A 288,358-nucleotide genomic window follows, 5' to 3' on the forward strand; every position below is an offset into this window, starting at 1 on the left:
AGCTGTGAGATCAATGAGAATGAGAGAGGATGCCCAGTGATCTGCAGTTTTGTTTGTATTGTTACACATCCCAGGTGTATTTTTGGTTTCTACTGTACTGCTAATTTTTAGGTTTTACTTTGTGTACTTTATTTTATTATGTAACTAATGTGGTTTTGAACCGCCATTAAATGCAAATGTGAAAACATATAACATAGGTTGAAACATGTAGACATATGGTATATAACACAACAACAGAGTCTGTTACCAATCAGACACTTTCTAGGTTGCACGGTGGATCAAATTCTGACGGTACTTCTAACAGTATGATGTCCATCACCACTGGTATAAATACAGCCCAAACCATGACAGAGCCTCCACCGTGTTTTACAGAAGGCTGCAGAATAACTGTTGCACCTTTAACCTTTTCAATACATAATGACAAATTTCAAGACTGAGTTCATTACTCCATCAGAGCTGCCACTAATTTTCAGTCCAGTTCTTGTGTAATTTAGCAGACCTCAGGGTTTTTCCCTGTTTCCCTTACTTAAGAATTTTTTTTTTTTTCAGCTGTCCCACTACTACTTTGTGATGAGGCTTCAGTGAACAGAAGATGGATCAACTGATGCCGCTTGTCCAGTTTTCTCAGAATGTTTAAGGAAGCACTGCACACCATGCTGTGACATGCCAAGAAGAAAGTATTTCAAAAGTGTTACAAGAATAATTTCCCAAATCAAGTAAAAAAATATTCCTGCCACCTATTTCTATCAGTCATATTCAAACAACAGGGAAAAACAGCCTTTCAGGTTGGAAGAGTCTTTTAGTAGTTAGGTTAGTAAAGAAAATGGACAACAGCAGCTGAATTTTTGTTTTCTTCCAGAGAAATTTTATATGCTGCCATAAATGCTGAGGCTATGCTATTATACACCCACCTTGTGGTTATTAAATTGCATACATACTGTACATTTTGTGTCAAAAATGCTTTAGTATATTCTTAGTATATTAAGTATTCTAAAATTTGTTTTTTATTATGGCCAGCACCTCTGTACACCTGTGCATATTACTGGGAGTAATGGGAAACATTGAAACAAAGGCAATGGGGCAGGAGACAAAAACTTAAGTGAAAGTAATATGTTTTAAAATAAGGAGAAATAGCAATAGAAAAGTGAAGAATTGAGACAAATGGGAAAGAGTGGTAGATAGAGTGATGGTGGGGCTGATAATTGTGTTTCTGGCAGAGGGACAGAGACAGAGAAAGAAGAAGCATTGTTGCTAATAGTGTGTGTGATGGTATTGATCAGTCTCACAGACAGAGAGGTGGGACGTGACACCATGACCTGACACTGTGGCTAATCGAAAACTAATTCCCTGTCTCTATCATCATCATCATCATCATCATCATCATCATCATCATCACCATTGTCCTGTCACACTCTCACGTTAACATGTGAGAGTCAAATAGCTATCATCTTTGCTGGAATTTAGGTTTAAGGAAAACTTTAAGAAAATATGTATAATTCTGAGATTTTAAAAAAAAAATAATTGTAACTATCAACAGTAATGTTTGTTATAAACAACTCTGGGAAAACAGTTAATCAAACTAGAGTTCTTCATCCTAATTCCCCAGGAGAAAATGCCATGTTAGTTGCTTGTGTAGTTAAATATGGGTAATTTAAGGTGTACGTAAGGTGTACATTTGTGACATACCCTTCTTCAGTCATATAAATTAGACTACACACATTTGATCTAAAAGATGTGTGTTTCATATCCACGGTCAAATCTAGTAACATAAAACCTGAGCTCTCTAAAAAAGGCTGAACATGTCCTTGTATGAATATGTTATATTACTGGGCTGGCTCACAGGGGACAAACCAGGACAATGTTGTCAGATTTCAGCGCATGCATATGCTGCCAGTCACTGGTGGGTGAAAAATTAAGTCAACTTAGAAGTGCGTGAAATGGCAGCTCTTCGACTGGCCACTTGATGTTGTGTTAGAGGTGGGAAGTCCTCCGCTATCCTGTATAACTCAACAGCACACAATTGCACATTTACAGACTTAAAATTAAAAGAATATGGCTGCTTTGAGTGATGGGTGGATGCAATTTTGTTTTGTCTTTCTCACCAGCCAAAGTTAATATTCAGTTTACATTGAATCTTACGTACATGTATGTGTGTTACTGCAAAATCAGTTAGTCCTGAGGGAACATAATGTGAAGTTGTGGGTTTTGATTTGTGCAGTGCTGTTCTTTTTCTTTGTTACTGTAACTGTACTTTATTTTATTATGTAACTAATGCTCCTCAGGTCTCTGATACATTATTTATACAGCAAAAACCATGCAGCGTTTTCAGGGCCTCTTGCTCAAAAATTCTAAATAAACTTTCAAACGAGGAAACTTCAAAGAAGCTTCCAGTCTTTAACAGCCTTACTCCCAGAAGGCATTTCAAAGCCTGAAACACAGTGATACCTTTAAAGTAGCATGTGTAAAGAATGTGTGAACAATCCCATCATATACAGAGTGCACATGATGTTCACAGGTCTAATTTCATTCTCTGCTCTATGCTTTTTAGTTATCTGCTCCCTTCTCTCTGCAGTATGTCTGTCTCCATCTCGCCGCTGTCTGCCACACTGTTTCCATCGCTCTGCTGCCCATTAGTGAAGGTGTCTCCTTAGGTCGATATTTAGCGGAGTGACAAACGGTGACGCCCACTTCTGTGTGAACACCCAATCATGGACCTTATGACTCCCTACTGCCCTATGACCCTCTCTCTCTTTCTCTCTCTTTCTTTGTGTGTGTGTGGGCATGTGTGTGTGTGTGTCCGCTCATGGCAGACTGAGAACAAGAGAACACTGAGTGATTACGTTGTCAATAAATGTGTTTATTTGCCGGGACAGACTGGAGCTTTTCTTGGAGTTGAAAAAGTGTTTTGAAGCACTTTGTTGCGAGGCAGAGCAACAAACACTGTAATCAGATCACTTTCTGGAGAACAATGTGTGTTCAATATAATCAGAAGAAATTACAGGCCAACAATTGTCAGCACACAATCAATAAAAGTGATGGCTGAGACAGTGAGAAAAGCAGAGAGGCCAGTTATTAGGACTTCAACAGCCTGTGTGGCGACACTGGGAGAGAGTGAGTCTTTAAAGCCGTTCATTTACATCTGGTTCACAACAAGCATCAAGAAGAACTCTCCTTTCTTTTTTTCAGTGGATTTTAAATCAAACAAGCAAAAAGCGCAAACTTTCAACTTCAAGTGCAGTGGGTCAACAAAAATTTACCATTAACACTTTTTTAATTGCAGCCATTTTTTACAGGCTTAAAACTTCTTGAACAAATTAACATGACTATAAACATGAGGGTTGCTTTTAATATAGGATGAAAATCTTGTGAGGTCAATGAGTGCCTGAATCCATGAACTTCACCAGATGCTGTGTTTTCTTTGAGATGCTCTGGAAGACTTTCACTACAGCTCTGTGTGGGTTTATAGTTGAGGTGGCTGTGGCTCAGCAGATTTAACAGGTCACCTACTAATCGGAAGGTTGTTGGTCCGATCCCCGTCTGCTCCAGTCTGCAACCAAATACCATTGGGCAAGATATAAACCCCAAGTTACCCAAGTTAACACTCACACTCTCCTATGCATCCAGCGGAGAGTGTGAGTGTTAGATAGAAAGCATTAAGAAAAAAAGCATAGAAAGAGAAATAGAACATGCTTGTGTTAATGAAGCAAGTTTTTTAAAAAAGCGCTTTGAGTGCAGAGTAGAAAAGCGCTATTTAAGAACCAGTCCATTTACCATTTATAGCTACCTTCCCTTGCTGCTTGTTTGTGGGTCTGTGGTAGCAGTAACTCTGATTTTTCTTGACTATCACAGAGACACGGATAAGCTATGATTTATTCAATGATTTAGCCAAAATGAGAATGTTGACAATTTGAGGGAGCTCTAACATTAGATAATATACCCTCAGGGCACTGCAGTAAAGAGGAGAACATCAAATTTTGATTTAAGGTAGACAGCTTAGAGCACATGATGTCAGATTGTAGACTGGCTGTTACTCTTATTGCTTCTGAAGATGTCTGGCCCTTTCATTTCATGACAGAGGCAACCCTTCAGTTTGAGATGATAACGAGAAAATTATTTTAATTGAAGGAGTCGCCAATCTTGAATGAGGGGAAGCTTTTTTTCTTTGTGATGTCAGAGTGATTCATTCAGCAGCTTTATTAAGCACATATAGGCTCTCGGGGGTTCTCATTTTAAAATGAGTGAGACAGTGTCCATTGAGATCATATTAGAAAAAATACTGACTCTAAAAGTAACACATAAACATTTGTATATCAACTGTAAAAAAGAAGGGGAAAATTAATATAATAAAGAGGAAATAAAGAAGGAATAAAGAGTAGAGCCAGACAAATACATGATATTCATAAACATTACAACATCAGCAGGATGACAGGATATTGTGGCCCATTCAATTGCTTTGCACAGTTTAAAAATATTACAGAGAACAGGACTTAATTTTTGGCTATACCCCTGTATGTTGTACCAGAAACTTTAGATTGCACAACATTATCAATCACCTGTGGCTAGTGGCCTGCCACACTGCACCAGTTAAGATTTTTCAAGCAAGCCCCATGCATGTCTTTGACATATTGTGGAAACCACACTTATTTTTCTTAAGATATCTGTGTTAGATATCTATAACGTGTTGAGCTATAACACTAATAAAATAATGATGTTTGCATTAGACAACTCAGTGAAGCGCTGAGGTGTTTAATTATTCTCATATTATGGCAGGTAAGAGAAGAATCTCTCTCTCCTTTCTTATTTCTCGCATTCCCAATTCCTCCTCCCAATCCCTCTCCTCATGTTGAGGAGTTGAGGTAAAGGGCATTTAACAAAATCTGATCCTTCCTGTGGAGCGTCATTGTAAGGTGACATTTTGCAAACAGCATCATAAATTGTTTCTCCTGATTTGTATTTTCCAGCTGTGTGTCATTCCTTGTATATACACTGAATATAAAACCAGTCCCCCAAAGGATACACCAGTGCAAGACTCCACTGTCCTATATCTTCCAGATGCACTCTCTGTATGCCATGTTGAAGAATCCATCCAACTATGCATTATCCAGGGGAACAACAAGGCTTTTTGAAGCCACTCCAGAAACATAATCTCTCCGGCATATGGTGGGTCTACTCTCAGTACCTCTCAAATGACTTAACTCCTCTACCCACCAGCAGCCAGCAACGCTTCAGAGAACTCTCATTTCCACCTCTTGTATCTGCAATCTCATTCTTTCAGTCACTGCCCAAAGCTCATGACCATAGGTGGGGGTAGGCTTTGCTTTTATGCTCAGCTCTCTCTTTACCAAACCCGATCCATGCATCATCCAAAGCCTCTGACATTGTCCATACATTGTACCCAACCCTTACGGTGCCTCCTGGAAGTGGTGGGCCTACAAGAGTGTGGGCCCATGTCTTCTCTTTGGTCTGCACAAGGCCAGGGGCTGCTGGACTAAGGCCTAGCCACCAGGCTCCTCTGAGCTCCTTCCCAGGTTTGGTTCCACAGTCTCAGATTCCTAAAATTGAGACATTCTTCAACATGGCATACTGAGACTTATTACCTGGTCACAGGCGGAGGCTGGAGCCACAAATCAGAGAAATGAGAAAAGCCTCATTTGTGAGTAGAGCATGCCCAGTCTTCCTGGAGATGTGAGGCACACCTATGTTTTCAGTAGTGTGTGACGTTCACGCCATTATCGCCCCCGCCACGACTTGAGCACCCAGCCCTCCGCAGTTCTGGATGAAGCTCCAGAAGCTGCTGCTTCCCACCCGGGCCCACCTCCCTCCACAGCCAGCAATTTTTTGTTTGTTGTTTGTTTTTATCAAAACTTATAAACTAAATCATTAAACTTCATTTAAGTTTTATTCTTTTCTTTAAAAAAATATGTATTAAAAAAATTCATGTTCCATTTACACAAATAGTCTGACTGTTGGCTTAAAGGAGATGCGGGGATATAATCGTCTTTAATGCTTCTAGGGTTAAATATTCACTTGCCTCTCCAAGACCCCCATCCTTACTCTTTCTTGAAAAGGTTGATTTGCCTAGCTATCCAGTAATTACAGGCGGACAGTTCTATCTATATGAGGATATTAATTACACACTGGCCTGCATCCATACACACATATAACAGTGTAGAGACTTAATTACATACAGTTAACAGAGTGGGATAATTGACATCTCAACATAACTATAAGGACATCATTTGAAATGTCTTTTGTCTGTGTATCCAACAATACACAGAACAGAAGAGTTCAGAGGTGGGGTCTTTAGCTGATTTAGAAATAAAAATAAAACCCAAATCTAGTTTGTTTCCTTGAAACTTCTCCTTTGTGTGAGGGGGCATGTCAAAGGAAAATCGTGTATTTTGTGATCAGCTAACATGAAATGTATTCTTTTATTGATCACTCAGCAAACCACATGTCTACGTGACTTTTCACCTAATAACTTTTGACATGAACTCTTTTGTGATAAACAACTTACAGCTTCCTCTTTCTGTTCTGGAGCATACAGACTTAGAAAAGGGGAACCTCAGCTCTGAGTTCTGAGAATAACTCTGTTATCTTTGCACACACACACACACACACACACACACACACACACACACACACACACACACACACACACACACACACATACAGACACACAGAAAAGTATAAATAAAGCACGCAGACAGTGATGAGACGCAGATCCTGCGTTCCATGGCTGCCCTCGCGAGTTAAAGAAAATCTGCAGTGTTTGTGTTTTCTAACTCAGGTGTCTCAGCTGAAGAAAGAACGGCAGGGTGATTTAAAGAAATCCCCTGTCAGGGCATCATAGTGTTTTAAAATAGTATTATATAATCAAAAATTATGACAAGGCTATAGATGTGGTTGTTTGTCACTGTATAATATCATATCCATTTCTGCTTCAAGCTTGTTTGTGGCAAATATAGTTTAAGATTAAATGAGTGATTTTTTTTTTGTTTGGTTTTGGTTTGGTTTGGTTTGGTTTGGTTTGGTGCCACTAAACAGACACATTTCAAAGATCTCCACAAAGAAAAGTAAAACCTGTCTCTGTCATGGTATCTGGATGTTTTGTCTTAATATGAAAAAGGTGTGGCTGTCCAAAAATCGGGCACTGCGTGATGTAAATTAGAAGAGGGTTTGAATTGTTTTTTTTAGTTTTTCAGTCTTATTTATGAACCCATCTATCAACAGGATTATTAGAAAATCACAAAATCACATTTAAAAGTTTGCAGTAAGTGTTTTATATTCATATAAAACTTCACAGCTTCGGTCTCTCTTTAAATGTACATTTAAAATAATCTGAAAAAAGATTGTGGTTTAATGACATCAGATGGATTCATATCGCTAATGCTAATATATTGCCAGTGTATGATACACACGCTTTAGAGGCGTGACCTCCCAATCGTTGTAATGAGGAGCAGCAAAGGGCCTTTCAAAACAAACATGGTGCTACAAGATCTCAAGATTTGATGCTTTACTGTATATCCAGTGGTGAAGTACTTTGTGCATATTTATATGTACTTGTGTATCCAAAGCTTTCACAGAAGTGTAAGCAGCCTATTAAAAACTAACTCCACTCATACTGCTTCCATAGGAATGAAGAGGCTAAGTAGCAGCCAGGTGCTGCTAATGCAGTAGATGAATTGTATTACTGTAATATGTAATTACAATAGTGAAGAATTACTGTAATGAGCCAATATTTTCCCACAATTCCTTGCCATTTACAGTAAATTAAAGTACATGTGTTATAGTATCTTACTGTAGATATCACAGTATACTGTTCAAATTACAGAAATCAGTTACAGTTTGTATGCACTACTACGAGATACATGGTAAAATATGTGTTATTATTTTGTGTGTTTACAAAATAACAACAGATAGTAAATAGAAGACAGCAGCACAAAAAACTACTGACAGTAAAGTGCAAGTAGTACTTCACAGTCCTCTGCATTTAATGTAGAGTTTTATGTCTGAATAAATACATTTTAAACAAAACAAAAATAAAAAACAGTGTCGACTGTGCCTCAATTATGATTTTCGTGATCCTTGGCTGCCATCTTCTGGCAGCTTTGCATACAGCCTAAAAACATTGTATCAGCTGTAGTGTGAAAGTGTGTTTACGCAGCCACCGAGTATATCTGCAATTTAGACGAATACTTAGATGGTGATATTATTCTGTATTATTAGCCTTTTGTTTTGTTTTTTAAAATAAAAAGCGCAGTTTTTTCTTGTGTTCAGGCCATCATTGTTACAGTGATTTCATGTATTCAGTCTTTATATTAAAAAAGCAATGAGCTGAGCTTTGAGTGTCTTTGTGTGAATATGATACTTAGAGTCCGACATACCTTAAGTAGTTGTTGGGTATTTGAAGGCGGAATATGAATCGTGACATGGACGCTGCTGTAATAAATACCTGTTTAATTTTTGTGTGCATTTAGACAGAGCAGTATGCTACATGCAAGGAGAGGGTAGTATGCAGCAACTTACTTACTGATCCCACACGTCTTTTGAAATTTGGAACGTCTAGCATTCAAAGGAATATGGTATATTATATGGTATATTTTTGGTATACCCTGGTATATCATGGTATATCATCAATTTCAAGAAAAAAATCGTTTCACAATATGGTCTTGTTTAGCTCAGCATGTCACTTACATCAAACCACTCGGAGTCTCATAGTTTTTAGTATAAGTGAATTATGTCAAAACACAAGTATCGTCTGTGCCATATTTTAGGGATCTGATTTTTTTTTTTTTTTTACAAATTTTGCTAAGCAAAGAACTGGACAAAGGGAAGACTGCCAAAGATCTCACAGGTATCAAGTATGTCCCACCTAGACGCCCTTAGAAGTTAGAAGCCCTATCAGGATATTTTAAAAAAAATATTATCCCAAACCACAGCCGAGCAGTCGGACGTGGGTTGGCATTGTTTTGCACTAGTAGCACGAGGACAGGCACGAGCGCATGAACCAATTAGCTGTAGTGATTAGGCGTTAATTTGAAAGCGTTTAGCTTACAGGAAGTGCTCGCGCTAAACGCGGAGCGTTGACGCTGTTAAGTACTGACTGACTGACTGCTTGAGGAATGCTGTTCACTGAACCAGGGTAGTTTTTTCCTTCTTTCTTTTCTAACTAGGAGGTCAGTGTTAACAAGACTGGTGAACTGTGACAACAAGTGCGCTCGGAATAGTCGACCCGTTTTCTTTTCTGAATAAAGAAGATTTGCGTCAGCTGTACAAGGAGAGGAAGACACCACGGTCAATATGTACGGTTTTTTTTTTTGTTACTAAATTGTACATTTTCAAGTTTATCTAGCCTTTTCCCCATGCTGTTTATCTTCTTTAGGCTTGTTGTAGAGAGCCTACCTTAGCAAAGTAGCTCTTCTGTTGTAACCGCCTCTCCTGCTGCATTACTGTGCTGTCACTCCGCTGTGCAGAAGCCGGTGTGCCAAACCGTGTCGAAATATCTATCAAATGTTCAGTATTTCTACTTTGAGTGCCAAGCAGCTTCAAAACAAATATAGCCGCGTTTGGTTGCTTGTAGCAGCACATTATGCGAAACGAAAATGTATTATTGACGTTAAAAATGGCTAAATTCCGTCTAAATTGAAATGTATGGCACATTTTTTAAATATCCTAATGCCAGTATTTTATCGCAAAAGAGCTAAAAGATTGTAAATGGGAAAACGTGGGAACTGAGCACAGTGGTTTTCTTTGAAAACAGATTCACATATCCAAATAATGGGGGGGAGATGGGGACAGAGTACCCAGGGCCCCAAAGGCGGAAGGGGCCCTCGCAAACCTAGAATGAAAAGTTTTTTGTTTTAGTTTTTAACTTCTAAGTAAACGTTGCCTTAAATAAATTTATTGAATAAATTGGTTGGGCAATTGAACTTTGATACCAAAAAATACTGGAGAATATCTGATGCCCCCTTCACCCCTTACAAATCAAGTAACATGGTTTCGTCCAGCATTGGGGTGGCCTTTACAGCACAGTCAATTTACTGTATTCTACTGTATCTAGAGTACTGCTCATATGCCCTGTAAGTCACGTCTTTCTACAAGAAGGCAAATTCAAAGAATAAGAAGAACGGACAGTGAGAGAAGAAAGCAACTGGGGGAAGTCAGTTTTCAGGAAGATTTATCAGAACAGAGGTGAGCTGTGCACAGCCAACAGGTGTATCTATAAGCAGCTGTTAAATACTAATGTTTAGATGCAAAGCTACCATAATTAGCTCGCACAAGTTAACACCATGAAATTAACTTAATTTTCGGCACAAGGTGAGCTCATATAGTGGCAACTAAAAGTTACTCCAAGCAGTCATTTGTTTTGATAGAAATTTCAGCATAAAGCTCAGTAGCACTAACATCAAGTAGCATTAAGCTTTATTGTATGTTGGATCACATGATGTAAACAGGGCATTTAAAATGCCACGGCCTTTTAATTAAAAAAAACAAAAATGTAGTTTTTCTACGAGCATGTGCGCCAGTATACCCTTGGACATGCTCAGAAATGTTTTCATGTGTTAATAAATCACACCATCACCACAAGATGATTAGACTTCCTTACATGACTCTGATCTGTAACGTGTTTGAAAACATCAAAGGAGTACTAATGGTAAAGGGCTCTTAGTCTCACTTCATTGCACATATTAAAAACTCACTTTAATCTACTGTATTTGAGCTTTAATTCAGCCTACTCAGCATAGGTACTGTCATTTTAGTGTTGGTTTCATAAGTGCAAGTTTTGAAACTTATTTAAACTTTAACAAATATCAAGATAATTATTTACAGTTATTGTGCTGTGCCTTGATGAGGCGCTTCAGCGTCTCAAAGGTTGAATGCAGTGTGAGACTGTTAGCAGGTTAAAGAGGTCGGTCTGTGATGGAGGGAAGTGAGGTGAAGAGAGCATGGTTGCTGTAAGGGAGACTGTGGGAAGAATGAGAAGAGGACAGATTTCTTACATTTTAATTTGCTTCTTTTTTTTTTTTGACTTCATACTGAATCATTGCACTGTAGGTGAGGAAAGCTGATTCTTTCTGTCTGTTTCTGCTAACAAAATATGTATCTAGTGGTAGTTTGTCTGGATGTAACTAATAACTGGATGTACTTAGCCTAAGCATTTTCTTAGAAAACTGAAATTGCTGTTTTAAGCTCTTTTTTTTTTTGTCGAAAGTACTTAAATAAAAACAAAGAATCAAACTCTTGAAATTGGAAGTAAGCAAAACTCATTTAATTATTAAGTAACTGTGGACTTCAGTATGCTGAGATTCTGCATACTCCAGCCACTTTTACAAATTGTTCTACAGCTGTCAGATCAATTATTTATTAAAAAAAGAGATATGTGAAAGATGTAAATCAAAAAAAGAAGGGGGTCCAAGTTCTGTGGGTAGCCCAGACACAAATTCTTCAGTGTGTGAAACTCAAGGAATGTACTCTTTGTGACTTCAGTCACCTTTGAAGTGCTGGAATAAGTAACTTCTAACTTTATGTAACTTATTTTAGATAGACTTATTTAGATGGGACAAGCTGCAAGTCTCACTCAGCCTGAAAAACATCTAATTAATTCTTGTTTTTAGTATCAACAACCACTAGTGATGCTTTTATCCCTACATCGTAACCTTCCACACCATTCAGGTCACTGTGGTACGCATCGACCCGACGTGTAGTTTCTCAGGAGGTGCGCGTCAGGTTTCATAGAAGATTGCAGTGTAGAGTTAAAATGGGGTTCAGGTTATGGTGTAAGTTATGACATAGATCTGATGCAGTGGTATAATTCATGTGTTAGTGGAGTTAGGTTAGGTTAACTGGCCGTAGTGTAAATGTGAGTGCGAATAGTTGTCTGTTTCTCTGTTAGCCTTGTGACTAATTAGCGACCTGACCAGGATGTATCCCATCTCTTGCCCTTTGGATGGTGGGATAGGCTCAAGCCCCCTCCCCCTCCTCTGCAACCCTGAAGTGGATAAGCAATGTCTGGGTGGATGGAGCATGTTGGACATCAACAGTGTAAACCAGACAGTAGTGCTATGCTGGTTTAGTGTGCTGTGCTTTTGTGAGATCTGGAAGGTTCAGTGTTGGCCTGATGTTATGACATGTGACTCTAGTTGCAATGACAGCATTCTTGGCATAACTGTGAAATGCATCCCATAACTGCAGTAGGATGCTGCCTGCCAAAACAAACACACTGTTTGATTCCAAGGCAGAAGGTCATGGACCCCATATTGTAGTAATAGGAAAACAGACTTGTTCAGGCTGACTGTGGGAATGCTACAGTGAAACCACAAACACACTGTGCCTGTGTTGCTCTCACAGGGTGCATTGAACAGTAAGTCCATTGTGCAGTTGCTGGACTGTCACTATGTGAAGACCTAATTTAGCTAATATGCAGGCCTAAGCTAGCAAGGTGCATGAAACGGATACAGTGCAGTGTGTGGTCATGGCACTACCTGAGCTCATTCTCCTTTCATTTAACATGTATTCATTATCACTAACTTTCAACATTGTGACTGTACTTTCGGTGTGATGTCACTTGTGAGAATCTCTGCAATAATTATAGGTCAGTATAGCAAAACCTACATTTAAAATGAGTTTGGCTGACAGCCAGTTCGGAAAAGACCAAAATGTGTTTAGCTCTTGTGTTAAAGCACTCACTGGTATTAGGTTTACAAGTAGGGATTTTTTTTTTTTTTTTTTTTAATAAACTTACTGCTCATCTTTGTGTCATGATAGTTTGCTCCGTTAGAGGCTTGTTGAATGTTAATTGTTCATTATACCTAGAACCAAAAATAAGAAGAGTGTTCAGTTAATAGGGCTTTAGTCTCAAAGTAGGAACTCAGAGTAAGATATGTACCTTGAATTATACCCAAAGAAGGGGTTTCCGACTGTGCAGCCTTACCAGGCCTTTACTGCAGCTTGTGCAGTTGTTTGCAGGTCTTCCTGTATTTAGTTTTGTCTCCAGTAAGTGAACTGCACCTGTCTGGTGTGTTTAATGTTGGAACAAATTGGTGAGTAGTGAGTGAGCATTTCCAAACATGTTTAATTATGGGGCACTGAGGCTGTGACAAGCCTCCACGTGTTTTACAAATGGCTGTAGACACTCAGCCTAACACTGCTGCTCAGCTTCTTTATCTTGATACAAATGTAACCCAGAAATATGTCTTGTGTAACAGAGAGGCAGGCCCCCACACTGAGAGTGTATGTTTCTGCATGTATACATTACACATGCTGTGGAGACTTAAACACATAAACGAATATGCGCACACAAACACATACACAAGCCTTTGAAGTTAATGACTTCCTGTGGTAGAGAAACAACCAAACAACCAATTAACTTAAACTCTCGAACACGAGCTCATACAAATTACACTATAGAACCCCACATACACTGAAAGGACAGCTAAAATTGTACTGAAAGTTAATGACTTTGATTCTTGAGATGTTCTAAAGTTAGGAACAGTCTAATTTGTTATGCTCCTGAAAGTTATGTTTGGAAATAAAGTTATAGCCCACAATGGAAAATATCAAAATCAAACTGAGGCTTGTCTTTGGTCGCATTAGTGACCAATTTTACACACTAGAATAGAACTGATGTGTCAGATGGGTTACTACCCATTATTTTAAAGAATGGTGGCTTTCCTTTGTGTATGACTATGACATATTCTGTGCATGATAAAATTGAGGATTCGACACTCAAAGTGACCACACCATCAGAAGATCACGAAATTAACTGTATCGAGTCCATTGAAGAGAATAAATCTAGTACAGTCTTTCTTTCAGAGGAGGGAAGATAAAACTTGGTGGTATTGTGTGTTAATGTGCTGAAGCATGTAAACAAAGTAATGTTTGCAACTGAGAAATTTCAACTGAGCATCGCCCCTGTTGGAAGAGCGAACTGTTGCTGTGTGTGTGCGCTGCATGCTGTATGTTGCACATTACAGGTCTTTCATTGTAAACAATAGAGCTTGTTGGAAAAGTTAGTGTTGCTTTGGTACTGATATCATGACTGCTATCAGTATTGCAGAACACAGTCCATAGGAACATGTGAGCAGTTATTGTAAATCACCTAGGAAGCGTTTGGCCAGTCTTGGGTGCACATGTGAGTGATTGGTAATAATATCTTGTACTTAAAGTTTAAGTATGGGTGAGACTAAAGATGCTTGGAAGATAGAAAAGCAGTTAACTTAACAGTAGTAATGCAGAAAATACCTGAGTGTCAATGGACCATGATGGCAAATTTGATCCTCTGACGATTAGGGCTGTGCAATATGACCAAAATCAGTTGTGAGTCATAAGTCATTTCTTATCCAGATACCTTTTTATATATCAAATATAGTGCAATTTCTGCAAAGTCAGTGAATAGTTTATATAATCACCACATCAAAAGTGCTATTCTTATTTATATTTAAATTAAATAATCAAAAATGAACTAAATATGCGCCTTACCTAGCATTACCCCATAGTAACACACAGTAGATGACCCAGCTCAGTCATGCACGCGTTTCCCTGAGGCCTCCGCCTATCATTACTGCTCCTTTGTGGTTGTCAGGAAACTAGCCTGTCTGCAAGCATCGACTGCAGAGCGTCCAGTCTCTGAAGTGCACAGTTAAGCTCATACAGGGATGTTGTTCAGCTCGTCCACGGATCTGTTGTTACAGCGTGTTATGCTACGCGGCGGATTTCTCATAACATAAACAAGGCAAATCGACTAGTGTGAAGTGTTTTTGGCTAGGCCACTGTAATGGAGTGTTTTAAACGATCCACAAAACCATATATTTATAGATAGAAGTTGTAATGGCTGCTGTTATCAAACCATGTCCATGCTACAGAGGGAGCCCCTCGTTTAGGAAGAGGCTCCTCGATTAGTTTTGGCTGGTCCTTCTGTTGTTCTGTGGTGACCATTACTGTTATCTAAAACACTGCTTACTGCAATGAAAATATCGTGTTTTGCAACAACATGAAATAAATACTAGAGCATAATATGAAACAATAGATGTTTAAATATTGTCATGTGATATATTTCATCATATCCCACAGCCCTGTTTACACTGCTGGGTTGTGTAACGACTACTTTGTATCCATGCATTTATAACATTCTAGCAAATTTGCAGCCTTTTGTTGACGTTTAGCTTTGTCTTAAATGATACTTTCACATTTTATCAGCATGTAAGTCACCAAAACTGCTCTTCTAAGTCATTGTACTTCTGTTTGCGGAAAAAGGATGTAAGCTAAATCCAACTTTCCTTTAAAAAAAACAAAACAAAAAAGGGCCTGGAAACAGAAATTTGCAGGTGTCCTACCAATGTAAAAAAACCAAAACGCATCAGCCACATGAAAACACTGGTGGAATTGTTGCCCACTGTTGCCAGAATGGAGTCACTCTCATTATTAAACCTAAGAAATCCTATTACATGACCTCTGACTGTTACAGTGTGTCTGAGTTTTTTAGACTGTGACTCACGCGTTAAGCGAGCTTGTGCTATACTCATTCATTACACTGTCTGGCACAGCTGTTTATGCCTTTGCTGATCCACTGTCTTCTTCCAGAATTAGGTGGGTGGGAGTGTTTGGTTGTTACTATTTTCAGGACTTTTCTTGTTCCTATTGAAATCCTACAGAAAGGATTTTGCTCTGAAGAGTATTTACAGGAAGTGTTGAGTTAAAGTAGAAATTTGGTTGTTGTAAGGTCTTTCCCCTTCATTCATGCTAATCATCATTTTATAATATTGCTCATGCTCTGTGATGCTTATCTTTTTCCCTGCATGTATTTTTACCCTGAAGCGAACTGTGTGGAATTCACGGTGAAAACATGCAAAGCCCTGCTCATCTCGTCTTGCAGTCTTTCCTGTCCATCATACCTGCCATGCTAATTCCTGTTAACATACAGTTTCCTCATTCACATTACGCAATTGAGAATTTTATTTTGACTTGTAGTCAAAGGGATCGCCTACTATGCCTCTTGGCTTCAACACTAAAGCGTAGGGGCTAATTTGGAGATAAATGCAGTATGTACAGTATTCACTGTGTATGCATCCCTAAGTGGAATGTGCTTTTGTACCTTTTTGAAAGCAATTTAATATTTTAGTGTTGGAACATAGTACAATGTATTCTCATTTGTGTGGGTGTGTGTGAGTTGACTTTGTGTAGTTTGTAGAGCAAAGCTTTTAAAACTAGAAAGTGCATTTTCTGAAGAAACTGCAGTGTGAATGCTTGAATCTGAATGTATGCACTGAAATCAATTAATTGCTGAATTTTAAGTTAAAAATAAAAATGTTGAATGAGCTGGAAAATACAGAGTTTTTAACCTGAAAACAAAAGTGCAGAACTTTTGAAAGCTGATGTTCACACAAAAGAAGTTGGAAAATAGCTGAAAAGTTTTTAAATTAAAATTTGGAAAACCTAAGAAATGAGAACAGAAAATTTAGAGTCAGAAAACATCTGAATGAATATTAAAAGTTCATATTCTTTGAATCACTGAATGACTAAAGTGTAATCCCTCCACTTGGATCCACACACTTTTAAAGGTTTACATCTCTGAGCTTTGAAAGACATGCTGTTGGAAAGAGAACAACGATGGCTTCGTTTTGAGGGTAAAATGATGGCTGTAGAGCAAACACTGTGGACACAGCAGCAGTTGAAAGAGAAGTGTTTAAGATGAATATTGGCAGAGTGAGAGAGAGCTCGTTAGGCAGGCAGGCAGGTGTGAGCCTGGTTGCTATAGTGACTGCACCCACTGGCTCCATACACACGCGCACAGACATGCACCTCACTTTTGCTGCTTAAAATGAACAGAAAAGTCAGGTCGAAACAAATCGCTCCCAAATGAAAAGTACAGGTCCTATTGACAAAATTCTTTCACCGTGAGCGACAGCAATGTCCAGTCTACCTAATTCTCAGTTTTCATGCCTGTGGAGTTTATTATATGGACGTGGTGACAGTGTAAAGACAGCCTGTACTTCTGGTTTTCAAACGAACCTTCTGAGCCATTTTAACATTAGAGTCTATGGAGGAGTTGGAGGGAGGAGGCTGTGCATGGGTGACATTTATGAAAGAACCATAACACCTAGTACAATAGTAAACACATTGGCTACGTTTTGAGGGTAAAATCATACCTGTAGAGCAAACGCTGCGGACATAGCAGCAGTTTTAAAAAATATTTTAAGATTAATTTTTTCGCTCCTCTCACTCTGGCAGTTGAGCTGTCTCACTCTAGCCCCAACATTCCGTCCCATACACACCCATTATAAACTCTGAAACGGCTGAAAATCATCATGAAACTTAAACTGGAACTGAAGAAAAAGTATAATAGATATTAAAAAGATAAATACAAGTTGAATAGTTGAATGTCTTGTCTTCGTTTTAAAGTTTGAATGGTGGTTCTATGTCAACATATGTGGAAGTAGATACAGTTTAAAGAGTAGTGAGTTGAAGAAGAATTTGAAGGGTCTCCCCATTGAAATACATGGGAAATTTTTGTTGAAAAAAGTTGAATAATTTTAAAAATATAAATGTTAAAAATAAGAAAAATAGAAGCAGTCATGTCCAAAAGAAGAGGAATCTAACGATGTTTGAATGGTGTTTCTAAGTTGAACGGTTTTGAAGGAGTAGGACTACAAAAAACGTACGGAATCTATAATAATAATAAAATAGAATAAAGATTACAACAACAATACTGTGAATGCTTTTACAAGCATTCACACTAATAATTTGGTCCCTAGCTGTGTTATCTTACTCTAAGATAAGGCAAATAAAAGACAGGCTTTGGTTAAAAACTTTGTATACTTACAGTAGAGCTATACATAGGGCTGGCCCATAAAATGATGAGCATTATCACAAAATAACTTAATAGAAATATGAAACATGGTCAGTATAAAGTCAGTAGAACTCATTCCATCCATATTTTGATAGGCTTCACAAAAGGCTACTGATACTGAAAGCATGTTAGCATGTTATGCTAATCTTTGGGCTACTGTAGCCATACACACCAATGCATTAGAAGTTTGATCAAGATCAAAGACAAAATGGCCACAGATAAAACTTGTAAATAAAACTTCATTTGTCAATATTTTTCCCTTTGTCATTTCTCATTATTGCACATAACTTAAGTTATGAGCATCTATGGTTTGATTTTTCTGCACATGTAGACTGGATGGGTTGTTACCAACATGGGTATAGGTAGCCTAGTAACTTCCTTGATTGGAAAAACTGTCATCCCTGATCAGCAGAAGTCTTCATAAATTAGCTTCTAAAAATTGTCGTCAACAAAATGGACACCTGATTTAAGTTGGTAATTGTTAATGAATTATTTAAGATATCTGGGGGATACAGGCCTGCAGAGGGGACCTTTTTTCCTCAAAGGCATTGTTTATCTATCAAGCACCAAACTGGCTGCCAAAAGGGTCCTAAAATAAAAAGATGATGTAGTATTAGCATTACATGTTGCTACTCTTATTGAGCTCTCAAAAGTCTTGCACTACAAGCATGTATCTATCCAAACAGCACTAATTAGGATTCAGGATTCAGTATAATGACTATTTTAGTGAGTTACTCTGCAAGGTATACAGCACCATGGTGTGGGGGGGTGGGAGGTGCACTTGCTCACTTGAGTTCTCTGTCTTGGTCTGAGGTATTATGACCAGGTTGTTGTCACAGATTAAACTATCTGCTCAGCATCAGCTGTGTCGTGTATCTCTACCTGCCCGTGCAGCAGCTTAACCTTCAGAGTTTTACACAAAGGGTTAACCCAGTGACACAGTTTCTCTGCATGCACAGCCTGTTCACTGGCCCAACCAAGTAGTGTCACACACCTATCTACAGTTACTGTCAGTTTATGTACAGTTAATTTACAGTTTATGATCAGTCTTGTGGGACTCTGAACGATATTAGACTGGTTACAAGCTAGTCATTAGCTTGAAGCACTCCAGTGATAGTTAAGCTGCTTATTTGCCAGCTGGGGATTAACCAGAAAGTCCCCACTTCACAGGGGTCCACACACACACACACACACACACACACACACACACACACACACACACACACACACACACACACACACACACACACACACACTGCTTAGTGAAGTAGGAACAGTCTGTCAGCTCAGTACCAAGCTCATTCTGGTTCACTAGACTGGTTACATTTATTTGTTTTATTGAGCAGTGCAGCACAGTATATTACAGGGTTTGGGCTTGTGTGAGTAAATCTAAACTGTGCATGATAGTCGCACAAGATAATATGTTTGGACTGAGGCGAGGAGAGCATCTGTATTAAAGCAGTTACTGATAAAGTGTTACTTTCCCCTGAAACTGAACTAATATCTAAAGACTTGCGGACCGTCGTTTACATGCTGCACTTGCTTACTGTCACCAGGTGGAAGTATCAGCAACATGTAAGCTAGTCTTGGTGGTGATGGTGTTTGTTTTCACCCTGCTGCAGAGAGGAGTCATTACATGGAAAGAGCTTTTTTGTAGTGAAGTGAAACAAAATATTTAAAGACTATGAGAATTCGTCACTCCTGCCACTTTCTGTGCTTCTCGTGCTACTTCATGGTGTTGTGTTCATGCATTTTGTGGTGAACTGTTGCTTCCACAGTTAAGTAGGGTATGGAAATATTTGACTTATGTTTCGAAGCCTGTGGTAGACTTGGCTTTCAGCTTGATGTATGTATGCTTTTAAGTAATTAAGATAAAATCCTGTTGGGTCTGACATTATTAGAACACACTGAAATCTGTGTTTTTAGAAGATTTAGACCAGCCATTCCAGTCATTTAAGTTAAAGTTGATTTGATATTTGGAGATTACACGATTAGAAGCAGCAGACTTGTTTTAATAACAATGTTGTTTGTAACAATTTACCATCATCTCAGAATTCCTGTGTGATTCAGCTCATAGAGGCAGATTGCAGAAAACTGTGGAAGAACAACAAAGAACAGTGTACTTCCGTCCATCAATAATCCATCCATGTAGCTCTGTTTTGGTTCCCAGCAGCTCCACATAGTTTGCATGCTTGGCTGATTGACTGCATTGTCTAGTGTGTCATGCATAACCACTACTTTAGATGCCATGAAAAGTATCTCTTATAGCTGCAGGGAAAAACAAACGTAAGACATCATCAAAATAAATAACATACAAGCAGGACTACATATGATCCAAATGCAGTGGAGGAAAAACTAGTGAGTTTGGCTGGAGAGTTCTAGTTTTCATTAAAGAATGCTTGTACAGTAAATTAGCAGTGAGTGTTATTAACTAAGCAGAGACTTCCTGTTTTTTGGAGCTTGACTCATGCTAACTTAGTAATACATATTTGTTTGTGTATCCATGTCAAACTATATATTTCATTTTAGGTTACATTCAGGAAGAGAACCTGTTTCATTGACAATTAGGTGTTCATATGATGGCCATTCTACACAAAATAAGTAGATAAGCAAAAAAAGAGATGATATGGCTTGCAACAACACTAGGACCTGAAATGTGCAGATTACAGTAGTATCTGTCTTTACCATTAGACTAGCAAGTTTTAAAACAGGAAAGACTAATTTGGTGTCTGAAATGTTATTTCCTAAAGTTGTTTAAACTCTGGATAATCTTAGAAGTACAAGAACAGGGCCAAGTGTCTTTACAACAGGTCTATTTCTCACCCATATCACACAACAAGAGAGAGTCCATTGTGGATGTTCTCACTATGCAAACATTCTGTTTGGTTTAGCTGAGGAAGCTGCTAGATAGAGTGCACAGGAGGCAGAGCACATGACACTCACCTGCTCAGTGTGATTTAACCATACATTACCTGCACTGTTCTCACATGGGTGTAGTCTGGCATCACACAGGCTTTCTACTAGGGAGCTGGGACATTAAAGACAGGTTAATATCAAATTTGCATTCTGACAGCAACCTTAATTGGGTAATATGTAGAAAAGTTCACGGTAGCGTCCCAATTTGCAGACTGTTCTGTTTCAGTGACTGTCAGTTCAGCCTTGAGATCGTCTTTCGGTCTCCTGATTCAAATCACATTGTTCAATTCAACTCGGTGTTAATCAGTATTTTAAATCCTGTTTTAGAACATTGATATATGTATGAACAGATTACTTGTTAGGTGTGGTGTTTGGTACTGCTTCATGCAGTCTTTAGTTGAGTAAAACATTCATTCTCTTGTTAAAGCTGTTAATACCAATTCAATGCAAAAATAGTCTTTCTGAACATTTGATATTAGCTTAGTGGCTAACAGAAAAGAATTGCCTAGTGGCTTTATTAATTTAAATGAGATTTTTACCAAGAAATCAATCTACAGTAAAATCCAGCTGACCTGATGCTCTCTCATTAGCTCCATTGCTAAAACCTGCTGCTTCAGTGAGTGCTTCAGATTGACACTTAGTTGTAATGTGTAATTATTTGAAGTATTAATTCATCTGTTAATACTTTCAGCACTTCTAATTTTCGCCTACAGGATATATTACCAGACACATGTCAAATTATGGAAACGCTGCTGCTGATGGTTTGATGGTGTGGGGAATCCTTTATTGGCAAACCTTTTCCATTAGCAACAACAGACGGGGTTTAAATGCCACAGCAAACCTGAGTATTGCTGCTGACCATGTACATCCCTGTATGACCTCAATGTACCCATCTTGTGATTGCTGATTCCACAAAATAATGTGCCATGTCTCAAAGCTCAGATCATCTCACTTTTCAGCTCACAGCTCAAAATACTTTTATTCTGAAGGATTTTATCACTTTCTCTTGACAGTGGCTACTCTATCACTGAATTAAGTGACTTCCTGATGTAGACAATAATACATTGGGCACTCTTTGTGTTATGGACACAGTAGTAACTTGTTAAACCTATGATATCAGTGGCATGGTCTCTTGGAGGAATAAATGTTTTTTTTATTTCTGATTAATCTTGTAATACTTGGCAGTGTGGTGTTTATTTTCAGGGTGTGAATTTATTGCAGTCACTGGTGGAAATATCTGCAAATAAAAGATCAGATCTTACATTTACAATATAACAGTGGTAAATACAATCAGCAGTTTATGGTGGATTGACTACCAAAGCCTCTACTGCCATCTAGTGGTAACCTCTAATATCACTATATAGCTCGGTTACTTTAAGTGAAAGATAATATTCTAAGTTGAAAAATAAAAAGCTAATGCAGTAAAAAAAAAAAAAAAATTGTTACCATCTAAAATTTGGAAGTAAATTCTATAACACCAGCTGTTTATTGTTTGGTAAGTTTATTCTTGTTAAAGTATTGTCTTCTTGTTAATCATTATATAATGACAGCTAACTATGAAGTGGAAGGCCACCTAAACTCAGAGTGCGGTCAGTGGATGCTGAGATGCATTGTGCACAGAGGTTTCCAACTTTCTGTAGAGTCGGTGGCTACAGACCTGCATATTTCATGTGGCATTCAGTGGGTTTCCATGGCCGAGCAGCTGTACCCAAACCTTACATCACCAAGTGCAATGTAAAGACGTGTTCTCTGGACAACCCCCAAAGGTTGATTGTGTTCATCTCTATGTAGCGTTTTCAGTGTAGCGTTTTCGTCACTGATCCAAGCGACTTTTTCAGTCTCAGCTGACTGCAGGTTTCATCAATCTTATAAACAGTACAATGTACAATACAGTTTGCACAATGACTGAAACCAGCCCACTGAATGAACAATGGGCTGTGAGGTCAGTTCCTTGATCATTAATATGCAAATTGTCATGACCATTGATCAACAACGATTGATCAAAGCCCATTGATTAAAGACCCTTGATCAATGGCCATTAATACCATTCAGAGAGTTGGGGAATGGCTGCAATCACAGCATTGTAAGATGGTGAAAGATGTCAAATTAGGCCCCCTCCTCTATTCAGAGATGGTCTTTTCCTTTTTCCTCCCTGTCCAGGATGTGTATATCCTCATCACTGAAAGAGTGGCCACTGGCCTGTAGGTGTAAATGGACTGTGGAGTCCTGGCTTGACGAGTTAGCTCTTCTGTGTTGTGCCATCCACTTTGCCAGGGGTCGTTTGGTTTCCCCGATGTATAAATCATGGCAATCCTCCTGGCACTTAACAGAGTACACTACATGGATGAGTGATGAAATGTTTCTACCACTGAAAGTGCTACGTCCAGATGAACAGGATCAACCTTTGGGGATTTACTTACCTGGATGATTGAGCATGCAAGTTTGGCATTGACGGTTGCCATGAGAACTATACTTGTCTGACTGGATCATGCTAAATGTAAAGTTTGGTGTAGGGGGGATTATGGTGTAGGGCTGTTTTGGAACTCTTAATGCTTCAGCATATCAAGACATTTTGCACAGTTTCATGCTCCCAACTTTGTGGGAATAGTTTGGGGATAGCCCCTTCCTGTTCCAACATGACTGTGCACCAGTGCACAGTCCATAAAGACATGAATGAGAGAGTCTGTGCAGGCCAGTCCAGTTCTTCCACACCAGAGTCCTGACCTCAACCCGACAGAACACCTTTGGGATTGATTAATTAGAGCAGAGACTATGAGCCAGGCCTTCTTGTCCAACATCAGTGTCTGACCTCACAGATGTGTTTATGGAAGAATGGCCATAAATTCCATAAAGACACTCCTAAACTGTGGAAAGCTTTCCAAGAAGAGTTGAGGCTGTTATAGCTGCAAAAAGTGGGCCAACAAAACTAACTGAAATAAAACTGAAAGTGATTTAAAAACAAATCTAATGTAAAATAAAAAGTTACACCAACTCTGCTGACCAGCTTTTTGAAGCACATTAGTTAACACAAGATTAAAAATGAGACTTTCTCATTTTAATCAACTTGAGGAAGAAGATATTATTTTAAGCAACAATTTCACTATGAATGGCAAAAGTGAATATGTTGACACATTCATCATGCAACATAGTATTTTGCCAATGAAGTTCAAAAGGTCTCAGGCTGAAGTAACAGGTTTTTACTTTGTTTCTAGAATATTTTCAAATATTTGAAATGCAATTTATTAAAAGGGCAAAAATGTGCTGACTATTGAAGTCTGAGAAACATGTCCAGCAGGGAGAAGGAGGGGCAGGAAACACTGATGTCAGCACGGATGAAGAGAAGGGAGGACTGCTTTGCTTTTTCCTGTTTTGTCCCCACTTCTCCTCCCCCTCCTCTTATCACTGAAGTGGAGATGGAAAGAACGGTGATCAGTCAGAGCGCGGACGAAGGATTAACAACTGAGTGAAAATGGGGAAAGATAAAGGCAAACAGACTGACACAGTGTGAACGAGAAAGTGAGGGGAAACGGATACCAAAACGAGTGAAGGAGTTGAATAGAAAAGCAAGCGATTAAAAAGTATACCACAGAAGAGGCCACAAGGACTGAATAGCTGTTTCTGGAGTTGGGTGGACCCTTTACGAGAAAGTGTCGACATCAACCACCACAGCTACCATGTACAGTGGATATGGAGGTATGGACAAGTGTAATGCTCTCACAGAGACTAGCTTATCTCTCTAATCATTAACTGCTTATGTTTGTCAGAATGAATTCCCAGTTGCACGTTAACAGGCCTGTAACTTATTATTAGGTGATGGCCAGAGAGTTTGACCCCAAAATACCAAATTTAAGTTATTTTTATAAATCATATTTTTCAAGTCTGTCTGCTAACAGTGCTTGCAGTTATGTATGTGCAAAACAATGAAACTTGTGATTTCCCTCCTCAGTTACAGAGGACAAATTCCACAGTACTCATTAAAAATTTCCACTAAAGTTAAATAGACTTCGTCAGAGTTTATCGATTCAGGTGTGGCTACAAGGGAGTCGAATACAAACTTTTCTGCGTGTTGATGTGTCTCTGCCAATGACGATGTCGGTGTAGTTTGGAAGATCATTATTGCATTTGTTTAACACAGGCTGATCCTCAGTTGAGCTTCAGATACACTTTTTAAAGATATTTTTGTACATGAGGGCCCGCTCTCCTGTTTGAATAACTGATGGAGACATCGGCATTGCTTTTAAACATATTTAAAACGTACAAGAGCACATCTGACCTCTTTTACATATCGTCAATTTACAACTTTTCATTTTAAAGTTTGTTTTTATTGTTATTTTTCATAAGGTCTCCTTTTCTCATCAGTGATGAGACTTGATAGAGTGTAACAATGATAACACTGTTACTCAAGTTTGTTGGGAGGTGTGTTTTGTTTCTGTTATCAGTTTTTCATAGTGACTCACGGAACATAGTTATGTTATGTTCCTGGTATGTTGTGGGTAGTACATATTAAAAATAGTTTAAGGTAGGACGAGAACTTTGCCTCTGATATGGTGTTTTTTTTTTTTTTGTTTGTTTTTTTAAGGAAATTATTAACTGGTTTGTTTGTTTTTATTTATTTTCTATTTAATAGTCCCCTCTACCTAGATGTATCATCTTATATCCTAAGTGTCCTGCCTTTATTAATAAACAGAGTTCTGTCTTAATTTTTATGTGACTTATTTCAGACCTTCTGTTTGAAACTAGATTCCAGGTAAAAGTGTTGTCATATTAATTTAAGACTGATATTTATTTTCAGACTTTCTGTTTGGATTGGGGTAAAATGATGGTCTGGGTTTAATCCTTTCACAAAGTGAACCACATGTCTTTAATCTGCAACAAGTTTCTGCTCAGTTTTGTTGGTCACCATGGTGGCAAGTCACATGACAATTGTCTAGTCTTAATGGGTGCCTAAGTTGTTTAATGCTAAAGGGGGTTCTGATCTTTGCTAACCTTGGTTTTAAACCATTTTTGCAATGCATGAAAAGTAAATTCAGAAGAAATTCCATTTAAGGAATATGTGTGTATTAGTAGCACTGGTTTGGTGAAAATCCTACTTGTAAAGAGACATTGACTGTGGAAGGTATAGGTAGTGTTTGAATGCTTCTTTATGAGGTTCCTATGTTTATCTTCAGGATAAACATCAGTCACTACTTTTAACATTGTTGGTATCCACTTCTGTTTGAGCTATGACCACATCTGTTTTAATGAGATTGTGTACCTTTCTAAATTTCCTTGAAGAATATGTCGAAGGACTGTTATTTCAAAGAGAAACAAAACAAAAAGGATCAAAGTAAGATTTGTTTCAACTGAGAAGTCTCACTATATGAATGAGAAGCATAAAAATCTTATGCTTTTTCTTCCTTTTTTACTTTGTCGTTTTTGTTATCATGCCTTCAGTTCATTGTCTTAAACGGGTTCTTTTTCTTTCCTGGAAACAAGCGAACATGGCTGCACTGTAAATTTGTTGGGTTATTCCTGTGACTCAGTAAATCCAGAAACTGCACTAGTCTTTTCCTGACCCTGCCCTTGCAGGATGTACAACCCCTCCACCCCCTCCAGTTTCCTTCTCATACAGACAGTAATGTGAGGAAGGAATAGATTTAGCAATGAAAGTAAAATATATGAACAGTGCACAGGGTGTGGGAGAAGAAACTATGAAATAATAGTGTTGCAAATAGAAGAAACTAGATTACAATATAAGGCACTAAGTCATTGCTGGAAATGGAGAGCAAAGCTTTCCTCATCTCATACTCAAGCAAAACTTTTTTTGTAACAGAACCCGGTATAATCATCTGTTTCCACCCTGTTAACGTTAACCATTACTTCATGAATTTCTCTGTTAAATCCTATAGCTATCTATTATTGTAGTTTAGTTAACTGTTGCAGTGAACAGTTTGTTTGCCTTTCCCATTATTTTTAATGGTATCTACTGAGCTAAACCTGAGGAATATGTTTCACTATTTATTTTCTGTTTGTCTGTCCATTCTTTTAGAAATTTTATTTTACTCTTAGATTTCTATTTGTCCATCTGCTTAGGACAAACAGAGAAACTATTCTGGATTTGCAAAACTGATTTGAGTATATTCATAAAAACATGTCAGTTTATTTCTTGTTTATCCAATCATTAGGAATTTTCAAAGTTATAGTTCTTTCTTTCAGGTGTTCGTTTTGCTTGATAACTGGCAGAGTCTGGGGGCAGAGGCAGAGGAGCAAGCTTGACACGAGTGTTTTTCCTCTTCCTGTGTGTGTGTGTGTGTGTGTGTGTGTGTGTGTGTGTGTGTGTGTGTGTGTGTGTGTGTGTGTGTGTGTGTGTGTGTGTGTGTGTGTGTGTGTGTGTGTGTGTGTGTGTGTGTGTGTGTGTGTGTGTGTGTGTGTGTGTGTGTGTGTGTGTGTGTGTGTGTGTGTGTGTGTGTGTGTGTGTGTGTGTGTGTGTGTGTGTGTGTGTGTGTGTGTGTGTGTTCTGGATCTGACAGTCTGTCTAGATTTGACATTCCTCTCATGATGGAGATGCATGAAAGGAATGATATGACAAAGGGACCACTTTGAATAAACACAGCAATTTTCATATGTAGTGAGTCAAGAAATGTTATTCAGCAGGAAGTAAATGATGATCATTCAGTGGAAACTTTAAAGAGAGCACTGCTTAAGTATCCTAAATACTGTGAAAATAACATCTATCAACCTTGATATCAGGATCACCTGCCTAATATTGTGTTGGTCCCCTTTTGCTGCAGTATGAGCAACGCTAGTTCATCCATTGGATCGGACCATTCTTTGCTGCTGATGTGCGTCAGTAAGCCTTGATCACCCATGACCCAGTTGCTGGTTCACCACCATTCCTTCCTTAGATCATGTTTAATAGATAGGCAACTTATTAAAACATGTAGTTACTACATGTGTTTCGTGGACTAGAAGCACCTCAACGTGTGAAGCCACAGTTGTCACTCAGAAAAAGGTGGATTGCCTATTTCAGTTTGGGAACTGGTGCCCCAGGTGGAGGAATCCAAGTATTGGGGGGTTTTGTTTAAGAGTAGGGGGAGAGAGGAGATGGTCACTGACAATAACAGTGATGTGAATGTTGTACCAGTCTACAAGACAGAGCTGAGCTGTAATGATATCGTGCTCAATATAAAGATCACTACACTGGGACTGTATGATTATGGCCAAAATAATTATGATGATTATTTTGAACAGGATTGAAATCATGATTACTTTTTATGATTACTCTTTTTATTTTTATTTCTTTTTAAGTGTCAGAAATGGTTTTGTTGGCTGATCCTCTATGACAGACAAGTTGTTCACCTTCAGCTGTGCCAGACATCTGAATTGTGTTCGGTATCTGTCCTTTAACATGGTGTTACACGTCCAGACTAGTCCAGGAAACTTAAAGCTGCACAGTACGGGGAAGAGCAGTGATCGGCAGATACAGTCATGTGGTCAGACACTGACTTGATGAACATTTGATTTGCATTTGGTTTTACTTTGCATTCTAATGGCAGAGCATGCATTTTCAATATAATCTCAAATTATGACTCACCATTATGTAGCAGGATTGGGGACTGGTCCAGATATTACTCACTGTGTTCATGCTTTCATTATCAGAATTTCTTTGTTTTTAAATCTACATAATAAAAAGCTCAGGGTTAGATAAGTCCCAGTTTTGGTTTAGCTTGAAATAAGTTTCCAAGCAGTGAATAATAGTGCCCACTTAGGATCTCTGTGTGTGTGTGTGGTGGGGGGGCCGGGAACATTTTTCTAGAATGGTCTGGGAGGGAGAGGTCAGAAAGCATCAGACAATAGGTGTGGTGTGACACCCTTCCATTCGTGTCTGTGGTAATTGAGTTTGAGTTTGTGGCGCAGGGCCATAGTCCTAGTGTAGATTTGAAACCATGAAAGGCAGAGGAGATGGTGTGACTGGAATCTTTTGTTATCATTGGCCAGGACTGCACCACTGTTTGGATCAGGTAGGGAACAAACACGGTGTCAAAGACACCCTGTTTGTTAGGTGGATCTGACCAATGTCTGAATGAGCTAGTTGTTCAACTAAAGCTGATGATTTACTGCAGTGATTTGCTCGTGTCACTCTAATAATAAAGCTAGAGATTACTTATTACACAAGATAGGATGTGACACAGCGAGAAATGTGCCGATTACCACTGACTTGTTTGAACCTGAAATCTGACTTGGAGTACCATCAAGGTTGGTTTTTCTATTTAGATTTACTGGTGTACCATTTGTTTATATAGTGATAGTTCATATGCATTTAATTTACAGAGTCTGTGGTTCTCAGGACTTTGAGTTTTCATTCCAGACATTTTTAGATTTAAAATATAAAGTAATTCCCAAATCTCAACAATGTAAATATGATGAGATGACGTGGAAAGAGCACACTGCTGTTGCTTTAGATTCATGTCTTGACTCTGATTCAATCTGCATAACTTCATAAAATCAAGTAAAAATGATCCAGTGCTTGAATAAGGATTCAGTCCCTTTTAGTGCATATACTATGTACATGTTGCATGGTAACATTCACCCAACTAGGCTGTTGTTAACTTGTGGTTGTTTCACTTATTTTGGTTCTCAGTCTGATGCGCATGCAAATTAGAACAATGTGTGTGATAGCGCTGCACAAACAAAATGAAACCTCTTTAACCTGTCCCAGCTGTCACAGGGCTGAAGGCAGGGTGCAACCTAGACCGAGGCCAGTCCATCACAGGGTTGCTAACCAGTGCACTACTGTGCCACCTCAGTGTTGTGGGGTCCCGAGATATGCTGGGAAAACATAGGAGTTATTAAACCATTAACCAGGTCCATTTATCCTGGTTTCACTGTTCAGCTGACTTTTAGTTAGCATTACATGATGTACTCACATACTGAAAGTGTGTGTGCGCATGTGCCTTTGCGCGTGCGTGTGTGTGTAAACAGCATGAAAGGCCCAGCACTTTTCCAGAAAGGGGCGTGGACAGCAGCACCTCATTACATTTTAAAGGAGATTCCCATTGGATAAATACACATGTAAGCTAACAATGTTTCACTGACTCCTTACAGAGCATTGTAACCACTTTTCACTGCTGTCAAAGCGTAATGTTATTACTTATCAGACGAGAAAAAGGAAATGCCTGAATGTGACGGACCTGGTATCACTCAGCTTTTCCACTTGGTCTGTTGGTGTGCTGTGAACCTCTGAAAGGCTCAGTTTGTCTATGCCTTTATCTCTCACTCCCCCTCAGCACTCATGTTTTTTGTCAGTACTTAAACTAGGTTAAGTCAACAAAAAGTTGACCATAATGTGTGCATAAATGTGCACTTGCACATTCTCTTTCTCTCTCTCTCTCGCTCTCCCTCCCCCTCGCTGTGTGAGTGTATAAAAATCAGTTTGAAAATGTTCTTTTTAACCAGAAAAAATATGTTCATGTTTATGGGAAATGATAATATGAAAATTGGAGACCATTAGATCATTAAGGTATTCTTTTTAGTCTCAGTGATGTGGTTAAAATGGACCTTTTCTCCTCAGCCATAAGCCTGCGCCCTTTGGACCTGTCTTCCTTTGTTAAATTTCCTGTCAAGAGAAGGAGTTCCATCTGACTTCCTGTTGGATTGTGACATTTCCTGTGATGTGGAAGGAGGGGGTTGGTACTTGCCTTGCAAAGGCCTTTCAGCTGTTTTAAGAAACAGGATGCAGGACACTGCATAGGCCACGCTAGGAAAAACTCTGCTGAAAAATTTATCAGCTGACTTTAGCCTCAGTAACACAGCACAGACTTCAAATATGGGTTCAAATGTTGTAGCAACAAAATGGATTCACCTAAAGATAAGAAGGAAGTTAGAAACCTTTAAAAGATTAAAGATTTATTTGTTCCCGCAGCACAAAATACACAAAGATACAAAAAACTATAATTGCATTTCCCTTAACTTTTACCCACACTGATAAATTGTGTCATTTCACGGCATTCCAATGGTAAAGTCGGAAAAGCCTAAAAAATCGGGTTTGTTTTGCTTTTCAGGAAGGCAAAACCATTCATGCATCACTAGCAACACAAGCAAGCAAGCAATTTATTTATATAGGACTTTCAGACAACTCCCAGCTGAAAACAAAGTGTTGTACACTTGACATGACAAACGAAAAATCATTAATTAAATTAAGTAAAAAAAAAAAATAAAAATCAGCACATTAGATAAAAGGAAAGAAGTAAAATCATAAATACAGCACAATACTTTGTGTGTGTAGTTTGTATTTAAAAACACTGCTACAGCCTGGTCAGTGTTCTGTTTGTGACTTATTTAGTAGGGCGCAAATACACAATACTGGCAGCAAAGTTTATAATGTTTTACACTTTTCCTACAGTTCAGATTCAGTTTAGATGCCTGCAGTTTACAGTTTAGATTCCTACATCTTGATTGTTAACCTTGGGTTGGTGGGGCTGCTCTGACTTCCTGGGTTGGAAATCCTAGTTGTGGTAGTGTCACAGATGAAGATTCCAACTTGATCTGGAACACACCTTAGGTTGTGGGCCTATTGCTGGCCTGAGTCGAGACCTTTGAATCATGTTGCTCATCTGGGTTGATTGATAAGTTTATATTTTAAAAGGGAAAATATGAGTGTTTGGTTTTTGTTTTTTTGTTTTTTTAACTGAGCTTACAAAAAAATACTTCTATGATCGTTAAACATGTTTTCAGTCAGCACATCTTAGATGGCTGCTGCGCAAAGCAAAGAGCACACATTTGGACAAAATGTTTTACTGTTCTTGATTCGAGAAATACATTTTGCATGCTGCGACAGTTTGAACTCACTATTTGCTGTTTGTTTTGGTTTTCATTTTTAAAAATAGCGGTTTAGTTGTGCTGTGTTGTCAGCAGTGTGCTTTTCTTCCTCTGCTCTAAACAGGGACTCCGTCCCGAACTCTGTCAACGATGTCTCTGTCCATTCGCCCAGTCAGACGCCTCACTTCCAGATCCATCACTAGGAGCCAGAGCTGAGTCAATACCAGTCAATACTTACGATACACATGCATACTTACACACACACACACACACACACACACACACACACACACACACACACACACACACACACACACACACACACACACACACACACACACACACACACACACACACACACACACACACACACACACACACACACACACACACACACACACACACACACACACACACACACACACACACACACACACACACACACACACACACACACACACACACACACACACAAATCCCTCTTTACCATGTGTTTTTTCTAGTGTAAAACGGCTTGTTTATGTACTATCTTGTACTTATGTGTAATAACTTGTCATAAGGACAAGTGTCTCTTTAATGTGATATATTGATGATCTGTGACATGTTGAAATTTCAATCATCAAATTCAACACACTCACAAATGGGCTGTTTGGCTAGACACATGTATGTTTCTATATGAGCCGTGAGCTGTACAACGCAATCACAATGGCAATCTCATAACTTTAGGTCAGGACTTCTAATAATGACTTGGTGTTTGTGGTGCTGCAGAAACCTTGTGGTGTTCAGCACTCCTGGTCTCAGCAGGAAGCCCAGCAGAGCAAGCAGATTGTTTACTATGTCGATCAAGGCCAACCCCCCACCAAAGGTTCCTCAACCAGAGCGACTGGATGAAGTGTATGAAGCACTGAAGAAAGGCCTTCAGTGAGTATACACTCAACAAATGCATTTCATAGAAAGAGAGAGAGAGAGAGAGATTACGAGTGTGTGATTGTGTGTGTGTGTGTGTGTTCTCAGGTCTTACCTGCAGGTTCATCAGATGGATTTGGAGACACTTACCAGACAGATAAAAGAATCAAAGAGGAACTCTAGACTGGTACGTTGTTACTTTTGGCCCAGCGTAAGAATAGATAAATAAAGTGATATAGTTTCAGTTGCTGATGACTTGATATTTTCTGCCTTGCAGGGTTTCCTATATGAGCTGGACAAGGTGAGCTTCATATTAGAAATAAGTCAATTTTAATATTACCATTCTTGTTACCATTCTGTTCTTAAAATCCTATGAAAGCTTAGTTATAAATGGAACAAATGCAAAGAATAAATGTGACTTTCTAATTTCCTTTAACCAGCAAGTAAAGGTGACTGAGAGGTACATTAGAAAACTGGAGTTTCACCTCAGCAAGGTAAGACCAGCGTGATTTCCTGACATGTAAGAGTATAGTTGTGAGATGACTTCTTGTATGACTTGCTAATTATATTGCTCTTTGTGCACAGGATGAACAGATCATAAAAACTGTTAGAACATATTTTCTACAGCTATCGTTGCTGTGTTTCTGTTATGATCCTGCATTTGTCATTTTTAAATTGGCGTTGTTGATTAGTGTATACTTGATATTGTAACAAACTAGTGATCAGTATACATCAGTATATTTTTACTTTGTTATTATGGAGTACTGTTTTTGGAATTTCGCGTGAAAAATGAATTGAAGCCATTTTGGACTAAGGCTGTAACATGTCAAAATGTAGAACAACTAGAGCGCTGTGACTGCTTTTGGGATGCTGTAGGGTGGTGGTAACGCACTTTCTACTGGCCACTGTCTGGTTTACTAGTTGGATGATGAGGTTTGTTTTTAATGGTGCTTCACCTGTTGCTTCACCTATTTTACAGGTGAAGCACCATCCAAAATAATAGAAAGTGGACTAAAATGACCAGCTGCAATGTTAGTACATGTACTGGCTTTGGCTTAAATTCTACTCTCAAGTGAAGTTGCTGTGAGCTTTTCCCCTCTACTCCCAGATTGAGGAGTTTTATGAGTCCTACTGCATGCAGAGGAGACTCAGGGATGGAGCCAACAAGATGGTGAAAGCATACACAGTTTCTTCAGGAAGTAAGGAGGCCAAGGAGAGTTTAGCAGAAGCCAGTAAAGGATACAAGGAGTACACAGAGGTAAAAAAAAAAAAAAAAAAAAAAAGTACAAAGGCATGTAGTGGAAAAATGTTTTGGATTAAACTGATAAAATTGCTAAATGTCTAATTATTTTTGTAGAAGAAAGTAGCCATTGCATGAGCAAGTAGTAATAGGGAGTAGCGCTGTAGGTAAGACTGTAGAGAAAAGACTGCCTGAAGGTCTCCATCTTTTTATTCTCTTTAGAACATGTGTGTGTTGGAGAATGACTTTGAGAACCAGCTGGGGAAGTTCCACATAAAGATGAAGGGTAAGAAGTAGAGATCATGTGGTGATATGATTACACAAAATCTTAAATAGAGGTAGCAACTCAATTATGACATACTTTATACTTTATGTGTGTCTTCCTTCTGATATGACCCTTAATGAATTGCAATGTTTTGGGGTTTTTTCACAGTTTGACAAAATGCTAAGTCTGTTTCCACTTGTTTTTTTGTTTTTTGTTTTTTAGGTCTGGCAGGATTTGCTAGATTGTGTGCTGGTGACCAATATGAGGTTTGTCTCACCCACCAAACCCTCCATTTTTCACTCTGAATTCATGGCAACAACAATATAAATAAAACACTAAGAAATATGGATGTCATATTACCAGATATTTAGCCTGTGGTACTAGCTTGTGATGACACCAGAATGTATGTTGAATTGAAACTCACTCACTTTGAATTCTTTGAACAGATTTGGATGTTGCTCTTTTATGCATTTTGCTAAATAGGACAGGATTTCCTCCCTTGTTCTGAAAAGCACAAGGCATCGTTTGTGTATTACATTTTGTGAATCTATTATCTACCATTGGTCATCTAGAAGAGACTTGAAGAGATTTTGGCAAACTGTCAGGTGACTCAGGAGGGGAAAGCAGTGCGCTACTTGGGTGGAGTGCTGCTGACCACGAGGATATTGTAGGGAGGTGGAAGGAATACTTCAAGGACCTTCTTAATCCTACTCACGTCTTCCATAGAGGAAGCAGAGTCTGGGGACGACAAGGATGACTCATCCATCTCTTTGGGTGAGGTCACTGAGGTAGTTAAACCACACCTTGGTGGAAGGGCCCCTGGGGTGGATTAGGTTTGCACTAAGTTCATGGAAGCTCTGGATGTCGTAGGGCTCTCTTGGTTGACATGCTTCTCCAATGTTGCGTTGAGATCAAGGCCAGTACCTCTGGATTGGCAGACCATGGTGGTGGTTCCCATCTTCAAGAAGGGGGAACGGAGGTTGTGCTTAAACTATTGGGGATCACACATAGCCGGCAATAAGTTGGACTCGTTCACGGTGAGCGGTGGACTCCGCCAGGGCTGCCCTTTGTCACCAATTCTGTGCAGAATTTTTATGGACAGAAGGCATAGCCAAGTGCCGGATGGCATCTACTTGAGCGATCTTAGAATCTCATCTCTGCTTTTCGCAGATGATGTGGTTCTGTTGGCCTCATCATCACACTGGAGCGATTCGCAGCCGAGTGTGAAGCGGTGGAAATGAGAACCAGCACCTCCAAATCTGAGCCCATGGTCCTCAGCCGGAAAAGGGTGAAGTGCCCACTCCTGGTCAGGGACGAGTTACTGCTTCACTTAGGGTAGTATCTCAGGGTTTTGTTCAGAGTGAGGGCAGGGTTGAGATCAACAAACGGATTGGTTCTGTGGATGCAGTGATGCAGTCGCTGTACCAGTCTGTCGGGGTGAAGAGAGAGCTAAGTGCAAAAGTGACACTCTTGATTTACCGGTTGATCTACGTTCCTACCCTCCTCACCCATGGTCTTGAACTTTGGGCAGTGACTGAAAGAACAGGATCAGCTTCTTCGGGCAGCAGAAAAAGCCTTTCTCTGAAGGGTGGCTGGCTGGCCTCTCCTTTGGAGATGGGAGTTCAGCCATCCAGGAGGGGCTCAGAGTAGAGCTGCTGCTACTCCACATCAAAATGGACAGCTGGTCATCCACCTCAGAGTATCAACTTTCTTATCAAGGGGCAATGCTGTTGTAGCAGCTACACTAGTCGCCATCTTCCACCTGTGGTTTTTCTTCTGCTTGTGGCGTCCTTCTCCTTCATGATGTAATGATTAGAGCCCAACCAGCATACAGTGCTTGGAAAAAGTATTTGCCCCCCTTTTTTTTTTTTTTCTCTTCTCATATTTGTGACTTTTCACACTAACCGTTTCAAATTATAAATGGACAGGTTCTTCCAAAGCCTCATTCATCCATTCACATCCATCCATAGAAACAGTTGAAAAATAAAAAAGTGTAATGTTAGACAAAGGTAATCTGAAATAATACAAAATGGAGTTTTTAAATGTTCATTTCATTTAATAAAGGAAATAATCTAAGTCTACCTGCCCTGTGTGAAAAAGTTAAAGCCCCCTCATTAAATCATGAATTAACTGTGATTAACCACATTATTTGGAAAGCTGAGTTCAATTTCACTAGCCACACCCAGGCCTTACTGCTGCCAGACCCAATAAATCAAGAAATCACTTAAATAGAACCTGTTTGACAAAGTGAAGTAGGCTAGAGATCTCAAAAAGCAACAAATCCTGCCATATTCTAAAGAAACGCCAGAGAAACAAAATCACTGACATCTATTAGTCTGGAAATGGTTGCAGAGCCATTTCCAAAGGCTTTAGTAACCATAGTGAGACCAATTAACCACACATGGAGGAAACTTGGAACACTAGTGGACCGTTCCAGGAGCATCCAAGACCACATTAATGACTCATCCGGGAGGTCACAAAAGAACAAAGGGAAACATCTGAAAAACTGCAGGCCTCACTTGTCTCTGTTAAAGTCAGAGTTCATGATGCAACAGTAAGAAAGAGACTGGGGGAAATGGCATCCATGGGAGAAATCCAAGGAGAAAACTACTGCTAACCAAAAAAAACACAAAGGCTTGTTTGCTCATTTGCCAAAACACAACTTAATGATTGACTTGTGGGAAAATATTCCGTGGACTGGTGAGACAAAATGGTTTGACTCTGTTACATTTGACATAAAATTAACATGGTGTTAATGAAAAGAACACCATACCAACAGTTAAACATGCTGGTGGTGTTTAACTGTTGGTGGTCTGGGGCTGCTTTGCTGCTTCAGGACCTGGATTACTTGTAATTGATGAACTATAAATTCTGCTCTCTAATAACAAATCCTGAAGGAGAATGTCTGGCTTATCAGTTCATGCCCTGAACCAAGTGGCCTAAAAGTCTGGACCGATTGAGATGCTTTGACATGACCCTTAAACAGGTCATTCATACTCAGAAGCCCTCCAATGTGGCTGAGTCAAAACAGTTCTGCAAAGAAGAGTGGGTCAAAGTTCCTCCATGGTGATGTGAAAGACTCATTGCCAGTTACAAACACTTGTCTGTAACACATGTTATATGTAGTTACTTTCTCGTTACTAAGTTTTTGAGTCCTTTTTAAAATAACATCGCTACTTATTGTTGCCACCCTGCTGGGCAGGCGATGTCCTCTGGTGCATCAGCATGATAGACTGCATAGAGTGCACAAATGACATAGACTGAAAACTGCTGTGTGAATGGGTCATTGTGGCTTGTATTGTAAAGGTGTGTTAAGTATTCACTAAGCATTATTAGTATTTATACAGCAAATTGCTATATAAATAGTAAACCGTTTAGACTTATCGCGGTTTTGAGAAGGGTTTGTCCAGTGCCTGTGTGAAAACACTGCTTTAGTTGTTCCCTGTGGAGTTATCTCTAAGTGTACCCAACAACAAGCAGCAGGTCCTGTGTGATTGTGTGTATGATCAGTTATGAAATTAGAGGGACACTTACTTAGTAACTTAACCTAGTGAGAAAAATTCTCACCAGTAGTGAATGTTTGAAGGCATTTTGTTTTCTGTACTGCCCACAAGTCTGTCTGTCCCATTCTCGTAATCATGATATCCAAGGAGCACAATGGGTGAATTTATTAAAATGTAGTTCGAATCAAGTGATTAGAATATTTTGGTGAAGCCTTACAGTGACCTTTAAAAATGAGTTTTTATCTTGTCCACAATTCGTTGCAATTAATGTCAAAATTTGTACAAATGATGAAAAATAAAATTTTATATTCAAAAGGATAAGAGTCTAAATACACTGCAAGTTGTCTGGTTGGTGGAGGCATACAGTTGTGACGTGACAATTCTAACTTTACAGTGTTCATCATATTTTGTTAACATTAGTTAAATTTCATTAACTGTGTAGTGGGCTTAAAAAAAAAAGTGGCCTTATCACTTGCACATTGATACACTAGCCATTGTTTGGCTTTGTCTATGTTTATAGCCATGTGAGTAGTTAAGGTGTCGAATCTTTTAAAACCCTGTCAGATTCATCTGAGCTCTATGAAAACCATCACATTATAATATGTATATAAATGTGAAATAAACTGCTCAAACGATCAATAATTTTGAAGTAGCCAACCGGATTTTCTGTATTTAAAAAAATTAATTTAGTATTCATCTACTTGTATAACCCTGCGTTTGTGTGTTTGTTTGTTTTTTGCGTGTGTGTATGTTTCAGATCTTTATGAAGTATGGTCGGCAGCGATGGAAGCTCCGGGGGAGAATAGAGATAAATGCTAAACAAGTGTGGGACAGTGAAGAGATTGTATTTCAGCCACTCATCAATGAGTTCCTGTCTGTGAAGGTCTGTCACTCAGTCTTTGTTTTTCCTTCTTATTTTTTTTTTCTTTAAATTTATAATTTTATTAATACTCAGTTCTGGTTTGGGTCATTGACTGCTTCATCTTATGTAATGAATCATCAAATCACTTATTACATAAATAAAATTTTACTTTTTTGTATTTGTTACATGTAAAACAAAACATTTTAGGCCTTTTTGTTTACATGTTGACCAATCATAGTTGTAGTTAATGAAAATCAAAAATGCAACATCTAAAATTTTTAGATTATTTCCTAAGACCAATCAAAAAGTACTGAAAAGATGTTAATTCATACAATCAATACTTGGGTCACCATTACCACAAATTACTGCATCTGTGCTCTGTGGCATGGAGGCAGTCGACTTGTGGCACTGGTGAGATGTTCTTGAAGTCCAGGGGGGGGGCAGCTGTGGGGTTTAGGTCATGTGAGGTGGCTGGCCAATCAAGTGCATTAACAACATGGTCACCAAACCATTTGAAAGTAGTTTTGGCACTGTGGGTGCCTGCAGAGGTCTAAGGAACTTGGAAAGAAAAGCGTCTGGACTTTAAGTTGCTTGAAGACGTTTCACCTCTCACCCGAGCAGCTTCTTCAGTTCTAAGGTCAAATGGTGGAGAGTCTCAGACTTGAGCCCTATGGGAGTGTCCCCCAAGAGACACAATGACCTGGATGACTGAGAACCTTCACAGACATTTCACACTAGAGTTTAATCACCTTGCTCCGTTCACGTGGTAGGACCTTAATTTCCAAATAAAATGCAAAATTTACTTCTCCTGAAACTTTGGACCACTGAGTGAGAGTCCAGTTTTTCCCCTTAGCCCAGGTGACAATGCTTTTGATGTTGTCTGTCTTCTGGTATGGTCCAAGTGTGGCTTGGTGTTAGGTTTTGGACAAGTGTTGCTCCTTTCCTGGAAACATCGTTGTGCGGAGGTTCTTGATGCTTTGACACCAGCCTCAGTCTACTCTTTATAGTCATTAATTAATATACATCATCCATTAATATACATCGCTGCAGTGGCCTTTTTAACCAACAGCAAGTCTTTTTTTTTCTTTTTTTTATCATCATTTGATCATTTCAAAATGAAATGTACTAATTTCAGAAACTGGATCTTTAATTTTCATGAGCTTTAAGTCATAGTTATCAAAATGTAAACACAAAAGGCTTGAAATATTTCACTTTACATGTAGTGAATATACATTGTATGAAAGTTTACCTTTTTGAATTCAATTATCAAAGAATAATTCTTTAATATCCTCTGGAACTTCATATTGTCCATTATTATTGGTGAATGTGAGTTTTTTACCCCTCAGCCTTTAAAGACACCGTGTGATCCTATTGTGTTATTAATAATAATAATATCTTTTCCCAATGACATCAGCACCTTGACAAACTTGACAGTGTACTAGTTTCAGCCTGGATGATTGAAACTGACTTGTTGAAGGCAGAAAAAAGATGGTACCATCATCAGACAATATTTCCTCTGGTTTCCTAGGTGACAGAGCTAAAGAGTTTAGCCAATCACGTGGTGGTAGGAAGTGTTTCCTGTGAAACAAAGGACCTGTTTGCTGCGCTGCCCCAGATGGTTGCTGTGGATATTAATGACCTTGGGACTATTAAGCTAAGCCTTGAGGTGACCTGGAAGTAAGTTTTGTCAGTCGTCTTGTGAGTGTACTAAATCATACTGAGCTTCATGAGTCCTGTAGTGTTTGTTCATTTAAAGGTATCATTAACAGAGCATAATGTAAATATTATTTGATGTTTATTGAATTTATCTTTTCTCTTTCCCGTCCTTTAATCCTTTTCACCTCTCTCAGTCCCTTTGATAAAGATGACCAGGGATCGGTTGCAAGCACTGTCAACAAACCACCAAGCATTAATAAGCGAATCTCAGCCATTTTTGACCAGACTCCGCCCGACACACCACCTTTACGTGTGAGTTTAGCATTCGCTTCAGAATATTAGTTCTTTGAAAAGCTTGAGTCTAACCCTAGAACAATTTGTGTAAAGTTGCTGATTGCTCGTACTTACTACCCATATATTGATGTGTATTATCTTGGCATTCATATACAGATAGTTAGAAAACTAACAAAGACTGTTGGTTTTAGCAAGAGGAATAGGCCCACTGACAAGAGAGAATAGCTGAAAGGGAAGCTTTACTCTCTGAAAAGTGCTAGAAAACAAAACACAGGAAGTCAAACAAGGCAGAAATTCATTCATGGAGAAAACCAACAAGGAAGAGCCAATAGGAAAATTATTTTTAAACAGGAAGTAAGTGAAGGGTTGACATTTCATTTGTAAAACAACTCACAGGGAAGAATGGGAAATATTCAGTCTGTAAACACAGATATGTGTGTGATGAGCTATGTAAACACAAGACTGACAGAAAATTGAAGGAAAAGAGAACTAAATGTGGAAGCAGCACTAACAGGAGAAAGACAGATTGATGAAATGGAAAATGACAAAAACTATAAACATAAAATCTAAATTCTAAAGGATAATACCTTAGCAATAAGGAAAAAAAACTCCCAGACACATGCTAAGCAAAAACACTTATCAGTGAGGAGTGCTCAGGCCTCTACATTGAGGAAACCAAACTGCCACTCCTTTCAAAGCATGGCACAACATAGAAGAGCCACCTCAACAAGACGAGACTCAGCTGTGCATCTTTATCAATGTCCACTGTGAACAACCATGAGGGGGTGGTGTACAACACCAACTGTCAGTCACCTACAACATCAGTTTGAGATCCCTTCCCAGTCCTTCAACCCCCACTTGCGTCTTACGTCTGGTGACCTCAATCGGTCACATGATAGCATGGGACAAGGTCTCACCCAAAACCTCTGGTGGTCATGATCCATGATGATTTTTTTTTTTTTTTAACCACACCTTGCATCATGTGATGAGGCACATGATTAAACACCCACTAGGTTTTAAATTCCTAGGATTCTCCACCTCCACCAATCAGATAAAAACAGCCTTTTCCAGAGAGGGGGAGAGAGAAGTTAAACACAGCTTTAAAAAAACGATGAGAAAAACAATGTTTTTCAAAAAAAAAAACCAGATTAAATCTATTCCACCCAAATAAAATTGGGAATCTGTGAATGAGAACATTGAGAGTTTTAAAGGACATTCGAGTTTAGCCAGCAGCCCTCAGTATCTAACTGCTCCAATGCCCTTTGTTCCACCTGCTGCCACTTTGATGTCCAGTCTCTGCCTCGGAATCTGACACGGCGGCAGCACTGGCCACTGCTGGACATCTTCAGAGGCACTCTTAGCCAGAGCTGCTCCTGTAGTGACAACTCGCCAACAAGGCAGTCCACTGCAGTAAGTCGTGATGAAGTAGACCTCACGGTGTAGAAACACAGGACCTTCTGGTATATTGATACTTTGGTGTAGAGTAAGCTCTAGAATCATAGTCTCCATTTGTGTGCTTATGGCTTCATGGAGCCATGAGAGATGTATGCAAGGTTTCCTCATGCATCTCTATGGCTCTCTAATTATAGTATTTAGACCCCCACCCCCACCCTCTGACAGAGCTGACTACTGTTAGCCATCATCAGTGCCAGTTTATGATGATTATCTTTAGACTTATAACTACTTTTAGCCATTTCACACATGCACTGAAGCCTTTAGCTTTTTACCTCATCAGTATATTCGTCACCCTGCCAGGTGAAGGTCAGAGGTCAACTTTTCTAAAAATCTTGCAATAACTTGAGAATGAAGTCGCCTTATATTTTGAAATCGATACCATAGATATATCTACTAAAAGCAGACTCATCTTAGATGAGTTCGAATCTCATTGTCTTTGACCTCAAGGTCAGAAGTTAGACAACAAGTTGACATAGGCTTTTGAAATTGTAACTAAGGGTGTATCTACTAGGAGGCTGAGGAGTAGCACTGGCAAGTATTTTTTTTGAATATTACATGATAGAGTTGCATAACTCAAAGTTATTCTCTTTATAAATAAATGCTACAGTGTTACAGAGCTGGACTTGGAAGTTGTACTATACTGAGATTAAAAACGGCAAGCAAATAGAAAAAGTTACCATACAGTCACCTCTGAACCTTTGGTTAACAGGATAACGCGCTGAATCTCATGTCTTGCCTTCACCTCACTTTTGGCTTTTAATATGTGAGTAAAGGAGGTGTGTCGCCTTTGCTCAAATCATGTACAACCAGGTGCAGTGACTGTTCAGTTTCCTGCCAGCTTGTTGTAAAAGGTCTCCATTTTTTCCCCCTTTTTTGGAGTCAAGCCTTTTAAAATGTGCTGATCTCTTTTAGAACATGATCCGCCTACAGGGAGAGTTGGAGAATGGACCAGCATGGTCTAATTCTTCAGAATCTTCTGATGACTCAACCAGCCCACAGCTGCCTGCACATCCAAAGGTAACACACAACAGATATGTAACTGTCATCTATGACATGATAATATTAAGGATTCAGTCTGTATCTCTGTTCCTCAGATTCAGAGGGGCTACAGCTGTTTGAACATTACACAGTAACAAAAGTATTATGAATACAAGATAAACTTTGTTATGTATTATATGTTTATAGTATGTACAGGAGATCATGTGCATGTGTACAGTCTTGTAAAAACTAAGTACATCCCATGATTCAGTAGCTTGTAGAGCCACCGGTACCTTGCACTAATGGTTTCTGTAATGAGCTCATCAATCTCTCACATCAGTATGGAGGAATTTTGAACGTTTTGTTTGAGGGCTTTGACTTATTCTCTGTTGTAAATTGGAGTCCTCACTCGGTCTACTCTATATCCTGGTCGGTTTGCATACTTCTCTGTTCATTTGATGCTGACAGGCGATCTCTTTAACTCTGTAACTCAGCCTGTCTCTCTTTCTAGGCAGTGGTGGTGACACCAGACATCCAGCCAGTTGGACAAAGGAGTTCCCTCCTTCAGCCTGATGTTTCTTCTTGCTCCAGAAACTGGCCTTCCTCAGCTCAAAATGCCAGTCAGGAAGGTATCGACCTACCTAAACAGCCAGCGGAGAGCAACAGGTAGATTAAAAAATATATATATATGTTTTGTTTGCACACGAGAACAAAGATGAAATAACATTCTTGTTCTATGGTGAGCTCTATCAACATCTGATATATGAACTGTTTTGCAGGCATGAGGAAAAGGGGACAGTCACTGTGATAACAAAGCCTGACGGTGAGGAAGAAGCTGCAGGGAAACACTCCTCTATGGCACCAGTGGATGTGCCGATAATTACCAGCAGTAACTCTACACTGTACTTACGCTCTCTGAGTCACATTAGTGAAAACAGTGCTGATGGGGTTGTGGTGCCTGTCAGTGAATCAGGGGACGTGATGTCTCTGGTCTCTGGAATCTCAATCAATGACATTGAAATGGAGGTGGCCAGCAGAACTCCTGAGTCACCCACTTCTGCTGACACTGACACGGCTGTTGATGTCACTGATCCCCACCCAATCAGGAAGCAACACAATACATCCACATCTGTGGATACATCGGCCCCTCTCAGAGCAGGAGCAGACTCTAATGCTGTAGAAAGTGGGGATGTGACATATCTAGCTCTGCGGGTGCCAGTGGAGGAGGATATCCCAGCTGCAAGTTCCAATTGCCTGTCTGCTAAGGTCGATGCTCCAGTGGACAGTGGACTAGAGGATGCCTTGGTAGCTGTACTTTCCTCTATAGATGATTATAGAGGACCGTTTTCTGAGCTACAACTACTGGAACAAGAGCTGAAACTGCTGCAGGTTACACTGAAGGTGAGAGTAAAGCATAGTGAGAAACAAGAAAACAGGTTAGTAAAGTACAAAAAACTGCCTTAAGCTAAAAGTACTTTTAACAAGTCCCCAAGTTTAGTTTTCCCTTTTTGAACGTTAAGTGGCAATGATTGTATGTATTTATAAATGTTATCACAGCTTTCCCGTGTCATTGATATAGAAATATTATTACTCAAAATATTAGTTTTGCAATTACTATATAAGTTTCAGTGGTTACACTATCTGGTATGCCTCCCTTGTCTTTACAGACAGCATACATTTGAGCTGAATGATTACATGCTATCCCAACATTATGTGACTATGATTCAAAGAACTCCTGAAAAAACAAAAAACTGAAGTGACTGCGTACAGCCTAACTACGGCTTTGTTTGTGAGTGCAGGGTGGGAGGCACAGCCGGTCACCCAGCGTAGTCAGCCTCACAGTGGAAACAGCTCTTGGCAGCTTTGACTTCCTGAATGGATCAGACTGGGAGGAGGAAGAAGGGGATGGTGATAAGAGGAGTCGAAATAACAGGTCAGTGCTGACAAATGAACTGAAAACAAACCATCCAAGCCTTTGCACACTTCAGTGTAATGACACAGTGAGACATACGGCCTTCATCAGTAAGCAAAGAAAGTATGATCTAAAGGTCATTAAACCTGAATCACAGTAATACCAGACACTGTAAATATGCCTACTTCATTTAACATCTACTCACTCCAGTGTATTGGTGTCCTCTGGGCCATTGTATGATCACTGTAGCACAGCTGTAAGCAGGGTCAAACTAACACATAACCTGACTGAAATAATAATAACATGCTTAAAAATCATATTTTCTTTTCTTTGCCAAAGGTCATTAGCTGAATGGCCTTATCCCACAGTTGTGCCTGTATATGACTTAATTAGCTTAATTTAAAGCTAATCTGCAATCCTAAAACAAAAAACCAACTTGGTGGAAATTCTCACAATCAGTTGGGTTAATCACTGGCAAAAATGAGTTTAAAACAACAATATAAAAGGTGTTTTTTTTTAATTTATGGAGCTCATAATGTATTGTACAAAATATAAATGGTTAAGAAAATCCAGAGCAATCTCTGTACCCAAGAGACGAGGCTGGAGCAGTACTGAATAGCTCTGTCAGCCAATCAGCAGAGGTTATTTACCACTCACTGAAGGAAAGTGGGAAAACTAATCAAAAAATTCTTCTTGGGAAATTATAAACAGTGTGTCCTCTGCACTGTACATCAATAACTTGTCAGCGCACAGTTCAAAAGCCAGTGAACTTTTGTACCATAGATGATAACTCCATTATATTGCAGGAACTGAACTAGCAACAGTGTCACAGTAGTAGCCTTCCATTATTATTTTTTTTTTTTTTTTAAATATAGCAAGACGATGCCAAAGTGCGTTCAACACAGATTTATTCTCTGCAGTCCAGACACATCTCCCAGTGAAAACCTGAATTGAACTAAAAATTATAAGAAAGAAGGCCTGATGACGTGTTACCTCCACAAGTACAGCAAGTGGTATCCTCAGTTCCCAGATGCTTAGTGTCCATAAAAGGAGAGTTGATGCATGACAATGGTAGACTTCTTTTTGAAATGTTGCCATATCAAATTCAATATAATCGTATTTGATATGTTATCCTTCAAAACCATCAACACTGTATTATACAGTAACAGTGTACTATGCTGTCTGTCATACAGCTTTTTTTTTTTTTTTTTTTTTTTTTTTGGACTTCCCTGTTGTATTTGACCAAGTCTGGGTTTTAATGTTGAGAGCCTATTTTCTATGGACAGTACATTTAAACCATATTGAACTTTATATGGGTAAAACGGCGTTAATGGAAATGTTATGTAACACTGGATGTTCTGTGTGTGTGGAGGTCTCTGCTGGACAGAGGCTGGGACAGCCCTTCCTCCTCCAACGTACCCCTAACCACAGGCTGCACCACTCTAGACTGCTGCCTGGTGGTCCATTTGAAGAACTGCAATGCACAGTTGTTGGTAAGAGATCTGCAACACTATCCTCATGTTATTAGCCAAACTCATATGTAGCTACCTCACATTCTCATGGCACATCGTTACTTTAAGTTCACTCTGCTCTCATCTATGGCTGTGGGTAGTGGATAATTAAAAATTTCACAGATGCAAGTCATGGGAATTGGCTTCCTTTGAAAGCTGTCTATGCTCAGCCTTAGAGATGGGCTGAGGAGCTCAGTCTGCATCATAAGCAGTCAGTTGAGGTGATTCAGGCATCTGACTAGGATGCTTGCTGAGCATCTCCTCAGAAAGATGTTTTGGGCATGTCCGACCAGGGGGAACTCCAGTGAAAACCCAGGCGAGATTATGTTTGCATACAGTCAATACCATCATTTTCTTTTTAAAAATCCATTCAATTGGCATAGTGTTTGATAGTTATGTAATCATAGTTTCAGTATGCCATTGAAAAGTATTATTTGCTCACTGATAAGATAAAGCAGTAGCAGCTGTGAGGGCTGTTGTGTTGCTAATTGTAATATTGGTCAGTTCTTTTACAAATATATAATTTAATCTAAAAGCTGTTATTAACAGCGCATCATGGTGGAGAAAACAAGATTCACTCTTGTGTCAAAGCTGTTCAAATGATGCCTGACCTGACTTTCATGAAGTGACACATGGCACTTTTTTTTTTTCTTGTTGTTGTTGTTTTGTTTGTTTGTTTTTTTAAGCGTCTGGGCAAGTTTGGTCCTCTGAGGTGTGGAGAGATGTATGCCTTGGACAGACTGCTGAGAGAGGCTCGTGTCCTCGAAATCATCCGACGCGTCACCAAAGAAAACCCACAGAAAATCAGACCAGCTACTGAAGGTAATTTGTGCTGTTTATGTTCATTTCATGTGCATTTGTCTAAACATCCATGAAGGCATCAATTCAGAAGAACTGTATAGACAAGAAAAAGAAGTTGAAGATGAATTTTCATTAGTGGGAGCATTCCTTCTGGAGAAGAAGAGTGAACATGTCTGCTTTTGGCTTGGAAGGCAACTAGTGTCATCAGAAACATTTCATGGGTAAATGGAAGTAGAGATTCCACTAAATAATAACTAATTATGGATTTGTGTCATGCAGCCTGTCAAGAAGGTGAAAGTAGAATATAACAGAATTTACAAGGCACTGATTCAAAGCAAGCTGCAACCTTATACTATTCATAAATTGCCTGTGTTATGTATGGCACTAACCCCCAGTATCTTGCTTTCCTCCCTTCCTTGTAACAGTCTCCTGTTTTCTGTTTGTCAGTTATCCCAGAGCTAGGTCTGTGTCTGGGTGCTGTGTCACTATGGCAAGAATGTGTGGGACAGGGTAGCGTGTACAGTGTCTCTGCTGAAAGTTTCCTGAATACGCTGTTGACAATCTACGCTGGTTTACTGCCTGAAAGGGCCGAAGAAGGTAAATCATCATCAGTGGGTATACTGCACACGCTGGTATGTGGGGCATATTAACATCTGTGTTTGTGTGTATGCAGTGTTCTTGTGCCTGGTTGAGCGTGTGCTGGATCAGAGGTTACCACGACGAGGAAGCAGCAGGGACAACATGATGGTGACGTTGTTCCAGCTGTGGAGCTACTTGGACTCGAATGCCGTCAGTGACATGGACACACACATCGTTGAACTGGCAAAAGAGGGTAAGTACACACACACACACACACACACACACACACACACACACACACACACACACACACACACACACACACACAGAGATTGGATGTGTCAGATACATACTTGTCAACGTGTAAAACTAGATTTACTAATTATCAGTGACAGTTGAAAACCTTCTTTTCATTTTAAAAAGCATTTACACATGTGGTACAGAACCTGATCCTGTGCCACAGTATCGTGTGTGTGTGTGTGTGTGTGTGTGTGTGTGTGTGTGTGTGTGTTCTGGATCTGACAGTCTGTCTAGATTTGACATTCCTCTCATGATGGAGATGCATGAAAGGAATGACATGACAAAGGGACCACTTTGAATAAACACAGCAATTTTCATATGTAGTGAGTCAAGAAATGTTATTCAGTGTGTGTGTGTGTGTGTGTGTGTCAGGATCTGAACATAAATAATGTTTTGTGTTCTTCTGCACACCCTGCAGGTCAGCTATTACAAACTGAGTTCTGGTTTGTTCCACAGAAGAGATTATAATATCTTAGCCCTCTGAAACCTGTTGCTTTATCAGCTACCTCTCTGAATTCCCATGCTGCTTCCAAAGAGAATCACATGTGTAAAAACCTGCATTTGTAATGTTATTTTTGTCATTACATTACTTGATCCATCTTGAAGAATTTTCCACTCGTTTCAGCAACAATCTGCAGTTGTGGCTTGAAGCTTGTTAGCTCTGTTTATTGGATCAGGCCCATGGAGTGTGCTGGAAGCAACAATCCAGCCAGGCAATTGCCTGATTTGTTCCCGCATTAGTTAAATTCAATGTACTAGGGCAGTTAGCAGGAGAAAGACTATGTTATGGTCCAAAAGATTTGGATATATTTCTCATTACAGCTCAGCTGTATGATGTGTACAAAGTTTCAGGGCTGTAGTGTAAAAATGGCTTAAATGGGGGGAAAAAGGAAAATCAAAAAAGTAAAACTTGTGCTATTAATAACCTTCCTTCAACAGTATGGTTGGTACAGAACCTGGTGTCATCTGACCAGGATGTGATTGTCAGTGCTCTACGCCGCCCTGCAGAGTGCAGTCTGAGGAGAGAAGGAATTCACGCCGTGGCCAAATTACTAAAAGATCCTCGGGGCAAAGTGTCTGCCTCTGCCAGCTCTGTACTGAGAAGCCTCGCTGCTCAGCCCAGACAGAGAAAACAGGTGAGGTGTGTGTGTGTGTGTGTGTGTGTGTGTGTGTGTGTGTGTGTGTGTGTGTGTGTGTGTGTGTGTGTGTGTGTGTGTGTGTGTGTGTGTGTGTGTGTGTGTGTGTGTGTGTGTGTGTGTGTGTGTGTGTGTGTGTGTGTGTGTGTGTGTGTGTGTGAGAAAGATTTTCACTGTTTTGTTTTTTTGTTTGTTTGTTTGTTTGTTTTGTTTACTTCTGTAAAATGATTACCTGCTAAATTGTCCTAATTGTTTTCTTCCTGAATAGCAAAAGGATCTTTTAATACTGCTGTATATAGTAGACCTAGTGTGCGCTGCAGAAGCCAGCAACAACCCCATACTTGGTGTATCAAAGCCTGGAAACATTTTGTGCATCTTGTCCTTCTCAGGCTTTGGTCAGCTGTCTGGAGCTGCTGGAAGACGAGAATGTGGACAATAGAGTGTGTGGATGCAAAGCGTTAGCTTGTCTCAAGGTACAAACAGGCGCAGAATTTATGCTATTATCCAAAGCTGCTGTTCTGATTTGATAAAGGTGACATTTAAACACCTGTCTGTATGCACTCTGTTTGGGGTGTATTATACAAAATGCGTTTGTCACTGTATTCATTCTGCTCTTATTCCAGGCCAAAGAAAGCATTGATCAGTTGGTGTATCTCTGCCGGGCAGACAAGGAAGAAGTACGAGATGCTGCCAAACAAACACTGCTAGTGCTCGGTAATAATAACCTTCATATTATATACAATAGAACAACAAGACTAACTCTTTTCATACTGTAGTTTGGATTATCAGGTTATACTCCATTTCTATTATGTTCATTTTACTCTGACATATTCTAAAATGTAATGATGCGCTTCTGTGCAGACTGTCGAGGTTTTGGAGTTTCTAATTGGATCCCAACTTATCTGTCTCAGTATTAATAGTATTTGACATAATGGTCACTTAACTGGGAGTAATATTGACCTACACCATAAAATGAGAACCTTTTTAATATGCCTTGATGTAAATGTTGAGAATACTGCACAAGCAACAGTAACGTAACTGTAAGTGTTCTGATCCATTTATTTTATTCCATTCATTCATCTACAAGTTGATAATTAAGGCAGATATAATAAAATCTATATTTTTTCTTCCATTTGTCTTTGTTCAGATGTCTTTGGAGAAAATTAACATCCATCCAGTCTTTTCCTCCTTTAATTTATTTCTTACATTTTCTTTGCTCTTCCATTCATGTTGTGGAGCAGGTGAGGAAGGGAAGATGGCCCACAGACACGTGGAGACCTCTCAGGACAGCATCTCAAGACTTTTTGCACCAGGCAGCATGGCCAGCACAGCTTTTTAACACAACACACATACAGACGGCTACTACAGCGGCTGAAAACAAAAATTCAGCGACAGCACTGGAGAGTATAGTGTCATTTTTGCAATGCTTTGACATGGTGTTACAGGAATATACGGTATACTTTCCTCTTCAGCTACGACTGTAGCTAAAACATAAAGAAAAAGATTGTGTTAACTGCAGTATATATCCTGTCAGAATAAAACTCAAAGGGACAGAAACTCCAACACTGGCTGCAAACAAGAAATGCATCAGACGTGTTAATAATGTAAAATATTCATCTACATCATAAGTCAAAAAAGATTTTCAGAGTCACCTTGTTTATAATTATTTTCCTGGGTCCACAAATGCGCAAAATGTTAAATCTTTATACTGTTTACTTACTACTAATACTATTTCTTTGGATGCTCTAGAAAACTGTGGTTTTTACCAATGATATTACAGTCACTACACTAAGAGTTATATCCCAGTGGGAGTTAGACGTCTCCTGCTATTACATGAAAATGTGTTTTCTTAATGGGTGCTGCTGTCTCTAGCCTAGCTTAAAGGCTGCTTTGACGATCTCCACACATGTCACTGTCAAAGTAACTATTTACTGTACTTCTGCTTGCTTACTACTGAATAGATCTGAAGCCAAATCCAAATGAAATTTAAAAAAAAAAAAAAAAAAATAGGACCACATTATAGACTGCATATGAAAGCTGGACATGTTGATGTCAGACTCCACATTATGAAGTGTCAACTTTAGCATTCTTGCCACTGCCATGTTAGCTTTTTGGAGCAGAAAGTTGCTAACTTTTTACTACTAAACTCTAAGCTAACAACTAAGCTTGTTTAGCTAGCTGGATTTCTAAACTGCAATGCACAGACAAGTCTGGTAAATAGTGATAAGTAACAGAATAAGAACATACTAAAATTACATTGACCAACACTGCCACACAGATTTTTCAATGGTGTGTAGCACATAGCATACTTTATTAGCTCAAATATGGCAGGTCCAGTTTAGTAACTCTACTTGGTGGACGTGGAACTTTAGCAGACATTGATTAGGTATAGCTCCCTGTGCCAAGATAAAGTGTCAAAGTGTAATGAACATGTCATGGAGGATGAATGACAACCAGCCCCTCTCCCACTTATAGTTATTGAAAACCTGTTTATTTCTGCTCTGAACTTGGACATTTTAACAGGGGAGTCTGTGGGTGGACTCACCTTTAGAGCAAGCCTCGAGTGAAGATTAGACAAACTACAGCTTGTGGAACGTCTGCAGTGATGGTTACCATTCAGCCCACGTTCTTTAAAAAAAAAAAGAAGCACATACACAGTGCCCATCAGACACTTTGTTATGGTGTTGCTTGTAAATCTGCCTTAATGTTGCATTATTTGCTTACCAGAATTTGACATTTTTACAGATGAAATGCTATTGGAAGCATATTTTTTGCAAAGTGTTCTTAGCTAACTGTGAAGCTATTAAAGTATATCTACACGTAAAAGCATGAATTAACATGTCTAAACTGAGGATACTGCTTTTTATGACACGATATTGAAAATGAGCTCTGTCAGTGTCGACGAAGCAAACACAAGGAACACAGACTGACTGAAGAGGTGTAGGATGACTTTACACCTAAACTTTTTTTGAAACGCTAATGAACAGAACATACTACAGTTTAAAAAGTAGTGTCTGTGGAGTTGGTAGATTAACTACAGACATCAGCCTTCTGTGAGGCAAGAGTTCATTGTATGAGCCAAAACACCAAAGTCCAAGAGCAAACCTTTTTGCAAATACTTCAGCCGTGATTTTGCAGCACAGTGCATTGCACTTATAAAGGGGAAGTCAACATGCCTTCACTGAAGTGGAAATTCAGACTAACTTAAATATGGAAAAAACTTTGGTTTGTTCTTAAAATACACATATTCTTGTTTTTAATAATATGATTTTTTTTAAATGTATTTTATCACAGAAATGACTAGAAGATTATGAACGTAAGGTTATTAAGGGATAGAAAATGGTGTACAAAAATGCTTCAAAGACCATTTAATTGATTAGCAAAGACAGAGTTATGGAATATATCTTAAGATTTTTATGTTTGAGTGCAGAGGAGTACTTTCTGTCACCGTAAGTAATGCTGCATCACTGTGCATTAAAAAAAAGATTTTCAGAGGTTAACGCTGGAGGGCCCTTGTGTGTCTCAGGACATGTTGGATGAGAGCAGCACTTTAGAAAGCAAAGTATGTGATAGTATTATTGGGTTGTTTTTTTTTATTATTGTTAATGTCATGGGAACTAGTTGGTTGGCTCTTTCAACAGAGCTGAAATAAATAAGCTTCTCAGAATTACGTAATAAGGCTGATGTAGAGAGGGGCAATCTTGGGTAGGGCAGAGAAAGCAGTTAAATCAGAAGCGGACTATTACAAAAATGAAGTGACATCTAAATGTCCACTGTGCCTGTGGGACGCGTGGATCCTGCTATTTATTTTTGACATGTACACCTCACCTAAACATTACTGCAAACCAAATACACCAACTTGTAGCAGCGACATTCCTTAACATCGGCAGACTTTCTTAGCAAGAAACTGAGCCCTACCACCCAAACAACTGCTCAGGAATAGAAAACAAAGATCCCACTTTTGAACCTGATCCGTATACTCCTCTAGATCGCAATCAAATGTGCTGGGTGTCACGGGATCCCTACAGAGACTCTGTCCACACCTTAATTAGTTGGAGCTGTTTTGGCAGCTTGAGAAAATGCTACACAATATTAGGCAGACCACCTTAATTGTGGCTGATGGATATATATTAAAATGTATATTTTATATCATAATATATATTAATATTGAGTTTTTAAAAATGACCTTTATTTTTAAAGCACATTAGTTTTTCAACAAACAACAAGGGAAAAAGTGTTTTGTATTTGTGGATCATGCAGGTAATAATAGTCTTTGTTTAAATACAGCATGATTCGGTCACTGTACTAGAACACAGAGTCTAAACAAACGTGTTGTGTAATGTACAGATGACACATATGACTGAAACTGCCAAAGTGTCGAAGTGACTTCAGTTCCTCATTTTAATGCATTCTTATAATAGTTTTACAGTGACACTGCTGATGCTAATGTTGCTATACTGCCTTTTCTCATTTGCTAAGTACCATTACTGGAATTTAACTTGGGGCCTACAGCTGTATATCCCAATCTCATACTGTATAACACAAGTACTGTGGTAAAGACCAGTTGGATTAACATTTACATAGTGAAAAAAGAAAACTGGACTTGCAGGAACAGATGAGCAGTTATAGCCGTGCTATCAGATGGAATGTCTTGAATTAGACCATCTTTGATCAGAATGTTGCAAGGAAGAGGACTTTTCCTCTACTGCCATCATGGGGTCATACTTGAGTACGTCTACCTGGTTTTGCAAAATTAGATTCCCATCAGCCTCAGCTGTACTCTATACTAAGCAAATTGTAGCATACAGTTACACTAAACCAATTCTGTTAACATTATACAGAATCAAAATGTTGACTTTGTAATTGTGAACGTTTTTGTTAGCAGTTGTGTTTACCTCACAATGCTGCTGTGCCTTTTGTATTGCCTCACTGAACCACTAACTTGGCTATAGTGTCTGCAGGCCTGGTATTTTACTTTTATTGCTTTGTGAGCTTTCATGACAATGTCTGATTTTTCAGCGTTATATCAAACTCAGCAGTTTTAGTCTCACTGATGCTTAATGGCAGTTTTTAAGAAGAATACTTTTTTTTTCTTCTTCTTCTCTCTGAATGTGTTTCTAGGTTCCTAATGTACTACCTAATGGATTAAGTCCACTTAATCAAATTAATCCAAAGTTGTGAGTCATCACAATGCATTCAGTGAGCTTTTCTCTCCTGATGGGAGTGGTCCCTTCCAAAATTAGACACAAGTGCCAGATCTTAACCCAACTGTACGGCTGTTAGAAATATTGAACCAAAATGTAGAGATCCAGATGCTCATCAAATCGATTTAACGGAGTATTGAAGCTGTTCTAGTGAGATGTACTGATCATGCATGTTACTATTGTTTTCCTTTAATTTGTCACCCATCTGAGGTGAGTTGTGAGGAAAAGAAAACTAAAAATGGATTTGAATTGTAGGGATTTGGGCAAACAGATTTAAAACAACAACAACAAAAGATTTAAACTGTGGGACTTTGGTCTATTTTACTTTATGAAATATGAGCTGGATGTCACATTTTAGTACTTAAATTCAGAAAAGAGAGTGTTTTACAGCTGTAGTTATCATACGCACATCACAGATGCTGAAGGGAGGAAAAAAAAATTGAAACGACTTGGAATTTCCTTTAAAGCATCCAAAATGATCTTTGGTTTAAATATTAATTTAAGAAGAGCACCAGAATGCACGGTCACTGGAATCCTGTTATAGAGCTGATGTCATGCAGGGAATCACTGTATATATCAATGCTACCACTGTATTTAATATTCTTACTACACTGACTTCTATAGGACAACAGAAATATACAGGTGTCCCTTTTCCAATCAAGGCATCTCAGTTTTTAAGTGCCTCAATTTTTTTTTTTATAAGAGATATGCAATAAGACAGAAATGAGATACTTTAAGAATGAAGAGAATGTGAAGTGGCGAAATACCACTGCAGGACACATATATGCAATTGTTTTTATCAAGCTTGGGGAATTGTGAAACATTGTAAACAAATGTTTTTATTTCTAGTGTTCTGAGATGTATTTCCAAACATTCTTGTGTCAATTATATTAAAAAAACAACTATTAAAATATTGTAAGATTGCTTCCTGTGCCATCGATCATCTTTAGATGAAGAGCTCTGTGTATCTGAGTGTTAACCCCTCCCCCCTACACACGCACACACAGACGTAGTCTACAGTAGGATTTTAGCCATAGAACACTTAATTTTGGAAGGTATATATAAAGCAGGAAACGGCAGTTACAGCTCAGATGTGGGTGTATATCCAAGTCATTTCATGTAATAAATGTAAAGCTAAAAGCTTTGCATATCTTTATTTCAGTGTCAGACACAAATTAGAAAAACAGTTAATATTTCCTATAATATTAAACAGACTAAAAATATTTCAGTTAAATAACTTTTTCTTTGGTTCTAAATGAGCGTGTTTTCATTTGTATGTTTAATTTTATTGAGAATTTTAACGCCTCGGGGTTATTCTCTTGTGAATGTCGCATTTCCGAGGGTTGTGAAAGCGTCCGTTTTCCTAACGTTGTGATAAATAGGCTTCACTGTATTCCAACGGGGCGCCCCTCCTGGCCAATCAGGGTGTCTGCAGCAGCTTCGACACCACCCCCCAGCGGCCGCACAGGCGCACTGAGCTTCCAACTGCCATTTTGTGGCAGAAGCTACTCTGCTAAAGCAGGAGAAGGATTAAAACAAACTGCGAAGAAGCCCGCATTTTTTCCTAGTCGGCTAAACTTTGTAGCACAGACTCTGTGCTTTCCGCCGAGTTAAGCGGGAGGAGAAACAGACTAAAAGAGGTAAAGTATCACTACTTTTCACATAAGGGGGGAGTTTGCAGGATCTTTAATCGGCCTCTAGGTGTCACGATGGGGCTCTGGGTCCGGGCAGCTCGTCGGAGAGTGTTTGTCTCCCTCTATCGTTATTGAAAACCCTGTCAAAATATGCTTAAAAACACAAGTTACAATAAATGTGTATACATCCAGTTGTATTTCGTACGTATTTGTTAAAATATAGTCGAAGATATGTTGTGAATACTCCGTCGATTTGGTTGGAGAGTTTAGGCCAAGGCGTCCATTTTCTCGCTTCTTTGTTTCCCATTTTTGCTACCTTGACGACATCGAGCTGGCGGGTTTAAGTTAGTTAACGTTAGCTTGTTTGCATTAATATAAAGTGTAAACCAGACAATCTTACAAGCACGAAAGAATGTTTGAGAAAACGGCATCGTTTTGGGTGATCATGTTCACGTTACTTTGAGCTTTAGCGTGTTGCATAACGTTTAATCAAATCTATATTTGGGGGGAAAAGCAGCGAGGTAGCTACTGGCGTTGGCTAGCAGTCACTGTTAGCAAAGCTAACAGGATCACGTCGACCTGACAGGCTTGAGGCCCTCTCTACCCAACGCCCTTAATACGTCTGAATGTTTCGAAGCAGCGGAGTCTCGAAACGTGACCCTAACCAACGTTTTACTCAGCACTTTCCTGACGCATCTGCAATACTGGAACCAAACTCTGATTATTGAGGCCCCTCGTTGCAAAGTACACACACGGAAACGGCAAGTGCGGGAGAGTGACGAGGCATTCACAGCAGAACGATCTTCGGCGATCTCGAAGACCAGATGAGCATTTAGCGTTCTCCCAGCCGTCTTCCATTATTGAATGTTGCACCTCTCTCATTTTTAGCCCATCACGACGTGCTCTGAATTGTCGGGTGTTGTTACACCCGTTGCCAGTTCGTCGCTTATTCTAAGCCCACCTAGAGCCTCCTAGCCACAGATATATATTACAGCAGAGAGCTCCCTCTACGACTCGGCTTGGAGAGCTACAAAAATACAGCTATATAAATGCATTGAAAGGGGACGACAACTGACTGCCCCGCTCCGAGTGATTGCTGTTTTGTGGTAAATTTGTTCTGCTGTAAATGGAAGGATGTATGAAGGCCTTTGCCAGAGCCTTTCCAGTTTCCCATATTTAGCAAATAAAGACAAATGTGTCGAATCTCACAAACACATTTCAGGGATTGCCAGTATTCTAAAATCACAATGCAGTTATAGTGTTTGTAAGAGTAGTCACACAGCCACTACTTCATCTCAAGTATATATATATATACACACACATCTCCACATGTGTGGTGTTTTAAGGGTGAAAAAGGTGAATTTTTAGCACAGTATTCAGATCTAAGCACATATCATTTCTTGAGCTACCAATGCAATTTTCTCTGGACTGTGGTGTGTAAAATGTCAACATATTTCAAAGCTGATTGTTAGATCTCACCCTTTGTGTACAGTTAAGGGTTTTGCTCAAATTAAACAATTAGCAGTGATGGTGTCAGTTTCGTTTTGCTTCATTGTTAATAAAGTCTTGTCATATAGAAGAATTGGGGGGGGGGGGCTAGTGCAGATTTAATGAGTCTGTTAGTACAAATTCAACCTACCCTGAAACACACTGATTTATTCAGGCTAGTACTGGTAAATAAAAGATTTCGGGGTGGGGGGGCGACAAGCAAATAAGGTCATGGCAGTAGTAATGTATCACTGACCCTTCATTCTGAGATATTTTTTAAACGTCTTTATATCAGATTCACCATGATGTGTAACACTACATAGTTTTAACGTTGTAGTGTGATCTTGCAGCAGCAGAGAGAAAAATACATGTTGAATTTAGACACTTTTAGTGGGAAACTTTTTTTTTTTCATTCATAGGATCCTTTCAGGTCCGCAACCATTTTCCCTGCTTTATGATGCAGTTAAAATCACTGCTTGTGAATGTGCACGAAATGCATAAGCATATAGTGCTGCTGTGTAATATATCTCTCTCCTGTCCTTCAGGTTGGCAGGGACAGTCAGGTAGCAGGCATTTGATCGAGCAAAGCTCAGGGCTTTCAGCAGCAAAAAAGGGAGATCTCTGGTACCAGAACCCTGCAGACTGCAGCCTAGTCAGCAAAGTCATGTTTAAGTCATTATCCTTGCTATTCCAGGTAACAGCTGTAGTGTTAAGAAAAAGTTGAGCCTTATAAGTTTCACTTTGTTCCCATTCTGAAAGTACAGCTTGATAGTGGCAGCATGGTGTTTGTTTTACATTTTAATATTATCCAGAATCTTAATATTGTATGTGTCCAGTTCACTAGTTAATGATATGGAATATTTGGGTAATCTGTTTTTTATGTTTTCAAAAGTTCTGACAGTAGGTGCTGTGCATATAGAAATCATGTTTTTTATGTGCAATAATTCTCAGTATCAATAGAAATGGGAGAACTTTAAATCAGAAAAATGTCATGTTTGGAGATGGAAGTTTAGCATGCTGGTGAACAGATACATGATAGAACTGTAACTGGCTAGTGATTACCGTAAATCCCAGACTACAGAGCGCACCTGATTAAAAGCCGCATGATCTAATTGTAGAAAGAAAATCACTTTTTTGTACTTGTACAGGCCGCACCGGATTTTAAGCCGTATGCGTTTCACTTGTAATATGAGATATTTACACAGAAATATTACACGTGAGGATTTTTAACGTTTAATTTAATCGGTAAGGTAACATAAACATGGTAACATAAACGTTATGGTAACATACAAAAATACATACTGCAAATGCTTTTTTTCCCCGAACAGCGCCTGTAACACGGCTACCTTTAAGTATACGTACGTATCGGTAACACACAAATTACGTTGCTTATGGTTTTTTTACGGAACAGTGCACAAACAACATTACAACATCTCCTAACAACCGGTAAAAATATATACCGTATATATACTACTTATCAATTTTATTGGTCTATTGTTACCAGGCAAAATGTTTTTGGCCGCATGACAAAAAATATGCATTAGCCGCACGTCCGTATAAGCCGCAGTGTTCACAGTAGGGGAAAAAAGTAGCGGCTTATGACCCGTAAACTACGGTAGTTTCTTCTCCCTTGTTTTTTTTTTATACGGTCATAGTTTAGTCGACTTCTTGTGTTCAGTTGTGAGACTGTATACTGCTGTCCTAGACGAAATATGGCCACACACTGCTAGAAAATGTTTGTTTCCACAACACAATATTTCAGTTCCTACCCAGCATGGACGGGAGGCCAACAGATGGTGTAGGGGTTGTGGATGTCCCCACCAAAGAGTTTCCGTCCATCCAAGCTGTTCACAGCCAGGATGCCATGGTGGCGGATCTCCTTCAGCAAGCAGCCGAGGCTGGGGGTGTGGTGGAGGGACAAGCTGGAGTTGTCGTAGAACAAGGTTCACACTCTTTTCATATGGAATTTTACCGTTTAGCTGTTAAAAAAAAAAAAAAAAAAAAAAAAAATAGTATTGATTTGTAATGTAAACAGGGAAATTTTGACATTAAAAGAGTCAAAGGTTTTATCCAACTGGTCTGTTGTGTTTCAGGTCACGGGGAAGGAATGGCAGCAGCCACTCAATCCCAGCAACAGCTAATGGAAGGAGTTGGTGTGGAAGGTGGCACAGGAGTTGAGATGATGGTTATGGACTCATTGGATCCCACCCTGTTGCAGATGAAGACTGAGGTGAGTTAGTTACATTATTTTATGTTATTTTTGAGGATTTAATAGTTGTTTAAACTTGGAAAAAAAATAACAAATATTATGTTTTGATGTCACTTTAGTTTTAGATATGACATTTATTGAATTTAGAGCACCAAGCATGCCTTCCCGAATATGCATCTTTACCACAGTGCTCATTATTATGAACAATTGTAGGTAATAGATGCTGCAGTGGGAGGGTCATCAGCTGCGGTGGGTGTGGTCGGAGGGGTACCAGGTAGTGCTCACCAAGCTACTGTGACAACTGTGGATCAGACGCAGATAATCACCCTACAGGTACTTTTCTCCATTTCATATTTGTATTTGTATTTTTTTTTTTTTTTTTTTACTTTTATCCATTTGTAGTGTCAACAAAGTCAGTGGACTTTTAATATAGTTTTAATGAAGTTTATATTTTATATTTGTTAATGTTTTCTATTAGTTTCAGTAGAGTGCTCGTTACACAGTTGAGCAGGCGACACATAGTCCTAAAGCTAATGCAGGCCTGTTTATCCCAAGGCCATTTACTCTTAGCACTTCTCTCAACATTCCTGCCTCTCTCCACTGTTCTATCAAATAAGGCAAGCCCCCTTATTAGATTGATTATAAATATGTATATATACACATAACCTCCCTACTCTGTAAAATCAGAAGACATGATTTCTGTTGTCCTGTCCTCAGGTGGTGAACATGGAGGAGCAAGCCGCGTTGGGCTTGGGGGAGCTACAGCTGGTTCAGGTGCCTGTTTCAGCCACTACTGTGGAGGCGCTTCAACAGGGCAATTTTGTAGACACTACTGCAATGCCTAAAGATGGAGACCCAGTTATCTGTCACACCCTTCCACTGCCTGAAGGCTTTCAGGTACACAGATGCACAGCTGTAAACTCATGCATGACATTTGAAAAATTATACGTGGACTTCAGTCAAAGGTTTAAGTTATTTAGTCGTTTAATGTTAAAAATGATTAGTGTATTTTCTTTAGGTCAGGCTCAGAAGCCTTTCTGTACGAGCTGCTGCAAAGCTTTGGTCTAAATTGAATGTCACATTAATGTAAAGGCCACAACAGGAGGTCAAACACACCTTGTAAGAACACTTATTTATCACTTGATGTGTCATTTATACAAGGAAGAAGTGGGCGAAAGTTTATTTTTTTTATTTATTTTTTTCAAACTAGCCAACTATTGTGACCTCTCTTCACATTCCAAAAATTCAGTTTGTATCTATTTGGTTAGATCATCTGTGCCCATAGGTGATCATTAGCTAGGCTGCAGTTTATAAGTTGCTGAGAACAGTCTGCCAGCAACTAGACAAGAACACTGGAAGCGTATCTTACCAACTCAGGAAAACATGGTGCAGAGTCAGCAGAAGTACAACACGGTCTCAGATAACCTAAAAATATTGTATCTAATAGTAGTGTTGCAAGAAATGATACTAATCAATATTAAAAATTACTATTGAATCAGATACTTTTTTTTACCACAGTATCAGTACCAAGAGTGTTGTTGCTTACTTGACCCGACAAACAATTGTTCTGATATTTTAATCTTTTATTGTGACAACCTTAACTATGTGAGATATTTTAAAAGCGACTAACACAAGAGAAAAGATGAATTTAAAAGGGCAAGGTTAATATTCTCTGATGGCTTTTTTTTAGGGCATTTGATTGCTCACTATTAAAGATATATAAGAAAATGTGCTGACATATAAATGTACTTTGTACAGTTTCACTGGGGAGACAATTATGGTTTTGCAGTAGTCCTAAATATAGCCTACAGACAGCCTTACAGAGCATTGTGTGTACATGCTATAGCTGTTTAATGCTGCTGTGGGCAGTGTCACAAACAGCCAGTCTGTGTGTTTTACGTGCTTATGGTGTTGGCCCTTCAGTTGGATGTAGAAAGTTCTAACATACAAAGAACTGAAGTGATCAGTGTCTTTAAAAACAATCAAGTGTCCTCTTTGGGTCTGGGTGTCATTAAACTTCCAGTTTGGGTGATATGACAGTAGGAGCATAAAGTTTGAGCTCCTGATCCTGTAGGAAAAAATAGGTCATAAATGTAAACCTACTTTAACTAGTTGACCACTGAACTCAAGAGATGGTATCACTATGCCAAAAGGAAGGCATACAAGAGCATCCCACTTCAAGATAAAGGCCCTATTTGTGGGAAAAGAAGACCCTGATGAGAGCCATTTGGGGATGGAGGAACAGGAGACTCTGTGAACTCTGTGAAATTAAGGGCAAAATAGTAAAAATGAGCAAGGGAATGGACCGCACTGAAAAAAGAATTACAGAGGCAGAAGGAAGAATGTTGACACCCATGCTAACCGGCTAGAAGCCAGGCTAATGACCAAGAAGGAAGGTCGAGATGTGAAAGAATTCACAGAATAACTTGCCCAGTGTAGCTGCCTTTGTAGAAAATGCATTGACGGAGAAGTTGGCTATTTCACATGCTACGGAGCTGGAGATAGAGAGAGCTCATCACTCTGTCGCTCCGAAGCTGCCACGTGCTGCCCCTCGGTGCTCCATAGTGCCAAGTTTGGCAGCTTCAAGGTAAAGGAAGAAGTTTCAAAAATGGCCTGGCAGAAAAAGGGGGTAACTGAGCAATTTGTGCCTTTTCATGTTTAGGTAGTTAAGGTTGGTGCTAATGGTGAGGTGGAGACTGTGGAACAGGAGGAGGAAGGAGCAGAAACGCAACCTGATGAGGAGGAAGATGAAGAGGTGGGTAACCAGCTGCTGGAAGAGGGGGAAGAGGAGCCTGTTCAGCCTCCAAATGACGACCCAAACTGGGCTAAGGACCCAGACTATCAGCCACCATCTGGAGTTGTTAAGAAGATCAAAAAGGTAAGAAAGGTGGTGGGATTGTTATTTTTGTAAATGCAGATTTAAAAGACTTTGCTGTAACAGAACTGAACTTGCTGTTTGTCCAGGGTAAAAAGAGTCGTCTGCGTTATGCTGAGGGAGACAAGGATATGGATGTCAGTGTCTATGACTTTGAGGAAGAACAGCAGGAGGGCCTTCTGTCTGAAGTCAATGCTGAGAAAGTGGTTGGCAACATGAAACCACCTAAACCTACCAAGATAAAGAAGAAGGGTAAGTAAAGGGCTTTTCCATTAGTACCTACTCAGATCGGTTTGACACAACTTGAGGCGGTACAACTCTGCTTGAGTTGTACATTAGTGTGCCTGGGGTTGTTTTATCTTTGCAGCCCTAAAGATTGTATAATTTTTAAATCCCTTAATGGGTCGGCGCCATCTTATTTTTCTGATCTCATAACACCTTATGTTATTTCAAGGTCACTGAGATCTGCTGACCAGCTATCCCTCCATGCTCCAAAGACTAGACTTAAGAACAGAAGGGACTGAGTTTTCTGTGTCATAGCTCCTAAACTGTGGAATGAGTTACTTCCCCATGTTAGGCTGGCCCCCACCTTGCACATTTTTAAAGTATGGCTTAAATCTCAATTTTATTCTGTGGTTTGTATGTGTGGTGTATCTCTTAATTTATTGTGTAAACCTTTGTTTCATTTGCTTTCTAAATAAATTTAAATGGGTTTGGAGAATAGCACTGCACCAACCCAATGTAGCTGCAAAATACTTATAGCCACAGAAAGTTAGGTTGAAATACACAGCATAGGAGGATCAGCTGGCTGTTTAGGCTACTGCAGCCATACACACCAGTAAGTTAGTGTGTGAATGAGATAAGATAAAATGATAACAGAAACCGTTAATGAAAACTCAAGTGGCAATGTTACCAAACATATCAACCCAGCAGATACAGCCTAAGGCTAAAAAAACGCCCATTAATATCTAGGTTCCTGTACACTACTGTACCTTACAGTAATGTACAGGAACATGTGACAGAAAACAATTATTAAATCAAAACTAGCTTTACTTAGCAAACCTACCCTACAGCCATGTGTTTTTATTTGTTTGTTTGTTTGTTTGTTTGTTGCTGTAGCAATTGTTCACTTCGCTCATGTATTAAACACAGACATGTATGACAACAGGCGTTAAACAAGTGGGCAATTCACTGTTCATTTTGTGATTAGCCACTACTCGTGATATATATAATTTCTATAGAAATGATTCCCAAAATCTATATATGTAAATGTGTTGATAATCCTGGTACTCTAGGCAATTGATATAGTAAGTTGATTGCAAGGATCCATCTTTGTTATGCCAAATAAACTTAAACCTAGTCCAGATTATGCACATTGACTTAATGTGTTTAGACAGGCTACCAAGAAGCTTGGACTGTCTTGTTAATTTGTCTTCTCTGATATAAATCAGCTCTGAATGATCAAAACAAAAGTGATCACACAACAAGAATATGAAAAGAGATGTACAGTCAGTCCTAACCAACTGGTTCATCTCCTGTATTTAACAGTTGAAACTTAATATTGTAAGTTAAAACTAGGCCTGCACAATAAATCGAAAATTTATTGTCATCGTGATATCAGCCTGTGCGATGGGCCCATCGCAAAAGACTGCGTAAACTGCGATAATTGGGTACCTTAAAATGTTTACACACGTGCTTTAAAGAATTTACCAATCAAAGAAACCCCCTTACACATTTGACCAGTCGAATAGAGCCCTTCACGGCATTAACCAATCAAATGGATTAGAGGCCCGCCTCCTACGTAGGCGGGGAGCAAACAACGCTGCAGCAACGAGTCAGAGTTGTAATGGCTGAGAGCGAGACGCATGACAAGAACGCTACTGACTATGAACTCGTGGCTACAAAACAGCAGTCCAACAGCCGTCTCTGTATCCGAGTTTTTCAAGTGGAACTCCTTATGAGAAAACGTCGAAGCGGTACAAAGAAATAACAGAGGCCATTACACATTTTTTGGCTAAAGACATGATGCCTATAAATACAGTTAGCAGAGAGGGCTTCACCAGTCTGATACATAAAGTGGACCCGAGATACCGCATCCCCTCACGAAACTACTTTTCCCATGTCGCCATTCCACAAATGTACGAAACATGTCGCAAGACCGTCATGTTTGAACTGAGCCAAGCTGAAAACTACACAAGCACTACAGTAAAGTTTCCTCTCCAGTTTTGACTTACATCCGGGGTTCGTACGGGTGCTTGAAATCCTTGAAAATGCTTGAATTCTAATGTCGTCTTTTCAAGGTTTGAAAAGTGCTTGAATTTCAGATGTGGTGCTTAAAAGTGCTTGAAAATGTAACTGTATGTCATTCACAATAAATAGCTATCTGATTGAATTGTTTTCTTATCAGATAGAGAAATAAAATGAGTTGCAAAAAGCAAAAGCAAAATTTCCCCACCTGGGCTGCCTTGCGTCAATTTCAATATGTGACCCCGCCCCTCCCTCCGACAGTCGGGGATGAGTGCGCTAACATACCTGTAGGTTGCTGTTTTAATGAGTGTTTGATGGAAAATGACAATGGCGGAGTTTGCGTTCTCCAGTCGCATGATAGGTGAGTCCTAGTAAATAATTTTCCAGTACGCGTACGTTACACATGCTATTTTTTAAAAAAAAAAATTATGATTATTATTTTGCTAGCTATCAAACTCGCTGGAGAAATGATTGAAATGCACTGAGTGTGATGCAGTATGGCAGCGCTATTACGGAATATGCTGTGAACTTAGCTAACATTACTTAGCAGTAATATGAGTTAATTTACTCAAGTGAAAGCTTTAAACATTAGCCTGATACATAACTAGCTAACATAAGGCTTTCTGATTAACCCTCTGGGGTCGACGGACCCAGAGTCTCCATTTCAACTTGGGTCGAACGTGCGGACTTCAAGCTATATACCAGTTTTTAAATTGTGTTGATAGGTCACGTAAAACCGATGTTTTTTGGGGGGGGGGGGTTCTGAATAAAACAGTGGCTTATACTCTGGGAAGAAACGGTAAAAACTGCGTTTTTTATGGAGAGCGCTAGCAAACACGCTTTGCTTGTGAGTGAAAAAAGAAAAAACACTCCTTCCCCATTGGTGGAAAAATGTACCGTGTCGACCAATCAAAAAATGATACGGCAACATGTGGTATTTGGTTGTTGGGAAGAGAGGGAAGAGCGAGTGAGCGAAAAAGAGAGAGAGTTTTGATACATGAGAGATTTGTGATGTTTATCATGTTTGGAGTCTCAAGTTAGTGTGTTTTCTTGTGTAGTTAGTGTGTAGTGTAGTCGTTTTGTTTTGTTTTGTGTGTCAGTTCTACTAGTGAACGTCACAGTTGCTGCAAAAAAGCCACCAAAGGCAGATTGCAGTGTAAACGCTGAGTGACACACCTGCAGTCAGACCTGCAGATTTATCCCTGTGCTGTTCTCATCTGTGTTATAGTGGACACAAACTATTTTTTGGAGTTGCATAAATAATTTGTGTGCCTTCTTATTTGATGCGGCACACCTGATTGTTCTGTAAATAGTTTTGAATGGTTATATAAAAAACGTCTGAGCCTTGGCTGCATTTTTAGGTAAATAGTACCATGTAACTTTGTTGTTTGCAAAACTTGTTCATATTTTTTAAAAATGTGCAATTTCTATTTGCATTTCAAGTTATGAAAATGATTCGTTAAACATGCTTGTGGTTTTTACAGTCAAAAATATCACTTTCTACTTGTATTTTAAATTTTGTCTGAATTTAGATAAATTGTACTGAGGTGATGCAAATTGAAACGTGCATTCTTTTTTGGGGGGGGGGGTTGCTGGAAAAGCTTAAAAGGGGACCTTGAAAGTGCTTAAAAAGTGCTTGAATTTGACCCTGAAAAAAGCGTACGAACCCTGTACATCATAACTACTTGGTGAGTGGTAAAATGATGAACAACTGCATTGAGGTAATTTGCAGTATAATTTAAGTTATGTTTATTTAAAACTAATTATGGAGACCGGGAAGGATGTCTTTCAGAATTCAAGCCTCAGAAATGTTTTTTATGGGGGCAATGTTTCAATGTTAAAGTGCACTTTGTTGTTACATAGATGCAGCTAGCCCCAAATGCATTGCATTGTTTTGCTATACAAAGACTGTTACTGAATATAAAATCTTTCGATGTCTTTGTTGTTTGTTAGGAGTGAAGAAGACATTTCAGTGTGAGCTGTGTAGCTACACGTGCCCTCGACGCTCCAACTTGGACAGGCACATGAAGAGCCACACAGATGAGAGACCTCACAAATGTCATTTGTGTGGAAGAGCTTTCAGGACAGTCACTTTGCTAAGAAACCATCTCAACACTCACACCGGTAAGCATGAATCTGTGGTGTCATTAAAATGTACAACGTTAACGAGACCAAAAGAGTGCTGATGGTTCAATATTTTTTTTCACACGCGTATGCAAGGATTGCTTCCACATATCTTACATTTATTTATGCAGGAACTCGTCCACACAAGTGCACAGACTGTGATATGGCTTTCGTGACTAGTGGAGAGCTGGTTCGCCATCGTCGCTACAAGCACACACACGAGAAACCCTTCAAATGCTCCATGTGTGACTATGCCAGTGTGGAGGCAAGTTTATCTATTGTCTGCTTTGTGTTCTTAGTGTTTAAGTGTTTACCAAATGTGACTTTGTGTGTGACTGTTGTGTAGGTGAGCAAATTAAAGCGTCACATTCGTTCCCACACCGGCGAGCGTCCCTTCCAGTGCAGTCTTTGCAGTTACGCTAGCAGAGACACTTACAAGCTGAAGAGACACATGAGGACACACTCAGGTAAAACCGACACCTTAACTGCTCCTCTCCTGTGTGTTTAAAGAACTGAAGGACAATGAAGTGTTTTCTTTGGTGCACAGCTTTATTGATTGTTTTCATGCGAAAGAATAATAAATTGCTTCCCAAAGTAAATTACTTAAGTTAGAAATGGTACGGACTGCTAGTACCCAGTTACTCCAATATTGGCATATAGGCCTCTTTGAGAAATGAGAAAGTTAAGCAAAAACATGAAACAAAAACATGAAACTTTAAAATATTGTATGTGCTCAATTATCATTCTTAGGAGAGAAACCCTATGAGTGCTACATCTGCCATGCCCGATTCACCCAGAGTGGAACCATGAAGATGCACATTCTACAGAAGCACACTGAAAATGTGGCCAAATTCCACTGTCCACACTGTGACACTGTCATTGCACGCAAGAGTGACTTGGGTAAAACACATTGTGTAAACACAAATACACATGGTACTTTACTTTAACCTGCTGTTTCTGCCACCTAATTTACTGTCCTGTCATCTGTGTGCTATCTTAGGTGTCCATCTTCGTAAGCAACACTCATTCATTGAGACTGGAAAGAAATGTCGTTACTGTGACGCAGTTTTTCATGAGCGCTACGCTCTGATCCAGCACCAGAAGTCACATAAGAATGAGAAGAGGTTCAAATGTGACATGTGTGACTACTGCTGTCGCCAGGTCTGTAATACAACAAATACTGTGTGACAACCAGGTTTTTCCACATTTGTAGTAATATTATTGTTTCAGTTTGGTATCAAATGTGAATCATCCACTCATGTTTAAAAGTCTGAGAGCGAGTCTGGAAGCTGAAGGCTTTGCAGTTTGATAGTAGTAAAGTGTATTGGGACAGTATGGTGTTATGATGGATAACCACTAAAACTGTTTTTTAGGCATCACTCCAGCAGGTCAGGCAGCATGGACACCAAGAATGAGATGATGTAGGATTTCATTTTCAGGATTTTCATTATAGGATTTTTTTCAGTTCATACCATAGGTGCATGTACGAGGAGGCTGAGGGATCTGGCACCAGTAGCCACCAGTATTCTTGACTTCTCCAGTCATGGTGGACAAAGCTAAGAATCTTAGCACAATGACAATACTAATTTAATACATCAATTAGGATATGAATTATTTTGATCAATGCACTATCGCTATTAACTTTGACCATTATCGATCGCTGATGTCATCAGCACAACTCTAATACACAGTCTAAATGGGACCATATGACCATACATTCAGCAGTCTGTCAACTATCTAACTGCTGGCCCTTATTGCGTGCATAATATATGAAATTATATTTGCTGCTAAAAGTGAAAACTGTGGTTTCATGTTGTTGTGTCCAGGAGCGTCACATGGTCATGCATCGCCGAACGCACACCGGAGAGAAACCATATGCCTGCAGCCAGTGTGAAAAGACCTTCAGACAGAAGCAGCTCCTGGACATGCACTTCAAACGCTACCATGACCCCAACTTTATCCCTGCCACCTTTGTTTGTCCCAAGTGTAACAAGACCTTCACCCGAAGGGTAAGGATACATGTGTTTTTAGCTGTCACACATGAAGTGAAAGTTTAGGGTCAAGTCCTAGGCCAGCAAGTTACCTGCAAGTCACAACACAGACTGTTTACGGGTGTGTTTCTTTTAGAACACCATGGCTCGCCATGCTGAGAACTGCAGCGGTGAGGTGGAGGATGCCGAGAATGGAGCTACAATCCCAAAGAAAGGACGAAGAGGAAGAAAGAGGAAGATGAGGAGCAGGAGGGATGATGATGATGACAGTGGTGAGACGTGGACGCTGTTTTGGGGTTTATACATGGCTGTGTTTTTCTGTAACTATGTTCAACTAGATTGTTTTGTGTGTGTTCATTCAGATGAGGATCATGCTGAGCAGGATGATGATGAGGAAGAGGGTGAGGGTGAGGAAGAGTCATCACTTCTACAGGAAGAGGAGGACCCAGAAAGCATGGAACTGGACCAGGCTCCAGCCGCCATTCCTGTACCAGCCCCCGATGAGCCACCAGTCAAGAGGAAACGAGGCCGGCCCCCCAAAAATGCCCCCAAGCCTCCAACACCCAGCAAGTCCGTTAGAGTTGCTACCAAAACAACTGCTTCTGGTGAGCATTAAAATACAAATGTAAAAAAAGGAGTCATCTAAAAAGAGTAACCTCTATGAATAGTAAAGTGTCCTGCTCTACAGGCTTTCTTTTTTAACTATAGTGTCTGTGACAGATTAGAAATGAATGTATGCCATATATGTTGGTGATTAATAACCGTAGAAGACGAGCTGTAATCTAGTAAACGAACCTGTCATTTTTGATAATGTTACGGATAGTAAGTCATATGCCTGTTGTGCTTTTTAGCTGCTGCCATCATTCAGGTGGAGGATGAGAGCACTGGGGCAGTGGAGAACATCATAGTGAAGAAGGAGGAAGGCGATGCCTCTGCAGCGACTCCTCTGGATCAGGGAGTGGCCCTCACTGTGGAGGGGGTGGGGCTTGATGAAGGGGTAGAGACTGTTGAGCTTCCTGTGAACGAAGAAACAGCGGCAGCTTCAGCCAACGGAGATTTGACACCAGAGATGATCCTTAGCATGATGGACCGGTGAACGTAACACAGCAACGCACATGTAGCCGGACTATGACTAAAATTACTGCATACTTCCCCATGGCCTTCATTTTGTGCTTCATCCAATGGCAGCCGTTCTGCTTAAATGGCTTCCGAATGCGACAGCAGGAGCAGTCGTGCACTAAGAGTAGAAGCTGCATGTATGTGTTTAAACACAATGTCTTCACATCCCTGTGTGTCAGCCTGTATGCTCATGTTTCAGGTCTCTGTCACACACACATCCTTCCATGACCCTTGCTCTACACAGATAATGTCAAAGCTAAGACTGCTCTCTGCTCTTAAATGCTTTTCTTCCAGTTTGAATGTCTTTTCAATGGCTCTAAGTGGATTTTGCTAATTATTACTACCCAAAGCCACATCCTGTGCCAGTCTACCCACGCACCCTTCCCTCTCCATGTCTTTAATATGAGAACATTATTTGATGGAACTTTACATTCGAGTATTTTTGTTTGTTTTTTAGAAGAACTGTGAGATGTCCTGCTTGCAGTTCTTTACAACTATGCTGATTTTGCAAATTCCAAGCCTTTGTGTGTGTGTGTGTGTGTGTGTGTGTGTGTGTGAGTGAGTCTGGGTATAAATGTAGCTTTTCCTAACAATGACATTATATGGTACTTTCAGATGCCATTTTTGCTTAGTTTTGTGATTTTTAATTTTCTTTCCTAAAGTCTAATTTCCCTCTTTTTCCTGTGGAAACACATGGTCACCATAGTGGTGTTATTAGTCAGCTGTTTGTACACTGAGTCAGCAGAATGAGTCTTCCTGTGAGTAGGCATGGGGTAAGTGTTGCCATCAATAGAAGTGAGTGATGATAGTTTTTCAGCCTTCTTGTTAAACCTTGTTGTGAACTGAAACTAGCCCCCAGTCAACTTATGTGAACTAAAAACAGAGGAGACTGCTCATAAATGAGTTTGCCCGTATCACACATGCAGCCGAAACTTCAACTGTTTCACACATGGGAGATATTTGTCATTCATATGTCACTGAATGTTTCTCCTCCTGTTCACATTTTTGAAGGAAAGGGCAGTACACGTCTCATGAAACCCTGCTGGTTGGAGAAAATGTGGATAATCCTACTTATTACAATATCGTATTATAGCAGTGGTTTTTGAACACCCCAAGCACTTCAGCTAATCCCAGTTCTTACTGTAACAGCCATTATGCATTTTGTAAATCAGTGTGTCACTCAAACACCTTCTTCACCTACAATCAGTGAAAACTAGCTGTGGCAGATGGAGTGCATGTACACACACATAACACCTTTGAATGTTTTTATTATCTGAACATGTGTTGGGAAAGAGACAGCAAGGTTTGCATGTATTTTTTTTTAAACCTAAGTGTCCTGAGCGAAGGGACCTCACCATCATGCTTTCATTCTATAGATTAGCATATATACCCAAACCAACTGAATTGATTTCTGCCACCCCCGGCTGTCTCTCTGTTAGCTTGTGTCTGCTGTGATGCATTACAGTTTAATTTTTTATCTTTTTGTAGTTGTCACTGTTTCTCTGCAGTTGGTTGAGTTCAATGTGTAGTGGGGCCAGTTTGACTTCTAGTGGACTGTAAGTTGTTGCTTGAAGACTGGCTCGTATCTAAAAACGGAAGTGACTTGGAACTTGTTTGTGGCGACAGAGTGACCCTCGTGCAATGCACTGTTCAACATACTGGATCTTACCTGGCCAAGTTGGTCCCCTGCCTTTGTCATCTCTGAGGGAAAGCTGCATTTAAGCCTCCGCGTTCAGTTCTTCATACATTTCAGTTTCTTCGTGTCTGCACACTCACACATTAGCCTTATTTTTGCAGTACGTCAGTGGCTTTCAGCTATATGAGGACTGTAAAAAGTAACTGCTAATGTAAACTGACTGTTTTCTGCCATTGCTGCACCATCCTAAACGTTTTCCAGCTGGTGGTGCAGTGTGCATATCATATTTTAGGTTTTAGCTAAACTGCTTTACACTAAGACTGAACCAACCGAGGTATTGGAAAAGCCCCATTGAGAGAGCTGTTTGGCAAATTGCTACTTCTTGTATTTCCATGTTGTCGTTCGCACTTCCACTCAGTTTCCAGGATTCCTCAAAATCCAAGTGTCAACAGATAATATGATTTGATTTTTCTGAAGACAGTTGAATTATGGATTATTACAGCCATAAGGTGACTTTAGCTGTTCTGTAATGTAAATGCCCAGTTGTGTAAAAAATGAATCCGATTTGTACTGTACAGCTGTGGTCAGGCATCTTCCTGTGTAACAAGGCAAATGTTCAGTTACCTGATCTGTCATACTCATGTCCTGATAGAATGATTTGAGGTTATATGACTGTTCTGAAATCAGTGCGGGGTTTTTTTGTTGTTGTTTGCTTGTTTGGGGTTTTTTTGTTTTGTTTTTTAAATTCCATATTGTTTGTTTTTGCAGAAAAATTAAGAAAATTGTTTTAAGATTAAGTGTCCCCATTTTAAGACCAAGAAAACAAATGTTTGTGATGTCATTTTTGAAAATGAGAAATTGTACAGCTGATGAAAATTAAAATCATCTTAATGGGCTTATGACTGCTACATCAATCTGTTGAACATGTAGTTATTCAAAAAGGTGGGATTATAAAATACATTTGTGATCAGTTTACAAACACTGGTGGGCATGAATGCCATAGTAATTTGGGACTTTTATTGATTTCTTTGAACTTTTTGGTTTGTTTGTTTGTTTGTTTTTACATGGGTAGAATGATTACATATCATACATCAATAATGACTTCAGAAAATGAGTGCGCACAAGTGAAAAATTTAGTATTTTATCTGTACATGGTCAAAATTTGCACATCGTCTTCTTTCGGCTGCTTCCTTTAGCGGTCACCACAGCAGCTCATCTGCCTCCATCTCACACTATCCCTAACATCTTTGCTCTGTCACACCAGCCCTGTGCATGTCCTCCTTCACTACACCCATGAACCTTATCTGTGGTCTTGCTTTTTTCCCTCCTGCCTACACTGTTTACAGCCAGTGTCTTCACCATCTCTTCACTGCTCATGTCAAAATTGTCTCAGCCTTGCAGCTCTTACTTTGTCTCCAAAGCACTCAACGTTAGCTTTCCGTCCGATGTACTTGTATATCATGTCCATTGTGGTCACACATTCAGCACCCCGAGTCCAGCCTGTTATTTGTTTGGTTTTTGTTTTCCAAACTATAGATCACAGTGTCACCTGCAAACATCTTAGCAGACAGAAACTGCCAAATGTCATCTGTCAACCTGTCCATCATCATCTTTTTCCTGTCGTATTTCCTTCCTCACCCTCAACCGGTTACACTAGATAGCCGCAGCTTCCTCAGCCTGGTTTTACTGGAGGCTTCTTCCTGTTAAAAGGGAGTTTTTCCTTCTCACTGTTGCCACAGCACTTTCTCATAGGCAGTGGTCTGATTGTTGGGGTTTCTCTGTATCATTGTACGGTCTGTAGCCTACAATATAAAGTGCTTTGAGGCAACAGGTTTTTTTTTGTTTTTTTTTATTTCAATAAAATTGAATTGAACACTAGGCAGTACACCTTTACTGCTCCATAGGTATTAGGAGAATAAATGGTAGCTGGTGCTGCTAATCGAATGCACTTGATTAACTGATCATCAGCAAGTGGAAAAAATAAAAGCAGAAGTTTTGGCTGTTTGCTGCTCTGGTGCATTCAGTTGTCCCAGTAAATTCACCCCAAGGTTATACCATACATACTTGTTTTGCAGCCACCTGGCTTGTGCAGCTTGCAGTCATTCAGTTGACCTCCTCTATATGCCAAAGTATTCCAGAGTCAAGCATGACAACATCTGTTTGACTGCTATTAATTATTTATGTATTAATTATTTAATATTGTCAGCCTATCCCAGCTACTATAAGGCAAGAGGCAGGGTACACCCCTGGACAGGTCACCAGTTAAAAGGGACTTGTCCAGGGTGACTGGTGACCTGTCCAGGGTCACCAGTCACCCTGGACAAGTCCCTGACACATAGAGACAGACAACCATTCACACCCATGAAGGTAACTAACCTCACTAACTGCATGTCTTTGGGCTGTGGAAGGAAGCCGGAGTACCCAGAGAGAACCTTCACAAACATGGGGAGAACATGTAAACTCCACACAGAAAGACTCCGGCCAGGTGCTGGAATTGACCTTCTTGCTGTGAGGCAAACGTGCTAATCCTTCTGGAGCACTCAAAGATCTTTATACAATATGCAATGCAAGCAACTGAAAGCATCTAAGAGTAACTCAGGGTTAGTATCTTGCCCAAGGATATTTGGCATGCAGACTAGGGGAGCCAGGGATCGAACCGCCAACCTTCTGCTCTACCTCCTGAGCTCCAGCCGCCCCACACCATGCAGCAGTGTTCACTATATAATGGGACAATATACTTGTACTAACCATATACAACAGTGCAGACACACACACGATACACATCACAAACTAAATCAGAAAAATACATTTTTACATTGACCTATACACCCCGGGAATAACGCCTCTCTAAATGCCTGTGCTTTGAGAAAATGAACTCCTTTTTTAAAAAATGTGTTAAAGAACAATGATCCAAGCAGAAAATCTCCAACAGGATGGCAGAAAAATTCAGTTTAATTCTATTTATTTAAACAGCGCCAAATCACAGTAACAGTTGCGTTAAGGTGATGTACAAAACTGTAAACTGATCAAAGCAGTTCTGCCTTAAAGAAATCTACACGGTGGGCCATTTATATGGATACACCGTAATAAAATGGGAATGGTTGGTGATATTAAAGTCCTGTTTGTGGCACATTAGTATATGTGAGGGAACAAACTCCTCAAGATGGGTGGTGACCATGGTGGCCATTTAGAAGTCAGCCATCTTGGATACAACTTTTGTTTTTTCAATAGGAAGAGGGCCATGTGACACATCAAACTTATTAGTAATGTCACAAGAAAAACAATGGTGTGCTTGGTTTCAACGTAACTTTATTCTTTCATGAGTTATTTACAAGTTTCTGACCACTTATAAAATGTGTTCAATGTGCTGCCCATTGTGTTGGATTGTCAATGCAACCCTCTTCTCCCACTCTTCACACACTGATAGCAACACCGCAGGAGAAATGCCAACACAGGCATCCAGTATCCGTAGTTTCAGGTGCTGCACATCTCGTATCTTCACAGCATAGACAATTGCCTTCAGATGACCCCAAAGATAAAAGTCTAAGGGAGTCAGATCGGGAGACCTTGGGGGCCATTCAACTGGCCCACGACGACCAATCCACTTTCCAGGAAACTGTTCATCTAGGAATGCTCGGACCTGGCACCCATAATGTGGTGGTGCACCATCTTGCTGGAAAAACACGGAACGTTCCAGCTTCAGTGCATAAAGAGGGAAACACATCATCGTGTAGCAATTTCAAATATCCAGTGGCCTTGAGGTTTCCACTGATAAAGAATGGACCCACTATCGTTGTACCCCATATACCACACCAAACCATCACTTTTGTTGTTCCAACAGTCTTGGAGAGATCCATCCAATGTGGGTTAGTGTCAGACCAATAGCGGTGGTTTTGTTTGTTAACTTCACCATTCACATAAAAGTTTGCCTCATCACTGAACAAAATCTTCTGCGTAAACTGAGGGTCCTGTTCCAATTTTTGTTTTGCCCATTCTGCAAATTCTGTGCGCCGATCTGGGTCATCCTCGTTGAGATGCTGCAGTAGCTGGAGTTTGTAAGGGTGCCATTTGTGAGTAGCTAATATCCGCCGAAGGAATGTTCGACTAATGCCACTCTCCAGTGACATGCGGCGAGTGCTACGCTGTGGGCTCTTGCTGAATGAAGCTAGGACAGCCGCTGATGTTTCTTCATTAGTGACAGTTTTCTTGCGTCCACATTTTGGCAAATCCAACACTGAACCAGTTTCACGAAACTTAGCAAGCAGTTTGCTAACTGTAGCATGGGAGATGGGTGGTCTCATAGGGTGTCTTGCATTGAAATCTGCTGCAATGACCCGGTTACTGCGTTCACCAGATATCAACACAATTTCGATCCGCTCCTCACGTGTTAACCTCTTCTTACATGTCAATGGTTATGGACAAAGAGAAAATTGTAAATAACTCATGAAAGAATAAAGTTACGTTGAAACCAAGCACACCATTGTTTTTCTTGTGACATTACCAATAAGTTTGATGTGTCACATGGCCCTCTTCCTATTGAAAAAACAAAAGTTGTATCCAAGATGGCCGACTTCTAAATGGCCACCATGGTCACCACCCATCTTGAGGAGTTTGCCCCCTCACATATACTAATGTGCCACAAACAGGACTTTAATATCACCAACCATTCCCAGGTTATTACGGTGTATCCATATAAATGGCCCACCCTGTAGATAAAAACAGTTTGAATGTGCACTTTGGTTCCCCCTGGTGGTTAGAGATAAATTGCAATGATCTACTAATGAAAAACATTTATAATTGATTCCATCATAATAAAAGTAACAGTCATTAAACCCTTATTATGCTTTCATAAATATTATTGCTTTCATTTATCCTCTGAAGTTCAACATTTGTTTAGTTCCTAAACTTTTAAACACAATGCAAGACTTTGTAAAACTGCAGGTTTCCTGCAGTGTGGGGGTTAGCTTCAGTTCCTTCCTGCTTAGTCTTCTCTGTGTTCACCGTGTTATTGACTCACAACATGGAACAGGATGTGAGTATCTACGTTCACAAGCAGAGGGTGCATGCAAGCAGAGCAAGAAAGGTGACGTGTGTGCATGCATGCAGGGTGGAAAGAGAAAGAGGGTTATATGCAGATGTGCTCTGAAAAAGAAATCTTATGGTGGTTTCATGTGTGTACCTTCACACCTTTAGTATCTCCACGCTACATTTTCTTGTTTTACTATCTCCTCTACTCCCTACTCCTCAGTCAGTACAGTCGGATTTGTACACACTGTTTTATTAGATTAAAATCCGTCTTCTTTTTCTAAATTTGGCGGTATGGACGTGCATCTTTCCTTTCGGTATTTCTCTAAGGAGCAGTACAAGATCACAGATTAACTTTTTGTGCATCTTCATATTAATTTCATCGTTTTATTGAAGTCCACAGAATGGAGGCTGTTTCCCAGAACCTGCAAGGTAAGCTGAGCCATTTTCAGCAGCAAAGTTAATGCTCTTTGATATTTCTGATTCTTTGAACTTAGGATGATAGCATTGAAACACCTTAAAAGTTTTACATGTATTTCAACTCAGTCTGTTTAAGATGACCTAGTTAAAGCAAATGCAATCTAATTCAGGGGCTCCAAATGTTACCATAGTGGGTAAAAACGGGTGCTTAGCAACAAATGCTGAGACTTTCTGTCACAGAGACCAAATACTGGAAGAGTCTTACATGTATTTATTTACTTTTGTCTAAAACTTCAAACATACAGTTTTATAGATGTAAGATTATTTATAAAGATGTAAATAACCTGTGCTTCAGTAATATGGCTAGTGATACTAGCCATACAGCTTTTTACTGGACTAAAACTTCATAAACATCTAGTCTAGTCAATTAAGTTAGGCTTTTCTTTTTCGTTGAAACAAACTGTTTATGCCTAAAGGTCAGCTTCTCCTACTTAGTTACCATCTGTGTTTCCACTTTAACAGTCAGTGACACCAACTGACAAAAAGAAGGAAACGTGACTCAGTGTGTGGTTTGTTAGCAGTGTTATGAACTGAATAAAGACAGTCAGACACCAGGACTCTCTGAAATTATTACTCCATTAGTGCTCCGATTAATTTCTAAAGAAGGGTGGGGGCACAGCTCACCTTCAACATGCAGCGTTCTGCAGAAATTCAGTGTAATCTAAGCACATGATAGGTATGGCATGTAACATGTCCTTGAATTCAGCACAGCAGTCAGTTGCACTCTGACTGTCAGTATTTCCACGCCATAGACCTTGCTGGTGCCAAAAACAGCTTCTGAATAACAGTGAATCTGACACTTGCTTGGTGAGGTGGTTCAGAGAAGTTTTTGTGCCATCTTAAAATTCTGAGCTACCTGAACTTCATTAGAAATGATCACCTAGTCATGTATAATCAGGGTTAGGGTTGGAACTGCTAGGGCTCACTTCTGTAAAACATCAAACCCTGATTATACAGCTATTGCATAATAACAGTTTGAATCTTATCTCACAGACGTTTTACTCACTCTGTGGGGAACGTACCTAATTTCTCTCCTTCAGCAACTTTTGAGCCTCGGGTTCATTTTATATCTGCTGGCCTTGAGATAGATTAAAAAACTAACATCACACACTATTTATTTGTAGATACCATTCATGTATGTTTTTTTGCCCCAACCAAATAAGCTAATGTTATTTATAAATGAATGGACAACAGTAATTTTATCAGTTCATTTAAGATTTTTGTACAGGTCATTGCCAATAAGACATCAGTTCTAATCGCCTGAAATAGTGGCTTACATGATCAGTAACACTGTGGGCGTCCTGTCCTCTGCTAATTTTACCAATACAAATAATCTCTGGGTCATCTTTGACCAGTCCCAGTGTTTTTGCACCCACATAAAGGAGTTTTCTGTGTGCTGGTTTTTCCCCACAAAGCTTTTTTTAATCTTGCGTTCATCCTGTCCATCTTTTATCAGCTTTTATTCATCATTGTCTTCGCTCTGTGTCTGATTACTTGTAGGAAATTCAGAATGCTACTATTTGGCCACTTAACAGTATTCCACCTGATCAGTGTGTCCATCGCCTTTCAGTAGCTTACCGTTGCCCACGTCACCTATTTTCAAACTTGTCAGCCTCACCTACAGAGCAGTGTACTGTTGGTCTCTGAGGTCTGCTGAGGATCAAGAATCAAGACTTTTATTGTCATACACACCATGTGTGAGTTTTATGATATACAACTGTAACTTTGTATATGAAAATAATGAGTGAGTGGACTTGTGTATGGACAGGTACATACACAAACCAGGTGTTATTGTAACTGCTGATTTTAACTCTGTTTGATTTATTGGGGAATTTGTAAAAGTAAGGTATCTAAAGTGACAAAAACCCCTCAAGTATATATAATATATTGAGTTTAACTGAAAGTCATTCACATTGAAAGTCGTTACAAATACATTTCCTTTCTGTGCTAAAGTTACAGGGCAAGTTTCCATTATTTCAGTTTGCTTCAAACCACAAAATAGAGGTTGCTGGGCAGTTTCAGATCTTGCACTACTTTTGCTTCTTTGAAAACTCAATTTCATAAGTTTACCAAACTCTTAGCATTTCACAAATCACTATACTATCACGATATAATTCGCTACACTAAAGTCAGAACTCCTGCCGGTTAGTTCTTAAAATGGGCTGGAAATAAGAACCACACGGGTAAATAAACAGAGTTTACAAAGGATGGATGTCTTCATGCCTCACAAAGTAGGTGGTGTTTAAAGCCTGGTAATACGACTGTTTGGAATTTTTCCAGGGCCGCCCTTTGTCGGCCAGTTGTGTTCATAACTCCTAATAACAAAATTTCTAGGTGCAGTGAAGATGCTGGTGGTGTACAGTGTGGAGGATCTGTGGATCTCAGTTCAGGGTTTTGCAGAAATGGTGACATCTACACTATTAAGTACTCACTCACCCACCCAAATCACTGAGTTCAGGTCTTCCAATCACTTTCATGGTCACAGGTGTATAAAATCGAGCACCTAGGCGTGCACCTAGAGTGCTTCTACAAACATTGGTGAAAGAATGGCTCGCTCTCAGGAGCTCCGTGAATTCCAGCGTGGGACCGTGATAGGATGTTACCTGTGTAACAAGTCCAGTGATGAAATTTCCCTGCTACTGAATCAGAGGTGGCAAAAGTACAGACATTATGTACTTAAGTCGAAGTACAGATATTAGTGTTAAAAAACAATACTCCAGTAAAAGCTGAAGTACTGATTCAACTTCTTTACTCAAGTAAAAGTGAAAAAGTACAAACTCTGAAATGGACACAAAGTAAGAAAGTAAAAAGTAGCTCTTTGGAGGACGTTTCTACCAGCTGGTTTTCTGCACAGGGACTCAGCTTTAAATAGTTCAGTAGAAGGAAGATGAGCAGAGAAGAAGAAGGGTTTTTTTTCCTGTTTCCTCCATTGTAGAGGGTGACTTTGCCTATCAACAGGGAAATTAGTAGGGAAGAGCCTAAAATGGGATTTAGCAGGTTGGAGAACCTTTAAATCCACCACAGTACAGCAAACTAAGCTGTTTATCCTGCACTCAGCTGCAGGATAAACTGTATTATCTTTAAATAATACAGTTAATCTGCCTTACTTTGTTTTAAAGCACATTTCACAATATGAAAAACATCAAGTCATTTATACAGATGCAATGTCTGATTTAAAAACATGAGGACTTGCGTGTAAGCTTCCAATTTCCAGTTTTTGAAATCCCACTGAGCAGTCCTTCCCTTTAAATCTAACCTCTCTTCTTCCTCTCCTGTCCTGTCTTTCATATCTTTCTCCATCTCTGAGTGAAGTTAGCTCTCTTTCTTTTCTCTGCCTGTCAAATATAGCAGCTGGACCTTTAGCTAGCAACACACTGTGCAAAAAACTGCACACAAACAGTTTGCTGATGTTTGTTGAACTGATAGAAATGTTGCATTTGAAATGACCTGCCACTTAAAAATATGACTCCTTTATGCTCCTCGCTCCTCTTTTGTAGCACTAACTGGATGCTGAAGTACTGCTACTACAATTTAAATATCGACAAAAACAAAAATACCCATCGTCAAAGGAGTTTGCAAAGAAAAGCGTCTGGACTTCTTTAAGTTGCTTGAAGACGTTTCACCTCTCATCCGAGAAGCTTCTTCAGTTCTAAGGTCAAATGGCCGAGAGTCCCAGATTTAAACCCAGTGGGAGTATCCCCCCAAAGAGGGACAAAGGACCCCCTGGTGATCCTCTAATCACATGCGCCAAGGTGTGAAAGTGGGCGTGGGACCTAATCAGCCAGGGTTCCGGGTGAGCTCATTGTCACAGACAAAAATACCCATCACACTTTAACCGCTGACTTTGGCACTCAGTTTTGGCTCTTCCATCTCTTTCTATGTGACTTGCCCTGGTGAATAATACATGAACAGGACTGGCTTTCATGTGTTATTGTTTAGGCTCAAACTGGTTTGATGTTTGGAGGCTCACAGTGAAGTGAATTAATAACTCACCTTAAATATGTTAAAATCAAAGTAATAAACCTGTTTTGAAAATGTAAGAAGAAAGTACATATACTTCAAAAATGTAGTGAGTAAAAGTAAAAAGTAGTCAGAAAGAAAACTGCTCAAGTAAAGTACAGATACCTGAAAATTCTACTTAAGTACAGTAGCAAAGTATTTGTACTTTGCTACTTCCCACCTCTGTACTAAATACTCCACAGTCAGCTGTTAGTGATGTTATAACAAAGTGGAAGCGACTGGAACGACAGCAACTCAGTCATGAAGTGGTCGGCCACGTAAGATCACAGAGCAGTCTCTTAGTTTCAGTGATGGGAACTCTTAACGCTTCAGCATACCAAGACACTTTGGACAATTTCAGGCAAAATTTGTGGGAACAGTTTGGGGATGATCCCTTCCTGTTCCAACATGACTGCACACCAGTGCACAATGCAAGGTCCATAAAGGCATAGATGAGAGAGTTTGTAGTGGAGGAAACCTAATGGTCTGTCCTCACAAATGTGCTTCTGAAAGAATAGTCATAAATAAACACTCCTAAACTATGGAAAGCCTTCCCAGAAGAGTGGAAGCTGTTATAGCTGCAAAGGGTGGGCCGACATCATATTAAACCCTATGGATTAAAGAATGGGATGTGACTCAAGTTAACAGTTAGGTCCATAAGTATTTGGACACAAGTTTTGATTTTTTTCCCCTGGTTATTGAAACATATTTAAATAATAGTTATACAATGGATATCATGTGTAGACTCTCAGCTTTCATTTGAGGGTATCCACACTAAGATTGGATGAAGGGTTTAGGAGTTCAGCTCCTTAACATGTGCCACCCTATTTTAAAGGGACCAAGGTAATTGGACAATTGATTCAAAGGTTATTTCATGGGCAGGTGTGGGCAATTCCTTCATTATGTCATTATTAATTAAGCAGATAAAAGCTTGGAGTTGATTTGAGGTGTGATACTTGCATATGGAAGATTTTACTGTGAACAGACAACAGCAGTCACAGGAGCTCTCCATGCATGTGAAACAAGCCACCCTTAAGCTGTGAAAACAGACAAATTCCTACAATATTAGGAGTGGCTAAATCTATCCTGAGATTCTGAGACCAAAAGAAAAGCACTGGTGAACCCAGCAATGCAAAAAGACCTGGATGTCCAAGGAAAACAGTGGTGGTGGATGAAGCCATAAAACCTCCTCACAACAGCCAACCATGTGAACAACACTCTCCAGGAGGTCCGCGTATCAATACCCAAGTCTACCATAAAGAGAAGACTGCATGAAAGTAAATACAGAGGGTTCACTGCAAGGTGCAAGCCACTCATAAGCTTTAAGAATTGAAAGGCTATATTAAACTTTGCTAAAAAAACAAAACACACATCTAAAAGAGCCAGCACAGTTCTAAAAACATTCTTTGTACAGATGAAACCAAGATCAACCTCTACCAGAATGATGGCAAGAAAAAAGTTTGGAGAAGGCGTGGAACAGCTCACGATCCAAAGGAAACCACATCATAAACACAGCGGAGGCAGTGTGATGGTTTGAGCATGCATGGCTGCCAGTCCCACTAGGACACTAGTGTTTAATGGTGATGTGACACAGGACAGAAGCAGCCGAATGAATTCTGAGGTGTTCAGAGATGTACTGTCTGCTCAAATCCAGCTACATGGAGTCGAACTGATGGGCGTCGTTTCATAATACAGATGAACAATGACTCAAAACATACAGCCGAAGCAACCCAGGAGTTTATTAAAGCAAAGAAGTGGAATATCCTTGAATGGCCAAGTCAGTCACCTGATCTTAACCCAACTGAGCATTTCACTTGTTGAAGAATAAACTTTGGACCAAAAGGCCCACAAACAAACCATTACTGAAAGCCTCTGCAGTAAGGGCGGGCAGAACGTTAAAAAGGAGGAAACCCAGCACCTGGTGATATGAGTTCATGAGTTCAAGCCTTCAGGACTGGGTTTCCATCCACGAATTAGAAATGAACATTTTATTTTCAGTTATTTGGATGGACAACTATCCAGTCCATCACAAAAGTGAAAACCTTGTTAGCCTTGTTTAAAGTGCTGCAGAAACAGGCACTTAATAATCAAACTGTGAAGATGTCCTTAAAAGTATGAAAGCAATAGTGATGGTCTGTTTTTGTGTGTAATCCTGTGAGCAGATCAGATATCAGAGCTGCTGAAGCCTCACAGAGTCTGTCTGGTGACGCCTGTTATTTTGAACAACTCCAGTCAGCCAAGTGGAAGGTCAACCAACAGGTTTATGGTGAGTGTCATTGGTAAAAGCCAATACCGTTGGTCTAATATTAATTTCACTATGACTGCTTTAACTAAATCTGAATCAGCTGGTGCTCTTACAGGATCAGCCTCATTACTCTGCTAACAGTTTGTTTGCACACAGAAAAGTTTATGTGGGCACCAGGGCCACTCTGGCATCGGCATGTACACAAATCTGCCAGGAGGGGGCACTAAAGGATCTGTTTTTACACTGCGTGTGATTTAAAGTTAGACAAATATTTTTATCAAGAGTCAGGATCACTTCAAGTTTACTTTCTTGTGGATTAAAGTAAAAAAATAATGTTGTTAAACTACTTTTATATTTTGTATTGAATACATTCAGGTGGATAAATGTATTCAAATAAAAGCCATGTACAGCGTCGCTTTTATTGTCCATTATTGATCGAATAAATAAATGGTAAAAAAAAAAAAATTACATATTATAAATTGATTATGTGTTTGTTAAAGTGTATTTTGACTTTTTTACTGTCAGAACTATAATCTGCTCTTTGACAAGCTAACAATGTATGTATAAACATGTATGAAGGTTCTTAAAGCAGGTCACTGAACAACTTCAAGTTTAATGTTAATTTTTGCGAAGTAAAGAAATTTGCACTTCTCTGTCAAAGATAGAAAGGAGTCAAATATAGATTTTTAAGAACATATATTTATGGCATGATTAATTAATGATTAATGATTGACGCAAAATCAGAGTAAATAAACTGTTGTAAAAGTAATTTGGCCAACATTATTTTGTACCTATTTTGCACAAGAAGCTAAACTTTAGGTGATCCTGACATGTGACCAAATTTCACACGGCAACTTGTTTCCTGTGTGAGCAGAGTGGTAATAATGAGGATGATACTCTACGAGCACTAACTGACCATCTGAGAATTGCATTTGGCTCCTGCAACACTGCAGGAGCAGCATGCCACTTGTGGACCTCACTGCTACTGTAGTTTGGAGGTCACTGTAAAGGACCAAAATTGCATAACAAGACCTGACAAAATGACAGTGTTCCTCTGAAGCTGCAGGCATTGGTCTGTCAGTTTGACATCTGATAGCTTCTCTCTTTGTTTTTATGATGTCTGTTTCTCTTAGGTACTGAGTCTATGGAGAGGTTACGTGGTTATAAACAAGCAACCTATCAGGGTAAATTACAACTTCTCTTTTAAACCAAACCAGCTTAACTTAAACATTGTGTGATGATGTTTGAAATAAGAGGTGTTATTTTTTTTTCTTACTGGTTCTTACTTGATAAATGACCATTGTGAGTTATGAGCCTTATGGATTATCCTCTCTGACTAGGACACTGTTTCTGGAGAGAGATACAGCTGAACGTGCCAAATATTTTCTTTTTATATGTATGTGCATAAATGCCCCGATGCATCGGGTGTGTGGGCCTATGTGCACAGATTCATTCTCACTGTGCATAGAATAAAGCAGTGTAGGACTGGGCGGATATGACTTGCTGTGTAAAAGCACTGTATCGGTGTCAGGCCATTTAACACTGCAGTGAAAGGACAGATTTGGCCGCACCACAGTTACTAAAAAAAAAATCACATTTTTAAATGGAATTTATTCTCACTTTGTCTTTATGTGTGTGTGTGTGTGTGTGTGTATGTGTGTGTGTGTGTGTGTGTGTGTGTGTGTGTGTGTGTGTGTGTGTGTGTGTGTGTGTGTGTGTGTGTGTGTGTGTGTGTGTGTGTGTGTGTGTGTGTGTGTGTGGGTTCACATGTATGCCTTTCTCTCATCCACAGGTGGAGAGCACCTTTAGCTACCTGGAGATTTGCGCCATTAATATTCACAGTCACATGAAGGTACACCATTTATCAGTGCCATGCCTATTTTTTTCCCATGTCATATCTTGTTATGTTCAATATATAACCTGTTTTTACATTAAATTTTTATGTGTGCATTTATGTGTATATAAAGCACACATTAAGACAATATTTGATTCTATAAAAAAGCCTCTAGTTTGTATATGCAGAGAGTAATACATGTATGGTACGGATGTGTTACAGATTGTGTTGGAGACAGACAGACAGACTCTGTATTTCAGTGTGTTACACACTGAAGATCTTGAAGCCATGATCAGTCACATGACCGCCTCACTGAAGAGGATCTTTCCTGATTCTTCTCCAGGGTGGGTCCGTCTTGCAGTGGGATCGTACCAGCCTTAAAGCCAATGGCTTCTCAATCACAGAAAACATATGTTTATTATATACAGTATGTGTTTTTAAAGATACTCCCTAAGTTTACATACAGTTTGATGAATATAGGAAACAATCATAGACTATATATAAAAGAAGTAGCCATTACAATGTCATCAGCTGGTTTCCAAAGGCCTGTTGTTGCGCAGTCAAAGTGAGCTTGTTCACCTTTGGGACCTTAGCTTCTTGAAATCAGATCTCACAGGTGGTAGATCTGTCCAACTTTACTAGGCTTTCAGGACAGTAAACATGACTAGAAATTCTAAAAGCAACACAATAATATATATTTAGTAAGACCTTAAGACCAAAATACTTTGAGGTGTTTAATGAGGGACTAGATCAAGTGAGTCAAGACCTGAATTTCTGTGTTCCCAGTCAATAGACTCTTCGTCTGTCTGCAGAGTATTGCAGTTTCATGGGGTACATTTCATATTTTCCTTTAATCCTCAGAAAGCTGTTGAAGACAATTCCACCCGATCTCAAGGACAGACTCCTCACACTGATTGGTGCGATAGAGGAGCAGATGAACAGTCAGCCTGGCTACTGTGGTGTGTTTCATTGTCCAGTATTAGATATTTTGTAGTTGGGAAATCAGTTACTGTAGTAACATGTAAACATTAATAGATGTGTTGTACATACTACAATAAAGCTAAAGACCTTTTCAGTTGATCATAACCTGTTATTAACACCTTATGATTCAAACATTAGCAACACCTACAACATGATCACCGACAGTTTTGCATTTCAGAAAAACACATGAATTTAAAACTAGAACTAATGTATCTGAGTATTGTTCCCAGGAGGATTCTCTGATACCTATGCTGCTTTGTGTGATTTCAATGAGATGCCGTTTAGAGAAGAGATTCAGTGGGTATGTTAATGTTGCAACAACATAAAATCTAGATAAAATAAATTTTTAAAATTTAAATCAATTTTAGCACTTTTTATACAAATATTAGAATTATTGTCAAACTGTTTATGCAGGATGTTGACAACATTTACTACATCCACAACTGGAGACAATTCAACCTGCAGGACTTCAGCCACTTAGACAGCAGGTGAGATACAGCATGATGATGGGTAATCCAGTCATACTTTACCGCTGTTACATACTTTCTTTGTCTCCTCTCCTCACAGGGACCTGGCATTGGCAGTAGCAGCTTTGTCCTTTAACCAGTGGTTTACAAAGATTTACTGCAAAGATCTCAAACTGGTACACTATGACTTTTATTTATTTATGTTTGAGTGATTGAAAGAGTTACCTAAAGGTTTGCACACTTGAATCCAGCTTTTTCACAAGATGACAACTATTATTAATAATTAATAAGTGGTCATTTTATAATACACAAACTATATATGTTACTAACTAACAACTAACAAAATATATGTTAGGTCCAACACAACTGTCACAAAGCAAGACTACGGTCCTGGAGGTGCTACTTTTATCAAACTGTGGAATCTATATGGAAATAATTATTTGCTTTATTATTTTGCCTGCTATTTGCTTGTGACCCCATCAATTAATAAGCTGGTCAGATGATAGTCTTCTCCTTAGCTGTCATCTCAGGTGACATTCTGAAGTGTAAATTAATTTATTATGAATAATATTTTAAATACTATTAGAAAATCATATAAAAAACCATAAAAGATTGATTTCTCTTGAGGGTTTTAGATCACAGTCGTTCATAAGTTGTTACGGTCGGGTGGTCGGTGTGTGGTGTGGATCTAAATGGAGACACTCAGAGACATGAGTGGGTTAACAAGAAGCGAGCTGATTTATTGAGGCTGGTAAAGAGTACAGAGCAAATGCAAAAAGGACACTAAGATTAAACTAACGACAACTAAACTGGGAAAAGCTAATACTAAACATAGAACATTAGCAACACGAAGCCAGGAGCCTGAACATGGAAACCTGGACATAAAAGACCTGGAACATAGAGCGAGGAGAGCAGACAACCTGATGAGGGACACGGGGAAAACAGACAATATAGACATGTTTATAGTTGCAGTTTAGATCCTTATAGACATAAGGGTGATTAGAGAGAGTGGAAACACATGAAATCACAGCTGGGATGAAACAGACTAACGACACGGGGAAGCAAAACTAAACACACTGAACATAGAACGAGAGACTGTCAAAACTGAGAGGAAACACACTTAATTTTAGGATATTATATTAAATCAGATAGCTGGAGCAAAGCAAACGCAGACTCAAATAATAATAATTGCAAAATAATAATCAGATCACCCAAATTATACTTATATAATTAACCTAATCTATGCTAATGCTGACCTTGCTCTGTGTGAGGGGAAAGGCTGGAGAGGATCTGGATCTGAAGCTGCACTTATCTCTGTGTTCTGTGCTGAGTGCAAATCTAAATCTTTTTGTTTCTATACATAACAAACATGAGCAGAGAAAAAGCTGCTGGTGTCTTTCAGCCACACTTCATATTTTCTTATTTATCATATGGGTGGAGCTTGTACCTGATTATACTCTGATCAGTATTAAAAAATCAAGATAAATTAACTGTCAGCAAAACCACGTGTGAATTGTGATTCTGTGTTCGACCATTAATATACTTAATACAATTTCTCTTATTCAGAATCATGTAAAACGATGGGTTGGTGACATTTCTTGTCTTTCACATTCCTGCAGCCACACTCAGACACTAACCTGCCAAAGTCAAAACTGGATCATGTCTATTCACACAAAATCATTAGAATAATTTTCAACACTGAAACTGCATTTCTCATTCAACATATTAATCAACTTCTATTTTGATTATATCTTGGATTAAGAATAAAGATAATTTACTATTAGCAAAGAGATAAAACCTCTGTTAAGGCACTTTGTATCATTTTAAACATAAAATGCTGGATGTTAAGACCATTTACTGTCTCTCTCCAAGAGGAACTTCAATCTCTCTCTCTCTCAATCCCACCTTTCTTGACAGTTTATACACCAGTCTGCATTTAATCATTAGTTATTATTGATCTCTGGCTCTCCAGTTTTATTTCCCGTTTTCCTTCCCTCACCCCCGACCTATCACAGCAGATGGCCCCGCCCCTCCCTGAGCCTGGTTCTGCTGGAGATTTCTTCCTGTTAAAAGGGAGTTTTTCCTTCTCACAATCAGTTGGGGTCGTCCAATTTCTGAGGTCTTTCTGTATTACTTTAGGGTCTGTAACTTACAATATAAAGTGCCTTGATGCAACTGTTGAACTGAAATTTTGCTCTTTTCCATTCTTGATATCCCTCCAGACCAAATTATTTCTAAGACCAAATACACAATGACAAAATAACTGGGGTTAAATAAAATCCCCACCAGGACTTTATAAAAACCTCTCCCAGCTCCTGGATTCACGACAGGCTTATTGTGCATGTGTCTATGGGCCACTGCTAATGCAAAAAAGAAAGTTGGAAACACCACTCTGCACGTTTCTCTTGGACTCTGGTTTTGTTCTTTCAGTCAGTGGATATCCAGCAGCAGCTGACATACCTGCTCTCAAGATCTCCCAGTCTGGAGGAGCTCTCGCTGGAGGCCAGTGGACTGAAGCTGTGAGTTTCTGTGTCCACATACAAAAGTAAACGAAAAAACAGAAAGTGTCTCAGAAAGATGTGGGGTCATTATGGAGCCCAGGTGCTCTATTGATGAAGGCATCATTGTCACACAGAAGAAACCATTAACACCAGGAGAGAACACATACCAGCTGAACGCGCCGCACAGCTCAACAGAGCTCCTCACTGCATGTTTGAGCTTTTAACAATGAATTTAACAAAATCTGAGACTCTTGTCTGAGGACCCCTCCTTCTTGTGACAACATAGATCTTTGTTACTCTGGCTGAATGTTTGCACTCGCTCACAGGCCAAGCAGATGCCTCCTTTATGCTACTGTGGTGGCTCAAGATCCAAACATCTTATTGTATAAAACATTTGCACAACATCATGTACTCAGGAAGAAATATTTTTACTTGTTAAACTAGGCTGACTTTAAATTACTTTGATTTACAGTGTAGTTTACAGGTATTGAGACTGACAATAATCTTCTCTACAGGGACTTTGCAGTCAAAATGGCTGCTGCCCTCAAAGAGCATGCCTCATCTAGCCTGCAATCTATCAACCTCTCTGGCAATCCAATTGAAGACAAAGGTGAGCTTTTTAGATTTGACACCTGATTCATGTATGTGGTTGTGACTAAGATGTGAATAGGGGAAAGGCTGTCACATCTACTGCTGCAAATCATAATAACTGGTTTGTAGTTGTATGCCTTCAGTTGCAGTTTAGATCCATGTCTGTGCAGACTCAGACAGTAATATGTATATAGTGAAAACTTTCATTAAAGGTATGAAGTGATTGGCAAACAAATTTGATTCTAGTAGAACATAAAAGCCTTCCTGAGAAAAGGCAACCGTCACCAGCACAGATACATCATAAAATGCAGGTAGTAATCATAGATACAGAATTAAATGACTAAAAATAAGAATATTTTTATTCTAAAAAGTGTCAAGTCAGTGATGAGAATATACAAATCGCAGCAGAGTTGAATTATTATTAATATCATTGCCTCTACCTGTGCTTTTCTGCAAAATATGTCCCATTGAAAGACACTATTTTAACTCACAGCTGTGTTAATGTTTTGTGTTTTCACTGCAAGGTGTAATAGCGCTAAGTCAGAATTTGGAGAATCTGGAGAAAGGACTCAAGCGCCTCTCCCTGTCCAGGGTATCGATGACTGCCAGAGGTACAAACACTATAAACTGTAGAAATAACATGCTGTTTTCATCAGTTTTATAAGGAGCAGAATGAAGACAGAATCGAGTAAATATAAAAAAGAGGAGGTGAACACTCAGGACTTTTACAGTCTGAAATAATATATTGAATGCCAGAAAGAAACCACTCAGTAGAACATTTTAGTTGCTGAGTGTGCTGCTTAAAAGTCACTCGTGATCAAAAGGTAATGTTGTTCCTGATGTCCTTGCACTTCAAAATAAAAGCACTTCCTGTCAACACTGTGCAGTGTACCACTAAATAATTATAATTAGTGTGTTAAAACACACTTCTTAGATACAAATTCTAACAAATGCTGAGTATAGTATGATCATATTTTTGTACAATACAGCCAGGTATATCAGTTTTGCAGATTCGTCTTTTGCTCTTCTTTGAATGAATATGAAATGAATAAAAGAAGGATTCCCTGTGATATTTTGCCTGCCACCATAAACGCGTTTCACACCATCTTTGCTGTTGCATCCACTTACCCCATTCAAAATAATCAGTATTTGTGGTTTGATTGTTTTTTTTCCAGGTCTCGGCTGTCTGAGTCAGGTGTTGTCCTCCAGTCAAAGGTTCTCAACATCGCTGACCCACCTTGATCTGTCTGGTAACACCAGTAGCCTGGTTACTGAGGAAGCCACGGTACACTCTGCTTTATGTGTACCTTCACATGATACGGATTGAACACAAATGATGCAAAGAATATTCTTACAGTACTTACAGTACACATACTGTAAACATCCAAAAGTGGTGCCGACTATTATCCTGACCTTGTTGCAGGAATTAAAAAATACTGGAAACAAAGATTAAAGTAGAGTACAGATGACTTTTGCATATCACAAACTAAATGCTTGAGCTAAAAGCTTTCCCCATTTTTCTTTAAGTTACAGACAAACCAGCTTTAGTCTGGAGTGTATAATGTTCAAGCCCAACCTTAAACCTTAAAAACTTAAGGTTAAATTTCTAGCAACACTCATATTACATAGAACAGCTTCACTGGTTTGTTGAAACATTTCAGCTTGTGGTCTTCACAAGGGTAATCATCACTGAAGGCCACAATGTCCAATATGTTGTTCATGCAACAAAGTATTTCTATGTACAACAAACATTGCTGGACTTGTAACATGTTGTCCAAGCACGGTGAGAGTAAGTGAAGGTTTGCCAGAAACATCAACTCTGTTTCAAGACACCCCCTGATGGTTTTCCATCCTGGATAAGAAGGAAGGAAACCATGTCTACATAACTCAGACATGTACTAAACTTTGTGATGCATCTGTGTGTGTTTTGCAGTTTCTCTTCAAGTTCTTGTCCAGTACAAACTCTCTGTCTTATCTGGACCTCAGTGATACCAGCTGCCCTCTGGACACGGTCAGTGACATATTGTTTTTATAACTGTGGACTGCTTTCCATCATCTCATTGATTTCTCATTGATTGATATTTGGAAGAATCAGCGGCCATGGTTGGATCTCAACAAAATGGATAAAACAATAAAACAAACCAAAATCAGTGACCTCATAGCTTGTGCCCAAGACCAATCTGTATTACATTACATCTATGTTAATATTTATGTGTTATCCACTCATCTATCCAGTTCGAATGCCTCCCCAGGTCGCCAGTCTGATGCAGGGCCAACACATAGAGACAATTATTAGTAGTAGTAGTTGTGGTATTTTCATTGTCATTGTTGTTGTTCTTGTATGCACAGTATCAAAACAGTGGGTTGAAACAATTGCTACAGTTGCCTGTAATTTAACTTGCTTGTCTGTCTGTTCATGCAGTTATTTGTGTCGCTGTCTGCTGGATGTTGTTACAAACTGGTGCACCTTAACCTGGCCAGGAATCCTTTCAGCCACAGGTCAGCTCCACTGTCCATATCTGTAAACTCATTGGATGACTGAGAACCTTCACAGACTCATTGGACTTCAGTTTCTTAGTTGCTTTGAAATGCAGCAGCATTTGAAAACCAGCAGAGGGCATTCCAAGCCTTTGGAGTCATACTGCCACAATTTATAGGATCAACCAGTCCACAAGTTTACTTAAACAACATTAATGAACAAATTAAATATGAATATTCAACACAGTGCTGCGTACCTCAGATTACAGTCTGAGAACATATTAGCATGAAGTGTTCAGAAGGAGCTTTAACAGCATGTGCACAAACTGGCTTATACCAGAAACAAGTGGCTTTTACAACATATCACCTGATGTTGTTGGGAGTTGTTAAAGTTGTTAAGACCTTAAAATGTGAAACACCTGCCACCATAGAAAAAAAGAGAGCTATTCCAGAATTAGTAGATAATTTAGGTGTCAACATAATTATGTCCCATAATTTCTTTCATCCAACTGGTGTTTTTAAAACAATGTGCTTGGTGCTATGTTGGACACAATCTTGTTACAAATTCTTAGGAACTTGAAAAATGATATTTAATATTTTCCATATACACAATATATTAAGCCATTAAAAAGATATCATATTAAACTGTCATCAGCTGTTAAATTCATAGATTAATTCACTGATAGATTCAGAGATTGAGCAGTAGTATCTACTAAGCCATCTATTAACTGAAAGGTTGAATATGTGAGCATGATCCAGACACCCTGGTGTCTTCATGAATGTTTATGTGACTACTCCCTAAGTTCCTGATTCCAGCAAGAAATCTCTTTCTTTGTCTCTCTCTCCCTCTGTGTGTGTGCGTGTGTGTGTGTGTGTGTGTGTGCACGCACGTGTGTGCATGTGTATAGAAAGGTGCAGGAGGTCACGAGGAGCATTCAAGAGTTCTTTAGTCAGAGCTGTGAGCTGAAATATGTTGGGCTGTCTGCAACCAAACTACCTCCACAAGCTCTCAGGTGTGTGCACACACTGTCACATGATAATATGACATGAAAGCTCACTGTTGGCCGCAGGAACTGTAATGTTTAATGTAATGTGTTAATGTTTCGTACTTTTATATTCTAAATGAGTCACACACAGTTAGTTATCTGCTTGTATTGAGACGTTTCTTTTGTACAGCCATATTTCACCACCGGTACACTGTAGGGGAGCCACGGCACTTTTCACACTGCTTTTCAGAGTAATGCTAATGACCACAAAATTTCTTTGTGGGTTTTATTTTCATCAGTGTATTTTATCAGTGCTTTGCCATTGACCTTTCATTTTTGTGAATCATTAAGTAACTCAATAAAAACCTGTTTGTTAGCTGTGCTTAATGACATCAGACAGCAGGGGAAAAAACGTGGTGGTTGATGTTAGTCAGCACTGGCAGCCTTAGTTGTATTTAATATGAAAACATTTTTGACCTGGTTAGAATAAAGATGAATAAAAATATAGTTTTTCCACCACTCTTATCACGATTACTATTGTATGTACTAACTGTGAAGCATCCCATGCATCAGTAAGAGATGTTTTGAAGCGCTTTCGGTTCATGTATGTGAAAGTTTTTGTCAAACTATACTTTATTAGGAAATACTAGGTTAAAAAAGCAACCATTGCTTACCTTCAGAGTACTACTGTCCACACTGCCAGCACATAAACAGTTACAAATACTGACGAACTAGTAGTCTGTGGTTAATGAATCTATTGATATGTTTTGCAACTAGGTTATTACTGCAGGGTCTGGCAACCAACAAACGACTGTTTGGGCTGGAGTTAGACCTAAGCAGCTGCGAGGTACACACTCACATACCCTCATGCAGAAAGAATAGCTTTTTTCATTTATGATGAATGGTAGCATCCACAGTAGGTACATATTTTAGACCTATAAATATGTGTTTGTTTATGTGTAGCTACGTTCAGCAGGAGCCCAGGTGATACAGGAACACATCTCTGAAGCCACAGCCATCAGAAGTCTGGATATCTCTGACAACAGTATGCAAAACAACTTTCTTACACACAAATCCAATTATGCCATATAAAACCTGCAAAACTCATTTCAGTACATTGAAGTTCAGGACGAGAAGGCCTGGCTCACAGTCTCCACTCTAACTCATCCCAAAGGTGTTCTAACTCAGGCCAGTCAAGTTCTTCCACACCAAACTGTCTCATCCATGTGTTTATGGACTTTGCTTTGTGCACTGCTGTGCGGTCGTAGTGCAACAGGAAGGGGCCAAACTGTTCCCACAAAGTTGGGAGGACAAAATCCAAAATGTCCTGGTATGCCGAAGCATTAAGAATTCCTTTGACTCCAGAGAACACGTCCACTGCTGAGTCCACTAGCAACACCTTGTCAGGCTTGGATGCAGCTGCACGGCCATGGAAACCAATTCCATGAAGCTTTCGATGCACTGTTTATCAGCTAATCTGAATGTCACATAAAGTGTGTTGTGACTGACTCAACCCAAAGTTGGTGACTTCTGTGCATGACAGTGTATCTCTGAGTTCTTTGCCTAATTTTGTCAATTGCTTATTTTAAAAGTCAAATTATTTTTCCTCTCCAGAGTTAGGTGAGAAGATTGATAGCACCCTCATAACTATAACCTTAATATGATCAACAACAATTTGACAGTTAGCTTTTTTTCACTAGATGAATAATAAGAGAATTATTGAAGTACAGTAAACCCATTTACACCAGGAAGAATGAATGCTTCCATTGCACCACTTTTCCCTTGCTCTCTGACTGTAGGTTTTGAGAATGACATGGTGACCCTGGTTCTGTCAGTCGGTCGATGTCAGTCTCTTCGACATCTTGCCCTGGGGAGAAACTTTGCCATGAAATCCAGGTATGATGAAAAAGATTAAGAGGTCCCTTTACTCTACCACCACATTGTCTACTGACATCAGTTTATCACACTGACCCTTCACAATGTTTAAAATGCTTGCAAGTAAAGTAAATACAACTGATCATCTCATTTGAATGTTCATTAACAGTAAGTGGTTATACATAATAGTAGAGTCCGCTGTGTGCAGCTGGTCATCAGAGTAGAAACATAAAAATGATGGCCATCACTTTTATAGAATAAGATTGTCAAAGACGCCAACTGAAATGCAGCTGTTCACAGTTATATGTTTTTAAACTGAGTAACTGAATTCAATTAAACAGCTTTGCGTGATATGAAATTTGTGTCGCACACAAAGTAAAGTAATAGTAATGTAAAAAAACCAGAAACTGCAACAGCAGCAACTGCAAAGCTGCACTTTCAGAATCTGTAACATCATGACTCAGTATTAATGCAGCAAACTGATGCATGATTTGGACGTATGGTAACATCATTTCTGTGGTAGAACATTTAGTTTAAAAGATGAACACAAACTTGACCTTTGAAACACATAGGTCAGAATATTTCCAGGTCAAACACACATTTGACCTATTTATCATAATCCAAGCCATAATTTATCTGCATGTATAATCCTGCCTCTAGCTATATTGGTCCTAGATTCATAATCTGAGTTTCTCTTTTCCATAGACACCAGGTGTTGTTACAAGGTACACAAAGAAACTATCACTTTCTGCCACCTGTTTGGCTCAACCCACAAAACATGCCACTGCTAATTAAATCATTCAGATCACAATATTTATTTCAAAGTGTATGCTATTTGTAAACTAGTCAGCCTGTAATTTAATGAATGTAAATCAGTAATTGTAATTTCTCCTTGTTCTTAATTTTTTTCTCTTCTTTCTCCCTTCATTTCATGTCTGCCTGCTTTGCTATGGACCAGAGCACTCACCGATGTTCTTCAACGTATAGCTCAGCTAATCCAGGATGAAGAGTGTGTGAGTGAAACCTTCAGTGTACTTTAATGTAATTCAGTAGCCCTGCAATGGATGCTCAGCCGGTCAGATGTGTTACCCTGCCTGTGACCCTGAAATTGAAATCTGTGTTTGCAGCCCTTGCAGTCTTTATCAGTGTCTGACTCCAAGCTGAAGACTGGGATACACATTCTGCTGAGTGCTTTGGGTGGTCATGCTGCTCTGGTTGAACTTGACATTAGTGGAAACTTTATTGGAGATACAGGAGCTAAAATGCTGTCCAAAGCCCTGATGAGTAATACCAGCCTGAGGTGCACATGTAAACACACACACACTCTCTCTCTCTCTCTCAAGAATGTTTGTAATTAATAAATGTTCTAATCCAAAGAGCTAATTAGTGAATTAAAGAACATCCTTTCAGAGGCAGAGAAAGTATGAATATCAGTGGAAGACAGAGCTGTATTTCCTCAAACTGACTGATCTCTCTTTTTTAAGGACTTTAACATGGGACAGAAACAGTGTGACTGCTAGAGGTTTCCAGGATGTAGCAGATGCCTTGGAGAGGTCATGCACACACACACACACACACACACACACACACACACACACACACACACACACACACACACACACACACACACACACACACACACACACACACACAGGCAAATGTCAAAAAACGCTTTGCTGGCTTTTACCAGAAAAAATGTTTTTTCAAATATACAATTCCTTTGAGACACTGGCTGCTTTTTCACTCATGTTTAGTCCAGTCCTTGTAGCTGACAAATTTCAAAGGAATTTTTGTGTGTTCACTTGTTTATTTGATTGCTAAGCTGCTTAAGACTCATCTATGGATCTTTCAAACATAAAAACGGCACCTAACCCAAGGAATGAACCAGTAACATGTCTACATATAATAGACAACTTAGCAAAGAACCATTTAAATTGATCTTTGTGCAACGAAACAAAAAGCAGCCAACATCCAAAAAAGAGCTTTGTTATGGCCTTCAAGATGCTTTGAGAACTATTCCTGAAGACTATTTAGAAAAATTATAAGAAATATGAGAGAATTTAGGTTGTGTTGAAGAATAAAGGTGGCCATGTCACAGAAAGGTATTTGCAAGTCTCAGTAAATTGCTGCACCTAGTTCCCATTTTCCTATTAAATATTTTTAAAAGAAAGACAGACTCAGTATGGGTGACGGTGCAGTTCTGCACTTCACAGCAAGAAGGTCCTGGGTTTGAATCCAGTCTGATGCTCTGTGTGGAGTTTGCATGTTCTCCCTGTGCACAGTTGAACAGATCCATAATTTGATGTTAGGTTTCTTTGTTATGCAGGAACTTCACTCTGCAGCACATGTCTCTTCCCCTGGCCGATATCACACCGAGTTACCGTAGCAACCCTGACAGAACAAAAGAGGCCCTGCACAAGGTCAGTGTGTTTAGCAGGTTGTTATTTAAGATTATATGCATTTAATGTGTTTAGGACAAGGGTCATTTTATTTTTACATCACAGTTGAAGTTCATGTTTTCTCTTGTTTTCTATTGCTGACAATGTGTTTTTTGGACATCAGAGAACTGAGACAGCAAATGCAGACAGCAAACACATCTAACAGATTCATTGTACTCTTTGTAGCAATACAGTCCAAATTTATATTATATAGAGTAATATATATTAATTGTTGTTTGGAGAGGCTTCTTCTTTTTCCAGACGTCAGCTGTGTGTCTTTGTGTGTGTGTGTTCAGATTCAGCAGCATTTAGACAGAAACAACCAGAGACAGTCTGACAGCACAGAACTTCGACAAGTCTTTAGAACTCAACAGTCTGAAAAGGTAAGCCAGTGAAAATACAAGAGAATCATTTATATAACTACAACACAATTTATTCAACTAGTAAATTAAATAACTAGTAATAGTTGCTGCTCAACCCACAAATGATTTTCCTTACCAAGAAACATTGTTACAACAAAGAAATAATTGACCAAATGAAAATTGCCTTGCTCTTTGTGCTAGGTCATATAAATCTTATGTGTATGTTATCCACCATTTTAGCTCATCCATGGAATGTGCCGCCAGTTAGAGAGCAGCCTTCAACGTTTAAGCCACTGTAGCATTCAAGAGGACCAAGCTGATGTCCTCAAAGCGCACGAGGTGCTGCAACATGCCAGGGACTCTTTAAAGGTACACGCTTCAAAGTTAATTTTGGATATTTAAGCATATTTAAGTATGTTTTGATTGTTTTCCTCCTACCATTGCAAATAGAGGGGGACAGAATATAAGAAACAAAAAACTTCTTTGAAATGAAGTGAATGCTTTGTTGAATGAAGTCAAGTATTAGCCTGTAACAATATCCTCACTAAACTGAACTGAAGAAGCTTCTCGGATGAGAGGTGAAACGTCTTCAAGCAACTTAAAGACGTCCAGACGCTTTTCTTTGCAAACTCCTTTGACTACGATGACCTGGATGACTGAGAACCTTCACAGACATCCTCACTAAAGTGACCAGGGATTGTAAATGATGCTGTATTCCACCTAATATTTCTTTTGGTATCATTTGTGTAGCTGCTGCCGTCGCTATATGAGGTAGGCAGGAAGTGCGCCTCCGATGGAGACTTTGTGAACAGCATTCTTACTGACACGGCTACTGCACTGACCAATGAGTTCACTAGGAGCATACAGGTAAATGTTTAGAAAGCACTCACTGTGTGCACACGCGTACACACACACACACACACACACACACACACACACGTTCAAGAAATATGAGGATCCATGTCCAACTTCAACTTCAGCAGCAACAACAAACACACACAGATAGCCCAAATCAAACATGAATAAATTCTTGAAAAAAGGCTTCCCTTGCAAATAACTTGGGGGCTTCTTCATCTACAGAACACAATGTAGTTCAAAGTATCTGAGAATCCACAGAAAGCTTAGTTAATAGAGACTGAGGCAAAATAGAGTAGTGCCATGTAGTCTGAGCAATCAAAAAATGAATTTATTTTGGAATGGATGCTGTTTTTCAGCTAGCTACATAATTTGTCTGTTAAAGTTTTAAAAAATAAGCAAATAAAAATTGTTGTTTTAAACCTTTTTTAAAGTTGTCTATATTATTTCCAATTAAGTTAAGGGTTTAAATGACGTTTGTAAATTCTCTTTATTTTAAAAAACTCTTACATGTATTTATGTATATATATATTTTAAAAAGAAAAAGACAAAAGAAAAAAATTAGACAAAAAGTGTGCAAAAAGCGATCAGAAATGAAAATTATGTAACTTAATACCATGTTCGAACTATTACTGTAAGTTCTTAAGGCTATTTGGGAGACCGCCAAACGGTAACATTTGAAGCAATTTCCCATCACACCTCACATTTCTCACAGATGATGGTGGTTAATTGACTTTGCAAGATTTGCAATGACCCCACTTGTCACAGTGTGCAACCTCGTTAGTGTGAACATCATCATCAACAGGAGCTCTCTTGGGTGGTGGTGGTGTAGATGTGATGCGCAGTGATGATTCAAAGGATCAGGCTAACTTCTGCCTGGAAGCTATTTTGTTTCAGTGGCTTTTGGACACCAAAGTTTTGAGTTTAATGCTGGATGGGACATGTATGTCACAACGATATTTGACAAACTTCATCTATATCAAACTGTTTTAGAAATGTTGCCAGACTAGGTTACATGTGACATGTTATTTAAGGATTAGAATTGGTGAATGGGTTTAAATTTACCTTTGGTAAGAGAGAGCTGGGGTTTTAGTTAGGGGTTAATTTTTAGTTAATTAGTTAGGGGTTTTAAAATTACCCATGACATCATTTTGGAAATGATGTCATGGGTACTTGCCAGGTCAAGCTTGGTCTCGAGGGAAGATTGTTTAATGCTGTTTTGTCTTCAGATGCCCAGTCTTGTCCTTACTGAAGTCCTAGTCTCTGTGTTCCAGGAGTTGTCTCAAGGCCTGATGAGACACGCTGATGCTTTGTACCCACGAGTGGTCCAGCGGTCTAGTGTGTGTGAGTGTCTTTCAGAGTGTGTCTCCAAAAGAAGCACACAGACACACATATTCATAAGAAGCACTCTGGTGGAGAGCACAGGGCACATCATCAACAACAGACTGCAGTAAGGACATTTCCACAGAGCAGTGGTTGACATTTAGTTAATGTTTTTAATGAGATCCCTTATGAGTTAGTACCTATCAGTACATATTACATATCAGTAAAGTCAATGCACATCATATCAGGATTAGAGATATTGTTTGATGAGTTAAATAAAGATTATTTAGTGTGATGGTTCCATGGTTAGTGTATACATTATAAACATTATAGACTGAAATGTACACATTTCTTTCTTTTTTCAAAGTTAAATAAATAAATGCATGATAGGTATGATCCTTTAGTTTTAGAACTTGTATTAACAATAGGAAACTGATCTACAATACACTGTGAAAACATCTTTGTTTTAGTTTCTCTGTTTCGACAGAACAAATAAAATAAAAAGTAAAAGACACAGTCTGGTTAGATAGAGTTTACGCCGCAGACATTTTTGACTATAAATCTCTGGCACAATCACTGTATCTCTTATACCATGTCCTCATTAATGAAGTTGTTCCTTATTTCCTCTGTCGTGTTATTAAAGTGAACTGAAGAAAACACTGACTGTCACTCTGGCTGAAAGCATTGTGCAACAGGTGCTACAGGATCTAAAAGTGGCACAGGACAAAATAGTAAGTGTGTGTGTGTGTGTGTGTGTGTGTGAATACTGCACACTCCCAATCAGCCAAACCATTAAAACCAGGTGAAATAATGAAGGTCATCTTGTTACAGTATATGTTCTGATGGGAAACCTAGAGTACCTTTATTCATAAAGATGTTGCTTTAACACAATGGTTCCCAAACTTTTTTTTGCTAGGCCCGGACAAAAAAAAAAGTTTGGGAACAAGCGCGCGCTGTGCGGACGGCACAGCGCGTGCTCCCGACGCAGGGCTGTCCAAATTCTGCCGGGGACACTCACCTTGGCACCGCCATCGTGCAGGTGAAGCCAAAGGCAAGATATGCGTCATCATATTTTGTAGTCTTTGGCTTGGAAGGAAGTTGGTTTGGAAGCATATTTGGCGATGCTTCATCCTCTGCTTTGCGTTTGTGTGGGAGCCCCGTCAAAAACCTGTCCATTATGCAGGCTCTGCTACCCCCCCAACCTTTGGGAACCACTGCTTTAACACATACCACCCACTAAATACTGATAAACAACCGCTTTTGGCAACAGCACTCACTGATAACAGGAGAAAGGACCAAACCACATAAAAAAAATTAACTAAATGACAGGACAGGTAGCCTGAATTGTTGGCGTTGCACATCCACAGATTACTCTGTAACAGGCCTGATCTGTGGGCGCGCATGCTGCAGCCTACAGAACCCAAAGTATCAGCTGCCAAAGTCCCAGGTCCAGAGAATACACCCCACTGTGTCTGAGCTGTTTTGGCAGAATTAGGGTGACCTCCAGAATATAAGGCAGGTAGTTTTAATGGTGAGGCTGATCAGTGTATGTGTTAATTATATTATATACAGTACAATATTTTTACACTTTATTTCCCAGTATTATTATTCATATACATCAATCACAATATTACAAGCCATCAGTGAAACCTTTGGCACTAAGGAACAATTCAACATTTTTGTAAAATGCTTGCTGTCTTATAAGAGTGAAAGGTTAATATAAAAAACTTTCTTTACAGAGTTTAGAAATTTCACACAATACACCTAATTCAGTGCTTAATCCTAATAGCACTCTATATGACATAAGTAGCAGCAATATAACTCATTTTATCTTCTATGGAATGCTTTAAGCATCGTACTGCGCTGTATGTAAATATCTTTGGTATATGCAATCATGGGGATAATTGTTTTCTTGTATTATTCAGGATTGTCTTATAAAAGAAAATACATGCAATACCCAGAGACTCAACATCCCAGAACTCAAAGTGGTTGAGAGTGACTTCCCAACTGATGACGTTAGTAACACACACCTATCTATCCATCCACTGTCTTTTTTTAATCTAATTGTTTAATTTTCCGATTTTTCCTAATATTTTATTATATTCTCTCCATCACAGTACAGTCCAGCAATTTGGAGAAATAGTTTTTACTCTAAGAGCCTGAGACCCGCCTGTTCAATTAAAAGTAAGTGAAAACTATTGTGTGATCCAGTCTCTGAATCTGGATTCTGCTCACTTCAACTCATTCAGTGTACATGTGGAGGTAACTGCAAGAACCATCAAAAGAATCAAAATCTAATTTAGTCATTTGTACTCACCTGTTTTAACTTCTATATTTGTCCAGTCACTCACTGTGTCTGCTGTTTCCAGACAGGTGGAGCAAAAACAGTTATTCTAACCACAATTCAAAATAAAATAAATTTTTTACAGTGTAAAAAAATCATATTAAATATAGATAAAAACAATTAGTGTCTTTAAATGATCTGGTTTTGCTCAAATCACAGTCTACTTTCTGTAATCTCATACAGTCTTCTTATATTCTGTTTCAATATAATCAAAATGTCTACTATCAATTATTGTCATATATAGAGAGCACTGTGCAAAAGTCTTGACTGCCCACTCATTTTATAACATTTCATTAGAAAAATAGGATATAGGTGCAGTGATTTATTGAAGCCTACATGGAAATACAATTTATGGGGGAAGAAAAGACAACAAGCTTGAAAGTCAGTTACTGGTATGATAGTTACCAGTATGAATTACTGGTATCACCTTTATTCTTCAACCCAGCCTGACCTCTGCAGCAGCTTTCTTGTAATTTCTTAAGTAGTCTTCAGGAATAGTTCTCTAAGCACCTTGAAGGACATTACAAAGCTCTTCATTGGATGGTGGCTTCCTTTTGTTCCATTCTCTATCAAGATGATCGCACATTGCTTCAATAATGTTGAGGTCGAGGCTCTGGAGGCCCATCCATGACTGATGCTGTTTCACTGTGGGCTTCTTCTATCCAAGTATGGGTTTATGATGGTTAGGTACAAAGACTGGACTGAAATTGAGTGAAAAAAAAAACAGCCAATGTCCAAACTTTCAGAAAGCCTGGACAACCTGTGTTCAAACCACAAGCAAAATATAAAGACATTAGCAGAGTACTATATATACAGTGCCTGTTGATAAGCTCCTCAATGTGTGTAGCTTTGCTCTCGGGTCCTCCCAGTTTTCTTTATTTAGGTTCAAACCTCCTGCAGCTTCCTGCTGAAAAGCTACTCAAAGGGACAAAATCCTGAAGGCATGGGGCACTTCCCAGACTGCAAACAACAGAGGGTCTAAACAGCGATCCCAATTGCATCCGTCCTTGTGAATGGACTTACAAATCACAGACTTTAACATTTTATTCAGCGCGCCATCAACCTGCCAGTCTGAGGGTGGTAGACGCCGTTCCGAACAGAATGGGCAGTACTTCAGACTGACCATTAATGGTAATGGGCGCTTTCGGAATGGCCGGCTGGTTCAGGATACCCCATGGTTTGCCCAGAGTCAGTGTCAGACCACCTTGCATCACCACTAAGCCCAGCACAGACATTGCAATTCTTTACTGGTTATGAACGCACCCCTGCACACTTCCCCATTAATCTGCTAAACCCGGGCCAATCTGTTCCCAGAATTAAGAGGTGCGTCCACAGCCTTCAGTCTGTATGTTTTGCCCCTGTATTTAATTTCCACAGGCACTATAGGATATTTATGAATGTCCCCATTTAAACACCTAATCTCCACACACTGCACGCCCCCAGGTGAACCAGGGTTTGGTGGACCAGAGACACCATAGCTGGGCATGTACTGGCACACTGTAAGTCTCTCCTGGACTAAGGAAGGGTGCTAGAGGCCTGGTAACATGGAACACTTTTTGCACCTTCATCAGTGGGCACTCTCAGTGTCCCGGCCCCCGACACCTCCAGCACCCCCTCCATGGAGGTGCATCTAATTTATGTGATGATTACTTCCAAGCACTTTGCAACCTGTTCTCTATTGTGTGCCTTTTCACTTGTTTCTTTTTTATTCCTGCTGTCTTACTATTTATATCTAATTCCTGCACAACTGGTCTGGAGCATCCACACTTTCATTGTACATGTACGATGACAATTAAGGGCTATTCAATTCTATTCTATTCTATTCTATTCTATTCTATTCTATTCTATTCTATTCTATGCTTTTCTGATGGTATCACGGCCATATTCTGTATAAGGGTAATCTGGTGACAAACTGCCCAGTGTTACATCTGAGCTCAGGTACATGTACCCTTCCATCATATCATGCTGTATTCTTCATGTATCCTGTGCCATGCTGAACTATTCTGTGGCAGACATGCAGCACTGTTTGGTTAATTGGAGCATAGCCTGTTTACTTTCACACCAGTGACTCTTACCACGGGAGAGATCAGATGGAGAGAAGATGGAGGAGAGGACGATTTGCATTCTTGAATTTATTTATCTATGCAGCAGGGACAACACATATTAAAATTGCTGCGTTTAAATAAAACCATAGAATGGTAATAACCGCTAATTTGCAGACCTTGTCCCTGGTTAGATTTTTAAGACACAACATAACATCAACCAATACAGATGCAAACTTTTAAGAACAACAGTTAAGAAGGACAGTAGACTCATTTCAGTTATCACAGATTTGCCTTTGTTTGAGTCATAATTTTTCCTTTGGATTAAAACCAATAAAATCAGTCAATGTTTTCATTTCTGGTGGTAGAATGCTCCAAATCTGTGGACCTTTAACTGTAAAAGAGGCCCGACCAAATCTTTTTTTACATTTAGGTGTTTTATAATTACCATTTTCAGTTCCTCTTGTTGGAAACTAAATGATGAGGGAAGAAAGTAGGAAACAGTGCGGTGAGTTAGGATATTTCAGCTCACATTGACACCATCCATTGTCCTGTAGCTTGATAGTTTTGAAAGTAATAAAATCTGACACACACAAAGATAAGAGAACATCCAGACGTCCACTGTCTGTGTGATTTTGTGAATGTCTCACATGCGTAAGAAAGAAGGTATTTTTATACCCAAAAGTTATTCCTAAATTTACAATTCAAAGGACACTGAAATATTTACATTGTCCTTGGAGCTGAAAGATTTTATTTTGAATAAATTATTTGTTTTCCTTCATAGCAAGAGCTATGAACTCCATATATACATTAAGGTTAAAGCTGTATTAAGGTGTGGGATTCTGATTTTACTGTAATATACAGAAATGAACGCGGAATTCTTAGATTTTTCTCTGGAGTTCATAACTCTTGCGGGTTAGCGACCTACCAGCCAATCAGATAACAGTATTCCTTGTTGCTGTAGTAATTTTCCCCCCACCTTACTGTATATCAGTATGTTAGAAGCATTCACCTGTCAATATAGTCCATCACAGGATAATCATAAACCGTATTTCTTACCTGTTGGCTGGTGCCAGAATCATCCCGTGGAGGAGCGGTGGCCATCTTCAATCAAAATGCTCATTTTTAATTTTTAAGAAACACGTCATGTCAATCATTAGTCTCCGCCCCTCCCCTCCCCCTTGATACACGCACACAACACAAAATCAGGGTCAAAAGTCTAAAAGTGAAAAAAATTACCTGTAAATGAAAAAAGGGTTTAAAACTGAAAAAATTAATTTGAAAAAGGCGAAAAATTAAAACTGAAAAAAAAAAAAAAAAAAAAAAAATGCCTGAAAGCAACCGATTTAAAATAAAATGATTCATTTTTTTAAACTTGTTTTTCATTTTTTAAGTAGCAAATGTTAGAATTTCAGTTTCAAATCACTTTTTCGACAGAATAAAACTTTTGAGTGTTTTTTTGTTGGTTTTTCTTAATGCTTTCCTGCCTGTCCTAGATATTCCCATGCACACACAGTACATTCCACCAAATGCTTGTTTGTTCCATGTACTGGGGACCCAGTCTTTTTAGCCTTTTCTCTTTCATCATCTCATTTTGAATGTCGTTTTTCATCACTTGCTTTATTTCATTCTCAGGTCTCCTGGATGCAGACTGGGAGCAGCAGATCAGGGACAGAGGAGCAGAGAGAGAGTGGGGAGGAGGTGCTGGAGAAAAAGACGGAGGAGGAAGGTGTGGCCTGCCTTGGTTACCAACAGCAACATCACTGTCACTCACAGCCTCAAGCCCCACCCTTTCCCCTTCTACTTCCCCGTCCCCCTCCCCCCCAGGACAGAGGGGGAGTAGGCGGAGGGAGGGGGAGGTGGTAGCAGCGGATGCTGCAGAAGCAGTATCAGGAGCGAGAGGAGCATCGTTTATTCCTCTTCCCAGTCTCCCCCTCTTTTACTCCTCCGCTCAAGCTCCAACGGAGGAGGCAGCTGGCTGCGGAGGCTTACACAGGCGAGAGGCTCCCTTCCCTGGCTGCTGCCCCAGCCCAGGCCCCTTCCCCAGATCTGGATACACTGTTTCTCCCATGGAGCCTCTACCCACCCAGGGACAGACTCTAAGGCACTACACTGCCTCCCGACCAAGGCCACGACGCACACATACGCAACCCCCTTCCTCCAGGCCTCAGGTAAGAACACACATGCCAAAGACAGCGCACACGAACACGCACGCACACACATACTGTGAGGATGCATACAGAGCCATACATATAGAAGAATTTCAATGCAGAACTTACCCTTTTTTATTTACACATAGGCTGTGTACAGTGCATGGGCTTTATGAGGGCCTAGAATGTATGGTCATAAAATACAGCCACAGTAGAAAATAACCGTAACAGGATGCAGGAGCAAAAAGGTGAGAATTATCAGGAGGATAGAGAGAAGGAGGGGGAATCTGTGTATCTATGTAGCTAGCTATCTGTCTGTCTATCTGTCTGTCTGTCTAGCGCTTATGCTTGTAATTTCTGTCCTGGTGTAGTAATAATGGTAGCCATCTTTATCTTTGCATTCTCTCCCCCCACGTAGTTGTGCACAGTGTGTGTGGTGGAACAGGCACATACGTTTTGGGAGTGGTGTTCCCTGGGTTGTTCCCAATGCTCTCTCTCTCTCTCTCTCTCTGTCACTCGGTGTGTGTGTGTGTCTTGGGAATGCTTTCACAAAGTCAATTATTCATGTTTTCACATTAGTGGGGGTCTCTTTCTCTGTGCTGTTACTAAGTGCAAAGAAAAAAGGGGATTCTCTTCATCTGGTGTGACCTTATTTGTATGAATTGTGTCTTCTTCCTTTTTTTTTTTTTTTTTACTTTATACGAAGCTGCACACGGGCTGTTTTGTAGATATCATTGTAAAATGGTGATTTTTTTTTACAGTATTATTGGTTCTGTAAAGCCATTTTTACTCATGCATTGCAGCTCTGAACAATGTTAGAGATTCCAAGGAGAAAAAAATGTAATTGGTCCAACACCTGTGGATTGGACATCTCCAGCAATCTAGTGTGCCAGGTCCCAGAGTACAAGTCAATGTGATAGCTAGTTAAAAGTCTGATTAATTGACAGCTTATTTCAACAGATGCTGGCAGAACTACTAGTCATTACTGGTATCGGCTTACCAGCTTTAGTAATTCTAAAACTGACTTAAGTGGCTTGAACATGATGCGATATTTTCTAATTGAAAAGCAAGAATAAAAGGTTTCTGTAGTTATGTCCATTATGTGGTTACTGGGCACTGTTTTCAATCACGTGGATGCCATGTTTGTTAGTTATTTTGGTAGCTTGGACTCTTGATGAGTCAGTCATCTATAGTAGTTAGTCATTTGCAGGAAAATGTTATAGCAAACATCACAAATTCACTGGATCTGTTTTTAATCACTCAAATGTCTTCTAGTTTTTCAAAATGGGATTGCTCTTGTATTTTCTTAAGAATAAACAACAGAATTGCATTTTATGCATTTTCAATAATTAATCTGTTATTTATTTAGTACCAATTCACACCTTGACAAAAGCGCCATCACAGAAAATTTAACATAGTACGGTCAAGACAACAGCATGAAATCCAATGATGCTCTGTGAGGAAGCAGGTGGCAACTCGAGACAGGGCAGCTGCAGAGAGGATGAAGCACAAACTATGGCAGAGAGAATATATAAAGTTAGTGACATGCAGCAGTGTACACATGCATGAGGAGTGGATGATAAAAGAGTAGGGGAGAGATGCGCGGTGCATCTTGGAAGAGCTTTAGGTCTAACTGAGGGGTTACTGGAGGTATCCCTGTTCTTTATCAGAAATTTCCAAACCGAGGTCGTCTGTCTCCCAAACCAAACGGAGGCTTTGGGAAACAAACAGTGGAAAGGAAGGAAAGGAAAGGAAGGAGGAAATCTGAAGGCCCTATCTCCTTTTCTACTTTTGCAAAGCTAGAAACAACAAACAAGGCTGCACTCTGAGAGCAAAGTGCTCTGTTGGGATAATGTGGTACTATGAGCTCTTTAATGTATGATGGAGCTTGGTCATTAAGAGCTTAGTATGTGAGGAGAAGGATTTTGAATTCTTATTTTTACAGGAAGCTAATGTAGACTGTGACGTGTTCTGTTAGTACTCTCTCTGCAGCATTTTAGATGCTTTGGATGGTCTCTGTTCAGAGATGTATCACTCTAAAAACTAAAACTAACATTTACTTAAAATTTTTGAGGCAACACTTTTACACTTAAAAATATTGAGTAGATTGGAAACCAGTCAAATCTGTTCAATATACTTGATCAATTGAATAACTACAGCTTAAAGATATTAAGTTGAAATGAATAATTGTAGTTGTTACACAAACATGAAAAAATTGAGTAAATAACATGCTTGGTCAATGTAACTGAAATATAGATGGTCAGTTAATACAAAATTTTGTTCCATTTACTTAATATGACCATCACCAGTAGGTGACCGTCCGATTACAAGACGAACTGCCAACTCTTGAGCCACAATCACCCCCTAACATTCAAATATGAATGTTATTGTATTTCCCTGGTAGTCTAAGTCTAAAAAACCAAACAAACTAATATGGAGTTGTGTGTTTCATAATACATGTATGAAAAATGACCACATGTTAAACATTTTTCCAAATGAAAATTTAATTTTCATAAACATGGCAATAACTCGAAATAAACAAGCACTAAAAAGACAAACAAAATGAACAAAACAATGAAAAAGGCTCATGGTACTCAATTACTCGACGTTATCGTGTTTTACTTACACTTTTCAGTTGTAGTTGCTGACAACAACTAATATCTATTTGAATAATTAATGATTTTAGTACAAGATACTGATGAGTATAGATACCTATTTCTCAAATATTTTGATTCAATTTTAAACAAAAGTATTAAGTACATGCAAAGAAGGTATTCTGTGAACCACATGCTGAATTTTTTGTCTGAGATAAATGTAAATAAATACCTTAATTTAACACAAACACATACGTTAACATTTTAGACATTTATTTCAACTTATCAAACTCAAATAATTACTAAAAGGATATTCATAGATTTTATCAGGCTCATCTAACTTATATTTATAGTGATATTTACTAAGCCTCTGAATTATTTTTTAGAGTGCATCCTAATTATAAAAATTAAATAATTCAGCCTAAAAACGTATTAAAAGTATTTTTAGCATCATTCTGTGACTTCTTATTTTGACAATATTGCTGTTGACAGATGGTAGTCCTGGAGGCAGTCCTTTATGTCTGAGTAAGTGAAGACATATTCTGGTGAAAAAAAACCAAAAACTGTATACTTCCCCAGAGTAGTGCTGGATGCCCAGGTGATGCCATACAAAATAAAATATATTCTCATTGTGGCCCCGTTTGGGCCAGTTTTTTTGTTTTTGTCTTAATTCACACATCAAAAATTAAAGGTCACCAAAATATTGTGATCAGATGGCTCAAAATGGTGTTAAAGCTGAAAGTTTTTAAACTTTTCCCTCCAACCAGGCTGAACCAATTTAATCAGGTACTGTAAAAAAAAAAAAAAAAAAAAAAAAACTACAGTAATGCTACAAAGTAAATCTTGATTTTTCGTCTCAATCCAGTCACAGTGAGAACAGTTAGGGCAGCCAGTGTGTCAAAAACATTATGTCCAGATCTGAGAGTGTTTTGTGTTGTTGTTGTTCACTGTCCATATAACTCTCCCCATTTCTTTTGTTTATTAGTCAGATTTTTATAGTCATTTTTTAATAGTAATATAATTAATCACTAATTTGCCTTGACTCTCCAAAGTAACTTTTACTGACTTTGTACTTAAACTGTTTTGTCAGTTGTTTATTTTGTGTTAGTAGAAGATCTGGTTTTTCCCAGATCTTTTACACCTGGATAATGAATCCTGTTGTCTTTATGTTTAGTAATTTATTTCTAATTCTTTAATTTGCACACATTAACACAATAATAAAAAATAAATCAGTTAGCCAGTATTTATTTTGAAAACGTAGCACATGCTATTTAATTCATTCATTCAGTGGAATTTCAGCTGATTCCAATGAATTGCCTGGAATTTACAGTAGTCTGAGATTAAATAGAAAAAGACTTTTTGGATAACAAAAGAGTCTTCTTCCAGCTATTTGAAGTGGTTAAGAAAAATAGAGATAAAGTAGTTGAAAAGCTCTCCTAATATGCAGTGTAACATATGCCAGTTTGCTAAGAGGTGGCAAAAATTTTCTGAAAAGTTAGCAAAAATAAAAAACATAAAAATCTATCTTTCTATCTATATATATGTGTGTATGTGTGTATGTGTGTGTGTGTGTGTGTAGCAGCATACCTGACGATGTTTCAAGATTACCTGAAACATCCTGGTCCAGCCAAGCCTATAGGATATAGTTATATCCTATAACTATAACCTTTACCAAACGTTTTAAGCCTAATCTTTAAAGTAGAGAGCATGTCTTGTGTCTTGATTCCAAACCAGGAGCTGGTTCAACAGAATAGGTTCTGATAGCTCTGCCTCCCATTCTTGTTCTGGAAAGTGTAGGAACCACAAGCCTGTATTCTCAGAGTGAAGTGTTAGGAGAAGACTTTTGAGTTCCTTCTCCTCACATATCTGCAATATATTTGTGGACCATAACAGGTATAAAAGGTGGACCTAACTTCTGGGTCTGAAAAGCAAAGACAAAAACGGAAGTGCCCAAAACCTGTGGGAAAATGGTAATTGACTCCCTTATGTTGTAACCACAGTGAACACTTTCTTGATAAGCTTGATGCGCCATTCATTATGACCCCAAACTAGCAGTTAAGTCCATTTTGTAAGTTATTCTATTCTAAGTCAGTCAAAATATTTTGTCTTCCAAGACGGGCTCTTTACAATCTCTATCTATCTCTTTGGAATTGATTTTACTCAGTGACTGTCAGCAAGCTTGAGCAGCCATTTGTCAATCAATTAGGGAACAAGCATTTTTCCCTAGTGACCGCAGGTTGCCAGGGAGTCACCAACCAGTCTCTAGGCCTGTGGAACTGAGGCCTAAGGTTTTGTATTTGAGGGGCCTCTCTGCTGTTGATGCTAACATCATTCCCAGAATGCAATGCTATCCACAGTATATTGCAGTATTTTATAGAAAAGAGTAAATATTGCCCAGTACACACTGTTTACTGTAATATCAGTATAATTTTAATGGGAAACGATGTGCTGCTATTCGGTTTGACTGTTTTCTTACAGAAATTTGTTTTCTGTATTCTGTCAGACAGTTTTTGTAGAATTGTCATCTTGAGCCTGTGGGGATAGGCTTGGCTATTTACAGATACAGGACATGCATTTGATATTATATTGTCTTTCTTGCCTTTGACAAATTTTATATTTGTGGCAGCACGTATAGTAAAGTATTTTTATTTTAGGATTATGATTTTGATACACCATCTGTCTCAGAATAATGAACTGATGCTGTTAGTAAAAAAAGCTATTTTTGTTGCATAACAAAATCTCTTTGTGCAGCTAAAAGCATCTGTCTTACACAGGTTCTCAATATCATCACGCTCAAGTGATTCAGCATAAAACACTTATTAAACCATGAAGAAGTGACACAGTTCCAAAATCTATTCAGGAGCCATAATGAGGTCCTGTCCATTATACCCACTATTGACAGCATCATTGCTGCTTACACCCTAGGTCCCCATCATCCATGATGGCGCCTGAGGTCAGTCCTTGAAGGCAAATAACTGGGGGTTAATACCAAGTCCTACCAGGTTTTACTACCAATGTCCTACTAGTGTGTTTGTCTTGGAGACAAATTGTATCAATGCAAGTACTGTCTCCATAACAATGGGCGTTATTAAGTTATTTTTATGAAGATAATTGTTTTCAAGTAAGTATGATAACAGATGGCTAGGACACAAGGCATAGAAGGATCTGGCACATGGAAAACCTCCCACTGTACTGTATATACAGTTAAGCCCAAAATTATTCATACCCTATGCAAAAATTGCTAATTTCATATTTTTGTCTATGAAAAGATGGACTGAGAAAACTTTGGTTTCAATCCATTTTAGTTATGGCAGATTACAAACCAATACATCAAATCTGGTTTCTTTGCTGTTGACTTAAAGGTTACATAATCAACATTTTAGGTTTTATGCATGTCCATAATTATTCATACCCTGTATGATCATAGAATGATCATGGAGTTTAAGCTATTGTTGGGTGTCAAAAGTAGGGGTCATCATTATTAATGCCAAACCTATAACCCACTACCCTTATGCAATCCCTTTTGCACCCTGTTATGTCATAAACTGAAATAAATTCAGTGACTGTGTGCATTCATTCTCACTTCATGGTCAACAGTCAAACCATTGACATGGCGAAGAAGAAGGAACTGAGTGAAGACCTTCGGTCGCGCATTGTGAATGCACACAAGGATGGTAAAGGCTATAAAGCTATAGGAAAGCAATTTCAAGTGCCAGTGGCTACGGTACAGAGCATTATCACCAAGTTCAAGAAGTTCCACACTGTAGAGAATCTCAAGGGCGTGGCGGAAACCAAAGTTGACATCAAGATTGTCAAGAAAAGTTGTGAGACAGGTCAGCAATAATCCTCGGATCACCACCAAAGCTATCCTGAAAACTTAAGTGACTCTATCAAGGCAGACACTCCAACGCACATTGCACAATGAGGGCCTCCGTGGATGCCGGCCAAGGAAGACTCCACTCCTCCAGCCTAGGCATGTAAAAGCCAGACTAGTTTTGCAAAAGCACATATCGACAAGGATGCAAGCTTTTGGTTGTCGATGCTGTGGTCTGATGAGACAAAATGGAGCTTTTTGGCCACAGGGATGTGGCCTTCGTTTGGAGAAGGAAAGGTGAAGCGTTCCAACCGAAGAACACAGTCCCAACAGTCAAGCATGGTGGTGGAAGCATTATGCTTTGGGATGTTTCTCTGCCAGTGGGCCTGGCAATCTAATCAAAGTGAATGGCATCATGAAAAGGGAACAGTACATGGAGATATTGGAGGAAAACATCAAGCAGTCAGCAGAAAAACTTGATCTGGGGCAGCAGTGGATCTTCCAGCAGGACAATGATCCTAAGCACACAGCGAAAGTAGTCAAGAAATGGTTAAAGGACAATAATGTGACTGTTTTGGAGTGGCCAAGCCAGAGCCCAGACCTGAACCCGATCAAAAATCTGTGGAGGGAGCTTAAGACACGAGTTTCAGCAAGAAGACCTTCTAACCTCAATGACTTGGAGACCTTTGCAAAAGAGGAATGGGCAAAAATCCCTGCTGAAGTCTGCAGAAACCTGATCAGCAACTACCGAAAGCGTTTGCAAGCTGTCATTGCAAACAAAGGCTATGCAACTGACTATTAATCATGGGGTATGAATAATTATGGACATGCATAAAAACCTAAAATGTTGATTATGTAACCTTTAAGTCAACAGCAAAGAAACCAGATTTGGTGTATTGGTTTGTAATCTGCCATAACTAAAATGGATTGAAACCAAAGTTTTCTCAGTCCTTCTTTTCACAGACAAAAATATGGAATTAGCAATTTTTGCATAGGGTATGAATAATTTTGGGCTTAACTGTAGGTAGCAGAGAGGTAGAAGCATGCCAGTTGATCCAGAAATGTCACAACGCGGCCATAGGCCGATAGCAAAACTGGACTCAAACGCAGAGAACCACAGCAGAGATGGCAAGAATTGTTTACAGTGTTTACTGAAAAAGCAGAGACTAGTACGTGGCAAAGTGAGACATGGATTAGACAGGAGCATGGCGTGGGTGGCGTGGGTCAATAAGGAAAAACTGGAAATTTACAGGATCAACTGAAGCAAAGCGGGCACGTCTGAGAAAAGAGGAGAACGGGGTTAGGATGATGGTGGAGTGAAGGACGCTTGGAGAAGCGTCCTTCTGGCTACAACTCCACTTGTAGCCAGGGTGGAGTTTGGCTTTGAGGGAGAGGCGGTGGGAATCCAGTTGAGTAATGGTAAAGGCTGGCTGACCTGAGTTCCACTGCATTCGAGATGGTGAGACATGGAAGAACTGGAGCTGAAGGAAACTGGCGTGGAAGGTCCAGGTGAACTGTGGCACAGGAAAACAAGGTAAACGAAAAACAAGAGACGAGCATGGAACTTGGAGCAGATTACCAACTTGAGGTAGTTGACGAAGTGGCGGTGAAGGAGAGTCTGCGTGGAGCTTAAATCCTCAACCTGAGGACCAGCTCCAGGTGTGCGGGACTACAGGAGAGATGATGGCTCCGTCCAGGGGTGGAGACCAAGGAAACTCAGAAGACTGATGGAATTTTCCAGCCATTCCCCCGGATCATGACAGGGAAGGTGGCAAAGTGATTTAGGACAAGAGTGGTAATGATAAATGATAATACAGATTTTTGGAAAATCTGTATTATCATATTATTATTGTCAGGTGCATATTATCCACTGAAATGCACCTATCAAATAAAGCAAGGAGGGAATTTGGAGGTAAAAAAGAGCCCACTCGAGAGGTTTGGAATAAACTGTGTGTAAAAGAGAGCGAGAGAGAAAGAGCTTTTGTGGCAGTGTACCATGAGAGTACCATGCTAGCAGGGAGTACAATGAGACAGGTGGCTTAAAAGAAGTGGCAACAAATGAAAGAAAGGATCATTATTTTTCTCCGGCTGATAAGAAAAAATGTATAGAGATAAATACAACTTTTGCCCAGGAAAACCTTCCTTTGTACTGGCTTTGGAACGCTTATATATTATTCCAGGCATAATTGTAGGCTCACAATTTCGAATTAGTTTGTAGTTTGGGCATCGTTTGGTGAATACAGCTACCATGTTGACAACTCAACCCTTTTCTACTTAACCTTAATCATTTTTGAAATTCAGTCTGTAAAAGGTTTTCCTTTTAATAATGTGTCCATTGTTGAGTGTGGGTGAGAGTTGCTGTGTGAATGTATGTGAGAATAGGTTAATGGGATGTAGTTGGAAACGCACTTTGAGTGCTCAGTAGGATTAGAAGCATGAAATATAAGTACGAGTCCATTTATTTATGCACAGACTTCTCCATAATCTCTATTTCCACACATATTTATCACTAAGAGACTCACATGAACAGTTTTGCTCTAGAGAATATGGCATGAAAATGGCTTTGCTGTTGTTTACGATGACTGTTGTTACTATGTAGGTGCAGTGTTGGGAAGCATAAGGGCTGTAAGGGCAATCTACTTTGACCTCACTTTAAAATTTTATAAAAATAATAAACTATGATGAAGTGGTGTACATTCATGCCATCACAGTTTCACAGATAAACTTTGTCCACCAGAGAGAGGTTATAGACAAACATACCCAAGACACAACCACTTAAACTAAAGACAGTTCTGCAAAAGAAAGTCCTAATAGATTAAATTTTTCTAATAGTTTATAGATTTAATTATTAAATCTATATAGTGGGACACCGTTATAGGGTGCACAACAACCTACGTTTAACCATATGTACATGGTGCACTCTTAGACAAATGTAATCACAATTACAAAGTGCAAACAATACAAGTTTTAAACAGTATAATGTACATAGAAGAAGATAAGTTCTATAAATGGGTATAAGTGAGTTAGTGAACTCACCACATCTTGAGTACATAGCTTGTACTCACTACAGCCTGTACATACTTATAGTTATAGAATATTCATAACATACTTCACACTGTGTACATTATAACATACCATAATAGACCCATTTCTGTAATATACTTACACATCTCTATTATTGCTAATATATATTGTAATATATCTATATAACGGCTAAAGCACTTTCTGGATGGATGCAAACTGCATTTCATTGCCCTGTACCTGTGACATGTGCAATGACAATAAAGTTGAATTCTATTCTATTCTATCTTACCTTATAAACGACTTTGAACGCTGTGTTATCCAGGACCTAGTTCTTGCCTGGTATTGCTCTTAGTTAACACACAGATGCTCTTTTTTTGCTCCTGACTGATAGCTCTATATTCAATATCCTTAGTCCAGTATAGCCACTATCCCTCTTCTACACATGTCCAGTCCATCTCAGCTGTGCCTTTGTCTCCAAATTGCTCAACCTGAGCTGTCCTTCTGATGTACTCATTTGTAATCCCGTCTCTCCTGGTCACTCCCAATGAATACTTAAGCATCTTCACCTCTGCCACCTCCAGATATGCCTGCTGTCTTTTTGTTAGTGCCACTGTCTCCAAGCAATATATCATAGCATGTGAACATTACCTTTCACTCTTGCTACTATCTTTCTCTCACAAATCACCCCTGACACTTGTCTCCGCTCACGCTACCCTGCCTGCACTCTCCTCTTCACTTCTCCTGTCCACTGTCCGTTGCTTGTCCACTTGTTTAAACTCATTCACCTTCACTACCTTCATCACTCCTACTACTTGCATCTTCACGTGGAAAGCTGACCTCCGGTGATAGGATTACAGCTAAAAAGTAGCCCAAGGTGTTGCAAAAGTTAAAAAACAAAATCATTTCTTAGGTCAGATGATCCTAGCTATTCCTAGTTAACTGTTCCTCATTACAATAGGAAAGTGGACATTATCTGTTTGAGCCTCACAGCTGTGTAGAGGAAGGGAAGTTAGCAAACTCAGCTTTAAAAAAAAACAACAGTTTTTATTTCCACTCTGTTTCTTTATTTTCCCCGTAAATAGGGTCAAGGTCACACCAAATGCCAAAATCAGTAAAAACCACAAATTTTTATAGATTGTCTTCAAACTTCACAACAATGCACTTTGGGGGACACGAGTACCCAGGTTGGTTGATCATTTGACTTTCATCTTCATTGTTAATGCCCAAAGTCAAAGTTGTCCTTCAAAAACCATATTGAGTAATATATCATATGAAAGAGCATGACGAGAGCTGTATTACACACTTTTTATTTTTTCAATGCGACTCCCTACGACATCACAATAATGCCATAAATTTCGACAAAATCACACATTCAACTTCACCTACGATGAGGGAGTACGCGACAACGAACAGAGCGAGATGCAGACTGTATATACACAGAAGGTTATTTAAGGATAATGGACACACCTAGGGAACACAGCTGAACAGAATTATAATTAGAAAAACTGAACATCACACACATGAGACAAGAGACTATCAATATAAAACAAGAAGTAACACACAATGAGACTCAGTTTAAGACATGAACTTGACACTGAGACATGGAGACGTGACTGACTGGACAAAGGGACGGAACAGAGGGATGAACATGGGAACAGGAAGGGAAAGAACACAGGGACAGGACTACAGACGTATTAATTTGACCAGACAGGGAACAGAGACAGAGACAGAATACAGAGAGACATGACAGATATGGGGATATGACTGGAGACAGAAAGGATAATACAACATGAGGGCACTCACATAATAATATCAAGAAATCAAAATTAGAAATAGAAATAATGAAAACTCAGAGGTGCTGGGACAAACAGAGCTCAAGATTAACTAATACAGAAAACTAATGAAAAACCCTTAATTTCAAAACAAAGAATCACAAGACAAGAACAAACTCAAAATACTGGGTCAAAGACCAAGACCCAGGACCATGACAGTATCTTAAAATCTCGAGTTTTTACAGCTTTACAGCCAGTTCTGCTCCACTCATATAGATAAAGATAATAAAATACACCATTTTAGTATGTAATGCTTCAAGGTCATAGGTTGAACATCATAAAACATTAAAGTTTTGTTATATCCCTTTATCGTTGGAGAGAGTTGGACTCTCTAAGTGCTCTTGGTGTCTTCTGTATTTATTTGTATTGTGGACTAATTTATTTTAATTTGACTTATTTATCTTACTTGCCATAGTGTTTATACCTATTGTCCAAATTTTATGCCATTTTTTAAATTATGTTTACTTTTCTTTTTGATTCTGAACTATTTTATTATGCTCTGTAAAGCACATTATACCGTGGTGTGAAAAGTGTTTGTCACACTTAAATGTTTCAGATCATCAAAGAAATGTAAATATTAGACAAAGTTAACATAAGGAAACACAAAACGCAGTTTCTAAATGAAGGTGAAATAGGACCTGCCTGACAAAGTGGAGTAGACCAAAAGATCCTCAAAAGTCAGACTTGATGCTGCGATTGAAGGAAATTCAGGAGCAAATGAAAACAAAGTAGTGGAGATCTCTCAGTCATGAAAAGTTTATAAAACCATTTCTAAAGTTGTGGGACTCCAGCCAACCACAGTGAGAGCCATTATTCACAAATGGTGAAAGGAGGGTGCAAAGACAAATGAGCAGAAACTGGTTTACCATTACATGTCCATGCTCTTTTTGGGTGGGGGTGTGCCACCCCATGTTCTCCCTCTGGACACACCCCTGCACTGCATTAAGCTACTATTAGCCAAAATGCTGCTTTTCAGCTTTGTTATTAGGCAGTGAATTATGCTTCGACTGTAACAGTGCAGCATGTAGCTCTAAAAAATATTTCATTGAAATCCAGCTGCTTTTCTGTTGTACTCTTGCAGCATAACTAATGGGAGTGTATTTTTTATAAGGTAATCCTTTGCTATGTGCTGCCACATGTGCAATGTACAGTAAGAACAATGTTAAATTAAATTTTCAATATGGAAGGGATTAGAAAAAGACTTTGTTTTAACACTGCTGCAATCCTACTATTCTAAGTATTTTTTTTCTGCAGAGTGGGCTTGACCCAGTTAGAATTTGAGCTGTCCTGAAGTGCAGCTTGTTATTGCACAGTTCACAGCAAATGTAAGAACGGTCTATTTCAAAACTCAACACAATAGCTGAAATGTGTGGAGTGAATAGTCATGTTAGATTACAATAGGAATGCACAGTGATTCCATAGTTGTATTTTAATCAAGACTACATGAACTGTATCAAAGTTAGAATATGTGGGAAATTAAAAGAATGCATTTCAAGACTGTTAAATAGGATGGGGAACTTACAGCAGTGTGCTAATTTACTGAATGTTTCTTTAAGACACAGTACTTTCATTTCATACAACATGGTAGGATTTAACTTTATAATCCTTATAACAATATTACAGTAAGAATATCAAAGTAGGAGGAACAGAAGCTCTTTGCAGCAAAATTATACTCTTTTACTTGAATGACCAGGTAAGAAATGAATGGAGAGTTAAAAGGTGAATAAAAAAGAAAGAAGGGACTAGGACATGATACGAATTCAGGGACCTGCACACAGGAAAAGAAAAGTAGCAATACGGGACGTAGAATTGACATGTCAATGAAATTTAGTGACTAATAGCAATGACAAAGGAGTCCGGTTGGTACTGAGTTTAATTTAACTCAATTTTGAGGCGATTTTTTGATACGACTTCTATCAGAGAGAAGAAAACCATTGATTGACATATGACATTGTGGTAAATACAGTACATGGTCACCTACATGACAATGCACAATGAACAAATCTCTAACATGTGGCTCACAATGAACAGCATTTCTCAGTCTGGCTCCATCATACTCCAGATAAATTCACATCACCCTTTAGCAAGACTTTGAAACAAACAGGTGATGATCTGATTGGTTTATGGGATCAGAAAACTGAAGATTTAAAAAAATAATTTAAAGAGTAGAATAGCTCTTGATTGTCAAACTGTATGTACAGTGAAATTGTGGAAATTGGGCAGTGTTTCCAGGATTTCAACAATACCGGGTTGATGCGTGGAGTAAACAGAACAAGTATTTAATACGCTGCCCTCGAATTGGCGCCTATCAGATATTACAGTGATAAGAGCTCTTGATCTTAGCCAAAAGGCTGAAAACTGATAAAAGCAGCAAAATTACACAAAAGGAAATACATTCGATTTTCATTGTTTCTAGTGTTTGTTTGTTTGGGGTTCTTTTTGTCATTTAATTCAAAATGTAAGCTTTTATATAGTCTATATTAATTCCACAGAAAGTCAGCACCGTTGACAGATGGCAAGCCCTGCTGGAAATCAGTATGTCCATAAAGCTTGTCAGCAGATGGGAGCATGAAGTGGTCTAAATATCCTGGTAGATAGCTGTGTTGATTTTGGATATAAAAACAGTATTGACCAACCACCACCAACACCAGCAGACAACATGGCACTCCAAATCATCGTAGGCTTTGGAAATGTTACACTGAACTTAAAACATCTTGGATTTGGTGCCTCTCCACTCTTATTCCACACTCTAGCAGCTTGATTTCTAAGTCAACCCCAGGTAAAGATGCTTCTCATGTTGCCTATGGTTCAGGAGTGGCCTGATACTTGGACAGCAGCCTCAGTCCACTACTTGTGAAGCTCTCCCACACACACTCACATCAATACTAATGTTCAATTTAGAATCACAACCCAGTGACCCACAGTCCAGTGTCACGCAGGCCTGTCCTGCATATTACTGGACTGTAAGAGAAACTTAGAGTATCCAGAGGGTTTCCAGGGAAGTGATGACATGCAAACTGCACAGAGGAATGCCCCAGCCAACATGAAGGTTTGAACCAAGAGGCAACTACGCTAACAAGTACACCACCATGTCCACCATGAACTAGAAAACAGCAGAACATTCAGTCAGTCTTTTTTTTTTAAATTAACCCATCACCAAATGCTTAAAAGGTCTCAGGACAGAGATATGTTTTAGTTGGCTATACTTTTCTGACAATTTGATTTGATTTGAATTTGTATTTGGTGTAAGGTACCAATCAATGCTGGCATGGTTTGCAGTATTAAATTGGTGTGTGTGAGACAGGAGAAGGAAAATGCAAGCACAGCTACACACAATGCATGGTTTGCATACTGTACATTATATTGTATTTCTTACAGGAGGCGGTGTCAAAGGTGGAGAATGAAGCTAGTGAGGAGATGGGCAGAGTGGATGAAGGAGTGGAGGAGTTCTTCACCAAAAAAATCATCCCTGACTATGCACTGTGAGTTGACCTAACACACACACACACACACACGCAGAAGAAATGCATTACTCTTCACGAATTATTAACTTGAACTTAAATTTGAACCACTTGATTTTCAGCAGTATATCGTATACTGTCAAGTAGTTGAAATTTACTATTGCTGAAATATTTGTTTAAATTCTGTTTTACGGTCAACAATGTTAATTTGGCTATTACCAAAATGCAGTGTTCAGCTGGAATTATGATGATGATGATGATCAGGATAAATGAGTAGAGATCAAAGAAAGTCAAGTGAGCACCAGATGAAATACACAATTATGCTACAAGATTTTTAACAAACTGCAATTTAGTAATTCCTCGAGCCAAAACTAAATTTTTGAAACACTCTGTTATATTCAGATCATCTTTTAAGTGGAACAAACTGATTTATGCAATTAGAGAACTAGCTACTATTCGTAATAACAAAAAAACCATTTAAAAGCCCATTTACACAGTTTTGAATTATTGTAAATATTGTAAGACGGCAATGCTGTGACCTGTTTTTGATTCGTGTGTATTGTGCCTTAATGTTATTGATATTTGCATGCTGATATTTTTACAATTGTAAAACCTTACTGTGGATGCAAGAGCCAAATCATGTGGACATCTTTGCATCTACTTTCTTGTGTAATGTTTTATTAGATTATACTTGATGACTTGGACCCCAGGAAGACTAGCAACCACTACTGTGGACGCCTATGGGGTTCCTTATATATAATTAAATACATAAATAAATACATAAATAAATTGACCTGAGTCAGATACAAACATACAACCATGCCTATACACACACAACTTTCCACACACACAATATTTGTACATGAAAAATACCAGACACCACATGTGATGACCTGAGGTGTACACACAGTTTTCTGGAGCTGAATGAAAGGATAAGGAGGAGATTAAATAAAGGTTATTATGACAACCTGAGGTTATTAGCTTTATGACAGTTTTCCTTATTGTGTTGTTTTTTCAGTCAGCAAATTTCAACAAGAAAATTAGTATTAAACAGACTGTAAACTGTATTCTCCAAATCTTTAAATTCTCTATATTGACATTCTAGGTCATTTATTCCTAAGTCATATAGCTGGCTGGTACAGATGATCAGTGACCCCATAAATGTTATAAGCTGCACCCTAACGGCTCTTTAGTCTGCATTAAGTGCTACTCCTTGAGCTTGGACTAATGTTGCCAACGTTGTTATTTTCCCTATTACTCACGCTAGGCACCCAATGCACACAGTGTTGTCATAACATCACAAAGTCGAATGTTTTTAAAGCGTTTTCAGGACTATACCTTCCATGATCGCCTCCACTTCACAATATCATCAAACTATGTCTTTTGCAATTGTTTTGATTAGATAATTTGTATTTAAATTCTAGAGACAATAAGTGTGAGGACAACCTGTCAGAAAAGAGAAAAGAGGAAAAAACTCCCTTTGAATGCCAAGGCAGGGAACTATGGCTGTTTATTTTTCATCTGTTGATATTCTCAAACCTGACTCAGTAGAGATTTTGTTCTACTACAGAGATTACATATAATTACAATGTTGTAACACAGAAAATATTCATCTGACTCCCATACGAACACTGGCAGTAATGACAGAGGTCATAGTGTAAGCACACATGATTAGAATTCAATGACAGGCATCTCTGCCTTGGACCATTTTGATCCCTAGTTAAGCACATTTCATCCAACATCCATATTTTGATGACATTGTCTTAACCCAGTCATGAGGATTGTATCAGATCTCATTCAGATATATTTTTGTGAAATGAAACTCGTGTAACTGACACCTGCAAAGACAAATATATGACCTAACAAAGTAAAACAGGAAGTAACTTTCTAAATATATTCTCAGAAACTTGACACAAAGGAACACTAAGGAGGCAAGGAAAACAAATCAATACAGTTCACTTTGATTACTATAGCACCAAATCCTAATAACAGTGGCCTCAAGGCGCTTTGTATTGTAAGGTAAAGACCCTACAATAATAAAGAGAAACCCCAGCAATCGGACGACCCCCTATGAGCAAGTACTTGTGGGAAGGAAAAACTCCCTTTTAACAGGAAGAAACCTCCAGCAGACCCAGGCTCAGAGAGGGCAACCATCTGGCATTACCAGATAAGGTTAGGGTTAAGGGAATGCTTGGCTCAAAAGCTCAAAAGATGGTTTTCAGGGAATACTGTTAAATGTTCTGTTCCCATACCATATGTCAGAACAAGATCTAGACTGTGATTAAAGTGGGGGTGGGTTTATTTTACATTTTGAGAGAATCAAATTAAGTCTAATAATGGATTAAATGTTGTGTTGAGGCTGTCATTTTTAGGTCTACTTGGATATTAAAATCACCCACAATAATTATTTTATAGATGAGCACTAAATGAGATAAAAAGTCTAAGAGATCAGATAGACCCACTGACTCTGAGTAAGGCCCAGGTGGACGATAGATAACAGCAAATAAGTTTTCCAGGTTTAAGTTATCCAGCTAGGGTTGATAAGGCTGAGCGTTGGTCTTTTAAATGAAATAAAACTTTCTGGGTCTTTGGTTGGTTAATAAGCTGGAGTGAAAGATTGCTTTCACACCGCCCCCTCGGCCTGTGCTTGGAGGTTTCTGATGGTTCGAATGACCCGGGGGGTGTAATCCACATTTCACTGTTTTACTTTTTGGTGCAGTTGTTGATAATATTGTTCTTTCTTTGTGATTTTTTAATGTTTTTTGCTCATTTTTGGTGGTCTGGGAGCAGACACAGTCTCTAAGGGGATGGAGTTTTGGAAAGAAAACAACACAATCAACTCAGATCATGACATCCGGGGCTTTCAACTGTATTTCACTGTCTTTGTTTTTTAATATAACTGGTGTGGGGCAATGGCATGACAGGTTATGTAAAGGGCGAGTCCCCTATCTGTATACAGGGATGGTGGTGCTCTTTCTTCAGCCATCCACTGATTCTTTTTTTAGTGTTAGTGTTTTTAAATTCTGTTCACAGACCGCTGACATTTCTTTCTGATGTTCAGCGTTCATTTGCTGAAGTGGTTGTAGTGAGGCTGTGTTCTCAACAGCTGTTAAATGTGATGTCATGACTACAGGTTTGTGCTTTGGTAATATACAGACTATTCAAGGCGCCTAGGCATATTTAATCATAGTCATATGGTGCTACACTTTATCTGCCCACAGACAATTTAGATTTACCAGTTAGTGCCACACAGAAAAGCTCCAGAGATCAGGAGATTCAGACAAGGAACCTTCTTGCTGAAACAATGGTGCTTACCACTGCACCAGTGTGGATCAGTTGGGCCCCAGGTTAACAGCGACTGCCTCTAATGCTGCTGGCAACAGGGTGTCAGTGGAAACTTTGCTAATGTTGGCTATAACGAAGAGGAGAGGGGTAAAGCATGTTAGGAGGCAGCGAGAAAAGGAAAAGCATCAGTGTGGAGATGAGAATAGGGACTAAATGTTGGACAGCAACTCATCCACACTTAATTGAGTGAAATAAAACTGGATAAACAAAGACAATTAAAACAAAACATTATCCTTTCTGTACTGTACTCTGCTGTGCAAGTCAGCCTTATCATACTAATTTGTATGGTGGCACTCCTTATGAAAGAGGGGACAATGATGATCTCACCCCCCACTCCAGTCTTCCCTTCAAATGGAGATATGTCTTTAGGGTATACCACAGGTGTCGAACTCCAGGCCTTGAGGGCCGGTGTCCTGCAGGTTTTGGATGTGTCCTTGATCCAAGACAGCTGATTTAAATGGCTAAAATACCTCCTCAACATGTCTCAAAGTTCTCCAGAAGCCTGGTAATGAACTAATTATTTGATTCAGGCGTGTTGACCCAGGGTGATATCTAAAACCTGCAGGACACCAGCCCTCAAGGCCTGGAGTTCGACACCCCTGGGGTATACCATCAGAAATGTTGGGGTTCTATATCTGTGAATCAAGACTGCCTACAAGTTATCTACTGATATTTTCCTATAGTAACTAGAGCCCATTCTGGTCTTAAGTCAGGATGCAATTCTCTAAATATCCTCTAATCCAAACTTTCCTCTTAAACATGGTAACATCTGAGGCAGCTCTATTCACTGAAGGAGACTGTGACATGCTGTTAAAGCTCTGGCAGCTGAATCAACATGTACACATGCAAGTTTTTATTTTGTGTCACATTAGGATCAGAGTACTTTATTAATCCCTAAGGAAATTATGTGGTCACAGTGACAGACTCAATTATATTTAATAATACAATATATTATATCCATCCATCATTCTCTTTTGCTTATCCTTATCAGGGTCACAGGGGGCCTGGAGCCTATCCCAGCTACCATAGGGCAAAAGGCAGGGTACACCCTGGACAGGCCGCCAGTCTTTCGCAGGCCTAACACATAGAGACAGACAACCATTTGCACTCACATTCACACCTATGGGCAATTTAGAATTACCAATAAACCTAACCCCACTAACTGCAAGTCTTTGGACCGTGTAATTGACATTGTACTCCAAACTGTAAACAGTAAAACTTTGTTGTTTTCACTTTAGAGGATGTGCAGATATTAAGGGTGTAACTATTACACTGTGTAATGTGCATTGTTACCACATACAAAACTCAAGCCCTGAGTTTACATGCTACCTTAATTACTGTATATGCTATAACTACTGTAACTATAATTAATATTAGTAGTAGTATTATATGTCAGCCTCTCCAGGGGATACTTGGAGTATGGTTGCTATAGTAACAATAGACATTTTTGGACATTTTTGGTCAGAAACATATTTTCAGTGCTTCTCAGTGCATCTTGGGAAGTCCCGTGCTTGTTTATTTTACAGCATAACTGCAAGTTCATGGTTCATGGTTAAGGGTCATATGATCCAGCCCCAACTATAAGCTTAATGTTAAAGAAGAGAGGGTGTCTGAAACCAAAGCTGTTACCACAGTAGAGGAGTTTGAGGATGAGGTCTATAATAGGACTGGGTCCTTAGTGCTTAGTTATGATAAGGGATTTCAAATTCTATTCTGGATGTAGAGATAATAATATGGGGATAATACGGATTTATGGATAATAATATGGGGAAAAATATAACTGTTTTGCAAATTTCTGTCAGTACTCTCACTAGAGCATTTTGGAACACCTTTTTAAGCACAATGGCATTCCTATTTTAATATCATTCAGTTTTTTTCATGAATGTGTTTATTACTCTCTATTATCAGAATGTACCAGAGATTTAACTGGCAACTGAGAAATGTAGACATATTAATAATACATGAATCTTTACCCGTCATATTTCCTACAAGTTTCCAGTGAGAATGCTAAATGTACAGAACACAGTCCAGACAAGGCGATGCTCAGCACTCCATCCCTTTTGGTTTTCTACCTTTAAAATAAACACACCTCCTGCCTGCATTACACACAGATCATATCTCTCAGATTGACCCAGCCTGATTCCTGACCACTCAGTGTGTGTGATTTACATTTTAATTATTACCCAGGCTTAATGTAAACATCTGTGATTGAAAAATCGACTCTTCCAGTGAATGTAAGAATCAGCTGTTTCATGGTTGAATTAAGAACATATAAGAGCTATTACACCAGAATTGCCATGTCAGAACAGCAGTTTTTAGGTTTTACACGGCAGACAGAAAAGTCGGAAGAGAGCAAGCTGGAATAATACACAGGACATGATCTGGGATGGACTCAAACCCAGGCTTTTCAGTTGAACATTAGCGGCACCAGGTCAAAACAGCTCTGTTGCTGTGTTGACAACAACATGCTATGTTGGTGAAGCAGGTGTGAAACTCAAACAAATGTCTTCCCCTTTGGTGTTAGAATCCTTCATTTTCTCTATGCTAAGCTAAATCTCCCTTCACCTGCTGCTGTTGAATTGTAAAGTAAAGACAAAACTACATAGACCTGACCGGGCCCATATCCACTCAGGACCAGAACCCTGATTAGACTAATATATGTATATATTTAACCAATGGGTGAAGCAAATTTTAAGCATATTACATAGAAGTCCAGGTGTAGCTTCCAGGTTTTTTGTCAATCTGTCAGTCATTTAGGAGCTGTTTTTGCCCTGTGTGATGTTTGCATGCATGTTAGCTGTGTGCCTGAGCTCAGCATGTCTTTGGTCCTGTACCAGTAGTTGTAGTACTGAATGTCTCTTCTTGTCTGTTGCTCTTTCTGCTGTTTTCCTGCTGCAGAAAAGGCCAGTGGGAGGAGTCAAACCCTGCCCAAGCCACTCCCCCAGAGTCAAGCTCCACCCCCTCAGTCTCAACCCTCTTGTCCTCTACGTCTGACATTATCACCTCCTCTACCACCACTCTCACTTCACCCTATGCATCCACTGACATGTCCTTCACGTCCACTGATGTTCCACCCCTCTCTACCTCCATTCCATCCACCTTTTCTTCCGTCACCACCACCACCACACTTCCCACCAAAAATATCAAGAAAAAGTTTGGTGACTTCTTTGCCTTCAAGAGGGCTCGAGTTGCCCGAGCCACCAAGGCAAGTGGGGGAGAGGGAGGAGGAGGAGAAGGTGTGAAGGTCAAAAGGACCTCCATTGCAGACCTCATTCGACCCCTCCGTGAGGCCAAAGAAAGGGAGAGGGAGAGGGACAAGGAGAGAGAGAAGGAGAGAGGGGCAAGGTCAGTGGAGGATGCTAACATTTCTAATGATGCCACCACCACAGAAGGAATCCCCGCCACCAGCCATCATCTTGCAGGCGATGTGCGGGAAAAGAGATCGCCTGCCCAGACGTTAACCATGACGATGCCACCCAGTGAGACCACTCCCTTGTATCCCACCATCACAACAAGCCCTGATCTCACGACTACTGTACTTTCCAATCTGGAGGAAGAGGCAGCTCCTGTCTTGCCAGCTCGCATGCTCAGTCCTGTAGTCACTCGCACTCTGACTGGGCAGGACAAGCAGCTGGTAGGGACTCCATATGGAGAGAGGAGACTAAAAGTAACCAAGAGGGCACTGAGAGAGGGAAAGAGCCAAAGTCTCATACTGTTGACGGGATTAGAGACTGATGAAAAGGATACACCCACTAAGGTCAGTCTTGTGATACCTGGGACATCATAATAACAATAAATTATGAGATGAATCTCGATGGGAACCAAGGTTTCGAAAAAAGCTAATGTCAGAGACTAGCCTTTATTTTGAATTTCTCTTGTTTTAAGTCTAATTTTAGCATATTAAGGTAGAACCTTTCCCTGTTCTTTGACCTGCTCCCATTTTATATTGTAGATGATACTATTTGTTGTTGATACAGAGTAAACACTTCCTCAAAGGTCTACCTGTTTTTATGATAAATTTACCATATTATCACTTTTGTCGCACAGATATAACCAGTACGACAACACAGTCGGGTCTTCGCTGTGCTCATGTGTTAACACAGTGATACTGTTAGTAAAATTCTAGTGAGGCTTCATGCCCATTCTCATAAAACATCTACTCTATTCTCAATCTATATATTGATAGTTTTCAAATAATACCAACGGAACCAAGCCAAGCCAGTGCTTGTGTGTGTGTGAGAGAACAGTTATTGTTCTAAGTGTTTCTGTACTGTCTTTCAGAAACATGCTTCGGAGAGCACATCTAGTTTTGAACAGAAGCTTCAGGTGATGTTGCACAGAATGGGTGTGGCCAAAACTCCACCTGCTGAAACCAAGATGAGCCAGGTAAATGGGGGAGTGCGCATGTGTGTGTAAACATATTATTCTGAACATTGTTTGCCTTAAACATTTTTATCTATCACACCTCTTTTATTTTGTATCTTTTTAAATTGTGAGCAACACACTCCTTACCCATTCTCCCACATCTTATTTTGAAAGTTCGCCAGAAAACAAAAGTGATTCAATCTCATTGAATTATTTTTCCCTTTTAATGAGTGATTGATTAAGAAAATGGATGATAGATTGGAATGTCTTAAGAAAAACCATGTATCTCAATTTTTTCCATATTTATTGAGTCTACTCTCATTAAATGTACATTACAGATCAGTGTGGAATCTTCACAGTTTTTACCCCTGAGCCATAAAAGGCTGACTGAGTATTGTCACCATCCTACCGGGCAGGCTGGCAGCCAGGCAGGCAGTGTGCCAGTATTTTTGTAATTAAATAGTATTAACATTATATTTTTATGATTCAAAGAAATATGTAGATCTAAAATTACCTTTAACTTAACAGACATTTCCACTCCTCTGTAGTAGGCTAGTGCTATTAATAGGAATAGAAAGCAGCAATAATGGCAGTTTTCACACTGACACTGAGAAAAATGCTTTTCTACTCTGTCTGAACACCCAACGTGCTTTACACAACTTCCCTCATTTACACCACGAGCACTTTTTCCCGTGCACTTTCTAAGTGTTTTCTATCTAACATTCGCACACACACTTTGATGGATGCATCAGAGAGCAACCCAGGTTAGTATCTTGCCCAAGGATATTTGGCAGGTAGACTGGAGCAGATGGGGACCTTCTGATTAGTAGGTGACCTGTGTTCTTCTGCCCTGATATGTTTATGTGGATAATCTGGTTCAAAAATGCTGGAAACTATAGAGCAAAAGGCACCAAATTCCAGCCCATACCTGTGCACTTTGAAAGCCAGTAGCTTGGTCAGTTTTCATAGTAGGACGTTAAATTTTAACTTGGCTTTAAGGAGTACAGTAAAGTTACTACAATGAAAAACAGGTTTAAACTTTTTTAAGTTTTTAATGGTTTTATTGGAATGACCCAAACCAAACCAGCAAAATAGACAAAAATAATTGGAAGAGAAAACAAAGGTGAACAGTAAAATCCCAACTATCTCATATTTATCTTATTTATTTATTTAACCTTCGTTTAACCAGGAGGGCCTTGAAATTCAAATCTCCTTTTCAAGTGAGATCTGGCTAAGAAGCCATAACATTATAATAATGGTATGGCTGTGAACATGAAAACACATAAAACAAAAATAAAGACTAATTCCTCTTTTACAGAATAAAGATGAAGAGCTGAGAAAGGCCAACTCTGATGGTAAGTATTTTTGCATAAATATCTCTATCATAAAAAAAATATGTTCTCTATAAGTGTGTTTGTGTGTGTGGTTGTCAGTGTGTGAGTCAGTGTTGCTTGAAGTAATGTCCTTTAAGTTCACTACATAAAGGCCAGTCCATTTGTCAGGTATTATTGTAGGGTCCACCTTACAATATAAAGCGCGTTGAGGTAACTGTTGTTGTGATTTGGCGCTATATAAATAAAATTGAACCGAACTGAAGTTGAACCATTCTGATTAAGTAACCAGTTCCAACCTTTGTTTTTTTAGTGTACATGGTTATAAATCAAATTTAGTTTAATTCTTTAACAGAAACTTTGAGTCTATACTTATTGTTTCATATAGTTTTATACATTTTGCTTTTTTTCATCACTCTTCTTATTTTGTTTGAGTCATCAGTACTAATCCTTGTTTTAAGATCTGCCATCTAGAGCTGTGTTATAAGCTGTAGGATTCACATATTATTCGTAATATTCACTGTCTTCTACTGTCCTGCCACGGTCCCTCAGGTGCTATTCTTGACAAACCTGAACCACCTCCCACATACATGAAGCCCAGGACTATGTCTACTTCATCAGGTATCAATATTTCCTTGCTCATGTCTACATATAAATTATAATCCCAATCTATAGTTTGGCAGAGCCAGCCCAGCAAAAAAACACGGTATTGCTGTGTGGGACACCAATATAAACAAGTCCACTTCTGAAAACACCCTTGAGCATGTCCATGGTTTATGCAATTACTGAGCTTTTTTAATAATAAAATAAAATATAAAAATAAAATAAAATGTGATAATAAAATGCTGTCTTTCTGAGCAACCAACTAGGTTGTTTTTTGGTGTTTTTTGGTGTTTCTTAATTTAATATTTGGCAATATTGTATGAGTATAGTTTTTCCAAATCACGACAAGCACACAGTAAGACATGCACAAACGATGAGGGGAACTTGTGCCTGTGCCACACCCTTTGCAGAAAAGGTGAGCAGCAGCACTGCTTCAGGATGTCGAGCTGCATAATCCACTACAAGTAATACAAAGCAATATCCGCTTGCACAGGGAAGTCTGTCCCCAGAATTAAGGAATGCAGCCGTAACTTTATGCATTTGCCACTGTATCTCATTTCTAGCGGCACTATGAGCGATTTATCTATGTCCCCATGCACATATCTGACCTCCATGAATATTGCTTCCACCAACACTCCCGAACGAACCAGGTTTTGGTAGACTAAGGTCTGCGTGTAGCCCGAGTCCACCATAGCCTGCCGTGTACGCCCTTGGCACCTTACCAGAACTCTGTACATGAGTCAGCTGCTCACGCTGTGCCGCTGCCTGCTCCTGGGGCATTTGAGCCAGGACGTGCATCTGCTGCACGGGCTATAGGTCTAACATCGGGTGTTGGGATGTTGGGTGCCATTGTAACACTGTTCAGCTGTTACAGGGACCCAGCATAGGGCTAGGGTTAGGGATGTGCACAAACGATGTGGCTCAAGTGTCTTTGGTTACAGAGTGAACTTGTTTACACAGTTTGTTTTTTCAGACTGTCATGTGGTTCCAGCTGTCCTGCTACCCACCCCAGCGTCAGCTCATACCTCTCCTCCACAGGTGCCGCGTGCTACTGAAGTAATAGAGTCAGGATTAAACAGTCATTGTCAGCTCTGTGTGCCAGCCTCCCCTGGCACAGCCTCTGAACCCACTGCGCCACCTCTCCCCTGTAGCCGAGCCACAGACCGCATCATATGTATTTAAAAGAACAACACAGTGCTTTATAAAAAAGATTTTAACATGTTCTGGATATCTTGTTATATCCTATGTACTATATGTAAACAGCAAAGTTTAGTCTTTGGAGGTTTTAGTTTTGGTGGACATGGGACACTGGACAGTGAGTGACATCATAAACATGTCTTCTGTAGTGTAACCAGTCTGATGTATCTAGGCCTGTGATATGAGAACACAGGAAGTTCTGTACTAGTATGCCATGCTTTCTGTGTATAATCTACATCCTTTTAAACATCTGTCCAAACTGTGGACACTAACTGGGACAACCTGCACTGTCCCCTTCACCCTGCTTCCCAGCTGATCCCAGGTATCCAATCAGATCTCTGCACCCCGTTCGACCAGATCCTCTCCTTCCTCCAAAGCCCGCCCTCCCAGAGCGTCCTATTGGCCCCCTGCCACCCAAACCTGCCATCTCAGCCAGACCTCCCCTCTCCACCCTGGCTGCTGCAGGAGGAGGAGCTCGTCCCTCTTCTGCTCCTCCTTCCAGCAGCTCAGTGGAGCTGCTGGAAGGAGGGAAACATGATGGCAGGCCAGAGGAGACTACAAGACAGGTAATATATTTCATTTTTGAAAAAAATATATAAAAACGACTGACCAAGAACAGTCACTGGTCTCACAGCTGGTTTATTTAATGTTTTCTTTGGCTTGTTGGGAGACGTTGACATGCGGATTTGAAAACGGGGTTAATTTTGCAGTGGATGACTTTTCAGCTGGTGGAACAAATTTGTGGTACTGCTACCTTTTGCGGCAATAGGTTTTAAGGCACGTTTTGCAAATTACTGCGTTTTGTTCGACATCCTTCTCATGAAATCCAAACTACAGCAAGTGTCATTCGCTCGCTCGTCTGAAACTCCCACAGTCGCTATATTTTCTGGTAGCCATTTTAATCATAAGTATCAAAAACACTTTAGTCAATAGAAAAAGAAAGAGAAACTAAAATTTGAAAAAAGAAAGTTTAAACAATATTTTGTGCGTTACGAAACTTACTGAACTATCTTTTCTGTCATTTTGTGAGGAACTAGCCCGTTTAGAACCAGTACAGGAGTTTTCACTTTGATAGCTGTATCTAGGTGATGATTCACATTCATGTTGTTCTGTGAAGAGGAAAAACACCTTTATATCTGATCATATTTGACATTCTGAAAATGAAGGACTGCATTTAAAAATAGCTGTTGATGCAGTGCTTTTGTTAAACCCCTTGAATTAAACCTTCTTGACCGATTCATTGATTTCAAATCAATGGTGGCATACAGAGAAAAAACTGTGTCAATGAACATCTGCTGATTGTTATTCTTAGAATGGAAGCGAGGACGGTTTCCAGGGTGGAACATCCACCGTGCCCTCTAGAAAGGAGCTTCCTTCAGTCCCACCTCTCTGGAGAAGTCCCGGCACACAGGATCGCGCTGAAAAAGCACAATCAGTGACAGAGGGTATGTCTTACCTGTCTTATTAAAAGAAATGTATCTAAATTGTGGTGGTTCTGATACAACTTTCAATCAGCTCTGGAATCCAAGTCAGTGTAAATAAATGATTGTGTGTATTTTCAGAGAGTCTTCCTAAGCCACGTCAACACATGAAGCCTCCTCCTCAGCGTAGAGCTGTGTCTGTCCATGAGGATGCTTTTGCCATGACACAAGGTGAGGCTTTGATGAAACTGTGAAAAAATAATGCTAGCAACAGCAAATCCCAAAACTGGTTAAATGAAAAATATTCAAAAAATGTGATTAAAATAGAAAAAGATTATCAAAGTAAATTCTTCAGTGTTGTTGGAACATGAAATCGTATAGACTGAAAAAGGACCTGTGCTCTGATTTCAGGAGCAGTGATAAGTACTTGTGTTGTATTGACACACGTTGCATCTTTCACAACAAATAGGAAGAATTTTATACTGCATACTAGAGCCCTGCACTGGACTATGTTTTTAAATCCCACTCCCACAATGTTTGTGTCCAATCCTGCTTGAATGATTTACCAGACAACGGAAAAACACTCGGTCAACTTTACTGTTACGACACAACATTAATGTGTCTACTGGAACTTCTCTGGCCACAGTGTAAATGTCCAAGTCAACAACTTTCAGTTTATCACCCTCAGTGAGTGTTCATGGCCAGAGACACAATTCATTGTAACCTCTCAGGCTGATGTTACTTTGTGTGTCTTGTTTGTTGTGGGCCTGACATTTAGAGTTTCAGTGTCCGGCTCCTCCAGTCCACATGTCAAAGATACTGAGCTGCGAGTTGCCCCGATGTATCCAGAGTGTGTGAATGTTAGACAGGCTTAGAAAAGAGTCCATGTATGAATGTTTGTGTGATGGTTTGCATGAGGCTTTGAGTAAAACGTTTCATCCATTCGTCACCTAACTGTGGTATTCTCCCACAACTGTCCTGGAGAAAGGGATAACTGATGATTGACTCTTTATTATACCTCATACCCTTCTTTTTCAGAGCTGAAGGCAGTGTTACAGAGGTCACCCATCCGTTTCCGAGGCAACAGAAGTGATCTGCCATCCTGCATTGAAGATCCATCCAGTGGAGAAGGACAGAGAGGTCTTCTTAAGTCATGCTCATAATTTAGCCTTTTTGGCCTGTCCTTTTCCTTCTTTGTTTTACTTATTAATCTATATCATTCATCTTCACAGCCAGTGACATGGGAAGGGAGACTGATAAAGATAAGAAGGGCATTCCCCAGAAGGAGGAGCTGCAGGAAAGACGAGGAAGAATGGGATGTGGAAGCACAGCAGCCGAAACCAAGCACCCCCATCCAGGAAAGGGCGAAAGCCCAGGCTCAGGGTGTCCCTCCTTTACAGCTCAAGCTCTGCATGAAGCAGATGCAACCCAGTTTTCCAGCCATGCGTTTGACAAAGCTTTACCCACCCAAGAGAGGCTTCCACCACATACCCGAACACTGGAAAAGTCTCCAGTGATGCCCCCACCCAAAAATAGCACTAGCACGGCCCCAGCATTGCCCCAAACTCTAGATAAATTATTTGTCTCCCCAGCGCCTCGAGAAAAGACCCTCAGCACAATCCCAGTCACGTCCGGATATTCAGACGTCCCCCAAGTAAGTCCTACATCCCACAAGAAGAAGGTCCCCAGCCCGGTGGATCTGAGAAACAGCACACCAGAGAAAGAGACCATCTCTAAACATCACACAGTGAAGGCAGAGGCAGCAGACCAAAGAACTGAGCCCCCTCTGTCTGAATAGCATCCACAGACTGACTTACCTGAGGAGAAAACACATTTAGGAGGGAGAGGTCTGAGACATCACTGAGATCTGGAACTGAGGGCATATCTGAGAGTATCTGAGAGTAGTGTGAGTGTTTTAGTGCAGCAGATAAGTAGAAAATCACAGTCACTAGACCTTTGTTTGTTTGTTCTTGTGGAGCCATTGATTTGAAAAATCCCATTAACCACTTGAATTTTAAAATTGGTCCCAACGTGGCTGCCCACTGGTAAATTTCAGAATTTTTATTTTGACATTAAAAACACTGAACAGCACTTTTTGGGAGATTTCGAGAGGGCAGTAAAGCTGCAATTTCAACACAATTGAAGTATTAAACAGTTAATATTGATAATAAATGTCACCCTGGCTGGCGCACACATTAACATAAGCTGTTTAAGCTTGTTCATTGGCAATAACCTGCCATCTTTTATCATATCAGATCAAGTATAACCAGCTGTTTTGTTAATGCAGCACTTTCATTTTAGAATAATATATAATCTTGCTGTAGATATTGACAGTTAACCATGTCACACAGCAATCAGGCCTTTTAATCCTGTTCTAATTGTTTTTCTAAATACAGTATTTTTTGTAAATAAATCAAAATGTCAACCTGTATTTCTGAATGAACTAAAAGCTGTTGTGGACCTCACAGGGCAGACTGTAAACCTATGATTTTGTAGAACATGATGCATTACTGTAGATTAAACAATATAGTCTTTAAAAAACCTGCTCAACCCTAAACATGTGCGGCGGTAATACTGGTCCATGTCACACTGATGGGGAACATTTTTCTGAAAAATCATTAGATAAAAAAATGTTACAAATTTACTGCCAGGAAGGAAGAGGTCAAGCAACAGCAAGAAGCTGTTTTAATCTAATTCTGTTTGTCTTCTTAAAAGGAGGCTTTATTTATTTATTTATTCATTCATTCATTATTACATTTTTATTTTTATTTTTTTGGAGGGGGTAGTAGGGGTATAGTTTGCCAGTGAGTGGTTAACGCGTTCACTTTACACGTGAAAGATCCCAAAACCCAGCTTCTGGGAGTACTCCTAGTGCTGAATGCATCAGCAGGGGCATCTGGCATGAACCTGGTGCCATATCAAACATGTGAATCCATCTGCTGTGCCAACCACTTAGTAAAGCAGCTCAAAAACAGGAAGCAGCTAAAAGTACCTTTACATAAAGTACAAAGAGAATGATTTCAAACATCAAAGATCAACTTTCACATGGTCAAACATGTGTGGTTTGATATTAAGTTGTCCTCGTATCTAAATGTGAGGTTTTCCACCAGAGTCAGCATTTTGAAATTTCAAATGGCTAATGGGATTCCTCAAGAGTAATCATAAATGAGTATATCTGCACATTTTAGTATTTGTATCCAATTGTGAATGATGTTACTTGCACTATTGTACTCTCCTGTAGAATCGCTCTCATGTTCGGAGTGTTCTCGTTAAACGTGTGAGAACCACAGGTACGGTACACCCAGATGCTACCGACTTTTCCTGTGTGCTAGCTTCTGTGTAGTTGGTGCATTTATTCTGTGGGGTGGATTTTTGATTTATATTAGTTATTTATACAGTGGAACCACATGCATTAGATTGCTGGCTTGTTATTGCAGTCTGTGCAAATTTACCCCAAAGATTAAATGTACTGACCGTTAGCTGTAGCTAGCTGGACACATATTCACCAACCATGTGTCTGCTGAGTGTATCAGTGTGTTGACAGCTCATCCTCTCATCTGATGTCAAAAATGATCGCGCACTTCATCCTGTTATTTTGCTGCAGACTCATTATTTTTTAATCCCATCCATCTTTGCATTGAACAATATGCAACTGTGCCACCTATAAAATTCATTTCCATCAACCCATCGTTAAGAGTCTGAAATGAGCTTCATCAGCTAAGGGACTGAAATCTTTTTCATGCACTTTCCACAAAAACATTAAATTAGTTAACAAGACATTTCTGAGCGTAGCACAACATCACACTTGGTTTGATTACACCATATCAGGCACATTAATAACAACTACTTAAAATTGTTATGATTTCAAAGTGGATTACAAACTCCATGCTGATAGCAGATATCTTTTCACTTTGCCTTTTTAATTTTGTCCCCTTTTGACAAGATGACTAGGTTTCTGGAAACTACATTTGTACTTAATATCTAATTGTGACTAAGGTTATTTAGAGACATTAATTACTTCATTTTACTTGGTCACACTGTGAGTCCAGGCAAAGGCTGGTTAGGTTGCCTTATGTCAGTCAAAGTAACCTCTTTTGGATTGTGCCATGGGGGAAAAAGTAATTAGTTACTAATACTACTGAACTCCTGCTGATTAAGATCTCATATTGCATATCCTTTTTTTTTAGAAGTTGAGGGAGATGCCTCATTAGAGGACTCCACCATGGGGGGTTAGTGAGGTAGGTTTAATCTATGGGTTTGCAGTGTGCCATGGTGGTCCGTTCCTTACTAGCCTAACATGCTCTGGGTTGGTTATGTTCAAGAAAAGGTATCAAGACTTGTTCTTTGTTTGCTTTCCTAAGCACCACAGAAAGAGTAAGGTTACAACTGTCTCATGCAGCATAAGAATAAATTTAAGCAGCATGTTTACATAAAAAGCAATTGTATAGTCAGATCTACACGTGCCTTAATGAAGAGGCAGTGATACTCATGATGAAAGCAGCATATTAAGTCAGAGTTTCCCTTCAGAAGCTGTTTTTTAGTTTGCATTATATTTTCAAAATCCTCATATTTTTTCTAGTTGTAGTTTGCTTAACATATGCAGTGTCCATATGCAACTCTATATACGGTTGTTGATTTTTGGTCATTAGTGCAAACACCACTTTTGCTATAAACACTCATGAATAAGGTTCATTTGCTGAGTTGATCTTTATGACAATACTTAATGTGATCATTATTGTTAAGCTTAGTTTCAGTTACAGTCACGCTAGGTTTGGAGGCCTCGGAGCCACCAAAATGATTGGATCTGTGTGCAATCAGCTTGTGGTCAAGCCTTTCGAATGGTCTCTTTGAAGATGGGCTGTAACCACGTGCAGTGAGTTACATCTTCAAAGTGACTTTGGTCCATTAAGACAGTAATAAAAGGGCAATAAGATAAAAGTCAAACTATAATCAGCTGCATTTACATGCAGTTCATTTGTAATAATATGGCAATTACCTGTTATAAACTGGCAAAAATTGCAAATCTGTTTGCTTAGTGTTGCAAATTTCAGTGAAGTAGTGCAAGACGAAATGCAAGGATGGACTAGCCACTTGGAGCACAGGCATAATACATGATGACGTGAGGTGTGGCCCACCTTAAACAGTCAACTTGATAAGCAGTTCATGGACTGTGCAGAATCCATACACAGCAGGTCCGACTCTCAGCCACAGACTCAGTCACAGTAAATAAATGCGGCAAATTTACAATTTATATATTTAGGAACAAACAAAGATGCAGCTATTTCATTTCAGCATTGACCAGAATTTTACCAAGAGCAGTGCAAATTTGCAGCTCAAAAGTGAGGTAGCAAGTAATGTATTAACAAATATAATACAGTGTAAAAGCAGGTTTGGCTCTTGTGTTTCTCTCTGAAAACAGAGAAAGAAACAGAAATGAGGAGACTAAAGAAGAATCGATAGGATTGTTTTAAAAGTGAGCTCTTCTGATAGAACTGTGTGTGTGGGCCCTGAGGACCAACACTCAGGGGCGTGCAGGGTTTAGCTAGAAAAGCTGGTTTATTACAAACTATTTAAACCTGAAATCTATGCATAGCAGCGGAAATGTGTGATGTAAAGAGCACAAAACATTTTTTACTGTCAGATCCCGATCCGTCTGTGTTAATGAAGATACTGTTTCTGTCACTCTCTGGGTTTTTCTGCAGACTCTGTTGAATTCTAGGTTCTTATTAAAGTCAGTATTATGTATTGTAACATTCATACATTAATCTAGCACACTAATGCAGTTCCAGTAGCTGGATTTTTAACATATGTGTGTTATCATATATTAATATGTAATAGCACCTGTCAAGCAACGTGTGCACGCTGCAGAGAAACAAAATGTTTTCATTGTATACTGATCTCTGTGTAAAAATGTGACTAAAGCACTGGAATGCAGGAACATGTGGGGCTTGGCTCTCGACGCTCAGAATGACAACTGAGTAAGGATCTACAGGACAGAGCCAACGTTCTGGCTCTTGGCTCGCAGCTTTAAGCCATCCACCTGTGCTGATTGTCCACTTGTTCTGTTAACATCTTCCCAAACAAATGAGCGCTCATAGCAGCAGCTATCACACAAATATCAGGCATGTTGTTCTGGCATTAAATTCAACACAAGTTGCAGTAAAATGCGAGCCATAAACCTGACTAAATCAGGTTTGTGTGATTCATTAGATTATATTTCCACTTGGTGGAGCAGACAAGTTGTGTTCATCATCATCCGACTGACTGTAACCTGTAGTCAGTTTGTCTGCATTTAGAAATTAGATCAGGGTTATTTGGAAACCTTTTACTATTTGAGTGTGACTGCAGTCATTGCAAGTCTGGAGACAGGTTGACTCCCAACAGGCGACCTGTGCCTTGTGACTAACAGAAGGGTGCTGTATGTTCAACTTCACAGCAACTACTTTCAAATGGTTGCTGACAGCAAAAAAAAAAAAAAAAAAAATCAGTGCTGTCTCTCAGCAACTGAGTTTTTCTGCTCGCAAAAAGGCCATCCTGTTTTTATTCTAGTCTGACTCAGGCTTAAGCCCAACAACAAAGAAAAAGTACTTTGGGTATGCCTAAATTGTTTTGTATGTTTGTGTATTTTATTAGATTTCATTTCTAAGTAACTAAGCACAAGAAGTGAATCCTTTACAACTGAAATGGAGGGTCTGGAGGAGGGTCCTATTGCTTTTCCCCTTTCCATACAGTGCACAACACAGCATGTAACATCTCTGCAGGACCTCAGTAGTGCCCAGTGAAAACTGCTTGGCATTGTGCAATCTTGCTATGAACTCCAAACTTTAATTCTTTGATTTCGTCCTCCAAAAGAAAAGAACAATATGAGTTGGATTTCCTCATAAACTAGAAGTGTTCAGGGTTGTTCAAAATCCAATGCATAAAACAAAAATACCTTTCTTTTGCAGTGTTCACATAGAACTGTCATGCCCGGTTTCTTTGCATTTGTCAGATATCGGTTGAGCCTTATCTTTAGTTTGGATACATAAGGATAGCTGAAATTCTTCTTCAACAACATTCAATCAGGAGTACAGCACAAGACCTTTTAGTCAAGTACAAGTAAAATTTAACCTCTTGAGATCCATCAGGTGGTTGGTGCTACTATATTTAGAACTTAAGTTCACTGTTTGTACCCAAATGGAATAAAACAACAGTGAGTTTATACGTTTGCAAGAGATTTGAAAGTTAATATCTTCTCGTTTCTGAAACTATGTTTGTGTTCCATTTGGCTAAAACACCACCTAATGCTGACCCTATGAGGTTTACTGGTGAGCTGACCTGAGCTGTTCAGAGTTTGGCATCATACGTTGAATTGTATTGATTTTTTTTAAGGAAATTCTGGTTGTACAAGTATCTCCAAACAGGTGGAAAATTAATTCACACTTATATGCACTGAAAATTATTGCAGATATTTATTTTAGTTTCTTTGTTTTCATTTTCTTTTTGCCTTGATTTCACGTTAAGCCTTTTTATAATCTTCAACTGAATACATGGGACACTAAAGCTCTGCTCACTCATTTTTGTGGGATCACATAAATATATTATATTCATATATCCATTCAATCAGTCCTTTAGTCAGCTTAATAATTTTCTCCGGAGTCACTAGATTAAAAACAAAACTATATAATCAGAGGAAAATGTTGTGTTTCTCTCAGGGTGGTTGTGGTGAATGATGTGTGTGTTTTATAAGAGCAGACCTCAGTTCATCTCCCTGTGATGTCTGACCCGAGCCTTCATCTTATCCTGGAGGAGAGTTTATTTTCTACCTTCATTGTTATTTTTGCCTTGCACGCACAGAATATGTACAAAACTACATAACACAAAATTATAAACAGAGTGTGAACCTATACTTGTTAAGATTATTAAAAAGTTAACTGAGTTGTGTGATAATTTTGTACTTTGTAAAACTTTGACTCGGTTGTTTGATGTCATCGGTCTCTGTGAAGAGTTTGTGCTCATTTTTTGTCTTTTCTCTTTCAAACCTTTCTCTTCCTGTTAAGTTTTTCTTCCATACTGTTGCCAAATCTTGCTCATAGAGCCTCATCAGATTGTTGAGGTTCTCCCTCTTAATGTTCTAAGGTCTTTGCCTTACAATATAAAGTGCCTTGAAACAGCTGTTGTAGCAGACTGGCACTATATAAACAAAACTGATTAACAGTGAATTAGGAAAAAGCTTCAAAAAGGCGGAGTTGGCTGTTAAAAGGTTTAACAGGCAAAGAGAACAAAAAGCTGCATCACAATCTCAGAAAGTGATGTTTGACCAACATTTAATGGTGTCCCAATGTTTTTAGAGATTCAACTACACTATAGGATCAATGTTAAGGTTTCACCCATGGGAGAAAACTGTCTGGAAATAAAGGAGCAACCACACTCCTGCAAGAACTGTTAAATAATCATTTAAAAAGATGACAAATGTGTTCATTTTCAGGTCCCCAACTTTGAATTCTGCTAAAGAAGGTTTACATGACTCACAGTTTACAGTAATTGTTATCTCAATACAGCTGTCTAATAAGCTTAGTATTCACATGGACTCTACAAATGTCATGGCAGTCTGACACAAAGGCTCTGGTTTCCAATGAATCTGCCTATTACCAGCAATAATCTTACTTGATTTAAAACTGGACCATCTCCCCTTCAGTGTCGTCTTCCTGTGTTCCACTTGCACTTGTGCAGCTACAGTTTCACCCTGGACCTCAAACTGATGTAGATATTATACATCAAGGTCTGTGTCAACTTGACCCAACACTGTTATTGGAGATCACGAATCATGATGAGAGCAGACCAACCAACATCAGTGGAGTCTCATGTCCAAACCTAAACCTCTCCTTCTTCTTCTCAGTTTATATTAGTGTGGCAGAGGTGTGGTCCCTGGCTCAGCAGGGGAGGAGTGGGGCAGTGAGCTCAAGGGGGCAGTGCCAAGGAGGATAGAGGGATAGGTGGTGTTTATTTATCTAATGAGGTTTCTCCCATATATATAGTGAAGCTGGAGACCTGAGGAGGGGAGTGTGTCCTGGAGAAAGTTGGCGGACCAGGTGCCGAACCATACAAACGTCACATGTGTGATATTGCAATAAACACTCCTCAAACATGAACAACATACCAGTGTGTGTTCAGTCTTCACAGTTTGTTACTTTTATTACATTTTAGCTGCTTGAATAAAATAATTTACCAAATATATGAATATTATCTGACTTTTAGATGAAAGATAAGTAGAGATCTAGAGCAAAGAGCAACTGAGCAACAAAAAAAACAGAAGGAGTACAGAAGCTGCTCAGAGTAGCACAAGATAACAAACTAGGAGTTAATATGTGAGACTTGCTGAGAACTACAGCAAATGTCTGCAGACTGTTACCCAGCAAAAACAATACACAACTAATTATTAGCATCAGGAGGGCTAATAATTTTGACCCTGGCAGTTTTGTTTCTAAGCTAGTGTAAGCATCCATAGTAAGACCTTTGGAAAAGCTGTGTTACAAATGCCTTGTTCTGTTTAACAGCTCTTGTGAAATACTTTTGAAATGTTCATAGTGCGACTAATAATTCTGTCCTCATCTGTAGCTGTTGGAACAAAAGCAGAATACAAACGTGGAAACAAAACATCTGAACAAACATCTGAACACTGCTTGACAGTGAACAAAGACCGGTTTTGTTGTTTGTTACTTACGATGAACCCTGGATGAAATCATACAGTTTTATACTGTGTATAGCACAGAGCCTCTCCATGCTTGAGCCTGACACATGAAGACATACATCCAGGTTGGCACCCAGCATCACCTGCACCCTCTCTTTGCAGCCCTTCCACCATCTTCTTGAGCGGTCAATTAAATTATTTCCTCCCTCTTTTTACTTGAAATTATCACAATAACCACAAGAGAATGAAGATGTGAGAACTTTTGGTCATTTAAACACATTTAATGTAGTTTGCAGTCCACAATAAAATTATCAGCTATACAAGAACAATAGAAAGGAGTATACATTTAGTGTTTCAGACTACACTCTGCATTAGAATATTTCACCTTTAATTGATAGGATAATTTCTGCAGTTCATTTCAAGTTCAAGTCTAAAAATAAAATATCTGAAGGACATTATCAAAAAGAAAGGGCATCTAAAAGTCATTCAGATTTTTTCAAAAATATAGCTGAGTCCACCATCAAAAATTGAACAGCTGCTCTTTTACTTTCATACATGGCTGTTCTTCTGCTCTAAAGAAAGAACTGACACATCGTCTCCTCACAGAGAGCCAGAGCGTTCTGTAAAATCCTCCTACAATGTTCAACTTCAAATAAGAGAGACTAGTTTTAATTTAATTATTTTCTGCAACAGGTCTCTTGATTGTCATGAGTAGCACTAACTGGGATGGAGGTTCTGGAAAATATGTGATACTTTTGAGTTTATATCAAATTCTTTCCACTTGTAGGAGGCCTCACAACATCAACCAATCAATTACAACAAATCAGGGACCCTTAGTACATGTAGAGGTTCTAGCAGAGCCAAGCTCAGGGAAAGTCAGCAGTGGATGGGAATGAGACTGCAGGTAGTATGGCATGTCCTGAAAGAAAGGTCTACTCAAAAAAATTACCCTGTGCCCTGAAAACAACAGTCACAATGTGGAACCCAGTATTTGTCAGAAAAAAAAAAATGATTTCAGCTTTATGAAATCTAAATAGACATCTTCATTCTTAACATTCAGAACTATTACAGGGAACATGCATCATCATGACAGTAATATTTCTGATTTGGACAATGGTTATATTTTCTTTGCCTGACATCTGCAGGTTTTACGTTTGGTTGATTGATTGAAACAAACTTGTAATGACTGTATAACTGAGATCTACGTTTTTCAACCCCGAAAGTTTCATGTGGTTAGTTATTGTACTTATGAACATTCAGAAATATATTATATATATTTCATACTGTCCACTGATTGTGATGTGTTCAGATGGGTCCTGGTGCAAATAAGAAGGACGATCTTTGAGAGGAAGGAAGATCATTCTTTGATATTTAGGAGTCGACTAAGATAAAAATTGTATCCTAAAATAAATTGATCTCTAAAAAACAACAACATCAAAACCTACATATAACTTGAATGCAATCATTCCTCATTTCATATCCTTCCCACATATTTCTTCTTTTTCTCCGCTCCTCTATTTTGACGTCGCCACATCGTTGCCTCCATCTCACCTAGTATCCTCCTCTGTCACACCAACCCTCTGCATGTCTTCCTTCACTACATCCATGATTCTCCTGTCTGTCTTTTCCTCCTGCCTGGCAGCAGCATATTCAGCAATCCTTTGTCCAATAGATCTACTCTCCCCCTTGTTGACATCTCTGACACCATCTCAGCCTCCTTTGTTTCCAAAAAGCTCATCCTGAGCTGTCCCTCTGATGTATTCTTTTCTGATCTTGTCCATCCTGGTCACTGCCAATGAAAAACTCAAGATCTTCAGCTGCACTTCCTGTTTTTTGTTTTTTGATTTTTTTAATTTAGTGCCACCCTCTACAAGTCTTATATCATAGGAGGTCTCACTACCATCTTGTAAACCTTGCTCTCCTGCTGCCACGTGTCTCTCACAAATCACCCCTGACACTCATTTCCACTCACTCCACCCTGCCTTGACTCTCTTCTTCACCTCTCATACACTGTGGAGTGTTTATCTCAATTATTTAAACTAATTTACCTTTAGTACCTCTGCTCCTTGCAGGATCACTTGTCTTCCTCACATTCTCTCTCTCTCTGACACACACACACACACACACACACACACACACACACACACACACACACACACACACACACACACACTTTGTCTTGCTTCTACTGACTTTCATTCTTCTCTCCAGGTTCTCTTCCATCTGCTCTCCATTCTGTCATAATGTCACAGTCCACAGAGACTCCTACCTCTCCTGTGTGCCTCTTCACACCCCATCATATGCTTTCTTCAAATCCACAAACACACAGTGCATCTCCATCTTACCTGCTCTATACGTCTCCATCAATACTCTCAATAAATAAAATATTGCATCTGTAGTATGAAGCTGTACTGGTCCTTGCTGCCACATCTCCTCTCAGCCTAGCTTCAACAACTCTTTCCTATATTTCCATGGTATGGTGGCATCAACTTTACCAATCTGTACTTACTACAGTTCTGCACATCACTCTTGTTATTGTAAATCAGGACTTGTATGCTACTTGTCCATCCCTCAGACATCCTACCACTATCCAGGATCATATTAAACAGTCCACTGCCCTCTCTCCCAGACATCTCCAAACCTCCACAGGTATGTTATCTGGACCATTTGCCTTTCTATGCTTCATCCTCTTCATAGCTGCCCTTTCCTTCCTCCTTACTAATCCTTTACACTTCCTAATTCACCAGCTGACTTCTGTCCTTTCTCTCTCATTCTTCATTGATGAGCTTCTCCTTCCTGAACACATTCTCTTCATTACATTTCCATCACTATCCTGATTCACCCAAACTTGCTGCATATATTTTCTAACTTAATCTCTCCAAATACCCTTCTGCCAGTTTCCCTCACCACTACAGCTGTGCTTTCCCAGTCATCTAGCAGCACTTCCTACCACCTGTATCAACTCAACCTTGAACACTGCACATCATTCTTCCTTCTTCAGCTTCCACCACTTCCTCCCCTGACTTCACTCACTTCCTGTTGATCATGTCCAAAGCCATACTACAAACTACCATCGGATGCTGGCTAGCTACATTGTCCCCTGACATCTTTCCCAGATATAAAGTGTTTCAGAAATTTTGTCTTCCACTTGTTGTCAGTTAAGTGCTTCATAACACAACCTAGTAATTACATTTTTATATATTACTGAACATAAATATCTTGGATGAAAAACTATTCCTATTAAAATAATAATCCTTGTAAAATTATCCGAATTCTGTATTTAAGTTTATGATCATTTAAGTGGCTTCTCGTGTACCAGTTATGCCAAGCTGTGTTTTTGACATTTACTAAACAAATAAACATTTTCTTTCCTCTCCAATTAAAATGGGTAAAATGCAACAAAATTATACTTATGATATATGAATCGCTTAAATAGTGACACAGATTTTTTTAGGATTGTCATGGATGGAATTTGTTTCCTCCTTCAGTTTTCATCTTCACTGTCTAAATTAGGAGGGTCTTCTGACTGGAGCAATGGCTTGTTGGCCAGTTTATGGAGATCCTCTGTGGTCATCTCTGTCATTGTCCCATCCATACCGAGCTGCATGGGCTGGATCAAACGGTTTCTGCAGGAGAAGTTTTATAACAGAAATAAATATATACACTAAGCATTGAAAACATCACCAATTTTATAAGTAAATATATTTCTAAAGGTGCTATGAACATGGAAAAAATATTGAACAACTTTACTAAAATGCATTTAATCTGTTCAAAAGCCTTTGATGATGATGATGATGATATCTTCAAGTATGAAGCAACTAGTCATCTGTATTGCTCAGGTGTGATTTTGGCCCATTCTTACACACAAACAGTCTTTAGATCCTGAAGGTTCTGTGGGCTCCGTCTATAAACTCTGACTTACTAACTTCCTTCCATAGATCTTCACCTGGATTTGGGCAATTCTAGCAGCTTTTTTCTCCCTTTCTCTGAAGCAAATTGAGAGTTTCCTTGGCTGTGTGTTTGGGATCTTTGTCTTGCGTAAACATCTGCCCTTCATCATCTTCATCATCCTGGAAGATTATTTTTTAAATCAAGAATGTCTTGGTACATTTTTCCATTTATCCTTGATTCAATTATATGAAGCGTGCCATTGCTACACAATGTTGTTCCCACCTTCAAACTAACTGTTGTGAAGTATATTTGGGGTGATATGCAGTGCTTTATGCCCTCCAGATATGGTGTGTATTATGGCATCCAAAGAGTTCAATTTTCTCCCAGCATTAAACAGGTTTGTCTAAATGTTCTTCTGCGCTTCAACATGCTTTCTCTTCAGCTGTGGAGTCTTACATGGTGAGCGTGCATACAGGCCATGGCAGTTGAGTGCATTACTTATTGTTTTCTCTGAAACAATTGTACCTGCTGATTCCAGGTCTTTCTGTAGCTCTCCACGAGTGCTCCTTGGCTCCTGGACAACTCTTCTGATAATTGTTTTCATGCCTCTGTCTCAAATCTTGTGGGGAACACCTGGCTGTGGCCGGTTTATGGTAAAGTGATGTTCTTTCCACTTCCCGATGTTGGCCCCAGCAGTCCTCACTGGAACCTTCAGCAGTTTAGAAATTCTTCTGTATCCAGTGTCATAAGTATGTTTCGCAACAATAAGGTTGCAAAGGTCTTGAGAGAGCTCACTGGTTTATCCATCATGATAAACCAGTGAGGCATTTTTATAAGCCATCAGTTGGGACTAATTTGAATAAGTGGCAGGATTGCTTTCAAGTTACTGATCGATTTCAGCTGGTGTCATGACTTTACATGCCTTTTTGCACCTCCTTTTCTTCATGTGTTTAATACTTTTTCCGTGTGTCATTTCTCATTATCACACATAACTTAATTGATGAAAATCTATTGTTTGTTTTCTTTGCATGTGTAAACTGGATGGGTTGTTACCAACATCTGGTGCAAATTTCACATAAATAGCACCTTTAGTAAAATATTTACTTAGAAAATCGGTGACATGTTCACACTTATGTCACTGTGATGGTATTAATTACTGATGATGATTACACAATACGATTAGCACAATATTCCCAAACAGGGAAGTCTTTAACTCAACCAAATATATTACATTTGCGTGGTATTTTTTTAGGCATTTCAGAGCTGAACATTTACATATTACACCATAGCATTAAAGGCTTCTGTTGTGAAGACAACAACTTGACCAATGCAGGTTACTTATGTGACTGTGTGTGCTTTTATTGACCTTGACAGTTTGTCAAACATGTTGACCAATTTCATGGCTTCATATTCCTTTTGCTCTTCTGTCATTCCTTCCATGGGATTGGGCTGCTCCTCTTCTACAACTCCTGTTATTGGGTTTATTCTACAGGGAAAACAGATTTAAAAAAAAAAAAAGCTAAATGTGCATAACAAACAAACAAACAAACAAATATGTACAAAGAATTCAGCTGAGGTCTTCTAAATTCCACCATGACGAATATTTGCAACTAAAGTATGCTAAAGTGTCCATCAACATCATCAGTCGGTCTAAGATATGTCTGTTAGAAAAAACATTTGAAGGCTGGCAATGGTCATATTTACTGAAGAGGCCATACTTTACTACTTCACTAATATTGACTGAGTATTGCACAACTTTCAACCACTTGCAACCTGTCTTCTCTTGTGTGCCTTCCTCATGTTTTGTATATATTCCTCTTGTCTGTTATTTATTCGTGCTGTCCTACTATTTTATATTTTTATTTTATGCACAGTTGATGTGGAGCGGCCACAATTTCGTTGTACATGTACAACAACAATAAAAAGCTATTCTATCCTATTCTATTCTTCATTTGTTTGTATTATACCTTTACCAAACACCATATTATAAATGATACATACATACATCCCTATACATCCCCAGCCACATCAAACACTAGTCACCACTCATAGTCATCACTTAGTTGTAAATATGTTTCATCTTTTGTCCTGTTTACTTTCGTCACTTCCCTAACTATCCTGCTTTTTCTTTGCCAACCTCATTCCACCACAAAGTCTCATTGTCCTCTTTTCTGTGTCCAGAGGATACACCAAATACCTCCTTGGCAGTTTCTCTCACCACTTCAGCAGTCCTTTCCCAGTCATTTGATAACTCTTCCCTACCACCCAGAGCCTGCTTCAACTCTTCACTGAACTATGTAATATTCTTCCTTCTTCAGCTTCCATCATTTAATCCTCGCCTCTCTCTTCACACACTTCCTCTTCTTGATTTCATAGTCATCCTACAGACTACAGACCACAATCTGGTGTTGCCTAGCTACATTCTGTTCCCTTCACCTGTGTGTCCATTGAAGTCCGCTCTAATCACCGCTCTCTCCCTCCCTCCCGTGGGACACTCTCTACCACTTCATCCAACTTACTCCAGAATTCCGTGTGTGCATACACCCCGTGATGCAAACACGCTGACAACATTCAATACCCCCCCTTCGATTTCCAGCTTCAACTTATGATCCTCCTTAAGTTGTTAAAAATGCAAAGTAGAAATTTTGATAAGGTGCTGACATAGTTGTTGGTACTGACTGGGCTTTGGCCTCTCTGTACTCTTCTGTCTCAGAGTCCTCATCCTCGGAGTAGATTCCAGGGTCTTTACCTCCTCTAAGCAGTCCTCTGGCAGCCAGCAGGCCTGCAGCATTACCGTATCCAGTGTACTTAATGAACCTTGAAACTTGAAAGAGAGCATATTACTGTTAAAATGGCAGCTTTCTAACACAATAAAAAGAGCAATTACATTAGGACCATTTATACAACTGATGACCTCAAAATAAGCTGGTATTTTTTTTCCAAGCATATCCAGTGAAGAGAAGCTTCATACTATAAAAACTGGCCTTCAAAGTCTATCGGAGCAGGTTGAAATTCAGCTCTTTTTAAGTCACCTTAATTTTTCCAGCATTTATGAATTCTTACAACTTCATAAGTACAGGAAATAGCTACATGACATTTTTATGGATGAACTTTAGTTTCTACTAAAAACCGCAACCAAATCAATTTTACACCCAAAAATGTCTAAGTCTTTAGAAACAAAACTTTTTATATATTTACAACGGTGTGAAAAGTGTTCGCCCCCTTCCTGATTTCCTGTATGTTTGTTACATTTAAATGTTTCAGATCATCAAACAAATTTAAATAGTAGACAAAGATAAGACAGGGAAACACAAAATGCAGTTTCTAAATGAAGGTGTTTATAATTAAGGGTGAAAACATCCTCTGTGAAAACATCGACGGGCGCTGACTCTTCCAATTATATTAATTTATATTAAATATACAAGCTTAACATGCTCACGGGAAAACCTGCTTTTGATGCATTCTTGGCTATCATGACAGAACATGTTTATCATCAAAGATTTGCTAAAGTTAGTGCACAACAAAAAGTTAACTGATTTTTTTCTCATATTTGACTAATTTTAGATGAAATGACCAAATACACTCACTCCAATATTCATGAGTAGTTCCTGAGGAGGTACTCAGAAATTTGAGGTTTTAAAGGTTCAATGCGAACTTATTTTTTTCTCGAGAGAAGGTGGAGTGACTTTAACATCACCTGTGTACCTTAGTGATTGCTTCCCTCTCATCCAAAAAGTGAGTTTGTGTCACTCTCTCTCACCACTTTCTTTGCAGAGAACAAAGAGGAATTCAGCAGCACAGTCCTTGACGTCAGTGTCAATGTGGGTCATAAGGCGGACTATTTTATTCCTCAGCGTGTTGCCCACCTCTGGCCTGTTTTTCACATCACGTAGTGGCGGCAGCACCTAAAACACAACCCACACATAAACATATAAACATATAAGAGAAATCACAATAGCTAAAATGTTCAGAGATAATCTCTGTAAGATGAAGAACTGACTTTTGACCTGAGGAACTTCCTGGTCTCTCTGTGGATACGGGCACTCTCAGTCAACAAGTTCAGTGATGGAAGAAGAGTCTCCTTCAGCTTATGACCCTGTGAGACAGACCGACAAGCAAACTTGTCAATTGCAGGAAAGAAGCTAAATCGTGGATTGTTAGAGTACATTTTAAACAACAGGTTTGAGACTTTTCAAATTTAATGATCTACAATGTAGATTTGAGGGCAGTAAATGAGAAGCTCAGCCTGGTTTGTAGTAAACATGCCTTTGACAACAACAAAGCAATTTTTTCGTGAATTTATGTTAGATATACTTTAGTGCACCTCACCTTTTGTTTCATATTACCTATTAAAGATAATGAACCACCAACAGCATACACTTGTTGTGGCTTGTCTTACCCGGTCAAGTCTTTTCTCCATGAATTTTAGCAGCATGTTCACAGCATCCATGTTTACACCCATATATTCAATGGAACCTTGCTGCACCTTGGGCAAAAGTAATACATCCAAACAAGGCAGAGGGAGGTTACCTAGTAAATTCACAGTATGGCTGAAAAAAGAAAGGACAAAGGAATGAAGGGTGTGGCATCATTGGTGAGCAATGACTATATAGATCAAGTAACCAGAGAGCAGAGAATCAGACTGTTGTAATACCTGTGAAACTCTTCAGTCCGCTCCTCTCCATCAGCATGGCTCATTAGACAGTGCCTCAGTATGGCTCCCAAATGTCTGTACACAGCTGCCTCTTCCTTCACATATACATCAGACACGAGTTATTCACCAGTCATGAAGAGAACTCTCATCTTTTATCTTTATATTGAATTAAAAAAACTGTATATTGAATTAAAATACACAAAATGTGAACTAAAAAAAAAAGTCAAAAACAAGAAGACAGACAACACCAAAAGCTATAAAAACTATAATACACAGAATATAAATATATCCAATCTACCCAGGGCCATCAAGGCAGCAAAATGTGCATAAGCTGACAAAATGAATGACCACTTCGTGGACTTGAAGGATACGCGTCGCATGTAGGAATGAATTTACGCCATCACTGACTACAAGCCAGTACAACGGGTCTGCAGCAGCCACCCTTCCTACACGATGCACTGAAATGGTCTGGGCCAGCCGCTTTTCTCGGGTTGACAACGAGTATTTCTCGTACTTGGTGGCAGAGAGATGGAGTACCTGGTTGTTTGAGGAGATGGTGGTTTTCCTTGATTCCTGATGTGTGCCACCAAACATGCAAACCATCGAGTAGGAAGGGATCACTGCTGCAGGCATGTTGTACTGGCTTGTAGTCAGAGATGATGTAAATTCCTTGCTACATGCGGTGTGTACTTCTCAAGTCCATGAACCCTCTCCGTCATTTGAACTAAAGGCAATGTGCCTGATTTTCTCCAGGGTATGCAGCTCCGCAGAGAACCAGGGTTTATGGTTCACATGGACGGTGAGGGTTCTGGAGGCAGTCACATCCTCAACCCAGTAAATAAGGATTTTTTTTGTTACTTACATTTCTTTGAATTTACAACAAAATGTTCAAATCTTGTGAATCTCTCCTAATTAATCTAATTTGCTTCGTTACCTCATCAACTTTGCGTCTGTTTATGTCAAACGTGATGTTGAATAGTATTTTCAGTATCTCCATAGCTAGTTCTGTCTGCTGCCGGCTCAGTGGGGGCAGCTCTTCGGTCGGGATGCCTTCAAAACCTGCTCTTGCTGTCTCCAGGGTCCCTGAGCAGCACAGACCCAGTGTGGCTTCCAAGTGGTTTCCTTGAATTACAGACAAGACACAAGTTATCAACAAGTTCTTTAACCTCCTAAGACCCGAACTCTTCCACGACATGCATTTTTAATTTCTCTTTGATATTTGGACATATTGGGGCCCGATGAATGTAAAAACAAAGAATTTCCAGATTCTTTTTTTTACCTTATTTTTGTTTTTAAGAAAAATGAGAGCCACAAATGAGGATATTCATTTAAAATTTTGATAGAACAGTAGCAATATAATGTCCTCTTAAGTGGATATCAGGCCCATGTAGAGCAAAATTGAGTATTTTGGTCAAAATAACCAAAAATGTGATGTCCATATATGTGGACGGCAGGTCCTAGGAGGTTAAGTTTGCTTAATTGTACCATGTCTTTACAAAATTTACTTCATCTGGACGCTTTTCTGATTATGTCTGTTTATTTTATTTTATTTTTTTTTTACTTTTTTTTAAAATAATGTGAAAATAAAATGAATGGGTTGTTGAACTTTAGTCAGCTTCAGATCTGACTCCATCTTTTGGGCTAAGGTCCACCTCTCATATTTTTTTCCATATTCATCCATACAACAAAGAAACAAACAAAGCTAAACCAATCACACAGCATCCTTGGAAAAGCTAACAAATCACCTAGAAGGCTGACACCATGAAGCTCCTGAGCCAGCTGTGCCCTGACATCCACTCTTAGGGCAGTCAGCAGGAAGGTGAGGCGCAAGTCAAAGAAATGTACCTGGGAAGAGAACCCTTATTTTGAAATCAGCTAGAATGCATATGTTGCATTCTAGCGAATATTCAGTAACAAATACCCTTCAAAAACTACATCTGGCAGCTATAGTACTCCCTTTAAAACGCTATAAAGAAACATTTACATTACAGTTGTCATAGTGCTTGGTCTCTGACCCAGAGATTGTGTTTGGAGACTAAATTTTGACTTATCATGATTATTCCGGTTTGGTCTTGATGTTTTAAGTCTCTGCATCAGAGCGTCTCTGTGTCTTTCCTCAATTTGCTTCGTTTTACTTATTGTGCTTTTGTATTCCAGGTTTTGTACTGATTGTTTGTTTTGATTCCTGGAGCTTCAGGTTACCTCTGCTTTCCCTGTATTTCCCATTAAGTCTGTGTTGGTGTAACTTGGCCCTTGTTAGCTACTTCCTGTTTATTCTGATAGTCTCTTGTGTCATGTGTCTGCTGTTGGGTTTGACATCCCTCGTGTCGCTGTACCTGATTTGTTCCTGCCGTGCTTCCCACATGTTTTCTCCTAATCTCATTAACTTGTGTAAAAATCGTCTGTCTTCTCTTGTCCTTTGTCACGTCCCACCCTCTGTGCTGTGTTTTTTCTTTGATTCCCAGTGCTGCCATTTTTGTTTGACACTACAGTGAACACAACATATAATTCTACATTTGGAAACTCTCACATTAAACAGCTATCTGTCTGAGTAATGGCCATACCTCATAGTTCCAAGTAGGATCATGACACTGTTTCAATCTCTCTGCCACACCTTTAATCAGCTGCAGATCTGCTGCTACCATCTGACATCAACCCAATGACAGAAATCCATCAGTCAGAGTTTATAGATTATCACCAACCAAATAAAATGTGTTAATCTGAGGAATGCAAGGCACAGCAGACTGACCTGTCCTGTCTCATTGTGTAGCAGGATGTTGCAGATGGACTTGAGCGCCTCAACAATCACTTCCTGGTCAGGATTTTCTGAAGGAGGGGAAGATTCCTTCAACACTTTACTACATAGTCCCGTCTCTTCCTCGTCTCCTCCCACATCCTCTTCTAAGAAAAGAAAGATTTGCAATTTTGTTTAGCTTGGTCTGCCATCAACATGAACTCCCTTCAGCTAACCCATGATGTTTATTGACGGAGGAGAAAGATTATAAAGTATACAATGTTTAGGGGACAAAGAACTGGATTTCTTTTGTACATAATGCATCTCAAAAAATGTAAATATGACGAAAAAGTTTGGTTTTATTATTATTTAATTCAAAAAGCTTGCGCTGTGCCAGCTGGGTTAGGTTCCATGACCTCTGATTTTCATGGGCTGGGATAGCTCATGAAAATCAGACATTCAGTTTAGAATAATAGTCGAGTAAATTACTAGTTAAACAGTATAAATGGCCTAATAAACACCTAACTTTTTGTTATCCTGCCTCTTAGTGTCTGCATTTGGGTCCTCCTCATCAACACTCTGCACATTCTGCACGCTGTTTTCTTACAAATGTACTAAACAACTAGCTAACTAACTATTAATAACTATTATTTCTGTCCTTAAACTGAAAGTATTTTGTGCTGTTGAGTTTTTAGATTCTTTCACATTACAAACTGGAAGTGGTACAGCTCACCAACTAAGGCTACATGGATGGGGGATCTAATTCTGCCATGTTAAACTCTACTGTTGCATTTGATTGTGAGTGCCTGAGAGCTGAACCTGCTCTGCTCAATGTGGGGCTTAGCTCTACATTGTATACTCACTTGGAGAAAATAATGATAGAGCAGACATGTTGCTCATGAGTGCAGACTGACTCTGACTGATTGCAACCTGTTGACAATTTGTCTGCTTTATCTAATTAGATGGAGATTACTTGCAGACCTTTGCTAGTCTGTCTGAGAATGATTGCAGTCGGTCTGAGTCAAACTGAGACACACTGCCTCCCACCAGGTAACCTGTGCAATCACAAAAAAATTCACTCATTAACCATCAGTTTTTCGTGGTTGCACAGAGGTGCCAATCTATTTGTCCTCTTGTGTGACTGAGGCCCCTAAGCTACAGAGGGTCTGTCTGTTCACAAAGAGCTGTATTGAAGCATATTCATGGAAAGTTGATGGCAAAAAGGGTGGTAGAATATGCAAGCAACAAGGATGAGAGCCTTGACAAAACTGTCACAAAAAGCTAATTCAGGAAGAGTAGTTATTATGCCTACGTAGGTCTCCTAAGTAAAGTCTATGTTTCTGAATTGAGGAAACTGAGAGTGAAAATGGAATTTAACTGTTAGATCTTCAAAATCAAAACAAGTCTTCATAACAATATATTTGAAATTACATCTTTGAATTTTCAAAACCTAAAATAAACCTGGAAAGATGATGCAAAAAAAATTATTGAAACCTAGCAATATTAATTACCTTGGCCATCCACTGACTGGCTGTGGGCAGGTGTGGTAGCACTGTCCACAGCAATGCTGGCATAGCGGGCAAGAGTGGACATGGCGAATTGGTTGGTGAATGGATCCAGGCAATTTTTATCTCTGGACAGGATTCGAACCGTTTCCAGACAGGCCAGCAGACAGGAAGGCTGCAACTCCCGGTTCAGGAAACCGAGCACTAACTCCCCCAGATGCTGCGTTGCACATATACATATATATATTCGTGGAGAAACAGTAACAATAGAACAGAAATTGTGTTAGACTGTAGACCATTGATTTTAGTCAACAGATACACCTTCCTTTCTTGTGCAAGTAGACACATACATACATTTAATTAGGCAGATTTACATTTTAAACTGTTTAAAAATGAAACACCAAATCTGACAGCTACATCTGCAGCTTCTGACCTCAGTCTGAATGAATGTCCATCACAGACTTCAAGTCAGGCAATGTTAGAACAGATTTTTGATCCATTTGCAGTATTACACTTCTGTTTTTAAGATCATTTTCTGACTAATTGTAATGAAATTATGACCGTCTTAAGACTGCCAACAAAGTGAAACGTGTTACAGAAAATAACAGATCAGTGAGTTCGCCCTACAGCCAGTGTATTCTAAATTGGTGAACAAGTGATTGCTGTTTCTTACTGAGGATAGGTAACACAACAGATGAAACTGTACATTGAAAACTGAAACATGAAAAACACTATATACTAAACAGCAGTCTTACTGATAGTGACAAAGTATTTGCAGCGCTAATGATAATGGTCTAATGTCAAGGTGATTCCTTTATAAAAAGCCCTACACTGTTGTGACCAAATGCAAGGAGCTAAAAAGGTTGCTGAAAGGTTTCCTAAGCTGTCATGCACACCTACAAGCAGGACAGCTTAGTACACCTTCAAGTAGGTGCATGCTATTATTGGATAAAGAAACCATGCAATAGAACTTTAGCTTCACTTTAAATAAACCTAAACCCTTAGCACTGAACAAACACACCTTTCTTTTTCACCTTAACAATCAACCACAGTTCCAGTTTAGGACTGTCTCCTACTGGATTAAATGCTTCCTTTTATAGGAATACAGCTGTTCTTCTATTTTTCAGAGAGGAAAACACTTTGGAAAACAAAGTGTTGGTTTCCAAAACCAGACACATAAGTATTTTCTCAAACAGAATCTAAATCATACTGTTTAAAAACATTTTCAGATGCTTTTTTAAATGATAAAGCTGCTAAATGCAGAAATATTGGTTTGTTTAACTACATTTTTAGGTATTTACTGCTTTGTGAATGAATTACAGGTGTACTGGATACAACATCACAATAAAACTAATCAATAAATGTTCTGTTCTATCTTCCCAGCTATTCACCTTAATCAGTTCAAAGATTGACTTTCATCAATATTGAATAAACTGTATAAGGTTTAGGCCATGAATGAATTTGCAACAATATACTTAATGATAAACCAGATTTCTTTTTTCTAATCTTCAGAACTTCTTCTTTCTCAGTAGTTTTTGTTCTTGTATTATGTATCATCAGAATATCTTCTTAGAATCAAAGCTAATATGCCAGCATGATTAGTGTTCAAGCAAATGAATAAATCAAATCTCTTCATTTCATAATTCCCATTGGATTCCATTAAACTATTGCCATTGTGATCTCACACCTATTTATAGTTTTCTTTAAACCTTTGAACTGATTAAGTGTGTTTACATCTACTGACAAAAACCCACAGTTTATCCTGGATCACTTATTCAAGTATTCCAATATAACGTTAAGAAAATGTTAGAACAGGTAAACATTTAACTATTCATTTTACAGCAGAATCAACCTATAAGAGCTGGTTTTCAATTTCCTATTCTGTTTATCCTGAGCTTACTGCAGGGAAAAGGCCATGTGATTCATCCCCTGTTGAGCACTAGTGCCAATAACCTTAATATTAATTGCCAGACAGAAAAAAATCCCCATTCCCAAGAATTCTGTTATAAATAGTTCAGTACGTGTGAGACATTTCCAACAAATTTTCACCAGACGTGTGTGAGCTGAGGAAACAGCAGCCTTCAGGGTTGAAAAATGAATCCGGCATGTTTGTACCTTAAATTAAAAAGGACTGCTATGCTATAATATCCAACAGACTGTAAGCCTTGCACTTGGATTCTGTTTGTATTCATTTCTGTATGTGTTGTAGGTGTTATTGTGTTAAGTAGTTGAGTCAGAGATGGAAAGTAACACTAACAGTCTGTGACGAGTCTGCAGCTCTCATTTGACAGGAAGGTAAACTGGCTTAAATGATGGAGTAATACCATCAGGGTTTGTTTTGACATTTTACTAATTTTTTAAGGGTTTTACAACAAGTTGCTTACCATATATCGTGATATAAGGTATCATGGATCCAGCCGAAGAACAGCTGAAGAACTTGTAACAACTAAACCACATTTAATATTAAAAGTTTTTTAAAATTGTGTATAGACCTGTGTATATACATGTACGCATTAGGAGCTCTGAGTCTCCTGAAACAATATGGTGGATGCACTGATGTATTGTTCCTGTGAACAGCAGCAAACAAACAAGAATATGTTTCTTTGTAACTCTGGCAAACAATCTACAGAAAATTACATTTTAGCTTTAGTTCAAAATATCTTGTCTGGCAAATAATTCTGCAAAAATTTATTACATCGTACATGCAGCTCACACTAGTTTGGACACAAAGCGTATGCCCCCTCAGTAATGTACCTGTGACAGCCAGTGGGCTCGCCTTGTTTTCTTGGTGTCTTGTTGCCTGGTAGGTGGAGCTGACCCAATTATAGATGCAGCACACCTGAGAAGGCCAGTCCCCTTGCATTATAAAGCCCCTTTGACTGAACCTCCAGCTCTCCCTGTCTTTTGAACACTGAAACAAGCTCCAGCTCCCTCAGCCTCCCCGACACCAGCAAAGAGTGTGTACAGACCATAGATGAAACACAATGACTTCAGTCACTGTTACCCTGAGAAATCAAAGAGCAGTGAATACTGTCCAAATCTGACAGCATTTTGTTAGGTCAGTGTTTATGAACCTTCAACTGACATAACAAGAGCGACCCTATCAACTTCACAATTCTGGGATGTAATCTATTCACAGCTGGCCAATCACTGCCATTTAAGAGCAGATCATTACTTTTCCTCTGGTTAAACACACAGATCCTTACAAGCATATGGCAATCCCGGAGAGATAAATCACTCCCACTGTCATTTTCATCTCATGAATTATTTATATCCTATAATGAATTCTTAACAGGACCCCATCCAGAAAGAGTCACAAGTTGAAGATAAACTGTGGGCTCCAGGTTTCTAATGGAAAAGCACAACATGGTGTTCATTGGTTATTCATACCTTTTGTAACTTTCCTTCCTAAAACAGGCGGGTATACAAAGGAAAGCATAAATGATGTCGGTAAGGGTGACATTTCAAATGTCGTCCTTTACTGGTGACATCTGCATCGAAATACTTCAGCTTGTCCTTTTCAGTCTGTTTACATTTTTTTTTATGTTCTGAACTTTGCTCTTCTGTGTAATTCAGTTTCGTCTGAAAAAATTGCAAATTGGCTAAGGATATAAAATAACACTGTGCTGTTTTTGGTTAATATCTGTCCCTTTCCATTAAAATTAAACGACCATAAAATTAGAGACTACTCATTTCTTTGGATGTGAACAAACTTACCAATTCAGCAGGGGATCATTTAATTATTTGTCCTATGTGTATAAACAGGAAATGTTATAAATACCTCTCTGTCCTTCTGCTCATCCCTGTTGAATGTAAAGCACTGGTTCATCTGAAGAAAAGAGAAGTACGAAGTACAAAACAGAGAGTCAGTGGATAGAAGAAGCAGACAGGTTTATGTTACTTTATTTGTACCAATAAGTAGCTTGTGTTTGCAGTAATCGAGCCATCCATTCTCCTATGTACATCTCTCAACTACAACTAAGAAGACATGTGTTGTAGGGTCTTCTAATATTGTTTAGTCTTGATCTTACAATGTAAAGTGACTTGAGTTAACTTTTGTTTTGAACTGGCAATATATCAACAGAAATGAACTGAATAAACATAATACAAAAGAGGGAGAAAAACAAAGAAGTAAAAATGGACTATCCACATCACATCATGTGAAATATGTGACAGCCAGTGGGCTGGCCTTGTTTTCTTGTTGCCTGTTTCTTTCAGGTATCTAGTAGGCGGAGCTGACCCAATTTCAGCACACCTGAGAAAGCCGGTCCCCAGTGTATTATAAAGGATCTCTGACTTAACCTCTGGGTCATTTCATTATCTGAATCTTAATGAACACTGTTTTCTGTATGAGAGTTTTCTAAAGTTAGTAATCATATTTTGTCTTAGATATTTTAATTGAAGATAGGCTCCAGATTACAAGTACAGCATGTTATCGTCCATCCATCAATGCATCCAGAACATTAATGCATGCATTAGCCTTCCAAAAGACATCTCTCCAGTGTGTCATATTTCTGTGTAGCTCCTCAGTCATCCAGGTCATGGTAGTCTTAAGTGCTTGAAAAAATAGGCAGAATGACTTCAGTTTGAAAAGACACCTCTCATCAAAGAAGCTTCTTTGTTACAAAGTTACAAAGGTCCTTTATATTGATTTGTTGTCTGGATTCACACAATTATCACAGATTACAAATGTGAATGCGAGCAGCTTCCTGTCAGATGTTGTTAGTTTATATATAAATAACCTCAGTAACAGATAAGCTGAGCCTCATTGTAGCTGTCTTTTGATACTGACATCAAAACAAACATGTCCATCACACATGCTGAAGTTGTCTGACCATTTACTAAAAATTAATCCACATCTTTCACTTAATTCGAATATCGAGATCTGACTTAAGGAAAATAAACACAAGTTATACCCATTATTTCATTAATGTGCCCCTACTAATATTTATGTTAATGCAAATTCCCATAATTCCCAGAAGGCTGGATAAACTAGAGCAGACTAACTCCAGTCTACAACACAGAATATGGCAGTGTCCTGTAACAACCACTAAGCTTCTGATCTGTATGAGCTCTTTGGTGAAGTAGGATTTAACTGGCCTGTAGCTAACTCTATTTGTGTATCAGAAAATGTAATCCTATTGCCTTTGAGATTAACTCCTACACAGTCTCCGTGCTGAGGAAGCATGAAGCATGGTGCACCTGGGGTTTGCAGAATGTAACAAAACTCATGAGACTGCAGACTTCATATACATATAACATGTAGTTTCAACTATCATTTCTAACATTAACTGACCTGGATAGACACCAAGCTCAGTTACAGTTACATGGTAGTAACACTATACTCTGTCACTGTTTGTGACAGTGTGGTTACCTTCAGCCGGCTCAGGAGAGCTGACATCAAGCCGGAAGCCACTGAAGTGTGCATACATATATATATAGATAGATAGATAGATAGATAGATAGATAGATAGATAGATGGATAGATAGATAGATAGATAGATAGATAGATAGATAGATAGATGATAGATAGATAGATAGATAGATAGATAGATAGATAGATAGATAGATAGATAGATAGATAGATAGATAGATAGATAGATGAAACAGATTTTATTGAGCCAAAGCAGAAACCACTGCTGTGCAATGATGTGCTTTAACTTTGTAATGCTCAAAATTTTTAAAATCAAGTTAAAACTGAGGGTTATCTAAAAACTTCAGCAAGGGTTTGAACTGTCGCAACCATTGTGCCAAAAACAAAAGAAATTAGTGTATACTTGTTGACACTAAATCAGCAGGAGATAGGTATATAAAGTTATTACAGTGTAAAGACTCTGGAAACAAAACTAGTGAGAGATGTTTTTAAAAACCACAGAACAACTTTCAAAGCACTGGTGAGTGATTGACCAAAATCATGAATTGTAGTCTCAAAGAAGACAATCACCAGACCATCATCGGGCGATCGTGGCTCAAGAGTTGGGTGTTCGTCTTGTAATCGGAAGGTTGCCGGTTCGAGCCCCGGCTCGGACAGTCTCGGTCGTTGTGTCCTTGGGCAAGACAATTCACCTACCGCCTACTGGTGATGGCCAGAGGGGCCGATGGCGCGATATGGCAGCCTCGCCTCTGTCAGTCTGCCGCAGGGCAGCTGTGGCTACAACTGTAGCTTGCCTTCACCAGTGTATGAATGTGAGAGTGAATGAATAGTGGTATTGTAAAGCGCTTTGAAGGGTCCCAAAAAGCGCTATATAAATGCAATCCATTATTATTATTATCACAGGAACGGACTGTGATACTGCAAAATAAGAAAAACTCCACTTCTGCAGAAGTGTCACCTTCAAACCAGACTGATGTATGCTAAGTACAACCTGGAGAAAGATTATGCAGACTGAAGGTGTGCCTTTTGGTCAGATGAGACTAAAGTAGAGCTCTTTGGCCATAAAGATGCTGCTTATGTTTGGAGAAAGAAGGGTGAGGTGTACAACCCAAAGAACACACAGTGGTGGAAGTATCATTCTTTGGGGATGCATCCGTTCGTCTGGACCTGGGAATGTTATGAAGGAAAAAGGAATCATGAAGAAAGAAGGATATTTGAAGATTTTGAAAGAAGCATTCAACTGGTTCTGGGTCATTACTTTATCTTCCAGCATGACAACAACCCCAAACATGCATCACTCTTGGTGAAGAACAATCTCCAGAAGACCAAAGTGAGCACTGACTCAGGAATTCAAGCCCTCAGTGGTAAATCAGAGTGGCTGTAGCTCAGGAGGTAGAGTGGGTCATCTACTGATAGGTGTGAATGGGTGAATAAGGAATGTTGTATAAAGCACTGAGTGCTCTGGGAGAATAAAAAAAAAGCCCTATATATGAATCAGTCCACCTGTTCAGTCCAATCCCATTGAAAAATCAGTGGGGTGACCTGAAGACCAAAGATCATGCCAACAGACCAAATCTGGAGAGCCTGACAGATTTGGCAAAGAAGAATGGGCTGGGATTGATCAGTGTGCAAAGTAAAGAAATGTAAGCATGCCAAATAGAAACTAGGATGTTTGGAAAAGCTATGTTATAAATTAATTACACTGAACAGTACACACTGAGCTATGACTGTATGTACTTTAGGTCCTTTAGCTTGTTGTACTCTTTTAGTGTTTCCATACAATTAGAAGCTAACAAAACACTATATCTTAGAAACTAACATTAGCAGAACTCTAACTTAATAATGTACGTAGAGCACAAAGTAGTTACCTAAAATAAATAATCTAAAAAGTAATGATAATCCTGAGATTTATAGAAAAAATATGATTAAATATCATCAGTCTTAGAGTAAGCTTATGGTTTAAGGGAAGTAGTATAATGTGTTATGATAAGCTTGAATTTAAAATAGAAATAAAATATCTGTAATATCACTAAACATTGCAGCTGAAATCTTTGACATTTTACTGGATGTACCTCAGCACTGATCTTAAACGTGAGCTCATTATCTTCGAGAAACTGCTTCTGCTTCTCTGTCCTCTTTTTTTTCTCTGTATCTAAGCGATGAATCCATTAATTACATTAATTTAAAAACTCCCACAGCGCTCTTTCCCATTACTCTTCAGTGTCCTGACACTGACTCCTTCCCAAGGTGTATCAGAGTTACAAGGAAATCACACATGTTATAAAAACTGAAAGAGCACAGTGAAATAAAGAAACCTCTCTAGATGGCCTGAGTTACGAGATATATATATGTCAGATTCTGCAAGAAAATGAGGATTTAATCTCAGAACAAAGGCCCTGGAAATGTTGGGGAGATTATGTCTTGACTGGCTAAGGAAGGCTTTGGTGTCCCTCTGGATAAACTGTGGCTGGCTGAGGAGAGGGACGTCTGGGCTTTTTTTTCTGGCCTAGTGACACAAACCTGGATTAGTGGCAGAAAATGGATGCAATGGATGTAGATATTTGTGACAAAACTAACTTGCGTTTCCCATTTCTATTTTTACAATCAGTGGCTCGCATTAATTAAAAATAATTATTTTCAAAAACAAATATTTCTCTCTTTTCTTTCTACATTTCTTTCTGATTTTCTACCACATTATGAAACTGACTTGCCTGCAATTCAGACTGTGTCAGGCTCAACTCTTTGCATGTTGGTGATCACATAATAATACTTGGAACTAAACTACCACAGAAGTTCAAAGGGTAACGAGGGAATTAATAGGCAGTTAATAAATTACACTTACTGTCAACTTATGCCACATCATTATTATTATTAAAATTATTATTTTGGTGCAATGAATGTCTCAACTTTGGGATAAATAAAGCATGTTTTATCCTATCTAATATTCATTTATTATTTATTAAGTCATTTAGGTAATTTATGATATGGGTGGTTCTACCAATTTCCCAGCACCAACAGCAGATCCAACAATACTTGGATAATGTTGAGGTCCAGGCTCCTGGGAGGCGAATCCACATCCAGTGAAATTTGTGACGGCATTTCAGTGTGTCTTCTATCCAGGTATGCCTTTACTGCATTGTCAGCATATTCGCTTTATCATTGAAAAAGTGAAAAATTAAGCCACTATCGCACACTTTCCAGATGGTATTGGACTGTGGATTTTTTGCATTCATAATTACATGAATTTTGACAAGATCTCCAGCACCACTGGCTGAAATGAGCCCCAAATCATGACATGCCTCCTCCATATTTTACCAGTGACTATAGACACTCACTGTACCCTTGTTGCAGCCCTGACATCCTCCATACACACTGGCAATGATTGGAACCAAAGATATCTACTTTGGATTCATCACTCAATAAGACCTGTTGCTACTGATTTTCACACCAGTTTTTGTGTAGTTTGGTGTAAGAATGCGTTGTTGACAGCCACCTTTCCACTGAGACCATTTCTTTGGTGAACAGTAGATGGATCAAGGGTCAGATGCATCTCTCAGGTATGTGTCATGTTTATAGAATCAGCTAAAGAAACGGGAATGTGTTATTTGTAACAAAGTTCCCAGCGACACAATTTATATTTGGATCTATAAGTTCTCTTTAATTCCAGACACAGTACTGGTTCATCCCTTTAGTTAGATGTTTTTTAAGCTTGAATGACTCATAGGTCAGTGCTCAGTTGCTTAACCATCAAAAACACATTGCTGTCAGGTCAAAAATCTGTCAGGTACAAGGACTGGGCTGAAAATGAGTGAAAAGCAGCGAATGTCCAAAGAAGAACTTTGAAAGACCCCGAGAACTCCTTGAGAACTTTGTTGCTTAATATCCCTTTAAAAATTACGAGGAAATCTGGCTCCGTGAAAGCAAAACATGAAGAAGAAGAAGGGGTGGCTCAATACACAATATCGTATAGGCTATTTATAAGGTGTACAATGCAGCTTTAAACCCCGTTTAATATATTAAAGGCTCTACTTTTGAAAACAGTTCTGATTTGGAAATTATTTCAGGATCATCATCTGAATGGAAAGCATTTCATAAACTCAAACAGCTGTGTTACAACGCACTGATTCCTCCCGATGTTGCAGGGCTGGTGTTTACCTGCTTGTTGTAGCTCTGTAAAGCCGTCAGAGCCGAGTCTTGGTCGCCCGTCTCCATCTCCTCTATAACGGCACTTAAATCCATGTTCATCATCACTGAGCTAGCTGCTGCTGCTGCTGATGTCTGTATGTTTGTTCCCTGGACTGCGGATTCACGTTATGCTCCGTTACCTCTGACGGATGAAAGCATGACGTCTGAATCCCGAAGATCTGATGAGAAGCGATTAGCGAACGGGGATTTGTGCCAGCCAAGTGCTGCGTTTAGAGTCCCAAGAAAAGACGGGAGAAATAAAATTTGTGATTAAATTTTTGTAAATGGAAAAAACAAGTGAGGATGTGGATCACAAGAAACGTTAAGAGCAATATTAGACATCACTATATATGCATAGTCTAACGACTGTAAAAGAACGCTCCTCTCTCAGACTGCGGGCTGCTTGTGGTGTTCATCAGAGTTTCTAAAAGCAGTATTGGAGGCCTTCAGCTTGAAGTGAAACTGTGAAGTGCGGCACACGTTAGAGAAATGCGGGTTGGTGAGACTGAAACATCTTTCAGTAACTATTCTTTCATCAAATCGAAGCTCAGTGTGCTGGCTCAAAATTGTTGCAATTAATTGCAACATAAAGTAAGCCATCAACGACGCTGTTGGATGTCCCCATAGTTAGTGAGGTTTCAGTAAAAAGAAGAAAAAGAAAGAAGTGAAAATCAAATTTGAACCAGTGATATTTATTATGAATTATTCTTGAGGAATTTGCAGTGCTTTAATAATATAACCCTTTTTGAAGCCACAAAACAACTGAGAATGAATTCCACATACATTTTATTTTAAGTTGATGTATCACTGATGCCATTTTAGAAAGCCCAAAAGTTTCGATCATCCTTTAAAAAGACAAACGGTCTATGTGTGCAAGATTTTCCAACCGGTAAACTGAGCGATAGTGAGCAAGTCAGTGCAAACGTGAGAAAAAAATGAATTCAATATCAAACTGACTCTGAGCTGTTCCACAGTCCTCACTAATGTGGCAGCAACAAGCAACTTGAGAAGTTCGGTGCTCTCTCCTGTAGCTAGTCCAGTGAACTGAAAGTTGAGCAGAATCTTCTTTTCACTGATAATTCAATTTAATAACACATGATAATAGCACATTATCAAGTGCTGCTCATATGTCATTATCTGATATACCATTTAAACTGACATTATAAAGCGTTTTTGAGGTTACTGTTGTCGTTAACTGTCGCCATGTAAATAAAATTACACTAACACATACCTAAAAGATAAGATAAACACACGTTCGCTTTAGGTAACGAGGGTCTGCGCTCTTTACACTACCGCCCTCAACTGGGCGTTTCTTGAACGAGACGTGGGCGTGCTTGTACGCTACTTAGTGTGCTCGATTTAAAATTCAAAGCAAACGTGCGTGCGGGGTGAAGGTTTTATATTACCCGCAGTTTACCCAAATATAGTTATCAATTAGATGAATTATACTACATTAAACCTTCAATTTGTTGTGTTACCACATGAGTCTAACTGTTTTGCTTAAAATTCGATAAACAGTATAAACCCCGTTCTTCCGGGACACTATACACATACTCTGTGTAAATGACGTCTTGACGAGACACGCACTATATCCAATAAAAGCTTACGGCCTTGTTTGAGCGACGGGATTCACAACCAATAGTTTTGCGGAAATCGTTTGATTGACAAACATTGCAGCTGGAGTGGGGGAAGGGGTCGATGAAGTTGACGGAACCGCCATCTTGAAAAGTGCCCTCCGAAGATCTACATTTTCGCGCCTGTTAGAAACAGTTTTAAAGGCTTTATTTTCCTTACCAAAATTTAATCTTAGCTCTGTGTTAGTATCGCTAAGGTCCGACGCTGATGTTAAGATAAGCTACATGCTGGAGAGTTGGTGTTTACCCTTGTCTATTGGTAGGTACAATTGCAAGCTCATACACTTGGTGCTGAAGAGACGATTAGCCAGCAGTCTTTAGATAGCCGGCTAACGTTAGCTGGCTAGCAAAGAGCATACTTGGCCATCTTATCACTGCGCTGTCAGACTGTGGTTTTTCAAGCTAAGAGGAGGCTAACGTTAACATGGCACATTATTTTAAGGTACCTCGGAATCATACTTTTATTTTTTTGTCAAACCTGTCAGCCAGTTAATATTACCCTCATATGTGACATATATTAGGTAACTGGTTGAGTTCGATAGTACTTGGTTAGCTAACAATAGCTAGTGACGTTCCTTGTACCGGTGTGTTGTCTTTAACGCCTGCACCGTTAGTGGTAGATAGGTTTGGGCCTTAGGATGTAAACGAAAGGGTAATGACGTGAATTAAAAAGGCTACTATTTTGACTCGTGTTTAGCCGAAATGAAAGCTAACCGTATCTAACTGGGCCGTTGTGTTTTTGAGAAATGTTAACTTTGCGTTCGAATGTTGGTTAGCTGAAATGAAATACAACCAATAACGATTGCGCTGAATGACTGCCTTTACACATGCTTAAGGAAATGATATTTTTTTAAACCGCTCAGTCTGTTGGTTCGGAACTGATAGTCAAGCCCAGATGAACCAGGTGATTCTTGGTGAATATTATGTATTACCACCCAACTAAAATGTGATATCTTATTGCATGTGTATAGTTGCACTACATAGGCCTGAAATGTAGGTAGAGTTGGTATTTAGATTGATTTTATTACGGGCTCGTAATGTTTATGTGCCTACGGTATTTTTATTATTTTCGGTCTCTGGCGTATGTTAAACTGTTTTTGGGAGTGATAGTTTTATCAAAATACAGGCATTTTATAGTGTGAGTGTGGTGTAGTTGATGTGTCAGCTGCATTGCTGAGTTAACACAAAATTCATAATAGCAGAAATATAATCGGCATCCAGGATGTCTAGCCACACTTGATTTGCCAAAGTAGTTTGGGATTCACAGCAGCCGGTATCCTGTATGTTTATCACACGTAGTTGCTACAGTCTCTTAGTAACAAGTCACTGTTCTGAATATAAGTAGGAAGGTGCTTTGTACAGTGGGTGAGCTTGTGATTATAGGTTGTCTGTGGTACAGAACGGGTAATTAGAAGAACTTTTAGGTGGGAAATCAATGAATAGGGCAAATGATGAGAGGCTGCTAGTCACAAAGTGTTTAAAGATGCATACAATTTTAAATGAGGTCTTTGCTAAGCGATTTATCTGGAGAAGTACAGCTCAAAGCTGGTTTAAAAATTAAGAGAAGGTTTACCTCCTTGAAAGCAAAATAAAAAGAAATGGGAATGGATTAATACCTCTCAGTAATGTACAGTAATGTACGGAACTGGCACACATCTCAAGAGTGTCAACAACAAATATTCAGAATAGTTGCTAACAAGAGGTTTTAGTTTAATGTAACTTCAAGCTTATGTGAATATAGATGAAATCACAGAAAAGCTAAGACTTTAACAAATTTTCACAGGGATTTAATCAGACATCATAATCATATCATTAAGTCAGGGCTCTAGCATTGAAGAGAAGTGGACTGAAAGATGGCTTGAAAATAAAGGGTATTTACATTGGTCTTGATGGGTATTGTTTGTCACTTTTTCATATTTCTATTGCATGTTACTGAAGTTGTTTGACAACAGAAACTGAAAAACGTGTACAAATAAGAGCATTTCCTTCAGAGTATTTGTACTACACACATTCTTAACATGGGAAAAACCAGGAATTTGCAGCTTAGTTTAATTCCAGCCAATAGCAGCACTTCAGTCATTGTCATTGCCTTTTCATGTTGTCTGTCAAAATGTGGATGGAATAAGCTGTCACCTTTATAATGACCATGTTTTATATTGCTATTAAAAAGTTTTTGCACAATAATTAATTGGTTTTATTGCCTAGTTCTAATTATGAGGAACAGATTAAGTAGTAGAGTCATGTTAGCCTAGATGCACGTCTGCATACCCAGTTGGTGATGAGAAAGAGACTGGGGAGTTTATTTTTCAATGATGTCTGTTATATTAACAGACATCATTGGATGGATATAAGTTGAACAGTTAAAATAGTAATAAGTGAGAACTTGTGCCTTTTTGTTCTTTAAAGAAAGGTCACTCTTTGAGCTCTTTGTATGTGTGATATTTCTAAATAACTGTAGGTTATTGTAAGTTTCTTATTATTGGTGTTTAATGCCAGCTGGTTAGCCTCAGCTGGGAGTCATCTTGGGCCTTAGGTGGGCTAGTGATACATCATTGACATTGTCTCTTTGACTCACTTGACCACTGTTTAATATTAAAAACACTTAAATAAAACAAAAAAACAACTATTCCAAACATGCAAAGAAAATCTGTGTAGCAGGAGTACAATGTCTCCAAAATGCTAGGTCTTTCCTGTTGGCATTCTCCACGTTATGATAGCTCTCTGTAGCAACCAGTGTGTAGTAAACACAGAACAATGTAAAATGTATCAGGAGGTTGTCACCACTATCCAGTCCAGCTTTTTGAGTCAGGATGAGATGAATATCTGATCCAAATGTTGGGCGGGGCATTCTTAAAGCCTTTAAGTTATGTAAGCACTTCTAAATGCTACTGACTATAATAATAAAGTAGAAATCCAAGTAGAAACGTGCATACAAAAGAGGAGTGTAATATTAATTTTACATATATACTAGGGCTGTTCAATATAACCATATATATCGGATGACAATATGAAAACATCTATCGTTTCATATTAAGCTATCGTTTGTTTCGTGGTGTCGCAATAAAACTGTTTACGGCAATATTTTTCATCGTTTTGATGGTCCCTGTAGAATTTCTTATAGTTCTCTCTTTCTCTTATATTTAGTATAACCACACTATGGAGGGACAGGCGACTGTTTTTATGTGTTGTCGTTAGCAACAACAACGACCATCGCATGGCTACTCCATCCGCTTGTTTATTTTCCACATAAACCTTTTGGAATAAAGCTGAAGATCCTGTTGAGATTTTTCAAAATAAACTGAATCACATGAAGTAGTATGCAGAGTGGTTATGGATGAGAAGCTAAAAAGAGCCGTCGGGTGCTAAAAAATAAACGTTAGAACAGGCTTTTCCCCGCATCATGCTGTGTAATAAATACTCACAAAGAAAATTGTGGCCATTTCAACTTATGTAACACTCAACTCCAGGTACACGACGCCCAGCTGAAAGCACTTCACTCAAGTCGAGTTGCCCGAGATTCACAGAATTTACAAAAAAAGGAAAGTTTTTGTGATATATATCATTGTCGGGACGATAAATGTCTTATATTGGGATATGAGACTTTGGTCATATCGCACAGCCCTAATATATGCCCATCTGCTTCTGTCTTTATCCCACAGGTGTGTTCGTCTTGAACTGCTGTATGTGCGCTTTTTTTGAGTGTGTCCGTTACCACTATCTGCCTGCTTGCCCATCCGTCTGGTCAGCCTGGAATGGGCCACAACTCCCAAAGACTAGAACAAACCTCTTTTTAACCTGAGCTCTGCTGTGAGGACTCCAACATACTCACAGGTGAGCTGAAATAACTGTTACTCGATCAATTGAGTGATCCCTCAGTAAATCATTGCCCCTTAGATGAATTTCGATTGATAATGTTTCATTTTTGTGCTCATTTTAATGACTCACTTTTGCCCATAATCTGTTTTAACAGATTTGTGTCCTTTTTTTTCATATATGTGTATATTAAAGAACCAACATGTTTTGGAAATTTGACCTCCACACCACATCCCACATTGACACACTGCTGGAGAAGGAGGATGTGACGCTTACAGAGGTAATGGATGAGGATGATGTCCTGCAGGAGTGCAAGGCCCAGAATCACAAACTTGTGGACTTCCTGCTGAGACCACAGTGTATGGAGGACCTGGTTACCTTTATCACACAGGAACCCAGTACTGATGTTGAGGAAAAGGTTAAATACAAGTAAGGAAATGGTTATTAATTTTACAGTTTGACAAAAATGTATATTGACATCAGGAACATTTGACTGGCAGGATGCAGTTTTTCTGTAAACTTATCTCTGGTGCTAAATCAAAGTTGTGCAACTCCAGTGTCTAGTAAACTGCTGACATGTCCACAAAAGTTGAAATGTTAGCATGTTTGTTCACAAGGCCGGAAGAAACTGGTAAAACTGAGATTTGTCAGCTTTTCCTCAAACTTCTGATTATGTTGGAAAATCAAGTCGGGAAAACTTCACATCCAGTAGACAACAGGAGATGCTCTGCTTTAAAATCACTCATTGCTGGAAATACTATGGAAGTACTTGGACATATGGGACCCACTTGAGCTCATACCTCTAGAATTTCCTGCATTTAAATATTTATCTGCTTTGTAATGACCAGTGCTGTAACTATTGGAAAAACTCTAAAAAGGGCCTTTTTTTCTTTCTTTCTATTTTTTTTTTTTTTTTAACCCCTCAGGTATCCCAACATATCATGTGAGCTGCTTACATCAGATGTGAGCCAGATCAATGACAGACTAGGAGAAGATGAAAAACTGCTGATGAAATTGTATAGTTTCCTCCAAAATGAGCCGCCCCTCAACCCCCTCCTGGCCAGCTTCTTCTCCAAAGTTCTTTCTATTCTTATAGGACGCAAGCCTGAACAGGTAGGATGTTTGTTTGTTTATTTATTTTTTTATTTTCACCAATGATTCCATCATGTAAAAATACTGAGAGGATAATTGCTGTGGTACTTATAGGTGTAGCAAAGTCTGTTTAAATCGTTATGACAAAACCTTGTCTTGTTTTTATTTAAAGATAGTTGATTTTCTGAGGAAGCAGGAAGACTTTGTAGACTTGATGATAAAACACATCGGGACCTCTGCGATCATGGACTTGCTGCTCAGGATGCTCACCTGCATCGAACCACAGCAGCTACGACAAGATGTTCTCAATGTGGGTAACAACAAAGTGCTTCCCCTGCTTTGCTAGAAATGATATCCTCTCAGGCAGTTTACACTAGAATATTACAGTCCACGTTAAATTATATTGCCATCGGGTATAGTTTATTAACTGTTCTCAGTTGATGTTAAGTGGACAGCAAAGGGTGAAACGTTGTGAAGCCTTTTTATTTTTATGTTATGATTTGTTGACAAAGTTCTTTGTTTTTATTAGTGGCTGAATGAGGAGAAAGTGATTCAGAGACTGGTGGAGATGATACAACCTTCTCAAGATGAAGATGTGAGTTTCTTACATATTTTGCTCTGTACTTCCGGAAGTCACCAGGGTATTCGTCAGGGAGTATACTGGTACTTATTTAATCATTGAAGACATTAAGATGTAATATTTACTGATATTAAACAATACTATATAAAGTGCAGAAAGTCACCTGGAGGGGTGCTGGGCTCTGTACCTATGTGCCCTCGGTGAGAGGCCGGGTTGGGGTGGGGGTTTCTCCCGATGGGATTTTCTTCCTTGCACTTCCAGTCATTCTATTTAACTGTGGGATGACAGCATCATTGGAGAGTTGGCTCAGTAATCCAGGCCTGTGACAAATAGCCGCCTGGTCAGCTAGCAGCAGGGAAATACAAGACTGGAGAGCTTTTTTTTCCTTTTTTTTTTAAAGCTGGTTAGCAGTGTTTTATTTATTTATTTTTATCTTGATCACAGAGACACTCCAATGCATCACAGTCACTCTGTGAGATCATCAGACTGAGCAGAGACCAGATGTTCCAGGTGCAGGGCTCTTCAGAACCTGATCCACTTCTGGCCACACTTGAAAAGTATGTATTTGTTTCTTTACGAGAACTTGTCAGTATTGTACAGAATAAAACTATCTATGAGTACGTCATTGTTCAGTTTGTTTTTTTGTCTTCCTGTTTGTTAGCAGTCTGGTGTCCATTTTTCAAGATCTCATTTTCAGTTGTGTGTGATGATACCAAAAACTTTAATTTTGGTGAAATTTGGGTCAAGGTCACGTCAAATGTGAATATATCAGTGAAAACTTTATATGAGCCAGTAATTTTTATGGATAGTGTTCAAACTTAACAACAATATCCTAGTCCTTGGCGGACATGAGTACCTGGGTTGGCTAAGCATTAGAGTTTGATCTTCATTGTTAGCCCAAGGTCAAAATTTATGCTGTAAAATAAAAAAAAAATCAACAAACCATATCATATCAAGGGCATGCAGAGAGCTGTACAACACACTTTTTATTTTTTCAATACAACGCCCTATGGCATTGCAGTGACCCAATAAGAGGAAATGTTTTGTAATAAGTGTCATTTAGTATAGCCCTTGTCATTTAGGGGAATTACGCTTTGAGTGCTCTTGTTTTAGTGTGACGTAACCTTTGAAGTCAGATATAAGATTATTGTTGTGAATTTGATAAAGATCAACCAGATCAAACTTTAAATCATTCTCTTTTGTCTTTGTTTTTGTTCAATTTCATTGTCATTTTCTGCCATGCCAAAAACCTGCTTTTCCCCGTCTATGTGTCTGTTATCTTCCTCTTCAGGCAGGAGACAGTAGAGAAGCTGCTCTCTAATATCTTCGACAAGGAAAAGAACGAGTCTGCAGTTGTCAGCGTTATCCAGATTCTGCTCACATTGTTTGAGACGAGGAGACCAGCGTATGTCTTGTCCTTTCATCTGCCAGTTGATATTTTTAATTTGACATGGGTGGAGATTTTATAAATAAAGGCAATCAATAAATAAATTTTTAAACAATTTTAAAGCAACACAATACCTTTTGAAATAGGGAACTAAATACCGCAAACATTCTTTCTGTCTTTATTGCAGTATACTAAGTTTACTTCTCCTATTCGGATCCTTAAATCATATAGTCCCAGTCTGAATCATGGTCCAAACTGTACTGGCAAGGCAACATTGTTTTGTTTTGTTTTCTTTTGTGCACTAGTTCATGTGACTGGACATGTGTTGTAGGTTTGAGGGTCATATGGAGTGCCCCCCAGGGATGTCTCATCCATCATTCTCAGTGAACCACAGCATCCTAGAGGCTGTGAGACCCAGACTCAAAGACTTTCACCAGCTGCTATTGGAACCTCCAAAGGTAAAAACTCTATTTACAGCTGTGACTATTGCTCTGTTTGCAGATTATAGGTTGAAGATGGGTAGACTATGTTGTTGTTTCATTCCAAGTGTGCAAATATTGATTAATTGATAATACTTTATTTATCCCAAGGAAAATTGTTTGATGATACTATAGTAATACTAATAATACTGTACTATATATATTATAGACATTTGTAGTTAAGATAAACACTTTGCTTTCCACCATCAGAAGATTATGATGAAGACAACATGGGGGGTTCTGGACCCTCCAGTGGGCAACACCAGGCTCAATGTAGTCAGACTGGTCGCCAGTCTGTTGCAGAGCAACACACACAGCATCAATACAGAACTAATTAACCTCAACACACTCGGAGTTATACTAGTAAGTACTATCTAATTTTTTTTGGGGGGGGGGACTAAAATCAATGCAATGAATTTTGATTAGACAAGTTCAGAAATTTTCTGAAAATCTTTTGGGACATAAATTTTCCACAGAAGTCCAGTTCAAAGTTTTTGGTCTAAAGCTGAAAATCCTAACTTGCACAATTAACAGAAACTTTTATCCCTACATTGCAAACTTCCACACCGTTCAAGTCAATGTCCAATCCCAGTAAATTGTTGCATCCCGATGTTATGCAGCCATCTGCCACCAGATGGAGCATTGTTGGTGAGAAACCACAAATCCATTAATTGACGTTTCCTCAGATAAACTGGAGGAGGTGACTGATAAGAGAGCGGTCTGGGCTTCCCTGCTGCCCAACCCCAGATAAGCAGAAGAAAGTGGATGATTTAACTTTTTGTTGTTTTGGATTTTATGTTTTAGCAATGTGGTTGGCCTGAATTTTCAAACGGCCTGCATCATTCATAATGCATGACACATTGCTCATTACATTACAGTCTTCCGTGTTTTTTGTATTGTTTTTTTGTTTTAATAAAAAAAAAAAAAAAATACTTCTACCATTCTTAACTGGATGGCCAGATTTAAGCTATCACTTGTCATGTACAGTGGCGATGCACAGGGAGCCTACATGTTCACCATAATCCTGTTATAAGATCTCAGCCTGTGAGGAGACATGACAAATTTTTCCTTCATAGCTTGTGTCAGCTATGTCAGCAAAAAAAACCCTGAAAAACTTTTGGTTGTGGTTCCCCCCCTAGTTTTACTCTGTCTGTCAGTTTACTAATGCATCTCATTTTGTACTTGTTTTTGTTTTACTCAACAGGATATGTATTTCAAATACATCTGGAACAACTTCCTCCACATTCAGGTGGAAATCTGCACAGCCATGATACTGGCTATGCCTCCTGCCCCCATAGACATCCAACCAGACACAGAGTCAGAACACGTGAAGGAAAGCATCCTCATCAAACATGTAAGATTGAAATACTAGAAGGGGAAAACAACACTTTTTAATGTTTTTTTTATTATTATTATATAAAACAATAATAAATAAAAGATGAGTTTTACAGATAAACTGAGTAATCGCTCCATAACCTGTTTATACAGGTCTATACGAGCAACAGACTTACTGTCCAGATTACAGACTTGGAAGTTAACTATGCGTCACACGTGAGCTGTCTGTCAGATATTTCTTTGGTGTATTTAGTATCTTGTATTTTTCTCCACCAGCTGTTTCAAAAGTGCCAATTTATACAGAGAATCATTGATGCCTGGAGCTCCAATGAGAAAGAACAGTAAGTATTCTTGTTTGCACTAAAAGCAAAATGCTTGTGTTGTATTGGTCATGGTGCTAGCACCCTATGAAGTATGCTAATACTACTATTGAACCTTGTTTTAGGGCAGAAGGTGGGCGGCGACGAGGCTACATGGGTCACCTGACCAGAATAGCCAACTCTATAGTGCATAACTGCGACAAAGGCCCTAATGGACCGCAAATACAACAGCTCATCTCTGGTAAGGAATTACATTTCTCTGAGTGCTCATCTAGCACCATCATGTGTTGTTACCTTCCTGTAAAGTGTAGGTTTATCATCGATAGGTCTCTACTGACCAGGAACACATCATCAGTGGAGTAAAACCCTAAACCCTAAACCCTAGCTCATATTCCCCTTCGTTACACTCGTCTTTTAGGAAGGACAAAAAGCACCTCCATGTGAGGGGAAAGAGAAGAGCTGGCTTTAAAACACAAGAAACTGTGGAATAGAATTTGCAGCATGAATGTTTTGTTTATTATCTGGGTTTTATAATTATTGGACACTAAAATCATAACTGAAAATAAAGTGAGAGATGTGCTTACCCATAATTTGAGAATAACAGTTTTTACTACTTAGCTGTAAAAGGGCTCAGGGGGTAGCACTGTCTGCTGCCAGTAGTTTTGATAGTTGTGGTCTTTATGTTGATGTAGTGTGTGTGTGTGTCTATATAAATTTCATGTCTGTGACAGAGCTCCCTGCAGAGGATCGAGAAAAATGGGAATCTTTTATTTCTGGACAGCTGGCTGACACAAACAAAAGAAACACTGTTGACTTGGTGAGTAACAATACGAACATGAAAACGAGTAAAGCTTTCAGGTTTGTTTTCATGCTGAACTATTTAACCGCTAAAGTGTTTCGTCATAGTATTAAAATGTTTTTAATGTAAATTTTAATTGAAAATACACTGCTAGAACACATGAGGAAAAGATGAGCCAATGATTAAGTTTAAAATATACTGTCCAGCAAGACATTAAGAGTCAGTAAAACTATTATTATGAAGTTGAACTTTAATGTCAGCCAGACTGATTTCCCTGGGAACAAATGAAATGAACCAAGCATCACCTGTATACAGCACTTAAGTAAATTCTATCCCATGTTTATCCTCCAGTCAAAGGTGAGGTCAGATGTTGGGGTCTGTTGACAAGCTGCTGTGACAGTTTCAGTATTTCATGATGCACTGTAACACAGGAACCATGAGATGATAAAATAGTGAAATAATTGATTATGCTTTTATTAAAAGTGTACTTCTAATTTTAATATATGCACAAATTATAATTTAATGATTATGTTATTTAATTTTGGTACTCTTGGCACTCCATAAGCAGGATATCATTTTGTATTAAATGTCATGTTTTCTCAGGTAAATACACACCACATCCATTCTTCCAGTGATGATGAGGTGGACTTTAAAGACAGTGGCTTTCACCAAGACTCGTCTCTTCAACAAGTAAGATTTAAACACCGATTCAAATGAATGAAGGCACACAAAGCAGACCCATGGGCACAAAGACCCAGCTCATGTAGAGGTAGCCTTTCTGCCTAGAGGGCCAAATCAAAATCTTCTATATATTCAAAGTTACTGTCAAAAAGTATTTTTGATGATTGGGGGGAAAAAAAACCCTCAGAAATTTAAATGTGCAGTACATACATAGTCAACTTAGTTTTACATTTTGTCCACTCCATGCTCAACAAGAGAAATTGAAGTCCCCCAAAGTGCATCAGGTTATTTTGTTTGTTTTTAGGGTTTTTTTCTTCCCCTTTGACTTGGCCAGCTGTTGATTTCAGTGGGTACCCTGTGTCCATGGGTCCTGCACAATAACGCTGTCATCAGTGTAGCAGTAGAAAATTCAAAAATTAATGTCCTCTAAACATCTGTCTAATGTATGTTATGTGTGTGTGAATATAGTGTGTGTATACATGTTCTTTGTACTGCAAGTAATGACCATTTTTGGTGTAGAGCCAAGAGTATATCATTATCGTTGGTCCTGGGTTTTGCCAGGCCTTTTCTGATTATCAGATGCAACAAATGACGTCCAATTTTATTGAGCAGTTCGGCTTCAATGACGAAGAGTTTGCTGATCAGGACGATGTTGTGGAGTGAGTACTTTTCCTACATTTGCTATTTAAGTATTACCATGTAACACAAAAGGTACATCACACCACACTACAAGCTGGTGGGTCATTTTTTTCACTGTTAATTCATTCAGTTATAGAATATGTGCATATGACTTTTAAAATAAAGTTCTTCAATTTAATTTCTTAATTTTGAGTCATTCATTGGCTTGTGAAGGATTCCCATTCCAGGCCTAAACTCAATTTCAAAAGCATAAAGCTTTTTTTTTTCTGAGTAACTTAGATTTTCATTTTTATATAGAAAGAAATGTCATCACCAGCGACACCATTTTATGTTTTATCATTAGCCTGGTGCAAAAATTGGCTCATAGCAGAAATCATATCCACCTTTTTCTGCTATCTTGCGCCGCCTCTTTTCTATCTTTCTTAGGGTGAGCTGGAATGGGCACGCTTGTGGTTTTGCCTTTCATGTCACTTGTTTTTCAAAATGCCTGGGAGTGGATCAGGGAAATACAGCTTTCTTACATAATCTTAGGCTTCTGGGACCTAAAGTTATTCTTGTAACTTTTAGTTATAAGAATAAGTTTTCTCTTTATCTTCTTTTCTTCCTCTTTATTTAAAAAAAAAAACTATAAACACTTACGCTTATGCAGTCAATCTCCAGAGAAGTATGTGTGTTTACGTGTGCTTAAAAATAGTAATCCTGATTGGTTGTATTCAGAAGGGGGAAAATGGCATCAATAAAGAGCTCAGGTAGGTAGCTATATGAACACCTGTCAAAAAGCAAGCTTGTTAGAAACATAAGACTCACACATGAGAGACGCGTAAATACATTGAACCCAGAGCATTGGCAAACCTACCTTAGTGAGTGAATGTTTCCCAGCAAGGCTAAAATTGCACATTGACCATAGATATGACCTCTATGAATTCTGTTAAGCATAATATTATTTAATGTGATTGAACTCTATGTTATGAAAATTTGACAAGACTCTTTTAGAAAATAAAGCTGTAATTAACTGATGTAGCTGATGATGCTTCTGCTCTAGCTAATCTAAAGTGTCTAAAGTGGTGTGCCTCCCGTGCCACCATGATGCCTGGAACGTATTTGATGTAGCCTAAAAAAAGAGAGGACTTGACTTTCCTGTAGAGATGTACACAGCATACAACCTCTGCTTCTTTGCTGTAAAAGAACAGTGCATTGTATACAGGCGCTAGATCCATCATTTTTTCATTATTAGTTGGTTCAATAGTGTATATACAACAGCAATATGCATGATGAGTTTTATATTTATTTTCATCTTTGTTAGAACTAGTGTAACAATATTTTTTTGTATGCACTGCAAGAAAAAATCCATACTTGGGCACACTCAAAAAATGATTGATATTGATATGTAGTCACATAATATTTTGGGGAAAACTTACCATCCACTAAGCAGAGTAGAGACTAACAATGTTGGGTTCCTTGTAGAACAGCATTGTTTCCTCTACCTGGAAATGTAGCTTTTCTTAGCTTAGTCAGTTTAAAACACAGAACAGAGACATAAAGAATAAAGTGGTGATTAAAAATGGTTTATTTTTGTACTGGCTGCCTGAACTATTAAACAAAGTTTTGCTATGTCCTGGAATTTGTCAGTGTGGGGTCATTTGGAGACAGGTTAAAGGAAAAACAAGTGCCTTGATAAGGTGTTGTACCACCAGAAATTCCATTGTGACTTGGCATTGTTTGTCCAAGTGTCCAAGTCTATGAAATTCTAAACAGTGGTTAAGCAGCACAAATGATATTCTCTCATTTGGAGTTTTGATGACGCCAAAAGTTCAGCTGGCTTTTGAATCTGGCAACTAAAGGTCATGGTGTATGAGTCACATCAGTCATACTTATTAACGCCTTTATTTCCCTATGGATGGGAGCATTAACATCTCGGCAACAACTTGCATCATTGGGAGTGCTTCATTGGTTAAAAAAAGATCACTCTACAACTTAAATGTTTCCCACATAACGGCCAAAAGATTCCCCCATCGTAGGAGGGAATCTGGGGTTTTTCCTTTAATTTGTCGCTTGTCTGTATGTGGATGCCTAACAACTCTAAACTAACTCAATAAAACTCTGTTCTCTTTAACCTTGCAGTATTCCCTTTGATAGAATATCAGACATCAATTTTTCACTGAATACAAATGAAAGTGTAAGTACTTTGATTATTAATCTAAAATTCATAATGTTGAGAGTAAAACTCTCCTTTTTAAAGGCATGTTGTGCATATCCTGATGTTGATATTAATTTGGAAGCAGATGTCAAGAAAGTGAGAAAATAAAACTGCTGTAGAATACAAACCTTGAAGTAATTTTTTTCGTACTTTAAACAAGCCCTAGGTATGCTTCAGGAAAAGAAATGACAGCATAATGCTGTGAAAGGTGCCTGAGGCCTGCTTTCTAAGTGAAGCCTAGGGTTTTGATCTGTAAGTGTGGTTTAGGCACAACCGATGACTCTAATTTTGGCCTGTGTGTAAATTTCCTCCAGGCAAATATTGCTTTGTTTGAGGCACGCTGTAAGGAGAAAATCCAGCAGTTTGAAGATGCTGGTTCAGATGAAGATGATATCTGGGATGAAAAAGATGTCACCTTTGCACCAGAGGCACAGAGACGCCCCAGGTCAGTCAGAAACACATGCACCAACTAACTGAACATTTTTTTTTGCAATCTCATACTGAATTAACCTTTTATTACCTTAATGTCCTCATTATACTATCTCTCCACTTGTTTTTAAATTATTTATTAATGTATTCATTGACTTTTTGGGGGTGGGGTTGCCTTTATTATTATATGATAGCATTAAACAGCACTATCAAGTCAAACGTGGGCATAGTTGTAGTACTGTCAGAGCAAGCTGGTACGGCTGTGAACCATGTGCCACCAGATTTTGAACAGCTAAAACATTCAGTTGATAGGAATGATATAGTAGGTTTTCTCATTTATTCATATGGACACTGTATTTGATCTTATAGTGATTAATTTAAAACTCTTTTTAGTCTTGTTTAAGTATAATTTGCTTTTTGTGTGACTGCTTTGTGCTGCTATAGTCATCAAAATACTTGTATTATCAGCTTGTGTTACTTCAGCATTTTTTTAATACAATAGTAATCATAATATTTATAATCAACATAATATGAATAATGTCATTGGTACTAGACAAGAAACATTTATAGGTTTGTCAGTGTTATTTGTAAATCACACACAAATTCACTCACAATGGAAAGATGAGGTAAATGAGAAAGGTGAAGCTCATGTGGCTCTGAATACATATTTTAGTGCACAAAGGCCAGCATTACATACTTATTATGCAAAATACAAAAAAAGAATGTATTTCTGTGAACTTTATGTAGGAGCATGTATACAGATAAATGGTTTTACAAAACGCCACCAGAGCAACCTGTTAATTTAAGCTGTATCACAAAAATCCTGATATCACTTCCCGCTGAATTGTAAATGCTTTTTTTGTTTGTTTGTTTGTTTTGTTTTGTTTTGGTTTTTGTTTATTTGTTTTGTTTTGTTTTTTAAAATCTCACTTACAGTATAAAGAAAACAGCTCAGATCTTTATTCTAATGCTTGATCTGTCCATCACAGGAGTTCAGGCAGCACAGACAGCGAGGAGAGCACAGACTCAGAGGAGGAGGACGTGAAGAGGGATCAGTTTGAAGCTTCCAATCCCAGCAACGATGACAGAATGGAAGTTGACACAGGTTTGTGGTTTTGAGAAGACCACATGTAAGACTCAAGTACACAATGGTAGCCATAATGACAAATTGTCACAAGAGTTTTTATTTTATTTTTTGCCTCAACTTGATTTTAGGATCAAGATTAAACTAGGATTAATTTAAAGTTATAGTGTGTAAAATCTCACTGCTTGTCAGTAGATTGCTGTCAGCTGAGTGTTAACCCCTCCCAGTTCTACTGAATAATCAACTATTTTAGATCAACCAAGAAGAATCAGTAACGGCTGCTTTCATTTTCTCCATAATGGCCGCTTCCAACTGGCGTGTTTCTACAACTGTTTGTCATTTTTGTACATACTAAAGCATATTTGAATAATATCAACAGTAAATTACGCAATAAGAAATAAATTACAATAAAATAAAAAAAAAAACTGAGCCAGTAAAATATTTTGCAGTACTTTACTTTTTTTTTTTTTCTTTTTTTACCCCCCAGCAGGTAGGCATTGCATTGTGTAAGCACAATAATTAATTTGAGTTTTCAGTTTATGTGTGAATTAAAACTTATATATTTGGGGTTGTTTTTGTTGTTGTTTGTTTTGTTTGTTTGTTTAGGCCCAGTGTGGACGGCAAATTTTGATGATATCCCTATGGACACGGGTACATCCACAGCTTCAAACTCCAACCCCAGCAACCCAGCTGCATCCTCTCCCTTGTCCTCCACCTCCCCTGAGACAGCATGGAGCTCCTCTCCTCCACCTAACTCAAACTCAGAAACTGGCTGGGCTGATTTCTCCAACTTCACTCCTGTCAGGTAAGATGACCTGACTTACCATGGGTCTGTTTTTCTGTCTGCAGTGTTGCAGTTTATGGAATAAATAATTTTGTTTAAGATAGTCTTGGAACTTTAAAGTGCTTAATAAATTTATATTCCTCTTTCAGCCCCAAAGACCCCCTGAGATGCAACTCTCCTGTTGCTATGGAAACCAGCATAGAGACAATGGACCCTTTAGGGGTTAACGCACCCATGCAGTCTGAAGGTGAGATATGCACAAATGCATGTTCTTGATAATAGAAGGAAAATTATGGGCATCCTTGCCATCTGACAAGGGAAGTATCCAGAATTTCCTGAACTTGAAGATGTTTCTTATATTTCTTATATCTTTCTTAATGTCACCCATGTTGGGGTAGCTGTTGATGCTAAAACAGTCTAATTGACGTTGATTTGATTAGACCTGACACCTAATGTCACATTTCTTAACATCCCTCAGACTGTGATGGCTGGTTGGGCACGAGTGTGGCTTCTCCAGCTGCCTCTTCACCTAGTGATTGTGGGAGCTCTAAGACAGAGGAGGAAGCACCTAGCTCTGAGCACCGCAGCATCACAGAAACGGTCATCAATGGCTCCATGAAAGAAACAGTCAGTCTCACTGTTGATGCCAAGACTGAGACCGCCGTTTTCAAGAGGTTCGAGAATCACTTGCACACAAAAGAATTATGCTTCAGACTTATGGTGATGAGAGTGGGGCCAGTGCCAGTTGGAATTCTGTGGTTATAGGGATGGGTTGGCTGGTTTTAACTGGTGTGTCTTATGGTGGGGGGGCTGGCTCATTGTAGCTTCATGCCAGAAGAAAAACTCTTAAGCTACTGAAGTAGTCCTGCTTTGTGAATAACTCATCTTAACTAGGCTGTAGTCAGTGTAAATTCTTAAAAATTGTTATCACTTTAAGAATTTACTTATTTATGAATGAACTTTTTATGTATTTATGAATACAATCCCTGTTTAGTTATCTGTGCCTCAATGAGGATCAGAGGCTGATCTGATAAATGATTCCTACTTGAGCTGGTCATTGCACTGCCGTAAAGAAAGGGGCCTTTTGACTGATTCAGTTTTTAACACTGACCGTTCTTTCTTCCACTGTCTAGACTGTAGTGACTGTAGCTAACACAAGTTCTTTACACTATTGGTGTTTTGAGACTTTAGATACAACCACTATAGATCCTGTGACATTTAATTTGTGTGCGCTGTCATGGGTTAGTGTAATGCGACATGATAATGTGGACAGCAGAAAAAAGGATTTTTTTGGGGGGGGCGGGGGTGTTAGGGTTGATATTTGAGCATTTGAACACTAGTTTATTTGTTTGTTTTTTACTCCTTGATAGCCGTTTGATGTTCAAAAATCCAAAGTAACTGAGGTCTTGCCTTATACAAACTGGGAATACCAAGGTTTGAAAGCCACTTTTACGTCCTACAAGCTTGAAAAGTGCCTCATAAAAAGTGCCTTTCATAGTGAAATCCTTGTTTCCTGAACAGTCAGGTTTTAAAGTTGGTTGTCCTCTGTCCTTCCGTCCCTTTGTTGATGCTGCATCATATTGTCTGTCTGTCTGAGTTGATAACAGCAGTCTATTGAACTGAGCGACACTTACAATCTGAGCTTCCCCTCTCTCTCTTGCTGTGCGTTGTGGGTGTGGTCTTCTTCAGAGTGTTGAAATCTTATCGGTATGTACAGCCAATCAGAGATCAGCCTGCAGCCGTGATGTAGTCTTGTTGTCACGTCAACCACCAACTTTTCTTTCGGAATTTTGATCTTCTTTGGTTTCAACTCCTTGTTTGTTTATTTCATTATCTCCATTCTGCATGTGTTTTTACCAAAGGTGTGTTTTTTTTGTTTTGGTTTTTTTTTTGGGTTTTTTTGTTTGTTTTTTTTAGTGCAGTTTTTTTTTTTCCTTTTTAATTTTGCCTTGATCTTATTCAGATTACTCTTATTCTAACACTGCAACACAACCTCATTCTTGGCTGAAATGTCCCAAATGAAATTGGCCCAAAGTAGAAACCAGTTCTCTGAAGTGGCCTCAGTTGGATTTTTATTGCTTACATACAGCTTTCTAAATATTTTTCTCCATATGCTTGTTTCATCGGTGTGCTTTTCCCATAGCTGCCTTCTTTTTGGCTTTGGCAAATAGACAGTGTGTCCATCCTGCGATTGCAACTTATTAGAGTGAAAAACATTACTGCTTTGATCATTACTGATGAGCAAAATACAAAAGCAAAATGTGGTGATTGTATTTTGACTGAAAAACTACTTTAATAAGGAATAAAAACATGTACACGTCACAGCTCACTCTTCACATAAGAATACAAAATTTGATATTGGCTGTAATACAGCCATTCTAAATATAACAATAACTGAGGTAGTTTAAAATAGAAAGATTGGTGCTTTCATGTGCTGCTAATTGAATCAGATTTCAAAACAACATGTACAAAGGACTGCTATTAATGAAAATATCTTAATAAAACTTTCCGAATTATAATTGACAAAATATTCAGACATAGAAATCCTGTGTAAATGCAATTCATAAAGTTGCAGTTAAAGTTCTTTTTTTTCTGTACTTTAAATACCAGAAAGTAAGTTTTTCTCTTTTTTGGTACTTGACTAAAATTACATTTACACAAGCATGACTATATGAGTTTGAATGTTTTTGTGAAATTGTAAAATTCTGTTTTTAAACATGTAACTGACTGCAGATTTTTAACAGGAGACCATAGATATTTGTTTTCTAATTTTATACATTCTGGGTACCCGTTATGTAGCACCTTTTAAATGTTTGAGTAGATTTGGATGTTTGTGAGTGTTTTTAGTTTGATTGAGGCCTCATCAAGATGATTGGTGGTTCTCTGAGACAAAGCAAGACTGACGGCTGGTACAAACAATTTTGGTCTAATCAGTCTCTAGGCCTGTTTACTGTTTGCTTGCTAGCAACAAAGTAAAGACTATCATAGCTAAACAATCCAATCTGTTGACTTTCTCCATTTGCTGTACATTTTGATGCTTTTCCTACATAGACATCAGAGGTGTTCCATTTCGACATGACCATCCTTTGTTTTACTGTTCTTTCTGTCAGTCAGTTCAGCATGCTTCACTGTTGACATCTCACTGTTGTAATGGTTGGTGTGTTTTTGTGGAAAAAGTGACTAATTGGAAGAGATTCATACCAATGTATTAATGCATATGCTGTGTACTTATGTGTTCCAGTGATGAAGAGAAGATTGCTTCTTCAGAGAAGTACTCAGTAGTGGAGTATGTGGAGTCAGAGAGAGCAGGCATCAACAGCTCAGCCACAGCCTGCTGTCCTAAAACTGGGTCAGATATAGCACACACAGTCTCACACTCACCACTTAAGTTTGTTTTTGTTTGTCTTATAAAAAGCCAGAGTCAGCACGTGCTCTGCAGTGCTCAGCGGTCATCCGTCACACATTTGTCCCTGAAATGTGCACGACTTTGCAGTATTCATTGCTACTATCAGATGCGCTTGCAGAATCTGATAGTGAGATTTTTTTCTTCATGACTTCAAGTGCATTAATAGTAATGAGTCATCACATTCATCATTTCTGTTATATCGCCATCCAGATGCATCTAGCACCTATGCCAGTGCACCTTTTTTCACTGTGCTGTGTGAATAACTGCAGGCCTTTCCATTTTGGTTATGGATGAGCCTGGAAAATAAAAGATGTGATTGAAAATTTGTAAATTGCTTTTGATTAAAAAATAGTGAGCTAAACAACAAAATAAAAACTTCTTTCCTTCCTTTTTCTATTGGATTAAACCTTTTCCAGAAAGCAGGTCATTTAAAGTCTAGGAATAGTTCCAGATTACCTTCAAAGTCTGCTTTGCATCAGCTCAGTGAATCAGGTATTAAAACAGCACGGCAGACAGCTCCTTTGGGCTCTGTGCCAACAGTTAGAGATAGTTGGGGTTTGGGGGAGAAATCCCGACTGAGTAATCTACTCTTGTAACAAAACCTCTTAAGTCAGAGTTGAGCATTGCACCCACAAAATAAGTTCAGTATATTATTCCTGGCCAATCAGAGCTTGGTCAGTTGCTCTATTGACTGGAATTTATTTTATGTATTTTTAAGAAATTATAGGTGTAGTAACTGATAAATGACAAAACAAAATTTTATGTTGCTGCAAGATAAAAATTATCTTGAGCTGCTTTCCATTACAGCCTTTTCTTAACCATTTCACGTGTTCTGGTATTGTAAACTGAATATTTTGTGTTTCTCTCCTTATTCGTGTCCTGGTAAGTAGTGAGAAATGTCGACCCGTTGTGGAGGTACCCAATGGTCCCCTGGAAGAAATGTCCCCCACAGAGGAGGCCAAGTAAGTCTGACTGCCTTTGTGATTCAAGTTTGAATTTCATTAGAATATAATCAGTCTCTTCGTAGTCTTTATTTATGCAGTGATATTTATTTCCTTCTGTCTTCAAAAGGTTCCATATCTATATCTGATTCCTCTTTTCTAGGCTCGACAGAAGTTCTGTGTCCTCTGAGCCAGCTGTAAATGGGCCAGCATGAGAGTCACTTAATGCCTGCCAATGGCCAGCCTGTTCTGCCATGCAGGGCCTTTCTCCTGGTCAGCCAGCAGAGGCTGCTGCTCACAGCTGTTCCAACCACATGCCCCATCAGGACCAGCAATACTCCCATCGTCTCATCACTGAAAGACAAATGGGCAGACAGGTGTACAGACACAGGATGGACTAAGAAGTAAAATGAGAGACACTCAAATGGATACGGAATAATTTCTTTTCTGCATTTGTTTATATACTATTGTACTTAGGAGGTGATGTGTGACTGATATCCTGACTCCCAAAATTAAATAGTAATGTTGCGATGGTTAAGGAAATGATTGTATGAATAAAATATTTTATAAAAGGAAAATGTATACAGAAGCATAAGTTGAATTACCACAGAGAGGAATAGTTGATTCATGATCCAACTAATCACCATGTTGTTGTTATTGGCTGCATAACAGGCTGACACTTGCAGTTAGAGCTATATTTAAAATTTCTCCCCCACCGTTGATCTGTCTCTGAGCAGAGGTGCTCCGACCAATTGAAACAGTTTTATTTTTGTTGCAGCTAATTGCAAATGATTTTTCTCTTGTGATCTTCTGCATTGAATAACATTTGATGAGCTGTTTTGGTATGTTTCTTTCTAATTTATTATGGAGTTAAGATTGTAGTAACAAAAAGGGAAAAAAATGACCATAGAGATATACCAACGGTCTCTTTCTAACTGGCTGTTTTCATGCTAACTAGGTTCTTGCCTCGCAGCTGGAAGGCTAAAGAGGAGATGTTTGTCACCACAGCCTAAACTAGGAGCTATAAATTCATTAAGAGTATGTTCGTTTTTTGTTTTTATCGCAAGTGCTCTTCAGATAACTGGTTTTCAGTTTGCTGGGTCTCCCTTTAGATTGCATTATATTTAAAAAAAAAAAAAAAAAAAAAAAGTCGTTCCAAGTTGAATATTCATCTCCGATGTGCAGAACTGTCAATTCAGCCTGCTACTATAGTAAAATTGAAAGGCATTTAATTGCCAAACTATACACAGAAATAGAGGATAAATTTATTTTTAAAAAATTAAATATTGCCAAAACACACAGCTGCCACATGGGGTAGGGCCAAACAACTACACAATCTCAGCACTACAGTCCGTAACTCTGCTCTGTCAGCTGTAGAGGGCGAGCAGATGGAGCTACTATTTGTAGTCCCACCATCTCGGCATTAGAAAGATATTGACTGGCAAGGCTTGGCTCTGGAGGTTTCATCTATAGGTAAGAAAGTGTTGGTTTTCAAAATACGATTTTTAAGTCAATATTTGTACTTTGGTCAGCTCAAGTGCACATACTCTATAAAAAAGGTTGCAGTTTATTTCTCATTGAGTGGCATACAGCATTTCTGGTGTGTCCTAGGGACAGCACTTTGCATGCCTCATAGATCATGTGGAAGCTGTGTGTTTTCTGCGTTACCTTTTGCAAGGTTGTCTTGTGTCCACCCTCGTGGGCTTACATGTGACAATCAGGTGAAATTGTTTCAGCCAATGACTGTGTGCCAACAGGTGACACTGTTTAGACCGTACAGTGGGTGGGGTGGGGGTACTGATGTAGAAAGTTTTGACAAAAAAATTAAATGGTGACTTCAAATGATGTAGTCTGTCAGCCAGTCTAATCAATGAAAGCAAACATTCCTGCTAGATTACTTTGTAATATGAATGGTGACATTTTACTTTTTACCTGCAAGTTTTTAGGATAAAATGATAAGGATTACTTTTACAGTTATCACATCAGGCGCTCTGCAGTGTTTTAGCGTCTGGTATGTGTTCATGTGTAAGTTATTCCTGCAGAGCAGGAGGTCCAGCTTGAGTAAAGCACCCAAGTTTGAAACAGTTTTATTTCTATTTTCATTGACTTCATTCTTGTTCAGCTATATTTTTGTTGGGAATCGTTCTTCACTTTAAAACCACATTCATAAAGCATTATTTGGAAAATGGTTTGATTTATTTTGGTCTCTAGTTCTAGAGGTGGCGGCTGGATCCTGAGGTGTATGTTTTGTTTTGGGGGTTTTTTCTTAACATTATAAGTGTTTAACTTTTCTTTTCTTTTTTTTTTTAATTGGACCAACCGTTGGTGCCCCGGGCAAAAACAAACACTGGCTTATCTTGATTGGCACTATTGCTGCAGAATGTGTCCACACAGGTTTGACTTTTGTATTGAGCACTAAATGCACCAATCACCAATACTTGTAGGATTTTAAAGTGGACTTGTGTCATGCTAGTTTCCAGCTCTGTTCTTACTCTTGGACACCTGGACAACCAACCTAAACTGCTGTGTAACCACCTGACTTAGAATAAGGAGCTGCAGATAATGTGATGGTAAAAAAACAGACTTCAACTTGTCTTCCCTTCTTTGCTGTAACCCCATACTTTGCTCTCACCAAATTAGTTGAAACGTGGTTCCTAAGGAAAATGGTTTTGTGACTTGGTTTTCTGTACCAGGATTGGAAAGGAAATGAGAGGTTTACAGGTAATGGTTCACATTTACTGCTCTGTTCAGTTCTGCATTATTTCTAGACTGTCAAAGGCACAACCCATTTTTTGTTAGATTAAAAATGTCAGTGGAAACTTGAGTAGGTTTAATATACTGATGTATATTAAATGGTGGTAATCGCACCCATTTCCTCTTGTGCTTTGCTTTGAAAACCAGCACAACATTTTGCACAAAACTTCTAGTATCACCGAGACCTAATTAGCAACGTTACGGTAAATGTGAGAAATAGTTGTGTGAAAGTTAACTGAGGTTTTAAGATATTTCTCCATTAGAATATTTGGAGTTGGCGCAGTGGGGGTTGCAGTGTTTAATTGCTCATGTCAGACCACATGACACATTTGTGCTTCCAGTTTAAATGACAAACACGCCTTTGTCATTGTGCCTGTTTTAAAACCGAAAACTGAGTTTTCCTACGCGGCTTCAAACCATCCTCCTCCTAACGGTTATTTCGCTCCGGAAGCTGTATGCGTCATACACAAACGATGAGGATGAGAGGAGCCTACATGGTTGTTTCTCTGCTGCATTATTTGAACACTGCCCCCAAGCGACATACACGTGGAAGAAACCACACTAAACCTGCTTACACACAAGAACTTATATTCAACAGATGAAACGTTAACATTGTAATACCATAAGATTTAAGTCTTCTATTACAAACTACTGTGAACTACTACTATGCTGCCAAAGAAGACGCCATCGCCATTTGGGGGTGGGGGGTATATTGTTGAGGATGAAGTCAAAATTTCGAGATTAAAGTCAAAATTCTATTTAAAAGTCAAAATTTTATTTCGAAAAAAAAAAATCGGAATGTGGCGATGATTGTTGCTTTTTTTTTTTTCAAGACAGACTGCCATGGCTGCTATATCCTCTACAAAAGGCCTTGTGTAGATGTTACACTTGTTACTCAAACCAATTCTGGAGTAAGATTTCACTAACTCACCAACGGTTTGTTTTGACACAACTACAGTCTCCACATTTTCACGTTTTTCCCAATATTTTATACATACATACATACATTTATACATTGATTCATTATTGTGGCCTTAATGTGCCTTTCTATCATTACAGAATCTATGTCCGAATAAAAGTTGCTATAACGACACCCCCCAATCCATAAAGACGAATATTGATCGAACATTAAATGGTTATTATTAGTTTAATTATTACTTGTATAATTGCTCTACCTTTGCACTCTTAGGAGCGTGTTGCCTGACAGACTGCACTCTGGGTAAAATCCTCCCTTCTACGTCAAAACAACAGCTTGGTTAGCTCTTGCTAGCTAACCTGACGCTAGTTAGTGGTGCGTCAGGTTCACCAACCAACTTTAATGATTTCTCGCGTCTGTAGGCCATCTTTGCTGTATGCAGTGTCGATTTTGTTATGAGACATGCAGGATAGGTACAACGAAGTAGGCTTTGTCCAGCAAATACTCGGTTTGAATTTGGTGCCGAGAAAAAATAGTACAAACCGAGGCAATGACACATCTCTCAGCGACTTCTCAGGTGGGCTAATGTTTGGTAGCTTTTCAGCTAGTCTTTATGTCTTTGCTGTCTACCTATGCTAAAGTATTTGACTTAAAAAGAAGCCATTTAAAATGTACAACGAACAGAACCTGTCCCTATGGGTCATTAGCTAGAGGCTAGTTTATACGCAGTGTTGTTGGAGTAGTTGGTGAAGCTAGCTAACTTCTACTTTGTCTAAGCCATTGTTGGGTAGTCGGAAGTCTGCATATTGTTTTGTAATTTGAGGGTCTCTAATGTTGAAGACCTGTGTAAATGATACTGTTACATTCCACTGGTCATGGCTCTTAGGGTATGGCCATTCAGTAGTGTGTTCAGTCTCTATGTAGATTTGACAAATGAAATGTGCGCTGGTGTTCTGCCAGAGTTATTTTTCTGTGACACTGAATACAGCAATAATTTTTGCGTTGGTGTGTTACTAGTTGTTAAACAATGAAGATCTACAGTTCTAAAAATAAATAAAATAAATACATTCGTGGTTATGTAATTTGTTCACTGATTGGCATGAAGAGATGCATAACTGTATAATTGTGTTTTCCCAGAGATGTGGTATGGCGTGTTTCTGTGGGCAGCGGTCTCCTCTCTTGTCTTCCACCTGCCTGCAGCTTTACTGTCCCTAGCCTCACTGCGCCAGCACAAATTTGCCCGGTTCATGCCCATTGCGATCCTCCTTATGGGCATCGTGGGACCAGTGTTTGGGGGAGTCCTAACTAGTAAGCCTTCTACCTACACGTGCTTTGTTGTTGTTGTTGTTGTTGTTGTTGTTGTTTTTTGTTTTTTTTTTTAAATGTATGTATTTTTGAATTTTTTAAAATGAATGATATAACTATTTGTGATTACATTTATTTCAGCATTTATTAAAAAGATTTGCATACCTGCATATTATAAAATAGAAGGTATTTTCAGATGCTTCCTCATTTCCCAAGTATCACCAAAGCAGATTAGTCCACACAGGAGTACATGAACTCGTGTCCATGTACTCCTGACTTGTGTCCATGTACTCCCTGATCTCAAACAAGGGATGTATTGCATGCTAGGCAGATGCCTTTGTGTTTTCCCCAATGTAAAAGAACTGAATGAATTGAACCATCACTGAGCAGTGCTGCTGGAAACCTGTTCAGTATGCAGCCAGTTCATTTAAGCTTCCACAGTGTGTGGCGTCTACTAGTCTCAATCTCAAGTGTTTACAAATAGGACTCGATGTGTAAATTAGTATCTCTGTAGCTGAATTTGGTTGTGAGCACGCCACAGTGGTTGTTAATGAAATACTCTGAATCTTAAGTTGGACCAAAGCATCAGGAAATTTTGCAGTTTTTAAGATGCATAATAATTAGATGATAAGTTCTGTATTTTCTTCTGAACTTTTATTTAATTTTTCCTAAGTCACTTAAGCTTGAGTTAGTTTCCAGAATGCATTTGCTTGTTTCACTGTAGTCTTTGTTCATGTTTAGTTGTTGTTAAGTCTTCATTATTTTCAGTGCTACTTGTAGTGTTTTATTTTAATGACATCAGAGGTGTTGATAGCCATATGTTATTCTGAAGTTCAAAATGGATATTACAGTACAACTGCAATGTTTATCCATTTAATTTTGAAGGCAGGTGATTCACGACAAAATCCTGAGTCTCAATAAGCAAACGTACAAAATCCTGATTGTACAAATTGTGATAACAAATTTAAACAAAAAGTAAATGCATATTCTAAAAAAAAGTTTATTATTATTACAATTACAATATTATTACAGTATTAGTTCAGGCATTGTTTCTTTTCAAATTTCCATTTATTTTAATTGGGTTTGTTACACACCCACTTTAGTTTTTAGTTTATTTGAAATTTGAATCATATTTGCACAAATGGGGACAGCTTGAAAAGATTAAGAGAACTAAGGATATTCTTTTATAATTATTATTATTATTATTAGTAGTAGTAGTAGTAGTAGTAGTAGTAGTAGTAGTAGTAGTAGTAGTAGTAGTAATTCAGTAAAAATCTAATAATTAGATTTTCTTTAAGAAGTGACACAGTCTACATTCTACGTTTTCCCTGATGATGGTAGGCTGAATCATCCATGCCCCACTTTCCCTCAGATCTGACAGTAACATAACGTGTTGTCATCCGTACCTTCACCTCTCTGGTCTGCTCACCTGACAGCAGAAATGCTTGAAAATTTAGATAATGAGTAATAATAATGATATGTAGTAAATACATTGACCAAACTAATGGTTATTATGATTTTTGCAGTAGTCAAGCCTTACATTCAGACCCCCAAGTCTGAGGTTCCGATTAATTGTTGCTTATATCAGGAGGTCAGGAGGCCAAAAGGTGGTTTGTCAGCAGAGCTCTGCTTATCAGTAAGTCAGAGGCCAAACTGGAAGACACACACGTTTAATAGTTTTCTTTCCTTCTTTTCTTTTTTTTAGGTGCAGCTATAGCAGGTGTGTACAAGGCAGCAGGGAAGACGATGATATCTTTGGAGGCGCTGGTGTTTGGTGTCGGACAGTCGTTTTGTGTCCTCCTCATCTCCTTCCTCAGGATACTTGCCACCCTTTAGCAGTGCTGAGTTTGATGTGGACTTTCTGGTGAATACTGGCATGAACAGTCCAGTCTGGGTTGTGATGTCATTTTCTATGATGCCCCAGGGTGGATTTTTTTTTTCTCAACTATCAAGAGAAAGGCAGTGTGTAAATTGATGGAGTGTATGCTATACAGCACTGAAATGCTCTGTGTTTAATCATCTGTATGATATTGACTGTAGGACAGCATGTTGCTACATTCACATCCAGGCCTCCCCATACTACATCCAATGAAAGTTACTTAGCATTGTGTCCCAGGTTTTTTCTAAAGTCAGGTGTCGAGCTGAAATCCTCAGTTTAGGAGTCTACACTTATTCAAACGTAATGTGAAAGCAGCAATATGCTGTTCTCTTCAGTTAGCAGAGCTTACAGTTCAGCAGCAGGATGACACTAACCTCTCTCAGGGGCTGTGTGAGAGTGTGTGTGTGTTTGTGTGAGTGAGAGGGAGAGCGTGCGTGCATACATGTGCGCATGCATGCACATTTCTCTGCCAGAGTGATTGCATAGAGATAGAACAGCAGATGGGCTGTTGTACTGTTAAAATAGGGAGATAATGGTTATATGCAAGGTTAATGCTTTTTCTCTTGAGGCCTTAATTTCTATTTTCTACCTTCCAAAGTGGTGTTTATCTTCAGGGCTATATTTCCTTAATTCTTTGTCCTGCTGCTCCTTGGGTTCTTTCTGGTGTTTTTGGTTGACATTTTGACTGCCTGTGTGTTAATAATAATAATTCCAGGTTGTTTAGAAGCACCTATATGTCTCCCTCTATTCCTCTCAGCTTATGTCTTTCACACAGGGATACAGTGGAGATGCTATTATAAAGCTGATTGTTTAGTTCATAGCCCTGAAAATGCAGCCTGTGTCTTCAGAGCTTCTCTGTTCACCTTCTTGATTGTTCTGTCTTTAGGCTTGATGAAGGGGGGGCAAACATGATCAGATTGCTAAATCAACAGAAAAGTGATATAAGTTTTTAATATTTTAGCTCTTTGAATGATAGTGTGTTTTTCAGGATTATTTTGTAACAATGAACTGATTTGTATATATTCAAAATTGTTTCCAGGTCTTTGTACGTTTTCAGTCTTTATGATCAAATATAAATAATTTTCTGCACTAAATGTGCATGTATAAGTTTCCACATTGTGACAGCTTTTTGGTTGATTTTGGTATCTGAGAGGTGCATTTACAGTAAACTCTACAAGTAAAACGCATGTCATTATCTTTGCTGTGTCTATATAAGTAACTACATCACAAGTAATTAAGATAGAAGAAATGCATTTGTTTTAACAGGAATGAGGTATGATATGGTCAGAAGCTTCTTCAACCTCTGTACGCTGTATAGGGCTCTAGGGGCTCAGACCAGTAAATGAGCTGTGGACTCTACAGGTTGATCTAATTGGTCCTAATATAACATTAATTGCATAAAGCAAAAAAGAAGTTGAAGACTGACAAACAACCCTGTACAAAAAAAAGGTCTCGTCAAGCAGGCAGGAAAAGGTCAAGAAAACCACTAGATGTCTAAGCTGTTTCCAAAGGATGAGAATGGACGTTTGCAAACACTTAATTTAGTTTGTTTATCTATAGTTTTGGCTAGAGTCGACACAACGTTTAACTATTATTGACATTTAGCATATCCACGCCTTGCTGTTGACTGTATATGATGTTATGATGAAGCCAAGCCATGAAAGTGCCTTAAAGATGCTCTCCTTAAATTGTTAGCAGGAGCCTTTTCCACTGGTTCCAAGAAGTCTGGTTCTGTCCACTCTGAGAAAATGCATGAATTCCTTCAGGTTCTCAGTCACATCAACCTCTTGCTTATCACATCCCAGTTACAAAAACCAAGGGTGACTCCTGTCTGACTCGAGTCATAATGTTTATACCCACATGTTCAAGGTTTTTAGCTTGTAAAGGTAAAGCAGTGCAATAAATGTATTACTGGGCATAACTCCAGTCTTATAACGGATTTTACTATTTTTAATAACTGACTGTTTGGTAAGTCTGGCTTTTTTTTTGGAGAGTTACTTGCTGTACAGTAAAGATGTCAGCTAAAATCTCCTGTTACATATTAAATAATTTCTGCTTGTCCTGCAAGACCTCAGTGCAGCGTTTAATACTGTTGACCATAATATATTTTATTTTTATTACAACATTTAGAGCATGATGTAGGTACTGTACTGTGGTGGTTTGAATCATCTGTCTAATGTACTCCCATTTGACCATGTAAATGGAGAGTCGTCTTCTCACACAGGTTAATTATGGAGTTCCACAGGGTTCCATGCTAGGACCAATTCTGTTTACATTATACATGTATACTTACTCTGGATGGCATTACCTTGTCTTCCAGTAACACTGGAATCTGTGAGTCGTTTTTGACTAGGATAGATCCTTAAATGTGCACATTAAACAAATATATAGGACAGCTTTCTTTCAATATGAGCATCCATCTCTAAAGTTGGAAACATCCTGTTTCATAGGGTTTGGGCTTCTTTTCTGTGAAACCAGCTCCCAGTTTTGGAGCCCTCTCTACTTTTGAAATTAAGCTTAAAACTTTCCTTTTTAAAAAAGCATATAGTTGGGGCTGTATCGGGTGAATCTGAATCCTCCCTTAGTTATGTTCCAATATTCCTAGGCTGCTGGGGGCTTCCCATGATGCATTTTTGTTTGTTTGTTTGTTTCTTCTTCACTCACCTTATTATTTTGTTTATGCACCAATCTGCATTTAATCCTTAGTTATTATTAATCTCTGGCTGTCTTTTACAGCATGTCCTCACCCCAACTGGTTGTGAGCATGTTTCTACCAGATTTTTCTTCCTGTTAAAAGGGAATTTGACCTCCCCTTTATCACCACCTGCTCAAAGAGGGTCTTATGATTGTTGGGGTGTTCTGTGTTTTCTTTGAATTTTTGTAGGATATTTCATTTACAATAGAATGTGCCTTGAGGAGCTATATAAATAAAATTGAACTGATGTCCAGCAGGGGCATTCCATCTGAAATCATCATAGGCCTTCCGCTCAACCATCATGCTTAGTTGAAACTTGGTCATGAAAAATGACAATGGTAAAAAGTATGGCTGCAAATCTGCATCAGAATGGCAAAAAACAAAAGAATCAAGGTACAGACGTCAACTCAGTTGAAATAATGTGGGACTCTTAAGAGAGTGGTGTATATAAATGAACACCTGAAAACCTCAATAAAGTGAAGCAACATTGTAAAGGAGGGTAGTCCAAATTTCTCCACAATGATGTAAGAGGCTAATATTCAGAAACAAAATTACTTTCAGTCATTGCTGCTGGATGTGGTTCTACAAGCTATGGGACCATGGGGTCTACTTAGCTTTTCATACAATGGTTCCACAATGTGGAAAAAAAAATAATAGTGACGCTGTGTAATATGTCATATTTTGCTAGTTAATCAGTGGCTGTATTTACCTAATTTTAAGGCCTGGTATGTACCTGCTAATTATTTATTTCTTAGAATTAAAAGAGGGTGTACTCTCTTTTTCATAATTGTATGCATTTGTTTTCCCTTGAATATTTTTGCATTTAATAGTTTCCACTTGGATGTGATTTTAGATATTTTAGTTATTTATTTGTAATTATTCCTCACATTTTAGTGTTTTGTTTTTTTCCTGCCAGAAACAGGCTTCCATACAGGCCTAAATGCAGGTTAGTCAAACACTTTAACCACTTGATTGCTGGGAGGTTTTTTTTACAATAAGGAGGTGTGGTGTGCAAACAGCTTGTTGCTGTTTGCACAGTCAGAATGCCAGAAACACCAGGTAAACTCGATGACGGGATACAATTAGAGATGTCAAGTCGGAACAGAGCAAGATATTTCACACATTCATGGGCTGTATGTTCTGATTTAAAGGGTTTAAAGCTTACATTAATTAGAGGAAATAAGGAACCAGTGGTTAATCGTTTCATGATATAAGATGTTTCAACTAAAATGTTAGTGTTTCTTAATGGGGGTTTTTTTTTGGTTTTTTTGTCCTTTGTAGGTTGGGGCACAACCTACTAAGCATTGTTGCTGCATTGTTCCCTTTTTGGCAACAGTTTATCCGTCTTTTGATGACGGCTTCCAGCATAATAATACACCATGTTATAAAGCGCAGATTATCTCAAACTGGTTTCTTGAACATGACAATGAGTTCATTGTGTTAAATGGTCTCCACAATCACCAGATCTCAATTTAATAGAGCACCTTTGTATGCAATGGAGCGACAGATTCAGGTCATGGATGTGTAGCTGACAAAACTGCAACAACTGCAGGACACTATCAGTTTGTGTCAATATGGACCAAAATCTCTGAGGAATGTTTCCATGGCATAGATTCGATGTTTGATCTGTACCATGAAGAATTAAGGCAGTTCTAAAGGCAAAAAGGGGGTTCAACCCAATCCTGGCAAGGTCTCCATGACTCTTTAAAGCCAAGTGTATCGCTTTTGTGACTTCTATGGTGTAAAAGTCTGACCCCCACCCAAAACAAAATAAATTGCATTCTACATCTTTAAGGAATAAATTGCCTGATGTAGCAAACATGATGCAAATTCACACTCATATATGCAAGTTAATATTTAATTTATTGTTTTTAAAATTTTGTCAGAAGGTTCAGTCCAAAGGCATGCAGTTAGAGACAGACAACCATTCACACCTATGGGCAATTTAGAGTTACCAATTCACCTAACCCCACTATGTGTTAGCCCTGCAACAGACGGGCGACCTGTCCAGGGTGTACCCTGCCTCTCGCCCTGTAGGTGAATCCAATAGATCTTCTTGTTCCAATGCAATGTTTTGCTTGAAAATCTTAGGTCATTTATAGCACATCCAGAGTTTGTACTCATAGAGCTTCACTTGTTCCACATTTTGTCATGTTACATGTCATGCTTATTCAAAAATGGATTAAATTAAGTTTTCACCTCAAAATTCTACACACACAATTAGTAAATGACTCTACCAAAAACCAAAATGGAAATGCACACAAATATTTCTAGTCCTTGCAAAATCGAACTGGGAGACCAGTCAGGGTCAAGGGAAAGATGAATGTAGCCATGTACAGAGATATCCTTAATGATAACCTGCTCCAGAGCACTCTGGACCTCAGATTGTGGTGAAGATCTGGCTTCCAACAGAACAACAACCCTTAGCACAGCCATGATAACAAAGAGTGGCTTTGGGACCACTCTGTGAATATCCTTTAGTGCCTCAGCCTAAAGGACACTAGGCTAAGTGCCTCAGCCAGAGCTCAGACTTGAATCCAATCGACCTGAAAATGGCCATGCACCGATGCTCCCCATCCAACGTGATAGAGCTTGAGAGGTTCTGCGAAGAAGAATGGGAGAAACTGCCCAAAAATACTGCCTATTATTATTTGCATATATAATATTTGTAAGTGTGAGTGTAATTTTTTAGTAATACATTTGCAACAATTTCAAGCAAACCTTTTTCACTTTGTCGTTGCTGTGTGTACAATTTTTAAGGTAAAAAAAATGATTAGAATCCATTTTGGAATAAGATTGTAACATGACAAAATGTGGAGCAGGTGAAGATCCGTGAATACTTTCTGGATGCACTCTATGTTTATGATTTACCCTCCCCACGCTCCACAGCAGGACACTGGACCTCTCCCAGTTCAAAAACTATTCAAACTGCATGAACATGATAAAGATCCACAGCCATTAACCCAGTATCCAAAAGACCCAGATTCCAGTTTGATCAAGTATCCACTGGGTTGTTGGAGGCATAGTTTATTTAAAAAAGCTACTCAAAGCTGACTTTGAACCTAACAGACGGAGGCAATGATGTGTTGAACAGAGAGAATTTATAACTGAAAGGTATATTTTTACCATCTCTTCACAAAGAGTTAAATTGCCTTAAGATAATTTTAATACGTAGTAATAAGTTCATAAATATTGTCTGTGAAGGTTCTCAGTCATCCAGCTCATCGTAGTTTAAGGAGCTTGGAAAGAAGTCCAGACGCTTTTCTTTCCAAGCTCCTTCATAAATACAGGGAGTGCAGAATTATTAGGCAAATGAGTATTTTGTCCACATCATCCTCTTCATGCATGTTGTCTTACTCCAAGCTGTATAGGCTCGAAAGCCTACTACCAATTAAGCATATTAGGTGATGTGCATCTCTGTAATGAGAAGGGGTGTGGTCTAATGATATCAACACCCTATATCAGGTGTGCATAATTATTAGGCAACTTCCTTTCCTTTGGCAAAATGGGTCAAAAGAAGGACTTGACAGGCTCAGAAAAGTCAAAAATAGTGAGATATCTTGCAGAGGGATGCAGGGGTCTTAAAATTGCAAAGCTTCTGAAGCGTGATCATCGAACAATCAAGCGTTTCATTCAAAATAGTCAACAGGGTCGCAAGAAGCGTGTGGAAAAACCAAGGCGCAAAATAACTGCCCATGAACTGAGAAAAGTCAAGCGTGCAGCTGCCAAGATGCCACTTGCCACCAGTTTGGCCATATTTCAGAGCTGCAACATCACTGGAGTGCCCAAAAGCACAAGGTGTGCAATACACAGAGACATGGCCAAGGTAAGAAAGGCTGAAAGACGACCACCACTGAACAAGAGACACAAGCTGAAACGTCAAGACTGGGCCAAGAAATATCTCAAGACTGATTTTTCTAAGGTTTTATGGACTGATGAAATGAGAGTGAGTCTTGATGGGCCAGATGGATGGGCCCGTGGCTGGATTGGTAAAGGGCAGAGAGCTCCAGTCCGACTCAGACGCCAGCAAGGTGGAGGTGAGTACTGGTTTGGGCTGGTATCATCAAAGATGAGCTTGTGGGGCCTTTTCAGGTTGAGGATGGAGTCAAGCTCAACTCCCAGTCCTACTGCCAGTTTCTGGAAGACACCTTCTTCAAGCAGTGGTACAGGAAGAAGTCTGCATCCTTCAAGAAACACATGATTTTCATGCAGGATAATGCTCCATCACACGCGTCCAAGTACTCCACAGCGTGGCTGGCAAGAAAGGGTATAAAAGAAGAAAAACTAATGACATGGCCTCCATGTTCACCTGATCTGAACCCCATTGAGAACCTGTGGTCCATCATCAAATGTGAGATTTACAAGGAGGGAAAACAGTACACCTCTCTGAACAGTGTCTGGGAGGCTGTGGTTGCTGCTGCACGCAATGTTGATGGTGAACAGATCAAAACACTGACAGAATCCATGGATGTCGCCTTGTAATCGGAAGGTTGCCGGTTCGAGCCCCGGCTCAGACAGTCTTGGTCGTTGTGTCCTTGGGCAAGACACTTCACCCGTTGCCTACTGGTGGTGGTCAGAGGGCCCGGTGGCGCCAGTGTCCGGCAGCCTCGCCTCTGTCAGTGCACCCCAGGGTGGCTGTGGCTACAACGTAGCTTGCCATCACCAGTGTGTGAATGTGTGTGTGTGAATGGGTGAATGACTGGATATGTAAAGCGCTTTGGGGTCCTTAGTGACTACAAAAGCACTATATAAATACAGGCCATTTACCATTTACCATTTTGAGTGTCCTTGCAAAGAAAGGTGGCTATATTGGTCGCTGATTTGTTTTTGTTTTGTTTTTGAATGTCAGAAATGTACATTTGTGAATGTGGAGATGTTATATTGGTTTCACTGGTAAAAATAAATAATTGAAATGGGTATATATTTGTTTTTTGTTAAGTTGCCTAATAATTATGCACAGTAATAGTCACCTGCACACACAGATATCCCCCTAAAATAGCTAAAACTAAAAACAAACTAAAAACTACTTCCAAAAACATTCAGCTTTGATATTAATGAGTTTTTTGGGTTCATTGAGAACATGGTTGTTGTTCAATAATAAAATTATTCCTCAAAAATACAACTTGCCTAATAATTCTGCACTCCCTGTATTGTCTAAATATTGAACATTCTTTTGTAAAATGACTTCTACCTTTTACTTCAGTAAAGAGATGAAATATTACTTTCGACACTTTGTAATACAGTTATTCAACTCAGGACACTATTAACAGCACACTGTTAATGTCATTTAACAATAACACAGTTTTACTGCTGTAGACATATGGGGTATTCAAACATACACTAAGTGCGCCTCCTTCTGGTCACACTGTAGTACTGCTGGTGTTTGGAGAACACAGCCGTCTGAATGAGCACTGTCCACTCCACCTACACGTTGGGAAAGCTGGTGTTGTTGTTTTTTGTTTTAAATTTTATTTATGCTTTGATGGTATTGTGCATGTAAAAAAAAAAAAAAAAAAAATATGTGTAACTATTTCATATAATTCTTTTGAGTTAATCAGCATAAAAAAGAGAAAAAATGTACACCCAGTCTCCTCTACACTGCAGAATGACGACTTATGGTGAAGCCTATACAAGCTTGTCGTAGGTCGCTTGCTAACCTTGCTGAACCTTGTGTGGTTTCTCATTTAATGATAAAAACGTGTTCACTTTGAGTGTGACTACACAGTTGCGCAGGTTTTATATCGTGAAGTAAGTAAAACCTGCATCCTGTAATTCACACAACTGGAACATTTTGGTGGCTTTCATTGAAATATACAAACTTAATAAAAAGGGTAAAAAGTGCTTAATTGGTATGCTGGGACGCACATAATGACAAATGTAACAGTGAATATAATTGTTTGCATTGGAAATGTCACTGTTTTTTAAGATTTGTTCCACAAGTGCTGCATCTGCAAGGCCATTATGTGGCTTGAAATCACATTGGTATTTGTGTTTATACAGACTGGATCTATGTGACTGTTTTATTTTAACAATTGCTCTGAATTTCTTCAATCCCTCCTCAGGCAAAAGAGAAACTAATAAAAACTTCACTCAAATGAAACATTTCAAACAAGTAACTAAACAAAATTTAGAAAAAGGCACTCTGAAAACTAAACTGGGGCTAAAATCAAATTAAACTCTAAATGCAGTGGAAATGAAAACTGATGAACACCACGTTATAACACCTGTGTTCCTCTGGGCCCACCTTCCATCAGTGGTACGTAGGAGAAATGGAAATCCAGTGTCTCCAAAATACCGGCAAATTTTAAGCATGTTTTTTATTTGCACAAGTTCAAATCCCCAAAAATGAGCCATTAAACTTGGACTATAGCAGAAGTTTGACCATTCTCATTTTCATGTCATTCGTGTGAACAGAATATGGTTATCTGTCAGAGAAATCAACAAATCAGGACAAGCAACCTTGACTTGGGAGTATTTTCTGACATTCTGCAAGCAAATGGTTATTCTGATTAAAACGTGTGCCTTATGTCATTTCTGCCAGTAGCAAAAACACCAGATTCACCCATTTTCTGTGGACTGAACATGCATTTATTAATAATGTTTGTATGTGGACATGTGAACATATTATCGCAAGTCAGTGCAAAAACCATTGGGAAAGAGAAGATCAGCATGTCATCTCAACAGCTGGTGAAGGACAGGGAAGAGAGTGCTGACTGGTCTTCATGTGAGCTTTTGGTCTTCCACCTCTTCTTCTACTCCTTCTTCTTGTAGTCCTCCAGGTGAGCCAGTACCCAGCCAGAGGGACCCAAGATGGCCACAAAAAGGGCCGTCATAGCGATTGCCTGTTCCTGAGGGGTACACAAAACCACACCGACAGAGTTATTACAACTTTATATTTTTAGGTTTTGAAGGTTTGTTTACACCTCCGTTTTACTTCATTGATTTAAAAAAAAATATAAAAAAGGAAGTGTTAAAAAAGAACTGTAGACTTAGTTTAAGTGGTTACTTAGATTTAATAAAATAGAAACACTTGACTCAAAATCACACAGAAATCCCAGTCACTAATTATATTTACCAGTGCCTCCTGGTGTTGGTTATGTTGAGAAATGTGACCAATTTGACAAAAACTAAAGACATAAATTGTAAATTTAATTTTTATTCGATTTCTAAGAGTCTTTTGGTTTTTGGAAAGTCTATTTGTTATTTCTATTTCAGGTATTTATTATTTCACACTTAGCTTTAGCCTTTTACCCTGGCTCAATTCATATCACTCGGCAGCATAAACATGATCACTGTCTAATCCCCCTAAAAATGAATTGTAATGTGGTATTAACCCACTGTTCAGAAAGAGGAAATATATTTGCTGTAGAAAAGTATCAGTTTCATCTGTCCACAAGAGCAAAAACACACCTAATATATTTAAATATGTAAAAACGTTATTGTTTTACATGCTGTGAGTGATCAAAATAGTTGTCCCTCGCGTGGCCTTATCCACAGGCAGGGTCTAACTATGCAACCATTGTCTCAGTTAATTATTAAGCCCATCCTGGAGACGAAATGAAACCAAACATTTCATTGTCAATAACTTCATGCTTATTGTGTCGCTGCGACTTTAAAAGCGTCACAGTGAGATGAAATAGGCTGTTCTTCCCTAAATGCAGTTATTTCTTTATGTATTGTGTGCTTTTCGGTCCCTCTCTGTCTGACCTTTCCTACATCAAGGTTATTCGTCACCTGTTCAGCGCGGCTGCGAGGATTTCTGCCGCTACTGCTGCTAGACTACTTTATCAAACTTATGTCTAAATGTTGTGGAAAAATACCAAAACGCTTCTTCGGCTTTACTTTCATTTATAAACGACGGCGCGCGGTCTCCAAATGTAGTGTGCTGCGCACTTGGCCCACATATTCGCAGCTGTCACAGGTCTACGTGTTGGAATTAGGCGGAATAATGGCGAGATAGTGGCGCACTTATCAAAGTCTTAAAAATAAGTTGGATTTGCAAGTCACCGTGAAACAATGGCGCGAGGAAACGAAAGATATCCTACATTTGCTACTTTTAATTATTCGATATTTTATATACAATATTCAGTATATAAGCAAAAAAATATTGCTTATTTGTAAGAGAAAGTTAGTCCCACAGGCAGGCTGCCCATCATATCAGGTTAATATGTGTGTATGTGATGCGGAAGAATTGCTATTAAGGTTTAATAAAGCGAAGGAGCGGGCGATGAAGTTGAGCCTGTTGCTATTAATTAAGAACCTCTGCACCTCCAGCCGGGACAAGACACCTGCTTCAGACATGTGAAGCTGACGGAGCGAATATGAACTCACCCCTGCAGTTACGGTGTGTTTAGCAGGTTTGGTCGTCACATTAGCCACAGAGACCAGCTGAGTCCTCAGCGCGCTCCTGAATAGCCGGGAGACGGTGGGCAGAGGCATAGCGTTGCTTCACTGCTGCCAGAAAGCCTGGAAGAGAGCCTGTACTCTGTAACTGACACTCAGCCTGGTGCAGCTTATCTGAGGAGTATGTGCAGTAGCCGTACGACAGGGAGAGAGCGTGCGCGCGCGCGCGCGAGCCCCCAAGCAGAGTCGAAATTTAATTGGCCGTCTCGCCTCCGGGTTTGAACCGTGGCCGATGAGCGCGGGGTCGTGTCCTCACGTCACCGCGCGCAGTGTCGAGGCTGTTTGTGTAGCCGTCCAGGAGACATTACGGTGAAACACGGTTCACAGATTTAAAAAGTTTAGCCTCGCCAACAACGAAATTCACGCTCCAGGTAAAGTTAGAGGTGTGTGTTTGTAGATGGAGGGAATGTGCTGGAGGAAAGGCACAAGTGCTTTGCTCTCTCTGTAAAGGAGAGCGGACAAAATGAATAAAACGACAACATCCAGTTTTGATTTCTCTGTTACCCCGTTATGGCCCTGATTTAACTCCATATGATACGACATGAGACCTTCGTGAACTTGAGAGGAGGAAAACCCGGGTTTGGCTCAGAGCGCAGAGCTGAGAGCACAACGGGCCAGGCAGCAGTGCCTGTATAAGGACGTTTGTATCAAGGACAGCATGGAGCGCACACACCGGCTCCATGCTGTGTTTATTTGGAGAAAATGGCCCTCAAAAAGATTTTAAAAAGAAAAAAATACGATGTGTACATGATCCACAGGCGTAAGAATTTACAAATGTGGACACCACTGAGTGTGATTGATTTGAGTACACACAACTCCGCAGTCCAGTCAACACACATACATCAAACCATCCTACAAATGTGTATATAAAAACCCGAATAAGTAAAAAAGAATGATTATTCACACACGCAAATCTTTACTTCACAAATCTGACCGTTTTCACTTTCAGAGAGCTGCCCACTGTGCAGTGTTTGTCACATTCTTTTTTCTCGCTTACAAATCGTTCACGAATCGCTCGTACACAGCATGAAGTCGCGCGCACAGAGATAACGGCACGTGAGCACTTAGGGTTTTGAGACCCTTCACGCGGACAGCTTCGCACAGATCCATTACAGTGACTGTATAAAAGATTCGTTTTCTACAGTCACTGAGTCACAAATGGAAGCTGCGTTCAAGTCCTAGTGGAAAACCGCGACATCCGGACTACTTGTGGTTGTTTCCTAGGTTATTTCAAATGAAGCAGATTTTCCCCCCCAAACAAACAGTTCGTGACTTTTTACTAGAACACATACATTTACCAGTTTGCAGTACACTGGCAGTGTGACACAACTTGGTTAAAAAAGTTCAGACCGATCACATTATGCATCAGTTTAAAAGTACTTATAATGCAAAAGTTTGATTTTAGTGTGTTTACTGGCACATGTGATGAATAGACTATGATGTGGTAACCCGCCACAACGAGAAGGGTCGTTGTTGTTGCCATTGTGTTTGTTTTAAGTAGCAAGGTTGGAGCATAGTGACAGCCTGCCCATCTCATGTTGGTGTTCTTCCATCATAATAATGTTGCTCAGCTGTCATGAGTGAAGTTTGTTGGTCCTGCAGTGGAAGAAGTGTGGAATGTCAAAGTCCACATGAAGATGAGGTCTTAGTAGATGAAAGCATGGGCCTAAGCTTCGTTTGATCATCCGTCCATTGTCATGGTCCTGGGTGTTGAACTCACCCGAGTTCTAAGTTGTGCGAGCTTCTTTTGGATTTTGTGTTATGTATTTTGAATTCTTGCTACTATTTAACATTCTGTTAGTTCTCAGTTTGATCACTTTTTACTGTTGTTTGCCACTTTGCTAAACGTCTAAAGTTTTATTTCTTTGTTTCAGTTTCCGGTTAATTCCATGTGTACTCTAGTTTAAGATTATTGTGTATTGTTTGTTGTCTTCTTAAGTCGGATTCTTTTTCAGTTTTTGTTTGCAAATCAAAGAAAAAGAAAAAAAAACTTGGTTTAAGAAGATATCAAGACCTAACACAGTTCAGTATGATATTGCCCAGTACAGACACAGACACAGCGGTTACAGCTTCACAGTCATTTATTCAGTTTGCTTTTTCAGGCTGTCATCACCGGCTAGCTCACACAGTTGCTTTAGTGGGGTTTGCTCTCATGCAGCCGGCCACTCTCAGCCCCTCTTCCTCCTTCTAGGTCTCAGCATGCTACTGAAATAGGAGAGGCGTGATTAGACGATGACTACCAGGCCACTTCCCCTAGCGCTGCCCCCTGAATCCACTACACCACCCCTTCCCTGCAGCTGAGCTACAGACCACACCCCGTCACACACAGTTTCCCTTAAATGGGTAACTGCATACTGAAAACTTTTCTGGACTGGCTTTCAAGCAAAAATTCAGACAGCTCTGTTATCAGAATCAGAGAAACTTTATTAGTCCTAGAGGGAAATTGAGTTGTCATAGCAGCAAATATACAACAAACAACAAGCACTCATATAAAATGAGTGTAGAAACAGAGCTATGATAGATAAATAAAGATAAATCAATAAACATAGAGCTATAGTTATAAATATACATATAAATATAAAAGGACAAGCATGTGTGCACTGAGGTGTGATTAATACTGTTCCACATGTGTAGATCTGACCCAAGTGGATGAGTTATAGAGTCTGATAGCAGCGGGAAGGAACGACCTCCTGTAACGTTCCCTCAGACAGCGAGGTTGAAGGAACCTGTTGCTGAAACTCATCCAGACTTTTTTAGTCGCTGGTAACATAAAATAATTATTGGAACATCATCTAAATCCCCCAAAATTGAATAATGACTGAAACTAGCATCACTGATGAACAATGGGCTGTGAGGTCAGTTTCTTGATCATTAATATGCAAATTAAAATGACCATTGATCAACAACCACTGATCAATTGATCAATGGCCATGAGTTCACAGAGAGTTGGGGAATGGCTGTAATCATAACATTGTAAGATGGTGAAAGATGTACCCTTAGGCCCCCTTAGGTTTTCGTTTAGGCAGCTGTTGTCCTTCTGTCGTGTTTTGGCTGGAGTTTTCTTTAGGTGCCTTCTCAGCTTTGACAAACGTCCAGCTGGGATAACAACATTTACTCAGGGCCTGCCTAAGCAAAAAACCCTAGTGATCCCTTATGTGTCAGGAGTATCACAACAGTTGAGGCGCATTTTCTCTAAACACAGCATCTCTGTGGTTTTTAAACCTCAAAACACGCCTCTCCAAAAATTGGTCCACCCCAAGGATCAGGTCCTCCGACACAAACGGACTAATGTAGTGTACGCTGTTAAGTGCCAGGAGTATTGCCGAGATTTATACATCAGGGAAACCAAACAACTTCTTGTTAAGCAGATGACACATCACAACACAGGCCAGTGGACACTCTTTCAATGATGAGGATGTACACATCCTGGACAGGGAGGAACGCTGGTTTGAGCGCGGAGTCAAGGAGGCCATTTACGTGAAAAGGGAAAGACCATCTTTGAATCAAGGAGGGGGCCTAAGGGTACATCTTTCACTATCTTACAGCCATTCCCCAACTCTCTGTGAATGATACTCATGGTCATTGATCAGTGGGTGTTGATCAATGGTCATGACAAATTGCATAATAAAGATCAAGAAACTGACCTCGCAGCCCATTGTTTGTCAATGGTTCTAGTTTCAGTCATTGTGCAAAGGTACTGTTTATAAGGTTGGGGAAACCTGCAGCCAGCTGAGACCGAAGAAGTCCCTTGGATGACGATGAAACGTTTCTCCTACTGAAAATCCTGCGTCCAGATGAACAGAATCAACCTTTTGGGATTTACTTACCTGGGTTATTGAGGATGCATTGAGACAACTACATCTAAAGTTCTTTGTATGAGAAATGGACACAAAATACCAAAAAAAAAGAAAAGAAAAGAAAGGAAAAGAAAAAGAAATGCGGAGCAATGCAAAGAGAAAAAACAAAGTCAGCAGCCACCGTCATTCCTAAATGCAGTCTGCAAACAAATGCAGAAGGTGTCTGTCGGTGGTGGGTTTAAAAATTGTAGCTAAATGCTTTTCTTGGCATTTTGGCAGGGCTGCACAGAAGCATGGGGTCTACAAATAAATAGTAAATGCACTGGTTCTTGTATAGCGCTGTTCTACCCTCCACAAACAAACAAGTGAAAGCACTTTATACAACATGCCTCATTCACCATTTCATGCAAGCACTTTTTTTCTGCACTTAGGTGTTTTCTGTCTAACATTCACACTCCAATGAATGGACTGGAGATCAACTTGACGTTCAGTATCTTTTTAACTGTTTATTTAGCTGTATTTTTCACAAATGGAACAAACTTAGACACATTACCAGTTGGTCATACATATACTATCAATTCACTGATCAGCCTGTACATTTAAAGGGAAAAATGCATAAATATCAGTTGCTTAATTATTATTATTAGATAAGACAATCCATTCAAAAAGAAAGGTCCATCTTTCTTCCAAGTACAGTCTATGTTGTCTTTGTTACCTCCTCCAAATAAGGCAAAATGACTGGGCAACTCTTAAATATATGGTGGTCTGCCAGCTGTTCTCCACACTTCTGCCAACACAAACCATTTGTCATTTTTCCAGCAAAATTCTCTCCAGGAGTCTGAACTGGTAGAAGTCAGCTGCATTAGATACATATTCTGCCAATCATCCTCTGGTATGGAACCTTTCTCCCAGTTAGATTTTGAAAGTTTTTATTTATTTATTTTTTTATTGTTTAGATAGTTGAATATAGTCTTCACACAACTTTCTTATTTCTTTTGGTTTTATCCATGTCAGTAAATACGTCAATTATATCGGAGTCCTTTGTATTTCTAAATGTTTTTATCTTATCATTAAAATAGTCTCTAACCTAAAAGTACTTAAAAAAGTAAATGTTACCATTAGTTTCCTGGATTTTATGAAAGTTATACAGCTCTCATCTTATACGACCTGACAGGAGGAGGTAATAATGATTTTGTTCCAATATTTAAAGCTCCCATTGATTGTGTCTGCTGTGAAATTTGGGTCAGATGTGATCCATTTTAATATTCTAGGATGTTTTTCCAGTAGTGGTGATTTACACTCGTTAACCCAAATTCTGAGTGGTACCTTAGACCATTGGTTTAGGGTCTCAGCATGCTGTCGATATAACATTTTGCTTCCCAGAAGAGATTGTAATGAAATGTAAAATTTACTATGTTCTCCCATTTTGCAAAATATCTGGGATTGCAGCAGCATGCTAGGGATCTTAGTTGGACAGCTAAAAATTGGATAGACATGGCAGTGACATTTTACCTGTTTCTTTAGGAAGTTGTAATAATTTAAATTGAATTCTTGGCTGTCTGCCCGAACACATATAAATCTAGAAAATCACTTGCTCCTTTCAATAAATTATTTCTATGTAAATATAATATTTTTTTTTTTATTATTTCAATTCTATTATGCATTTCTAAGGCAAACCTGCTCATATCTGCCTTGGTATGTTTAGTTAAAACTGTGTTAGTAATGCTCTATAAATGTTAAATGTTAAATAAATGTTCTATAAAAATGTTCTATATATGTCGATATTAATAGCAATAATATTATTAGCAATGAATTGAAAGTATTGGTATTAGTCAAAATAAATTTTGGTAAACTGCAACAATAGCAGGCGTTCTTGTTTTAACGTGGTGTGACCAGCAGAGGGCAGGAGCACATAGATTATCAGTCATCACAGCTAAAACCGCAGCTGAGGAAGAAGGTCAGCGTCTTGTACAGAAGGTGTGGATGTTTGGTTCCTGGGTACCTGTGTGTGGTTTTCAGCAAACGAGCCCCTGCATAAGCCTGGTAAGGACCTCCGATCACACGGACTGTAGCTAGCCTGTGAGCAGTAACTCTCCGTGACCGTGGCTTGTTAGTGTTAGCTGCTCGGTAATGTGGATGCACTCGCTGCTGAGGGGAGATGTCTCTTCATCATGCTCCGTTAACTCGTTTCTCGGTGTGTTTATTGCCCGGTGACATCGCGATTACAGCATTATTCACTGTTTTATCGATGGGGTGGTTTTGCTCGTTACCTTGCTGGTTTGTGTAACCGAGCCAGTTAAACACGGGTTAAACTTTGGGGGTTTCCCATCTGAACTAGGCTCCGTGTCTTCCTTCGGAGCAGCTTTCACTTGGCCCAGTGTTAGCTTGTGTGAGCTACAGCTGCGTTTCTCTGCTCTGACTTGCTGAAGTCACAATAACACGTGACTGACCCTTGTTGCTTTGGATTTTTTTCTGTTTATTCGGCTAAAGTTAAAGGGACATTTCTCAGATGTAATGTTTTGGGTTATTTGGTGCTAAAGCAGCTGCTGGCTGTGTGCTCGGGAGTTCTCGTTTTAGCCCAAACTTCTTTGATTGGCAGGTCGGCAGCGTGGCAGAGCGCGCGGCACCTCCTCTCTCCACGTTGGCGTCTTCAACGAGTTTTCCTGTTTACACTGAGGGCTAGTCCTGTGCCCCAGCTGTCTAAAACACATCCTGTTTACAGTGAAGAACCTATCACACAGATCTAAGTCCCGGTGCACTGTGTGGCAGTGCTACAAATCCGATAAAAGGCTGTTTTAATGTGGAGGATGTAGGGTCCCCAAATAACAGTGCATACTCCCTGTGGAGCTCCCTGTTATTTTACACACGTGGAAAACTGCACCAGAAACCTGATGAACCAAACTGGTGCTCACAGATCAGTGGATATATTGTTGGCGTTTGTCACAAATATCATGCCTGTGTGTTATTCAGTAATGGCTTCTGCTTTTAAAATGCAGTCTAGTTTGTTTTTAGTTATTTTTTCCTAAGAAGCACAAGGTGCTCCACCTGAGTGGAGGAGAGCAGAGGCCTTACATGTGGACATCAGACTCCACTCATCCCACTCAGCCTGTGCAGAATACAGCCAGGAAATATATGACATCAGACCTCATTAAAGAGCATTGTGCTGTCTACTCGTGTTTTAGAAGTGATTTTGATATATTTTATTCTTTACTTTTAGGGTCTTTAAGGTCAGTTTCAGACAAAACTTGCTGGCTGTTTCTGGGTCTCACTCACTCCCATCTGTTTTCACTGGCTGACTCCAGGATGTGATTTCTGTGACTGCAGGCTTATCGCAATCTTTTGATTTATCTCTAACTTAATTTCTTAAGGTAGTCTAGGTGCTGAGTGGGAGCAGATATTGTAGTAGAATTTATAGACAAAGTCTTATAAGTGGTACATTTCAGTGCAATCAGCTACAGCTCTTTAGGTTTGCAAAACACTGAAGTGTTCCCTTTAAAATAAATAGACTTGAAGTTTAGTTGTCAAAAAAAAAAAAAAATCGTGTCCTTACCTTCTTTATACGTGAATATTAGCTACAACATATGGAGAAAATTTCAAAACAAATTCATTAATTTTTGCCTGATTGCATTTATGACTCCTACAGTAATTTACACCGATTATTACCATTAGCTTCGACAATCAAAATAAATACAGTAACCTGTGGTTAAAGTAAAATTCTCTTATACGACTTGAAGATATGACTTGAAGCACCAGCAGCCTCTCTTCGGCGATGCAAACGTACAGATTGTGTGTCTGGGACTGTGCTCTCAGCCCCCTACTGTACACCTATGATTGTACACCAATCCACCCAACCAGCATCATCAAAGTATGCCAATGAAAACACTGTGGTTGGATTCATCTGTGACTGTGATGAGACAGTGGACAGTGTTCGCCCCCCTTCCTGGTTTCCTATTTTTTTTGTATGTCAGTCACACTTAAATGTTTCAGATCATCAAACAAATTAAAATATTGGACAAATATAACCTGATTAGACCTGATTACTGCCACAATCACTTAAATAGGACCTGCCTGACAAAGTAGAGTAGACCAAAAAAATCCTCAAAAGCCCGACATCATGCTGCGATCCAAGGAAATGCAGGAACAGATGAGACACAAAGTAATTGAGATCTCTCAGTCTGGAAAAGGTTATAGAGCCATTTCTGAAGCTGTGGGACTCCAGCGAACCACAATGCAGCGTTAGACATTGTTAGGGTGGCCAGTAGTTGTAGTTATGGTACTAAGGCTTTGGAAGAAGACACTAGCTGGATGGATCTTTCCTGACTGAGCCTTTGCACAGCCAACGAAGCTGCTCACTTCACTTGAATGTAAAGGCGCAACTGCGTCACTGTATTTCAGTATAGAAAACCATTTCAGAGATTCTGACACTTCATGTGGAGTTTAATTTCGTTCGGGCTTCTTCATTTGAAAGTGAAATACATGCAGTAATTGTTGTTGCCATTAACACTCCAGTATAAGCAGCTCTGTGCTTCTGTAACTTGAGCCTGGAGTCTAATTAAACTCATAATTGATAACGGCGATTATGACTCGTACTACTGCCTCCAGAGCACTACTTGAGATGTGCATTGTTTTGACACTAGATGGTAGTCATTCCTCACATTTGGGTGGGCTAACTGCTCTTTACTGTTGTACAGGTGAAGAGGCTTGAATGGCGTGCTTCAGGAAATCTGCCTTACTGAACTACAAATCCCAAGCTTTAGCCTGGATCATGTAGAACATTGTAAAAAAGTTGTAGTTTCCACAGTACTGTTTAATTTGAACCAAATCATTAGTAATATCCTTCAACTTTGACTCTGCTGGTCTTGATAGGGCCTTAAATGTCTTATTAAATGAGAGTATCTGTATATTTTTAACCAGTGGAATTATTGTAGCTATATTTTAATATCTGGCTGAAATGCCCACTAAATGTTATGTGTGTTACTTGTTTGAGTGAAACATGGTAAGAAAATATAAGACTCCATCAAAAGGTTAAAGATGAAATGATCCAACCAATATGAATAAATGCTGTCATCCTAAATGTTAAGTACAGCTGTAATTGCGGTTTTACATGTTTCTGCTTAAGGACCATCTCTGTTTACTAGAATAAGACGTCTGGAGGCAGAAAATCTATAAGGACACGGTTTATCGACCCCGTCTGTCAGGCTGCTTCTGATTCTTGCTCGTGTTTGTCTTTGTAGGTCCAACCAGAAACTGACTTCACCTCCTCCTGGTTTCCCCTCCTTCATTTCATTGTTTGTACAAGTTGACTGTGTGAACTTCATTGTACCCGGTGTGTGTGTGCATATGGATGTGCCTGTGTCTATGTGAGCGTGTGTCTGTCTCGTTCCCTCCCAGCCCACCATGTCCCTGTATTCCTCAAAGCTCCAGTTGAGCGTATCACTGTGTCTTCTCCTCCTCCTCCTCCTCCCCTGTTTGCTTCTGCGCCCTACGTACTCCTCCACCACAAGACCAAATGGGGACAACCTCTTCTCAAAACCCAGAGCTAATTGCTCCAATGGATGTAAGTATGTGGCAGGAGTCGCTCTTAAAGGTTCTCTGTGTAAGAATGTGGAGCTTTTTTAAAATCTGTTTTCATGGGCAGTGAGTGAACAGCTTGTGACATAACTAAAAAAAGAAAAAGATGAGACCCGCTGTGGACACCGAACTTTGTTAAGACAATAACTTGAAGATTAGGCAACGTAGGATTTTCATTTTGATGCCATTGGTGAATCTACTAACACTGGCAGCTGCAAGTATTATTCAATGTTGTGACACTCATACTCACAATATTGGCATGAATGTAGTCTATATGTCATTTGTCGTGGATGCCAGGTTGATAAAGTGTACAAAATAAGCATTGTATGTGTGGTTAGTAAGATTCACTGGACTCATCTCTGTGCTTGGCCTGCTGGACCTCAGTGCAGTGTTTGATACTGTTGACTGTAATATTTGATTACAGCGATTAGAGCATGCAGTAAGTATTACAGGTACTGCGCTGCAGTGGTTTGAATCATATCTAATAGACTCCAACTTTATCTATCCATGAAGGCAGATAACACACACCAGTTAAACCACAGGAATGTCTTAAAGACATAATAATCTCTAATTTCCTGCTTCTAAATTCAGATAAAACTGAGTTTGTTGTACTTTGGATTAAAAGTAATAGAAATATGGGCTCCAACTAGTCCTGTCTCAGAGTGACTCTGAAAAACTAGTTCATGCATTTATTACTTCTAGGCTGGACTACTGTGATTCATTATTATTAGGATGTCCTAAAAACTCCCTGAAAAGCCTTCAGTTGATCCAAAATCCTGTGGTGAGATTACTGACAGGGACTAGAAAGAGAGAGCATATTTCTCCTGTATTTTCTTCCCTTCATTGGCTCCCTGTTAGATTCAGCTTTGAATTCAAAATCCTGCTCCTCACATACTTGAATAATCAGGCCTTATCTTATCTTAATAACCTTTTAGTACCATATCACCCATTAGAGCACTTCGCTCTCAGACTACAGGCTTATTTGTTCGTAGAGTATTTAAAAGTAGAATGGGAGGCAGAGCCTTCAGCTTTCAGGCCCCTCTTCTGTGGAACCAGCTTCCCACTTGGATTCGGGTGACAGACACTATCTCTACTTTTAAGATTAGGCCTAAAACTTTGCTTTTTGATAAAGCATATAGTTGGGGCTGGATCCAGTTATGCTGCATTAGGTTTAAGTTGCTGGGGGATTCCCATGATGCATTGAGTGTTTCTTCTTCCTGAACCTGGTTCTGCTGGAGGTTTCTTCCTGTTAAAAGGGAGTTTTTCCTTCCTGCTGTTGCCAAAGCACTTGTGCGTAGGCTGTTACATGATTGTTGGAGTTTTCTCGGTTTTATTTGCCTTATTGTAGGGTCTAACCTTACAACTGTTGTTGTGATTTGGCGTTATGTAAATAAAATTGAATTGAATGTGAATTAAATTGAACAAAATGAGCACTTCATGTAGCTCTAGGCATGATTCATCAATTAATCTTTCTTGGGAATGTGAAAGAAACCATAAGAGGTGAGATCAAGTCCACAAAAAACAAAGACTGCTTGATTTCAATTTGGCCGATCTCTCATTCAAAGTCATTTTCTTGGCCAAGTTCAGATGGCTGGCAGCATGTTATTTTAAAGTCCCACTGTGCACATGCCAACTTGTGTTTTAAAGCGACCTGTATTTTGTGTGGATGATTATTACTGATGAGGATAGCTGGGGTATCAATTAGAGATGGCACGATACCACTTTTTTATGTCCGATACCGATACCGATATCATAAATTTGGATATCTGCCGATACCGATATTAATCCGATATAGTGTGTTTTTTAATCAATAAAACTGTTTTTTTAATATCTTGCTGCGTTTTGTATAAGGTCATACTCAAGTTTAAATAAACAACAACACTAAAGCTATTCTGTTATACCTGTATGTAAAAAAATACACTGCACCCAAAATATTTCATAGTTCAGCAATACTGATCAATCTAATAAACTTAAACCTACACATTCCTCCCTATTCTGGTATTTTAAAGAGTACTTAGCAGAAATATTAAGCAACCTAACTAATAGGGTTGCAAACTCCCAGCAAAAAAAAAAAAAGAAAGGGAACCACCCTCCACCTCATGATGCTTAATCGACGTAATCAACTTAAATTTGATGCAGTATGAAAAAAAAAAAATGCACAGAAATAAATTATTTTCAAGAATAATTAAATGGATTCAACATCTTTCTTCTACAGAATTGCAGACTGCACAGATGGTATGTTCCCAAAGGAAAAAGTACTATAGCTTACTAGGGTATATTAGACTTAACAGTTACTATATACAGTAATGGACTTCTATACATTTTACATCAGATTAAAACTTTGGGTGTAAGATTCAGATAATTATTTATTAAAAGCTAGACATTTTAAATGAGAATAAGAAAGAAAAGTATGTCTTTGTGCCCCCTTTTCCCTGTTAATACCCTATCGGCCCCCCTGGCTAAACTTTGCTAGATCCGCCCCTGCACAGTTACCAGCCGTCAGCTACATAGAAAAGGATCCTGGTGTAGAAAGTAATATTAAATAAATTCTAACAACAGCTTATCAAGCTTAAACGTGCTGCTGTTGTTCAGCCGCTGGTTTCCTCTTTCTGGTGCAAAGTGGGCCAAAAACAAAGAAGAGAGACGGACTCGCGACAGAAAAGCCGATCAGCTGATCATTAAGCAGTTTCATGAAGTAGCGGCAGGAGAGGGAGGGAGAGAGAGAGGCAGTCGCTCCATATATCGGTTGTTAAGCTTAAGGTAGGTACGCTTTACAAACATTCAGAGATGAACTTACACACTTGCTTTACTTCTCTCTGGGATAACTTCCTCGGAGATGAAATGCTGGATTGCTAGCGAGGCTACAAATACACACAGCCGCTCTATCACTGAGCACACTGCTCCAACGTGCTACGGTTATGGGGCAAGTTACGCCGTGTCGCAAGTTTTGTGAGATGCTTTTTTTGATATTTAATGGATCGGATTACATTTTTTATTTCTCTCCGATATCCGATCCAGTAATTTACGTCAGTATCGGACCGATACCGATACCTAATATCGGATGGGTCCATCTCTAGTATCAATAGCCTCAAATTGAAATAACTTGATTTCAACAAAATTTACTATTAAGATATTTATGACAGTGTTGGGGAAAATGCTGAACACCATTTTATCAGTGATTGCAGCTTACAGTATCACATGGTTCAGTAGTGGCACAGAATAATGAAATGAGAGCACAAAAGTAACCTAGAGGGTATTTTGCCTGGAAACTTTAAGTAAAGTTTACCAATAACAGAAATAGCTGAACTTTGTAACTCTTCAATATTTTCTATACGGGTTGACCTTTTCAGCCAGCTGCACCATATAACAGTAATTTCCATGAACCGTTAGAGTGTAACAGTTCACGCCAGCGTTGCTTTGAGTCATTTGTTTACTGTTGGGTTGGACATCCCCGTCTGAAAGCATCGCCTCCTGGTATGCCTTCATAACCTAGCTGTACTCTTTGGCTTTTCCCAAATAATGAAGCGACTCGGGCAGTGAATGTACTACACTTCTACTCTAATCTCTTTTTAGTAGGATGCCTGACTCCAATGAGCTAATGTAGCTGTCATAGCACACAGGTTTAACTACTTTGAAAACTACTTTAATCTGTTTCCTTGTCAAAGCGATCGGCTGTACATGTTTGCTTTGGACGAGTTCCATGCCGGATGCCTTCCCACCAGTGACCTTTCATTTGCCAAGCTAATGTTTAATCTCCTACATTACTGATCCATCTTACTTCCTGCTTCACTAAAGGCATGAAAATTGATGTTTTTAATTTTGTCTGATTGTTTTTGTCTACAATTTTGACTTAGATGGTGATCATAAACATTTTTTAAAATCAGTTATCAGTGTAACTTCAGAGTTACCAAACTTTTTTTGGTTGCAAGGGTATCTCGATCTTGAAGATAACACGGCTCTTTGGCCATTTACAGGGTTAAAATTCTTTGAAAGAAACAAACTGATGCTCTGCAAATATATGAATGAAATATAAATGTATGTTTGGCTTGTAGCGAATGTTTGTTTCACTAGTTTGTGCTAACTAGATTTTGTTGTTCCCAGGTGCTACTAATACAACAACAAAGACCTCTTTGGATGGTGTGAAAACAAGTCCTCCACCGAAGACTTTGGTCTCTGCCTTAAACCCTAATAACGCTTCAGATGCCGTCATACCGACCAACTCTAGTAGCAAGGTTAATAACAGTCTGCAACTAAATGCAAGCACTCAGTCCTTCCTGAAATCGGCATCCCCCAACCACACCACAGTCAGCCACAACAGACTTAGTGACTCTGTAACATCAGTGAACAAAAATGAACAAACTACAGAAGGAGCCCTTTCTTCCACACCTTCAGCATCCTTTGAGCAGCCATCGTCACAGGAGCATCTCAAATCACCAGAGGCATTTATCCCCACAGGCTTGCCTGCTCAGCGCCTGCATACTGGATCCACCACCAGCACTAGCAGTATAACAGCAACCACTTCAGAGTCTGTTAAGAATGTGGTCACTACACCTGTGAAATCTACAACCTCAGCACCAGCAACAACAACAAGAACAACAGTAGCCCCACAGTTGATGACAATAGCTCACACAAGTGTTGCTGTTACTGCTGTCCGTGGTTCAGACATTTCTTCATCGGCTGCCCTGCCACACCCCAGTATTGAGGTTGCACCAGTTCAGACATCATCTTTAACCACATCACGATCTGCTATAACTGTTGTCAGTACTCATGCCAATCAAAATAAATCTTTTGCCTCAGCTACGAGGGTCCCTGTGGTAGAAGAGGCGGGAGCTGTTCTGACCAAGCAGCTCGTCGATACGGCGTCTTTACTGGCTGTCCTGCTCTTTGGCCTGCTTTTCTTCTTGGTCACAGTGGCAGTGTTTGCCAAACAGGCCTACGACAGCTACAGGAGGAAGGACTACACGCAGGTCGACTATCTGATAAATGGCATGTACTCAGACTCTGGGGTATGAGACAGGAAGAGGATAATCATATTTCATGAAGCTTTTTCTTTCTTTGACTCGGAGCAGGAAAAACAAAACGAACTAAATGACAGACTAACTGAACGGTAAGATGGTGCTGTGAATTTACAGGATGGTTCAGTTAGTTCAGCACGAAATGGAAATGGATGATTCTGAGTACAGCTCACTGACGATAAAATGGTGATGCACACTGATCTGTTTTCTAGCAGCTCCTGTTTTTTTTGGGTTTTTTTTTTTTTTGGTGGGGGGATTTTATGTTATGTCAAAAATCAAACCCTATAGCTTACATTTGGTTCTGCTAGTGGCCCTGACAGGATTGGAATCAGTTACAGGTTGTTGGTCAGTCTGTCGGCTGGCTCAGTTGGGACGTTTCCAAAGCTCAGCAGATGACCTCTTCATCAGTTAATTTACTGCTGGTACGAAATGTCGAGATTATCTAAAAGTAGAGTTGTAAAAAAACCAAACCAGTAATTTATTGTTTTTTTGTTTTTTTTTTTTAAATTTGTAAACATTTTTTCCTAAGTGACATCTATATAAGGACCAAATAAGAATGTTATGCCCAACATATGATTCATTTCTTTGTGATTACCTTGATACTTATTTCATTTTTGAAAAAGTCAATTGACATACATCTCAGTGCCAAATAGGGTAACTGACAAAGAATAGCTCTGTGCTTAAGGCATTTAAAATATGTCATATTGCAAATTCTTTCTAATGTGGTTTATGAATTGGCCACAGTGATAATTCAGTTATTCAGTGCTTCATGCAGCAGTGCACAAAACAGTTTCTGCTTGACAGGTTTTGAAGTTCTTTCAATTCAGAAATGACTGTTTTAGACGGTATTTGTTTACATTTTTGGAATTTGGTGTTGCTGATTTGACCACAACAATAATAATTACTGTTATTATTATTTTTGCTCTTTACAATTAGATATATAACCTTGATAGTGAAGAAATGTTCATCAGATCTCAGTCACGTTTTGTAACCTTCCCATTCCAGCCCCTGTACACAGTGTTGCACTGTTTACTGCAAAGTAGATTATTTGTTTTGTTATTAATCCTCTACAGAAAAATGGGGTAAAAATGAATCACACATAGATCTAAGTGTATAAAATCACTCTTGCAACATTTGACAGAAATCTAATGTGACGTTGTAGCTCAAATTTGCCAAATATTTTGTGGTGGCATTACATTTCTCGGCCCTTCCCATCTTTAAGATGTCACATTTTCCACATGTTTTTAACTACAGCTGGCAGTGAATGATGCATACTTGTTGTAATTTCCAACCACAATGCTAGACTCAGACTCACTGTTGATGCTTTTCTAAAGTAATCATTATCAACATGGTGAATTACTGCAGCTCTGTCCTCACAGTTACAGGTGTGAGACACCTGGGTCTGTTGTAGTATTAGTCTTTTGTAGTCTTGGCCATCATTTCTATGAAAAAGAAAGAAGTAGCTGTTCGCTCACTGCAGAACTCCAGATTCCTCATTTATTACATCTAGGGATATTTCAAGCACACCTGCTTTTCATCAGACGGCGACACACCAGGCAGTGCCATCTGAAATCAGCTGCGAACAGTCACGTGACCACGGCAAATTGCAAATGCATCCAGTCAACAACCTTGTACAGGACAAAGAATTGATAAGTGAATAATTTGCTGAATAAAACCAGCAGATTAGAGAGAGAGAGATTATTAAATCCCAGCTGTGTGTACTTTGAGTTTGACCTCATGTGAAGTCGATGAAATAGTCTGGATACGCTTCTGGCTTGTTTGTAGTCTAGTGATGGAAATGGTCAGTAAAGCATCATTTTAGCTTCCATTAAAGATGGCAAAGCTAAAAATCAACTTGTATAAACCAGGATCTGATCAGCACAGACGGGTGAACTTGAACCAGCCTGTCTCAAACTTTATTCAAAGTAAATGAATATGTGGAAAACTTGTGGAAGCGTTGATGTTTTCTCAGAAAGACAGAAATTCTGCACAGGTGCTGCTGCCAGCTAATTACACTGCAAGATGTGTTTCCATTGCTCTGGTTAAGTTTCCATCAGATGTGGCCGCGTGTGTTGAAGCCTGATGTTGGTGGATCAGGGCCAGAGTGCACACTGTGGTGTCTGCTTTAGTTAACAGGCCAGAGAGAGACCACAGAGACATTTAAGTCATCAAGCTGAGGATTTTCCACCCACTGTCACTCTGTTAATGTCAGTTCACTTGTTCTGTTGTGTGAAAATTACATGCAGCACAGGCCACGCTCACAGAGCCTGTTTGGCTGGCAGCTCTTCCACTTGAAGGTCAGACAGACACACTAACACTGCTTCATGTTAAAACACACAGCTCCTGCTATGTTTACAGCTAGCATTAAAACTACTCTGCCCTCTGAGGAGGATGAAATCTGAGATTTTTGGAAACTAGCCAGTTTGGTTTGAAAAGTTCAGGATTGTGCAGGATCGCAGGCTGTGACAGTCAGAGGGTCGTATCCGTCACTGCTGACTCTCAGCAGCATATTCATCATGAATATCAAATTGCAGGTGTTGCTGCCCTTGTATAGCAGCCACTGTGCAGCTAAACTCTCCAGATTAGATTGAGGTTTGATTGAGAAACATGTCATTGTAGCCTCAATGTGTCTAGCTGCATGAAATGACTATGATAAACGCCTGTGTTTGACACATCAATTCATTTTATTAGTTTAAAGGCAAATTCTACCTTTATTACATATGCTACAGTTGTTACAAAACACAACATTGCAGTTTGTGAGAAACGGCAGTTATGCTCATACATTAGGTTGTCCAAGATGTTCTTAACTTAGCAGCTAACTCCCACTATGGATAAACCTACTAGACTATTGTAGCTGCTGCACGAGTTCAGCTAAAGCAGGGTTGCGGTTGAATAATCATTTTGTCTCAGTAAAAATGATTTGATTTGACCGATGATGCAGCTCATCGTGGAACTCAGCGATGCATTTAATATCAAGTCTTTTGAAGTGATGTTAGGGTTGAAGCATAACTCTCTTTGTATTATTAATGTCATGTGAGTGTTGCTGTAACGCCAACCCTTAGTCTGATTGTTCATTTTATGTAAACTTTTAGATTATAAATCTTAAAGTTAAACTAGGTCATCTCCAGCACGACATTTCATATTTTTGATAACCAGTAGGCTCTTCAAACTTTTTTTTTTTGTTGTTGGATAATATCAGATTTTATTTTAAGCAGGTTAAAATTCATAATAAGGTTTAGTGTCTAAACCTTTATAGTTCATATTTGAAACAGTATCATTTTTTCATGGCAGTTCCACGAACAACATTCTCTTTTTAGTAGTCAGACACTTTTCAGAAATCTTTATGAATTCTCCTTCACACTTTCCCTCGGCTCATGATGTTTTCCGTAGAGGTCAGTGAATAACAACCAGGAAAGATAAAGGATTTATTTAAGGACTGCAACCCATTAATGGCAGATTTTATAGTAAACAAACCTCACTATGCTAAATACTCAGATTTTCCAAATGTTAGAGGGTTCCTTTAAAAGTATTCAAAGTTCTCTTTTCCATGACATTTCATTAGCTTTCATTGCTACAGACGACATTTCAGCAGTGTTCCTTTGCACGTGTCTTCCAGTGAATCACAGGAACAAGGCCATACTAAATTGTTTATTTCTATTTTTTTAGATTCTCACAGTGAATGTATTGTTTTTAAATATACTGAGTATATATTGTCTTATTAACGCACTGTGTCTTTGCCTGTTCATATAACTGCTATGTTTAGTCCAATTTTCTTCTGGCTTACCTCACTGCTCTTTCCCATGCCTTTGTAAGAAGCAACATGAATGTTAAGCCATTTATTGAGTCATTTTCATTACATTTCAACATTCCTTCAAATGTGCACAATGTTTTACACTATTTGCCATAAAGAGAGAAAGCAGCAGATGTTTCATAAAGAATGAGATGGTGTAGGTCATGAAAATCATTCCTTCTACAACGATAAGTAAAAGCTCTGCCACATGAGGCTGGTCTCTTTCTATTACAGAAACTTTAGAGATCAGGTGCATTTCCATTTTACCATATAATCTACTTATTGTCTTGGTTTTAGACTGAGTTTCATCCTCCGGTCCTTTGCCGAGTGGTTCTCAGTGATTTAGCAGTGCGCTACAAAGGCGGTCCTTCATTGCCATACACTGATTTACTTTTGCCTTTTCTTGAGCACATTGTATTTGGTGTATTCTTCCAATAGAGTACACAGCTGATGGAACTTCACCAAATAATTCACTGAAGCACATCTTTGTGTGATAAAGCCAAGGGAAACATAAAGCCATGATCAGTTAGTGACTGAATGAGAGGGACCTTGAACTGTTCCACAACAGCATGGTGACCTTTCTGGGTTCATCTGAAACCTACACAGATTTCAAATGAAAATGTAATGTTGTATTTCTGCTGTAAATGCATTCAACCCTACCTGCCCCTGCTCGCGTTCGTCTTTGAGAGGAGACGACTCTCTTGTCTTGTGGCAATGCACTGATTGGGTCACAAGAGCTTGAGAGGGGATCAGTATGGCAGGCTGTTATCTTTGTTTTTCTCAAACAACCTTGTTTTTTTTGTTGTTGTTTTTTTTAATGATAATGTCTTCATCACATTGGTCTCACTTGGTTTTGAATTTATTTGCATATATATGATTTTGTTAATCATAAAAACCAAAGGTACAATTAAAAAAAACTGTAAAAGTTTGATGTGCAAATCTCAAAGCGGTTCTTAACTGCCTGTACACGCTCTGTGATTTCTCCTCATCAAATGATAGCTGATGCTTTTGAGACTGTTTCAGACAATGACAACCCGCTTTTGTTCTCCTCGACAATTGTCTAATTAGTTCAGAAAGCTTCCAGTTCCTAAATCTTGTCCCTTGCTTAAAGATACTGGAAAACTATATGAATGGCAATGCCCCTGCATAGGCAGCAGGAAAATCACTTGGCTCCACCTTAGAGTTTGCTGGTAGATATGGTTATTTTCCCATCAAAGGAGAGTTTGTATTAATGGCTATTTCTGCATGGTTTACAAAAACAGCCTTAGATTTTCTCAAAATTTAATCTTTCCTCATTTTTTCTGTGTTATTGAACAGAATTCTGTTTGGGTTGTCATTTCTTCCTTTTTTTTTTCCTGTAAGAATAATCATGTATCAAAAGTTTTATTATTATTTTTTAATTAAATGGCAAAATGAGAACTTGTTAATTCTAACCATGACCTCTCTAGGCTTCTGTATGCGTTTGGAATACTTTGATTTTTTTTTTCCTCTGATGGAGGAGAAAAAACCCATTTTTGTTTTGTTATCAGTATCACCCAAATTGCAACTTCATGAAAACATTTTGTAATGTTTATTTGAGGTGTATTTCCACTTTTCTGAGGTCACTGAAAAGTGACAAAGTCCTGACTTTTTGAAACAACATAATCTATAGTTGTTAGAGTGTCTGCAATGATGACATAAATGTCTTTTATGGCAGTCAGAATGTGGTTCATACTGTATCAAATTGTCTTGGATTGTGTCGTCGTGTCCATTAAGCGAGTGGATTTTTCCCCCCAAGTGAAGATGGTTTACTGATGTCAGTAATTTCATAGTTTTTCCATAGATCCTGGAACCAGTGTGGACTGTGTTAAAGGTAAACTTGTGTTTGCGGTGACTGATGTGCAGGATGTCATGAAACGCGACACCTGCCCTGTGCCAACCTGATGTTCTGATGCACTTTGAACAGAGATTTTTACTTTGCAGAAAATAAATGAAAAAAGAACCGAATTGATCGTGTTGGTGTTTGAATAAATCAATTTAATGTTTAATTCATAGGTGAAGTACAGTTGCAAGGTAGTACCATCATTTTACATGAAGGGAACATTCATTCGTCAAAGCAACAGTGCCAGGTTTATCTAGCAGTTCAGTTCATGTGGTGGGATTTCACATCAAGCTGCACCAGCCGAGCCTTGGGGATTCTGATAGATGCACAACAAGACTGACTTGGCTGCTGTAACATGTGTTCATGAGAGGTGAACTATTTGTATTGGTGTATTGTTCTAAGCCACTGTTGTTAATCAGATGGCAAGGATGCATGCTAATGTACATGCGTGTTAAACACTTGATTCTTGCACAGGGTTTGACAGGAAAGGGATGTGCTTTTGTTGTGGAAGAACATTTTTCTCTACATGTACATTGGTTTTTTTTTTTTTACTTTTTTGTTCTTTCACTACAAATCAACCATTTATCACAGAGTGCTGTAATGTTTTCACCTGAGGATTGCATTGATTCCAGTGCATAAAGCCCTCACAGTGAACCCATGAATGCATTCACTGACCTCAAAAATTCTATACGGTGTTTCTGTTTAAGTTATTCCTGTTGTACTTCTGCAAGTATTATCTTGGTGTACCACAAGACAGGTGACGTGCTAACGTGCTTACAACAACGTCAGAAAAAAAAAAATCTGAAGTTAAAATATTGCAGAAATTTGCTTTTAAGATGGACCAAAAAAACAAAAACAAAAAACCAGAAAAAGTCACTGGATCGTGGTTAGACGTTAACCACACACACACACACACACACACACACACACACACACACACACACACACACACACACACACACACACACACACACACACACACACACACACACACACACACACACACACACACACACACACACACACACACACACACACACACACACACACACACACACACACACAATGGATTTTAGGGGATATAAGAAGGACAGCTCAATTTGAGCAGTTAGGAGACACATTTAGGGAGGCAAGGCTGAGATGGTGCAGAGGAGGGAGTGGATATACTCCACTCCCTCCTCTGCACTTGGAGCTGTCAAGCAAGGAAAAAACATCACAGACAAGATTCATGGATGTAATGAAGGACATGCACAGATAAAAGTTAATGGCACACAATTGTAACACATAGAGCAAGAGTGAATCCACGTGGAGAAAAAAACATCCTCGGCAGCCTGAGCCTACTGCAGCATAACTAGGGGATGGTTCAGAGCCTGCATCAAAAAGGAGCTCAAGAGTTCACTGGTCCACAGCGCGAGTCCCTGGCTCGGTGCAACCATGGCCTCCCTCGTGGCACCATCCTGTAAACAAACAGACACTGGCCAGAACGTTGTCCTTGTCCCCCCAACAGGGCTGCACCCAGCACCCACCTTACCTGTATCAGGTTATACCCATAACCCAATGACATTTTCTGCCACCAGCCTCAGCTTTTGAAGAATCCCTGGGTTACCAACCACTTTTGTTTACAGCTATCCAAGGTGAGAGATCTGTTCTTTTTGAGCAGCCATTGTCGGTGGGTTTATAAGGTCACCCATGCTGGCCTACTAAGAACCAAAGAACAGAAGCCTTGCCAACAACCATCAAACCACACCTCCAAGTTACATCTCAGGCCAGAAAGTTTGGATGTCAACTAAAAGCATTCCACTAAGAACTGAATCTAGAAAACTCTAGATTCAATTGGTTGGAAAACAGTGTTTTAACAGTGATTAATTTTCCTTCCTTCCTTGACCTCTAATTTGCACCCCCAGATATGACAATACAATTTGTCATAATCCTTCAATTTCTCAGTCAGTTCTGCACATCTAAAATCTGCTTTCAAAAAACTAAGATCAAAATACTCATTTTGAGGCTTCATTAACTAATTGGTGACATCACCTTATATGTTTATATAAGCTGATGTCACCTTATGTTTATCTTTTATATACAATTATTGGAGACAACTATTGTTTCTGTAATAATTAAGTATAATTTGATATAATAATTAAGTATAGTATAATCTATATGTACCAGCAAGCTATTACTAAAGTTTGTTAAACTACTAGTTTAATTGGATATAATTTACAACTCATCTATAGAGGGCCTGCTGTGTGAAGTTGTGGCAGTGAAAAGTACTTCGTATAACTGCTAAGGATAAAATGCACTATATGTGTAAACAATCGTTAACACTAATATACAAATGTGTGAAAAAAATATCTGAAAAACATGAACTCTTGATGTCTTGATGCATGCTCAATCATCCAGGTAAGGAAATCTTGAAAAGCTGATTCTGTCCATCTGAATGTAGCGTTTCAGTGGGAGAAACGTTTCGTCACTCATCCAAGTGACTTCTCCCCCCCTTTGCACACAACCATCAGCTTCCTTTGAAATCCCACAGGCTAACCAAGCCCGATAGGACTCCTCCTTCAGCTTGGTGGCTCCCTTCACCTCTGGTGGTCCACCATTTGGTTCAGGGGTTACGAGCACAACAGGAACCAACCCCTACGGCGCCTCCTGCAGGTGGCGGACCTACAGGAGGATGGGCTCATTTCCCTTTTTCGGGCTGTGCCCGGGCGGGCCTGGTGGACTAAGGCCCGGCCACCAGACGCTCGCCTCTGGCACCCTCCCTGGGCCTGGCTCCAGGGCAGGACCCCAGTAACCCTATCCCAGGCAGGGCGAACTGTTTCCTCAATCTTCTGCTCATAAGGGTTCTTTGACTGGTCCCTCACCCAGGACCAATTTGCCATGGGAAACCCTACCAGGGGGCAAAAGCCCTCTGAGAACACAGCCCCCGGGATCCCTGCCACACACAAACCCCACCACCATGATAAGGTAGCAATTGACAGATGGGTGGTGGAAAAGTTATTTTTAAATAAAAATAAATAAATGTTGTTCCTAGTAACATAAGGACAGTTACAAATAAAGTAACAGAAGCACATTCACATCACAACCCTCTCCCCTATTTATATCCACTTTCCCGTTTTGACCCAGCTATTGTATCATAAAGACAGATTAAAATCATATTCAGACCATATTCAGAATTTATATGTGGGCATCACAAACATCATTCATTTATTCAATTTAAAGCTTTGCACACCACATCCATGTCATTATAATCACTCTGTTTGTTTTACATTTATTGTCCACTTGATGGCACAGTAGAGCAAATGAAACATCATGAAGCTTCAGCCCATGAGTCGACCAATTGGATGGAAAGCTTCAGTACTTCATCTCACCATCACGAAGTAACAGAGCAAAGGACCATGCAGATAAAGAAGCTGACTTCACTCTCTGTTTTCAAACAACAATCAGGCTTCAACTGAACATCTTCCTTCTTCTTAAGTAGGAGACTGGGAATCAGGTAATTACCAACAGCTGAGATCATTACTTACTTTCAGGTGTGCAGAATCCAAGGATTGGACACCAGAGAAGCACCTATCCCTCAAACACAACGTGTGGTACACACACACACACACACACACACACACAGAGTAAGACTCAGACAGACAGACAGTGAGAGGAAAATGAGAAGAGAAAAGAATGAGCCGGCACAGGGGAACTGGACCATGACATGCATAACTCGGTTTATCCTCCTTTAACCCTGTTGAGAATGGGGGGGGGGGGTGTTACAAAATTAACATTATTTTTGACTCGCTTGTTGAACTGTAAGTAAAACAGCAGAAAGACAGGGTATATAATGCAATTTCACTAAAAAGCAACAAAAAATATGATATAATATTATATAAAGTAGAATAAAATGGAAATTGTCAGAAGGTGGTCTACAAACCACATGATTAGGTACATTAGCAAATGAGCCCAGTTAGTTTTCACCCACAGTTAGCTGTCAAGTTGTTAAGCTAAAGTCTTTTCTCAGGGTGCACTTTGGGTGCAGCAGGAATATGAAGTGGAAGAAACTGTGACGATGTCATCAGGTTCATCGTAAAGATGGAGTTTTTACATTTTTCAGACATTAACAATTGTTGAATTATATTGTGGTGGAAGAGCAGGTCATCTACTGATCTGAAGGTTGGTGGTTTGATCCCTGCCTCCCTCAGTCTGCATGTCAAATATCCTTGGGCAAGATACTAACCTCCATTTAGGAAATGAATCAATCAAAGTGCTAAATTACAGCATTGGAATTATACAATGTGTATAATTCAGGATTTATTGCTCAATTTCATAATTATTTTTATTTTGGGTTAGGGTTCAACTGTGATGAAAAATGTCAATAATTATTAAATGTCTTTTTTACTTGTTTAAGTGACGAGGAGATCTAACCAGCTGGAGGACAGCTGGACGACAGCGAGCTCGTATCGACTGAAGGACTAAAGGATAAACAGATGGGAGGAATGTTAGAAAACAGCCTCTACACACACAGCTTAAAGTTTTACATCAGCTACTGTAGTGCAGTCCAAACACTCTTGACCACTTAAATTAAATATGAATCCCTCAATAATACAATTTCCATGTGTAAAAAGCATGTTGAAGCAATGCAAGGTTTACTACAGTTTACCTCGGTGCTGATGTATTTTCCAGAGCATCAGCAAGTGCTTTACCCCTTAGTCATCTGGTAACTCTCCCAACATGCCCACAACAAAAACACACACATAGCAAAACATCAGTCTGGGTGCATGGGAGTCCAAACATAGCAAGCCACATGCAGACTAAATACCACACACAGTAAAAAAGTCCTCAGCAATCCTGTACAGTTTACATATGTATAAACATGCAATTTTTGCCACCTGGAGAGATCATTCACAGTACAAGATATTATTAGCACCTGTGACTGAGTAGCAGTAATTTCACTGTGGGCGACTGTGGCAAAATATGATCCTAGAGGCATCTAGTATAACTGGAACTGTCACAGAAGTGGTTTTGAGAACCAATCAGTCCCAAGATCAAAACCAGGTAGATATGTGGAGCTAGTAACACACATCATCTGGTTACAATAATCTGCTGAGTTAAAATTAGGGAGCAGAGGGCCTCGGAGTCTACGGTCCCACAGCATTATTTTTAATCCTCACACAAGTTATCCTTATCAAACGTGATATTTTTGTTGATAGGTATGAGAATTTCCCAGCATTGTGATCCCATTCAAAAGAATTTCAGTCTTTTGCCATGGAAATGTACTTATTTTTCAAGACAGCATAAGTCACTATAAATAGTATTTTCATTGCCCCGGACAGTCTTTAACATTAATCATAGTTTTCCTGCTGCACATGTTAATGTAATTTCTTAATTTCATGTTAAGTTTAATTTAATTTGGATTATTATGGCTTGCAGCTCATGAACATCATACAAACTAAGATAAAAGTTACACATACAGCTCTTTAAATCTTAGTCCTTGGTGCCAGTGTTGTACCAAGGTAAGTATCCCCGACAGAATTAGTTTCCCCTGCATCTGGAGCAGGCGCTGGGCAGGGAGAGCGGATCTAGTCAGCTCTGCCTCCATTCCAACTAACTGGACATGGAAGTCGTGATGTTTTACTTTAGTGAAAAAGTGAAACAGTGTCATTAAATTACTGTTCAGTTTGTGGGTTACAACAGAAATGATACGTTCACTGTTCTCAAGTGTTATTGGATGGGATTATTTCAACAAACAGACGACAGTTTGCCTGATAATTATTTGTTTCTTGATATAACTTTACTGTACAAAGAGCTAAAACCTCAGAAATTTCAGTAGTTATTCATTATAAGAAGTTTGTGAACTAAAAATCAAGAATGACGGATACTGTTTGTCCATGATTTGCACAGCCCAGCGCATGCTCCGGACGCAGGTGAAACAAGTTCTTACTGGGATACCTACCTTGGCAAAATAAACTGTCCAGCTGAACTAACTGACTACAGATTGGTGGCCATTGCATTGCTGATTCTACACTGACTGAGACTTGAGGTCAAAGATGAACTTGACCCCCTTCAGTCTGCATACAAACAACACATCAGCGTGAATGATGCTTCACTGTGCGCTTGTTCATCTGGAGGAATCTGATGCTTATGTAACAGCTATGTTTATTTTCCCAAGTGCTTTCAAAACCATCCAACTCAACATACTCAGACAAGCTGACAGAGATGGGAGTAGATTCCTCCTCGTTTCCTAGATTACAGACTACCTGACAGAAAGGTCACAGTTTATCAGGTTGGTTACAGCAGATTTCAAATACAACTCTGAGTCCTGCCACATCCAGAAATACTTGGATGATGCTGCCATTGTGGCACATATATATCAGGAATGGACAGTACTCTGAATACAGGGATCTTGTAAAGGCTTTCACTGAGTAGAGTGACAAAAGCTACCTCTTGTTGAACACCTCTAAGATAGTAGATTTCTGAAGATTGAGGCCTATCAGTCTGTGGTGGTGTGTGCTGTTCTATGCTGCAGTCTGCTGGGTAGGCAGCATCAGAAACAAGGGCGCAAACAGATTAGACAAACTAGTGAGGAAAACTGACTCTGTAATTGAAACCAGACTGGAAACACACGGAGGTGGTGGAAAGGTGCCCACTAAAGACATTACAAACCATCCTGAATAACTCTGATCACCCACTTTACAACATCTTCATGGCACTTCCTCTCTCGCCACTGTAAAACAGAGAGAAACAGAAAATCATCTGTTCTCTCAGGCTTCTCATACAGATAGCACATGAGTTATGTCAGACATATGAATTTCCCGTTGGGATACATAAAGTTATTCTAAGTCTTACTGGTATTTTTATATGAATGAATGCTACGTGTAACCATAGCAAACATAACACAGCAAACCTGCTAAAATGTGAATGAAACTGGTTGCAGACTAAGTGTAGTCACAATGTACACTCAGAATATAGGAGGACAGGAGAAGGACAGAAAGAGAAAGTATCTGAGTAGTTTGCTTTCATCTTACCATATTTTAAGTGCCTTGGGGCGACTGTTGTTGAAATTCGGCGCTGTATAACTGGATTTTCTATTTCCTTACTGATGTGCTCATTTTTGAAGAGCAGAAAGTTTTTCTTTTTTGCAAAGTCTTCAAAAAATAAAAAACAATTTTATCTATTTACCCATCTATTTAAAAAAAATCCTTTTGTTTCAATGGATTCAGAGACAGCCCCCCACTGTCACACAATGGTACAGAGAAACGTTCAAGGTGTTGCCAGCGGAGCGCCTTAGTGCCATTATAAAGGGCAGTTCTGATGCATTCAGTGGGATATGGCGACCTTTGCTTGATCACCTACCTCGTGACCTTGCTGTGCTATTACATAAAGGAGAATCCCATTTTGTTTTTAAACATAATAATTAATGTCTGTATACCCTTTTTTTCTTTCCCTTGACTTTAAATGTGGAACACTGTATTTGACACAGACATGTACATTTGTAACTCATGTACCTGTATTTGTTTTTTTTCCCTTTCTCATCTTGTTTGTATTTGGCTGTGCTAATTTGTTGCTGTTTCTATTGTTCCACCCAAAAAAATCAATAAAGCATTGTTTTTTTTAAAAAAAACAATGCTTTATTGATTTTTGGGGGGGACAATACAAAAAAACCCCTTTTGCCCTGCATTTGGTCTTTATCTTTCAGCGCTCCATGTGTCGAGAGTGGTGGATTGAGAGAGAGCACCAGCCCCACATTATACATGATTCTGAATAAGAGAAATTGCATTAGGGTTGGTAACGGTTGTACCAAAACCATAATTCATATGTGATTTTGTTGGTAGTTAATTATGCTTAATTGTTTAATACTGATCAGAATATAATTAGTTATAAGTTTAACCAATATGACAAGTAAGAAAATATAATCTCTGAAATGCTTCTAATAACAGGCCTCTGCCTGAGAGGCTGTGTAGAAATGATGGGTGAGACCAGATGTTATCTCAGAAGCTGAGACGTCCAGAAAGAGACTGGGCAGAAAGGGTGACCAGGTATAAAAGTTAAGTAAAGAAAGGATATGGGGTTCTTCCTTTTGTCTTCTGTGAGATGAACAGTTCAAAAGATCTTATGTTCACAGCTGGAAATGCCAGTAGAGGATGGTTTAAAAATGTTCAGATTGTCTATTCTTATTTAATTCATTTAATGTACAGAATTCACCTGCTTGCTGCATGCAATGCTACTACTGCACATAATACTTACTGCATAAAATGCCACTTTGTACAGTGTCCCCAGTGTATATATTCACTTAATGTTTATAATGTTCTTCTCTCCCCTTTTGCACAGTCGAGGAGCGTGTCAGGATACATTTCACTGCGTGTTGTGCTTGTATAACTATGCATGTGACAAAGAATCTTGAATCTTGGTTTTGTATTTTTTAGCTTTTTCTCTGCTCATTTTTGCCATGTTAGCCCATCAGTTCAAGAAGATTTGTATTTCCACAGAGATAAGCACATCTTCAGGCCTGAGTGTGCCCATTCTGTCTGTAATCTCCTTCCTCACAAGGATCAGAACAAGGTCAGCATTAGCTCAGATAAGATAATTCTTTATTGTCATTGCACAGTCATACATAGTACAGTAGTACAATGAAATTGGAAAAACTGTCCTACGTCGGCACTACATATAACACAACACGACACGATATGACACATCACAACGCAACACAAACAACACAACACAGTATATTAACTTAGAAATAAAAAAGAAGAATAAGTGTTATGTGTATTGCACACTGTTATTATTGCACATTAATTATTATTGCACCTTGTTATAAATATAAATATTATTATTGTTATTGTTTTAAACATTGTTACCTCCCCCTAAAAAAAGTCCAGGGAGGTAGCCAATCAGGTCAGCTATTTGCATTGATCAGGTTAATTAGATAACTATTATTCAGATGATTTATAGATTTTTTTGTGATTTTTATTATTTGATTCTGCTTCTGCTTTGCTCCTGATAAACTGATTTAATAACTGTTTTAAGCTTTGTTAAAATATGGCAACTTTGTGTAATGATGTAAAATATACCAATCGTCATCATGTCTGCACAGCTTTTTTAAATTACTTTTTCTGAAAGGTGATTCTTCCTTTTTATACTTACAAGGTCCAACTAAGCTAAAGTAGGAGAAATTTAAAAGGCAAACAAACAAGAGTTTGGTTGTTAAGAGGATCACCTGTAATCCTCGAAAGGGGTCAGTTTCACATCTATTGCAAAAAACATCCCTTTCCCTCAGCTTTATTGAGCATTTCAGCATTTAACAACAATTTCTTTATTCTCATAAAGTTGATTAAAATCAAAAATTAAAATTACCAGTGTAGAGGCTAAGCCTATGCTTCAAGCCACTGAGGTGTTTGTTAACGGGGGTGACGCGATGTCACTGGTATGCATGAATTAATTAAACAGTCCAATAACTCCATCAGTACTTATCTTGTCCTTTTGGTCTTTATTCCAACATCATTTTTGACATAACAGCGCAGCGGTCACAAACTGTTTGCCTTCTTCCGATTAACAACACATCTGACGCTGACGTGCATCTACCTTAAATACCTTTACATAAACCTACCATATAGAAAACTGAAAAAGGTGACCTCTAGCGGCAACATAAGGTATTAACCCAAAAACTCTCCCGAAGGACATCGTGAAAAATTTACAATTTGAACTGAGTGCAGAAGAACACTCTCAGAGATTTGACTGAACTGGGGAAAAAGATAAGTGTCGACTCAGATAGGTCCGTGGGCACAATACAGACATAAACTTGAGAAGGGTTCCAATTTCCTAGAGAGGACTTCACTGCACAGAAACAAATTATTACCAAGAACAAAATGAGAGCCAGACCCTATGATCATGCAACATGACAATCAAGGGATTTTTCAATTTAATTTAGTTGACAACAGTAGTTGACTCAACTCGAAGTGTGTTTGAGATGAGTCTAAGAAAGTGTTGTTTCACAGGGGTTTAGGATTGTATATATTGGCCAGTTTATATGAGTCATGTCACATAACACTCAAAGAAATTAATACACAAGAGTCATCTGCAGAGAGGTGATTGCTTCCTGAAAGTGGCGTGCTTGCTCTCTGTGTCCTGTTTGCCAGGAATCAGGCTGCTCTGAACATCCGAGCGAGTTAATTGACTGAGATAAAAACACAAGGAGCTGTGTGTGGCTGTGTTATACATGTTATACATGTATAGTATGTATAACATGCTATAGCTGAAAAGGGTTTTTACCTACCTTTGTCCTGACTGATGAGACTGGTTTCTTTGCATGACAAAGAAGGTAAATCCTTAATATTGTCACCATGCGCACACAGCTGTGGCCAAATTACAAAAAAAAAACAACCTAAAGAGAGGGGGAAGAAAGCTAAAACGGTTTGTTTCCAGCTGTACTCTGGAAATAGCACTGTCTTCCTAAGCTCAGTTAAGATACACTGAGGTGAAATGGAGTCTGAGGTCTGAAGAATCACATTTTGAAAAGTTTTTTGGAAACCACGTGCACTTGAAATATGTATGCAGACTGAGAAAACAAAAATTCTTCCTGCCTTTTGAAAAGATACTGTCTATGCACAAAAACATGACCTGCATGCTCACACTGACAGATGAACCACACACAAACACTCACACAGCAGGAGCACTTTCAGGTTGCAGGAACACAAGGTTGTTTTAAGAGGCAAACATGGGAGCCATTAAGGTATAAAAAATGTGAGAACACAGCTTTCTGGCTTCAAAGGCCTTTTTAGGTTGCCTAGCTTGTGAAAGAGATGACATTCAGTATTGGCATTTCTTACTTAAGTGTGAGGTTGCTGCCTTTCCAAAGCACCAAAGGGCATTTTATTTGTTTTCAGTGGTTTTGGCACAGCAGGTGTGTCTATGCAATCAGTAATTCTGGCACGTCAACGGGTGCCAGGTTGAACCCCCTCTCAACTTTTAATTGTAAAAATCTCTCTTCAAATAAGTAAAGCCAGACACGATTACTCCTCTGTAGCTCATTTTTGTGTTTTTCCATAGTTTAGGTCAAAACTGGAGGAAGTAGGAGTGTCAAAGGTGTCAGCAGAATATATTTTTGTAATTGTAAGTTCGATCTGCTCTCTGACATATTTTATGAATTAGTGTGAGCAGCCATAGTGGAATTGTTTCTGGTTCATTAGTATCAAAGTCAAGTTTTTGTTTTGTTTTAGTATTTTATTTTATTTTAATTTTTTTTAATGCTGCTTCACAATAAGGATGAGAATTGATAAGAATTTTGTGATTCCAATTCCATTATCGATTCTAAATGGCTTCTCATTGGTTCCTCTTTGAGAGTCACCATCACTAAGCAGCATATCAAAGACATTACATTATTCATATTAATTACATGCTGTGTGGACAAATGTTTGTGGATGCTGGAGGTATTTTCCCTCTTTATTGTGATGAGTATTGGGGTCATTACTCCAAAAAAGTAGATATACTAAACACAATACTTCTCTTAAAATTAATGGAGTATGTTACTTAATTACTCCCAGGATAAAGTAATTTGTTACACTGCTTGTTACATTGTTTTTGTTTTTTAACAAAAATAACCTGAAACGTAATGTCTCATAACTACCATTTAACAATATAAACCTACAGAGTAGTGAGGACACACATCTGATCGTTATCTTAGTAGAAAGCCGACATGTCAAGGATAGTGCTGTGTGGCAGGCAGGATGTGGACCCAAACGCAGGACTCAGAAACAGGAAATTAACTTAAAGTGCAGCTTTATTTGCTGGAACACTCTTCCTAAGAAGTTAATTTTACAAACACAAACTAAGAACCTCAAACCCAAACTAACAACTAAATTAGACTCAAGAAACTAAAACTAGGAAGCATAAACTAGGAGAATGAAACCAGAAACTAGGAACTAGAATTTCACCAGAACACGAAGGGAGATACAGCACGGAGAAGGTGTGAGTGAAGGTGAAATACGCAACAACAAGCAGGGGAAGACTGAGGACTAAAATACAAGAGGGGAACAGAGCAAAGAGGAAACGCAGCTGGTGCTAATTACACAGATGAGACAGGGGACAGAGGCTGAACACAGAGCAGGACTATCAAAATGGAACAGGAAGCACACAACAGGCACAGAGATGCAGAGTAGACACTGAACAGAGAGCACGGGAACCAAAACCTAAGAACTAAACTCTTAACAAGAATTAAACCGAAACATAGGATAATCAAAACGGCTGCTGAATCAGAACATAAACCATCATACAGAATAATACCAAAACACCAGAAACTCAATATGCTGGGTCAAAATTACCCAGAGCCATGACACAACAACATCAAGCAAAAATGAAAACCAACACAAAAAGACACAATTGTCACAGAAATTCTAATGTAGAAACACATACAGCTAGAAATGGAGGTGGTAGCCTGACTGATCATCCGTTTGTTACCTGTTGAAGTTCAAGGTCTGGCTGCTGGGTTGGCATTCACTCTGCTTTACAGCTGTCTGGTTCCTTTGCTAAATTAGCATTAGCATGCTATCTGTGCAGGTGCTTGCCAGGAGCCAAAGTTGTGTTAACAGCATAATGCAGCTATTTCTATCCTTGATGCAGTTTGCACTTTGCAATCACGCTCTGGTCCTTTTGTGCAATAACAATAAAAGCAATGTCTATATTCACGCTCAATTCCCCTCCCCAGTCATGGCCTCAACATAAGGACTCACAGATGCCATCAAATTCCTTCTGGGAGAATGGTGAAACAGCAGTCTAAATCTGCCATTTAAATGGGTCTACATTTTAAAACAGCTGGACAGATAGTGATTTCAGGTACCTGTAATGTTATGGAAAAAAATTCCCTTCCATCTGGGGTGGTTGAGGGGGTCGTCTAAAAATTGAAAGCTTGTGGTTCAGTTCCTGGCTGCTCCAGTCTGCATGCCAAAATATTCTTGGGCATGATACTTGGCATTGATATTCTGCTTTCCTATCAATTCTGCTTAACTTACTGCATTAATTTTAAGAAAAGTGTTCTGTGTAAAACATTACTTTTTTTGAGTAACGGCCCCAAAACTAATCACAACAATGAGGGGAAATGCCTCAGGCACACAAACATTTGACCATGCAGCATGCACAAATGTAATGTATTTGATGTATTTGAACTGCTTAGCGGCGAGGTGACTCTCAAAGCAGAGCGAATGAGAACCCAATGAGAATCGATAAGAGATTTGATGTGGAATTAAATTGATAAGTGATATCGATAATGGAACTGGAATCACTAAATTCATATCAATTCCTGGTCCAAACTATCCCATCTGACACCAGCAACAGCTTGGTTTGAATTATGCCAATTACAGGATAGATAATGGGAACAGACAAGCATATCTAACAGTAACCCACATTGATAAAGTGCTGGCGGCGTTGCATGCTGTTTTCTAATCTAAATAGAGTAACACCCCCGTTGACCCCACTGCCCCATTCCTGCTCTGCAGCAGAGCCGCAGACTCTGCCCCACCACATATCTCCACTGCTCAACTGAGATGGAGTACTGTGCTACCGTGCAGCAAGTCCAGTCGTGAAATTTCCTTGCAACTAAATATTGGTAATATAACAAAATGAATGTGAGTGGGAATAACAACCATGAAGTGGTGGGCCACGTAAAATCACAGAGTGGGGTCAGCGGTCGCTGAGTTACATAGTGAGCAGAGGTCGCCAACTTTCTGTATGATGCTTCTCAACTCGAGCCCATTAGAAAATGTAATCTCAGATCAGAGACCTGCTTTGCGACCAGACATTGCCATGACTAACCTGCGCTCAGACCTGGTAATGTGGTCCAACTCTTGTTGTCGCGTCCTCACTGTTGAGCCCACAGGTCCTTGGGAAGACACCTTTAATGAAGCACATGAAACGAAGCAGCTGTGCTTTGCCAATCTGGAAGCTGAATCAGAGGAAAGTGGCTGTAGAGTGATGGTACATTCAATGGAGGTGGAATGCAGGGGATTTATCACCGATTTCACTGCAAGTCTTCTGAAGGAAATCTGGGCATCAGAGGGAAGGCCCAGTGGAATATCATCAAAGACCTCACCACAGTGGCTGAGACAAATGGAAAAACATGTAACAGTTTTATCAGAGAAACTCAGGAGAATTTTCTCCAAGCATGACATCCCAGTTCACTTCAAACCCAGTCACACTGTCAAAAAACAAACCTAATTCATCCCAACGACAAAATTCCCAAACACAAACTATGCTGTACAGTGCAGATCTCTACATTGGAGAAACCCAACAGCCACTCCATAAACGCGTGGCTCAACATAGAAGAGCCACCTCGACAAGACTCAGCTGTACATCTGCATAAAGATAAATAAACACAGACTGCCTAAAAACCTTTTTTGTTACATTCAAGGATATATTGAATTATTTCCTGCAGTTTTCCTTTACATAAACGGACACAAAATAATGTCGAAAAAGGTATAAAAATTCATCTAAATGCAGCAAAGTGTCTGATGTTCAAAATTTTCTGAGTGACCTCACTTTTTCATGCTCAGAGTTTTTTTTTTAAAGCTATTTAACCACATAGAAAAAAGTGCTTGTATGAATGGGTGAATGAGGCATGTTGTATAAAGTACTTTAAGTGCTCAAGCAGAGTGTAAAACGAACCAGTCTAGTTCAAGTCCAGTCCAGCCATGTAGGGCAGGAAGGCATACAACTGGAGAGGGCGTGTATGGTGTCATGGCCCACCTTGTCCTCCAGGTGGGGTACCTGTCTTTCTCTTTCCTCCAGCTCCTCTCTCCATTGTCTGTGTGAATGTGGGCATGAATGGAAACTAAGCAGTCTGTTAGTCTGTCAGCAGTGGGTGTGGTCAGGGAGGCACGCCTGTCGTTCATCTCCAATCAAGGCCATATTTAAACCTGTTCTCCACCACTTGTTGCCAGGTTGTCATCTCTGGCTGAAGCTGTTTGTTACTCTAATTCTGTACCTCATTTCTCTCACAAACCTGTTGGAGAACCTGTAGAAATGAGTTACCTGCTAACCTGCATGACCTGCTCTCACCCCGTCTGCTGTAGCTACATCCCTGCTCTGAGCGCTGGAGCTCAGCCCTGAAGAAAGAGAGGAGAATCTGTGTTTCTGTTTCCAAAGAAACTTATTTGACCTGGATGAAGAGAGATGCTGATCTGACTTGCTCCTTGATCACCTAAAAGGCTCACTTACCTGCATACAGCTCCTTCCTGTAAACTGATTAAGAGACTAATCCGAAGTACTTACTTAAATGATCAACATTTCTGTTCCCTACCTATGAGTCTTTTAGTGAAACACGAGGGGCTTGGACCGCAGTCTCAAGTATGACCAGAAATATTTATTGATAAAGTATGGTGGATAGATGATAAGCAGTGATCGGAGTCGAACTCGGTCAATAAAAATACAACCAGCATTTACTGTTTACTGTTAGGGGTGTGGTCTGATACAACTTTATTTTAAATGTAAGAACAGTTTAGTTTAAGTATATTTTTTGTTATGGATCATTCTCAGAAAAAAAAAAAAACTTCCCTTTGCTGAAAATCCTTTACCAGTTGTTCAGTTCATGTTGAATTGTCTGAATTTAAACCTACAGACAATTCAACAGGTAACAATATCTGAATGAATCTTTCTCTTTTCTTCTGTGCAGTTTCTATGGTTTGTCTTTACTCGCTCTTTTTTTCCATTTTGGAAAGTACCTAGTACTTTTTGAGTCAGCACCCCAGTCATGATTCTAAGTGAGCCGAGCTGATACTTAAGATTATGATGCAGAATGCTGATTGGTTGGAGAGAAGTGGCATTAGAACTGTCCTATATGCAACACGACATCAGTCATGGCAGTTTTAAATGGCTAGACTAGCAGTGCCGACTGTGCCAAGCAGCTATGTACAAATATAATTTTCATGTGCTTCATACATTATTTAAATAATAATGTATTTTAGTTACAATTTTGTCAGTCCTATACCCAAGTTTGTTTGTTTTTTTAAAAAAAAAAAAAAAACTTTTTCAAATTACATAAACCATCTTAAATGATTATGGAATGGTGGCTCTGGATAGGGAGGGTATATGGATCAGACTGAGGTCTAAAATAACTTGCATTTTTTCATTTTTGTTTTAATGTGCATACTTCTCAGAGTTGTCTGAGTGGCATGATGTTCTGTTGTGAGCTGAGTGAGAGTCTGAGTAAAAGATACCACATGTGAAAGAGTTTTATTTAGAAAAGTCGGTGTTTACCTCAGCCAGCTGGGAGCCTCACCTGTTCCTTGTTACCCACGGAGAAAGAGAGAGGTATTTGTTAGACTCAGCTATATTACTCCTAAGCCTTGGACTTGGGCAGAAAGAAGAATGCAGACCTATGCAGAGATTGTTTTGATATTTGTAGAGCAGTGTGAAGTCAGGCCAGCGGCTGTGAGTTGCAGGTGACTGCTGAAAGAAAAAATATTTTATTACTGCATTCCAGCACCAGGGTGGGTGCATAGAAATGGAATAAACTAGATGGGATGCAACAGGCTTTTTAAAATTACTATGCAGTACGCTGAGCTGTCAGCATTTACAGGCTGACACTGAGTGCCAGGTGACTAAATTGCTGAATACCCTACATACTGTTTACATATAGGGAGTTCCACTCGATTCAGAATTTTTTGGGAACTTGATTTTTCTTTTAAGATAACTGAAAAAAAAAAGTTTAATGAAAACATACAGTCAAGCAGTCACAAAACCAAACTAACCCACATTATCCCAGCTTGATATTACAATATTTCAAGGTTTCTTAATATGCCAAATGTTTACCTTTCTTGCCTTTTCTCAGACACAAATGGGTAACTCAGAAAAGTTGAAGATGATAAAAATTTCTTGGTTTTTCTTTTTTTTTTTATAGTAGTAGGAAAAACTAGCTGTAGCTGCTCAAGGCTGACACAGTTTACTCACTAAACTATAAAATCCTAATTCTTATTACCCAAAACCTGTTTTAGTTCCAAAATGCGTCCCTTTGTACCAAAAGATATTCTGTTCATGAGTTCATTTGTTCGTCCAGACATTTCCCAAGACATTTGTATATCTTGCTCATACATGATACTCTGAGTTGCCTGGCTACACTTGAATTAATAACATGGGAGCTCTATAAACAAAGATTATTTGTATCATATTAAAATGATGATTCTCCTTAACGTGTTTCCTTCACCTCATGATGTTTTCCATCAAGGTCGAGGCAAAGTTATTAAGAAAAGATCCACCAGGGACTGTCTCTCCTCAGTCTTCTAAGTTGTGAAGGCTGTGTGTGGGGTGGGGGTGGGGCGGTCCATTTACCAGTGCAGGTTGGCTGACACACCTTATCTACTGTAACCACACTCCTGTGTTATAGTATTTAGTGTAACAGTGCTCACACTCACTCATGTCTGTTGTTCAGTTTTGCTCATCCAACTTACCTTTGGCTTGAACCATAGATCCCACTTGTGAGTTAGCCAGCAGAGCTCAAGTTAATGTACCTCCGTTTCCTGTCATATGCCACCACTGCTTCAAGCTTTCCTCAGCTAAATCTATAGGGAATACTTTTACAGAATTAATTAAACTGACTGTTCATAACACCTTTTCTATCTATCTATCTATCTATCTATCTATCTATCTATCTATCTATCTATCTATCTATCTATCTATCTATCTATCTATCTATCTATCTATCTATCTATCTATCTATCTATCTATCTATCTATGCATGAATATGAACGTAAGAGGGAGGGAAAAATGAATCTGAGAAAACAAATGAAGCTTTAACCCACTGATACAGGAGATGCACAGGGGAGAAAAGACACAGTAGAGGACACAACTGTATGTACATGGGGGACAGATTTACACATTATGAGACAGCCTTGAACAGGGCACAGGTACTACCTACTCTGTATTCCATATTCTATGTTACGAAAGCTGCCAGCCTCTCTACATGTGCTTGGAAACACAGAGGAGAGGAACATGTGTTTTGAGTTTCCAGAGCCTTTAAAGTGAAGAGCCAATTGGAGCAGAGAAGCAAGGTACTGAGAAAATAGAGAAGAAATGAGAGCGTTGGCTTAGGTTTAGGTGTGTTTGAAGACCAAGAGTTATTCTTTTGTTTGGAAAACAATATGTCCCCAAGTTACCTTCTCCTCTGGTCTATTTTACTGACGCGAAGACAGGGCTAAAGTATTGACCAGAATAATTCATCATTTATTTCAGATTTTCCATTGTTGCACTGTGTACTCCTCCTGGAAGATGTTATGGAATGACTAGCATTATGTTGTGCAGATGTGCAGTCAAACAATCAGCATGGCTTTGGGCCCAATGAGCAATGGATGAGAAGTTAATACATATAAGGCTCCAAAGACAAAAATATATATATATACACTATACTAAATAATATATTAATCTTTGACAAAGAGAATAGCAGTCATGCTCTAAGTTACAGATTTGTCAGCCTTTTGGAATTACCAGATACATTGCAATTTAATATTTGAGATCTCAAATATCAAAAACAAAGTGTATGTTTGCTGTTTTTTGATCTTAGTTTTTATGGCTTAAACCTGATTTGGCATGGGGGTTTAACATTAACTGGCATTAAAACAGCATAACAAAGATGCCAGACAACTTTCCTCAGTCAAGTTGCCTTCAGAAAATGCTGGTAATGTGAGAATTGTGAACACTTTCTATACAGCCTGAGTTTGATACTGAACTCTACTTGGCAGATTTTTTAGAGTGTACTTTGCCCTTAACACAGTATAAACATCTGCTCAACCAGAATAACCTGCTGGTGCCAATGTACAGATAATAAATGTTAGCTATGTATCTTAAATGGGATTTTGTAACAAAGAAACACTCATAATTTACTACTACTAATATTTACATTTGTTTGAAGACCTGAAACATTTAGGTGTGACAAACACTAAGTGAAAGGCAGGGTACTCTCACAGAATTGCACGTAATACTTTTGGTGTAATCTTTGAAGGATCTTTTCTAAACTCTCTAAAAAAGTTCTTTGAGAGTTTGCTTTTCTTTATTCATCATTTCAAACTACAAAAAAAGTCAGCTACTTAGAAATGCTTTTGGAGCTTCTTTCTGCATATTTATAATGTTTGTTTTTTTTTAGGGTCCATTCTAAGTTATTGTGATTGTATCATGGTTCACATCTACCAGATTTTACTAAGAAGAATGACTTTATCAGTAACTAAGCTATGTATGCCTGTATTTGTTGGGAGGGGTGCCTCTACGGCCCATACATCCAATGTCATGTCCTAAATTAAAACACCTGACTCTAAGTAGCATACTGGAAGGAGCCATTTACACAATCTCCACGATTCTTGTGTTTGTGTTGTAGATGAAATTTAGACCACAGTTCATAAACAGTGAGTGCTGATATCCTATTGAGTGACTACTTCAGTAAGTATTTTTTTGCATTTACAATAGTGCATGTTATTTGCTGTGGTATGCCAGCTAACAACAGCTGCACAACACAAGAGAACCTTCCAGTATCTACAGAAAATTTATATAAACACATAACGTATAATGCTGTATACAGCCTTTATCTGTTTTTTTTTTTTTTTACATTACTTAAGAAACTGATTTTGCACCTTTTTTTTAGTGTGATCTGGAAATTATGTATTGTCTACGTCACTGATTTTACTGAATAACCAAATCCAACATTTGATTCATAAAACAATGGAACTGAATGAATTGCGATGAACAACGCCGCACACACTGGGGTATTAAACAATAAAAGGCTTTACACATTTAAATGTATCTAAATGCATTTTCTTGGTCAACACTATACTGAGTGCAAAAGTGTGTGTTTGACTGACTGTACTTAAACTGCTGAATGAAATTAGACAGAATTTTCTAGTTTATTGTGTCTAAAGATATCCAGAGGAAGACAATGATAATTTATTTCGGGGGAATGCTCCAGTGTAACATAAGGATATTTTGTCATGGTCCCCGTGCCTGCTCGGCTGGCCCTGTGTGGCTACATGTGTTGTTTTTGTCTCTCTCCTCTCTCTCTCTACTCGCTGCCTGGGCGGAGCTCATAGTGGGCTCCCGCTCCTGGCCTTCACCACCTGTAGGCAATCACCTGTGGCCAGCGCCGTAGCTCCGCAAACGCACATAACGCACACTGCGTAGGGCACCAAATGGCCGGTAGGGCACCAAAAAAATCAGGGTCGTAAAAAAAAAAAAAAGTAAACCATATTAATACTATAAATATCATATGCATTAATATGGTTAAACAATACAAAAGCAACATAAAACAATTTTCCCGAGAAAAGGGGTGAATCTGCTTTGTGCCCTGTCTCCAGTCTCCTCCTGGTGCCCCCCCCCCACTCCCAGTGGTCTGTTCTATAATGCCTCAATTCGGTATTGGTAAACACCTGTTTGAACATGGCCTCGAAACGGCAACAGGAGTCGGGAGCGGAGAAAAGAAAGAAGAAGAGGAAGCGTGATGAAACTCAGGCGTCGCTTGCGGTAAGGCAATGTTTAAATAATAACAATAAGAAAAAGTTCATTATTGTAGCCCTTGCTTGCACGCTCATGTCCGTCAACTCTGTGATAGCTCCTGTTAGCAGTGTTCATACTGTGTTAACAAATGTTGCAAATGATTGATGTTGGGTAGTTTGTTTACGTTGTGGATATGAATATAGAATGGACTACTAAAAGCAACTCATCATGGTCACTCAATTGACGGTTTTCAGATAACGTTAGCAATCGTGAGACTAGCATTTCCCTCCTCAGGTTGCTAGCTGGCTAACGTCATGCATGCTACTGATTAACCTTAACTTTGGGATAGGTCAGTGATGCAGTCAAGTATTATTATCAGATTAAACAAGATTACTTTGTATGTTGCTGCATTTCAGGATATCTATAAAGACGCATATCTTATTTATGCGGCATAAATAAGATATAGGTTTCATATTACAGTGTAATATGAAACCTATATCTTCCAGTAATATAGATTTCCTACTTAGCATTTATATCAAATTATGTACAGCATGTTTATATTGCCATTTGCCATTATGAAAATCTATACATGTAAAATATAGTTAGTAATTTTTAAATGTACCAGTGACTTACTTAATTTATTAGTCTTATAATGCAATTTTTCAGTAGGCCTACTGTAGATTCAAAATTGTATTTCTGTAAAATCCCTGAATATTTTCTCTTGTATGCAGGGTCAATGCTTAAATATGTTCAAGGAGGATCTCAAGGACAGGATGAACCATCCAGTAGTAGTGCCATCCCTGGACATCAACCACCAGCCATTGTAGACCCTGCAACAATCCCTAGCCAAGAAGAACAAGAACCATCAACCACCAGTTCAGGTACAGTTCCATACACAAGTACCACTGAGAGTCCTGTCACTGAGAGACTATCAGAAAGTGACACTGTGGAGACATGTGTGCCCCCTTCAACCGATCCTGCTCTTTGGCCAGCTCACATTGTAGATGCTGATCGTGTTGAAATTGTGCGGAGAGGTCCTTTTAATGTCAGCTCTGATTTTAATTTTCCAAAGGGGCCTGAGTATTTATTTGTAACAGTATTTTTAACCTCCTTTAACCTTATTTATTTGTTTAACTGTCATGTTTGTTGTTATTTAATTAAACAAATTCCACTGAGAAATTCAAAAGTATTAATGTTTTTTTTTTGTTTTTTTTAAGTGGCGGGGGGGGGGGCACCATAAAGCATTTGTGCTTAGGGCACCCAAATGGCTAGCAACGGCCCTGCCTGTGGCTCCTCACCTTGTTTGCTCTCGCTACTTAAGGCAGTGACTGAGAGCACCTCGCCGCTGGACTATTGAGTAACGCTCGTCAGTGCTACTTTAGCCTCAGCCAGTTTTTGAGCTCTCTTCGTGAAAGTTTTCCGTGTTAACTCTTGTTCTCTGTATACAGATTTCTCGTGCTTGGTTTGGAAATCTGGACACCTAAGCCTGTTCGTGAGTGCCGTAGTGAGAGTGGCGTGTGTGAGGAAAGGACCTTTCCAAGCGCGCCGCTCTGCCCAAGTGGGGCGGAGTAAGAGAGGACACTTTTCCCAATTCTTCCCTGTACCCCTGGGAACCCTAGCCCCCTTCTCCTTCACCAGTGTATAGTGCACCAGGAGTGTGTAAATAAAACCAGTTTTCTGTGATTTCAGTCTGCGCCGAGTCCTCCCTGCTCCCTCGTGACACATTTGTGATTTCACTGTATTGCTGGCAAAGACTGAAAATTTGAAGTGAAGTAACTTCTCTTCCTGTTCCTCTTGCTTATTTGCAAAAAGGAAAATGCAAAAGTAAATGCTCTCTGTATCATGCTCGGGCAAGACAATAATTCTTAACTATACAACTTAGGACTTTTTTTTTATTAATGTAATCAACAATCAAACACATTTTTAGGGGACACACAATTTTCATCTGTCTCTACTTTGGCTGGCTGGTAACAGCAGCACACAGTACAAATGACAAGAACTGATAATAATACAAATAATTGTCACACTTTTTTTTTTTTTTTTAGTTATGGTCACATTTGCTAATGATTGTTTCATACAGCAGTATACCATATAGCACAGGCATTTTTTTTACATGTATTTTTCATTTTTAGAGTTTTTAATGAACATGACTGACAGGGGATTTCTTTAAATCACCCTTTGTTCAGCTGAGACACCTGAGTTAGAAAACACAAACACTGCAGATTTTCTTTAACTCGCGAGGGCAGCCATGGAACGCAGGATCTGCGTCTCATCTCTGTCTGCGTTTTTTATTTATACAGTTCTGTGTGTGTGTGTGTGTGTGTGTGTGTGTGTGTGTGTGTGTGTCAAGGTAACAACGTCACTCAGAGCAGCGGGTTTTTCCCTTCTCTACTCATAACAGAGCTGAGCTCTTCTCTACATCTAAATGTTCTTTAAAAACAAGAAGCAGTTAGTATCTGCATAGGTTCATCACAAGTTACTAGGTGAAAAGTCACGTAGACATGTGCTTAATGAAAGGATACATTTCATGTAGCTGATCACATATATATACAATTTTCCTTTGACAATGACCTTGAATGTAATCAAATATGATGTGTAACATGGGCCATATCAAAAACTGTCTTCTTCCACTCACTTTTTATGTGATTTGAAAACATGGATTTTATTGGTTAAATGCTACAAGTCCTGTTTGCAGGCTTTACAACAGACCACTGGAGGATTTGGTCCTGATTGGTATTTGATGTTTCCAAGCCATAAGTAACAATCTCAGGCTCAGTGTATTTTTTTTTTTTTTTTTTTGCATGATTATTTGTTATTGAGTGATTTCCATAAAATTCATCTAAAAATATTACGGAAATCACATTACCAGTTATACACCAGTCTAACGATATCAATAAGTACTATCTTCTTTAACTGGTTGATGATTACATGACTTACTTGCCCTTGTGCTTAAAACCAAGCACATTTGGGGAAGACTGAGGTATGCTGCAATACATCCTGGAACTCAGTTTGATTTTTTTTTTTTTTTTAAATGCTGGAGGCCAGACAAAAACAAGCTAGCGTTCTTGCTTAATTTGAATTGCTGTTTGGTTACTTTAAGTTACATGGTTATCCTGTATCAACATCAGTGTGTTTAATAAGGTCTTGATATTCTGTCATGACTGACAGGGTGAGGGTTGTTAGTAAATGTTGCTGTCACTAAAGACACATTTACTGATTTTTATTACTTATTAATTGGATATTTTATTAATAACAAAATGGGCAAATCCATTTAAAAAATCCTGCAAGTGTGGGTTAAAATGACCTGTTGCGTCTAGCATGTCTTTTTGCAAACCTATGAAAAAAAGTCAGCTTCATTTCCAAAATCAGTTGCAGCTGATTTTCAATCAAGTGTGGCAGTTAAAAAAATCTACTTTTGAAATGATTCTATTTCGTACAAGAAATAGTTTAATAATGTTTATTCTTCCCAAACATATCATTCTTCCTGTCTCTGAATTTCATCTGTATCTGCAGCCATTTACGACAGACCTATGTATCAACAAACAATAACTGCTGTTTGATGAATTTTACTTCAAAACTGTAATATTGCATTCTAAAGAGTCCTAGAATGTTATTAGAAAGCAAAACTTAACTTGGGGAATTGTAATATGTCGCAGCCATCCCTGATTCGTGTTGAAATATCCGACTCTCCAGATTTAATAAATTCTGTGATTGATTTTTTCATTTGCTATCATCTTTAATGACGTGGATTATTAGCACACACAGAAATCCCGGTTATTTTAAGTGTCTCCCCCCACTCGGCATTAACAACAAGTGGAAGGAGCCTCTTAACTAGGAATTTCCTTTGTTTCATCCTAGTTTTACAGAGGTTCACTTCATTTAAAAGTCATACTTTACATCTTGTTTTAGAATTTCATGTGCAGGGACATAAAAGTCTGTCCTTAAAGCAACAGAGCAGCGTTTACTTTAACTGCTGTCCAACATCTGATATTTATGACATTTACACAAAAGTCAAATTAGTAAGAATAAAAAATGGGACAGCCTCGTGTTGAGTGACGTAATTCCACGCCCGCATGCCCTTTCTCTCAGTGCGCGAGCTCGAGAGTCCAAAGTATAAAGTAGCGCGAGCGCCTTAAGTGGGACGGGGTGGGGGGGAATGTAGTCGATAGCGAAGGACACACAGAAGCGCACACTCCTGCGTGCAGCCACATCTGGCTTTACAGTGGAGCACAGACCATATGTGTACATGTGAGCACTGAGGAGTGGAGGGCTTCACAACTCGATTGAGGAGTAAATATAAGAAAATGGACCCGGAGTTATGGATTTAAAGTGCAGAGGACTTGAAATGGGCGGTCTACTGGTGGCGTTGCTGCTCTGGAGTTGCCTTCTGTCGGCGGTTGACGGTACGTTTACTTTTTGTTCACAACATGGATCCTCAAGAAAGGTGGAAGCACGAAAGCTGATAAGAACACTGGTGAACACGGTCCGACCCTGCCGTGCATTTGTGCACTTCACTGCCCTCAAACGTTTTCCACATTTGGTCAGTCTAAGTCTAGCAGCGATTTCTTGTGTCAAACTTTAGATTTTTATATCCCAAGGGCAAACCAACACAATGGAAGTCTTTAAACTTTGAATTGGTGTTGGCGACACGCTCTATGAGAAAGCTTGTGTAACCAAACGGACCCCTGCTTTCCCCCTCAGTTTTACAGCCGTCACAGCCAAAGGAAAAGAAATTAACTTTAAAGTCAGCCTGGCTATTTTGTCGGGCCTCGGTAGCTCCAGCCATTCGTGCTCGGTGTCGGATGTCAGCCAGTCTTTCTTCTGTAATGGTGCAAATACGCCGGTATGTTTATTTGAGAAAGAACACAGCAGAGAACAAGGCAAACATTTTCCAATCAGGATCGATGTCTTTATAAGCATTCCCTTCTCCACCGCCTGAATTGCGCTATTACTATTTAATCGTCTGAAACTGCTCAGCGAGAGGCGGAGCTTAGTTTTCTCTCATATGGATACATTTTTGCAGGTCCTGGTGCTTTCTATACAGCCCCTTACAGATCAGGCATATTATTTCATGCTCCAATAACTCATATAAAATTAACTTCTAAGAACTCTAGCTCCCTTTAAGCTCACTCGATTGTTTTTTTAAGGTACAGGTGAGACCGATTCCAGATTTGTTGATGAAAGTCGCAATCTTTGCGCTGTTTTACAAACTGCTTTTCTACTTTCCGTCAGTGTCACTGGGTAGTTAGTTATAACTTTGCATAACACTAATTTATATAAGAAGAACGGCCAAAGTGGAGGTTATACTTGGACTTCATTGTAACTTAACAGTTTGAGATATATGCCGCACCTACTCAGCTATTTTATCATTAAAATTTTCCTGAGTCAGCTACCTCATCATGTTTTCACTGAGTTGGTTAGCTGGTGTGTGTGTGTGTTAAAATAATCTTACGTGTTTTACTACTCAAAAAAAGAACATGAAGTGCTGACTGTGTAAATTTAGATTATGAGGTTCAAAAAATGAACCACTATCCTTGACTAGATAGTAGAACTAGTAGATAGTAGATCCTTTAGATTTTCATTATTCCTTTTTATGATCTCTAAGTAGCTCATACACTTTCTATGATATATTTCTGATTATCTTTTAACTAAACACAGCCAGAGAAAATGCACTAACTACTCACTCATTACTTATTACTCCAACTACTTTCAACCCTCTAGTAGTAATTCCTTCATGATTAACCTTACAGCTGTGGTATTAGGTAAGGAACAATTCTAAGCTTGAGAGCTGGGCGAGTAATTTTATTTTTTCTTTTAGTTTTCACTTCAGTTTAACTGTAGAGAAGACACAGTGCTTTTTATTTAACGACATATAAATAACAGCAATAATTTTTTTTAAAGGTTAGGGACTTAAAGAAAACCTAATAGTTGATAGAAAATAAAATGAATTATTGCAGTATATAAAAGATACATTTTATGTTAGTCATCTGCAGCACTTAGATGCTGCAAACATGTTAATGCATCCAGTAAAATACTAATGAAGTCTAATTTGTGAGCAAAGAATACTTTTTAAACACATTTTGTTACTAATATTTGCATCATTTTCATTCAGTAATGGTTCAACAGAGGTCCTCTAATTTTGTTCGAGTATGTTTAAGTTGTATTTTGCTAGTTTTGCCTCAGCTCGACTGTGTCATCGTTATAATTTAAGTGTCCTCTTATTTAAAGTGAAGCATATTTAGTTAGTAAGGACTTCAGTTTTGTCTTAACAGTTTTTTTCTAACAGCACAGTAGGCCAGATGAAAAATCCCTTAGGCCTGTTGTACTATTTTCAAGTGAAATCTTTCACACACTTTCAGATGTGTCAAATGGTAACAAAGTCCAACAATAACCTGTTGCTCAAAGTAACATATTTATCTTGTACCCTTGAGAAAGCATGACTCTGTTTCTTATCACTTACAGTTGAAAAGAGTAATGTAAAATTAAAACATACTGTGTACAGTGTCAGTACTGAACTCTCACCAGCCTCTAACCTCCACTGGTACATAGTGGAACTTTAGGTCCACATCACTGATATAACCATAAGAAAATTCATCCAAATCATGTATGTGTTTCCTACAGATCCACATCTAGGATGTATTTGTATGTGCTTGAGTCTATGCCTTTCAAGAAAATCTCTCATCCTGAACTCAATTTCTCCCATTTTGGACCTCAACTGACCTTGTTTTGCTCTTTACCCTTGGTAACCATGAATCACTTCACCACCTGCCCCAGGTTCGTTGTAGTGTGGTGCTTAGCAGATTTCCAGAGAAAAACAGTTGGAGCTGACATACACTCAACCACAGGATGAGATCCTTTCTGGGAGGCCACTGAAAGACAGAGGACTGCCACAATAGCAACATTAGCTACAGATTATGCAAATAATATACCTGGCTGGCCACCCAGGTATAAGTAGTACACTCTGTGTGTGGAAACCCTAAGATCGCTTTGCCTGTTAGGAACATGACTATTAATATGCTGATTGACATTAGAATATAGCAATATCTATACACAGTATCAAGCATTCCATAGTTAGCATTTTGCAGCACCACAGTGATTGTGTATTAATTCAGTTCAATTTTATTTATATAGCACTAAATCACATCTTGATAATAATGAATTACAGTAGTCCAGCCTAAAAGCAATAAATGGAAGAAAGCAGTCCTACATATTTGTTTAATATGCGCAATGAAGAACATATCCTGGTCAAAAACTTATGCAGTTTTTTCCTCACAGTGTTACTGGAGGCCAAGGTAATGCTGGCTTCCAGTAAGCATCTGGTTAGACACCATGTTTCTAAGATTTTTAGGGCTGAGTACATTAACCTCAGTTTTATCTGAATTTAGAAGCAGGAAATTAGAGGCCATCCAAGTCTTTATGTCTTTAAGACATTCCTTAATTAACTGGTGCGTGTTTTCAGGCTTCATGGTTAGATAAAGTTGGGTATCATCTGCATAGCAGTGAAAATGTATGGTCTGCATTCTAATGATACTGCCTATGGGAAGCATGTATAATGTAAACAGAATTGGTCCTAGTGCAGAACGCTGTGAACTGCATAATTAACCTTAGTGTCTGAAGAGGTTAATTAACAACTTGGAGCCTAAGACTTGGAGTCTTAGTGCACTACCTTTAGTCCACTGTCGGAGGCTGTAAGAAGATCAGTTGTTTACTAATGCCGTTTCTGTACTGTGATGAGCTCTGAAACCTGTCTGAAGCTCTTCAAATCAACCATTCCTCTGCAGATGATCAGTAAGTTGGTTTACAACTACTCTTTCGAGAAGTGGTATTAGCCCTTTTGTTAAACACATCCTGGACACATGTGGCACACCAGAGCTAATGCTGTGCTAAAATGCTGCTCATTCAGTGCCTCCAGTGTAGACACAGTTACTAAAAATGTGCATGAGAAGGAATAGTTGAAGTGGTCCTGAAAGAACAATGATATCCTAAGCATGTCTGTACACAGCCACTGGCTAAAAAAAAAGGTGCAATACCATGCAAGTGTGTGTATGTTGACAGGTTGCCTTGAGAAACTGTAAGACTAGATGAATGGCACTCATGTCTGATGTTTAAAATGTTTTAGTACAGACCTCTGCCTGTGTTGAAACAATTCAGTTCAATTCAAATCAGTTTTATTTATAAGGTGCCAAATCACAACAGCAGTCACCTCAAGGTGCCTTACATTGCAAGGTGAAGGCCCTACAATAATGCAAACCAAAAACAGCTAAATGCCAGCAGCAACAATACAGCTACATTTATAATACTGTTGTTCTCATTCACATGTTTTTTGTGTTTCTGTTGTCAGACATTATTACAATATTGGATGGAAAATGAAATGCTGCTGTAACTGAATCTCATAAATGCCTCATGCTAACAAGTTACTGTGGCACAACATCGAAATTGTTTTATGATTAAGATGTGAGGATGAAAAGCGGATGATCACAGTTGAAAACAGCTAGGCTGTGTGTTTTGCCAATGTTCACAATTAATATAAAGAACAGCTTTGGGCCTTCTCTGGTGTGGCATACATCAGGGTTTTGCAAATCCACACTTTAACACCAAACTCATGTTCTGAGATTTACAAGTTGGGATGTGTTTGATCTGTTACTACTAAAAAGTTGATGTGATTTCCAGCCTTGCAGAAACTCACTGAATGAGATGCATTAGAATATGAGAAGGGAAGGGAAAATGGTTTAAGGGCAGGAAGGGAAATCTGAGGAGCTAAACGTGAGGAGAAGGGGTATGGTAACAGCACTGAGGAGGAATGAAAGTACTGGGTTTATATCTTTTCGTGTTTGCATTAGCCTGGTTGGAGGCTCTATGCTGTTTGGATTTTGTAAAAGCCTGATGTAACAAATGGAGAGAAACGAAGAGCGGGAGAAGTAGGTAGGAAGAAAGAATGAGAGAGAAAATAGGAAAGAACTAGCACAGGTGGAGAGAGAGGAAGTCTGTGGCAGTCTACCTTGATTTCTCTGGGGTCCACTCTCTAACGCACACACTAACCATGTTCCCCACTCTTATCATGCACATTTTTCTCATCCCGATTGGGGAGGTGTGAAGAAAATCTCTTCCTTCCTTTTAGCCCTTCACCAAACACACAGACGCCTTTGTTAAGATGGGTTCTGATAAGAAGTAAAGAGAGGGGGGCCTGCTGGCTTTCTCCAGGCAGAACAAAACAGGAGAGCTGAGAAGTTGTGTGTGTTCATTTGTGCATGAGCGTGTATGCATGGAAAGGAGTTCAGCAGTGCATTGCCTACTCTTTCAAAACTTCTTTTGGAACCCTTCTTTGTTTTCAAGCCCCCACCCCCACCACACACACACACACACACACACACACACACACACACACACACACACACACACACACACACACACACCCCCTGTCTTTCTCAGGACTTCTGACTTGACTGACACTGCAATCATAATGTACCGATTCAGATTTAACACACACTGTTGGCTGTAGGATCACAGAGAGACTTGGTCCTTACTTGGAATCTGCCACAGGGCATTGGCATCTTAAAATATAAATAAACAGTTTTCCAATGATGGAATCATCAGGAGAATTTTGATGCCCTGCACCTTTAGTTTGATCCAACTATGGAAAGTCATGGTGTAGGACTTCTTTCAGAACTTTTTATTAGGGGCGACAGTATAAAAGATGTATGTAGCTTTCAGGCCTGAAAGGTGAAGCCAGTGCAGAAGTGCCTTAAACCTGCCTCTTGTATAGAAGACGGTGAATAGAAGTTTTTGGGAAAATAGATCTTTAGACTTTCCTGATAAGTTTATGGGCTGATTTGCTGTTTCAGAGGAGGAATATCTGGGGTAAAATTTTAGTCAAGGTTTAGTGTGGTCATAAGTTTTCTTCTTTGGGCTTTGGCTGCTCGCTTTAGGGGTCACTACTGTAGATTTATTAGATCCTATTCATAGCATCCTCCTCTGTTACACCAACCCTCTGCATAACATCCTTTACTACAGCCACAAACCTTTTTTGGTCCTCTTCCTTCCCTCCTGCCTGGCAGCTCTGTATTAAAATTCTTTTCCACACGTGTCCAAACCATCTCAGCCTTGCTTCTGTAATTTTGCCTGAATCCACTCAACCTGAGCTGTCCCTATGATATCCTCATTTCTTAACATCAGAGGTGGCAAAAGTACCTACATTCTGTACTTAAGTAGAAGTACAAATACTAGTTCTAAAAAATTAGTTAAGTAAAAGTTGAAGTACTGATTCAACTTTTTTACTCAAGTAAAAGTACAATTTCTGAAATGGACTCAAAGTAAGAAAGTAAAAAGTAGCTCTTTGGAGGATGTCTCTACCAGCTATTTTTTTTGGTAAAGCTAACTGAACCTTGTGCTAAATTAATGTAATAATAAAATAATATTAATAGATGGGAATACAGACTTAATATTCTAGTCTGTTTTTTAATTCTAATTGTAGGCAGCTTGAATCAGAAGAAAGAGGGGAAAAAAAAGGCTCTATTTTCTGTTGCCTACGTTATAGAGGGTGACTTTGCCTCTAAACAGGAAAATGAGCACAGTCAGGAGTTACAGTGGGTATCAACCCTAAAATCAATTGTAGTGGCTCAGTGCAAGGAAAAGAATCACTACTCACAATATATAAAAACAGCTTCAGTAGATTTTTTTTAGTGTACAAGCTGTGAGCAGCTGATCTGCTGCTCTTTGTGGATTTATAAAATTGAATTGAGCCAGATGTCAGCAGATGTTTCATGAGTTGTCCTGGCCAATTTCCATTCTATATACTGACAGTACACTGTTTATGCTGTCTTTATATTAGACAGTATACGGCTGGTATGAAGCATCATCAGCTAAAGTTCATATTAACCTCTGCTACATTTCATGTAATCAAACTTTAACCATGACCGCACAGCCACTGTGCACCAGTCCAACACACTGTTGTTTACTTTAAACCCATCACAGTACAGCAAACTAACCTGTTCATCCTGCATTAACCTGCAGAGTATATTCATGTAATCTTTAAATAATACAGTTAGTCTGCCTTACTGTGTTTTGCAGCACGTTTCACAATATGAAAAAACAATTCTATACATACAGATGCAATATCTGATTTACTGATCGCAACCACATTGACTTCCTCTTACAATCATGAGCTCTTCACAATAAAACAGAATACTTGAAAAAGTGAACCATATGTAATGCAAATGCTCTTTTAATCTTAAACACATTGGAATTTCTTTTAATATTAGTACAAAATTTTTTAGAAATGAAAACACCTGAAAGGAAGCAACTCGAACTGACCTCTGGCACATCTGGGCCAAAACTCTGCATTAGTATCCCTCTCGCTCAGAGTGTCTGCGGGTTAGGTTAACCTCGCATTTTTGAAGCACATTGAAGGAAATAAACGGTTGAATCAGGAGTTCATTCCAGAAACGTACCAGGATGTCAGGAATTACACTAGTGGACTCTGGTGGCAGATCACTCAGACAGACACAGTTGCAGTGAAGGCAGGTTTATTTACAGTGAGGACGAAATGATAAACATAACACTGGAACGAGAAAGCACGCTGAACGGCAAACTCAAACTGTTTGCCACACGTTTACTACAGTCTTGGGCGAGGTATGTAAGGATGGAGACCGAAGCGGGGATGGCGTGGACCAGTGGCAGTGCAGGTGAGCAGGCTGAGGTCTGGAAGAGATGAACTGAGGTAGTACGGAAAGGTAGGCAGAGATGACAGGCTGAGAGCTGGGCAGTGAGCGTCACGATCAGTGAATGTCCTGCTAATCAAAGTTGTACATAACAGACAGTTGACATGTTACCACTTAAGACTGAGACAATAATCCAGCACCTGAGAGCTGTCACGCTGCTCCTTAAATAGCCTGCCAGATGACGCCCGATGCGCCGCAGGTGCGTTGGAGAAACCCCCGATTTGTTTATAAAGAAACTAACATAGTTAACACTGACAGACAGACAAATCTCACAACTATACTGCTGTTTTTTTTCTTTTGCCGTCAGTTGTTTTTTTTTTGTTTGTTTTTTTTAAGTTTGCTTGTTTCGCAAGTACTTTCAGCTTGCAGGAAAGAGTGTACCCTTGTACAAAGCCAGGTTCAGTGGAGGAAGGAACCACCTTCTACATCACATATAAAACACATTTCTGAGATTTCAGGTTTGGATCTATGTAATTCTGGATCTACAGTTGGTGAAGAAAGTTGTAATGTGACAAATCAGCTATTGCAGCATAAATCTGGTCACAGATGGTCATCAGTTCTTATGTTTAAAACCTGACTCCCACCTCTGTTTAGGTTCATGCAAACACAGTTTTGGACTCTGTAATAGAGAATATGCTTTGGGAATACATTTTGTTCTGTCTCCGGTTGAACAAGTTTACTTGCTGGTTTCATGCATCCAGAATTTTCAGTCCAAGCATTTTGTGAACGTCATACCAGATTTGAATTAAGTGCAACAGAATGATGTTGTCAGATTTTCTAGGTATTTGTCAAGTACGGTGCTGTGGCAGGCAGGATGAGGACCCAAATGCAGGACTCAAAACTCAAAAGAATTGACTAAGGGAGGCAGCTTTAATTAAGGGACCATGACACTTAACCTGGAGATCCATTTATAAACAAATTCACTGGCAAGTTTCTCTTTTGAAAGAATCCTGATCCATTTGAGTCCACACAGGGATCCATCAGCCTAAAAGAAAGATGCAATAAATTGCAACTGGGCAATTAAATAAACTTTTTTTAATGTTGTGTAGTTGAAGCCTCCCCATATTTATGATCCCAAGTTAACTTTTCAAGGGAGACTCTTGATGTTTTACCCTTTCATAGAAACTGTCTGACAACTATTGATTCTTTTGGAAAAAAAAAAAAAAAACAAAACAAAACAAAAAAACCACTTCACTTTTTTTTTTTTTTTTTTTTTTTTTTTACAGTTGTGGTAAAATTTAAATTTTGACACAATTAACCTTCAAGTTAACTTTGTATTCTGAAATACCAGTGGAGGCATTAACCAATGTCTGTAGCTTAACAAGGGACTTACCAGGGTCTGTCAAGTAAAGAATAATGTCATCTGCCAGGAGATTTTTTTTGTTTCTGTTATCTATTTCAAAGCCTTTTATATCAGGCTCCCATCTGATCGACACTGTCAAAGGCTCAACAGCTAAAACAAATAGTGCCGGGGACAGAGGACAACCCTGTCGACTTGACCTGTTCAGTTGAAATCCGTGCATTAGTGGCAGGCTTCGCCCGGGCCTGAACAAATATGGCCACTCCAGTCTGTCAGAGGCTTTTTGGCATCACGAGTTACTGCTGTACTGGGCTCTACTTGGATTTTGAAAGATGGACATTGTTAGATAGTGAGCGATTATGAATAAATACATTTTGATCCTGGTGTATCAGGCGTGGCAAGTACTTACCAAGCCTGTTAGCCAGTGCCTTAGAAATTAATTTATAGTCAGCGTTCATAAAGAAATAGGTCAATATGATGTGCATTTGTTGGGTCAGCAGCCAGTATGTTGAAATTCCTTTACAAGTTTAGAAATTTCTTTGTCCAATTCTTCTATTGTTTGCATTTGCATTATATTTTTTAATACTTTTTGTTAATGATATTATTTGACCTTTCAAATATGCTTTTAATGTGTCTCATAGTATGAAGCGGTTGGGAGCGGAAGCACGATTGGTTTCACAGATCTGATCTTTAATAAATTACAAAGAAAAGAGGTTTTTGGAGAATTGTGGGATTTTAGGGCTGTCTGTATAAAATAGCATTTTTTTATGGAATCAAGATAGACGAGGTCAAAGCTGAGTGGTCGGACAGGATCCTGGGCAGCTATGGAGTATCCAGTGTTCTGTGGAAACAAACAAAAAAACGATCTATTCCAATATGGGAATTACGCAAACAAGAGCAGAAGGCCACAGTTATTTGGAAAAGTTTTAAACTGGATACAGTTGTAGTTGATTTGTCCAAAATAGGAACTAGAAAAAAGGTTATATCATTCCCTACCCGTATGTTTTGCTGTCCTTCTGCTATTATCAGAAGAATATCTTGAAATAAGGAACTATGACCATAACTGGGTTGTATTAATTTAGGGGCGGTCTATTGTTCTGAATAAATTTCACAATTAACTAATCAACCAGAAGGGTCAATTAAAGTTTATTTTATTGTCACTGGAATATTTTTATTTATCAGTATAGCCAGACCTCTGGCTGTAGAATTAAATGAAGATGACATAACATGGCCTACCTACTCTGTTCTATTGTAGTAAGATGGGTTTCTTGTATAAAGGGAACATTAATTTCCATTTTTCTTAGCTGGTGTTTTGGAGGAAGGAAGGCTCAGGGTTTAAGTAGTCATCATCATGGGCTCATCCGATTAGAATGAGAATAAGCAGTCATCAATCATTTGCAGGTTTTGTCGTTTTATTGAATAATGGGTAAAGGAAAGACACACATGGACTGCTATCTCTAAAAAGGACAAAGTATGTTAAGTAACTCAAAATAATACATGAACTCAGGAGACTCAAACAGAAACTCACCTCAGCTGCCGCCCCATGTGGGAGTGAAGAAAGAGTGAGGTCTAGGTGAGTGCAGTCCTTATATAACGAGTGACAGGTGAGTGCAATTAAGGCCAAGCACCACCCCCAATCAAAGGTGAGGAAAAGAAACAAGGTGCATCTGGTGAAGTGAATGTGCTGAAAGGTGAGCCTTTACAACAGCTGGTTTAAAACTTTCTTTCTTTTAACTGGTCCATTCAGCCCGTTTACATTAAAACTAACAAAGTTTATATTCTTATTCATCAATAACAAAAATGAAACTCCACAGAGTATAATAAGCTCTCTGAGAGTCCCCCATGAATGTAAAAAAAACATCTCCTTTAGCAAAATAGCAACAGTAGGAAAAACCCCCAGCACTCAGTCATCGGATCATAAGAACGGCACTCTCATTCTTATGCTCAGCCCTGTGTTTTTTGAGGAAGGAATAAACACTGTTATAAAAATTACTTTAGTTGCTATTTTAGCATGTATAGATAATTTTCCAGCACATTTTTTTCACTGAGGTTACTAAACTGGAAGTTGGTCTTTAAATTATTGTTTTGATTTTCTTTGTACAAAATAAATAAGTGATAGAGAAAACACAGTTCAATTAAACTGTAAGAGTAACCTGTGTTAAACTTTGTGTTGCTGCCTTCTTTATATTCATTTCAAGCTGATTGCCAGGTTTTTTTCCACCAACTAAAAAACTGCCAGTGTGTTGAAAGTCACTTAAATGTATCTGCTCTCTGATTCCCAGAGTTATCCCTGTCCTTGTCCATCAGGGGGGCCTCCTCTGCTTAGCTGGTTTCATACATGAAATCCTACCTCTGTTAGGAGAATCACTTCTGGACATTATCCACAGTTGTCATTTCTGCCATGTAGCAAACAGCACCGCTTCAGACTCTTTTTCACTACTGGAAGCACACTGTAGGGTTTAGGCAAGGGTGTAGCCTGAGTGTGGATGAGCATGGACACGTGATGCCCACTCACTTGATGTGAATTGCTGTAATTTCCTGTCATTTTGTTTAATGTATCTGTTTCATTACTGTTACAGTTAAGCTATCTATTTTCTCTCTAGTAACATAGCAACTTTGTGTTTGAAGTAAATATTTTAAAGAATTATTGGTTTGATTAGGTATTATTAATTTATTTTCTCTTGTTATTTATTTGGGTGTTTCAGCATGAATGATACGCAGTAGACCGTTCGCCAGCCTGTCACAGAGACATAACCATTTACACTCACATTCACACCTATGGGAAATTTAGAATCATCAGTTAACCTAACCCTACTAACTGCATGTCTTTGGACTGTGGGAGGAAGAACCCCCGCAAACATGGGGAGAACATGCAAACTCCACACAGAGAGGCCCTGAACTCAAACCCGAATCGAACGCAGACCTTGCTGTGAGGCAACAGTGCTATCCACCGCACCACCGTGGTTGCTTTTGCCTTTGTAATTTGATTTCAGTAAGAGCAGTAGAGACTACTTTCGGCTGCTCGCTTAGGGTCTCCACAGCAGGTAGATCCATATGTTTGACTTGGCAGATTTTTACATCAGATGCCCTTCCTGGTGCAATCCCCGCTCGTCCTGGCACTGAACAGAGAGCTTTTGCTTGCTAGATGAACATTGCCTTATGTTTAATAAAAGCAGTACCATGTGTCTTTTAGGGCTTGGGTATTGTTTCTGGGCAGCGTTCGTACTAACAGAGGCAGACTGGCTTCGTTCTGTGGGATTACAGGAGGCACGGTTGTGCCAAACCACAGCGTAGTAGCTCTGCCACCCTGCCTGGCCAAAACCACAAGATTCCCCAGAGGCACTGTGGCAGCTGCTGTGATCACTACTGGCTTCAACAGTGGGAGGACAACATCTCTTGAGTTACTGAACCGCACTGACAAAGACATGGGTTTATGGAATCTGGACCCTGACATTTGCATACTTACCGCATGGTTGGGACAGAGTGGGAATGCTTTCTTGTACAAACATTTTTCTTATATTGCCCTGGTTTGTTTTGTATTCTATTGTGAACTTGACTGTGTGTGGGTCTAGAATCAGCATCAGTATTTTTTATGTATATTTAATTCTGAGCTCAGAAAAGGATTGTAGTTCACTGGGCATGTGAAAGACACCACTGTGTGTGTGTGTGCCGTGCAGAGAGGAGGAGAGAACAGTTAGCCAATTTACACGTATAAAAGCAGAGAGTCAGTAGAACTGTAGGTACAGAGAAAAGGCTTCCGCTGGTGTAACACGTGCTAGAACTGCAAAATAAACTCCCAGGTGTGTGTCTCTGCATTATAGAGGGTGGATAGTGGTACCGTAATAATTGCATAATGCATTAATTTCCCCCTCTGCTGATCTTATAGGAGACACGGAAGGTTAGATTATGGAGACTCCAAAATGCATTTTTTTTCCCAATGCACTAACTCCCTGAAATGAGTGTTTGTCAGTCTTTTGGATGTTTTCCACATATTTCCAGGAAAAATCATCTTCAGTCTGTACTTGGTAAAAAGACAAAAATTAGAATATTCAGAAGAAATATAGCAGCATTTTGTTTGAAAAGGCTTCTTCATTTTTCGAGAGAATTGCCGTGATATCAGTTGAAAGTAGGGATGGGTATCGTTTAGGTTTTATCCGATACCGGTGCCAAACCGGTACTTTTGAAACGGTGCCGGTGCTTAAACGGTGCTCAAACCGGTGCTTAAAGAATGGAGAAATCAAAATTGGTCTAAAAACCTCTCATGTTCAGCTGTTTTTTTTGTAAAATGATAACAATGTTAGCCTTTTCTGCAGCTATAGGGGATATGTGGTATCACTCTTGGCTGGAAGCAGTGCTTAAACAATGGAAAAAACATAAACTTTGTCCAAAAACCTCTCATGTTTAACTGTTTTCCACTTTTTCTTTGGTCATTTTAGCCTTTTTGGCCAGGGTGAAGGGAGTATCTGCCATCAAACAAGAAGACAGCCGCATGTAACTACGACGGTGTTTGCTAGTTCACCTTACATGCATTAATGTAATAATGTGGTTAGCGTACTCAACGTTAATTACACACGAACAACATGAAGCTACTCACGCAGAGGAGAACGGCGGCTGCTGCCATCATCATCCGTCACCATTTCTGCTACGCTGACAGGGCTAGGGGCCAGGACTCTACTCTTCGGGTTTTTGGGGGATGTTGCCACACCCGCAGTAGATGTGCACGGTGTGAGGTCTCGCAGCAAGCTATCAAACACTGTGCATTTCTCGGCTTTAAAAAAACCGCTATGCGTCGCCAGGTGTTTCATCAGATTTGAGGTGTTACCTCCTTTGACAGTATCACAGTATCAGCTTAAAGCACTTGTTGCAGGCTGCTGAGTTTGCATCTTTTGCTGTGAAGTACAGCCAGACTTTTGACCACTTCGCCTTGGGCATTTTTAATCTGTAGCTCTGCTCTAAAAGAACGTACGTACCTGGCCCCGCCTACTATCCTCGGAAACGTAAAATGATTGGCTAGAATTGGCTCAGGAAAAAAAAGGCACCGAAATAAAGCACCGAAATGCTGCTTTTCGGTCTGGTTACTACCGTTTATGTCAGAACACCGGTACCCATCCCTAGTTGAAAGCTTTAGTCAGATTGCTAAAGCCAGATCCAAATTTTTTTTTTAGCAAACCAGTGAAATCCAATAACTGCTATAATATAAGCATCTTTGCATCTCTGTATGAAATAACATTGTGAGAAATCTGAGTGATATATGAAATGTTACATAAAGGATCTTTTCCATTCCAGGGTCACCGCTCCTTCTTTTTGCCAATCGGCGTGACGTGCGATTGGTAGATGCAGATGGTGTCCGAGGGGAGTCCGCCATCATCGTGAGTGACCTGGAAGATGCAGCAGCTGTGGACTTCTTGTATTCTGAACGTCTGATATTTTGGACGGATGTCAGTGAAGAAGCCATCAAACAGACTCACTGGAATCAGTCTTCTAACTGTAAGACTACACACTGTTTACTTTTAATTCTTCTGCTTGGTGAGGACTTTCTCGTAAAAAGCTAAAATAACTATTGCTGCATGTGTTAATGATTTATTGAAGTATAAACCCTTTTTCATGTAACAGTTTCAACTGAGTTTTTTTTTTTTACCTACAGCCCTTAAAGAGGCACTGGGAACAGGCCAGACTGTGGTAGTATCAGGGTTAGACAGTCCTGATGGGCTGGCCTGTGACTGGTTGGGTAAAAAGCTCTACTGGACGGACTCAGAGACCAATCGCATTGAAGTGGCCAACCTAGATGGAACCTCAAGAAAGGTGTTGTTCTGGATGGACTTGGACCAGCCCAGGGCTATCGCTCTCAACCCTGGCCAACGGTAACAAAATACACGCAGAAATGTGCAAAGATGTGTCTGACACCACTTATTTTTTGTTATTGAATGGATCAGATATTGTGTGGGGGTGTAGGCTATGCAAAATATCCTCACAATCAAACCACAGACCAGATTCTACATCAAATTAATAATTGGGTGTAAAACTGATATGGATATCAAAAATCTTCTCTTTTTTACATTTTATAACCATGGAAGTAGCTAGCTAGTTTCTTGGCTCTACTGATTCTGCTGATTTGATCTTTTATAGCTCATATTGTCCCCAATGAAACTGGGGAGCTCACTATTGTTGTTCAAAAATACATCTAATGTTGTTTTTGTGGGGAAAAAAAAACTTGTACTGTTTTTTATGATTATATTGACCTTATAATGAGTGGGGGGATGATGGAAAATGAGTCTGGCTGACTGAATTAATGACAGGGCAAGCTGAACACAGAGATAAACACATTTGGGGCACTAAGAAATAGCAATTCATCTAAAAAAAAAAAACTAAAAACACTGATACGGTGACAGTGACACAGTTTTTATAATTTTACCTCTATATGCTACCACAGTAGATTAGCTTAGATCAAATATTCAGAGAGGATGAGAATCACTCTTTACCACACTGGGTTACTGAACAATTGAGCTAAGAGCAGCTGAAAATGTTGCTGGAAATGCTGCACATACACAGATAAAAAAAAAAGACAGGTAGGCAAAGCTTTCTTATCCAAAGAGTAAAATTGTCAGTGGGTCCCAAATGTACACAGAAGGTGTTCTTTGCCTCTCTTCTTTGGCTGTAATGTAAGAAGTCACAGGGTTTCCAACCCAGACAGGTTGTGTCCCATTTAGGAGCTTTATGGTTTGCACTTTACTTTCACTGTTTTAATAGGTTTAAGAACCAAAACTGCTTGGTTAGGTGTAGGAAAAAGAAGTTTACATTTTAATATGTTTGTCTGAAACAGGTTTCTCTTGTAAATTAGACGTTGAGTTTCAATGGGAATACCTGTATAAATAAAGGTTAAAAAAACCCTGCTAAACAGCGCCTTGTTCATACAATTAGGTCCTTAAGTGTATGGATAGTGACACCTTTTTTTTTTGTTTGTTTTTGCTTTTGCCTTTAATTCAAGGCATTAAGAACATTTTTTATGAACTACAGCCATTTTTATACAAAGTTCCCCTTTCAGAGGCTTGTTTTTTTTTTAACTTCTTTTTATTATGACAAAATAAACTGCACCTGAGAACATCAGACGACACAAGGAAAATGTTGCAGGTAAATTCAGTCTGACTAGAACAGTGGAGCTGGAAATCACATTTCTTGTTATTGCATTAAAGGTATTTGACCTTTTTATGTTTAAATGTGTTTTTCCCTTAAATACACAATTTTACTGAGTTGACTCCTAAATCATCTGTGGGATCTCTGAAATCATTTTCTTTAACTTGCATTATGTATCTTTCACAGTAAGAACAGTTTTTCACCACAGGCTAAAAAACATGTCAATGACCGAAAAAGTTAGATCGTCAGATAACATTTTTTATAGAGCACGAGAACCACAGGGTGTTTCTGTGTTGGAGTTTCAGGCCAATTTTTTCCATTTTAAAGAAAATAATCATTGGTGGTGTGAGAAAAGATGAAACTCAGGCAGGTTGATTAAATTCTTATGAAGCATCTGCATTCACATTACAGTGCCAGTGAAATGTTACTACAGGTGGGGTCATTGAATCTGTAGTATATATAGAGTATATATATATGGAATCATGTTTTAAAAAACATAAATGACCACATTGAGATGCAAAGACAATATTGTATATATACACATTATTCCCAGGTTTCTCATTTCAATTCTTTAGCTACAGTTGCAGGAGTGTAAGAATAGTTTTTGTACAAATGGACTGGCATTTATAATGCTTTTCTATTCATACTGACCACTCAGACTTCTTCAGACTGCAAACCACATTAACCATCGATTCATACGTGCCTTTTATTTATTACTACACTTTATCTACCTCGCATCCAAGGCCAATTTAGAATAACCACATGACCTAAGATGCATTCCTTTGGAGGTAAACCCACATTGTCTCAGGGAGAACATGCAAACTGCAGATTCAAACCCAGGACCTTTTTTCGCTGTCAAGCAGCAGTACCAGCTGCTGCACCACTATACCACCACTGTGAGTAGCATATAGATATCAAGTCAGTATAATTAGAACAATTATTAAAACAAACGAAAAGTACAAATTTAACTTTAGTTATTTACTTCACTGAAGCAAGTTATCCAGTATTACATATCTGTGAAAGGGGAACTATACAAAACTTGCACCTTTCCTGAAATTTTTCTTTGTGTAACTTAAAATTTAAAACTTTCTTCCATCAGTGGAGGTTTAGATTAAGCAAAATAACTCCAAACCCTGACAGTAACAACATATTTATAAGATGGGATAAGGTCCTGATGGAGCTCAGGATTTTCCTGTTACCAACAGAACGTTTATCATTCAAACCAAAAAGTTATATTTTGATATCGTCCACCAACAAAAAACTTTTCCACAAAAAAACAACTAACTAATTAACTAAATAAAAAATAAATAAATAAAAAAAGAACAAAACCGTTTTGGTTTTAATGTTATGTGTATGAGTGATATATTTCTTTGCTTTTCCCTTCAGCTACATGTACTGGACAGACTGGGGGGAGGAACCTAGGATCGAGCGTGCTGGCATGGATGGCAGCAACAGGTACAGTAACTACATAAGACTGCACTCAGATCTTCTGTGTTTACAGTAGTATGCTAGTTGTAGTTTTATTTTTGTAGTGTGGACTTTTTGTTAGAAAAAAGTTACATTAAAAAGTTTAAAAAAAATCTCAATTCTAAGCATCTCTGTCTTGTAACAGGAAAGTAATAGTGAAGGAGGACATTTACTGGCCCAACGGTCTCACCATAGACCTGGTGGAACAGAAGTTGTACTGGGCTGATGCCAAACTCAGCTTCATTCATAGAGCCAATCTGGATGGATCGGCACGGTATGCAGCTTTATATCTATCTGCGTGTGTGTGTGTGTGTGTGTGTGTGTGTGTGTGCGTGTGCGTGTGTGTGCGTGTGTGTGTGTGTGTGTGGGTGTGTAAAAGACTGTCTTAGAATGAATTTAAACCAAGAGTGTAATGATGTATGCTTTTCCTCCTTTCTTTTCATTCAGTTCAGTATATGGGGATCCATATACTGTAATCCAAAACCTCAGACAGTGGTTCTTTTACTGTTATGAGTATGCTAAAGACTTCCCTAATGTTGTTTTCTGAAACATACAGCTCTGTGTTTGTGTGCACAGAATCCTTATCCACCTGTTTTATAAGCCTTCTGTTTATGAGGGACAACCAATCTAAGGTAGACCAGGAGACCTAATCTAATGGTGAACCCTCCACCTCTGCAGCTTACTTCTTCAAACGTATTCTTCCAGTCACTATCCACAGCTTGTGACGTAGGTGTCCGAGAAATCGACAGCATCGATTTCACGCTCATCTCTCTCTTTGACACTTCAGACCCGTAAAGCATTTTACATTACCGCAGACCCTGACTGTTGTTCTGGTCCACTGGTGAAAACTACACTGCAAAGACAATAAGCCAGTATAACCAAATCCCCTTTTGTTGCCTCTTACTGAGTGCAACTTTAGAGTGGAACAGAGGCTAGCCCCTCTCCAGGAGACTGGTTTCAAACCAAGCTTGTGCTTTGAGATGAGCCCAGTTATGTCAAGCCAATATCTCTCAACCCCATGCCCCAACCCTACACTAATTCAGAGAAAACAGCACTTTGTTGACAGTAGGAAGGAAAAACTCCCTTTTAACAGGTCACAGCAGACGGCTGCTCCTCCCTGGGCCTCGTTCTGCAACCTGTTGGGGGAGGAGAGGCAGACAGGACAGATGCACTACATGCATTAGGGGTTAAATTACAATGTACATGGTAGACGATAGAAGGACGCTTGAAATGCTTTAAGTACGCTAATGATATGTAATATATTGTCATAAACTGAATTTTTAATGTTTCGTTCCAGCTGTCTTATCTACATAAAATGCATAAAGAGGTGCAGGAAACAAGGAAAGTACTGCAACTTTTAATGACAGCAGTGTGCTACAGCATGATGACGCTCACTTAGAGCAGACATGGAAGCTAATTCAAATAAATTAGATGAACATCACCAATATTTTTTTTTCAGTGTATCTTGCCAAAGTTAGAAGATCAATGTTTAAGTTGAGGATGTCTTTAACATATACATTCCCTGTCTCTGTCTTATCACTGGTATTTATTGATTCTTGGTACCCAAGGTATCAGTATTGAATTAGAAATAGAAAACGCTAGCTCAGTCTAGCACTGATTTGAAGCACTATTGACATTTTATGTGAGAACAATATTTGTTACTGTACAAGATAGATGAGATTTACTGATGTCTTACTTCATATAGTTCTTTCAATTGTCAACAGTCACCTATTATGACAGTATCTCTTTAATTAAGGCAGAAATAAAACATGCTTTTCAAAATTCTTAATCAGGATCAAGAATAAAAACATCAACGATCAGCAAATAACGCTTTGAGTTTTCACTGGGAACAGAAAAATGGAGGTGGGAAGTGAAAAATAGCTGCACAGACCGAATAAAAAAAATAGATGGAATAGTCCAAGACAAACAGAGCTGTGGTGTGGATTCCCCAGTCAAAACACACACACACACACACACACACACACACACACACACACTGCATTTTGCTCACAGCTCAGGATTTTCTTTTGTTTCTTTTTCCTTCTATCGGCCTTTTTTCTCCACATATGCTCTTTAACTCTTTTTCTCTTTTTGTTTCCATCCAAAAAATGAGTGTACCAAATAGTGCACTGTAAAGCACACATAACTGTTAGTTACTATATTATATTACTGATAGTTAGTTAGCCCACCAACATTCAGTCCATCTGTAAAAGATTTCCAGTTACTGACCTTTTAAACATAGTTAATGGAATTCGACCAGATGTACCAGAGCACTGGGAAAATAAGGACTGGAAAAAACAAGGAGAAGGAACTAGAGAAACAGACATACTTTCTTTAAGAGAAACAGAAACAGTGCTCATCTTAATTTCCTAGTTTGATAAAATCCTGCCCATCCCTGAACATAGATCCTGGATTTTTGTGTGTCACAGGATTTACCAGCACTGCTTTGGATTGATGATGTTTCTGTCTAGAACAAGTCACACAGGCCTTTTACTTGTAACTGTAGAACTTGTAGTAATTATCAGACTGGATAATGTTTGTCTGCAAATGAATTTCTGCTCACGCCCTCAATTACATACAAAAGCTGGACAAAGCTTTGAAATCTGGAGTTAGTTACATTTTTCCTGTTTCCTAATGCACACACACACAAACACACTCAGGCATGTAACTAAGAATGATGAGTGGTTACAGACAGTCCTTTGTGTTTTCTTTATGTTTTTCTTTACATGATTGTGTTTCAGAAATGAAACATTTATTCCTTATCAGCGATTCCTCAAACACTTCTCCACTTTTTGTTTTCTGTAGTTTTTTGATATTAACGATAGAGTTGGTGAGGTTGCACCTGAATGTGCCGTTATATGGTGCAGATATTTATGTTCTAAAGAGGACAGTTTCATTCCTACATTGCCTCCACTGAACCAAAATTTCATTTGAACACACGAGTTTGCAGTTCTGGTCCTAAGAATCCTTTTCTTGTCTTTGGTCTTCAAAATTGTTTGACTGAGCATTTCTATGGTTTGAGAAATATAGTCCCGTGAGTCATTGGTAAGATCAGTTAAAGTGTTAATGGAAGTACAGTTAAATTTGCAAACATGAATACTAACACCAATGTTGATTTTAAGTACATTATAGAACAAACAAAAAAAAAAACACTAAATCAAGTTGTTTATATTTATTCATTAATTCCGTGTATCAGCATTTCTAAATGCATTTTTAATGACATGAATTAATAAGCTTTTATTTCATCCTGCAGTGAAACAGTGGTGGAAGGCACCCTGACCCATCCTTTTGCCCTGACATTGTCTGAGGAGACATTATACTGGACCGACTGGCAGACTCGTTCCATCCACGCCTGTAGCAAACACAGTGGAGACAAAACCAGAGAGATCCTCAGTGGGATTTACTCTCCTATGGACATACAGGTTCTGGAGCCCTACCGCCAACCAGACAGTACGTGTTTCAGACTGTTTTACATTTGTGTTTGTAGATTAGGTTTGTAGGTGGAGTAATTCTGGCCAATTTTGATCTACTTTCTGGTAATTATTTAATGATCTCTCTGCTTATTCTCCCCCCAACGTGTATTTTTGTTGCAGTCCAGACACCATGCAGTACCGATAATGGAGGCTGCAGTCACCTCTGCTTACTCTCTCCAGTTGAGCCTTTCTATAGCTGCGCCTGCCCCACTGGCGTGCAGCTTAAACCAGACAGAAAGACATGCAAACCAGGTATGGATCCATTTACATTACTATAACCTCAGAATAAACCAAACCTTTTCTTCTCCTGTCCATGTGTCAGAGTGTTCTTGGGCAAAATACTGAACCCCAAGTTACCCCCAATGTATCCACTAGAGAGAGAGCGACAGAATGGACGTGTAGTTAAAAGTGCTTAGGTACGGATAAAAGCACTGTATGAACGTGTGTGATTGGGTGGATGAGACCTGTGGTAGCTTTGTTTTTACTGCTCAAATTGAGTAGAAATTTGCTATAGAAGTATTAGTCTACTTACCATTTGTTGTAAAGGAATGGCTCTATTCCTTCAGTTTTAGTTTTTAAGTTTAGTTTTTGTACTGGGTCTGTTTGTCCATTTTCTCTATTCTTTGGCATTCTTTATTTTTGTCTGGGGTGTTTGCATGTCACATGGGAACCAGGGGTAGGGTAGGCTGCATTTTTTAAAATCAAATTCTGCTTAATTTTACATTTTTGTTTGTTCCCATACCACCTTGGCTTGTTCCATTGTTGGTCTGCATATAGGAATGAAGTAGATTTAGTTGTTTATCACAGATGAATTCAGTAATTTATCATGAAAATTCATTATGCGTGCCGTGCACAAAGAAAAAATTAATGTAATACTTTTTCAAATGGTAGTTATCAATAATAGTTGCTTCAGGATAGATATATTATTAGATTGTGACTCCAACACTCAAACAGTTTCCTATTTGCAAGAACTTTGTGCAATGGGGAAGGATTCCCTTTTAAAAAGAAGAGACCTTTGGCAGAACCAGGCTCAGAGGGGCATCTGGTGTGAGTAGACAAAATATATAAATAAAATTAATTCCATTGAACTGAAAAATTATGTATTGTGTTCTGTAACATAATAATTCTGGACTTTTCTGGTATTTCTGCCACATGAGTAAGTTATTGCCTCCTCAGTTCTAAAGGGTTTAAATGTTGCTCATGAGAAATTAGCATATGTGGAGGAGTAATGTCAAATTAATAAAGTTCTAGATATAAGTTATAACAAATTAAAGTTATAGCTTAATCAGAATCTGTGAAACAACAACCTGTCTATAAGTCTATGAAATGTAGTGAAAAGCTCAGAGAATGGTAGCAATGCTAGCAAACCGTTTAAATAAAAACTTAACACCATGATCAGCAAAACCATGAAATTTTACTGAATGGACAACAACAAATGACTTCTTTAATAAATATGTGATTGTTTTGAATATGATACCACAGATGAAGGGCAATTAATATATAGTGAGTATAAATTATATATCTAATCATTAATTACATCTTCATATCTGTGCTAACTAGGGCTGGGTATCGTCACTGATTTCTAGAACCGATTCGTTTCCGATTCACAAGGTCCCGAATCGATTCGATCCACGATTCGATTCAATTCAATTCGATTCAATTCGATTCGATTCAATTTGATTTGAATCTGGGAAATTTTGACAGTCAGAAATATTATAATTCAGATCAGTACATTTACATATTTGTGTATCTATAAAAAGGAAGCTGACACGCGCAAGACTTTATCAAAGGTGTGAGCGTCACAGCAGATGCCTTTGTGTCAAAGTAGCTGAAGATAAAACAAAAGCATGGTGGTTTTCCTGGCCTGGGATTTTATAAAAGTATTCTGCAGTACATCAAAAACGAAAGAAAACCATTAATCAACATATGAACGTTACTTCTGACATTACAGCGGTTTTATTAGAGACACGGCTAAGCGTTTTGCATTTTGCATCATTTTAAAAAGTTTAAATTTGTTCAGTATTGAACGGCAGAAATTAGGTTTTCTTTTCGGAAGTATGTAAAACGGAAAAAAAAACAGCGTCCGACAGCGCTGTAAACAACAGTAGACTTGTGCATAACAAGCAAGCGAATAATGCAGAAAACAGATTTTTAGACGGGAAACTGTTCTTGAAGTACAGAGAGAGAGAGAGAGAGAGAGCTGTGCATGAAGTGTGGTGGAAGCAAAACAGTAAATGTCAGAGTGATTTCATGACGATGTTTATGTGAAGCGTAGTTTGGATCTTCTTTTGCAGCTGGTTCGGTCAATATTGTTTGGAGAGAGATAAAACTAACAGCTTTAGAATCAGCGCAAAAAGGGCGTGAACACAAAGCGCAGACCTGCCGACAGATCAGGATCAGCGAGCTGTCGGCTTTCAGCCCCGACCGTGTCCGTGCCGTCGGGTGAGAAAGGCGACATCTCACTGATTCTGATCCGCGGGTCGCGCTGTGTGTTTACGTCTTTGTGCAGAATCCGTGTACCTGCTCTCATTTACTGTCTTAGCTGTTTGGTGGTTGTTGAAATTTTGTGAGGTTTCACCTGAGATTCTGGCATTTCGGGCAAAATAAATTTATATTAAAAAATCGATTCAGGATTTTAATGAATCGATTTCACGTTATCCAAGCCAGAATCGATTTTAATCGATAAATCGATAATAAAAACCCACCCCTAGTGCTAACCATATTCATTCTATAGTAACCCAGTACTATTTGTAGTTTCCTAGAATAATTAGTGTTTACTCTTGCCGACGCCATTTACCACTGTGTTTGGTGTGTGAAATGTGATGCAGAGTGGGGTGCATCAGCTAGAAAACAAGTAAAATGACCAGTAAAGTGAACCCTGTAGTTTAACAGTTAGCTGACCAGCCACCATGCTGATTCCCATGAGGCTAAAACAATAGAGCTTTATTCTATAATAGCACAACACTGTATTAGAGTTTTCTGTGTCTGTTAGGCTGTGTTATGGGAATGTATTAAATTTGAATGAAGCATGCCAACCAATCACTTAGCCACTGTTGACAATAAAAACAACAATGCCCTATTGTGTCAGGCTGCAGTTTGTGTGTCTGTGGGTGTGTGTGTGTCTTTGTGTTTTTGTGCGTGCTTCTAATTTGTTTTGCTTGGCTGGTTAAATTGAAGGCGTTTGTTATTGCGCTGCCTGTAGAGAGTGAGAGTGTGTGTGTGTGTGTGTGTGTGTGTGTGTGTGTGTGTGTGTGTGTGTGTGTGTGTGTGTGTGTAAGACTGTTTGTTAGGGGTCTTTAAGTGTCTCAAAATGAAGTCAAGCGAAGAGAAGAGTGGAATCACAGATGCTGTCCCTCTTTTCTCTTCATTCTCTTCCTTTATTTATCCCGCCTTGCCTCAGACGTTTAAGTAACGATGAATAACTCTCATTGTAAAATCTGATTGGTGCCAAGGCTGAGAGATGCCAGATTTTGGCTGGTTGTGCAGCTGAAAGAACACAGATTAAAGCTTTTGCTGACACGTTGGAGAAGTGTGTTTTATCTGAGCTTATATTTAGGCTGACATTTGGAGGCCTCAAAAATGAGATTTTACTTCTTAGAGGTTTATCCAGATAGAGTAAAATTCAGCATGGTATGTATTTTGTAACATTCAGTTACATATCTTTATTGTCTGTAGGTTTTGTAATTTATTTTACAGACGTGTTGTACAGTAACTGCTTTGTCTTATGATTTGAGTGAATTGATTTGAAAGATAAATCAAATAGGAAAATAGAAAGAAACACTTTTAACTTTTTATAATCCGAGCACCTCAGAATCAGAGGTGTAAGACACAAAGAAAAATAGTTAATTGTCTCCCATGAGGTGAGTTTGGCTCCTGTTAAATCAATCAACAGCCAAGCACAGTGGAGAATCCCCCAGGATAGCAGAGCCCTTTGTTTCCAGACTGGTTGGAGTAAGGAGGAGGCAAGGAAACTGATAATAGTGCAAGCTTGGCTCAGGCTTGAAATCTTTTTTGACAACAGACAGATTTATATTGGGTTGTGGGCTTTGGCTCCAACCCTGATACCAACTACTCCATCTTGGATTTGCTGGATGGCTTCTTGATATAAATGTTTAAATAACAGAGGCTTTGGAAAATGTTCGATTTTCCAAATGGGAGAGAAATGTCTGATGGGCATTTGTGCATAATAACTATGACTAAACAGCAGATTAGTCCTAGATATGCAGGATAGAAGCCTCCAGCCTAATGCTGTCTCATTGTGTTAAGATACCACTACAGCTAATATTATTAACAATATTAAACATGTGTTTTTTGGGGTGGGGGGGTAGGAGTTGAATTTTAAAAGTTCTTTAAATCCATTCACAAAAAGCAAAATTCTGTATCAATTTCCTTCAAGAATCATCTTATTTGATGTCAGGGGTTATTGTGGTAGTTTTCAGGGAAACCGTCTGCAGTGTCCAAGTCAGAAGGCAGTACATAACATGCTTTACAAATGACTTGAACTGGGATTTTTGCCATTGTGCCACTTTGTCCTTGTGCTTGGGCGACATGCAAGAATGTTTTGGGTTTAAACCCTGGCTGGGACTTTTTTATGCAGAGTTTGCATGTTCTCCTTATGCCTGCATGGGTTTACTTCAGGTACGCAGTTTATTTCAGGTTCAGCTTCCTCACACAGTCCAAAGACATACAGGTTAAGTTAAATGAGGATTCTATATTAGTCATGGATGTGAAGTATATGAAGTGCTTGTAGTATATAGAATACATTGCATTATTTCTATAGTGTAATAATAAATTACTAATCACTTATTAATAACTGTCTGTCTTGTTTAGGAGCAGAGCAAGTTCTGTTGCTGGCTCGACGGACGGACCTTAGGAGGATCTCACTGGACCTGCCAGATTTCACAGACATAGTACTGCAGGTAAAAATACATAGAAAGATTGACTGCTCCTGAATTACCTGACTTAGGGTTCCTGAGGGTCATTGATGTTCCTCTAATTATGCAGGTTGATAACATTCGCCATGCCATAGCTATAGATTATGACCCAGTTGAAGGTTATGTCTATTGGACGGATGATGAGGTTCGGGCCATTCGACGATCGAGCATTGATGGCAGTAATGCAACGATGTTGGTTACCACGGAGATCAACCACCCAGATGGCATTGCTGTCGACTGGGTTGCCAGAAACCTGTACTGGACTGACACTGGCACTGATCGGATTGAGGTATATCTGATTTGATACATTAGAGATTTTATTTGTTTTTTCGAATTGACTATGCAAAACTCTAAGTACAGTTTACTCTTATGCTACATGGTTTATATTTAAACAGAATTGAACACAAAAGTCTAACTGGGTCACTTGTAATGCGTGTCTACATAGTTTTGGATCTGTGTGAACCCATTACCAATCAGACATTTGAAGTTTATGCCTGTGCAATTGACAAGACAGCTTCTGGTGATTATTACTCAAAAAGAAAAGACTATCAAACTATGCAAACAAACCGTTTGAATAAATATAAAAATATGTTGCATTGTTGTGTTACATTATAACATTGGAATGTTATGTGGTGTTGCAGGTTACCAGGCTAAATGGAACCTCTCGGAAAATTTTGATTTCTGAGAACTTGGAAGAACCCAGAGCCATTGTTCTGGACCCTGTTAATGGGTGAGTATTTCAGTTGGCTCTCCCACCTGAACACAGCTGTCATCCAACATACAAAAGTCATCTTATACATATATGAGTTTATAACATGCAAATGAAAAGGCAGTCCCAAGTGTTCCAAGTTGGGAAATATTGATTTTGATGTTGAAACGACGAAAGAAAGAAAAAAACTGTTTTATATCATAACATTACATTTTACAAATAATCGTCTACTGTGAGGAATGTGAAATTTCTTTTGCAAGCTTCAAAAAGAATACCTGCCTAATCTAATATTCTCCTGTCAGTGGAACTAAAATGTTTTTTTTTCTCTTGTTTATTACAGTTACATGTACTGGACTGACTGGGGTGAGCATCCGAAGATTGAGCGAGCCAATCTGGATGGAACAGCCCGGCTGGTCTTGGTCAATAGCTCTCTGGGCTGGCCCAATGGACTGGCTATAGACTATACAGCAGGAAAACTTTACTGGGGAGATGCCAAAACAGATAAGATAGAGGTACGTTCAACAGTTGTCTTTTTCCAGATGAGTGTCAAATTAAAGTGAAATTTCTGGCCTTCTACCTGCATTCACACCTATAACCAATTTAGAATCAACTGTTAACCTAACACACGTGGTCATTGCGATGGCTGGAGCTCAGGCGGTACAGCTATCAACCCACGAATCAGAAGGTTGTTGGTTTGATCTCTGGCTGTTCCAGGCTGTCTTTGGACTGTTTGTAACCCAGAACCTTCTAGTTCATATAAATATCAAACATATACTATGAAATAGTGTTTTAAAGCAGAGAATACTACTCACTTTTCAAAACGAAGTCTTTTCAATGAATCAAATTTGGCTGGAAGGTGATAACACAACATTATTTGGCATGATGAACTTGACTAGAGAGTTGAACATCATTAACCTATCAGGAAGCATTTTTATCCCGATGGGAATGGACTGGTACTTGTATACTGGTACGTATATAGTACTTTTTTAACTTGTACATATTATTACAGCACTTTACTCTAATTATACACACCTGGTCTTACATTCATGCACAGATGAATGCATTGAGGGAAACTCGGTGTTCAGTATCTTGCTCAATGATGCGACTCATATGAAGTCTTTCAGTCATTTTGAATACCCATGGGACAATCTGGACATTATTAGATGCTCCACCATTATTAGGGATAGGCCAAAGGAGGGAATATCTTTAAGTAGAATAGCGTTCACTCCTACAGCAGACTTAAAAAATCAATGCCAGGGCGTAGTGAAGGTGTTTTGCTGACACATGTTGGCCCAATACCTTACTAAAATAGTGTGTTGATTTTTCTTTTTAATTTGTGAACTGTCTTTATGTCTGCTATTTTAATAAAGAGCTGAAAAACAACATAAAGGATAAAATGAAGTGGAGAAAGTAGATGTGTGCATGCATGTGCGTTTAAACAGCCACCCAAAGGAATGTAGAATCGTGACTGCATAGGCTTACACACTATTGGGTTAGATCTTTTACATGTGTGGGTTTTGAGCTGTCTGTCCCATTTATAAACAGTGGTGTTAATCCTGTCATTTAATCTTAAAGTAGACATTTGTCAATTAAAAATCCACTTTTTACACAGTTCACAAAAATAATCAGGACTGATAAAATATGCTTCTGAACTAAGACCATTCATTAATTTAAAAAAACAGGAAGAGACACTCCCTCTTTTAATTAATTTTGATTTTCACCTGCCACCTGTTTCCAGTTTGGCTTGTCGTACCCGAGTGAGTTTTCTCCAGAGATAGAGAACTGGTGCCAAGGCAGAGCATTTCAGATTAGATGGGGACATTCTGAGTATTGTAGAGCAGTTAGAAAATATTTGTATTATTGAGTAAACTGGTCATTAATTTAAATTCTCTATCAATTGCTTATTCACTGGTCTAATACAATACCTCAAAACCAAATGCCAAACCAAATTGGACGACAAGCAGCTGACACAGGTTTTGTACTGGAAGCAGAATGTGGGGACCAGATTGTGACTCACAGATCACTGGGGGTGATGCTTTCTGCCAGTCCAGTGATACGCTCTGGATTCTTAACAGCAGAAAATGGTTCGATGGATGGGTGGAAAAGCTGGTCAGATCAGGACAGTGCTTTAAAAGTTTCACCACTCTTTTACACTTTAACTGTTTTAACTGATTATGGATTGTCCCTCAGGCATGTGTGTGTATATGTACTCCTGTTGTGAAGAGATAAAAAGTGTTTCTACACTGTGGAGCAAGAAAAAAGGCCCCATAATGCAACCAGCAAATTTTAGTGTGATGACCGCAAGAGGGTTAAATAGTAGTTCTGCTTTTCAGGAGATTAATATCATAGCATGTAAGCTCCTCTGAAGTGTTGGAAACATAACTGTTAGCGGTTGTAGCAAGCCTGCCAAACAGCTGAAAGCCTAACAGCACATAGCCTTTTAGCTTCCAAAAGAGAGAACGACAAAAGGCCTCGGCTAAGTGAAGAACTTCTCTAAGAACACTGGAGGAATGCTCTCACTCCCTCAGGTTCCCTCTCTTTGCTTCTCTTCTTTGCCCCCACCCCCACCCATGCCCCTCCTCTGTCTTAGTGTTTTCAACTCTTTTTGTTGGAGAAATCTGACTCCCCCTTCGCCTCCTTCTTTGTGGAAAAAACCCCTCTGAAGTTACCGCGCTGGCCCCCTCCTTTTGAAACAAGCATGTGTTGATGTGAGAAAGCGTTGACTGATGTGTTGCTTTCTCAGCACACATGCATAAAACGGCTGCTTTGTTGTGATTATGCAGATTGACTGTGCGTAGCGCCATTCAGCCACTCTGTTGAGCCATATGGTTACTACTTGTGGATATGTGTGCCTGTGTTTTTTTTTGTGTGTGTGAGTGAATGATGTGGGACTCAGAAAATGGGGAGGTGTATATAGTGGAATTTCCCCTGCTTAAGGCCCTGCACGTTTTTTTGAGTAACAAGTCTAGTGTCACTGCTTCATGCTGTATAGAATGAGAGAATGTCAGGGGTGTTACAGCGGGTCAGATAAGGATTGAACACGTCACCAATTTTCTACGTCGATATATTTCTAAAAGTGCTGCTGACATGACATTCTTAGCAGATGTTGATCGCAATCCATCCAATCCACACATGCAAAGAAATCAAATGATAAATTAAGTTATGTGTAATAATGAGAAATGACACAGGGAAAAATTATTGAACACACTTAATGAAATGTATTTAAACTCCGTACAAAAGCCTTTGTTGGTGATGACAGCTTTAGAACGCCTCCGCACAGCCTAAACAGCCCCACACCATGATGCTCCCACCTCCAAACTTCACTGTTGATGTGGTTGTTTTGGGGTGATGTGCAGTGCCTTTTGACCTTTGACCTCCAAACATGGTGTGTTTTATGGCATCCAAAGAGTTCAGTTTCGGTCTCATCTGACCAGACTGTATTCTCCCAGTATTTCACAGGCTTGTCGAAATGTTGTTCTGCAAACTTTAAACATGATGCAACATGCTTTGGATTCTTGGATGGTGAGCGTGCATACAGGCCATGGCAGTTGAGTGCATTACTTATTGTTCTCTCTGAAACAATTGTACCTGCTGATTCCAGGTCTTTCTGTAGCTCTCCACAAGTGCTCCTTGGCTCTTGGATAACTTCTCATAATTCTTTTCACTGCTCTGTCTGAAAACCTGGTCGTGATCGGTTTGTGGTAAAATGATCTTTCCACTTCCGGATTCTGGCCCCAGCAGTCCTCACTGGAACCTTCAGTTGTTCAGAAATTCTTCTGTGTCAAGTGCCATCTGTATGTTTTGCAACAATAAGGTTGTGTTTCTTGTGTTACACCTTGGTAATGAGACACATTTTTACAGGCCATTAGTTGGGACTGAACCAGCTGATATTAATTTGCACAAATGGCAGGATTTCTAATTACTGATGGATTTCAGCTGGTGTCATGACTTTCTCTGCTTTTTTGCACCTTTGTTTTTTCATGTGTTCAATACTTTTCCCTGTGTCATTTTTCATTATTATACACAACTTAATTTATGGACATCTATGGTTTGGTTTCTTTGCATGTGTGGATTGGATGGGTTGTTACCAACAACAGGTGAAAATGTAATGTCAATAGCACCTTTAGAAATATATTTACTTAGAAAATTGTTGACATGATCAATATTTATTTTACCTGCTGTATGTGGCGCCAAATCTCTCTGGGCTGGCAAAATGGACTGGCTATAGACTATGCTGCAGGAAAATTTTATGGGGGGAATGCCAAAACAGATAAGATAGACATATGTCTAACAGTAGTATTTCCTGATGAGTGACAAATTAAAGTGAATTTTCTAGCCTTTGCAGAATTTCCGTAAGCTTTCAAACTGGTCTAATAAGATTTGTGCATAAAGTGTTAGAATAGACTTGGTACAACACTCTTTACAGTAAGGGGTTCCTATTGAACATCTGACTGATAAATATTGTTATGTTCCTTTCAAAGTCTTTATAATCTGGTTTTCTTATGTGTATATTTCAGTGTAGTGGAACTTCTAATAGCTAGGTATATGCAAAAAGTTGGAATGAAAGGCTTTGGAATAAGACAGTATATGGATCGTATAAGTAAAGATTATTTTACCAGACTAAAGAAATGAAGGCTTAAAACTTGAGTGAAGTCAAATGTGCTAATTTCTACTATGGTCTCGATCCCTGTTGGGAAAAAGAAAATCAGATCATACCAATCAGAAAACATTAGACAATCAGTATTTTATGTGAACGGAAGTATAAATTGATTAATTAATTAAGATCAAGCAACACTGTGCTGAAATATGTAAGGAAGTCTTTATCGTTAAAATCACTCTTGCTTTTTCCTTTAGTGCTTCTGTTTTCCTGGCAGGTTTTTTTTCACATCAGCATTGGACCAGACATTTACAGTGAATGCATTAGTAGATTTTTTTGCCTATGGACACACTGCTTGTGTCAAAGCTTTTGTGGTGTGGTTTGTGTTTGGTATAAGCTTTATGGCTTCTTCGTTTTTTTGTGTAGATCCTATTCATCCTGGGTCTGTCTTTATGTTTATTAGAGAAAATCCACGTGTGAGCGCCTGTGAACCATCCGATGGTCCGATGTCTCACTGTGTGCTTGATGAGACCTTGTTACTTTTCCGCTAGCTTTCTTTTGGCCCCTCTTCCCATCCCCCCCGGACGTCCATCAAGAAAAGCGACATTCTCACACCCAAAATGAAAAAGATGAGAAAAAAAATCACATTCCCAGTGCATAATTCTTCCTGAAAAAGTCAGTGGAAAGAAAGAGTGAGTAAGAGAGGACGAGAGGGGAGATAAAGGGAGTCTCTCTGCCATCTTTTCACTGGGATGTCCATGTCTAATTGTTTCACAGTGATAAATGAATAGGTTTTTTTGTGGAGGGGTTAGGAGCCTGCCTTGGATCAGAGGCCCATTAAAGTGAATGTTCTATTTATTTCTGTTTGCTCACCCCCTCGGCCTGTGAATGGATATTTAAATGAGTATTCATTAAACAGATGCCTGTCACAGCAAAACACTCATTCTAATTCTGCTTTTTTCTTGTGTTCGATATATATATAAAGGCAGGAGCTGAAAGGTAATACTGACGACTAAATTTAATTCAAATTTGTAGCAAGTTTTTCAGTCAATGTATCATATAGTCTGTACTCCTTATTTTCAATTTGGAGTCTGACAAATGTTGAATTATTGATGTGAAATTAGAAATTATTGATGGCTAATGCAATGATGAACAGTAAAATGATCATGTTAATGTCATTTCAGCCAAAGATTTTTAAACTTGAGCTGAAGGTACACCAAAGGGTACACCTGTACATATATCAGCCCCCAAATGTGTGCCTGTGTGAGCTGACAACGCATTAGTTTTTGACAGCCTCTCTGCTTCATCTTGATCAAGCACAACCTAGCAATTGTTTTGCAAGAATGTCAGTGGTCCTGTAGTAAATACTTTGCTTCCACTGCCTTATTATGCATGTTCACACAAATCAACACAGTCTTGCTGCCTCCAGTTGAGATGCAACACACTTTTAAACAAAAAAAGTTTCTGTTTAAAGTGTTTTCGTGTTAGGTGTCTGATGTTAATTTAGCCAATATGTGCAGAAACTGTGCAAGTGCTATCCAAACTGTAAACAGAGAACGTTAACCTTCACAGTAAAATTTTGGTCTGTTGGAATTGAAAGTGCCTCAAGGCGACTTTGTTGTTATTTGACGCTGTATAAAAAACTGAATTAAACTGAAGTTTGCTACTGGGGAAAGCGATCAACCAACCTTTCAGGGAATACACTCTTTTCCCTGGCAACCATAGATTGTTTGGGCGTCGCCAACCAGTCTTTAGGCCATATTTACCCTTACTCTAGTCTAGCCTGCGTGCTTGTAAGCATCACTGGTCCAGTTAAAGTCATTAGACTGGTGGTTGGTGATCTGCACTGGTGGTTAGTTAGGGGAAATGTAAATTAATAAATCATTCCCAAAGTTTTGTGCAGCTGAATGTTGCAATAATGTACGGTTGTTCCAAAATCCCACAGCATGCCTGGACCCCATTTAGAAACCAGTGAACTGTCAACTTTTTGTTTGCTTGTAATTAATTAGCAAATGCAGTATGTTCCTCTGTTATACTGGATTTTGTTGTGAAAACAAATGCTTAGTGTAAACGGAAGTGTGAACATGGTCATGTACTCTCCAATACTTAATACTGTGTGACCTAGGCTGTAGTAAGAAAGTACATACCAGAACAGCAGTTACCTTTCATAAGCTGGTCTTCAGTCTCAGCATAGATCATTTTCTTTGTGCTACAACTTGGCATTAACAATAGCCTATTATAATCTCTTCAGTTATATTGAAAACAGTAGATCCCTCCCCAGCTCCAGGCTTTACTCCACTATGCTAAACTGCTTCCCAGCACTCATTTTTAATATATCTGTCCACCATGCTCATAGTTCGCGAAATGTCTACCATGGCACATTAGAGACCTTGTAGTTAACATGTGACCAGACACACATGCACACACACATACGCACACAAACCCTCATGTAGGCTGCAAATGACTGTAGTGTGTCTAAAATAAAACCCCGTGTCTATTTCAGTTGAGGCCAGTCCAGTAATAGCACAGGCGGTGAGGAGGAGGGTTGGACACAAGTTCTAATTGCAGCCTTTTCAATTGTAGCTCTCAATTTCTGCTTATAGAAACACACACAACACACACACACACACACACACACACACACACACACACACACACACACACACACACACACACACACACACACACACACACACACACACACACGTGACGTGTCACCATATTGTTAGGAGCAGGAAGGGTTTTACTTTGCCAGCAGTGTTTTCTTTGGCTGCATACAGCTACAACATGTGTCAAACTCAAATCCTGCTCTTCAAACCTCTTTAACTAATTATTCTGCTTGGCAACACTTTGGTAAATGGTTGATGCTTTTATATGGACCAAATCCTTTAATCTATATCATTTGTGTGTTTTACATTTAATTAAAACATGGACATAGACTATATTTTCACCTTTAACCTCTAAAAACTAACTATAGGTTAGGATGATGACAACTGTAATGATGGATTAAAGAAGCTGAGCTTTTAATGTGCGCTTTTTTCCGACCATCGTTTCTGTTTCTGTTTCAGGTGATCAGTGTGGATGGTAGTAACAGACAGACTCTACTAGAGGACAAGCTGCCTCATATCTTTGGTTTTACTCTATTGGGGGATCATATCTACTGGACTGACTGGCAGAGACGGAGCATTGAGAGGGTCCACAAAACCACAGCTGTACGAGAGATCATTATCGATCAGCTGCCAGATTTAATGGGGCTGAAGGCAACTAAAGTGACAGAGACCTTTGGTAAGGAAGCTTATTTTCTTCTGAGTTCTGTACATGCAGAAACAAAGCTGAAATTAGAAAAAAATATCAAATGGCATATAAAAAAACATGTTTTTTTCTTTCAGGTACAAACGGCTGTGCTGGTGATAATGGTGGATGTAGCCATCTGTGTTTCTGGCGTCAGCAGGCTGTCAGCTGTGCCTGTCCAATGGGGATGGAGCTCCTGTCAGACCTCCAGACCTGTGTGGTGCCCGAGGCCTTCCTGCTCTTCACTAATAGGTCTGTCCGCCTTTCAATCAATAGCATGAAATGCCCTGCTGCTCTTGTTATCTGCAACTACTGCATATTACAGTCATTCTGTTATTATTATATCAAAAACAAATGACAAAAAAACAGGAAAAGCTCACAAACATTAATGGCGTAGGGGATTAGCATTCTCCTTACCTGACTGTAGTACTTCAGTTTGGGTTTAGGCTTCAGTACTGAGAAAGTGTCTGCTATCTCAGACATGATTTAGTCTAGTAGGTGCTTTGACTTTGCTATGTGTCAGTCTGTGTCAGTAATTCTGATACAAGCTTATAACAGCTGCATTTTTCATTCTTTTCTGTATTTGAAGGAAGAGATACACTTCAGTTTAAATCAGTCCAGCTGTCTACACAATGGATGCAGTTTATTTTAATGCGTCAGATCTGTTTTGTTCTGTTTTTATACGTCTAACTACACTGTGTCTTGGAATTTGAGTGCTTTCAAAATGAGGGTGAACCACACTCAGTAGTGTGCCTGAATGCACCATCTGAAGGAGGACTAAAGTGGCTACGTCTTGGCAGTCTGTGCAGACCTCATGCTACAGTATTTGGTTTCAAACAAATTCAGCTGATTTTTTTCTTTTTTCCCCTGAAGTGTCATGAGGTTTTTTTAGGGGGGGTTCTGAAGATTTGCTGTATTGCTGCTGTCAAATTTCTTTCATCTTTTCCTACACTTTTAAGCACTGTCCAACTGCAACCTCTTACTTTTTATAGTTTTAGTATTAACAAATGGTTGTAACACAGTGCAGCTAGAGCAGCTATTACAACATGCACGCATCAGTGGGGAGGACATTTCACTGTATCAAATGGTAGTGGACTGTTTGGTGGCCTGATGTGAGCGCTCCATCCACAACTACTTGCCATTAGAGACGGTGAACACAGTACTGAGTACTAATTTTTTATGTATCAGGACATAATAAAAAAATCATCTGGTCCTTATCAGGTTCTATAATTGTCTAAATGCACCCCACATTTATACTCTCGCATTTTATTATCTCAGTTTTTGTAAATGTCTCAAAATACAAACCTGAGAGAGATAGGTGTTTCATACTGTTGTAGTGCACCTTGAACAACAGTAGGACATAAGTTTGAAGTCTTATTTTGTTTCATTCTTTCGTTGTTTGATTTGTAACTTTTGTCACCTTGGACTTGACTTGATCTTGGAAGACTTCGAGCTCGGGCTTGTTTCACCATCAGCCTTGAAGGTGAGAATGTAACTTGCACTGGAATTTTAGGGATTCTTTCGTGTTGTTTTCTCCTCAGGGACAACATCAGGAGTATTTCTTTAGGTACCAACAGCAATGATGTGGTCATTCCTGTGACAGGAGTTAAAGAGGCCTCTGCTCTTGATGTTTACGTCTATGAAAGAAGAATATATTGGACAGACATACAGGCAAAGGTATGTTTTGCAGCAGTAATGTCCTGACGTGTTAATTTTTTTGCATCAGATTAAGAGAAACTGGGACTTCCTCACTTCCATCAGTTAAAGGAGAATTTGCTCTTTTTCTTTCCTGTTGTCTATCTCTTACTTTCCTCTCTGCTCGTTTCCCTTCCAGACAATCAGCAGAGCCTACATGAATGGCAGCTCTGTAGAACACATTATAGAGTTTGGACTGGACTACCCAGAAGGCATGGCAGTTGACTGGATGGGTCACAACATTTACTGGGCAGATACAGGCACTAACCGCATTGAAGTGGCCCGGTTGGATGGCCAGTATCGACAGGTTCTGGTCTGTAAGGATCTTGACAATCCTCGATCATTGGACAACCCACGATCACTAGCACTGGACCCAGCCAATGGGTAAGACCATACAGTTTTAAAAATACCTGATACATTGGCTCAGTTCACTGTTGTGGATATAAAAATTCCTCCACTATCTCACAGTACAGGGGCCTTACCAGGTGCCTGTGGCGTATCTATCTATCTATACAGTCTGCAGAAAAGTCTGTCATTGGATTTTCTACATTTTTTTTAAATGAATATGTGTGTGAGACGAATGTATGTCAGCAAACAAATGGACAGTCAAATAAACAACATTTGCATCCCACTGCCTTCTCCTCAGTTACCTTCAGTTTGTGAGGGATGGTGCTGTTAAACCTGTTTATTAACAAACCTTGCATTATTACATTGTATGCAGATCACTCCAAAACATACTGATATGCCTGTGTGAGTCTTTCTGTTTCATTGTTAAGTACGTGTGTCAGCATGCCAAGTTGCTACACACTTGGTGATGTCTTCATGCTGTCATGGGCCAGACCTTTCAACACACTTGCCTGGAGCCAGCTGATGTCATTCCATGATCAAATATTGATAACAGTAAAAACAAAGTTGTCTTCTTAAAGTGGAAGCGTGTTCCCTGTTTGGATTAGATTAGCCAGTTAGATAAATAATGTACCCAAAAAACAAAAAGAAACAGATTTTAATAAAACCACCAGAACCATTTACATCCTTTTACGTTCAGATGTGATTACCTTGGTCATGTGTATCACAAGGCATAACAGTTCTTTCTGTCTGCAGCTACATGTACTGGACAGAGTGGGGAGGTCGGCCACGCATAGCCAGAGCCTACATGGATGGCAGCACCATCACAACATTGGTGGATAAAGTGGGCCGCGCCAATGGACTGACCATTGACTATGTAGACCATCGTCTCTACTGGACTGACCTAGACACATGCATGATTGAAAGCACCAACATGCAAGGTTTGAAAACACACACCAAGAACTTACCATGGTAATGATTCACGGGAAAGAGGACTTAAACTTTCAGTAGTCAGCAAAAATACACTGTAGCAGGAATGTGGCAAGCAAAGGGCAAAGTCCTAAAACCAGTCCATAAAGTTAGATAGACGATCTAGTAGGAACATGAGTACAACAAAAGAAACTGTTGAGGGTGGGACAGACCATAACAGAAGGGGAAAACTAGCAAAGTAGCACAGTTGCCAAGAAATGCCTAAATATCAGTGTTACCTGAGGCCTTTTTATGTGTAGTTTGCATGTTTGCCCTGTGCCTGTGTGGCTTTCGTCCTAAACACTTGGCAGTGCTTCACTAGAAAACTTGCAAAGACAGAAGGTGAAAGTGGCAGGACTGTGGAGTGACCAGGAATTAAGAAAATGAGTTGAAAACCATGACACCCATCAATCACCTGATCATATTTTCCAATACTTGTTGAATGGGTCAACTCATCAATTTGTTTTCCTCCTAGTATTCAGAATTGTGTTGTTAGACCCTGCTGGACACAGCTTTACCTTTGTTTAAAGCAAAAGCAAAAGATTAATCACTAGCTTTTTCTAGACAATTTGGTTTTTTTTGGCAGCTACTGAATTGTCGCTACAGACTTTGTGGACTATTGCACAGTGTAAAATGCTTTTGTGTATGCACAGAAAGTTTCACTTTATCTTCAGGGCCAGTGGAGAATTTGACCAATATACAGGTACATACATACAATTATATGTATGTAATTCCCTTAGGCACATTACAAACTAAAGAAATTGTGTGATAGTTTTTTCCTGTGTAATCTATAAGGCTGCTTGATAAATTTGCACAAGTAATTCTCACAGCAAAAAGAAATAAGAAAAAAGTATTGAAACTTTTATGAGTTTTCCTGTGTTGTCCCAATTCAAGGTCTACAGTTTGATTCTAGCCAGAGATGCAAATCCCCTTTGGGGTTGAGTCAGAAAAGACACCCAGTATAAAACTTTGCCAAATTAACATTCAGAGCTATCTGCTGGGCTGAATGGTGGTTTAAAAAGTACAGGTATTCTTATTTGTAAACAAGTCTTTAGAGATAGTGGACATTGTGTGATGTTTGGAGCATGACATAATGGAAAGTTGAAGAACTCTTGAGTAGATGTAAAAATGTTGTCATATCTTCTGCAGGCCTTCAGAGAGAGATCATAGTAGACGACCTGCCTCATCCCTTTGGTCTCACACAGTACCGCGATTTTATCTATTGGACTGATTTTAACCTGCG

At 39.1% G+C, this 288,358-nt stretch overlaps 8 protein-coding genes and 1 long non-coding RNA gene across 15 annotated transcripts in view; 8 read left to right on the top strand and 1 right to left on the bottom strand.

Moving 5' to 3' along the window:
- The first annotated feature begins 9,069 nt into the window (after positions 1-9,069).
- Positions 9,070-55,087, top strand: ripor1 (RHO family interacting cell polarization regulator 1). The gene is given in 24 exon segments (XM_039614504.1): positions 9,070-9,145; positions 31,686-31,799; positions 32,320-32,482; positions 32,576-32,654; positions 32,745-32,768; positions 32,908-32,961; positions 33,576-33,725; positions 33,930-33,993; positions 34,195-34,238; positions 38,233-38,358; positions 39,866-40,014; positions 40,188-40,305; positions 42,655-42,759; positions 43,232-43,386; positions 43,500-44,121; positions 44,520-44,653; positions 46,005-46,125; positions 46,830-46,965; positions 47,392-47,541; positions 47,618-47,776; positions 48,763-48,959; positions 49,349-49,432; positions 49,583-49,673; positions 50,201-55,087. Coding segments are annotated over 23 exon segments (3,111 nt in total). The 5' UTR covers positions 9,070-9,145; positions 31,686-31,711; the 3' UTR covers positions 50,299-55,087.
- Positions 55,088-55,625: 538 nt separating this feature from the next.
- Positions 55,626-72,394, top strand: ctcf (CCCTC-binding factor (zinc finger protein)). Of its 2 annotated transcripts, XM_031753540.2 has the most exons (17): positions 55,626-55,803; positions 57,831-57,979; positions 59,048-59,228; positions 59,379-59,515; positions 59,708-59,827; positions 60,212-60,391; positions 62,157-62,372; positions 62,459-62,621; positions 66,570-66,740; positions 66,872-67,005; positions 67,087-67,207; positions 67,491-67,640; positions 67,741-67,901; positions 68,567-68,749; positions 68,868-69,003; positions 69,094-69,336; positions 69,583-72,394. In XM_031753540.2, exons 2-17 carry the CDS (start codon positions 57,950-57,952, stop codon positions 69,825-69,827), a joined length of 2,571 nt encoding a protein of 856 aa, XP_031609400.1. In that variant the 5' UTR covers positions 55,626-55,803; positions 57,831-57,949; the 3' UTR covers positions 69,828-72,394. The 2 variants fall into 2 exon arrangements, with proteins under 2 accessions (XP_031609400.1, XP_031609401.1); XM_031753541.2 differs by lacking the exon at positions 57,831-57,979.
- Positions 72,395-76,579: 4,185 nt separating this feature from the next.
- On the top strand, positions 76,580-141,367 carry carmil2 (capping protein regulator and myosin 1 linker 2). The gene is made up of 41 exons (XM_031753530.2): positions 76,580-76,943; positions 83,153-83,256; positions 84,369-84,419; positions 85,028-85,087; positions 85,292-85,413; positions 85,931-86,028; positions 86,281-86,351; positions 86,465-86,538; positions 86,618-86,693; positions 88,948-89,036; positions 89,534-89,628; positions 90,134-90,220; positions 90,785-90,894; positions 91,543-91,620; positions 92,032-92,108; positions 92,996-93,100; positions 93,851-93,920; positions 94,037-94,118; positions 94,873-94,969; positions 95,907-95,961; positions 96,076-96,248; positions 96,433-96,501; positions 97,275-97,368; positions 97,683-97,769; positions 97,989-98,117; positions 98,499-98,615; positions 99,878-100,053; positions 100,570-100,657; positions 101,852-101,941; positions 102,044-102,110; positions 105,948-106,483; positions 121,105-121,208; positions 127,431-128,289; positions 128,814-128,918; positions 130,216-130,252; positions 130,781-130,849; positions 132,341-132,594; positions 133,341-133,473; positions 133,591-133,680; positions 134,488-134,589; positions 134,682-141,367. Exons 1-41 carry the CDS (start codon positions 76,916-76,918, stop codon positions 135,245-135,247), a joined length of 5,574 nt encoding a protein of 1,857 aa, XP_031609390.2. The 5' UTR covers positions 76,580-76,915; the 3' UTR covers positions 135,248-141,367.
- Positions 141,368-143,394: 2,027 nt separating this feature from the next.
- ric8a (RIC8 guanine nucleotide exchange factor A) lies at positions 143,395-166,711 on the bottom strand. The gene is made up of 16 exons (XM_031753521.2): positions 166,609-166,711; positions 166,420-166,506; positions 165,433-165,686; positions 159,685-159,732; positions 155,910-156,123; positions 154,414-154,565; positions 154,229-154,309; positions 153,410-153,509; positions 152,599-152,786; positions 151,665-151,759; positions 151,410-151,560; positions 151,011-151,106; positions 150,771-150,915; positions 149,690-149,834; positions 148,377-148,496; positions 143,395-146,745 (listed from the first exon to the last, which is right to left on the bottom strand). The coding sequence occupies exons 3-16, from the start codon at positions 165,523-165,525 to the stop codon at positions 146,604-146,606; spliced, it is 1,770 nt and encodes a 589-aa protein (XP_031609381.2). The 5' UTR covers positions 165,526-165,686; positions 166,420-166,506; positions 166,609-166,711; the 3' UTR covers positions 143,395-146,603.
- Positions 166,712-167,142: 431 nt separating this feature from the next.
- Positions 167,143-189,651, top strand: ppp6r3 (protein phosphatase 6, regulatory subunit 3). 5 transcript variants are annotated; one of them, XM_031753510.2, is made up of 25 exons: positions 167,143-167,355; positions 170,756-170,927; positions 171,105-171,338; positions 171,836-172,022; positions 172,174-172,311; positions 172,531-172,596; positions 173,026-173,138; positions 173,873-173,986; positions 174,300-174,426; positions 174,658-174,810; positions 175,652-175,801; positions 176,059-176,123; positions 176,228-176,343; positions 176,834-176,919; positions 177,505-177,591; positions 178,162-178,241; positions 180,343-180,397; positions 180,733-180,863; positions 181,837-181,952; positions 182,538-182,736; positions 182,865-182,962; positions 183,194-183,389; positions 185,957-186,064; positions 187,009-187,083; positions 187,226-189,651. In XM_031753510.2, the coding sequence occupies exons 3-25, from the start codon at positions 171,112-171,114 to the stop codon at positions 187,275-187,277; spliced, it is 2,739 nt and encodes a 912-aa protein (XP_031609370.1). In that variant the 5' UTR covers positions 167,143-167,355; positions 170,756-170,927; positions 171,105-171,111; the 3' UTR covers positions 187,278-189,651. The 5 variants fall into 5 exon arrangements, with proteins under 5 accessions (XP_031609370.1, XP_031609365.1, XP_031609371.1 ...); XM_031753505.2 differs by having other exon boundaries at positions 167,144-167,355; positions 178,144-178,241; XM_031753511.2 differs by having other exon boundaries at positions 167,144-167,355; positions 178,195-178,241.
- Positions 189,652-191,028: 1,377 nt separating this feature from the next.
- Positions 191,029-195,103, top strand: tmem170a (transmembrane protein 170A). The gene is made up of 3 exons (XM_031753517.2): positions 191,029-191,309; positions 191,870-192,040; positions 193,743-195,103. The coding sequence occupies exons 1-3, from the start codon at positions 191,195-191,197 to the stop codon at positions 193,871-193,873; spliced, it is 417 nt and encodes a 138-aa protein (XP_031609377.1). The 5' UTR covers positions 191,029-191,194; the 3' UTR covers positions 193,874-195,103.
- A 15,619-nt stretch (positions 195,104-210,722) lies between these two features.
- On the top strand, positions 210,723-225,173 carry wu:fa25f02 (uncharacterized protein C11orf24). The gene is made up of 3 exons (XM_039615311.1): positions 210,723-210,854; positions 214,203-214,368; positions 218,484-225,173. Exons 1-3 carry the CDS (start codon positions 210,795-210,797, stop codon positions 219,392-219,394), a joined length of 1,137 nt encoding a protein of 378 aa, XP_039471245.1. The 5' UTR covers positions 210,723-210,794; the 3' UTR covers positions 219,395-225,173.
- Positions 225,174-246,333: 21,160 nt separating this feature from the next.
- LOC120441244 lies at positions 246,334-247,170 on the top strand. The gene is made up of 3 exons (XR_005613914.1): positions 246,334-246,368; positions 246,705-246,853; positions 246,936-247,170. It is a non-coding gene; the product is annotated as an uncharacterized LOC120441244 (long non-coding RNA).
- A 2,471-nt stretch (positions 247,171-249,641) lies between these two features.
- lrp5 (low density lipoprotein receptor-related protein 5) overlaps positions 249,642-288,358 on the top strand; it is a 48,432-nt gene continuing 9,715 nt past the window's right edge. Inside the window, exons 1-17 of one of the 2 annotated variants that reach the window (XM_031753495.2) lie at positions 249,642-249,890; positions 263,791-263,991; positions 264,149-264,365; positions 267,022-267,090; positions 267,248-267,376; positions 270,356-270,552; positions 270,696-270,827; positions 275,406-275,494; positions 275,580-275,798; positions 276,151-276,239; positions 276,559-276,730; positions 283,884-284,100; positions 284,205-284,358; positions 285,648-285,783; positions 285,941-286,185; positions 286,903-287,087; positions 288,265-288,358. The exon at positions 288,265-288,358 is cut by the window's right edge and continues 55 nt beyond it. In XM_031753495.2, coding sequence (XP_031609355.1) covers positions 249,806-249,890; positions 263,791-263,991; positions 264,149-264,365; positions 267,022-267,090; positions 267,248-267,376; positions 270,356-270,552; positions 270,696-270,827; positions 275,406-275,494; positions 275,580-275,798; positions 276,151-276,239; positions 276,559-276,730; positions 283,884-284,100; positions 284,205-284,358; positions 285,648-285,783; positions 285,941-286,185; positions 286,903-287,087; positions 288,265-288,358 — 2,630 coding nt within the window. In that variant the 5' untranslated portion in view covers positions 249,642-249,805. Of the gene's footprint in view, positions 249,891-263,790; positions 263,992-264,148; positions 264,366-267,021; positions 267,091-267,247; positions 267,377-270,355; positions 270,553-270,695; positions 270,828-275,405; positions 275,495-275,579; positions 275,799-276,150; positions 276,240-276,558; positions 276,731-280,484; positions 280,498-283,881; positions 284,101-284,204; positions 284,359-285,647; positions 285,784-285,940; positions 286,186-286,902; positions 287,088-288,264 lie in introns of those variants that run through there. The other variant, XM_039614857.1, reaches the window with a different exon arrangement.

This window comes from Oreochromis aureus, linkage group 7, assembly GCF_013358895.1.
Source record: "Oreochromis aureus strain Israel breed Guangdong linkage group 7, ZZ_aureus, whole genome shotgun sequence".
Taxonomy (NCBI): Eukaryota; Metazoa; Chordata; class Actinopteri; order Cichliformes; family Cichlidae; genus Oreochromis; species Oreochromis aureus.

What these genes read in the sequence shown, in the direction of transcription:
- ctcf (XM_031753540.2), top strand. Translation starts at nt 57,950, where the DNA reads ATGTTTAAGTCATTATCCTTGCTATTCCAG. An exon ending in ACACATGAGGACACACTCAG is followed by an intron (nt 67,208 to 67,490) that starts GTAAAACCGACA and finishes TATCATTCTTAG; the next exon opens with GAGAGAAACCCTATGAGTGC. An exon ending in GGATGATGATGATGACAGTG is followed by an intron (nt 69,004 to 69,093) that starts GTGAGACGTGGA and finishes GTGTTCATTCAG; the next exon opens with ATGAGGATCATGCTGAGCAG.
- carmil2 (XM_031753530.2), top strand. Translation starts at nt 76,916, where the DNA reads ATGGAGGCTGTTTCCCAGAACCTGCAAG. An exon ending in TAAACAAGCAACCTATCAGG is followed by an intron (nt 84,420 to 85,027) that starts GTAAATTACAAC and finishes TCTCATCCACAG; the next exon opens with GTGGAGAGCACCTTTAGCTA. An exon ending in TGGTTACTGAGGAAGCCACG is followed by an intron (nt 90,895 to 91,542) that starts GTACACTCTGCT and finishes TGTGTTTTGCAG; the next exon opens with TTTCTCTTCAAGTTCTTGTC.
- ric8a (XM_031753521.2), bottom strand. Translation starts at nt 165,525, where the DNA reads ATGATGAACATGGATTTAAGTGCCGTTATAGAGGAGATGGAGACGGGC. An exon ending in TACAGAGCTACAACAAGCAG is followed by an intron (nt 159,733 to 165,432) that starts GTAAACACCAGC and finishes TCTTTTCTTCAG; the next exon opens with ATGAACCAGTGCTTTACATT. An exon ending in ATGTTTGACAAACTGTCAAG is followed by an intron (nt 146,746 to 148,376) that starts GTCAATAAAAGC and finishes CTTCTCCTGCAG; the next exon opens with AAACCGTTTGATCCAGCCCA.
- ppp6r3 (XM_031753505.2), top strand. Translation starts at nt 171,112, where the DNA reads ATGTTTTGGAAATTTGACCTCCACACCACATCCCACATTGACACACTG. An exon ending in CTTCTGGCCACACTTGAAAA is followed by an intron (nt 173,139 to 173,872) that starts GTATGTATTTGT and finishes CTTCCTCTTCAG; the next exon opens with GCAGGAGACAGTAGAGAAGC. An exon ending in GAGGCACAGAGACGCCCCAG is followed by an intron (nt 180,864 to 181,836) that starts GTCAGTCAGAAA and finishes TGTCCATCACAG; the next exon opens with GAGTTCAGGCAGCACAGACA.
- tmem170a (XM_031753517.2), top strand. Translation starts at nt 191,195, where the DNA reads ATGCAGGATAGGTACAACGAAGTAGGCTTTGTCCAGCAAATACTCGGT. An exon ending in ATCTCTCAGCGACTTCTCAG is followed by an intron (nt 191,310 to 191,869) that starts GTGGGCTAATGT and finishes GTGTTTTCCCAG; the next exon opens with AGATGTGGTATGGCGTGTTT. An exon ending in GTTTGGGGGAGTCCTAACTA is followed by an intron (nt 192,041 to 193,742) that starts GTAAGCCTTCTA and finishes TCTTTTTTTTAG; the next exon opens with GTGCAGCTATAGCAGGTGTG.
- wu:fa25f02 (XM_039615311.1), top strand. Translation starts at nt 210,795, where the DNA reads ATGTTTGGTTCCTGGGTACCTGTGTGTGGTTTTCAGCAAACGAGCCCC. An exon ending in CGAGCCCCTGCATAAGCCTG is followed by an intron (nt 210,855 to 214,202) that starts GTAAGGACCTCC and finishes GTTCCCTCCCAG; the next exon opens with CCCACCATGTCCCTGTATTC. An exon ending in AGCTAATTGCTCCAATGGAT is followed by an intron (nt 214,369 to 218,483) that starts GTAAGTATGTGG and finishes TGTTGTTCCCAG; the next exon opens with GTGCTACTAATACAACAACA.